We start from the raw sequence: 288,358 nt of genomic DNA on the forward strand, positions 1-288,358 counted from the left end.
AAATTCCTGCAGTTTTCACACTAAAAAAATTTGGAGCTAGTACCTCCCCATATATATGTATGGAGAGGTGTTTGCAACTGTATAGAAAATTTGTGTTCCCAACAAGCTAGGTGAAGGACGGCTTTCACACACACTTATCTCTCAGAACTGAGCATGTGGAGAGACGTTCGTTCATCTAGCACAAATGGAACGGGTTGCAGGGAAACTTTTACTCAGGTTTGTCAGTGTGTTTCCTAGTGCCGGTTTCAAATTCCTGCAGTTTTCACTGTAAAACCGAGTTGGAGCTAGTACCTCCCTATATATATGTAAGGAGGGGTGTTTGCAACTGTATAGAAACTTTGTGTTCCCAACAAGCTAGGTGAAGGACGGCTTTCACACACACATCTCTCTCAGAACTAAGCATATGGAGAGACGTTCGTTCATCTAGCACAAAGGGAACGGGTTGCAGGAGAAACTATTACTCAGGTTTCTCAGTGTGTTTCCTAGTGCCGGTTTGAATTTACTGCAGTTTTCACTGTAAAACAGAGTTGGAGCTAGTACCTCCCCATATATATGTAGGGAGAGGTGTTTGCAACTGTATAGAAACTTTGTGTTCCCAACAAGCTAGGTGAAGGACGGATTTCACACACAGTTATCTCTCAGAACTGAGCATGTGGAGAGACGTTCGTTCATCTAGCACAAAGGGAACGGTTTGTAGGAGAAACTTTTACTCAGGTTTCTCAGTGTGTTTCCTAGTGCCGGTTTGATGTTCCTGTAGTTTTCACTGTCAAACCGTGTTGGAGCTAGTACCTCCCCATATATATGTATGGAGAGGTGTTTGCAACTGTATAGAAACTTTGTGTTCCCAACAAGCTAGGTGAAGGACGGCTTTCACACACACTTATCTCTCAGAACTGAGCATGTGGAGAGAAGTTCGTTCATCTAGCACAAAGGGAACGGGTTGCAGGAGAAACTTTTACTCAGGTTTCTCATTGTGTTTCCTAGTGCCGGTTTGAAGTTCCTGCAGTTTCACTGTAAAATCGAGTTGGAGCTTGTACCGCCCCATATATATGTATGGAGAGTTGTTTGCAACTGTATAGAAACTTTGTGTTCCCAACAAGCTAGGTGAAGGTCGGCTTTCAAACACACATATCTCTCAGAACTTAGCATGTGGGGAGACGTTCGTTCATGTAGCAGAAAGGTAACTGGTTGCAGGAGAAACTTTTACTCAAGATTCTCAGTGTGTTTCCTAGTGCCGGTATGAAGTTCCTGCAGTTTTCACTGTAAAATCGAGTTGGAGCTAGTACCTCCCCATATGTATGTATGGAGAGTTGTTTGCAACTCTATAGAAACTTTGTGTTCCCAACAAGCTAGTTGAAGTACGGCTTTCACACACAATTATCTCTCAGAACTGAGCATGTGGAGAGACGTTCATTCATCTGGCACAAAGGGAAAAGGTTGCAGGAGAAACTTTTACTCAGGTTTCTCAGTGTGTTTCCTAGTGCCGGTTTGAAATTCCTGCAGTTTTCACTGTAAAACCGAGTTTGATCTAGTACCTCCCCATATATATGTATGGAGAGGTGTTTGCAACTGTATAGAATCTCTGTGTTCCCAACAAGCTAGGTGAAGGACGGCTTTCACACACACTTATCTCTCAGAACTGAGCATGTGGATAGACGTTCGTTCATCTAGCACAAAGGGAACGGGTTGCAGGAGAAACTTTTACTCAGTTTTCTCAGTGTGTTTCCTAGTGCCGGTTTGAAGTTCCTGCAGTTTTCACTGTTAAACCGAGTTGGAGCTAGTACCTCCCCATATATATGTATGGAGAGTAGTTTGCAACTGTATAGAAACTTTGTGTTCCCAACAAGCTAGGGAAAGTACGGCTTTCACACTCACTTATCTCTCAGAACTGAGCATGTGGAGAGACTTTCGTTCATCTAGCACAAAGGGAACGGGTTGCAGGGGAATCTTTTACTCAGGTTTCTCAGTGTGTTTCCTAGTGCCGGTTTGAAGTTCCTGCAGTTTTCACTGTAAAACCGAGTTGGAGCTAGTACCTCCCCATATATATGTATGGAGAGGTGTTTGCAACTGTATAGAAACTTTGTGTTCCCAACAAGCTAGGTGAAGGACGGCTTTCACACACTTATCTCTCAGAACTGAGCATGTGGAGAGACGTTCGTTCATCTAGCACAAAGGGAACGGTTTGCAGGAGAAACTTTTTCTCAGGTTTCTCAGTGTGTTTCCTAGTGCCGGTTTGAAGTTCCTGCAGTTTTCACTGTAAAATCGAGTTGGAGCTGGTACCTCCCCATATATATGTATTGAGAGGTGTTTGCAACTGTATAGAAACTTTGTGTTCCCAACAAGCTAGGTGAAGTACGGCTTTCACACACACTTATCTCTCAGAACTGAGCATGTGGGGAGACGTTCGTTCATGTAGCAAAAATGGAACGGGTTGTAGGAGAAACTTTTACTCAGGTTTCTCAGTGTGTTTCCTAGTGCCGGTTTGAAGTTCCTGCATTTTTCACTGTAAAATCGAGTTGGAGCTAGTACCTCCCCATATGTATGTATGGAGTGGTGTTTGCATCTCTATAGAAACTTGTGTTCCCAACAAGCTAGGTGAAGGTCGGCTTTCACACACACATCTCTCTCAGAACTAAGTATGTGGAGAGACGTTCGTTCATCTAGCACAAAGGGAACGGGTTGCAGGAGAAACTTTTACTCAGGATTCTCTCTTTGTTTCCTAGTGCCGGTTTGAATTTACTGCAGTTTTCACTGTAAAACCGAGTTGGAGCTAGTACCTCCCCATATATATGTATGGAGAGGTGTTTGCAACTGTATAGAAACTTTGTGTTCCCAACAAGCTAGGTAAAGGACAGCTTTCACACACCCTTATCTCTCAGAACTGAGCATGTGGAGAGACGTTCGTTCATCTAGCTCAAAGGGAACAGTTCGCAGGAGAAAATTTTACTCAGGATTCTCAGTGTGTTTCCTAGTGCCTGTTTGAAATTCCTGCAGTTTTCACACTAAAAAAATTTGGAGCTAGTACCTCCCCATATATATGTATGGAGAGGTGTTTGCAACTGTATAGAAAATTTGTGTTCCCAACAAGCTAGGTGAAGGACGGCTTTCACACACACTTATCTCTCAGAACTGAGCATGTGGAGAGACGTTCGTTCATCTAGCACAAATGGAACGGGTTGCAGGGAAACTTTTACTCAGGTTTGTCAGTGTGTTTCCTAGTGCCGGTTTCAAATTCCTGCAGTTTTCACTGTAAAACCGAGTTGGAGCTAGTACCTCCCTATATATATGTAAGGAGGGGTGTTTGCAACTGTATAGAAACTTTGTGTTCCCAACAAGCTAGGTGAAGGACGGCTTTCACACACACATCTCTCTCAGAAATAAGCATGTGGATAGACGTTCGTTCATCTAGCACAAAGGGAACGGGTTGCAGGAGAAACTATTACTCAGGTTTCTCAGTGTGTTTCCTAGTGCCGGTTTGAATTTACTGCAGTTTTCACTGTAAAACAGAGTTGGAGCTAGTACCTCCCCATATATATGTAGGGAGAGGTGTTTGCAACTGTATAGAAACTTTGTGTTCCCAACAAGCTAGGTGAAGGACGGATTTCACACACAGTTATCTCTCAGAACTGAGCATGTGGAGAGACGTTCATTCATCTAGCACAAAGGGAACGGTTTGTAGGAGAAACTTTTACTCAGGTTTCTCAGTGTGTTTCCTAGTGCCGGTTTGATGTTCCTGTAGTTTTCACTGTCAAACCGAGTTGGAGCTAGTACCTCCCCATATATATGTATGGAGAGGTGTTTGCAACTGTATAGAAACTTTGTGTTCCCAACAAGCTAGGTGAAGGACGGCTTTCACACACACTTATCTCTCAGAACTGAGCATGTGGAGAGAAGTTCGTTCATCTAGCACAAAGTGAACGGGTTGCAGGTGAAACTTTTACTCAGGTTTCTCATTGTGTTTCCTAGTGCCGGTTTGAAGTTCCTGCAGTTTCACTGTAAAATCGAGTTGGAGCTTGTACCGCCCCATATATATGTATGGAGAGTTGTTTGCAACTGTATAGAAACTTTGTGTTCCCAACAAGCTAGGTGAAGGTCGGCTTTCAAACACACATATCTCTCAGAACTTAGCATGTGGGGAGACGTTCGTTCATGTAGCAGAAAGGTAACTGGTTGCAGGAGAAACTTTTACTCAAGATTCTCAGTGTGTTTCCTAGTGCCGGTATGAAGTTCCTGCAGTTTTCACTGTAAAATCGAGTTGGAGCTAGTACCTCCCCATATGTATGTATGGAGAGGTGTTTGCAACTCTATAGAAACTTTGTGTTCCCAACAAGCTAGTTGAAGTACGGCTTTCACACACAATTATCTCTCAGAACTGAGCATGTGGAGAGACGTTCATTCATCTGGCACAAAGGGAAAAGGTTGCAGGAGAAACTTTTACTCAGGTTTCTCAGTGTGTTTCCTAGAGCCGGTTTGAAGTTCCTGCAGTTTTCACTGTAAAACCGAGTTTGATCTAGTACCTCCCCATATATATGTATGGAGAGGTGTTTGCAACTGTATAGAAACTCTGTGTTCCCAACAAGCTAGGTGAAGGACGGCTTTCACACACACTTATATCTCAGAACTGAGCATGTGGATAGACGTTCGTTCATCTAGCACAAAGGGAACGGGTTGCAGGAGAAACTTTTACTCATTTTTCTCATTGTGTTTCCTAGTGCCGGTTTGAAGTTCCTGCAGTTTTCACTGTTAAACCGAGTTGGAGCTAGTACCTCCCCATATATATGTATGGAGAGTAGTTTGCAACTGTATAGAAACTTTGTGTTCCCAACAAGCTAGGGAAAGTACGGCTTTCACACTCACTTATCTCTCAGAACTGAGCATGTGGAGAGACTTTCGTTCATCTAGCACAAAGGGAACGGGTTGCAGGGGAAACTTTTACTCAGGTTTCTCAGTGTGTTTCCTAGTGCCGGTTTGAAGTTCCTGCAGTTTTCACTGTAAAACCGAGTTGGAGCTAGTACCTCCCCATATATATGTATGGAGAGGTGTTTGCAACTGTATAGAAACTTTGTGTTCCCAACAAGCTAGGTGAAGGACGGCTTTCACACACTTATCTCTCAGAACTGAGCATGTGGAGAGACGTTCGTTCATCTAGCACAAAGGGAACGGTTTGCAGGAGAAACTTTTACTCAGGTTTCTCAGTGTGTTTCCTAGTGCCGGTTTGAAGTTCCTGCAGTTTTCACTGTAAAATCGAGTTGGAGCTGGTACCTCCCCATATATATGTATTGAGAGGTGTTTGCAACTGTATAGAAACTTTGTGTTCCCAACAAGCTAGGTGAAGTACGGCTTTCACACACACTTATCTCTCAGAACGGAGCATGTGGGGAGACGTTCGTTCATGTAGCAAAAATGGAACGGGTTGTAGGAGAAACTTTTACTCAGGTTTCTCAGTGTGTTTCCTAGTGCCGGTTTGAAGTTCCTGCATTTTTCACTGTAAAATCGAGTTGGAGCTAGTACCTCCCCATTTGTATGTATGGAGTGGTGTTTGCATCTCTATAGAAACTTGTGTTCCCAACAAGCTAGGTGAAGGTCGGCTTTCACACACACATCTCTCTCAGAACTAAGTATGTGGAGAGACGTTCGTTCATCTAGCACAAAGGGAACGGGTTGCAGGAGAAACTTTTACTCAGGATTCTCTCTTTGTTTCCTAGTGCCGGTTTGAATTTACTGCAGTTTTCACTGTAAAACCGAGTTGGAGCTAGTACCTCCCCGTATATATGTATGGAGAGGTGTTTGCAACTGTATAGAAACTTTGTGTTCCCAACAAGCTAGGTAAAGGACAGCTTTCACACACCCTTATCTCTCAGAACTGAGCATGTGGAGAGACGTTCGTTCATCTAGCTCAAAGGGAACAGTTCGCAGGAGAAAATTTTACTCAGGATTCTCAGTGTGTTTCCTAGTGCCTGTTTGAAATTCCTGCAGTTTTCACACTAAAAAAATTTGGAGCTAGTACCTCCCCATATATATGTATGGAGAGGTGTTTGCAACTGTATAGAAAATTTGTGTTCCCAACAAGCTAGGTGAAGGACGGCTTTCACACACACTTATCTCTCAGAACTGAGCATGTGGAGAGACGTTCGTTCATCTAGCACAAATGGAACGGGTTGCAGGGAAACTTTTACTCAGGTTTGTCAGTGTGTTTCCTAGTGCCGGTTTCAAATTCCTGCAGTTTTCACTGTAAAACCGAGTTGGAGCTAGTACCTCCCTATATATATGTAAGGAGGGGTGTTTGCAACTGTATAGAAACTTTGTGTTCCCAACAAGCTAGGTGAAGGACGGCTTTCACACACACATCTCTCTCAGAACTAAGCATGTGGAGAGACGTTCGTTCATCTAGCACAAAGGGAACGGGTTGCAGGAGAAACTATTACTCAGGTTTCTCAGTGTGTTTCCTAGTGCCGGTTTGAATTTACTGCAGTTTTCACTGTAAAACAGAGTTGGAGCTAGTACCTCCCCATATATATGTAGGGAGAGGTGTTTGCAACTGTATAGAAACTTTGTGTTCCCAACAAGCTAGGTGAAGGACGGATTTCACACACAGTTATCTGTCAGAACTGAGCATGTGGAGAGACGTTCGTTCATCTAGCACAAAGGGAACGGTTTGTAGGAGAAACTTTTACTCAGGTTTCTCAGTGTGTTTCCTAGTGCCGGTTTGATGTTCCTGTAGTTTTCACTGTCAAACCGAGTTGGAGCTAGTACCTCCCCATATATATGTATGGAGAGGTGTTTGCAACTGTATAGAAACTTTGTGTTCCCAACAAGCTAGGTGAAGGACGGCTTTCACACACACTTATCTCTCAGAACTGAGCATGTGAAGAGAAGTTCGTTCATCTAGCACAAAGGGAACGGTTTGCAGGAGAAACTTTTACTCAGGTTTCTCATTGTGTTTCCTAGTGCCGGTTTGAAGTTCCTGCAGTTTCACTGTAAAATCGAGTTGGAGCTTGTACCGCCCCATATATATGTATGGAGAGTTGTTTGCAACTGTATAGAAACTTTGTGTTCCCAACAAGCTAGGTGAAGGTCGGCTTTCAAACACACATATCTCTCAGAACTTAGCATGTGGGGAGACGTTCGTTCATGTAGCAGAAAGGTAACTGGTTGCAGGAGAAACTTTTACTCAAGATTCTCAGTGTGTTTCCTAGTGCCGGTATGAAGTTCCTGCAGTTTTCACTGTAAAATCGAGTTGGAGCTAGTACCTCCCCATATGTATGTATGGAGAGGTGTTTGCAACTCTATAGAAACTTTGTGTTCCCAACAAGCTAGTTGAAGTACGGCTTTCACACACAATTATCTCTCAGAACTGAGCATGTGGAGAGACGTTCATTCATCTGGCCCAAAGGGAAAAGGTTGCAGTAGAAACTTTTACTCAGGTTTCTCAGTGTGTTTCCTAGTGCCGGTTTGAAGTTCCTGCAGTTTTCACTGTAAAACCGAGTTGGAGCTAGTACCTCCCCATATATATGTATGGAGAGGTGTTTGCAACTGTATAGAAACTCTGTGTTCCCAACAAGCTAGGTGAAGGACGGCTTTCACACACACTTATCTCTCAGAACTGAGCATGTGGATAGACGTTCGTTCATCTAGCACAAAGGGAACGGGTTGCAGGAGAAACTTTTACTCAGTTTTCTCAGTGTGTTTCCTAGTGCCGGTTTGAAGTTCCTGCAGTTTTCACTGTTAAACCGAGTTGGAGCTAGTACCTACCCATATATATGTATGGAGAGTAGTTTGCAACTGTATAGAAACTTTGTGTTCCCAACAAGCTAGGGAGAGTACGGCTTTCACACTCACTTATCTCTCAGAACTGAGCATGTGGAGAGACTTTCGTTCATCTAGCACAAAGGGAACGGGTTGCAGGGGAAACTTTTACTCAGGTTTCTCAGTGTGTTTCCTAGTGCCGGTTTGAAGTTCCTGCAGTTTTCACTGTAAAACCGAGTTGGAGCTAGTACCTCCCCATATATATGTATGGAGAGGTGTTTGCAACTGTATAGAAACTTTGTGTTCCCAACAAGCTAGGTGAAGTACGGCTTTCACACACACTTATCTCTCAGAACTGAGCATGTGGGGAGACGTTCGTTCATGTAGCAAAAATGGAACGGGTTGTAGGAGAAACTTTTACTCAGGTTTCTCAGTGTGTTTCCTAGTGCCGGTTTGAAGTTCCTGCATTTTTCACTGTAAAATCGAGTTGGAGCTAGTACCTCCCCATATGTATGTATGGAGTGGTGTTTGCATCTCTATAGAAACTTGTGTTCCCAACAAGCTAGTTGAAGAACGGCTTTCACACACACTTATCTCTCAGAACTGAGCATGTGGAGAGACGTTCGTTCATCTAGCACAAAGGGAACGGGTTGCAGGAGAAACTTTTACTCAGGTTTCTCAGTGTGTTTCCTAGTGCCGGTTTGAAGTTCCTGCAGTTTTCACTGTAAAACCGAGTTGGAGCTAGTACCTCCCCATATAAATGTATGGAGAGGTGTTTGCAACTGTATAGAAACTTTGTGTTCCCAACAAGATAGGTGAAGGACGGCTTTCACACACACATCTCTCTCAGAACTGAGCATGTGGAGAGACGTTCTTTCATCTAGAACAAAGGGAACGGGTTGCAGGAGAAACTTTTACTCAGGTTTCTCAGTGTGTTTCCAAGTGCCGGTTTGAATTTACTGCTGTTTTCAATGTAAAATCGAGTTGGAGCTAGTTCCGCCCCATATATATGTATGGAGAAGTGTTTGGAAGTGTATAGAATCTTTGTGTTCCCAATAAGCTAGTTGAAGAACGGCTTTCACACACACTTATTTCCCAGAACTGAGCATGTGGAGAGACGTTCGTTCATCTAGCACAAAGGGATCGGGTTGCAGGAGAAACTTTTACTCAGGTTTCTCATTGTATTTCCTAGTGCCGGTTTGAAGTTCCTGCAGTTTCACTGTAAAATCGAGTTGGAACTTGTACCGCCCCATATATATGTATGGAGAGTTGTTTGCAACTGTATAGAAACTTTGTGTTCCCAACAAGCTAGGTGAAGTACGGCTTTCACACACACATATCTCTCAGAACTGAGCATGTGGGGAGACGTTCGTTCATATAGCACAAATGGAACGGGTTGTAGGAGAAACTTTTACTCAGGTTTCTCAGTGTGTTTCCTAGTGCCGGTTTGAAGTTCCTGGAGTTTTCACTGTAAAACCGAGTTGGAGCTAGTACCTCCCCATATAAATGTATGGAGAGGTGTTTGCAACTGTATAGAAACTTTGTGTTCCCAACAAGATAGGTGAAGGACGGCTTTCACACACACATCTCTCTCAGAACTGAGCATGTGGAGAGACGTTCTTTCATCTAGAACAAAGGGAACGGGTTGCAGGAGAAACTTTTACTCAGGTTTCTCAGTGTGTTTCCTAGTGCCGGTTTGAAGTTCCTGCAGTTTTCACTGTAAAACCGAGTTGGAGCTAGTACCTCCCCATATATATGTATGGAGAGGTGTTTTCAACTGTATAGAAACTTTGTGTTCCCAAGAAGCTAGGTGAAGGACGGCTTTCACACACACGTATCTCTCAGAACTGAGCATGTGGAGAGACGTTCGTTCATCTAGCACAAAGGGAACGGGTTGCAGGAGAAACTTTTACTCAGGTTTCTCAGTGTGTTTCCTAGTGCCGGTTTGAAGTTCCTGCAGTTTTCACTGTAAAACCGAGTTGGAGCTAGTACCTCCCCATATGTATGTATGGAGAGGTGTTTCCAACTGTATAGAAACTTTGTGTTCCCAACAAGCTAGGTGAAGGACGGCTTTCACACACACTTATCTCTCAGAACTGAGCATGTGGAGAGACGTTCGTTCATCTAGCACAAAGGGAACGGTTTGCAGGAGAAACTTTTACTCAGGTTTCTCAGTGTGTTTCCTAGTGCCGGTTTGAAGTTCCTGCAGTTTTCACTGTAAAACCTAGTTGGATCTAGTACCTCCCCATATATATGTATGCAGAGGTGTTTGCAACTGTATAGAAAATTTGTGTTCCCAACAAGCTAGGTGAAGGACGGCTTTCACACACACTTATTTCTCAGAACTGAGCATGTGGAGAGACGTACGTTCATCTAGCACAAAGGGAACGGGTTGCAGGGGAAACTTTTTCTCAGGTTTCTCAGTGTGTTTCCTAGGGCCGGTTTGAAGTTCCTGAAGTTTTCACTGTAAAACAGAGTTGGAGCTAGTACCTCCCCATATATCTGTATGGAGAGGTGTTTGCAACTGTATAGAAACTTTGTGTTCCCAAAAAGCTAGGTGAAGGGCGTCTTTAACACACAATTATTTCTCAGAAGTGAGCATGTGGAGAAACGTTCGTTCATCTATCACAAAAGGAATCGGTTGCAGGGGAACCTTTTACTCAGGTTTCTCAGTGTGTTTCCTAGTGCCGGTTTGATGTTCCTGCAGTTTTCACTTTAAAACCGAGTTGGAGCTAGTACCTCCCCATATATATGTACGGAGAGTTGTTTGCAACTGTATAGAAAATTTGTGTTCCCAACAAGCTAGTTGAAGATCGGCTTTCACACACACTTATTTCTCAGAAGTGAGCATGTGGAGAAACGTTCGTTCATCTAGCACAATGGGAACGGGTTGCAGGAGAAACTTTTACTCAGGTTTCTCAGTGTGTTTCCTAGTGCGGGTTTGAAGTTCCTGCAGTTTTCACTGTAAAACTTAGTTGGAGCTAGTACCTCCCCATATATATGTATGCAGAGGTGTTTGCAACTGTATAGAAACTTTGTTTTCCCAACAAGCTAGTTGAAGGACGGTTTTCACACACACTAATCTCTCAGAACTGAGCATGTGGAGAGACGTACGTTCATCTAGCACAAAGGGAACGGGTTGCAGGAGAAACTTTTACTCAAGTTTCTCAGTGTGTTTCCTAGTGCCGGTTTGAAGTTCCTGCAGTTTTCACTGTAAAACCGAGTTGTAGATAATACCTCCCCATATATATGTATGGAGAGGTTTTTGCAACTGTATAGAAACTTTGTGTTTCCAAAAAGCTAGGTGAAGAGCGGCTTTCACACACACTTATTTCTCAGAAGTGAGCATGTGGAGAAACGTTCGTTCATCTAGCACAAAGGAATGGGTTGCAGGGGAAACTTTTACTCAGGTTTCTCAGTGTGTTTCCTAGTGCCGGTTTGATGTTCCTGCAGTTTTCACTGTAAAACCGAGTTGGAGCTAGTACCTCCCCATATATATGTATGGAGAGTAGTTTGCAACTGTATAGAAACTTTTTGTTCCCAACAAGCTAGGTGAAGGACGGCTTTCACACGCAATTTTCTCTCAGAACTGAGCATGTGGAGAGTCGTTCGTTCATCTAGCACAAAGGGAACGGGTTGCAGGAGAAACTTTTACTCAGGTTTCTCAGTGTGTTTCCTAGTGCCGGTTTGAAGTTCCTGCAGTTTTCACTGTAAAACCGAGTTGGAGCTAGTACCTCCCCATATATATGTATGGAGAGGTGTTTGCAACTCTATAGAAACTTTGTGTTCCCAACAAGCTAGGTGAAGGACGGCTTTCACACACACTTATCTCTCAGAACTGAGCATGTGGAGAGACGTTCATTCATCTAGCACATTGGGAAAAGGATGCAGGAGAAACTTTTACTCAGGTTTCTCAGTGTTTTTCCTAGTGCCGGTTTGAAGTTCCTGCAGTTTTCACTGTAAAACAGAGTTGGAGCTAGTACCTCCCAATATATATGTATGGAGATTAGTTTGCAACTGTATAGAAACTTTGTGTTCCCAACAAGCAAGGGAAAGTACGGCTTTCACACACACTTATCTCTCAGAACTGAGCATGTGGAGAGACGTTCGTTCATCCAGCACAAAGGGAACGGGTTGCAGGAGAAACTTTTACTCAGGTTTCTCAGTGTGTTTCCTAGTGCCGGTTTGATGTTCCTCCAGTTTTCACTGTAAAACCGAGTTGGAGCTAGTACCTCCCCATATAAATGTAAGGAGAGTAGTTTGCCACTCTATAGAATCTTTGTGTTCCCAACAAGCTAGTCGAAGGACGGCTTTCACACACACTTATCTCTCAGAACTGAGCACGTGGAGAGACGTTCGTTCATCTAGCACAAAGGGAACGGGTTGCAGGGAAACTTTTACTCAGGTTTCTCAGTGTTTTTCCTAGTGCCGGTTTGAAGTTCCTGCAGTTTTCACTGTAAAACCGAGTTTGATCTAGTACCTCCCCTTATATATGTATGGAGAGGTTTTTGCAACTGTATAGAAACTCTGTGTTCCCAACAAGCTAGGTGAAGGACGGCTTTCACACACACTTCTCTCTCAGAACTGAGCATGTGGATAGACGTTCGTTCATCTAGCACAAAGGGAACGAGTTGCAGAAGAAACTTTTACTCTGGTTTCTCAGTGTGTTTCCTAGTGCCGGTTGGAAGTTCCTGCAGTTTTCACTGTAAAACCTAGTTGGAGCTAGTACCTCCCCATATATATGTATGGAGAGTAGTTTGCAACTGTATAGAAACTTTGTGTTCCCAACAAGCTAGGGAAAGTACGGCTTTCACACACACTTATCTCTAAGAACTGAGCATGTGGAGAGACGTTCGTTCATCTAGCACAAAGGGAACGGGTTGCAGGGGAAACTTTTACTCAGGGTTCTCAGTGTGTTTCCTAGTGCCGGTTTGAAGTTCCTGCAGTTTTCACTGTAAAACCGAGTTGGAGCTAGTACCTCCCCATATATATGTATGGAGAGGTGTTTGCAACTGTATAGAAACTTTGTGTTCCCAACAAGCTAGGTGAAGGACGGCTTTCACACACACATCTCTCTCAGAACTAAGCATATGGAGAGACGTACGTTCATCTAGCACAAGGGGAACGGGTTGCAGGGAAACTTTTACTCAGTTTTCTCAGTGTGTTTCCTAGTGCCGGTTTGAAGTTCCTGCAGTTTACACTGTAAAACCGAGTTGGAGCTAGTACCTCCCCATATATATGTAAGGAGAGTAGTTTGCCAATCTATTGAAACTATGTGTTCCCAACAAGCTAGTCGAAGGACGGCTTTCACACACAGTTATCTCTCAGAACTGAGCATGTTTAGAGACGTTCGTTCATCTAGCACAAAGGGAACGGGTTGCAGGGAAACTTTTACTCAGATTTCTCAGTGTTTTTCCTAGTGCCGGTTTGAAGTTCTTGCAATTTTCACTGTAAAACCGAGTTGGATCTAGTACCTCCCCATATATATGTATGGAGAGTTGTTTGCAACTGTATAGAAACTTTGTGTTCCCAACAAGCTAGGTGAAGGACGGCTTTCACACACACTTATATCTCAGAACTGAGCATGTGGAGAGACGTTCGTTCATCTAGCACAAAGGGAACGGGTTGCAGGAGAAACTTTTACTCAGGTTTCTCAGTGTGTTTCCTAAGTGCAGTTATGAAATTCCTGCAGTTTTCACTGTAAAATCGTGTTGGAGCTAGTAACTCCACATATATATATATGGAATAGGTGTTTGCAATTCTATAGAAACTTTGTGTTCCCAACAAGCTAGGTGAAGGACGGCTTTCACACACACTTATCTCTCAGAACTGAGCATGTGGAGAGACGTTCGTTCATCTAGCACAAAGGGAATGGGTTGCAGTGAAACTTTTACTCAGGTTTCTCAGTGTGTTTCCCTGTGCCGTTTTGAAGTTCCTGCAGTTTTCACTGTAAAACCGGGTTGGAGGTAGTACCTCCCCATATATATGTATGGAGAGGTGTTTGCAACTGTTTAGAAACTTTGTGTTCTCAACAAGCTAGGTGAAGGACGGCTTTCACACACACATCTCTCTCAGAACTAAGTATGTGGAGAGACGTTCGTTCATCTAGCACAAAGGGAAAGGGTTGCAGGAGAAACTTTTTCTCAGGTTTCTCAGTGTGTTTCCTAGTGCCGGTTTGAATTTACTGCAGTTTTCACTGTAAAATAGAGTTGGAGCTAGTACTTCCCAATATATATGTATGGAGAGGTGTTTGCAACTGTATAGAAACTTTGTGTTCCCAACAATCTAGTTGAAGTACGGCTTTCACACACAGTTATCTCTCAGAACTGAGCATGTGGAGAGACGTTCGTTCATCTAGCACAAAGGGAACGGGTTGCAGGAGAAACTTTTACTCAGGTTTCTCAGTGTGTTTCCTAGGGCCGGTTTGAAGTTCCTGCAGTTTTCACTGTAAAACCGTGTTGGAGCTAGTACCACCCCATATATATGTATGGAGAGGTGTTTGCAACTCTATAGAAACTTTGTGTTCCCAACAAGCTAGGTGAAGGACGGCTTTCACACACACTTATCTCTCAGAACTGTGCATTTGGACAGACGTTCGTTTATCTAGCACAAAGGGAACGGGTTGCAGGAGAAACTTTTACTCAGGTTTCTCAGTGTGTTTCCTAGTGCCGGTTTGAAGTTCCTGCAGTTTTCACTGTAAAACCGATTTGGAGCTAGTACCTCTCAATATATATGTATGGAGAGGTGTTTGCAACTCTATAGAAACTTTGTGTTCCCAACAAGCTAGTTGAAGAACGGCTTTCACACACAGTTATCTCTGAGAACTTAGCATGTGGAGAGACGTTCGTTCATATAGCACAATGGGAACGGGTTGCAGGGAAACTTTTACTCAGTTTTCTCAGTGTGTTTCCTAGTGCCGGTTTGAAGTTCCTGCAGTTTTCACTGTAAAACCGAGTTGGAGCTAGTACCTCCCCATATATATGTATGGAGAGTAGTTTGCAACTGTATAGAAACTTTGTGTTCCCAACAATCTAGTTGAAGGACGGCTTTCACACACAGTTATCTCTCAGAACTGAGCATGTGGAGAGACGTTCGTTCATCTAGCACAAAGGGAACGGGTTGCAGGGAAACTTTTACTCATGTTTCTCAGTGTGTTTCTTAGTGCCGGTTTGAAGTTCCTGCAGTTTTCACTGTAAAACAGAGTTGGAGCTAGTACCTCCCCATATATATGTATGGAGGGGTGTTTGCAACTGTATAGAAACTTTGTGTTCCCAACAAGCTAGGTGAAGGACGGCTTTCACACACACATCTCTCTCAGAACTAAGCATGTGGAGAGACGATCGTTCATCTAGCACAAACTGAACGGGGTGCAAGAGAAACTTTTACTCAGGTTTCTCAGTGTGTTTCCTAGGGTCGGTTTGAATTTACTGCAATTTTCACTGTAAAACAGAGTTGGAGCTAGTACCAACCCATATATATGTATGGAGAGGTGTTTGCAACTCTATAGAAACTTTGTGTTCCCAACAAGCTAGGTGAAGGACGGCTTTCACACACACTTATCTCTCAGAACTGAGCATTTGGACAGACGTTCGTTCATCTAGCACAAAGGGAACGGGTTGCAGGGAAACTTTTACTCAGGTTTCTCAGTGTGTTTCCTAGTGCCGGTTAGAAGTTCCTGCAGTTTTCACTGTAAAACCGAGTTGGAGCTAGTACCTCCCCATATATATGTATGGAGAGTAGTTTGCAACTGTATAGAAACTTTGTGTTCCCAACAAGCAGAGGAAAGTACGGCTTTCACACACACTTATCCCTCAGAACTGAGCATGTGAAGAGACATTCGTTCATCTAGCTCAAAGTGAACGGGTTGCAGGAGAAACTTTTACTCAGGATTCTCATGGTGTTTCCTAGTGCCTGTTTGAAATTCCTGCAGTTTTCACTGTAAAATCGAGTTGGAGATAGTACCTCCCCATATATATGTATGGAGAGGTGTTTGCAACTGTATAGAAACTTTGTGTTCCCAACAAGCTAGTTGAAGGACGGCTTTCACACACACTTATCTCTCAGAATTGAGCATGTGGAGAGACGTTCGTTCATCTAGCACAAAGGGAACGGGTTGCAGGAGAAACTTTTACTCAGGTTTCTCAGTGTGTTTCCTAGTGCCGGATTGAAGTTCCTGCAGTTTTCCCTCTAAAACCGAGTTGGAGCTAGTTCCTCCCCATATATATGTATGGAGAGTAGTTTGCAACTCTATAGAAAATTTGTGTTGTCAACAAGCTAGATGAAGGACGGCTTTCACACACAATTATCTCTCAGAACTGAGCATGTGGACAGACGTTCGTTCATCTAGCACAAAGGGAACGGGTTGCAGGAGAAACTTTTACTCAGGTTTCTCAATGTGTTTCCTAGTGCCGGTTTGAAGTTCCTGCAGTTTTCACTGTAAAACCTAGTTGGAGCTAGTACCTCCCCATATATATGTATGGAGAGGTGTTTGCAATTGTATAGAAACTTTGTGTTCCCAACAAGCTAGGGAAAGTACGGCTTTCACACACACTTATCTCTCAGAACTGAGCATGTGGAGAGACGTTCGTTCATCTAGCACAAAGTGAACGGTTTGTAGGGGAAATTTTTACTCAGGTTTCTCAGTGTGTTTCCTAGTGCCGGTTTGAAGTTCCTGCAGTTTTCACTGTAAAACCGAGTTGGAGCTAGTACCTCCCCATATATATGTATGGAGAGGTGTTTGCAACTGTATAGAAACTTTGTGTTCCCAACAAGCTAGGTGAAGGACGGCTTTCACACACACATCTCTCTCAGAACTAAGCATGTGGAGAGACGTTCGTTCATCTAGCACAAAGGGAACGGGTTGCAGGGAAACTTTTACTCAGTTTTCTCAGTGTGTTTCCTAGTGCCGGTTTGAAGTTCCTGCAGTTTTCACTGTAAAACCGAGTTGGAGCTAGTACCTCCCCATATATATGTATGGAGAGTAGTTTGCAAGTGTATAGAAACTTTGTGTTCCCAACAAGCTAGGGAAAGTACGGCTTTCACACACACTTATCTCTCAGAACTGAGCATGTGGAGAGACGTTCGTTCATCTAGCACAAAGGGAACGGGTTGCAGGGAAACTTTTACTCAGGATTCTCAGTGTGTTTCCTAGTGCCGGTTTGAAGTTCCTGCAGTTTTCACTGTAAAACCGAGTTGGAGCTAGTACCTCCCCATATATATGTAAGGAGAGTAGTTTGCCACTCTATACAAACTATGTGTTCCCAACAAGCTAGTCGAAGGACGGCTTTCACACACAGTTATCTCTCAGACTGAGCATGTGGAGAGACGTTCGTTCATCTAGCTCTAATGGAACGGGTTGCAGGGGAAACTTTTACTCAGGTTTCTCAGTTTGTATCCTAGTGCCTGTTTGAATTACTGCGGTTTTCACTGTAAAATCGAGTTGGATCTAGTACCGCCCCATATATATGTATGGAGAGGTGTTTGCAACTTTATAGAAACTTTGTGTTCCCAACAAGCTAGGTGAAGGACGGCTTTCACACACACTTATCTCTCAGAACTGAGCATGTGGAGAGACGTTCGTTCATCTAGCACAAAGGGAATGGGTTGCAGTGAAACTTTTACTCAGGTTTCTCAGTGTGTTTCCCTGTGCCGTTTTGAAGTTCCTGCAGTTTTCACTGTAAAACCGGGTTGGAGGTAGTACCTCCCCATATATATGTATGGAGAAGTGTTTGCAACTGTTTAGAAACTTTGTGTTCCCAACAAGCTAGGTGAAGGGCGGCTTTCACACACACATCTCTCTCAGAACTAAGTATGTGGAGAGACGTTCGTTCATCTAGCACAAAGGGAAAGGGTTGCAGGAGAAACTTTTTCTCAGGTTTCTCAGTGTGTTTCCTAGTGCCGGTTTGAATTTACTGCAGTTTTCACTGTAAAATAGAGTTGGAGCTAGTACTTCCCAATATATATGTATGGAGAGGTGTTTGCAACTGTATAGAAACTTTGTGTTCCCAACAATCTAGTTGAAGTACGGCTTTCACACACAGATATCTCTCAGAACTGAGCATGTGGAGAGACGTTCGTTCATCTAGCACAAAGGGAACGGGTTTCAGGAGAAACTTTTACTCAGGTTTCTCAGTGTGTTTCCTAGGGCCGGTTTGAATTTACTGCAGTTTTCACTGTAAAACAGAGTTGGAGCTAGTACCACCCCATATATATGTATGGAGAGGTGTTTGCAACTCTATAGAAACTTTGTGTTCCCAACAAGCTAGGTGAAGGACGGCTTTCACACACACTTATCTCTCAGAACTGTGCATTTGGACAGACGTACGTTTATCTAGCACAAAGGGAACGGGTTGCAGGAGAAACTTTTACTCAGGTTTCTCAGTGTGTTTCCTAGTGCCGGTTTGAAGTTCCTGCAGTTTTCACTGTAAAACCGATTTGGAGCTAGTACCTCTCAATATATATGTATGGAGAGGTGTTTGCAACTCTATAGAAACTTTGTGTTCCCAACAAGCTAGTTGAAGAACGGCTTTCACACACAGTTATCTCTGAGAACTTAGCATGTGGAGAGACGTTCGTTCATATAGCACAATGGGAACGGGTTGCAGGGAAACTTTTACTCAGTTTTCTCAGTGTGTTTCCTAGTGCCGGTTTGAAGTTCCTGCAGTTTTCACTGTAAAACCGAGTTGGAGCTAGTACCTCCCCATATATATGTATGGAGAGTAGTTTGCAACTGTATAGAAACTTTGTGTTCCCAACAATCTAGTTGAAGGACGGCTTTCACACACAGTTATCTCTCAGAACTGAGCATGTGGAGAGACGTTCGTTCATCTAGCACAAAGGGAACGGGTTGCAGGGAAACTTTTACTCATGTTTCTCAGTGTGTTTCTTAGTGCCGGTTTGAAGTTCCTGCAGTTTTCACTGTAAAACAGAGTTGGAGCTAGTACCTCCCCATATATATGTATGGAGGGGTGTTTGCAACTGTATAGAAACTTTGTGTTCCCAACAAGCTAGGTGAAGGACGGCTTTCACACACACATCTCTCTCAGAACTAAGCATGTGGAGAGACGATCGTTCATCTAGCACAAACTGAACGGGGTGCAAGAGAAACTTTTACTCAGGTTTCTCAGTGTGTTTCCTAGGGTCGGTTTGAATTTACTGCAGTTTTCACTGTAAAACAGAGTTGGAGCTAGTACCAACCCATATATATGTATGGAGAGGTGTTTGCAACTCTATAGAAACTTTGTGTTCCCAACAAGCTAGGTGAAAGACGGCTTTCACACACACTTATCTCTCAGAACTGAGCATTTGGATAGACGTTCGTTCATCTAGCACAAAGGGAACGGGTTGCAGGAGAAACTTTTACTCAGGTTTCTCAGTGTGTTTCCTAGTGCCGGTTAGAAGTTCCTGCAGTTTTCACTGTAAAACCGAGTTGGAGCTAGTACCTCTCAATATATATGTATGGAGAGGTGTTTGAACTCTATAGAAACTTTGTATTCTCAAAAAGCTAGTTGAAGAACGGTTTCATACACAGTTATCTCTCAGAACATAGCATGTGGAGAGACTTTCGTTCATCTAGCATAAGGGGAACAGGTTGCAGGAGAAACTTTTACTCAGGTTTCTCAGTGTGTTTCTTAGTGCCGGTTTGAAGTTCCTGCAGTTTTCACTGTAACACCGAGTTGGAGCTAGTACCTACCCATATAAATGTATGGTAGATGTTTCCAACTCTATAGAAACTTTGTGTTCCCAACAAGCTAGGTGAAGGACGGCTTTTATACACACATATCTCTCTGAACTGAGCATGTGGAGAGACGTTCGTTCATCTAGCACAAAGAGAACTGGTTGCAGGAGAAATTATTACTCAGGTTTCTCAGTGTGTTTCCTAGTGCCGGTTTGAAGTTCCGGCAGTTTTCACTGTAAAACCGAGTTGGAGCTAGTACCTCCCCATATATATGTATGGAGAGTAGTTTGCAACTGTATAGAAACTTTGTGTTCCCAACAAGCAGAGGAAAGTACGGCTTTCACACACACTTATCCCTCAGAACTGAGCATGTGAAGAGACATTCGTTCATCTAGCTCAAAGTGAACGGGTTGCAGGAGAAACTTTTACTCAGGTTTCTCAGTTTGTATCCTAGTGCCTGTTTGAATTTACTGCGGTTTTCACTGTAAAATCGAGTTGGATCTAGTACCGCCCCATATATATGTATGGAGAGGTGTTTGCAACTTTATAGAAACTTTGTGTTCCCAACAAGCTAGGTGAAGGACGGCTTTCACACACACTTATCTCTCAGAACTGAGCATGTGGAGAGACCTTCGTTCATCTAGCACAAAGGGAACAGGTTGCAGGAGAAACTTTTACTCAGGTTTCTCAGTGTGATTCCTAGTGCCGGTTTGATGTTCCTGCAGTTTTCACTGTAAAACTGAGTTGGAGCTAGTACCTCCCCATATATATGTATGGAGAGGTGTTTCCAACTGTATAGAAACTTTGTGTTCCCAACAAGCTAGGTGAAGGACGGCTTTCACACACAATTATCTCTCAGAACTGAGCATGTGAAGAGACGTTCGTTCATGTAGCACAAAGGGAACGGGTTGCAGGAGAAACTTTTACTCAGGTTTCTCAGTGTGTTTCCTAGTGCCGGTTTGAAGTTCCTGCAGTTTTCACTGTAAAACCGAGTTGGAGCTAGTACCTCCCCATATATATGTATGGAGAGGTGTTTGCAACTGTATAGAAACTTTGTGTTCCCAACAAGCTAGGTGAAGGACGGCTTTCACACGAACTTTTCTCTCAGAACTGAGCATGTGGAGAGTCGTTCGTTCATCTAGCACAAAGGGAACGGGTTGCAGGAGAAACTTTTACTCAGGTTTCTCAGTGTGTTTCCTAGTGCCGGTTTGAAGTTCCTGCAGTTTTCACTGTAAAACCGAGTTGGAGCTAGTACCTCCCCATATATATGTATGGAGAGGTGTTTGCAACTCTATAGAAACTTTGTGTTCCCAACAAGCTAGGTGAAGGACGGCTTTCACACACACTTATCTCTCAGAACTGAGCATGTGGAGAGACGTTCATTCATCTAGTACAAAGGGAAAAGGTTGCAGGAGAAACTTTTACTCAGGTTTCTCAGTGTGTTTCCTAGTGCCGGTTTGAAGTTCCTGCAGTTTTCACTGTAAAACCGAGTTGGAGCTAGTACCTCCCCATATATATGTATGGAGAGGTGTTTGCAACTGTATAGAAACTTTGTGTTCCCAAAAAGCTAGTTGAAGTACGGCTTTCACACACACATCTCTCTCAGAACTAAGCATGTGGAGAGACGTTCGTTCATCTAGCACAAAGGGAACGGGTTGCAGGGAAACTTTTACTCAGTTTTCTCAGTGTGTTTCCTAGTGCCGGTTTGAAGTTCCTGCAGTTTTCACTGTAAAACCGAGTTGGAGCTAGTACCTCCCCATATATATGTATGGAGAGTAGTTTGCAACTGTATAGAAACTTTGTGTTCCCAACAAGCTAGGGAAAGTACGGCTTTCACACACACTTATCTCTCAGAACTTAACATGTGGAGAGACGTTCGTTCATCTTGCTCAAAGTGAACGGGTTGCAGGAGAAAATTTTACTCAGGTTTCTCAGTTTGTTTCCTAGTGCCTGTTTGAATTTACTGCAGTTTTCACTGTAAAGTCGAGTTTGAGCTAGTACCGCCCCATATATATGTACGGATTGGTTTTTGCAACTGTATAGAAACTTTGTGTTCCCAACAAGCTAGGTGAAGGACGGCTTTCACACACACTTATCTCTCAGAACTGAGCATGTGGAGAGACGTTCGTTCATCTAGCACAAAGGGAACGGGTTGCAGGAGAAACTTTTACTCAGGTTTCGCAGTGTGTTTACTAGTGCCGGTTTGAAGTTCCTGCAGTTTTCACTGTAAAATCGAGTTGGAGCTATTACCTCCCCATATATATGTATGGAGAGGTTTTTGCAACTGTATAGAAACTTTGTGTTCCCTACAAGCTAGGTGAAGGACGGCTTTCCCACACAATTATCTCTCAGAACTGAGCATGTGGAGAGACGTTCGTTCATCTAGCACAATGGGAACGGGTCGCAGGAGAAAATTTTACTCAGGTTTCTCAGTGTGTTTCCTAGTGCCGGTTTGAAGTTCATGCAGTTTTCACTGTAAAACTGAGTTGGATCTACTACCTCCCCATATATATGTATGGAGAGTAGTTTGCAACTGTATAGAAACTTTGTGTTCCCAACAAGCAAGGGAAAGTACGGCTTTCACACACACTTATTTCTCAGAACTGAGCATGTTGAGAGACGTTCGTTCATCTAGCTCAAAGTGAACCGGTTGCAGGAGAAACTTTTACTCAGGTTTCTCAATTTGTTTCCTAGTGCCGGTTGGGAGTTCCTGCAGTTTTCACTGTAAAACCGAGTTGGAGCTAGTACCTACCCATATATATGTATGGAGAGGTGTTTGCAACTCTATAGAAACTTTGTGTTCCCAACAAGCGAGTTGAAGAACGGCTTCCACACACAGTTATCTCTCAGAACTGAGCATGTGGAGAGACGTTCGTTCATCTAGCACAAAGGGAACAGGTTGCATTAGAAACTTTTACTCAGGTTTCTCAGTGTGTTTCTTAGTGCCGGTTTGAAGTTCCTACAGTTTTCACTGTAACACCGAGTTGCAGCTAGTACCTCCCCATATATATGTATGGAGAGGTGTTTGCAACTGTATAGAAACTTTGTGTTCCCAACAAGCTAGTTGAAGGACGGCATTCACACACAAATATCTCTCAGAACTGAGCATGTGGAGAGACCTTCGTTCATCTAGCACAAAGGGAACGGGTTGCAGGAGAAACTTTTACTCAGGTTTCTCAGTGTGTTTCTTAGTGCCGGTTTGAAGTTCATGCAGTTTTCACTGTAAAACCGAGTTGGAGCTTGTACCTCCCCATATATATGTATGGAGAGTAGTTTGCTACTCTATAGAAACTTTGTGTTCCCAACAAGCTAGTTGAATGACGGCTTTCACACACACTTATCTCTCAGAACTGAGCATGTGGAGAGACGTTCGTTCATCTAGCTCAAAGGGAACAGGTTGCAGGAGAAACTTTTACTCAGGTTTTTCACTTTGTTTCCTAGTGCCGGTTTGAAGTTCCTGCAGTTTTCACTGTAAAATCGATTTGGAGCTAGTACCTCCCCATACATATGTATGGAGAGGTGTTTGCAACTCTATAGAAACTTTGTGCTCCCAACAAGCTATGTGAAGGACGGCTTTCACACACACTTATCTCTCAGAACTGAGCATGTGGAGAGACGTTCGTTCATCTAGCACAAAGGGAACGGGTTGCAGGAGAAACTTTTACTCAGGTTTCTCAGTGTGTTTCCTAGTGCCGGTTTGAAGTTCCTGCAGTTTTCACTGTACAACCGAGTTGGAGCTAGTACCTTCCCGTATATATGTATGGAGAGGTGTTTGCAACTGTATAGAAACTTTGTGTTCCCAACAAGCAAGGGAAAGTACGGCTTTCACACACAATTATCTCTCAGAACTGAGCATGTGGAGAGACGTTCGTTCATCTAGATCAAAGTGAACGGGTTGCAGGAGAAACTTTTACTCAGGATTCTCAATTTGTTTCCTACTGCCTGTTTGAAATTCCTGCAGTTTTCACTGTAAAATCGAGTTGGAGCTAGTACCTCCCCACATATATGTATGGAGAGGTGTTTGCAACTGTATAGAAACTTTGTGTTCCCAACAAGCTAGGTGAATGTCGGCTTTCACACACACTTATCTCTCAGAACTGAGCATGTGGAGAGACGTTCGTTCACCTAGCACAAAGGTAACGGATTGCAGGGAAACTTTTGCTCAGGTTTCTCAGATTGTTTCCTAGTGCCGGTTTAAAGTTCCTGACGTTTCACTCTAAAACTGAGTTGGAGCTAGTACCTCCCCATATATATGTGTGGAGAGTAGTTTGCAACGCTATAGAAACTTTGTGTTCCCAACAAGCTAGGTGAAGGACGGCTTTCACACACACTTATCTCTCAGAACTGAGCATGTGGAGAGACGTTCGTTCATCTAGCTCAAATGGAACGGGTTGCAGGGGAAACTTTTACTCAGGTTTCTCAGTTTGTTTCCTAGTGCCTGTTTGAATTTACTGCAGTTTCCACTGTAAAATCGTGTTGGATCTAGTACCGCCCCATATATATGTACGGAGAGGTGTTTGCAACTTTATATAAACTTTGTGTTCCCAACAAGCTAGGTGAATTATGGCTTTCACACACCCTTATCTCTCAGAACTGAGCATGTGGAGAGACGTTCGTTCATCTAGCACAAAGGGAACGGGTTGCAGGAGAAACTTTTACTCAGGTTTCTCAGTGTGTTTCCTAGTGCCGGTTTGAAGTTCCTGCAGTTTTCACTGTAAAATCGAGTTGGAGCTAGTACCTCCCCATATATATGTATGGAGAGGTGTTTGCAACTGTATAGAAACTTTGTGTTCCCAACAAGCTAGGTGAAGGACGGCTTTCACACACACTTAACTCTCTGAACTGAGCATGTGGAGAGACGTTCTTTCATCTAGCAGAAAGGGAACGGGTGGCAGGAGAAATTTTTACTCAGATTTCTCAGTGTGTTTCCTAGTGCCGGTTTGAAGTTCCTGCAGTTTTCACTGTAAAACTGAGTTGGAGTTAGTACCTCCCCATATATATGTATGGAGGGGTGTTTGCAAGTGTAAAGAAACTTTGTGTTCCCAACAAGCTAGGTGAAGGACGGCTTTCACACACACATCTCTCTCAGAACTAAGCATGTGGAGAGACGTTCGTTCATCTAGCACAAAGGGAACGGGTTGCAGGAGAAAATTTTACTCAGGTTTCTCATTGTGTTTCCTAGTGCCGGTTTGAATTTACTGCAGTTTTCACTGTAAAACAGAGTTGGAGCTAGTACAACCCCATATATATGTAAGGAGAGGTGTTTGCAACTGTTTAGAAACTTTGTGTTCCCAAAAAGCTAGGTGAAGGACGGCTTTCACACACACTTATCTCTCAGAACTGAGCATGTGCAAAGACGTTCGTTCATCTAGCACAAAGGGAACGTGTTGCAGGGAAACTTTTACTCAGGTTTCTCAGTGTTTTTCCTAGTGCCGGTTTGAAGTTCCTGCAGTTTTCACTGTAAAACAGAGTTGGATCTAGTACCTCCCCATATATATGTATGGAGAGGTGTTTGCAACTCTATGGAAACTTTGTGTTCCCAACAAGCTAGGTGAAGGACGGCTTTCACACACAGATATCTCTCAGAACTGAGCATGTGGAGAGACGTTCTTTCATCTAGCACAAATGGAACTGGTTGCAGGGGAAACTTTTACTCAGGTTTCTCAGTGTGTTTCTTAGTGTCGGTTTGAAGTTCCTGCAGTTTTCACTGTAAAACCGAGTTGGAGCTAGTACCTCCCCATATATATGTATGGAGAGGTGTTTGCAACTGTATAGAAACTTTGTGTTCCCAACAAGCTAGGTGAAGGACGGCATTCACACACAAATATCTCTCAGAACTGAGCATGTGGAGAGACCTTCGTTCATCTAGCACAAAGGGAACGGGTTGCAGGAGAAACTTTTACTCAGGTTTCTCAGTGTGTTTCTTAGTGCTGGCTTGAAGTTCATGCAGTTTTCACTGTAAAACCGAGTTGGAGCTAGTACCTCCCCATATATATGTATGGAGAGTAGTTTGCTACTCTATAGAAACTTTGTGTTCCCAACAAGCTAGTTGAATGACGGCTTTCACACACACTTATCTCTCAGAAATGAGCATGTGGAGAGACGTTCGTTCATCTAGCTCAAAGGGAACGGGTTGCAGGAGAAACTTTTACTCAGGTTTCTCAGTTTGTTACCTAGTGCCTGTTTGAATTTACTGCAGTTTTCACTGTAAAGTCGAGTTGGAGATAGTACCGCCCCATATATATGTAAGGATTGGTGTTAGCCAATGTATAGAAACTTTGTGTTCCCAACAAGCTAGGTGAAGGGCGGCTTTCACACACACTTATCTCTCAGAACTGAGCATGTGGAGAGACGTTCGTTCATCTAGCAGAAAGGGGACGGGTTGCAGGAGAAACTTTTTCTCAGGTTTCTCAGTGTGTTTCTTAGTGCCGGTTTGAAGTTCATGCAGTTTTCACTGTAAAACCGAGTTGGAGCTAGTACCTCCCCATATATATGTATGGAGAGTAGTTTGCTACTCTATAGAAACTTTGTGTTCCCAACAAGCTATTTGGATGACGGCTTTCACACACACTTATCTCTCAGAACTGAGCATGTGGAGAGACGTTCGTTCATCTATCTCAAAGGGAACGCGTTGCAGGAGAAACTTTTACTCAGGTTTCTCAGTGTGTTTCCTAGTGCCGGTTTGAAGTTCCTGCAGTTTTCACTGTACAACCGAGTTGGAGCTAGTACCTTCCCGTATATATGTATGGAGAGGTGTTTGCAACTGTATAGAAACTTTGTGTTCCCAACAAGCAAGGGAAAGTACGACTTTCACACACAATTATCTCTCAGAACTGAGCATGTGGAGAGACGTTCGTTCATCTAGATCAAAGTGAACGGGTTGAAGGAGAAACTTTTACTCAGGTTTCTCAATTTGTTTCCTACTGCCTGTTTGAAATTCCTGCAGTTTTCACTGTAAAATCGAGTTGGAGCTAGTACCTCCCCATATATATGTATGGAGAGGTGTTTGCAACTGTATAGAAACTTTGTGTTCCCAACAAGCTAGGTGAAGGTCGGCTTTCACACACACTTATCTCTCAGAACTGAGCATGTGGAGAGACGTTCGTTCATCTAGCACAAAGGTAACGGATTGCAGGGAAACTTTTGCTCAGGTTTCTCAGAGTGTTTCCTAGTGCCGGTATAAAGTTCCTGCCGTTTCACTCTAAAACTGAGTTGGAGCTAGTACCTCCCCATATATATGTGTGGAGAGTAGTTTGCAATGATATAGAAACTTTGTGTTCCCAACAAGCTAGGTGAAGGACGGCTTTCACACACACTTATCTCTCAGAACTGAGCATGTGGAGAGACGTTCGTTCATCTAGCTCAAATGGAACGGGTTGCAGGGGAAACTTTTACTCAGGTTTCTCAGTTTGTTTCCTAGTGCCTGTTTGAATTTACTGCAGTTTCAACTGTAAAATCGTGTTGGATCTAGTACCGCCCCATATATATGTACGGAGAGGTGTTTGCAACTTTATATAAACTTTGTGTTCCCAACAAGCTAGGTGAAATACGGCTTTCACACACACTTATCTCTCAGAACTGAGCATGTGGAGAGACGTTCGTTCATCTAGCACAAAGGGAACGGGTTGCAGGAGAAACTTTTACTCAGGTTTCTCAGTGTGTTTCCTAGTGCCGGTTTGAAGTTCCTGCAGTTTTCACTGTAAAATCGAGTTGGAGCTAGTACCTCCCCATATATATGTATGGAGAGGTGTTTGCAACTGTATAGAAACTTTGTGTTCCCAACAAGCTAGGTGAAGGACGGCTTTCACACACACTTAACTCTCTGAACTGAGCATGTGGAGAGACGTTCTTTCATCTAGCAGAAAGGGAGCGGGTGGCAGGAGAAATTTTTACTCAGATTTCTCAGTGTGTTTCCTAGTGTCGGTTTGAAGTTCCTGCAGTTTTCACTGTAAAACTGAGTTGGAGTTAGTACCTCCCCATATATATATGTATGGAGAGGTGTTTGCAACTGTAAAGAAACTTTGTGTTCCCAACAAGCTAGGTGAATGACGGCTTTCACACACACATCTCTCTCAGAACTAAGCATGTGGAGAGACGTTCGTTCATCTAGCACAAAGGGAACGGGTTGCAGGAGAAAATTTTACTCAGGTTTCTCATTGTGTTTCCTAGTGCCGGTTTGAATTTACTGCAGTTTTCACTGTAAAACAGAGTTGGAGCTAGTACATCCCCATATATATGTAAGGAGAGGTGTTTGCAACTGTTTAGAAACTTTGTGTTCCCAAAAAGCTAGGTGAAGGACGGCTTTCACACACACTTATCTCTCAGAACTGAGCATGTGCAAAGACGTTCGTTCATCTAGCACAAAGGGAACGTGTTGCAGGGAAACTTTTACTCAGGTTTCTCAGTGTTTTTCCTAGTGCCGGTTTGAAGTTCCTGCAGTTTTCACTGTAAAACAGAGTTGGATCTAGTACCTCCCCATATATATGTATGGAGAGGTGTTTGCAACTCTATAGAAACTTTGTGTTCGCAACAAGCTAGGTGAAGGACGGCTTTCACACACAGATATCTCTCAGAACTGAGCATGTGGAGAGACGTTCGTTCATCTAGCACAAATGGAACTGGTTGCAGGGGAAACTTTTACTCAGGTTTCTCAGTGTGTTTCTTAGTGTCGGTTTGAAGTTCCTGCAGTTTTCACTGTAAAACCGAGTTGGAGCTAGTACCTCCCCATATATATGTAAGGAGAGGTGTTTGCAACTGTTTAGAAACTTTGTGTTCCCAACAAGCTAGGTGAAGGACGGCTTTCACACACACATCTCTCTCAGAACTGAGCATGTGGAGAGACGTTCATTCATCTAGCACAAAGGGAACGGGTGGCAGGAGAAACTTTTACTCACGTTTCTCAGTGTGTTTCCTAGGGCCGGTTTGAATTTACTGCAGTTTTCACTGTAAAACAGGGTTGGAGCTTGTACCACCCCATATATATGTAAGGAGAGGTGTTTGCAACTGTATAGAAACTTTGTGTTCCCAACAAGCTAGTTGAAGGACGGCTTTCACACACGGTTATCTCTCAGCACTGAGCATGTGGAGAGACGTTCGTTCATCTAGCACAAAGGGAACAGGTTGCAGGAGAAACTTTTACTCAGGTTTTTCACTGTGTTTCCTAGTGCCGGTTTGAAGTTCCTGCAGTTTTCACTGTAAAATCGAGTTGGAGCTAGTACCTCCCCATATATATGTATGGAGAGGTGTTTGCAACTCTATAGAAACTTTGTGCTCCAAACAAGCTATGTGAAGGACGGCTTTCACACACACATCTCTCAGAACTGAGCATGTGGAGAGACGTTCGTTCATCTAGCACAAAGGGAAAGGGTTGCAGGAGAAACTTTTACTCAGGTTTCTCAGTGTGTTTCCTAGTGCCGGTTTGAAGTTCCTGCAGTTTTCACTGTAAAACCGAGTTGGAGCTAGTACCTCCCAATGTATATGTATGGAGAGTAGTTTGCAAATCTATAGAAACGTTGTGTTCCCAACAAGCTAGTTGAAGGAAGGCTTTCACACACACTTATCTCTCAGATCTGAGCATGTGGAGAGACGTTCGTTCATCTAGCACAAAGGGAACGGGTTGCTTGGAAACTTTTACTCAGGTTTCTCAGTGTTTTTCCTATGCCGGTTTGAAGTTCCTGTAGTTTTCACTGTAAAACCGAGTTGGAGCTTGTACCTCCCCATATATATGTATGGAGAGGTGTTTGCAACTCTATAGAAACTTTGTGTTCCCAACAATCTAGTTGAAGAACGGCTTTCACACACAGTTATCTCTCAGAACTGAGCATGTGGAGAGACGTTCGTTCATCTAGCACAAAGGTAACGGATTGCAGGGAAACTTTTGCTCAGGTTTCTCAGAGTGTTTCCTAGTGCCGGTATAAAGTTCCTGCCGTTTCACTCTAAAACTGAGTTGGAGCTAGTACCTCCCCATATATATGTGTGGAGAGTAGTTTGCAATGATATAGAAACTTTGTGTTCCCAACAAGCTAGGTGAAGGACGGCTTTCACACACACTTATCTCTCAGAACTGAGCATGTGGAGAGACGTTCGTTCATCTAGCTCAAATGGAACGGGTTGCAGGGGAAACTTTTACTCAGGTTTCTCAGTTTGTTTCCTAGTGCCTGTTTGAATTTACTGCAGTTTCAACTGTAAAATCGTGTTGGATCTAGTACCGCCCCATATATATGTACGGAGAGGTGTTTGCAACTTTATATAAACTTTGTGTTCCCAACAAGCTAGGTGAAATACGGCTTTCACACACACTTATCTCTCAGAACTGAGCATGTGGAGAGACGTTCGTTCATCTAGCACAAAGGGAACGGGTTGCAGGAGAAACTTTTACTCAGGTTTCTCAGTGTGTTTCCTAGTGCCGGTTTGAAGTTCCTGCAGTTTTCACTGTAAAATCGAGTTGGAGCTAGTACCTCCCCATATATATGTATGGAGAGGTGTTTGCAACTGTATAGAAACTTTGTGTTCCCAACAAGCTAGGTGAAGGACGGCTTTCACACACACTTAACTCTCTGAACTGAGCATGTGGAGAGACGTTCTTTCATCTAGCAGAAAGGGAGCGGGTGGCAGGAGAAATTTTTACTCAGATTTCTCAGTGTGTTTCCTAGTGTCGGTTTGAATTTCCTGCAGTTTTCACTGTAAAACAGAGTTGGAGCTAGTACATCCCCATATATATGTAAGGAGAGGTGTTTGCAACTGTTTAGAAACTTTGTGTTCCCAAAAAGCTAGGTGAAGGACAGCTTTCACACACACTTATCTCTCAGAACTGAGCATGTGCAAAGACGTTCGTTCATCTAGCACAAAGGGAACGTGTTGCAGGGAAACTTTTACTCAGGTTTCTCAGTGTTTTTCCTAGTGCCGGTTTGAAGTTCCTGCAGTTTTCACTGTAAAACAGAGTTGGATCTAGTACCTCCCCATATATATGTATGGAGAGGTGTTTGCAACTCTATAGAAACTTTGTGTTCGCAACAAGCTAGGTGAAGGACGGCTTTCACACACAGATATCTCTCAGAACTGAGCATGTGGAGAGACGTTCGTTCATCTAGCACAAATGGAACTGGTTGCAGGGGAAACTTTTACTCAGGTTTCTCAGTGTGTTTCTTAGTGTCGGTTTGAAGTTCCTGCAGTTTTCACTGTAAAACCGAGTTGGAGCTAGTACCTCCCCATATATATGTAAGGAGAGGTGTTTGCAACTGTTTAGAAACTTTGTGTTCCCAACAAGCTAGGTGAAGGACGGCTTTCACACACACATCTCTCTCAGAACTGAGCATGTGGAGAGACGTTCATTCATCTAGCACAAAGGGAACGGGTGGCAGGAGAAACTTTTACTCACGTTTCTCAGTGTGTTTCCTAGGGCCGGTTTGAATTTACTGCAGTTTTCACTGTAAAACAGGGTTGGAGCTTGTACCACCCCATATATATGTAAGGAGAGGTGTTTGCAACTGTATAGAAACTTTGTGTTCCCAACAAGCTAGTTGAAGGACGGCTTTCACACACGGTTATCTCTCAGCACTGAGCATGTGGAGAGACGTTCGTTCATCTAGCACAAAGGGAACAGGTTGCAGGAGAAACTTTTACTCAGGTTTTTCACTGTGTTTCCTAGTGCCGGTTTGAAGTTCCTGCAGTTTTCACTGTAAAATCGAGTTGGAGCTAGTACCTCCCCATATATATGTATGGAGAGGTGTTTGCAACTCTATAGAAACTTTGTGCTCCAAACAAGCTATGTGAAGGACGGCTTTCACACACACATCTCTCAGAACTGAGCATGTGGAGAGACGTTCGTTCATCTAGCACAAAGGGAAAGGGTTGCAGGAGAAACTTTTACTCAGGTTTCTCAGTGTGTTTCCTAGTGCCGGTTTGAAGTTCCTGCAGTTTTCACTGTAAAACCGAGTTGGAGCTAGTACCTCCCAATGTATATGTATGGAGAGTAGTTTGCAAATCTATAGAAACGTTGTGTTCCCAACAAGCTAGTTGAAGGAAGGCTTTCACACACACTTATCTCTCAGATCTGAGCATGTGGAGAGACGTTCATTCATCTAGCACAAAGGGAACGGGTTGCTTGGAAACTTTTACTCAGGTTTCTCAGTGTTTTTCCTATGCCGGTTTGAAGTTCCTGTAGTTTTCACTGTAAAACCGAGTTGGAGCTTGTACCTCCCCATATATATGTATGGAGAGGTGTTTGCAACTCTATAGAAACTTTGTGTTCCCAACAAGCTAGTTGAAGAACGGCTTTCACACACAGTTATCTCTCAGAACTGAGCATGTGGAGAGACGTTCGTTCATCTAGCACAAAGAGAACAGGTTGCAGGAGAAACTTTTACTCAGGTTTCTCAGTGTGTTTCTTAGTGCCGTTTTGAAGTTCCTGCAGTTTTCACTGTAACACCGAGTTGGAGCTAATACCTCCCCATATATATGTATGGTAGGTGTTTGCAACTCTATAGAAACTTTGTGTTCCCAACAAGCTAGGTGAAGGACGGCTTTCACACACACTTATCTCTCAGAACTGAGCATGTGGAGAGACGTTCGTTCATCTAGCACAAAGGGAACGGGTTGCAGGAGAAACTTTTACTCAGGTTTCTCAGTGTGTTTCCTAGTGCCGGTTTGAAATTCCTGCAGTTTTCACTGTACAACCGAGTTGGAGCTAGTACCTTCCCATATATATGTATGGAGAGGTGTTTGCAACTGTATAGAAACTTTGTGTTCCCAACAAGCAAGGGAAAGTACGGCTTTCACACACAATTATCTCTCAGAACTGAGCATGTGGAGAGACGTTCGTTCATCTAGATCAAAGTGAACGGGTTGCAGGAGAAACTTTTACTCAGGTTTCTCAATTTGTTTCCTACTGCCTGTTTGAAATTCCTGCAGTTTTCACTGTAAAATCGAGTTGGAGATAGTACCTCCCCATATATATGTATGGAGAGGTGTTTGCAACGGTATAGAAACTTTGTGTTCCCAACAAGCTAGGTGAAGTTCGGCTTTCACACACACTTATCTCTCAGAACTGAGCATGTGGAGAGACGTTCGTTCATCTAGCACAAAGGTAACGGATTGCAGGGAAACTTTTGCTCAGGTTTCTCAGAGTGTTTCCTAGTGCCGGTTTAAAGTTCCTGCCGTTTTCACTCTAAAACTGAGTTGGAGCTAGTACCTCCCCATATATATGTGTGGAGAGTAGTTTGCAACGCTATAGAAACTTTGTGTTCCCAACAAGCTAGGTGAAGGACGGCTTTCACACACACTTATCTCTCAGAACTGAGCATGTGGAGAGACGTTCGTTCATCTAGCTCAAATGGAACGGGTTGCAGGGGAAACTTTTACTCAGGTTTCTCAGTTTGTTTCCTAGTGCCTGTTTGAATTTACTGCAGTTTCAACTGTAAAATCGTGTTGGATCTAGTACCGCCCCATATATATGTACGGAGAGGTGTTTGCAACTTTATATAAACTTTGTGTTCCCAACAAGCTAGGTGAAATACGGCTTTCACACACACTTATCTCTCAGAACTGAGCATGTGGAGAGACGTTCGTTCATCTAGCACAAAGGGAACGGGTTGCAGGAGAAACTTTTACTCAGGTTTCTCAGTGTGTCTCCTAGTACGGTTTGAAGTTCCTGCAGTTTTCACTGTAAAACCGAGTTGGAGCTAGTACCTCCCCATATATATGTATGGAGAGGTGTTTGCAACTGTATAGAAACTTTGTGTTCCCAACAAGCTAGGTGAAGGACGGCTTTCACACACACTTAACTCTCAGAACTGAGCATGTGGAGAGACGTTCGTTCATCTAGCAGAAAGGGAACGGGTGGCAGGAGAAATTTTTACTCAGATTTCTCAGTGTGTTTCCTAGTGCCGGTTTGAAGTTCCTGCAGTTTTCACTGTAAAACTGTGTTGGAGTTAGTACCTCCCCATATACATGTATGGAGGGGTGTTTGCAACTGTAAAGAAACTTTGTGTTCCCAACAAGCTAGGTGAAGGACGGCTTTCACACACACATCTCCCTCAGAACTAAGCATGTGGAGAGACGTTCGTTCATCTAGCACAAAGGGAACGGGTTGCAGGAGAAAATTTTACTCAGGTTTCTCATTGTGTTTCCTAGTGCCGGTTTGAATTTACTGCAGTTTTCACTGTAAAACAGAGTTGGAGCTAGTACATCCCCATATATATGTAAGGAGAGGTGTTTGCAACTGTTTAGAAACTTTGTGTTCCCAACAAGCTAGGTGAAGGACGGCTTTCACACACACTTATCTCTCAGAACTGAGCATGAGCAAAGACGTTCGTTCATCTAGCACAAAGGGAACGTGTTGCAGGGAAACTTTTACTCAGGTTTCTCAGTGTGTTTCCTAGTGCCGGTTTGAAGTTCCTGCAGTTTTCACTGTAAAACAGAGTTGGATCTAGTACCTCCCCATATATATGTATGGAGAGGTGTTTGCAACTCTATAGAAACTTTGTGTTCCCAACAAGCTAGGTGAAGGACGGCTTTCACACAAATATAACTCTCAGAACTGAGCATGTGGAGAGACTTTCGTTCATCTAGCACAAAGGGAACGGGTTGTAGGAGAAACTTTTACTCAGGTTTCTCAGTGTGTTTCCTAGTGCCGGTTTGAAGTTCCTGCAGTTTTCACTGTAAAACCGAGTTGGAGCTATTATCTCCCCATATATATGCATGGAGACTAGTTTGCAACTCTATAGAAACTTTGTGTTCCCAAAAAGCTAGTTGAAGGACGGCTTTCACACACACTTATCTCTCAGAACTGAGCATGTGGAGAGACGTTCGTTCATCTAGCACAAAGGGAACGGCTTGTAGGAGAAATTTTGACTCAGGTTTCTCAGTGTGTTTCTTAGTGCCGGTTTGAAGTTCCTTCAATTTCCACTGTAAAACCGATTTGGAGTTAGAACCTCCCAATATATATGTACAGAGAGGTGTTTGCAACTCAATAGAAACTTTGTGTTCCCAACAAGCTAGGTGAAGGACGGCTTTCACACACAAATCTTTCTCAGAACTAAGCATGTGGAGAGACGTTCGTTCATCTAGCACAAAGGGAACGGGTTGCAGGAGAAACTTTTACTCAGGTTTCTCAGTGTGTTTCCTAGTGCCGGTTTGAAGTTCCTGCAGTTTTCACTGTAAAATCGAGTTGGAGCTAGTACCTCCCCATATATATGTATGGAGACGTGTTAGCAACTCTATAGAAACCTTGTGCTCCCAACAAGCTAGGTGAAGGACGGCTTTCACACACACTTATCTCTCAGAACTGAGCATGTGGAGAGACGTTCGTTCATCTAGCACAAAGGGAACGGGTTGCAGGAGAAACTTTTACTCAGGTTTCTCAGTGTGTTTCCTAGTGCCAGTTTGAAGTTCCTGCAGTTTTCACTGTAAAACACAGTTGGAGCTAGTACCTCCCAATGTATATGTATGGAGAGTAGTTTGCAAATCTATAGAAACGTTATGTTCCCAACAAGCTAGTTGAAGGAAGGCTTTCACACACACTTATCTCTCAGATCTGAGCATGTGGAGAGACGTTCGTTCATCTAGCACAAAGGGAACGGGTTGCAGGGAAACTTTTACTCAGGTTTCTCAGTGTTTTTCCTATGCCGGTTTGAAGTTCCTGTAGTTTTCACTGTAAAACCGAGTTGGAGCTAGTACCTCCCCATATATATGTATGGAGAGGTGTTTGCAACTCTATAGAAACTTTGTGTTCCCAACAAGCAAGTTGAAGGATTGCTTTCACACACGGTTATCTCTCAGCACTGAGCATGTGGAGAGACGTTCGTTCATCTAGCACAAAGGGAACAGGTTGCAGGAGAAACTTTTACTCAGGTTTTTCACTGTGTTTCCTAGTGCCGGTTTGAAGTTCCTGCAGTTTTCACTGTAAAATCGAGTTGGAGCTAGTACCTCCCCATATATATGTATGGAGAGGTGTTTGCAACTCTATAGAAACTTTGTGCTCCCAACAAGCTATGTGAAGGACGGCTTTCACACACACATCTCTCAGAACTGAGCATGTGGAGAGACGTTCGTTCATCTAGCACAAAGGGAACGGGTTGCTTGGAAACTTTTACTCAGGTTTCTCAGTGTTTTTCCTATGCCGGTTTGAAGTTCCTGTAGTTTTCACTGTAAAACCGAGTTGGAGCTAGTACCTCCCCATATATATGTATGGAGAGGTGTTTGCAACTCTATAGAAACGTTGTGTTCCCAACAAGCTAGGTGAAGGAAGGCTTTCACACACACTTATCTCTCAGAACTGAGCATGTGGAGAGACGTTCGTTCATCTAGCACAAAGGGAACGGCTTGTAGGAGAAATTTTGACTCAGGTTTCTCAGTGTGTTTCTTAGTGCCGGTTTGAAGTTCCTTCAATTTCCACTGTAAAACCGATTTGGAGTTAGAACCTCCCAATATATATGTACAGAGAGGTGTTTGCAAATCAATAGAAACTTTGTGTTCCCAACAAGCTAGGTGAAGGACGGCTTTCACACACAAATCTTTCTCAGAACTAAGCATGTGGAGAGACGTTCGTTCATCTAGCACAAAGGGAACGGGTTGCAGGAGAAACTTTTACTCAGGTTTCTCAGTGTGTTTCCTAGTGCCGGTTTGAAGTTCCTGCAGTTTTCACTGTAAAATCGAGTTGGAGCTAGTACCTCCCCATATATATGTATGGAGACGTGTTAGCAACTCTATAGAAACTTTGTGCTCCCAACAAGCTAGGTGAAGGACGGCTTTCACACACACTTATCTCTCAGAACTGAGCATGTGGAGAGACGTTCGTTCATCTAGCACAAAGGGAACGGGTTGCAGGAGAAACTTTTACTCAGGTTTCTCAGTGTGTTTCCTAGTGCCAGTTTGAAGTTCCTGCAGTTTTCACTGTAAAACACAGTTGGAGCTAGTACCTCCCAATGTATATGTATGGAGAGTAGTTTGCAAATCTATAGAAACGTTATGTTCCCAACAAGCTAGTTGAAGGAAGGCTTTCACACACACTTATCTCTCAGATCTGAGCATGTGGAGAGACGTTCGTTCATCTAGCACAAAGGGAACGGGTTGCAGGGAAACTTTTACTCAGGTTTCTCAGTGTTTTTCCTATGCCGGTTTGAAGTTCCTGTAGTTTTCACTGTAAAACCGAGTTGGAGCTAGTACCTCCCCATATATATGTATGGAGAGGTGTTTGCAACTCTATAGAAACTTTGTGTTCCCAACAAGCAAGTTGAAGGATTGCTTTCACACACGGTTATCTCTCAGCACTGAGCATGTGGAGAGACGTTCGTTCATCTAGCACAAAGGGAACAGGTTGCAGGAGAAACTTTTACTCAGGTTTTTCACTGTGTTTCCTAGTGCCGGTTTGAAGTTCCTGCAGTTTTCACTGTAAAATCGAGTTGGAGCTAGTACCTCCCCATATATATGTATGGAGAGGTGTTTGCAACTCTATAGAAACTTTGTGCTCCCAACAAGCTATGTGAAGGACGGCTTTCACACACACATCTCTCAGAACTGAGCATGTGGAGAGACGTTCGTTCATCTAGCACAAAGGGAACGGGTTGCTTGGAAACTTTTACTCAGGTTTCTCAGTGTTTTTCCTATGCCGGTTTGAAGTTCCTGTAGTTTTCACTGTAAAACCGAGTTGGAGCTAGTACCTCCCCATATATATGTATGGAGAGGTGTTTGCAACTCTATAGAAACGTTGTGTTCCCAACAAGCTAGGTGAAGGAAGGCTTTCACACACACTTATCTCTCAGAACTGAGCATGTGGAGAGACGTTCGTTCATCTAGCACAAAGAGAACAGGTTGCAGGAGAAACTTTTACTCAGGTTTCTCAGTGTGTTTCTTAGTGCCGTTTTGAAGTTCCTGCAGTTTTCACTGTAACACCGAGTTGGAGCTAATACCTCCCCATATATATGTATGGTAGGTGTTGGCAACTCTATAGAAACTTTGTGTTCCCAACAAGCTAGGTGAAGGACGGCTTTCACACACACTTATCTCTCAGAACTGAGCATGTGGAGAGACGTTCGTTCATCTAGCACAAAGGGAACGGGTTGCAGGAGAAACTTTTACTCAGGTTTCTCAGTGTGTTTCCTAGTGCCGGTTTGAAGTTCCTGCAGTTTTCACTGTACAACCGAGTTGGAGCTAGTACCTTCCCGTATATATGTATGGAGAGGTGTTTGCAACTGTATAGAAACTTTGTGTTCCCAACAAGCTAGGTGAAGTTCGGCTTTCACACACACTTATCTCTCAGAACTGAGCATGTGGAGAGACGTTCGTTCATCTAGCACAAATGTAACGGATTGCAGGGAAACTTTTGCTCAGGTTTCTCAGAGTGTTTCCTAGTGCCGGTTTAAAGTTCCTGCCGTTTTCACTCTAAAACTGAGTTGGAGCTAGTACCTCCCCATATATATGTGTGGAGAGGTGTTTGCATCTGTATAGAAACTTTGTGTTCCCAACAAGCTAGGTGAAGTTCGGCTTTCACACACACTTATCTCTCAGAACTGAGCATGTGGAGAGACGTTCGTTCATCTAGCACAAAGGTAACGGATTGCAGGGAAACTTTTGCTCAGGTTTCTCAGAGTGTTTCCTAGTGCCGGTTTGAAGTTCCTGCAGTTTTCACTGTAAAATCGAGTTGGAGCTAGTACCTCCCCATATATATGTATGGAGAGGTGTTTGCAACTTTATAGAAACTTTGTGTTCCCAACAAGCTAGGTGAAGGACGGCTTTCACACACACTTAACTCTCTGAACTGAGCATGTGGAGAGACGTTCGTTCATCTAGCAGAAAGGGAACGGGTGGCAGGAGAAATTTTTACTCAGATTTCTCAGTGTGTTTCCTAGTGCCGGTTTGAAGTTCCTGCAGTTTTCACTGTAAAACTGAGTTGGAGTTAGTACCTCCCCATATATATGTATGGAGGGGTGTTTGCAACTGTAAAGAAACTTTGTGTTCCCAACAAGCTAGGTGAAGGTCGGCTTTCACACACACATCTCTCTCAGAACTAAGCAAGTGGAGAGACGTTCGTTCATCTAGCACAAAGGGAACGGGTTGCAGGAGAAAATTTTACTCAGGTTTCTCATTGTGTTTCCTAGTGCCGGTTTGAATTTACTGCAGTTTTCACTGTAAAACAGAGTTGGAGCTAGTACATCCCCATATATATGTAAGGAGAGGTGTTTGCAACTGTTTAGAAACTTTGTGTTCCCAACAATCTAGGTGAAGGACGGCTTTCACACACACTTATCTCTCAGAACTGAGCATGTGCAAAGACGTTCGTTCATCTAGCACAAAGGGAACGTGTTGCAGGGAAACTTTTACTCAGGTTACTCAGTGTTTTTCCTAGTGCCGGTTTGAAGTTCCTGCAGTTTTCACTGTAAAAGAGAGTTGGATCTAGTACCTCCCCATATATATGTATGGAGAGGTGTTTGCAACTCTATAGAAACTTTGTGTTCCCAACAAGCTAGGTGAAGTACGGCTTTCACACAAATATAACTCTCAGAACTGAGCATGTGGAGAGACGTTCGTTCATCTAGCACAAAGGGAACGGTTTGTAGGAGAAACTTTTTCTCAGGTTTCTCAGTGTGTTTCCTAGTGCCGGTTTGAAGTTCCTGCAGTTTTCACTGTAAAACCGAGTTGGAGCTATTATCTCCCCATATATATGCATGGAGAGTAGTTTGCAACTCTATAGAAACTTTGTGTTCCCAAAAAGCTAGTTGAAGGACGGCTTTCACACACACTTATCTCTCAGAACTGAGCATGTGGAGAGACGTTCGTTCAGCTAGCACAAAGGGAACGGGTTGTAGGAGAAATTTTGACTCATGTTTCTCAGTGTGTTTCTTAGTGCCGGTTTGAAGTTCCTGCAATTTCCACTGTAAAACCGATTTGGAGCTAGAACCTCCCCATATATATGTACGGAGAGGTGTTTGCAACTCAATACAAACTTTGTGTTCCCAACAAGCTAGGTGAAGGACGGCTTTCACACACACATCTCTCTCAGAACTAAGCATGTGGAGAGACGTTCGTTCATCTAGCACAAAGGGAACGGGTTGCAGGAGAAACTTTTACTCAGGTTTCTCAGTGTGTTTCCTAGTGCCGGTTTGAAGTTCCTGCAGTTTTCACTGTAAAATCGAGTTGGAGCTAGTACCTCCCCATATATATGTATGGAGACGTGTTTGCAACTCTATAGAAACTTTGTGCTCCCAACAAGCTAGGTGAAGGACGGCTTTCACACACACTTATCTCTCAGAACTGAGCATGTGGAGAGACGTTCATTCATCTAGCACAAAGGGAACGGGTTGCAGGAGAAACTTTTACTCAGGTTTCTCAGTGTGTTTCCTAGTGCCGGTTTGAAGTTCCTGCAGTTTTCACTGTAAAACAGAGTTGGAGCTAGTACCTCCCCATATATATGTATGGAGAGGTGTTTGCAACTCTATAGAAACTTTGTGTTCCCAACAAGCTAGTTGAAGAACGGCTTTCACACACAGTTATCTCTCAGAACTGAGCATGTGGAGAGACGTTCGTTCATCTAACACAAAGAGAACAGGTTGCAGGAGAAACTTTTACTCAGGTTTCTCAGTGTGTTTCTTAGTGCCGGTTTGAAGTTCCTGCAGTTTTCACTGTAACACCGAGTTGGAGCTAATACCTCCCCATATATATGTATGGTAGGTGTTTGCAACTCTATAGAAACTTTGTGTTCCCAACAAGCTAGGTGAAGGACGGCTTTCACACACACTTATCTCTCAGAACTGAGCATGTGGAGAGACGTTCGTTCATCTAGCACAAAGGGAACGGGTTGCAGGAGAAACTTTTACTCAGGTTTCTCAGTGTGTTTCCTAGTGCCGGTTTGAAGTTCCTGCAGTTTTCACTGTAAAACAGAGTTGGAGCTAGTACCTCCCCATATATATGTATGGAGAGGTGTTTGCAACTGTATAGAAAGTTTGTGTTCCCAACAAGCTAGGTGAAGGACGGCTTTCACACACACTTATCTCTCAGAAATGAGCATGTGGAGAGACGTTCGTTCATCTAGCACAATGGGAACGGGTTGCAGGAGAAACTTTTACTCAGGTTTCTCAGTGTGTTTCTTAGTGCCGGTTTGAAGTTCCTGCAGTTTTCACTGTAAAACCGAGTTGGAGCTAGTACCTCCCCATATATATGTATGGAGAGGTGTTTGCAACTGTATAGAAACTTTGTGTTCCCAACAAGCTAGTTGAAGGACGGCTTACACACACACTTATCTCTCAGAACTGAGCATGCGGAGAGACGTTCGTTCATCTAGCTCAAAAGGAAAGGGTTGCAGGAGAAACTTTTACTAAGGTTTCTCAGTTTGTTTCCTAGTGCCTGTTTGAATTTACTGCAGTTTTCACTGTAAAGACGAGTTGGAGCTAGTACCGCCCCATATATATGAACGGATTGGTGTTTGCAACTGTATAGAAACTTTGTGTTCCCAACAAGCTAGGTGAAGGACGGCTTTCACACACACTTATCTCTCAGAACTGAGCATGTGCAAAGACGTTCGTTCATCTAGCACAAAGGGAACGGGTTGTAGGAGAAACTTTTACTCAGGTTTCTCATTGTGTTTCCTAGTGCCGGTTTGAAGTTCCTGCAGTTTTCACTGTAAAACTGTGTTGGAGTTAGTACCTCCCCATATATATGTATGGAGGGGTGTTTGCAACTGTAAAGAAACTTTGTGTTCCCAACAAGCTAGGTGAAGGACGGCTTTCACACACACATCTCTCTCAGAACTAAGCATGTGGAGAGACGTTCGTTCATCTAGCACAAAGGGAACGGGTTGCAGGAGAAACATTTACTCAGGTTTCTCATTGTGTTTCCTAGTGCCGGTTTGAATTTACTGCAGTTTTCACTGTAAAACAGAGTTGGAGCTAGTACATCCCCATATATATGTAAGGAGAGGTGTTTGCAACTGTTTAGAAACTTTGTGTTCCCAACAAGCTAGGTGAAGGACGGCTTTCACACACACTTATCTCTCAGAACTGAGCATGTGCAAAGACGTTCGTTCATCTAGCACAAAGGGAACGGGTTGTAGGAGAAACTTTTACTCAGGTTTCTCAGTGTGTTTCCTAGTGCCGGTTTGAAGTTCCTGCAGTTTTCACTGTAAAACCGAGTTGGAGCTATTATCTCCCCTTATATATGCATGGAGAGTAGTTTGCAACTCTATAGAAACTTTGTGTTCCCAAAAAGCTAGTTGAAGGACGGCTTTCACACACACTTATCTCTCAGAACTGAGCATGTGGCGAGACGTTCGTTCATCTAGCACAAAGGGAACGGGTTGTAGGAGAAATTTTGACTCAGGTTTCTCAGTGTGTTTCTTAGTGCCGGTTTGAAGTTCCTGCAGTTTCCACTGTAAAACCGATTTGAGCTAGAACCTCCCCATATATATGTATGGAGAGGTGTTTGCAACTCAATAGAAACTTTGTGTTCCCAACAAGCTAGGTGAAGGACGGCTTTCACACACACATCTCTCTCTGAACTAAGCATGTGGAGAGACGTTCGTTCATCTAGCACAAAGGGAACGGGTTGCAGGAGAAACTTTTACTCAGGTTTCTCAGTGTGTTTCCTAGTGCCGGTTTGAAGTTCCTTCAGTTTTCACTGTAAAATCGAGTTGGAGCTAGTACCTCCCCATATATATGTATGGAGACGTGTTTGCAACTCTATAGAAACTTTGTGCTCCCAACAAGCTAGGTGAAGGACGGCTTTCACACACAGTTATCTCTCAGAACTGAGCATGTGGAGAGACGTTCGTTCATCTAGCACAAAGGGAACGGGTTGCAGGAGAAACTTTTACTCAGGTTTCTCAGTGTGTTTCCTAGTGCCGGTTTGAATTTCCTGCAGTTTTCACTGTAAAACAGAGTTGGAGCTAGTACCTCCCAATGTATATGTATGGAGAGTTGTTTGCAAATCTATAGAAACGTTATGTTCCCAACAAGCTAGTTGAAGGAAGGCTTTCACACACACTTATCTCTCAGATCTGAGCATGTGGAGAGACGTTCGTTCATCTAGCACAAAGGGAACTGGTTGCAGGGAAACTTTTACTCAGGTTTCTCAGTGTTTTTCCTATGCCGGTTTGAAGTTCCTGTAGTTTTCACTGTAAAACCGAGTTGGAGCTAGTACCTCCCCATATATATGTATGGAGAGGTGTTTGCAACTCTATAGAAACTTTGTTTTCCCAACAAGCTAGTTGAAGAACGGCTTTCACACACAGTTATCTCTCAGAACTGAGCATGTGGAGAGACGTTCGTTCATCTAACACAAAGAGAACGGGTTGCAGGAGAAACTTTTACTCAGGTTTCTCAGTGTGTTTCCTAGTGCCGGTTTGAAGTTCCTGCAGTTTTCACTGTAAAATCGTGTTGGAGCTAATACCTCCCCATATATATGTATGGAGAGGTGTTTGCAACTGTATAGAAACTTTGTGTTCCCAACAAGCTAGGTGAAGGACGGCTTTCACACACACTTATCTCTCAGAACTGAGCATGTGGAGAGAGGTTCGTTCATCTAGCTCAAAGGGAACGGGTTGCAAGAGAAACTTTTACTCAGGTTTCTCAGTTTGTTTCCTAGTGCCTGTTTGAATTTACTGCAGTTTTCACTGTAAAGACGAGTTGGAGCTTGTACCGCCCCATATATATGTACGGATTGGTGTTTGCAACTGTATAGAAACTTTGTGTTCCCAACAAGCTAGGTGAAGGACGGCTTTCACACACACTTATCTCTCAGAACTGAGCATGTGGAGAGACGTTCATTCATCTAGCAGAAAGGGAACGGGTTGCAGGGGAAACTTTTACTCAGGTCTCTCAGTGTGTTTCCTAGTGCCGGTTTGAAGTTCCTGCAGTTTTCACTGTAAAATCGAGTTGGATCTAGTACCTCCCCATATATATATATGGAGAGGTGTTTGCAACTGTTTAGAAACTTTGTGTTCCCAACAAGCTAGGTGAAGGACAGCTTTCACACACAGTTATCTCTCAGACCTGAGCATGTGGAGAGACGTTCGTTCATCTAGCAGAAAGGGAACGGGTGGCAGGAGAAATTTTTACTCAGATTTCTCAGTGTGTTTCCTAGTGCCGGTTTGAAGTTCCTGCAGTTTTCACTGTAAAACTGAGTTGGAGTTAGTACCTCCCCATATATATGTATGGAGGGGTGTTTGCAACTGTAAAGAAACTTTGTGTTCCCAACAAGCTAGGTGAAGGACGGCTTTCACACACACATCTCTCTCAGAACTAAGCATGTGGAGAGACGTTCGTTCATCTAGCACAAAGGGAACGGGTTGCAGGAGAAAATTTTACTCAGGTTTCTCAGTGTGTTTCCTAGTGCCGGTTTGAATTTACTGCAGTTTTCACTGTAAAACAGAGTTGGAGCTAGTACATCCCCATATATATGTAAGGAGAGGTGTTTGCAACTGTTTAGAAACTTTGTGTTCCCAACAAGCTAGGTGAAGGACGGCTTTCACACACACTTATCTCTCAGAACTGAGCATGTGCAAAGACGTTCGTTCATCTAGCACAAAGGGAACGTGTTGCAGGGAAACTTTTACTCAGGTTTCTCAGTGTTTTTCCTAGTGCCGGTTTGAAGTTCCTGCAGTTTTCACTGTAAAACAGAGTTGGATCTAGTACCTCCCCATATATATGTATGGAGAGGTGTTTGCAACTCTATAGAAACTTTGTGTTCCCAACAAGCTAGGTGAAGGACGGCTTTCACACAAATATAACTCTCAGAACTGAGCATGTGGAGAGACGTTCGTTCATCTAGCACAAAGGGAACGGGTTGCAGGAGAAACTTTTACTCAGGTTTCTCAGTGTGTTTCCTAGTGCCGGTTTGAAGTTCCTGCAGTTTTCACTGTAAAATCGAGTTGGAGCTAGTACCTCCCCATATATATGTATGGAGACGTGTTTGCAACTCTATAGAAACTTTGTGCTCCCAACAAGCTAGGTGAAGGACGGCTTTCACACACAGTTATCTCTCAGAACTGAGCATGTGGAGAGACGTTCGTTCATCTAGCACAAAGGGAACGGGTTGCAGGAGAAACTTTTACTCAGGTTTCTCAGTGTGTTTCCTAGTGCCGGTTTGAATTTCCTGCAGTTTTCACTGTAAAACAGAGTTGGAGCTAGTACCTCCCAATGTATATGTATGGAGAGTAGTTTGCAAATGTATAGAAACGTTATGTTCCCAACAAGCTAGTTGAAGGAAAGCTTTCACACAAACTTATCTCTCAGATCTGAGCATGTGGAGAGACGTTCGTTCATCTAGCACAAAGGGAACGGGTTGCAGGGAAACTTTTACTCAGGTTTCTCAGTGTTTTTCCTATGCCGGTTTGAAGTTCCTGTAGTTTTCACTGTAAAACCGAGTTGGAGCTAGTACCTCCCCATATATATGTATGGAGAGGTGTTTGCAACTCTATAGAAACTTTGTGTTCCCAACAAGCTAGTTGAAGAACGGCTTTCACACACAGTTATCTCTCAGAACTGAGCATGTGGAGAGACGTTCGTTCATCTAACACAAAGAGAACAGGTTGCAGGAGAAACTTTTACTCAGGTTTCTCAGTGTGTTTCTTAGTGCCGGTTTGAAGTTCCTGCAGTTTTCACTGTAACACCGAGTTGGAGCTAATACCTCCCCATATATATGTATGGTAGGTGTTTGCAAATCTATAGAAACTTTGTGTTCCCAACAAGCTAGGTGAAGGACGGCTTTCACACACACTTATCTCTCAGAACTGAGCATGTGGAGAGACGTTCGTTCATCTAGCACAAAGGGAACGGGTTGCAGGAGAAACTTTTACTCAGGTTTCTCAGTGTGTTTCCTAGTGCCGGTTTGAAGTTCCTGCAGTTTTCACTGTAAAATCGTGTTGGAGCTAATACCTCCCCATATATATGTATGGAGAGGTGTTTGCAACTGTATAGAAACTTTGTGTTCCAAACAAGCTAGGTGAAGGACGGCTTTCACACACACATATCTCTCAGAACTGAGCATGTGGAGAGACGTTCGTTCATCTAGCATAATGGGAACGGGTTGCAGGAGAAACTTTTACTCAGGTTTCTCAGTGTGTTTCTTAGTGCCGGTTTGAAGTTCCTGCAGTTTTCACTGTAAAACCGAGTTGGAGCTAGTACCTCCCCATATATATGTATGGAGAGGTGTTTGCAACTGTATAGAAACTTTGTGTTCCCAACAAGCTAGTTGAAGGACGGCTTACACACACACTTATCTCTCAGAACTGAGCATGTGGAGAGACGTTCGTTCATCTAGCTCAAAGGGAACGGGTTGCAGGAGAAACTTTTACTCAGGTTTCTCAGTTTGTTTCCTAGTGAATGTTTGAATTTACTGCAGTTTTCACTGTAAAGACGAGTTGGAGCTAGTACCGCCCCATATATATGTACGGATTGGTGTTTGCAACTGTATAGAAACTTTTTGTTCCCAAAAGCTAGGTGAAGGACGGCTTTCACACACACTTATATCTCAGAACTGAGCATGTGGAGAGACGATCGTTCATCTAGCAGAAAGGGAACGGGTTGCAGGAGAAACTTTTACTCAGGTCTCTCAGTGTGTTTCCTAGTGCCGGTTTGAAGTTCCTGCAGTTTTCACTGTAAAATCGAGTTGGATCTAGTACCTCCCCATATATATATATGGAGAGGTGTTTGCAAGTGTTTAGAAACTTTCTGTTCCCAACAAGCTAGGTGAAGGACAGCTTTCACACACAGTTATCTCTCAGACCTGAGCATGTGGAGAGACGTTCGTTCATCTAGCAGAAAGGGAACGGGTGGCAGGAGAAATTTTTACTCAGGTATCTAAGTGTGTTTCCTAGTGCCGGTTTGAAGTTCCTGCAGTTTTCACTGTAAAACTGAGTTGGAGTTAGTACCTCCCCATATATATGTATGGAGGGGTGTTTGCAACTGTAAAGAAACTTTGTGTTCCCAACAAGCTATGTGAAGGACGGCTTTCACACACACATCTCTCTCAGAACTAAGCATGTGGAGAGACGTTCGTTCATCTAGCACAAAGGGAACGGGTTGCAGGAGAAAATTTTTCTCAGGTTTCTCATTGTGTTTCCTAGTGCCGGTTTGAATTTACTGCAGTTTTCACTGTAAAACAGAGTTGGAGCTAGTACATCCCCATATATATGTAAGGAGTGGTGTTTGCAACTGTTTAGAAACTTTGTGTTCCCAACAAGCTAGGTAAAGGACGGCTTTCACACACACTTATCTCTCAGAACTGAGCATGTGAGAGACGTTCGTTCATCTAGCACAAAGGGAACGTGTTGCAGGGAAACTTTTACTCAGGTTTCTCAGTGTGTTTCCTAGTGCCGGTTTGAAGTTCCTGCAGTTTTCACTGTAAAACCGAGTTGGATCTAGTACCTCCCCATATATATGTATGGAGAGGTGTTTGCAACTCTATAGAAACTTTGTGTTCCCAACAAGCTAGGTGAAGGACGGCTTTCACACAAATATAACTCTCAGAAATGAGCATGTGGAGAGACGTTCGTTCATCTAGCACAAAGGGAACGGGTTGTAGGAGAAACTTTTACTCAGGTTTCTCAGTGTGTTTCCTAGTGCCGGTTTGAAGTTCCTGCAGTTTTCACTGTAAAACAGAGTTGGAGCTATTATCTCCCAATATATATGCATGGAGAGTAGTTTGCAACTCTATAGAAACTTTGTGTTCCCAAAAAGCTAGTTGAAGGACGGCTTTCACACACAATTATCTCTCAGAACTGAGCATGTGGAGAGACGTTCGTTCATCTAGCACAAAGGGAACGGGTTGTAGGAGAAATTTTGACTCAGGTTTCTCAGTGTGTTTCTTAGTGCCGGTTTGAAGTTCCTGCAGTTTTCACTGTAAAACCGATTTGGAGCTAGAACCTCCCCATATATATGTACGGAGAGGTGTTTGCAACTCAATAGATACTTTGTGTTCCCAACAAGCTAGGTGAAGGACGGCTTTCACACACAGTTATCTCTCAGAACTGAGCATGTGGAGAGACGTTCGTTCATCTAGCACAAAGGGAACGGGTTGCAGGAGAATCTTTTACTCAGGTTTTTCAGTGTGTTTCCTAGTGCCGGTTTGAAGTTCCTGCAGTTTTCACTGTAAAACAGAGTTGGAGCTAGTACCTCCCAATGTATATGTATGGAGAGTAGTTTGCAAATCTATAGAAACGTTATGTTCCCAACAAGCTAGTTGAAGGAAGGCTTTCACACACACTTATCTCTCAGATCTGAGCATGTGGAGAGACGTTCGTTCATCTAGCACAAAGGGAACGGGATGCAGGGAAACTTTTACTCAGGTTTCTCAGTGTTTTTCCTATGCCGGTTTGAAGTTCCTGTAGTTTTCACTGTAAAACCGAGTTGGAGCTAGTACCTCCCCATATATATGTATGGAGAGGTGTTTGCAACTCTATAGAAACTTTGTGTTCCCAACAAGCTAGTTGAAGAACGGCTTTCACACACAGTTATCTCTCAGAACTGAGCATGTGGAGAGACGTTCGTTCATCTAGCACAAAGAGAACAGGTTGCAGGAGAAACTTTTACTCAGGTTTCTCAGTGTGTTTCTTAGTGCCGGTATGAAGTTCCTGCAGTTTTCACTGTAACACCGAGTTGGAGCTAATACCTCCCCATATATATGTATGGTAGGTGTTTGCAACCCTATAGAAACTTTGTGTTCCCAACAAGCTAGGTGAAGGACGGCTTTCACACACACTTATCTCTCAGAACTGAGCATGTGGAGAGACGTTCGTTCATCTAGCACAAAGGGAACGGGTTGCAGGAGAAACTTTTACTCAGGCTTCTCAGTGTGTTTCCTAGTGCCGGTTTGAAGTTCCTGCAGTTTTCACTGTAAAACCGAGTTGGAGCTAGTACCTTCCCGTATATATGTATGGAGAGGGGTTTGCAACTGTATAGAAACTTTGTGTTCCCAACAAGCAAGGGAAAGTACGTCTTTCACACACAATTATCTCTCAGAACTGAGCATGTGGAGAGACGTTCGTTCATCTAGATCAAAGTGATAGGGTTGCAGGAGAAACTTTTACTCAGGTTTCTCAATTTGTTTCCTAGTGCCTGTTTGAAATTCCTGCAGTTTTCGCTGTAAAATCGAGTTGGAGCTAGTACCTCCCCATATATATGTATGGAGAGGTGTTTGCAACTGTATAGAAACTTTGTGTTCCCAACAAGCTAGGTGAAGGTCGGCTTTCACACACACTTATCTCTCAGAACTGAGCATGTGGAGAGACGTTCGTTCATCTAGCACAAAGGGAACGGGTGGCAGGGAAACTTTTGCTCAGGTTTCTCAGAGTGTTTCCTAGTGCCGGTTTGAAGTTCCTGCCGTTTTCACTCTAAAACTGAGTTGGAGCTAGTACCTCCCCATATATATGTATGGAGAGTAGTTTGCAACGCTATAGAAACTTTGTGTTCCCAACAAGCTAGGTGAAGGACGGCTTTCACACACACTTATCTCTCAGAACTGAGCATGTGGAGAGACTTTCGTTCATCTAGCTCAAATGGAACGGGTTGCAGGGGAAACTTTTACTCAGGTTTCTCAGTTTGTTTCCTAGTGCCTGTTTGAATTTACTGCAGTTTCAACTGTAAAATCGTGTTGGATCTAGTACCGCCCCATATATATGTATGGAGAGGTTTTTGCAACTTTATAGAAACTTTGTGTTCCCAACAAGCTAGGTGAAGGACGGCTTTCACACACACTTATCTCTCAGAACTGAGCATGTGGAGAGACTTTCGTTCATCTAGCACAAAGGGAACGGGTTGCAGGAGAAAGTTTTACTCAGGTTTCTCAGTGTGTTTCCTAGTGCCGGTTTGAAGATCCTGCACTTTTCACTGTAAAATCGAGTAGGAGCTAATACCTCCCCATATATATGTATGGAGAGGTGTTTGCAACTCTATAGAAACTTTGTGTTCCCAACAAGCTAGGTGAAGGACGGCTTTCACACACACTTATCTCTCAGAACTGAGCATGTGGAGAGACGTTCGTTCATCTAGCACAAAGGGAACGGGTTGCAGGAGAAACTTTTACTCAGGTTTCTCAGTGTGTTTCCTAGTGCCGGTTTGAAGTTCCTGCAGTTTTCACTGTAAAACCGTGTTGGAGCTAGTACCTTCCCGTATATATGTATGGAGAGTTGTTTGCAACTGTATAGAAACTTTGTGTTCCCAACAAGCAAGGGAAAGTACGGCTTTCACACACAATTATCTCTCAGAACTGAGCATGTGGAGAGACGTTCGTTCATCTAGATCAAAGTGATCGGGTTGCAGGAGAAACTTTTACTCAGGTTTCTCAATTTGTTTCCTAGTGCCTGTTTGAAATTCCTGCAGTTTTCACTGTAAAATCGAGTTGGAGCTAGTACCTCCCCATATATATGTATGGAGAGGTGTTTGCAACTCTATAGAAACTTTGTGTTCCCAACAAGCTAGGTGAAGGTCGGCTTTCACACACACTTATCTCTCAGAACTGAGCATGTGGAGAGACGTTCGTTCATCTAGCACAAAGGGAACGGGTTGCAGGGAAACTTTTGCTCAGGTTTCTCAGAGTGTTTCCTAGTGCCGGTTTGAATTCCTGCCGTTTTCACTCTAAAACTGAGTTGGAGCTAGTACCTCCCCATATATATGTATGGAGAGTAGTTTGCAACGCTATAGAAACTTTGTGTTCCCAACAAGCTAGGTGAAGGACGGCTTTCACACACACTTATCTCTCAGAACTGAGCATGTGGAGAGACGTTCGTTCATCTAGCTCAAATGGAACGGGTTGCAGGGGAAACTTTTACTCAGGTTTCTCAGTTTGTTTCCTAGTGCCTGTTTGAATTTACTGCAGTTTTCACTGTAAAGACGAGTTGGAGCTAGTACCGCCCCATATATATGTACGGATTGGTGTTTGCAACTGTATAGAAACTTTGTGTTCCCAACAAGCTAGGTGAAGGACGGCTTTCACACACACTTATCTCTCAGAACTGAGCATGTGGAGAGACGTTCGTTCATCTAGCACAAATGGAACGGGCTGCAGGAGAAACTTTTACTCAGGTCTCTCAGTGTGTTTCCTAGTGCCGGTTTGAAGTTCCTGCAGTTTTCACTGTAAAATCGAGTTGGATCTAGTACCTCCCCATATATATATATGGAGAGGTGTTTGCAACTGTTTAGAAACTTTGTGTTCCCAACAAGCTAGGTGAAGGACAGCTTTCACACACAGTTATCTCTCAGAATTGAGCATGTGGAGAGACGTTCGTTCATCTAGCAGAAAGGGAACGGGTGGCAGGAGAAATTTTTACTCAGGTTTCTCAGTGTTTTTCCTAGTGCCGGTTTGAAGTTCCTGCAGTTTTCACTGTAAAACTGAGTTGGAGTTAGTACCTCCCCATATATATGTATGGAGGGGTGTTTGCAACTGTAAAGAAACTTTCTGTTCCCAACAAGCTAGGTGAAGGACGGCTTTCACACACACATCTCTCTCAGAACTAAGCATGTGGAGAGACGTTCGTTCATCTAGCACAAAGGGAACGGGTTGCAGGAGAAAATTTTACTCAGGTTTCTCAGTGTGTTTCCTAGTGCCGGTTTGAATTTACTGCAGTTTTCACTGTAAAACATAGTTGGAGCTAGTACATCCCCATATATATGTAAGGAGAGGTGTTTGCAACTGTTTAGAAACTTTGTGTTCCCAACAAGCTAGGTGAAGGACGGCTTTCACACACACTTATCTCTCAGAACTGAGCATGTGCAAAGACGTTCGTTCATCTAGCACAAAGGGAACGTGTTGCAAGGAAACTTTTACTCAGTTTTCTCAGTGTTTTTCCTAGTGCCGGTTTGAAGTTCCTGCAGTTTTCACTGTAAAACCGAGTTGGATCTACTACCTCCCCATATATATGTATGGAGAGGTGTTTGCAACTCTATAGAAACTATGTGTTCCCAAAAATCTAGGTGAAGGACGGCTTTCACACAAATATAACTATCAGAATTGAGCATGTGGAGAGACGTTCGTTCATCTAGCACAAAGGGAACGGGTTGCAAGAGAAACTTTTACTCAGGTTTCTCAGTGTGTTTCCTAGTGCCGGTTTGAAGTTCCTGCAGTTTTCACTGTAAAACCGTGTTGGAGCTATTATCTCCCCATATATATGCATGGAGAGTAGTTTGCAACTCTATAGAAACTTTGTGTTCCCAAAAAGCTAGTTGAAGTACGGCTTTCACACACACTTATCTCTCAGAACTGAGCATGTGGAGAGACGTTCGTTCATGTAGCACAAAGGGAGCGGGTTGTAGGAGAAATTTTGACTCAGGTTTCTCAGTGTGTTTCTTAGTGCCGTTTTGAAGTTCCTGCAGTTTTCACTGTAAAACCGATTTGGAGCTAGAACCTCCCCATATATATGTACGGAGATGTGTTTGCAACTCTATAGAAACTTTGTGTTCCCAACAAGCTAGGTGAAGGACGGCTTTCACACACACTTATCTCTCAGAACTGAGCATGTGGAGAGACGTTCGTTCATCTAGCACAAAGGGAACGGGTTGCAGGAGAAACTTTTACTCAGGTTTCTCAGTGTGTTTCCTAGTGCCGGTTTGATGTTCCTGCAGTTTTCACTGTAAAACCGAGTTGGAGCTAGTACCTTCCCGTATATATGTATGGAGAGGTGTTTGCAACTGTATAGAAACTTTGTGTTCCCAACAAGCAAGGGAAAGTACGGCTTTCACACACAATTATCTCTCAGAACTGAGCATGTGGAGAGACGTTCGTTCATCTAGATCAAAGTGATCGGGTTGCAGGAGAAACTTTTACTCAGGTTTCTCAATTTGTTTCCTAGTGCCTGTTTGAAATTCCTGCAGTTTTCACTGTAAAATCGAGTTGGAGCTAGTACCTCCCCATATATATGTATGGAGAGGTGTTTGCAACTGTATAGAAACTTTGTGTTCCCAAGAAGCTAGGTGAAGGACGGCTTTCACACAAATATAACTATCAGAAATGAGCATGTGGAGAGACGTTCTTTCATCTAGCACAAAGGGAACGGGTTGTAGGAGAAACTTTTACTCAGGTTTCTCAGTGTGTTTCCTAGTGCCGGTTTGAAGTTCCTGCAGTTTTCACTGTAAAACCGAGTTGGAGATATTATCTCCCCATATATATGCATGGAGAGTAGTTTGCAACTCTATAGAAACTTTGTGTTCCCAAAAAGCTAGTTGAAGTACGGCTTTCACACACACTTATCTCTCAGAACTGAGCATGTGGAGAGACGTTCGTTCATCTAGCACAAAGGGAACGGGTTGTAGGAGAAATTTTGACTCAGGTTTCTCAGTGTGTTTCTTAGTGCCGGTTTGAAGTTCCTGCAGTTTTCACTGTAAAACCGATTTGGAGCTAGAACCTCCCCATATATATGTACGGAGAGGTGTTTGCAACTCTATAGAAACTTTGTGTTCCCAACAAGCTAGGTGAAGGACGGCTTTCACACACACTTATCTCTCAGAACTGAGCATGTGGAGAGACGTTCGTTCATCTAGCACAAAGGGAACGGGTTGCAGGAGAAACTTTTACTCAGGTTTCTCAGTGTGTTTCCTAGTGCCGGTTTGAAGTTCCTGCAGTTTTCACTGTAAAACCGAGTTGGAGCTAGTACCTTCCCGTATATATGTATGGAGAGGTGTTTGCAACTGTATAGAAACTTTGTGTTCCCAACAAGCAAGGGAAAGTACGGCTTTCACACACAATTATCTCTCAGAACTGAGCATGTGGAGAGACGTTCGTTCATCTAGATCAAAGTGATCGGGTTGCAGGAGAAACTTTTACTCAGGTTTCTCAATTTGTTTCCTAGTGCCTGTTTGAAATTCCTGCAGTTTTCACTGTAAAATCGAGTTGGAGCTAGTACCTCCCCATATATATGTATGGAGAGGTGTTTGCAACTGTATAGAAACTTTGTGTTCCCAACAAGCTAGGTGAAGGTCGGCTTTCACACACACTTATCTCTCAGAACTGAGCATGTGGAGAGACGTTCGTTCATCTAGCACAAAGGGAACGGGTTGCAGGGAAACTTTTGCTCAGGTTTCTCAGAGTGTTTCCTAGTGCCGGTTTGAATTCCTGCCGTTTTCACTCTAAAACTGAGTTGGAGCTAGTACCTCCCCATATATATGTATGGAGAGTAGTTTGCAACGCTATAGAAACTTTGTGTTCCCAACAAGCTAGGTGAAGGACGGCTTTCACACACACTTATCTCTCAGAACTGAGCATGTGGAGAGACGTTCGTTCATCTAGCTCAAATGGAACGGGTTGCAGGGGAAACTTTTACTCAGGTTTCTCAGTTTGTTTCCTAGTGCCTGTTTGAATTTACTGCAGTTTTCACTGTAAAGACGAGTTGGAGCTAGTACCGCCCCATATATATGTACGGATTGGTGTTTGCAACTGTATAGAAACTTTGTGTTCCCAACAAGCTAGGTGAAGGACGGCTTTCACACACACTTATCTCTCAGAACTGAGCATGTGGAGAGACGTTCGTTCATCTAGCACAAATGGAACGGGCTGCAGGAGAAACTTTTACTCAGGTCTCTCAGTGTGTTTCCTAGTGCCGGTTTGAAGTTCCTGCAGTTTTCACTGTAAAATCGAGTTGGATCTAGTACCTCCCCATATATATATATGGAGAGGTGTTTGCAACTGTTTAGAAACTTTGTGTTCCCAACAAGCTAGGTGAAGGACAGCTTTCACACACAGTTATCTCTCAGAATTGAGCATGTGGAGAGACGTTCGTTCATCTAGCAGAAAGGGAACGGGTGGCAGGAGAAATTTTTACTCAGGTTTCTCAGTGTTTTTCCTAGTGCCGGTTTGAAGTTCCTGCAGTTTTCACTGTAAAACTGAGTTGGAGTTAGTACCTCCCCATATATATGTATGGAGGGGTGTTTGCAACTGTAAAGAAACTTTCTGTTCCCAACAAGCTAGGTGAAGGACGGCTTTCACACACACATCTCTCTCAGAACTAAGCATGTGGAGAGACGTTCGTTCATCTAGCACAAAGGGAACGGGTTGCAGGAGAAAATTTTACTCAGGTTTCTCATTGTGTTTCCTAGTGCCGGTTTGAATTTACTGCAGTTTTCACTGTAAAACATAGTTGGAGCTAGTACATCCCCATATATATGTAAGGAGAGGTGTTTGCAACTGTTTAGAAACTTTGTGTTCCCAACAAGCTAGGTGAAGGACGGCTTTCACACACACTTATCTCTCAGAACTGAGCATGTGCAAAGACGTTCGTTCATCTAGCACAAAGGGAACGTGTTGCAAGGAAACTTTTACTCAGTATTCTCAGTGTTTTTCCTAGTGCCGGTTTGAAGTTCCTGCAGTTTTCACTGTAAAACCGAGTTGGATCTACTACCTCCCCATATATATGTATGGAGAGGTGTTTGCAACTCTATAGAAACTATGTGTTCCCAAAAATCTAGGTGAAGGACGGCTTTCACACAAATATAACTATCAGAAATGAGCATGTGGAGAGACGTTCGTTCATCTAGCACAAAGGGAACGGGTTGTAGGAGAAACTTTTACTCAGGTTTCTCAGTGTGTTTCCTAGTGCCGGTTTGAAGTTCCTGCAGTTTTCACTGTAAAACCGAGTTGGAGCTATTATCTCCCCATATATATGCATGGAGAGTAGTTTGCAACTCTATAGAAACTTTGTGTTCCCAAAAAGCTAGTTGAAGTACGGCTTTCACACACACTTATCTCTCAGAACTGAGCATGTGGAGAGACGTTCGTTCATCTAGCACAAAGGGAACGGGTTGTAGGAGAAATTTTGACTCAGGTTTCTCAGTGTGTTTCTTAGTGCCGGTTTGAAGTTCCTGCAGTTTTCACTGTAAAACCGATTTGGAGCTAGAACCTCCCCATATATATGTACGGAGAGGTGTTTGCAACTCTATAGAAACTTTGTGTTCCCAACAAGCTAGTTGAAGGACGGCTTTCACACACACATCTCTCTCAGAACTAAGCATGTGGAGAGACGTTCGTTCATCTAGCACAAAGGGAACGAGTTGCAGGAGAAACTTTTACTCAGGTTTCTCAGTGTGTTTCCTAGTGCCGGTTTGAATTTACTGCAGTTTTCACTGTAAAACCGAGTTGGAGCTATTACCTCCCCATATATATGTATGGAGAGGTGTTTGCAACTGTATAGAAACTTTGTGTTCCCAACAAGCTATGTGAAGGACGGCTTTCACACACACATATCTCTCAGAACTGAGCATGTGGAGAGACGTTCGTTCATCTAGCTCAAAGGGAACGGGTCGCAGGAGAAAATTTTACTCAGGTTTCTCAGTGTGTTTCCTAGTGCCTGTTTGAAGTTCCAGCAGTTTTCACTGTAAAACAGAGTTGGAGCTAGTACCTCCCCATATATATGTAAGGAGAGGTGTTTGCAACTGTTTAGAAAATTTGTGTTCCCAACAAGCTAGGTGAAGGACGGCTTTCACACACCCTTATCTCTCAGTACTGAGCATGTGCAGAGACGTTCGTTCATCTAGCACAAAGGGAACCTGTTGCAGGGAAACTTTTACTCATGTTTCTCAGTGTGTTTCCTAGTGCCGGTTTGAAGTTCCTGCAGTTTTCACTGTAAAACCGTGTTGGAGCTAGTACCCCCCCATATATATGTATGGAGAGGTATTTGCAACTCTATAGAAACTTTGTGTTCCCAACAAGCTAGGTGAAGGACGGCTTTCACACACACATCTCTCTCAGAACTGAGCATGTGTAGAGACGTTCGTTCATCTAGCACAAAGGGAACGGGTTGCAGGAGAAACTTTTACTCAGGTTTCTCAGTTTGTTTCCTAGTTCCGGTTTCAATTTACTGCAGTTTTCACTGTAAAACCGAGTTGGAGCTAGTATCTCCACATATATATGTATGGAGAGGTGTTTGCAACTCTATAGAAACTTTGTGCTCCCAACAAGCTAGGTGAAGGACGGCTTTCACACACACTTATCTCTCAGAACTGAGCATGTGGAGAGACGTTCGTTCATCTAGCACAAAGGGAACGGGTTGCAGGAGAAACTTTTACTCAGGTTTCTCAGTGTGTTTCCTAGTGCCGGTTTGAAGTTCCTGCAGTTTTCACTGTAAAACAGAGTTGGAGCTAGTACCTCCCAATGTATATGTATGGAGAGTAGTTTGCAAATCTATAGAAACGTTATGTTCCCAACAAGCTAGTTGAAGGAAGGCTTTAACACACACTTATCTCTCAGAACTGAGCATGTGGAGAGACGTTCGTTCATCTAGCACAAAGGGAACGGGTTGTAGGGGAAACTTTTACTCAGGTTTCTCAGTGTGTTTCCTAGTGCCGGTTTGAAGTTCCTGCAGTTTTCACTGTAAAACCGAGTTGGAGCTATTATCTCCCCATATATATGCATGGAGAGTAGTTTGCAACTCTATAGAAACTTTGTGTTCCCAAAAAGCTAGTTGAAGGACGGCTTTCACACACACTTATCTCTCAGAACTGAGCATGTGGAGAGACGTTCGTTCATCTAGCACAAAGGGAACGGGTTGCAGGAGAAACTTTTACTCAGGTTTCTCAGTGTGTTTCCTAGTGTCGGTTTGAAGTTCCTGCAGTTTTCACTGTAAAACAGAGTTCGAGCTAGTACCTCCCTATATATATGTATGGAGGGGTGTTTGCAACTGTATAGAAACTTTGTGTTCCCTACAAGCTAGTTGAAGTACGGCTTTCACACACACATCTCTCTCAGAACTAAGCATGTGGAGAGACATTCGTTCATCTAGCACAAAGGGAACAGGTCGCAGGAGAAAATTTTACTCAGATTTCTCAGTGTGTTTCCTAGTGCCTGTTTGAAGTTCCTGCAGTTTTCACTGTAAAACAGAGTTGGAGCTAGTACCTCCCCATATATATGTATGGAGAGGTGTTTGCAACTGTATAGAAAATTTGTGTTCCCAACAAGCTAGTTGAAGGACGGTTTTAACACACAGTTATTTCTCAGAACTGAGCATTTGGAGAGACGTTCGTTCATCTAGCAGAAAGGGAACGGGTTGCAGGAGAAACATTTACTCAGGTTTCTCAGTGTGTTTCCTAGTGCCGGGTTGAATTTCCTGCAGTTTTCACTGTAAAACAGAGTTGGAGCTAGTACCTCCCTATATATATGTATGGAGGGGTGTTTGCAACTGTATAGAATCTTTGTGTTCCCTACAAGCTAGTTGAAGTACGGCTTTCACATACACTTATCTCTCAGAACTGAGCATGTGGAGAGACGTTCGTTCATCTAGCACAAATGGAACGGGTTGCAGGGAAACTTTTACTCAGGTTTCTCAGTGTGTTTCCTAGTGCCGGTTTGAATTTACTGCACTTTTCACTGTAAAACAGAGTTGGAGCTAGTACCTCCCCATATATATGTATGGAGGGGTGTTTGCAAATGTTTAGAAACTTTGTGTTCACAACAAGCTATGTGAAGTACGGCTTTCACACACACTTATCTCTCAGAACTGAGCATGTGGAGAGACGTTCGTTCATCTAGCACAAAGGGAACGTGTTGCAGGGAAACTTTTACTCAGGTTTCTCAGTGTTTTTCCTAGTGCCGGTTTGAAGTTCCTGCAGTTTTCACTGTAAAACCGAGTTGGATTTAGTACCTCCCTATATATATGTATGGAGAGCTGTTTGCTACTCTATAGAAACTTTGTGTTCCCAACAAGCTAGGTGAAGGACGGCTTTCACACACATATAACTCTCAGAACTGAGAATGTGGAGAGACATTCGTTCATCTAGCACAAAGGGAACGGGTTGCAGGAGAAACTTTTACTCAGGTTTCTCATTGTGTTTCCTAGTGCCGGTTTGAAGTTCCTGCAGTTTTCACTGTAAAACCGAGTTGGAGCTAGTACCTCCCCATATATATGTATGGAGAGGTGTTTGCAACTGTATAGAAGCTTTGTGTTCCCAACAAGCTAGGTGAAGGACGGCTTTCACACACATATAACTCTCAGAATTGAGCATGTGCAGAGACGTTCGTTCATCTAGCACAAAGGGAACGGGTTGCAGGGGAAACTTTTACTCAGGTTTCTCAGTGTGTTTCCTAGTGTCGGTTAGAAGTTCCCGCACTTTTCACTGTAAAACCGAGTTGGAGCAAGTACCTCCCCATATATATGTATGGAGAGGTGTTTGCAACTCTATAGAAACTTTGTGTTCCCAAAAAGCTAGGTGAAGGACGGCTTTCACACACCCTTATCTCTCAGAACTGAGCATGTGGAGAGACGTTCGTTCATCTAGCACAAAGGGAACGGGTTGTAGGAGAAACTTTGACTCAGGTTTCTCAGTGTGTTTCCTAGTGCCGGTTTGAACTTCCTGCAGTTTTCACTGTAAAACCGAGTTGGAGCTAGTACCTCCCAATATATATATGTATGGAGAGGTGTTTGCAACTCTATAGAAACTTTGTGTTCCCAACAAGCTAGGTGAAGAACGGCTTTCACACACACATCTCTCTCAGAACTAAGCATGTGGAGAGACGTTCGTTCATCTAGCAAAAAAGGAACGGGTTGCAGGAGAAACTTTTACTCAGGTTTCTCAGTTTGTTTCCTACTGCCGGTTTGAATTTACTGAAGTTTTCACTGTAAAACAGAGTTGGAGCTAGTACCTCCCCATATATATGTATGGAGAGGTATTTGCAACTCTGTAGAATCTTTGTGTTCCCAACAAGCTTTGTGAAGGACGGCTTTCACACACATATAATTCTCAGAACTGAGCATGTGGAGAAACGTTCATTCATCTAGCACAAAGGGAACGGGTTGCAGGAGAAACATTTACTCAGGTTTCTCAGTGGGTTTCCTAGTGCCGGTTTGAAGTTCCTGCAGTTTTCACTGTAAAACCGAGTTGGAGCTAGTACCTCCCCATATATATGTATGGAGAGGTATTTGCAACTCTGTAGAAACTTTGTGTTCCCAACAAGCTTTGTGAAGGACGGCTTTCACACACATATAACTCTCAGAACTGAGCATGTGGAGAAACGTTCATTCATCTAGCACAAAGGGAACGGGTTGCAGGAGAAACTTTTACTCAGGTTTCTCAGTGTGTTTCCTAGTGCCGGTTTGAAGTTCCTGCAGTTTTCACTGTAAAACCGAGTTGGAGCTAGTACCTCCCCATATATATGTATGGAGAGGTGTTTGCAACTGTATAGAAACTTTGTGTTCCCAACAAGCTAGGTGAAGGACGGCTTTCACACACAGTTATCTCTCAGAACTGAGCATGTGGAGAGACGTTCGTTCATCTAGCACAAAGGGAACGTGTTGCAGGAGAAACTTTTACTCAGGTTTCTCAGTGTGTTTCTTAGTGCCGGTTTGAAGTTCCTGCAGTTTTCACTGTAAAACCGAGTTGGAGCAAGTACCTCCCCATATGTATGTATGGAGAGGTGTTTGCAACTGTATAGAAACTTTGTGTTCCCAACAAGCTAGGTGAAGGACGGCTTTCACCCACAGTTATCTCTCAGAACTGAGCATGTGGAGAGACGTTCGTTCATCTAGCTCAAAGGGAACGGGTCGCAGGGGAAAATTTTACTCAGGTTTCTCACTGTGTTTCCTAGTGCCTGTTTGAAGTTCCAGCAGTTTTCACTGTAAAACAGAGTTGGAGCTAGTACCTCCCCATATACATGTATGGAGAGGTGTTTGCAACTGTTTAGAAACTTTGTGTTCCCAACAAGCTAGGTGAAGGACGGCTTTCACACACCCTTATCTCTCAGTACTGAGCATGTGCAGAGACGTTCGTTCATCTAGCACAAAGGGAACCTGTTGCAGGGAAAGTTTTACTCATGTTTCTCAGTGTGTTTCCTAGTGCCGGTTTGAAGTTCCTGCAGTTTTCACTGTAAAACCGTGTTGGAGCTAGTACCCCCCCATATATATGTATGGAGAGGTATTTGCAACTCTATAGAAACTTTGTGTTCCCAACAAGCTAGGTGAAGGACGGCTTTCACACACACATCTCTCTCAGAACTGAGCATGTGTAGAGACGTTCGTTCATCTAGCACAAAGGGAACGGGTTGCAGGAGAAACTTTTACTCAGGTTTCTCAGTTTGTTTCCTAGTTCCGGTTTCAATTTACTGCAGTTTTCACTGTAAAACCGAGTTGGAGCTAGTATCTCCACATATATATGTATGGAGAGGTGTTTGCAACTCTATAGAAACTTTGTGCTCCCAACAAGCTAGGTGAAGGACGGCTTTCACACACACTTATCTCTCAGAACTGAGCATGTGGAGAGACGTTCGTTCATCTAGCACAAAGGGAACGGGTTGCAGGAGAAACTTTTACTCAGGTTTCTCAGTGTGTTTCCTAGTGTCGGTTTGAAGTTCCTGCAGTTTTCACTGTAAAACAGAGTTCGAGCTAGTACCTCCCTATATATATGTATGGAGGGGTGTTTGCAACTGTATAGAAACTTTGTGTTCCCTACAAGCTAGTTGAAGTACGGCTTTCACACACACATCTCTCTCAGAACTAAGCATGTGGAGAGACATTCGTTCATCTAGCACAAAGGGAACAGGTCGCAGGAGAAAATTTTACTCAGATTTCTCAGTGTGTTTCCTAGTGCCTGTTTGAAGTTCCTGCAGTTTTCACTGTAAAACAGAGTTGGAGCTAGTACCTCCCCATATATATGTATGGAGAGGTGTTTGCAACTGTATAGAAAATTTGTGTTCCCAACAAGCTAGTTGAAGGACGGTTTTCACACACAGTTATTTCTCAGAACTGAGCATTTGGAGAGACGTTCGTTCATCTAGCAGAAAGGGAACGGGTTGCAGGAGAAACATTTACTCAGGTTTCTCAGTGTGTTTCCTAGTGCCGGGTTGAATTTCCTGCAGTTTTCACTGTAAAACAGAGTTGGAGCTAGTACCTCCCTATATATATGTATGGAGGGGTGTTTGCAACTGTATAGAATCTTTGTGTTCCCTACAAGCTAGTTGAAGTACGGCTTTCACATACACTTATCTCTCAGAACTGAGCATGTGGAGAGACGTTCGTTCATCTAGCACAAATGGAACGGGTTGCAGGGAAACTTTTACTCAGGTTTCTCAGTGTGTTTCCTAGTGCCGGTTTGAATTTACTGCACTTTTCACTGTAAAACAGAGTTGGAGCTAGTACCTCCCCATATATATGTATGGAGGGGTGTTTGCAAATGTTTAGAAACTTTGTGTTCACAACAAGCTATGTGAAGTACGGCTTTCACACACACTTATCTCTCAGAACTGAGCATGTGGAGAGACGTTCGTTCATCTAGCACAAAGGGAACGTGTTGCAGGGAAACTTTTACTCAGGTTTCTCAGTGTTTTTCCTAGTGCCGGTTTGAAGTTCCTGCAGTTTTCACTGTAAAACCGAGTTGGATTTAGTACCTCCCTATATATATGTATGGAGAGCTGTTTGCTACTCTATAGAAACTTTGTGTTCCCAACAAGCTAGGTGAAGGACGGCTTTCACACACATATAACTCTCAGAACTGAGAATGTGGAGAGACATTCGTTCATCTAGCACAAAGGGAACGGGTTGCAGGAGAAACTTTTACTCAGGTTTCTCATTGTGTTTCCTAGTGCCGGTTTGAAGTTCCTGCAGTTTTCACTGTAAAACCGAGTTGGAGCTAGTACCTCCCCATATATATGTATGGAGAGGTGTTTGCAACTGTATAGAAGCTTTGTGTTCCCAACAAGCTAGGTGAAGGACGGCTTTCACACACATATAACTCTCAGAATTGAGCATGTGCAGAGACGTTCGTTCATCTAGCACAAAGGGAACGGGTTGCAGGGGAAACTTTTACTCAGGTTTCTCAGTGTGTTTCCTAGTGTCGGTTAGAAGTTCCCGCACTTTTCACTGTAAAACCGAGTTGGAGCAAGTACCTCCCCATATATATGTATGGAGAGGTGTTTGCAACTCTATAGAAACTTTGTGTTCCCAAAAAGCTAGGTGAAGGACGGCTTTCACACACCCTTATCTCTCAGAACTGAGCATGTGGAGAGACGTTCGTTCATCTAGCACAAAGGGAACGGGTTGTAGGAGAAACTTTGACTCAGGTTTCTCAGTGTGTTTTCTAGTGCCGGTTTGAACTTCCTGCAGTTTTCACTGTAAAACCGAGTTGGAGCTAGTACCTCCCAATATATATATGTATGGAGAGGTGTTTGCAACTCTATAGAAACTTTGTGTTCCCAACAAGCTAGGTGAAGAACGGCTTTCACACACACATCTCTCTCAGAACTAAGCATGTGGAGAGACGTTCGTTCATCTAGCAAAAAAGGAACGGGTTGCAGGAGAAACTTTTACTCAGGTTTCTCAGTTTGTTTCCTACTGCCGGTTTGAATTTACTGAAGTTTTCACTGTAAAACAGAGTTGGAGCTAGTACCTCCCCATATATATGTATGGAGAGGTATTTGCAACTCTGTAGAATCTTTGTGTTCCCAACAAGCTTTGTGAAGGACGGCTTTCACACACATATAATTCTCAGAACTGAGCATGTGGAGAAACGTTCATTCATCTAGCACAAATGGAACGGGTTGCAGGAGAAACATTTACTCAGGTTTCTCAGTGGGTTTCCTAGTGCCGGTTTGAAGTTCCTGCAGTTTTCACTGTAAAACCGAGTTGGAGCTAGTACCTCCCCATATATATGTATGGAGAGGTATTTGCAACTCTGTAGAAACTTTGTGTTCCCAACAAGCTTTGTGAAGGACGGCTTTCACACACATATAACTCTCAGAACTGAGCATGTGGAGAAACGTTCATTCATCTAGCACAAAGGGAACGGGTTGCAGGAGAAACTTTTACTCAGGTTTCTCAGTGTGTTTCCTAGTGCCGGTTTGAAGTTCCTGCAGTTTTCACTGTAAAACCGAGTTGGAGCTAGTACCTCCCCATATATATGTATGGAGAGGTGTTTGCAACTGTATAGAAACTTTGTGTTCCCAACAAGCTAGGTGAAGGACGGCTTTCACACACAGTTATCTCTCAGAACTGAGCATGTGGAGAGACGTTCGTTCATCTAGCACAAAGGGAACGTGTTGCAGGAGAAACTTTTACTCAGGTTTCTCAGTGTGTTTCTTAGTGCCGGTTTGAAGTTCCTGCAGTTTTCACTGTAAAACCGAGTTGGAGCAAGTACCTCCCCATATGTATGTATGGAGAGGTGTTTGCAACTGTATAGAAACTTTGTGTTCCCAACAAGCTAGGTGAAGGACGGCTTTCACCCACAGTTATCTCTCAGAACTGAGCATGTGGAGAGACGTTCGTTCATCTAGCTCAAAGGGAACGGGTCGCAGGGGAAAATTTTACTCAGGTTTCTCACTGTGTTTCCTAGTGCCTGTTTGAAGTTCCAGCAGTTTTCACTGTAAAACAGAGTTGGAGCTAGTACCTCCCCATATACATGTATGGAGAGGTGTTTGCAACTGTTTAGAAACTTTGTGTTCCCAACAAGCTAGGTGAAGGACGGCTTTCACACACCCTTATCTCTCAGTACTGAGCATGTGCAGAGACGTTCGTTCATCTAGCACAAAGGGAACCTGTTGCAGGGAAAGTTTTACTCATGTTTCTCAGTGTGTTTCCTAGTGCCTGTTTGAAGTTCCTGCAGTTTTCACTGTAAAACCGTGTTGGAGCTAGTACCCCCCCATATATATGTATGGAGAGGTATTTGCAACTCTATAGAAACTTTGTGTTCCCAACAAGCTAGGTGAAGGACGGCTTTCACACACACATCTCTCTCAGAACTGAGCATGTGTAGAGACGTTCGTTCATCTAGCACAAAGGGAACGGGTTGCAGGAGAAACTTTTACTCAGGTTTCTCAGTTTGTTTCCTAGTTCCGGTTTCAATTTACTGCAGTTTTCACTGTAAAACCGAGTTGGAGCTAGTATCTCCACATATATATGTATGGAGAGGTGTTTGCAACTCTATAGAAACTTTGTGCTCCCAACAAGCTAGGTGAAGGACGGCTTTCACACACACTTATCTCTCAGAACTGAGCATGTGGAGAGACGTTCGTTCATCTAGCACAAAGGGAACGGGTTGCAGGAGAAACTTTTACTCAGGTTTCTCAGTGTGTTTCCTAGTGTCGGTTTGAAGTTCCTGCAGTTTTCACTGTAAAACAGAGTTCGAGCTAGTACCTCCCTATATATATGTATGGAGGGGTGTTTGCAACTGTATAGAAACTTTGTGTTCCCTACAAGCTAGTTGAAGTACGGCTTTCACACACACATCTCTCTCAGAACTAAGCATGTGGAGAGACATTCGTTCATCTAGCACAAAGGGAACAGGTCGCAGGAGAAAATTTTACTCAGATTTCTCAGTGTGTTTCCTAGTGCCTGTTTGAAGTTCCTGCAGTTTTCACTGTAAAACAGAGTTGGAGCTAGTACCTCCCCATATATATGTATGGAGAGGTGTTTGCAACTGTATAGAAAATTTGTGTTCCCAACAAGCTAGTTGAAGGACGGTTTTCACACACAGTTATTTCTCAGAACTGAGCATTTGGAGAGACGTTCGTTCATCTAGCAGAAAGGGAACGGGTTGCAGGAGAAACATTTACTCAGGTTTCTCAGTGTGTTTCCTAGTGCCGGGTTGAATTTCCTGCAGTTTTCACTGTAAAACAGAGTTGGAGCTAGTACCTCCCTATATATATGTATGGAGGGGTGTTTGCAACTGTATAGAATCTTTGTGTTCCCTACAAGCTAGTTGAAGTACGGCTTTCACATACACTTATCTCTCAGAACTGAGCATGTGGAGAGACGTTCGTTCATCTAGCACAAATGGAACGGGTTGCAGGGAAACTTTTACTCAGGTTTCTCAGTGTGTTTCCTAGTGCCGGTTTGAATTTACTGCACTTTTCACTGTAAAACAGAGTTGGAGCTAGTACCTCCCCATATATATGTATGGAGGGGTGTTTGCAAATGTTTAGAAACTTTGTGTTCACAACAAGCTATGTGAAGTACGGCTTTCACACACACTTATCTCTCAGAACTGAGCATGTGGAGAGACGTTCGTTCATCTAGCACAAAGGGAACGTGTTGCAGGGAAACTTTTACTCAGGTTTCTCAGTGTTTTTCCTAGTGCCGGTTTGAAGTTCCTGCAGTTTTCACTGTAAAACCGAGTTGGATTTAGTACCTCCCTATATATATGTATGGAGAGCTGTTTGCTACTCTATAGAAACTTTGTGTTCCCAACAAGCTAGGTGAAGGACGGCTTTCACACACATATAACTCTCAGAACTGAGAATGTGGAGAGACATTCGTTCATCTAGCACAAAGGGAACGGGTTGCAGGAGAAACTTTTACTCAGGTTTCTCATTGTGTTTCCTAGTGCCGGTTTGAAGTTCCTGCAGTTTTCACTGTAAAACCGAGTTGGAGCTAGTACCTCCCCATATATATGTATGGAGAGGTGTTTGCAACTGTATAGAAGCTTTGTGTTCCCAACAAGCTAGGTGAAGGACGGCTTTCACACACATATAACTCTCAGAATTGAGCATGTGCAGAGACGTTCGTTCATCTAGCACAAAGGGAACGGGTTGCAGGGGAAACTTTTACTCAGGTTTCTCAGTGTGTTTCCTAGTGTCGGTTAGAAGTTCCCGCACTTTTCACTGTAAAACCGAGTTGGAGCAAGTACCTCCCCATATATATGTATGGAGAGGTGTTTGCAACTCTATAGAAACTTTGTGTTCCCAAAAAGCTAGGTGAAGGACGGCTTTCACACACCCTTATCTCTCAGAACTGAGCATGTGGAGAGACGTTCGTTCATCTAGCACAAAGGGAACGGGTTGTAGGAGAAACTTTGACTCAGGTTTCTCAGTGTGTTTCCTAGTGCCGGTTTGAACTTCCTGCAGTTTTCACTGTAAAACCGAGTTGGAGCTAGTACCTCCCAATATATATATGTATGGAGAGGTGTTTGCAACTCTATAGAAACTTTGTGTTCCCAACAAGCTAGGTGAAGAACGGCTTTCACACACACATCTCTCTCAGAACTAAGCATGTGGAGAGACGTTCGTTCATCTAGCAAAAAAGGAACGGGTTGCAGGAGAAACTTTTACTCAGGTTTCTCAGTGTGTTTCCTAGTGCCGGTTTGAAGTTCCTGCAGTTTTCACTGTAAAACCGAGTTGGAGCTAGTACCTCCCCATATATATGTATGGAGAGGTGTTTGCAACTGTATAGAAACTTTGTGTTCCCAACAAGCTAGGTGAAGGACGGCTTTCACACACAGTTATCTCTCAGAACTGAGCATGTGGAGAGACGTTCGTTCATCTAGCACAAAGGGAACGTGTTGCAGGAGAAACTTTTACTCAGGTTTCTCAGTGTGTTTCTTAGTGCCGGTATGAAGTTCCTGCAGTTTTCACTGTAAAACCGAGTTGGAGCAAGTACCTCCCCATATGTATGTATGGAGAGGTGTTTGCAACTGTATAGAAACTTTGTGTTCCCAACAAGCTAGGTGAAGGACGGCTTTCACCCACAGTTATCTCTCAGAACTGAGCATGTGGAGAGACGTTCGTTCATCTAGCACAAAGGGAACGGGTTGCAGGAGAAACTTTTACTCAGGTTTCTCAGTGTGTTTCTTAGTGCCGGTTTGAAGTTCCTGCACTTTTCACTGTAAAACCGAGTTGGAGCTAGTACCTCCCCATATATATGTATGGAGAGATGTTTGCAACTCTATAGAAACTTTGTGTTCCCGACAAGCTTGTTGAAGGACGGCTTTCACACACAGTTATTTCTCAGAACTGAGCATGTGGAGAGACGTTCGTTCATCTAGCAGAAAGGGAACGGGTTGCAGGAGAAACTTTTACTCAGGTTTCTCAGTGTGTTTCCTAGTGCCGGTTTGAAGTTCCTGCAGTTTTCACTGTAAAACCGAGTTGGAGCTAGTACCTCCCCATATATATGTATGGAGAGGTGTTTGCAACTGTATAGAAACTTTGTGTTCCCAACAAGCTAGGTGAAGGACGGCTTTCACACACAGTTATCTCTCAGAACTGAGCATGTGGAGAGACGTTCGTTCATCTAGCACAAAGGGAACGTGTTGCAGGAGAAACTTTTACTCAGGTTTCTCAGTGTGTTTCTTAGTGCCGGTTTGAAGTTCCTGCAGTTTTCACTGTAAAACCGAGTTGGAGCTAGTACCTCCCCAAATATATGTATGGAGAGGTGTTTGCAACTGTATAGAAACTTTGTGTTCCCAACAAGCTAGGTGAAGGACGGCTTTCACCCACAGTTATCTCTCAGAACTGAGCATGTGGAGAGACGTTCGTTCATCTAGCACAAAGGGAACGGGTTGCAGGAGAAACTTTTACTCAGGTTTCTCAGTGTGTTTCTTAGTGCCGGTTTGAAGTTCCTGCAGTTTTCACTGTAAAACCGAGTTGGAGCTAGTACCTCCCCATATATATGTATGGAGAGGTGTTTGCAACTGTATAGAAACTTTGTGTTCCCAACAAGCTAGGTGAAGGACGGCTTTCACACACAGTTATCTCTCAGAACTGAGCATGTGGAGAGACGTTCGTTCATCTAGCACAAAGGGAACGTGTTGCAGGAGAAACTTTTACTCAGGTTTCTCAGTGTGTTTCTTAGTGCCGGTATGAAGTTCCTGCAGTTTTCACTGTAAAACCGAGTTGGAGCAAGTACCTCCCCATATGTATGTATGGAGAGGTGTTTGCAACTGTATAGAAACTTTGTGTTCCCAACAAGCTAGGTGAAGGACGGCTTTCACCCACAGTTTTCTCTCAGAACTGAGCATGTGGAGAGACGTTCGTTCATCTAGCACAAAGGGAACGGGTTGCAGGAGAAACTTTTACTCAGGTTTCTCAGTGTGTTTCTTAGTGCCGGTTTGAAGTTCCTGCACTTTTCACTGTAAAACCGAGTTGGAGCTAGTACCTCCCCATATATATGTATGGAGAGATGTTTGCAACTCTATAGAAACTTTGTGTTCCCGACAAGCTTGTTGAAGGACGGCTTTCACACACAGTTATTTCTCAGAACTGAGCATGTGGAGAGACGTTCGTTCATCTAGCAGAAAGGGAACGGGTTGCAGGAGAAACTTTTACTCAGGTTTCTCAGTGTGTTTCCTAGTGCCGGTTTGAAGTTCCTGCAGTTTTCACTGTAAAACCGAGTTGGAGCTAGTACCTCCCCATATATATGTATGGAGAGGTGTTTGCAACTGTATAGAAACTTTGTGTTCCCAACAAGCTAGGTGAAGGACGGCTTTCACACACAGTTATCTCTCAGAACTGAGCATGTGGAGAGACGTTCGTTCATCTAGCACAAAGGGAACGTGTTGCAGGAGAAACTTTTACTCAGGTTTCTCAGTGTGTTTCTTAGTGCCGGTTTGAAGTTCCTGCAGTTTTCACTGTAAAACCGAGTTGGAGCTAGTACCTCCCCAAATATATGTATGGAGAGGTGTTTGCAACTGTATAGAAACTTTGTGTTCCCAACAAGCTAGGTGAAGGACGGCTTTCACCCACAGTTATCTCTCAGAACTGAGCATGTGGAGAGACGTTCGTTCATCTAGCACAAAGGGAACGGGTTGCAGGAGAAACTTTTACTCAGGTTTCTCAGTCTGTTTCTTAGTGCCGGTTTGAAGTTCCTGCACTTTTCACTGTAAAACCGAGTTGGAGCTAGTACCTCCCCATATATATGTATGGAGAGATGTTTGCAACTCTATAGAAACTTTGTGTTCCCGACAAGCTTGTTGAAGGACGGCTTTCACACACAGTTATTTCTCAGAACTGAGCATGTGGAGAGACGTTCGTTCATCTAGCAGAAAGGGAACGGGTTGCAGGAGAAACATTTACTCAGGTTTCTCAGTGTGTTTCCTAGTGCCGGGTTGAATTTCCTGCAGTTTTCACTGTAAAACAGAGTTGGAGCTAGTACCTCCCCATATATATGTATGGAGAGGTGTTTGCAACTGTATAGAAACTTTGTGTTCCCAACAAGCTAGGTGAAGGACGGCTTTCACACACACTTATCTCTCAGAACTGAGCATGTGGAGAGACGTTCGTTCATCTAGCACAAAGGGAACAGGTTGCAGGAGAAACTTTTACTCAGGTTTCTCAGTGTGTTTCTTAGTGCCGGTTTGAAGTTACTGCACTTTTCACTGTAAAACCGAGTTGGAGCTAGTACCTCCCCATATATATGTATGGAGAGGTGTTTGCGACTCTATAGAAACTTTGTGTTCCCAACAAGCTAGGTGAAGGACGGCTTTCACACACACATCTCTCTCAGAAATAAGCATGTGGAGAGACGTTCGTTCATCTAGCACAAAGGGAACGGGTTGCAGGAGAAACTTTTACTCAGGTTTCTCAGTGTGTTTCCTAGTGCCGGTGAGAATTTCCTGCAGTTTTCACTGTAAAACCGAGTTGGAGCTAGTAGCTCCCTATATATATGTATGGAGGGGTGTTTGCAACTGTATAGAAACTTTGTGTTCCCTACAAGCTAGTTGAAGTACGGCTTTCACACACAATTATCTCTCAGAACTGAGCATGTGGAGAGACGTTCGTTCATCTTGCACAAAGGGAACGGGTTGCAGGGAAACTTTTACTCATGTTTCTCAGTGTGTTTCCTAGTGCCGGTTTGAATTTACTGTAGTTTTCACTGTAAAACCGAGTTGGAGCTAGTACCTCCCCATATATATGTATGGAGGGGTGTTTGCAACTGTTTAGAAACTTTGTGTTCCCAACAAGCTAGGTGAAGTACGGCTTTCACACACACTTATCTCTCAAAACTGAGCATGTGCAGAGACGTTCGTTCATCTAGCACAAAGGGAACGTGTTGCAGGGAAACTTTTACTCAGGTTTCTCAGTGTTTTTCCTAGTGCCGGTTTGAAGTTCCTGCAGTTTTCACTGTAAAACCGAGTTGGATCTAGTACCTCCCCATATATATGTATGGAGAGGTGTTTGCAACTCTGTAGAAACTTTGTGTTCCCAACAAGCTAGGTGAAGGACGGCTTTCACACACATATAACTCTCAGAACTGAGCATGTGGAGAGACGTTCGTTCATCTAGCACAAAGGGAACGGGTTGCAGGAGAAACTTTTACTCAGGTTTCTCAGTGTGTTTCCTAGTGCAGGTTTGAAGTTCCTGCAGTTTTCACTGTAAAACCGAGTTGGAGCTAGAACCTCCCCATATATATGTATGGAGAGGTGTTTGCAACTGTATAGAAACTTTGTGTTCCCAACAAGCTAGGTGAAGGACGGCTTTCACACACAGTAATCTCTCAGAACTGAGCATGTGGAGAGACGTTCGTTCATAGCACAAAGGGAACGGGTTGCAGGATAAACTTTTACTCAGGTTTCTCAGTGTGTTTCTTAGTGCCGGATTGAAGTTCCTGCAGTTTTCACAGTAAAACCGAGTTGGAGCTCGTACCTCCCCATATATATGTATGGAGAGGTGTTTGCAACTGTATAGAAACTTTGTGTTCCCAACAAGCTAGGTGAAGGACGGCTTTCACCCACAGTTATCTCTCAGAACTGAGCATGTGGAGAGACGTTCGTTCATCCAGCACAAAGGGAACAGGTTGCAGGAGAAACTTTTACTCAGGTTTCTCAGTGTGTTTCTTAGTGCCGGTTTGAAGTTCCTGCACTTTTCACTTTAAAACAGTGTTGGAGCTTGTACCTCCCCATATATATGTATGGAGAGGTGTTTGCAACTCTATAGAAACTTTGTGTTCCCGACAAGCTAGTTGAAGTTCGGCTTTCACACACAGTTATTTCTAAGAACTGAGCATGTGGAGAGTCGTTCGTTCATCTAGCACAAAGGGAACGGGTTGCAGGAGAAACTTTTACTCAGGTTTCTCAGTGTGTTTCTTAGAGCCGGTTTGACGTTCCTGCAGTTTTCACTGTAAAACCGAGTTGGAGCTAGTACCTCCCCATATATATGTATGGAGAGGTGTTTGCAACTGTATAGAAACTTTGTGTTCCCAACAAGCTAGGTGAAGGACGGCTTTCACCCACAGTTATCTCTCAGAACTGAGCATGTGGAGAGACGTTCGTTTATCTAGCACAAAGGGAACCTGTTGCAGGGAAACTTTTACTCATGTTTCTCAGTGTGTTTCCTAGTGCCGGTTTGAAGTTCCTGCAGTTTTCACTGTAAAACCGAGTTGGATCTAGTACCTCCCCATATATATGTATGGAGAGGTATTTGCAACTCTATAGAAACTTTGTGTTCCCAACAAGCTAGGTGAAGGACGGCTTTCACACACACATCTCTCTCAGACTGAGCATGTGTAGAGACGTTCGTTCATCTAGCACAAAGGGAACGGGTTGCAGGAGAAACTTTTTCTCAGGTTTCTCAGTTTGTTTCCTAGTTCCGGTTTCAATTTACTGCAGTTTTCACTGTAAACCGAGTTCGAGCTAGTATCTCCACATATATATGTATGGAGAGGTGTTTGCAACTGTATAGAAACTTTGTGTTCCCAACAAGTTAGGTGAAGGACGGCTTTCACACACACTTATCTCTCAGAACTGAGCATGTGGAGAGACGTTCGTTCATCTAGCACAAAGGGAACGGGTTGCAGGGAAAATTTTACTCAGGTTTCTCAGTGTGTTTCCTAGAGCCGGTTTGAATTTCCTGCAGTTTTCACTGTAAAACAGAGTTCGAGCTAGTACCTCCCTATATATATGTATGGAGGGGTGTTTGCAACTGTATAGAAACTTTGTGTTCCCTACAAGCTAGTTGAAGTACGGCTTTCACACACACATCTCTCTCAGAAATAAGCATGTGGAGAGACGTTCGTTCATCTAGCACAAAGGGAACAGGTCGCAGGAGAAAATTTTACTCAGATTTCTCAGTGTGTTTCCTAGTGCCTGTTTGAAGTTCCTGCAGTTTTCACTGTAAAACAGAGTTGGAGCTAGTACCTCCCCATATAAATGTATGGAGAGGTGTTTGCAACTGTATAGAAAATTTGTGTTCCCAACAAGCTAGGTAAAGGACCGCTTTCACACACACTTATTTCTCAGAACTGAGCATGTGGAGAGACGTTCGTTCATCTAGCACAAAGGGAACGGGTTGCAGGGAAAATTTTACTCAGTTTTCTCAGTGTGTTTCCTAGTGCCGGTTTGAATTTCCTGCAGTTTTCACTGTAAAACAGAGTTGGAGCTAGTACCTCCCTATATATATGTATGGAGGGGTGTTTGCAACTGTATAGAAACATTGTGTTCCCTACAAGCTAGTTGAAGTACGGCTTTCACACACACTTATCTCTCAGAACTGAGCATGTGGAGAGACGTTCGTTCATCTAGCACAAATGGAACGGGTTGCAGGGAAACTTTTACTCAGGTTTCTCAGTGTGTTTCCTAGTGCCGGTTTGAATTTACTGCAGTTTTCACTGTAAAACAGAGTTGGAGCTAGTACCACCCCATATATATGTATGGAGGGGTGTTTGCATCTGTTTAGAAACTTTGTGTTCCCAAAAAGCTAGGTGAAGGACGGCTTTCACACACACTTATCTCTCAGAACTGAGCATGTGCAGACACGTTCGTTCATCTAGCACAAAGGGAACGTGTTGCAAGGAAACTTTTACTCAGGTTTCTCAGTGTTTTTCCTAGTGCCGGTTTGAAGTTCCTGCAGTTTTCACTGTAAAACCGAGTTGGATTTAGTACCTCCCTATATATATGTATGGAGAGGTGTTTGCAACTCTATAGAAACTTTGTGTTCCCAACAAGCTAGGTGAAGGACGGCTTTCACACACATATAACTCTCAGAACTGAGCATGTGGAGAGACGTTCGTTCATCTAGCACAAAGGGAACGGGTTGCAGGAGCAACTTTTACTAAGGTATCTCAGTGTGTTTCTTAGTGCCGGTTTGAAGTTCCTGCAGTTTTCACTGTAAAACCGAGTTGGAGCTAGTACCTCCCCATATATATGTATGGAGAGGTGTTTGCAACTGTATAGAAACTTTGTGTTCCCAACAAGCTAGGTGAAGGACGGCTTTCACCCACAGTTATCTCTCAGAACTTAGCATGTGGAGAGACGTTCGTTCATCTAGCAGAAAGGGAACGGGTTGCAGGAGAAACTTTTACTCAGGTTTCTCAGTGTGTTTCCTAGTGCCGGGTTGAATTTCCTGCAGTTTTCACTGTAAAACAGAGTTGGAGCTAGTACCTCCCTATATATATGTATGGAGGGGTGTTTGCAACTGTATAGAATCTTTGTGTTCCCTACAAGCTAGTTGAAGTACGGCTTTCACATACACTTATCTCTCAGAACTGAGCATGTGGAGAGACGTTCGTTCATCTAGCACAAATGGAACGGGTTGCAGGGAAACTTTTACTCAGGTTTCTCAGTGTGTTTCCTAGTGCCGGTTTGAATTTACTGCACTTTTCACTGTAAAACAGAGTTGGAGCTAGTACCTCCCCATATATATGTATGGAGGGGTGTTTGCAAATGTTTAGAAACTTTGTGTTCACAACAAGCTAGGTGAAGTACGGCTTTCACACACACTTATCTCTCAGAACTGAGCATGTGGAGAGACGTTCGTTCATCTAGCACAAAGGGAACGTGTTGCAGGGAAACATTTACTCAGGTTTCTCAGTGTTTTTCCTAGTGCCGGTTTGAAGTTCCTGCAGTTTTCACTGTAAAACCGAGTTGGAGCTAGTACCTCCCCATATATATGTATGGAGAGGTGTTTGCAACTGTATAGAATCTTTGTGTTCCCAACAAGCTAGGTGAAGGACGGCTTTCACACACATATAACTCTCAGAACTGAGAATGTGGAGAGACATTCATTCATCTAGCACAAAGGGAACGGGTTGCAGGAGAAACTTTTACTCAGGTTTCTCATTGTGTTTCCTAGTGCCGGTTTGAAGTTCCTGCAGTTTTCACTGTAAAACCGAGTTGGAGCTAGTACCTCCCCATATATATGTATGGAGAGGTGTTTGCAACTGTATAGAAGCTTTGTGTTCCCAACAAGCTAGGTGAAGGACGGCTTTCACACACATATAACTCTCAGAACTGAGCATGTGCAGAGACTTTCGTTCATCTAGCACAAAGGGAACGGGTTGCAGGGGAAACTTTTACTCAGGTTTCTCAGTGTGTTTCCTAGTGTCGGTTAGAAGTTCCTGCACTTTTCACTGTAAAACCGAGTTGGAGCAAGTACCTCCCCATATATATGTATGGAGAGGTGTTTGCAACTCTATAGAAACTTTGTGTTCCCAAAAAGCTAGGTGAAGGACGGCTTTCACACACACTTATCTCTCAGAACTGAGCATGTGGAGAGACGTTCGTTCATCTAGCACAAAGGGAACGGGTTGTAGGAGAAACTTTGACTCAGGTTTCTCAGTGTGTTTCCTAGTGCCGGTTTGATCTTCCTGCAGTTTTCACTGTAAAACCGAGTTGGAGCTAGTACCTCCCAATATATATATGTATGGAGAGGTGTTTGCAACTCTATAGAAACTTTGTGTTCCCAACAAGCTAGGTGAAGGACGGCTTTCACACACAGTTATCTCTCAGAACTGAGCATGTGGAGAGACGTTCGTTCATCTAGCACAAAGGGAACGTGTTGCAGGAGAAACTTTTACTCAGGTTTCTCAGTGTGTTTCTTAGTGCCGGTTTGAAGTTCCTGCAGTTTTCACTGTAAAACCGAGTTGGAGCTAGTACCTCCCCTTATATATGTATGGAGAGGTGTTTGCAACTGTATAGAAACTTTGTGTTCCCAACAAGCTAGGTGAAGGACGGCTTTCACCCACAGTTATCTCTCAGAACTGAGCATGTGGAGAGACGTTCGTTCATCTAGCACAAAGGGAACGGGTTGCAAGAGAAACTTTTACTCAGGTTTCTCAGTGTGTTTCTTAGTGCCGGTTTGAAGTTCCTGCACTTTTCACTGTAAAACCGAGTTGGAGCTAGTACCTCCCCATATATATGTATGGAGAGATGTTTGCAACTCTATAGAAACTTTGTGTTCCCGACAAGCTTGTTGAAGGACGGCTTTCACACACAGTTATTTCTCAGAACTGAGCATGTGGAGAGACGTTCGTTCATCTAGCAGAAAGGGAACGGGTTGCAGGAGAAACATTTACTCAGGTTTCTCAGTGTGTTTCCTAGTGCCGGGTTGAAGTTCCTGCAGTTTTCACTGTAAAACAGAGTTGGAGCTAGTACCTCCCTATATATATGTATGGAGGGGTGTTTGCAACTGTATAGAAACATTGTGTTCCCTACAAGCTAGTTGAAGTACGGCTTTCACACACACTTATCTCTCAGAACTGAGCATGTGGAGAGACGTTCGTTCATCTAGCACAAATGGAACGGGTTGCAGGGAAACTTTTACTCAGGTTTCTCAGTGTGTTTCCTAGTGCCGGTTTGAATTTACTGCAGTTTTCACTGTAAAACAGAGTTGGAGCTAGTACCTCCCCATATATATGTATGGAGGGGTGTTTGCATCTGTTTAGAAACTTTGTGTTCCCAAAAAGCTAGGTGAAGGACGGCTTTCACACACACTTATCTCTCAGAACTGAGCATGTGCAGACACGTTCGTTCATCTAGCACAAAGGGAACGTGTTGCAAGGAAACTTTTACTCAGGTTTCTCAGTGTTTTTCCTAGTGCCGGTTTGAAGTTCCTGCAGTTTTCCCTGTAAAACCGAGTTGGATTTAGTACCTCCCTATATATATGTATGGAGAGGTGTTTGCAACTCTATAGAAACTTTGTGTTCCCAACAAGCTAGGTGAAGGACGGCTTTCACACACATATAACTCTCAGAACTGAGCATGTGGAGAGACGTTCGTTCATCTAGCACAAAGGGAACGGGTTGCAGGAGAAACTTTTACTAAGGTATCTCAGTGTGTTTCTTAGTGCCGGTTTGAAGTTCCTGCAGTTTTCACTGTAAAACCGAGTTGGAGCTAGTACCTCCCCATATATATGTATGGAGAGGTGTTTGCAACTGTATAGAAACTTTGTGTTCCCAACAAGCTAGGTGAAGGACGGCTTTCACCCACAGTTATCTCTCAGAACTTAGCATGTGGAGAGACGTTCGTTCATCTAGCAGAAAGGGAACGGGTTGCAGGAGAAACTTTTACTCAGGTTTCTCAGTGTGTTTCCTAGTGCCGGGTTGAATTTCCTGCAGTTTTCACTGTAAAACAGAGTTGGAGCTAGTACCTCCCTATATATATGTATGGAGGGGTGTTTGCAACTGTATAGAATCTTTGTGTTCCCTACAAGCTAGTTGAAGTACGGCTTTCACATACACTTATCTCTCAGAACTGAGCATGTGGAGAGACGTTCGTTCATCTAGCACAAATGGAACGGGTTGCAGGGAAACTTTTACTCAGGTTTCTCAGTGTGTTTCCTAGTGCCGGTTTGAATTTACTGCACTTTTCACTGTAAAACAGAGTTGGAGCTAGTACCTCCCCATATATATGTATGGAGGGGTGTTTGCAAATGTTTAGAAACTTTGTGTTCACAACAAGCTAGGTGAAGTACGGCTTTCACACACACTTATCTCTCAGAACTGAGCATGTGGAGAGACGTTCGTTCATCTAGCACAAAGGGAACGTGTTGCAGGGAAACATTTACTCAGGTTTCTCAGTGTTTTTCCTAGTGCCGGTTTGAAGTTCCTGCAGTTTTCACTGTAAAACCGAGTTGGAGCTAGTACCTCCCCATATATATGTATGGAGAGGTGTTTGCAACTGTATAGAATCTTTGTGTTCCCAACAAGCTAGGTGAAGGACGGCTTTCACACACATATAACTCTCAGAACTGAGAATGTGGAGAGACATTCATTCATCTAGCACAAAGGGAACGGGTTGCAGGAGAAACTTTTACTCAGGTTTCTCATTGTGTTTCCTAGTGCCGGTTTGAAGTTCCTGCAGTTTTCACTGTAAAACCGAGTTGGAGCTAGTACCTCCCCATATATATGTATGGAGAGGTGTTTGCAACTGTATAGAAGCTTTGTGTTCCCAACAAGCTAGGTGAAGGACGGCTTTCACACACATATAACTCTCAGAACTGAGCATGTGCAGAGACTTTCGTTCATCTAGCACAAAGGGAACGGGTTGCAGGGGAAACTTTTACTCAGGTTTCTCAGTGTGTTTCCTAGTGTCGGTTAGAAGTTCCTGCACTTTTCACTGTAAAACCGAGTTGGAGCAAGTACCTCCCCATATATATGTATGGAGAGGTGTTTGCAACTCTATAGAAACTTTGTGTTCCCAAAAAGCTAGGTGAAGGACGGCTTTCACACACACTTATCTCTCAGAACTGAGCATGTGGAGAGACGTTCGTTCATCTAGCACAAAGGGAACGGGTTGTAGGAGAAACTTTGACTCAGGTTTCTCAGTGTGTTTCCTAGTGCCGGTTTGATCTTCCTGCAGTTTTCACTGTAAAACCGAGTTGGAGCTAGTACCTCCCAATATATATATGTATGGAGAGGTGTTTGCAACTCTATAGAAACTTTGTGTTCCCAACAAGCTAGGTGAAGGACGGCTTTCACACACAGTTATCTCTCAGAACTGAGCATGTGGAGAGACGTTCGTTCATCTAGCACAAAGGGAACGTGTTGCAGGAGAAACTTTTACTCAGGTTTCTCAGTGTGTTTCTTAGTGCCGGTTTGAAGTTCCTGCAGTTTTCACTGTAAAACCGAGTTGGAGCTAGTACCTCCCCTTATATATGTATGGAGAGGTGTTTGCAACTGTATAGAAACTTTGTGTTCCCAACAAGCTAGGTGAAGGACGGCTTTCACCCACAGTTATCTCTCAGAACTGAGCATGTGGAGAGACGTTCGTTCATCTAGCACAAAGGGAACGGGTTGCAAGAGAAACTTTTACTCAGGTTTCTCAGTGTGTTTCTTAGTGCCGGTTTGAAGTTCCTGCACTTTTCACTGTAAAACCGAGTTGGAGCTAGTACCTCCCCATATATATGTATGGAGAGATGTTTGCAACTCTATAGAAACTTTGTGTTCCCGACAAGCTTGTTGAAGGACGGCTTTCACACACAGTTATTTCTCAGAACTGAGCATGTGGAGAGACGTTCGTTCATCTAGCAGAAAGGGAACGGGTTGCAGGAGAAACATTTACTCAGGTTTCTCAGTGTGTTTCCTAGTGCCGGGTTGAAGTTCCTGCAGTTTTCACTGTAAAACAGAGTTGGAGCTAGTACCTCCCCATATATATGTATGGAGAGGTGTTTGCAACTGTATAGAAACTTTGTGTTCCCAACAAGCTAGGTGAAGGACGGCTTTCACACACACTTATCTCTCAGAACTGAGCATGTGGAGAGACGTTCGTTCATCTAGCACAAAGGGAACAGGTTGCAGGAGAAACTTTTACTCAGGTTTCTCAGTGTGTTTCTTAGTGCCGGTTTGAAGTTACTGCACTTTTCACTGTAAAACCGAGTTGGAGCTAGTACCTCCCCATATATATGTATGGAGAGGTGTTTGCGACTCTATAGAAACTTTGTGTTCCCAACAAGCTAGGTGAAGGACGGCTTTCACACACATATAACTCTCAGAACTGAGCATGTGGAGAAACGTTCATTCATCTAGCACAAAGGGAACGGGTTGCAGGAGAAACTTTTACTCAGGTTTCTCAGTGTGTTTCCTAGTGCCGGTTTGAAGTTCCTGCAGTTTTCACTGTAAAACCGAGTTGGAGCTAGTACCTCCCCATATATATGTATGGAGAGGTGTTTGCATCTGTATAGAAACTTTGTGTTCCCAACAAGCTAGGTGAAGGACGGCTTTCACACACAGTTATCTCTCAGAACTGAGCATGTGGAGAGACGTTCGTTCATCTAGCACAAAGGGAACGTGTTGCAGGAGAAACTTTTACTCAGGTTTCTCAGTGTGTTTCTTAGTGCCGGTTTGAAGTTACTGCAGTTTTCACTGTAAAACCGAGTTGGGGCTAGTACCTCCCCAAATATATGTATGGAGAGGTGTTTGCAACTGTATAGAAACTTTGTGTTCCCAACAAGCTAGGTGAAGGACGGCTTTCACCCACAGTTATCTCTCAGAACTGAGCATGTGGAGAGACGTTCGTTCATCTAGCACAAAGGGAACGGGTTGCAGGAGAAACTTTTACTCAGGTTTCTCAGTGTGTTTCTTAGTGCCGGTTTGATGTTCCTGCACTTTTCACTGTAAAACCGAGTTGGAGCTAGTACCTCCCCATATATATGTATGGAGAGATGTTTGCAACTCTATAGAAACTTTGTGTTCCCGACAAGCTTGTTGAAGGACGGCTTTCACACACAGATATTTCTCAGAACTGAGCATGTGGAGAGACGTTCGTTCATCTAGCAGAAAGGGAACGGGTTGCAGGAGAAACATTTACTCAGGTTTCTCAGTGTGTTTCCTAGTGCCGGGTTGAAGTTCCTGCAGTTTTCACTGTAAAACAGAGTTGGAGCTAGTACCTCCCCATATATATGTATGGAGAGGTGTTTGCAACTGTATAGAAACTTTGTGTTCCCAACAAGCTAGGTGAAGGACGGCTTTCACACACACTTATCTCTCAGAACTGAGCATGTGGAGAGACGTTCGTTCATCTAGCACAAAGGGAACAGGTTGCAGGAGAAACTTTTACTCAGGTTTCTCAGCGTGTTTCTTAGTGCCGGTTTGAAGTTACTGCACTTTTCACTGTAAAACCGAGTTGGAGCTAGTACCTCCCCATATATATGTATGGAGAGGTGTTTGCGACTCTATAGAAACTTTGTGTTCCCAACAAGCTAGGTGAAGGACGGCTTTCACACACACATCTCTCTCAGAAATAAGCATGTGGAGAGACGTTCGTTCATCTAGCACAAAGGGAACGGGTTGCAGGAGAAACTTTTACTCAGGTTTCTCAGTGTGTTTCCTAGTGCCGGTGAGAATTTCCTGCAGTTTTCACTGTAAAACCGAGTTGGAGCCATTACCTCCCCATATATATGTATGGAGGGGTGTTTGCAACTGTATAGAACCTTTGTGTTCCCTACAAGCTAGTTGAAGTACGGCTTTCACACACAATTATCTCTCAGAACTGAGCATGTGGAGAGACGTTCGTTCATCTTGCACAAAGGGAACGGGTTGCAGGGAAACTTTTACTCAGGTTTCTCAGTGTGTTTCCTAGTGCCGGTTTGAATTTACTGCAGTTTTCACTGTAAAACCGAGTTGGAGCTAGTACCTCCCCATATATATGTATGGAGGGGTGTTTGCAACTGTTTAGAAACTTTGTGTTCCCAACAAGCTAGGTGAAGGACGGCTTTCACACACACTTATCTCTCAAAACTGAGCATGTGCAGAGACGTTCGTTCATCTAGCACAAAGGGAACGTGTTGCAGGGAAACTTTTACTCAGGTTTCTCAGTGTTTTTCCTAGTGCCGGTTTGAAGTTCCTGCAGTTTTCACTGTAAAACCGAGTTGGATCTAGTACCTCCCCATATATATGTATGGAGAGGTGTTTGCAACTCTGTAGAAACTTTGTGTTCCCAACAAGCTAGGTGAAGGACGGCTTTCACACACATATAACTCTCAGAACTGAGCATGTGGAGAGACGTTCGTTCATCTAGCACAAAGGGAACGGGTTGCAGGAGAAACTTTTACTCAGGTTTCTCAGGGTGTTTCCTAGTGCCGGTTTGAAGTTCCTGCAGTTTTCACTGTAAAACCGAGTTGGAGCTAGAACCTCCCCATATATATGTATGGAGAGGTGTTTGCAACTGTATAGAAACTTTGTGTTCCCAACAAGCTAGGTGAAGGACGGCTTTCACACACAGTAATCTCTCAGAACTGAGCATGTGGAGAGACGTTCGTTCATAGCACAAAGGGAACGGGTTGCAGGAGAAACTTTTACTCAGGTTTCTCAGTGTGTTTCTTAGTGCCGGATTGAAGTTCCTGCAGTTTTCACTGTAAAACAGAGTTGGAGCTAGTACCTCCCCATATATATGTAAGGAGAGTAGTTTTCAACTGTATAGAAACATTTTGTTCCCAACAAGCTAGTGGAAGTACGGCTTTCACACAGAATTATCTGTCAGAACTGAGCATGTGGAGAGACGTCTGTTCATCGAGCACAAAGGGAAGGGGTTGCAGGAGAATCTTTTTTTCTTGTTTCTCAGTCTGTTTCAAAGTGCCGTTTTCATGTTCCTTCAGTTTTCACTGTAAACCGAGTTGGAGCTTGTACCTCCCCATATATATGTATGGAGAGTAGTTTGCAACTTTATAGAAACTTTGTGTTCCCAACAAGCTAGGTGAAGGACGGCTTTCACACACACTTATCTCTCAGAACGGAGCATGTGGAGAGACGTTCGTTCATCTAGCTCAAAGGGAACGGGTTGCAGAAGAAATTTTACTCTGGTTTCTAAGTCTGTTTACTAATGCCGGTTTGAAGTTCCTGCAATATTCACTGTAAAACCGAGTTGAAGCTGGAACCTACCCATATGTATGTATGGAGAGTAGTTTGCAACTTTATAGAAACTGTCTGTTCCCAACAAGCTATGTGAAGGACGGCTTTCACACTCACTTATCCCTCAGAACTGAGCATGTGGAGAGACGTTCGTTCATCTAGCACAAAGGGAACGTGTTGCAGGAGAAACTTTTCTCAGGTTTCTCAGTGTGTTTCCTAGTGCCGGGTTGACGTTCCTGCATTTATCACTGTAAAACCGAGTTGGAACTAGTACCTCCCCATAGATATGTTTGGAGAGTAGTTTGCAACTGTATAGAAACATTGTGTTCCAACATGCTATGTGAAGGGCGGCTTTCACACACACATATCTATCAGAACTGAGCATGTGGAAAGACTTTCGTTCATCTAACACAAAGGGAACAGTATGAAGGAGAACATTTACTCTGGTTTCTCAGTCTGTTTCCAAGTGCCGGTTTGAAGTTCTTGCAGTTTTCACGGTAAAACCGTGTTGGAGCTAGTACCTCCCCATATATATGTATGGAGAGTAGTTTGCAACTGTATAGAAACTGTCTGTTCCCAACAAGCTAGGTGAAGGGGGCTTTCACACACACATATCTCTCAGAACTGAGCATGTGGAGAGACGTTCGTTTATATAGCACAAAATGAACAGGTTGAACGAGAATCTTTTTCTCTGGTTTCTCAGTGTGTTTCCTAGTGCCGGTTTGAAATTCCTGCAGTTTTCACTGTAAACAGATTTGGAACTACTTCCTCCCCATATATATGTATGGAGAGTAGTTTGCAACTGTATAGAAACTGTCTGTTCCCAACAAGCTAGGTGAAGGACGGCTTTCACACACACATATCTCTCAGAACTCAGCATGTGGAGAGACTTTCGTTCATCTAGCTCAAAGGGAACCGGTTGCAGGAGAAACTTTTACTCTGGATTTTCAGTCTGTTTCCTAGTGCCGGTTTGAATTTCCTGCAGTTTTCAATGTAAAACTGTATTGGGGCTAGTACATCCCCATATATATATATGGAGAGTAATTTGCAAATTTATAGAAATTTTGTGTTCCCAAAAAGCTAGGTGAATGATGGCTTTCAAACACACTTATCTCTCAGAACTGAGCATGAGGAGAGACGTTCGTTCATCTAGCACAATGGAACAGTTTGCAGGAGAAACTTTTACTCAGTTTTCTCAGAATGTTTCCAAGTGCCGGTTTGAAGTTCCTGCAGTTTTCACAGTAAAACCGAGTTTGAGCTAGTACCACTCCATAAATATGTATCTAGTGTAGTTTGCAACTGTATAGAATCTTTGGGTTTCAAACAAGCTAAGTGAAGGACGGCTTTCACACACAATTATCTCTCAGAACTGAGCACGTGGAGAGACGTACTTTCATCTAGCACAAAAGTGACAGGTTGCAGGAGAAACTTTTTCTCTGGTTTCTCAGTCTGTTTCCAAGTGCCGGTTTCAATTCCCTTCAGTTTTCACTGTAAAACCGAGTTGGACCTAGTACCTACCCGTATGTATGTATGGAGAGTAATTTGCAAATTTATAGAGACTTTGTGTTCCCAACAAGCTAGGTTAAGGAAGGCTTTCACACACACTTATCTCACAGAACTGAGCATGTGGATAGACGTTCGTTCAACTAGCACCAATGGAACGGTTTGCAGGAGAAAATTTTACTCAGTTTTCCCAGTGTGTATCCTAGTGCAGGTTTGAAGTTCCTACAGTTTTCACTGTAAAATCGAGTTGGAGCTAGTACCACCCATATATATTTATGGAGAGTAGTTTGCAACTGTATAGGAACTTTATGTTCCCAACAGGCTAGGTGAAGGACGGCTTTCACACACACTTATTTCTCAGAACTGAGAATGTGGAGAGACTTTCGTTCATCCAGCACAAAAGGAAAGGTTTGCAGGAGAAATATTTACTCTGATTTCTCAGTCTGTTTCCAAGTGCCGGTTTGAAGTTCCTGCAGATTTCACTGTAAAACCGAGTTGGAGCTAGTACCTCCCCATATATATGTAAGGAAAGTAGTTTCCCACTTTATAGAAACTGTCTGTTCCCAAAAAGCTAGGTGAAGGACGGCTTTCACACGCACTTATCTCTCAGAACTGAGCATTTGGTGAGACGTTCGTTCATCTAGAACAAAGGGAACGGTTTGCAGTAGAAACTTTTACTCAGTAACTCAGTGTGTTTCACAGTGCCGGTTTGAAGTCCCTGCAGTTTTCACTGTAAAACCTAGTTGGAGCTAGTACCTACTCATATATATGTATGGAGTGTAGTTTGCAACTGTATAGAAACTTTGTGTTCCCAACAAGCTAGTTGAAGGACGGCTTTAAAACACACATATCTCTCAGAACTGAGAATGTGGAGTGACGTCCGTTAATGCAGCACAAATGGAACTGTTTGCAGGAGAAACATTTACTCTGGTTTCTCAGTCTGTTTCTAAGTGCCGGTTTGAAGTTCCTGCAGTTTTCACTGTGAAACCGAGTTGGAGCTAGAACCTCCCCATATATATGTATGGAGAGCAGTTTGCAACTTTATAGAAACTGTCTGTTCCCAACAAAGTAGGTGAAGGACGGCTTTCACACACAATTATCCCTCAGAACTGAGCATGTGGATAGACGTTCTTTCAACTAGCACAATGCGAACGGGTTGCAGGAGAACCTTTTACTCTGGTTTCTCTGTCTGTTTCCAAGTGCTGGTTTGAAGTTCCTGCAGTTTTCAATGTAAAACCGATTTGGAGCTACTACCTCCCCATATATATGTATGGAGAGTAGTTTGCAACTGTATAGAAACTGTATGTTCCCAACAAGGTAGGTGAAGGACGGCTTTCACACACACTTTTCTCTCAGAACTGAGCATGTGGAGACACGTTCGTTCATTTAGCACAAAGGGACGGGTTGCAGTAGAAAATTTTAATCAGTTTTCTCAGTCTGTTTCCTAGTGCCGGGTTGAGTTCCTGCAGTTTTCAGTGTAAAACATAATTGGAGCTAGTACATCCCCATATATATTTATGGAGAGTAGTTTGCAAATTTATAGAAACTTTGTGTTCCCAACAAGCTAGGTGAAGGACGGTTTCACACACATTATCTATCAGAACTGAGCATGTGGAGAGACGTTCGTTCACCTAGCACAAAAGGAACGGGTTGCAGGAGAAACTTTTACTCTGGTTTCTCAATGTGTTTCCTAGTGCCTGTTTGAAATTCCTGCAGTTTTCACTGTAAAACCGATTTGGATCTAGTACCTCCCCGTATATATTTATGGAGAGTAGTTTGCAACTTTATAGAAACTTTGAGTTCCCAACAAGCTAGTTGAAGGACGGCTTTCACACACAATTATCTCTCAGAACTGAGCATGTGGAGAGACGTTCTTTCAACTAGCACAAAGGGAACGGGTTGCAGAAGAAATTTTTACACAGATTTATCAGTATGTATCCTAGTGCAGGTTTGAAGTTCCTGCAGATTTCACTGTAACACAGAGTTGGAGCTAGTACCACATCGTATATATGTATGGAGAGTTGTTTGCAAATTTATAGAAACTTTGTGTTCCCAAAAAGCTAGGTGAAGGACGGCTTTCACACACACTTATCTCTCAGAACTGAGAATGTGGAGAGACTTTCGTTCATCCAGCACAAAGGGAAAAGATTGCAGGATAAACATTTACTCTGGTTTCTCAGTCTGTTTCCAAGTGCCGGTTTGAAGTTCCTGCAATTTTCACTGTAAAACCGAGTTGGAGCTGGAACCTACCCATATGTATGTATGGAGAGTAGCTTGCAACTTTATAGAAACTGTCTGTTCCCAACAAGCTAGGTGAAGGACGGCTTTCACACACACTTATCCCTCAGAACTGAGCATGTGGAGAGACTTTCGTTCATCTAGCTCAAAGGGAAATGGTTGCAGGAGAAACTTTAACTCTGGTTTCTCAGTGTGTTTCCTAGGGCCGGTTTGAAATTCCTGCAGTTTTCACTGTAAAACCGAGTTGGATCTAGTACCTCCCTGTACATATATATGGGGAGTAGTTTGCAAATTTATAGAAACTTTGTGTTCCCAACAGGCTAGGTGAAGGACGGCTTTCACACACACATATCTCTCAGAACTGAGCATGTGGAGAGTCGTTCGTTTATATAGCACAAAAGGAACAGGTTGCAGGAGAAACTTTTTCTCTGGTTTCTCAGTCTGTTTCTAAGTGCCGGTTAGAATTTCCTGCAGTTTTCACCGTAAAACAGAGTTGGATCTACGACCTCACCATATATGTGTTTGGATTGTAGTTTTCAACTGTATAGAAACTTTGAGTTCCCAACAAGCTAGGTGAAGGACGGCTTTCACACACACTTATCTCTCAGAACTGAGCATGTGGAGAGACGTTTGTTCATCTAGCACAAAGGGAACTGGTTGCAGGAGAAACTTTTACTCAGTTTTCTCAGTGTGTATCCTAGTGCAGGTATGAAGTTCCAGAGTTTTCACTGTAAAACCGAGTTTGAGCTAGTACCTCCCCTTATATATGTAAGGAGAGTAGTTTTCAACTGTATAGAAACATTTTGTTCCCAACAAGCTAGTGGAAGTACGGCTTTCACACAGAATTATCTGTCAGAACTGAGCATGTGGAGAGACGTCTGTTCATCGAGCACAAAGGGAAGGGGTTGCAGGAGAATCTTTTTTTCTTGTTTCTCAGTCTGTTTCAAAGTGCCGTTTTCATGTTCCTTCAGTTTTCACTGTAAAACGAGTTGGAGCTTGTACCTCCCCATATATATGTATGGAGAGTAGTTTGCAACTTTATAGAAACTTTGTGTTCCCAACAAGCTAGGTGAAGGACGGCTTTCACACACACTTATCTCTCAGAACTGAGCATGTGGAGAGACGTTCGTTCATCTAGCTCAAAGGGAACGGGTTGCAGAAGAAATTTTACTCTGGTTTCTAAGTCTGTTTACTAATGCCGGTTTGAAGTTCCTGCAATATTCACTGTAAAACCGAGTTGGAGCTGGAACCTACCCATATGTATGTATGGAGAGTAGTTTGCAACTTTATAGAAACTGTCTGTTCCCAACAAGCTATGTGAAGGACGGCTTTCACACTCACTTATCCCTCAGAACTGAGCATGTGGAGAGACGTTCGTTCATCTAGCACAAAGGGAACGTGTTGCAGGAGAAACTTTTCTCAGGTTTCTCAGTGTGTTTCCTAGTGCCGGGTTGACGTTCCTGCATTTATCACTGTAAAACCGAGTTGGAGCTAGTACCTCCCCATATATATGTTTGGAGAGTAGTTTGCAACTGTATAGAAACATTGTGTTCCAACATGCTATGTGAAGGGCGGCTTTCACACACACATATCTATCAGAACTGAGCATGTGGAAAGACTTTCGTTCATCTAACACAAAGGGAACAGTTTGAAGGAGAACATTTACTCTGGTTTCTCAGTCTGTTTCCAAGTGCCGGTTTGAAGTTCTTGCAGTTTTCACGGTAAAACCGTGTTGGAGCTAGTACCTCCCCATATATATGTATGGAGATTAGTTTGCAACTGTATAGAAACTGTCTGTTCCCAACAAGCTAGGTGAAGGCGGCTTTCACACACACATATCTCTCAGAACTGAGCATGTGGAGAGACGTTCGTTTATATAGCACAAAATGAACAGGTTGAACGAGAATCTTTTTCTCTGGTTTCTCAGTGTGTTTCCAAGTGCCGGTTTGAAATTCCTGCAGTTTTCACTGTAAACAGAGTTTGAACTACTTCCTCCCCATATATATGTATGGAGAGTAGTTTGCAACTGTATAGAAACTGTCTATTCCCAACAAGCTATGTGAAGGACGGCTTTCACACACACATATCTCTCAGAACTCAGCATGTGGAGAGACTTTCGTTCATCTAGCTCAAAGGGAACCGGTTGCAGGAGAAACTTTTACTCTGGATTTTCAGTCTGTTTCCTAGTGCCGGTTTGAATTTCCTGCAGTTTTCAATGTAAAACTGTATTGGGGCTAGTACATCCCCATATATATATATGGAGAGTAATTTGCAAATTTATAGAAATTTTGTGTTCCCAAAAAGCTAGGTGAATGATGGCTTTCAAACACACTTATCTCTCAGAACTGAGCATGAGGAGAGACGTTCGTTCATCTAGCACAATGGAACAGTTTGCAGGAGAAACTTTTACTCAGTTTTCTCAGAATGTTTCCAAGTGCCGGTTTGAAGTTCCTGCAGTTTTCACAGTAAAACCGAGTTTGAGCTAGTACCACTCCATAAATATGTATCTAGTGTAGTTTGCAACTGTATAGAATCTTTGGGTTTCAAACAAGCTAAGTGAAGGACGGCTTTCACACACAATTATCTCTCAGAACTGAGCACGTGGAGAGACGTACTTTCATCTAGCACAAAAGTGACAGGTTGCAGGAGAAACTTTTTCTCTGGTTTCTCAGTCTGTTTCCAAGTGCCGGTTTCAATTCCCTTCAGTTTTCACTGTAAAACCGAGTTGGACCTAGTACCTACCCGTATGTATGTATGGAGAGTAATTTGCAAATTTATAGAGACTTTGTGTTCCCAACAAGCTAGGTTAAGGAAGGCTTTCACACACACTTATCTCACAGAACTGAGCATGTGGATAGACGTTCGTTCAACTAGCACCAATGGAACGGTTTGCAGGAGAAAATTTTACTCAGTTTTCCCAGTGTGTATCCTAGTGCAGGTTTGAAGTTCCTACAGTTTTCACTGTAAAATCGAGTTGGAGCTAGTACCACCCATATATATTTATGGAGAGTAGTTTGCAACTGTATAGGAACTTTATGTTCCCAACAGGCTAGGTGAAGGACGGCTTTCACACACACTTATTTCTCAGAACTGAGAATGTGGAGAGACTTTCGTTCATCCAGCACAAAAGGAAAGGTTTGCAGGAGAAATATTTACTCTGATTTCTCAGTCTGTTTCCAAGTGCCGGTTTGAAGTTCCTGCAGATTTCACTGTAAAACCGAGTTGGAGCTAGTACCTCCCCATATATATGTAAGGAAAGTAGTTTCCCACTTTATAGAAACTGTCTGTTCCCAAAAAGCTAGGTGAAGGACGGCTTTCACACACACTTATCTCTCAGAACTGAGCATTTGGTGAGACGTTCGTTCATCTAGAAAAAAAGGGAACGGTTTGCAGTAGAAACTTTTACTCAGTATCTCAGTGTGTTTCACAGTGCCGGTTTGAAGTCCCTGCAGTTTTCACTGTAAAACCTAGTTGGAGCTAGTACCTACTCATATATATGTATGGAGTGTAGTTTGCAACTGTATAGAAACTTTGTGTTCCCAACAAGCTAGTTGAAGGACGGCTTTAAAACACACATATCTCTCAGAACTGAGAATGTGGAGAGACGTTCGTTAATGCAGCACAAATGGAACTGTTTGCAGGAGAAACATTTACTCTGGTTTCTCAGTCTGTTTCTAAGTGCCGGTTTGAAGTTCCTGCAGTTTTCACTGTGAAACCGAGTTTGAGCTAGAACCTCCCCATATATATGTATGGAGAGCAGTTTGCAACTTTATAGAAACTGTCTGTTCCCAACAAAGTAGGTGAAGGACGGCTTTCACACACAAATATCCCTCAGAACTGAGCATGTGGATAGACGTTCTTTCAACTAGCACAATGCGAACGGGTTGCAGGAGAACGTTTTACTCTGGTTTCTCTGTCTGTTTCCAAGTGCCGGTTTGAAGTTCCTGCAGTTTTCAATGTAAAACCGATTTGGAGCTACTACCTACCCATATATATGTATGGAGAGTAGTTTGCAACTGTATAGAAACTGTATGTTCCCAACAAGGAAGGTGAAGGACGGCTTTCACACACACTTTTCTCTCAGAACTGAGCATGTGGAGACACGTTCGTTCATTTAGCACAAAGGGACGGGTTGCAGTAGAAAATTTTAATCAGTTTTCTCAGTCTGTTTCCTAGTGCCGGGTTGAGTTCCTGCAGTTTTCACTGTAAAACATAATTGGAGCTAGTACATCCCCATATATATTTATGGAGAGTAGTTTGCAAATTTATAGAAACTTTGTGTTCCCAACAAGCTAGGTGAAGGACGGTTTCACACACATTATCTATCAGAACTGAGCATGTGGAGAGACGTTCGTTCACCTAGCACAAAAGGAACGGGTTGCAGGAGAAACTTTTACTCTGGTTTCTCAGTGTGTTTCCTAGTGCCTGTTTGAAATTCCTGCAGTTTTCACTGTAAAACCGATTTGGATCTAGTACCTCCCCGTATATATGTATGGAGAGTAGTTTGCAACTTTATAGAAACTTTGAGTTCCCAACAAGCTAGTTGAAGGACGGCTTTCACACACAATTATCTCTCAGAACTGAGCATGTGGAGAGACGTTCTTTCAACTAGCACAAAGGGAACGGGTTGCAGGAGAAATTTTTACACAGATTTATCAGTGTGTATCCTAGTGCAGGTTTGAAGTTCCTGCAGATTTCACTGTAAAACAGAGTTGGAGCTAGTACCACATCGTATATATGTATGGAGAGTTGTTTGCAAATTTATAGAAACTTTGTGTTCCCAAAAAGCTAGGTGAAGGACGGCTTTCACACACACTTATCTCTCAGAACTGAGAATGTGGAGAGACTTTCGTTCATCCAGCACAAAGGGAAAAGATTGCAGGATAAACATTTACTCTGGTTTCTCAGTCTGTTTCCAAGTGCCGGTTTGAAGTTCCTGCAATTTTCACTGTAAAACCGAGTTGGAGCTGGAACCTACCCATATGTATGTATGGAGAGTAGCTTGCAACTTTATAGAAACTGTCTGTTCCCAACAAGCTAGGTGAAGGACGGCTTTCACACACACTTATCCCTCAGAACTGAGCATGTGGAGAGATTTTCGTTCATCTAGCTCAAAGGGAAATGGTTGCAGGAGAAACTTTTACTCTGGTTTCTCAGTGTGTTTCCTAGGGCCGGTTTGAAATTCCTGCAGTTTTCACTGTAAAACCGAGTTGGATCTAGTACCTCCCCGTACATATATATGGGGAGTATTTTGCAAATTTATAGAAACTTTGTGTTCCCAACAGGCTAGGTGAAGGACGGCTTTCACACACACATATCTCTCAGAACTGAGCATGTGGAGAGTCGTTCTTTTATATAGCACAAAAGGAACAGGTTGCAGGAGAAACTTTTTCTCTGGTTTCTCAGTCTGTTTCTAAGTGCCGGTTAGAATTTCCTGCAGTTTTCACCGTAAAACAGAGTTGGATCTACGACCTCACCATATATGTGTTTGGATTGTAGTTTTCAACTGTATAGAAACTTTGAGTTCCCAACAAGCTAGGTGAAGGACGGCTTTCACACACACTTATCTCTCAGAACTGAGCATGTGGAGAGACGTTTGTTCATCTAGCACAAAGGGAACTGGTTGCAGGAGAAACTTTTACTCAGTTTTCTCAGTGTGTATCCTAGTGCAGGTATGAAGTTCCAGAGTTTTCACTGTAAACCCGAGTTTGAGCTAGTACCTCCCCATATATATGTAAGGAGAGTAGTTTTCAACTGTATAGAAACATTTTGTTCCCAACAAGCTAGTGGAAGTACGGCTTTCACACAGAATTATCTGTCAGAACTGAGCATGTGGAGAGACGTCTGTTCATCGAGCACAAAGGGAAGGGGTTGCAGGAGAATCTTTTTTTCTTGTTTCTCAGTCTGTTTCAAAGTGCCGTTTTCATGTTCCTTCAGTTTTCACTGTAAACCGAGTTGGAGCTTGTACCTCCCCATATATATGTATGGAGAGTAGTTTGCAACTTTATAGAAACTTTGTGTTCCCAACAAGCTAGGTGAAGGACGGCTTTCACACACACTTATCTCTCAGAACTGAGCATGTGGAGAGACGTTCGTTCATCTAGCTCAAAGGGAACGGGTTGCAGAAGAAATTTTACTCTGGTTTCTAAGTCTGTTTACTAATGCCGGTTTGAAGTTCCTGCAATATTCACTGTAAAACCGAGTTGGAGCTGGAACCTACCCATATGTATGTATGGAGAGTAGTTTGCAACTTTATAGAAACTGTCTGTTCCCAACAAGCTATGTGAAGGACGGCTTTCACACTCACTTATCCCTCAGAACTGAGCATGTGGAGAGACGTTCGTTCATCTAGCACAAAGGGAACGTGTTGCAGGAGAAACTTTTCTCAGGTTTCTCAGTGTGTTTCCTAGTGCCGGGTTGACGTTCCTGCATTTATCACTGTAAAACCGAGTTGGAGCTAGTACCTCCCCATATATATGTTTGGAGAGTAGTTTGCAACTGTATAGAAACATTGTGTTCCAACATGCTATGTGAAGGGCGGCTTTCACACACACATATCTATCAGAACTGAGCATGTGGAAAGACTTTCGTTCATCTAACACAAAGGGAACAGTTTGAAGGAGAACATTTACTCTGGTTTCTCAGTCTGTTTCCAAGTGCCGGTTTGAAGTTCTTGCAGTTTTCACGGTAAAACCGTGTTGGAGCTAGTACCTCCCCATATATATGTATGGAGAGTAGTTTGCAACTGTATAGAAACTGTCTGTTCCCAACAAGCTAGGTGAAGGCGGCTTTCACACACACATATCTCTCAGAACTGAGCATGTGGAGAGACGTTCGTTTATATAGCACAAAATGAACAGGTTGAACGAGAATCTTTTTCTCTGGTTTCTCAGTGTGTTTCCTAGTGCCGGTTTGAAATTCCTGCAGTTTTCACTGTAAACAGATTTGGAACTACTTCCTCCCCATATATATGTATGGAGAGTAGTTTGCAACTGTATAGAAACTGTCTGTTCCCAACAAGCTATGTGAAGGACGGCTTTCACACACACATATCTCTCAGAACTCAGCATGTGGAGAGACTTTCGTTCATCTAGCTCAAAGGGAACCGGTTGCAGGAGAAACTTTTACTCTGGATTTTCAGTCTGTTTCCTAGTGCCGGTTTGAATTTCCTGCAGTTTTCAATGTAAAACTGTATTGGGGCTAGTACATCCCCATATATATATATGGAGAGTAATTTGCAAATTTATAGAAATTTTGTGTTCCCAAAAAGCTAGGTGAATGATGGCTTTCAAACACACTTATCTCTCAGAACTGAGCATGAGGAGAGACGTTCGTTCATCTAGCACAATGGAACAGTTTGCAGGAGAAACTTTTACTCAGTTTTCTCAGAATGTTTCCAAGTGCCGGTTTGAAGTTCCTGCAGTTTTCACAGTAAAACCGAGTTTGAGCTAGTACCACTCCATAAATATGTATCTAGTGTAGTTTGCAACTGTATAGAATCTTTGGGTTTCAAACAAGCTAAGTGAAGGACGGCTTTCACACACAATTATCTCTCAGAACTGAGCACGTGGAGAGACGTACTTTCATCTAGCACAAAAGTGACAGGTTGCAGGAGAAACTTTTTCTCTGGTTTCTCAGTCTGTTTCCAAGTGCCGGTTTCAATTCCCTTCAGTTTTCACTGTAAAACCGAGTTGGACCTAGTACCTACCCGTATGTATGTATGGAGAGTAATTTGCAAATTTATAGAGACTTTGTGTTCCCAACAAGCTAGGTTAAGGAAGGCTTTCACACACACTTATCTCACAGAACTGAGCATGTGGATAGACGTTCGTTCAACTAGCACCAATGGAACGGTTTGCAGGAGAAAATTTTACTCAGTTTTCCCAGTGTGTATCCTAGTGCAGGTTTGAAGTTCCTACAGTTTTCACTGTAAAATCGAGTTGGAGCTAGTACCAACCATATATATTTATGGAGAGTAGTTTGCAACTGTATAGGAACTTTATGTTCCCAACAGGCTAGGTGAAGGACGGCTTTCACACACACTTATTTCTCAGAACTGAGAATGTGGAGAGACTTTCGTTCATCCAGCACAAAAGGAAAGGTTTGCAGGAGAAATATTTACTCTGATTTCTCAGTCTGTTTCCAAGTGCCGGTTTGAAGTTCCTGCAGATTTCACTGTAAAACCGAGTTGGAGCTAGTACCTCCCCATATATATGTAAGGAAAGTAGTTTCCCACTTTATAGAAACTGTCTGTTCCCAAAAAGCTAGGTGAAGGACGGCTTTCACACACACTTATCTCTCAGAACTGAGCATTTGGTGAGACGTTCGTTCATCTAGAACAAAGGGAACGGTTTGCAGTAGAAACTTTTACTCAGTATCTCAGTGTGTTTCACAGTGCCGGTTTGAAGTCCCTGCAGTTTTCACTGTAAAACCTAGTTGGAGCTAGTACCTACTCATATATATGTATGGAGTGTAGTTTGCAACTGTATAGAAACTTTGTGTTCCCAACAAGCTAGGTGAAGTTCGGCTTTCACACACAGTTATCTCTCAGAACTGAGCATGTGGAGAGACGTTCGTTCATCTAGCACAAAGGGAACGGGTTGCAAGAGAAACGTTTTCCTAGGTTTCTAATTGTGTTTCCTAGTGCCGGTTTGAAGTCCCTGCAGTTTTCACTGTAAAACCTAGTTGGAGCTAGTACCTCCACATATATATGTATGGAGAGGTGTTTGCAACTGTATAGAAAGTTTGTGTTCCCAACTAGCTAGGTGAAGTACGGCTTTCACACACACTTATCTTTCAGAACTGAGCATGTGGAGAGACGTTCGTTCATCTAGCACAAAGGGAACGGGTTGCAGGAGAAACTTTTACTCAGGTTTCTCAGTGTGTTTCCTAGTGCCGGTGTGAATTTCCTGCAGTTTTCACTGTAAAACCGAGTTGGAGCTAGTACCTCCCTATATATATGTATGGAGGGGTGTTTGCAACTGTATAGAATCTTTGTGTTCCCTACAAGCTAGTTGAAGTACGGCTTTCACACACAATTATCTCTCAGAACTGAGCATGTGGAGAGACGTTCGTTTATCTTGCACAAAGGGAACGGGTTGCAGGGAAACTTTTACTCAGGTTTCTCAGTGTGTTTCCTAGTGCCGATTTGAATTTACTGCAGTTTTCACTTTAAAAACGAGTTGGAGCTAGTACCTCCCCATAAATATGTATGGAGAGGTGTTTGCAACTCTGTAGAAACTTTGTGTTCCCAACAAGCTAGGTGAAGGACGGCTTTCACACACATATAACTCTCAGAACTGAGCATGTGGAGAGACGTTCGTTCATCTAGCACAAAGGGAACGGGTTGCAGGAGAAATTTTTACACAGATTTATCAGTGTGTATCCTAGTGCAGGTTTGAAGTTCCTGCAGATTTCACTGTAAAACAGAGTTGGAGCTAGTACCACATCGTATATATGTATGGAGAGTTGTTTGCAAATTTATAGAAACTTTGTGTTCCCAAAAAGCTAGGTGAAGGACGGCTTTCACACACACTTATCTCTCAGAACTGAGAATGTGGAGAGACTTTCGTTCATCCAGCACAAAGGGAAAAGATTGCAGGATAAACATTTACTCTGGTTTCTCAGTCTGTTTCCAAGTGCCGGTTTGAAGTTCCTGCAATTTTCACTGTAAAACCGAGTTGGAGCTGGAACCTACCCATATGTATGTATGGAGAGTAGCTTGCAACTTTATAGAAACTGTCTGTTCCCAACAAGCTAGGTGAAGGACGGCTTTCACACACACTTATCCCTCAGAACTGAGCATGTGGAGAGATTTTCGTTCATCTAGCTCAAAGGGAAATGGTTGCAGGAGAAACTTTTACTCTGGTTTCTCAGTGTGTTTCCTAGGGCCGGTTTGAAATTCCTGCAGTTTTCACTGTAAAACCGAGTTGGATCTAGTACCTCCCCGTACATATATATGGGGAGTATTTTGCAAATTTATAGAAACTTTGTGTTCCCAACAGGCTAGGTGAAGGACGGCTTTCACACACACATATCTCTCAGAACTGAGCATGTGGAGAGTCGTTCTTTTATATAGCACAAAAGGAACAGGTTGCAGGAGAAACTTTTTCTCTGGTTTCTCAGTCTGTTTCTAAGTGCCGGTTAGAATTTCCTGCAGTTTTCACCGTAAAACAGAGTTGGATCTACGACCTCACCATATATGTGTTTGGATTGTAGTTTTCAACTGTATAGAAACTTTGAGTTCCCAACAAGCTAGGTGAAGGACGGCTTTCACACACACTTATCTCTCAGAACTGAGCATGTGGAGAGACGTTTGTTCATCTAGCACAAAGGGAACTGGTTGCAGGAGAAACTTTTACTCAGTTTTCTCAGTGTGTATCCTAGTGCAGGTATGAAGTTCCAGAGTTTTCACTGTAAACCCGAGTTTGAGCTAGTACCTCCCCATATATATGTAAGGAGAGTAGTTTTCAACTGTATAGAAACATTTTGTTCCCAACAAGCTAGTGGAAGTACGGCTTTCACACAGAATTATCTGTCAGAACTGAGCATGTGGAGAGACGTCTGTTCATCGAGCACAAAGGGAAGGGGTTGCAGGAGAATCTTTTTTTCTTGTTTCTCAGTCTGTTTCAAAGTGCCGTTTTCATGTTCCTTCAGTTTTCACTGTAAACCGAGTTGGAGCTTGTACCTCCCCATATATATGTATGGAGAGTAGTTTGCAACTTTATAGAAACTTTGTGTTCCCAACAAGCTAGGTGAAGGACGGCTTTCACACACACTTATCTCTCAGAACTGAGCATGTGGAGAGACGTTCGTTCATCTAGCTCAAAGGGAACGGGTTGCAGAAGAAATTTTACTCTGGTTTCTAAGTCTGTTTACTAATGCCGGTTTGAAGTTCCTGCAATATTCACTGTAAAACCGAGTTGGAGCTGGAACCTACCCATATGTATGTATGGAGAGTAGTTTGCAACTTTATAGAAACTGTCTGTTCCCAACAAGCTATGTGAAGGACGGCTTTCACACTCACTTATCCCTCAGAACTGAGCATGTGGAGAGACGTTCGTTCATCTAGCACAAAGGGAACGTGTTGCAGGAGAAACTTTTCTCAGGTTTCTCAGTGTGTTTCCTAGTGCCGGGTTGACGTTCCTGCATTTATCACTGTAAAACCGAGTTGGAGCTAGTACCTCCCCATATATATGTTTGGAGAGTAGTTTGCAACTGTATAGAAACATTGTGTTCCAACATGCTATGTGAAGGGCGGCTTTCACACACACATATCTATCAGAACTGAGCATGTGGAAAGACTTTCGTTCATCTAACACAAAGGGAACAGTTTGAAGGAGAACATTTACTCTGGTTTCTCAGTCTGTTTCCAAGTGCCGGTTTGAAGTTCTTGCAGTTTTCACGGTAAAACCGTGTTGGAGCTAGTACCTCCCCATATATATGTATGGAGAGTAGTTTGCAACTGTATAGAAACTGTCTGTTCCCAACAAGCTAGGTGAAGGCGGCTTTCACACACACATATCTCTCAGAACTGAGCATGTGGAGAGACGTTCGTTTATATAGCACAAAATGAACAGGTTGAACGAGAATCTTTTTCTCTGGTTTCTCAGTGTGTTTCCTAGTGCCGGTTTGAAATTCCTGCAGTTTTCACTGTAAACAGATTTGGAACTACTTCCTCCCCATATATATGTATGGAGAGTAGTTTGCAACTGTATAGAAACTGTCTGTTCCCAACAAGCTATGTGAAGGACGGCTTTCACACACACATATCTCTCAGAACTCAGCATGTGGAGAGACTTTCGTTCATCTAGCTCAAAGGGAACCGGTTGCAGGAGAAACTTTTACTCTGGATTTTCAGTCTGTTTCCTAGTGCCGGTTTGAATTTCCTGCAGTTTTCAATGTAAAACTGTATTGGGGCTAGTACATCCCCATATATATATATGGAGAGTAATTTGCAAATTTATAGAAATTTTGTGTTCCCAAAAAGCTAGGTGAATGATGGCTTTCAAACACACTTATCTCTCAGAACTGAGCATGAGGAGAGACGTTCGTTCATCTAGCACAATGGAACAGTTTGCAGGAGAAACTTTTACTCAGTTTTCTCAGAATGTTTCCAAGTGCCGGTTTGAAGTTCCTGCAGTTTTCACAGTAAAACCGAGTTTGAGCTAGTACCACTCCATAAATATGTATCTAGTGTAGTTTGCAACTGTATAGAATCTTTGGGTTTCAAACAAGCTAAGTGAAGGACGGCTTTCACACACAATTATCTCTCAGAACTGAGCACGTGGAGAGACGTACTTTCATCTAGCACAAAAGTGACAGGTTGCAGGAGAAACTTTTTCTCTGGTTTCTCAGTCTGTTTCCAAGTGCCGGTTTCAATTCCCTTCAGTTTTCACTGTAAAACCGAGTTGGACCTAGTACCTACCCGTATGTATGTATGGAGAGTAATTTGCAAATTTATAGAGACTTTGTGTTCCCAACAAGCTAGGTTAAGGAAGGCTTTCACACACACTTATCTCACAGAACTGAGCATGTGGATAGACGTTCGTTCAACTAGCACCAATGGAACGGTTTGCAGGAGAAAATTTTACTCAGTTTTCCCAGTGTGTATCCTAGTGCAGGTTTGAAGTTCCTACAGTTTTCACTGTAAAATCGAGTTGGAGCTAGTACCAACCATATATATTTATGGAGAGTAGTTTGCAACTGTATAGGAACTTTATGTTCCCAACAGGCTAGGTGAAGGACGGCTTTCACACACACTTATTTCTCAGAACTGAGAATGTGGAGAGACTTTCGTTCATCCAGCACAAAAGGAAAGGTTTGCAGGAGAAATATTTACTCTGATTTCTCAGTCTGTTTCCAAGTGCCGGTTTGAAGTTCCTGCAGATTTCACTGTAAAACCGAGTTGGAGCTAGTACCTCCCCATATATATGTAAGGAAAGTAGTTTCCCACTTTATAGAAACTGTCTGTTCCCAAAAAGCTAGGTGAAGGACGGCTTTCACACACACTTATCTCTCAGAACTGAGCATTTGGTGAGACGTTCGTTCATCTAGAACAAAGGGAACGGTTTGCAGTAGAAACTTTTACTCAGTATCTCAGTGTGTTTCACAGTGCCGGTTTGAAGTCCCTGCAGTTTTCACTGTAAAACCTAGTTGGAGCTAGTACCTACTCATATATATGTATGGAGTGTAGTTTGCAACTGTATAGAAACTTTGTGTTCCCAACAAGCTAGGTGAAGTTCGGCTTTCACACACAGTTATCTCTCAGAACTGAGCATGTGGAGAGACGTTCGTTCATCTAGCACAAAGGGAACGGGTTGCAAGAGAAACGTTTTCCTAGGTTTCTAATTGTGTTTCCTAGTGCCGGTTTGAAGTCCCTGCAGTTTTCACTGTAAAACCTAGTTGGAGCTAGTACCTCCACATATATATGTATGGAGAGGTGTTTGCAACTGTATAGAAAGTTTGTGTTCCCAACTAGCTAGGTGAAGTACGGCTTTCACACACACTTATCTTTCAGAACTGAGCATGTGGAGAGACGTTCGTTCATCTAGCACAAAGGGAACGGGTTGCAGGAGAAACTTTTACTCAGGTTTCTCAGTGTGTTTCCTAGTGCCGGTGTGAATTTCCTGCAGTTTTCACTGTAAAACCGAGTTGGAGCTAGTACCTCCCTATATATATGTATGGAGGGGTGTTTGCAACTGTATAGAATCTTTGTGTTCCCTACAAGCTAGTTGAAGTACGGCTTTCACACACAATTATCTCTCAGAACTGAGCATGTGGAGAGACGTTCGTTTATCTTGCACAAAGGGAACGGGTTGCAGGGAAACTTTTACTCAGGTTTCTCAGTGTGTTTCCTAGTGCCGATTTGAATTTACTGCAGTTTTCACTTTAAAAACGAGTTGGAGCTAGTACCTCCCCATAAATATGTATGGAGAGGTGTTTGCAACTCTGTAGAAACTTTGTGTTCCCAACAAGCTAGGTGAAGGACGGCTTTCACACACATATAACTCTCAGAACTGAGCATGTGGAGAGACGTTCGTTCATCTAGCACAAAGGGAACGGGTTGCAGGAGAAACTTTTACTCAGGTTTCTCAGTGTGTTTCCTAGTGCCGGTTTGAAGTTCCTGCAGTTTTCACTGTAAAACCGAGTTGGAGCTAGAACCTCCCCATATATATGTATGGAGAGGTGTTTGCAACTGTATAGAAACTTTGTGTTCCCAACAAGCTAGGTGAAGGACGGCTTTCACACACAGTTATCTCTCAGAACTGAGCATGTGGAGAGACGTTCGTTCATAGCACAAAGGGAACGGGTTGCAGGAGAAACTTTTACTCAGGTTTCTCAGTGTGTTTCTTAGTGCCGGATTGAAGTTCCTGCAGTTTTCACAGTAAAACCGAGTTGGAGCTCGTACCTCCCCATATATATGTATGGAGAGGTGTTTGCAACTGTATAGAAACTTAGTGTTCCCAACAAGCTAGGTGAAGGACGGCTTTCACCCACAGTTATCTCTCAGAACTGAGCATGTGGAGAGACGTTCGTTCATCTACCACAAAGGGAACAGGTTGCAGGAGAAACTTTTACTCAGGATTCTCAGTGTGTTTCTTAGTGCCGGTTTGAAGTTCCTGCACATTTCACTGTAAAACCGAGTTGGAGCTTGTACCTCCCCATATATATGTATGGAGGGGTGTTTGCAACTCTATAGAAACTTTGTGTTCCCGACAAGCTAGTTGAAGGACGGCTTTCACACACAGTTATTTCTAAGAAATGAGCAGGTGGAGAGTCGTTCGTTCATCTAGCACAAAGGGAAAGGGTTGCAGGAGAAACTTTTACTCAGGTTTCTCAGTGTGTTTCTTAGTGCCGGTTTGAAATTCCTGCAGTTTTCACTGTAAAACCGAGTTGGAGCTAGTACCTCCCCATATATATGTATGGAGAGGTGTTTGCAACTGTATAGAAACTTTGTGTTCCCAACAAGCTAGTTGAAGGACGGCTTTCACACACACTTTTCTCTCAGAACTGAGCATGTGGAGAGACGTTCGTTCATCTAGCAGAAAGGGAACGGGTGGCAGGAGAAATTTTTACTCAGATTTCTCAGTGTGTTTCCTAGTGCCGGTTTGAAATTCCTGCAGTTTTCACTGTAAAACCGAGTTGGAGCTAGTACCTCCCTATATATATGTATGGAGGGGTGTTTGCAAATGTTTAGAAACTTTGTGTTCCCAACAAGCTAGGTGAAGGATGGCTTTCACACACATCTCTCTCACAACTAAGCATGTGGAGAGACGTTCGTTCATCTAGCACAAAGGGAACGGGTTGCAGGAGAAACTTTTACTCAGGTTTCTCAGTGTGTTTCCTAGTGCCGGTTTGAATTTAGTGCAGTTTTCACTGTAAAACAGAGTTGGAACTAGTACCTCCCCATATATATGTATGGAGAGGTGTTTGCAACTGTATAGAAACTTTGTGTTCCCAACATGCTAGGTGAAGGACGGCTTTCACACACAGTTATCTCTCAGAACTGAGCATGTGTAGAGACGTTCGTTCATCTAGCACAAAGGGAACTGGTTGCAGGGAAAATTTTACTCAGGTTTCTCAGTGTGTTTCCTAGTGCCGGTTTGAAATTCCTGCAGTTTTCACTGTAAAACCGATTTGGAGCTAGTACCTCCCTATATATATGTATGGAGGGGTGTTTGCAATTGTATAGAAACTTTGTGTTCCCAACAAGCTAGGTGAAGGATGGCTTTCACACACATCTCTCTCACAACTAAGCATGTGGAGAGACGTTCGTTCATCTAGCACAAAGGGAACGGGTGCAGGAGAAACTTTTACTCAGGTTTCTCAGTGTGTTTCCTAGTGCCGGTTTGAATTTAGTGCAGTTTTCACTGTAAAACAGAGTTGGAACTAGTACATCCCCATATATATGTATGGAGAGGTGTTTGCAACTGTATAGAAACTTTGTGTTCCCAACATGCTAGGTGAAGGACGGCTTTCACACACAGTTATCTCTCAGAACTGAGCATGAGGAGAGACGTTCGTTCATCTAGCACAAAGGGAACGTGTTGCAGGGAAACTTTTACTCAGGTTTCTCAGTGTTTTTCCTAGTGCCTGTTTGAATTTCCTGCAGTTTTCACTGTAAAACAGAGTTGGATCTAGTACCTCCCCATATATATGTATGGAGAGGTGTTTGCAACTTTATAGAAACTTTGTGTTCCCAACAAGCTAGGTGAAGGTCGGCTTTCACACACACATCTCTCTCAGAACTAATTATGTGGAGAGACGTTGGTTCATCTAGCACAAAGGGAACGGGTTGCAGGAGAAACTTTTATTCAGGATTCTCTGTTGGTTTCCTAGTGCCGGTTGGAATTTACTGCAGTTTTCACTGTAAAACCGAGTTGGAGCTAGTACCTCCCCATATATATGTATGGAGAGGTGTTTGCAACTGTATAGAAACTTTGTGTTCCCAACAAGCTAGGTAAAGGACGGCTTTCACACACACTTATCTCTCAGAACTGAGCATGTAGGGAGACTTTCGTTCATCTAGCTCAAAGGGAACGGGTCGCAGGAGAAAATTTTACTCAGGTTTCTCAGTGTATTTCTTAGTGCCTGTTTGAAATTCCTGCAGTTTTCACTGTAAAACAGAGTTGGAGCTAGTACCTCCCCATATATATGTATGGAGAGGTGTTTGCAACTCTATAGAAACTTTGTGTTCCCAACAAGCTAGGTGAAGGACGGCTTTCACACACACATATCTCTCAGAACTGAGCATGTGAAGAGACGTTCGTTCATCTAGCACAAAGGGAACGGGTTGCAGGGAAAATTTTACTCAGGTTTCTCAGTGTGTTTCCTAGTGCCTGTTTGAAATTCCTGCAGTTTTCACTGTAAAACCGAGTTGGAGCTAGTACCTCGTATATATATGTATGGAGGGGTGTTTGCAACTGTATAGAAACTTTGTGTTCCCAACAAGCTAGGTGAAGGACGGCTTTCACACACATATCTCCCTCAGAACTAAGCATGTGGAGAGACGTTCGTTCATCTAGCACAAAGGGAACGGGTTGCAGGAGAAACTTTTACTCAGGTTTCTCAGTGTGTTTCCTAGTGCCGGTTTGAATTTACTGCACTTCTCACTGTAAAACAGCGTTGGAGCTAGTACCTCCCCATATATATGTATGGAGAGGTGTTTGCAACTGTATAGAAATTTTGTGTTCCCAACAAGCTAGGTGAAGGACGGCTTTCACACTCAGTTACCTCTCAGAACTGAGCATGTGGAGAGACGTTCGTTCATCTAGCACAAAGGGAACGGGTTGTAGGAGAAACTTTTACTCAGGTTTCTCAGTGTGTTTCCTAGTGCCGGTTAGAAGTTCCTGCAGTTTTCACTGTAAAACCGAGTTGGAGCTAGTACCTCCCTTTATATATGTATGAAGAGGTGTTTGCAACTCTATAGAAACTTTGTGTTCCCAACAAGCTAGGTGAAGGACGGCTTTCACACACAGTTATCTCTCAGAACTGAGCATGTGGAGAGACGTTCGTTCATCTAGCACAAAGGGAACGGGTTGCAGGAGAAACTTTTACTCAGGTTTCTCAGTGTGTTTCCTAGTGCCGGTTTGAAGTTCCTGCAGTTTTCACTGTAAAACCGATTTGGAGCTACTACCTCCCTATATATATGTATGGAGAGTAGTTTGCAACTGTATAGAAACTTTGTGTTCCCAACAAGAAAGGGAAAGTACGGCTTTCACACACACTTATCTCTCAGAACTGAGCATGTGGAGAGACGTTCGTTCATCTAGCTCAAAGGGAACAGTTTGCAGGAGAAACTTTTACTCAGGATTCTCAGTTTGTTTCCTAGTGCTTGTTTGAAATTCCTGCAGTTTTCTCTGTAAAATCCAGTTGGAGCTAGTACCGTCCCTTATATATGTATGGAGAGGTGTTTGTAACTGTATAGAAACTTTGTGTTCCCAACCAGCTAGGTGAAGGACGGCTTTCACACACAGTTATCTCTCAGAACTGAGCATGTGGAGAGACGTTCGTTCATCTAGCACAAAGGGAACGGGTTGTAGGAGAAACTTTTACTCAGGTTTCTCAGTGTGTTTCCTAGTGCCGGTTTGAAGTTCCTGCAGTTTTCACTGTAAAACCGAGTTGGAGCTAGTACCTCCCCATATATATGTATGAAGAGGTGTTTGCAACTCTAAAGAAACTTTGTGTTCCCAACAAGCTAGTTGAAGGACGGCTTTCACACACACATCTCTCTCAGAACTAAGCATGTGGAGAGACGTTCGTTCAACTAGCACAAAGGGAACGGGTTGCAGGAGAAACTTTTACTCAGGTTTCTCAGTGTGTTTCCTAGTGCCGGTTAGAATTTACTGCAGTTTTCACTGTAAAACAGAGTTGGAGCTTCTATCTCCCATATATAAGTATGGAGAGGTGTTTGCAACTGTATAGAAACTTTGTGTTCCCAACAAGCTAGGTGAAGGACGGCTTTCACCCACAGTTATCTCTCAGAACTGAGCATGTGGAGAGACGTTCGTTCATCTAGCACAAAGGGAACAGGTTGCAGGAGAAACTTTTACTCAGGTTTCTCAGTGTGTTTCTTAGTGCCGGTTTGAATTTCCTGCACTTTTCACTGTAAAACCGATTTGGAGCTAGTACCTCCCCATATATATGTATGGAGAGGTGTTTACAACTCTATAGAAACTTTGTGTTCCCAACAAGCTAGGTGAAGGACGGCTTTCACACACAGTTATCTCTCAGAACTGAGCATGTGGAGAGACGTTCGTTCATCTAGCACAAAGGGAACGGGTTGCAGGAGAAACTTTTACTCAGGTTTCTCAGTGTTTTTCCTAGTGCCGGTTTGAAGTTCCTGCAGTTTTCACTGTAAACCCGAGTTGGAGCTAGTACCTCCCCATATATATGTATGGAGAGTTGTTTGCAACTCTATAGAAACTTTGTGTTCCCAACAAGCTAGTTGAAGGACGGCTTTCACACACACTTATCTCTCAGAACTGAGCATGTGGAGAGACGTTCGTTCATCTAGCTCAAAGGGAACGGGTTGCATGAGAAACTTTTACTCAGTTTTCTCAGTGTGTTTCCTAGCGCCAGTTTGAAGTTCCTGCAGTTTTCACTGTAAAATCGATTTGGAGCTTGTACCCCCCATATATATTTATGGAGAGGTGTTTGCAACTGTATAGAAACTTTGTGTTCCCAACAAGCAAGGTAAAGTACGGCTTTCACACACACTTATCTCTCAGAACTGAGCATGTGGAGAGACGTTTGTTCATCTAGCTCAAAGGGAACGTGTTGCAGGAGAAACTTTTACTCAGGTTTCTCAGTTTGTTTCCTAGTGCCTGTTTGAAATTCCTGCAGTTTTCACTGTAAAACCGAGTTGGAGCTAGTACCTCCCTATACATTTGTATGGAGGGGTGTTTGCAATTGTATAGAAACTTTGTGTTCCCAACAAGCTAGGTGAAGGATGGCTTTCACACACATCTCTCTCACAACTAAGCATGTGGAGAGACGTTCGTTCATCTAGCACAAAGGGAACGGGTTGCAGGAGAAAATTTTACTCAGGTTTCTCAGTGTGTTTCCTAGTGCCGGTTTGAATTTAGTGCAGTTTTCACTGTAAAACAGAGTTGGAACTAGTACCTCCCCATATATATGTATGGAGAGGTGTTTGCAACTTTATAGAAACTTTGTGTTCCCAACAAGCTAGGTGAATGTCGGCTTTCACACACACATCACTCTCAGAACTAATTATGTGGAGAGACGTTGGTTCATCTAGCACAAAGGGAACGGGTTGCAGGAGAAACTTTTATTCAGGATTCTCTGTTGGTTTCCTAGTGCCGGTTGGAATTTACTGCAGTTTTCACTGTAAAACCGAGTTGGAGCTAGTACCTCCCCATATATATGTATGGAGAGGTGTTTGTAACTGTATAGAAACTTTGTGTTCCCAACAAGCTAGGTAAAGGACGGCTTTCACTCACACTTATCTCTCAGAACTGAGCATGTAGGGAGACGTTCGTTCATCTAGCTCAAAGGGAACGGGTCGCAGGAGAAAATTTTACTCAGGTTTCTCAGTGTATTTCCTAGTGCCTGTTTGTAATTCCTGCAGTTTTCACTGTAAAACAGAGTTGGAACTAGTACCTCCCCATATATATGTATGGAGAGGTGTTTGCAACTCTATAGAAACTTTGTGTTCCCAACAAGCTAGGTGAAGGACGGCTTTCACACACACATATCTCTCAGAACTGAGCCTGTGGAGAGACGTTCGTTCATCTAGCACAAAGGGAACGGGTTGCAGGGAAAATTTTACTCAGGTTTCTCAGTGTGTTTCCTAGTGCCTGTTTGAAATTCCTGCAGTTTTCACTGTAAAACCGAGTTGGAGCTAGTACCTCGTATATATATGTATGGAGGGGTGTTTGCAACTGTATAGAAACTTTGTGTTCCCAACAAGCTAGGTGAAGGACGGCTTTCACACACACATCTCCCTCAGAACTAAGCATGTGCAGAGACGTTCGTTCATCTAGCACAAAGGGAACGGGTTGCAGGAGAAACTTTTACTCAGGTTTCTCAGTGTGTTTCCTAGTGCCGGTTTGAATTTACTGCACTTTTCACTGTAAAACAGAGTTGGAGCTTGTACCTCCCCATATATATGTATGGAGAGGTGTTTGCAACTGTATAGAAACTTTGAGTTCCCAACAAGCTAGGTGAAGGACGGCTTTCACACTCAGTTACCTCTCAGAACTGAGCATGTGGAGAGACGTTCGTTCATCTAGCACAAAGGGAACGGGTTGTAGGAGAAACTTTTACTCAGGTTTCTCAGTGTGTTTCCTAGTGCCGGTTAGATGTTCCTGCAGTTTTCACTGTAAAACCGAGTTGGAGCTAGTACCTCCCCATATATATGTATGAAGAGGTGTTTGCAACACTATAGAAACTTTGTGTTCCCAACAAGCTAGGTGAAGGACGGCTTTCACACACAGTTATCTCTCAGAACTGAGCATGTGGAGAGACGTTCGTTCATCTAGCACAAAGGGAACGGGTTGCAGGAGAAACTTTTACTCAGGTTTCTAAGTGTGTTTCCTAGTGCCGTTTTGAAGTTCCTGCAGTTTTCACTGTAAAACCGATTTGGAGCTACTACCTCCCTATATATATGTATGGAGAGTAGTTTGCAACTGTATAGAAACTTTGTGTTCCCAACAAGAAAGGGAAAGTACGGCTTTCACACACACTTATCTCTCAGAACTGAGCATGTGGAGAGACGTTCGTTCATCTAGCTCAAAGGGAACAGGTTGCAGGAGAAACTTTTACTCAGGATTCTCAGTTTGTTTCCTAGTGCTTGTTTGAAATTCCTGCAGTTTTCACTGTAAAATCCAGTTGGAGCTAGTACCGTCCCTTATATATGTATGGAGAGGTGTTTGTAACTGTATAGAAACTTTGTGTTCCCAACCAGCTAGGTGAAGGACGGCTTTCACACACAGTTATCTCTCAGAACTGAGCATGTGGAGAGACGTTCGTTCATCTAGCACAAAGGGAACGGGTTGCAGGAGAAACTTTTACTCAGGTTTCTCAGTGTGTTTCCTAGTGCCGGTTTGAAGTTCCTGCAGTTTTCACTGTAAAACCGAGTTGGAGCTAGTACCTCCCCATATATATGTATGAAGAGGTGTTTGCAACTCTAAAGAAACTTTGTGTTCCCAACAAGCTAGGTGAAGGACGGCTTTCACACACACATCTCTCTCAGAACTAAGCATGTGGAGAGACGTTCGTTCATCTAGCACAAAGGGAACGGGTTGCAGGAGAAACTTTTACTCAGGTTTCTCAGTGTGTTTCCTAGTGCCGGTTAGAATTTACTGCTGTTTTCACTGTAAAACAGAGTTGGAGCTACTATCTCCCATATATAAGTATGGAGAGGTGTTTGCAACTGTATAGAAACTTTGTGTTCCCAACCAGCTATGTGAAGGACGGCTTTCACAAACAGTTATATCTCAGAACTGAGCATGTGGAGAGACGTTCGTTCATCTAGCACAAAGGGAACGGGTTGTAGGAGAAAGTTTTACTCAGGTTTCTCAGTGTGTTTCCTAGTGCCGGTTTGAAGTTCCTGCAGTTTTCACTGTAAAACCGATTTGGAGCTAGTTCCTCCCTATATATATGTATGGAGAGTAGTTCGCAACTGTATAGAAACTTTGTGTTCCCAACAAGCAAGGGAAAGTACGGCTTTCACACACACTTATCTCTCAGAACTGAGCATGTGGAGAGACGTTCGTTCATCTAGCTAAAAGGGAACGGGTTGCAGGAGAAACTTTTACTCAGGATTCTCAGTTTATTTCCTAGTGCTTGTTTGAAATTCCTGCAGTTTTCACTGTAAAATCCAGTTGGAGCTAGTACCGTCCCATATATATGTATGGAGAGGTGTTTGTAACTGTATAGAAACTTTGTGTTCCCAACCAGCTAGGTGAAGGACGGCTTTCACACACAGTTACCTCTCAGAACTGAGCATGTGGAGAGACGTTCGTTCATCTAGCTCAAAGGGAACGAGTTGCAGGAGAAACTTTTACTCAGGTTTCTCTGTTTGTTTCCTGGTGCCTGTGTGAAATTCCTGCAGTTTTCACTGAAAAATCGAGTTGGAGCTAGTACCGTCCCATATATATGTATGGAGAGGTGTTTGCATCTGTATAGAAACTATGTTTTCCCAACAAGCTAGGTGAAGGACGGCTTTCACACACAGTTATATCTCAGAACTGAGCATGTGTAGAGTCGTTCGTTCATCTAGCAAAAAGGGAACGTGTTGCAGGGAAACTTTTACTCAGGTTTCTCAGTGTTTTTCCTAGTGCCGGTTTGAATTTCCTGCAGTTTTCACTGTAAAACCGAGTTGGATCTAGTACCTCCCCATATATATGTATGGAGAGGTGTTTGCAACTGTATAGAAACTTTGTGTTCCCAACAAGCTAGGTGAAGGACGGCTTTCACACACACATCTCTCTCAGAACTAAGCATGTGGAGAGACGTTCGTTCATCTAGCACAAAGGAAACGGGTTGCAGGAGAAACATTTACTCAGGTTTCTCTGTTTGTTTCCTAGTGCCGGTTTGAATTTACTGCAGTTTTCACTGTAAAACCGAGTTGGAGCTAGTACCTCCCCATATATATATATGGAGAGGTGTTTGCAACTGTATAGAAACTTTGTGTTCCCAACAAGCTTGTTGAAGTACGGCATTCACACACACTTATGTCTCAAAACTGAGCATGTGGAGAGACGTTCGTTCATCTAGCACAAAGGGAACGGGTTGCAGGGAAAATTTTACTCAGGTTTCTCAGTGTGTTTCCTAGTGCCGGTTTGAAATTCCTGCAGTTTTCACTGTAAAACCGAGTTGGAGGTAGTACCTCCCTATATATATGTATGGAGGGGTGTTTGCCACTGTATAGAAACTTTGTGTTCCCAACAAGCTAGGTGAAGGACGGCTTTCACACACACATCTCCCTCAGAACTAAGCATGTGGAGAGACGTTCGTTCATCTAGCACAAAGGGAACGGGTTGCAGGAGAAACATTTACTCAGGTTTCTCAGTGTGTTTCCTAGTGCCGGTTTGAATTTACTGCACTTTTCACTGTAAAACAGAGTTGGAGCTAGTACCTCCCCATATATATGTATGGAGAGGTGTTTGCAACTGTATAGAAACTTTGTGTTCCCAACAAGCTAGGTGAAGGACGGCTTTCACACACAGTAATCTCTCAGAACTGAGCATGTGGAGAGACGTTCGTTCATCTAGCACAAAGGGAACGGGTTGTAGGAGAAACTTTTACTCAGGTTTCTCAGTGTGTTTCCTAGTGCCGGTTTGAAGTTCCTGCAGTTTTCACTGTAAAACCGAGTTGGAGCTAGTACCTCCCCATATATATGTATGGAGAGGTGTTTGCAACTCTATAGAAACTTTGTGTTCCCAACAAGCTAGGTGAAGGACGGCTTTCACACACAGTTATCTCTCAGAACTGAGCATGTGGAGAGACGTTCGTTTATCTAGCACAAAGGGAACGGTTTGCAGGAGATACTGTTACTCAGGTTTCTCTGTGTGTTTCCTAGTGCCGGTTTGAAGTTCCTGCAGTTTTCACTGTAAAACCGATTTGGAGCTAGTACCTCCCTATATATATGTATTGAGAGTAGTTTGCAACTGTATAGAAACTTTGTGTTCCCAACAAGCAAGGGAAAGTACGGCTTTCACACACACTTATCTCTCAGAACTGAGCATGTGGAGAGACGTTCGTTCATCTAGCTAAAAGGGAACGGGTTGCAGGAGAAACTTTTACTCAGGATTCTCAGTTTATTTCCTAGTGCTTGTTTGAAATTCCTGCAGTTTTCACTGTAAAATCCAGTTGGAGCTAGTACCGTCCCATATATATGTATGGAGAGGTGTTTGTAACTGTATAGAAACTTTGTGTTCCCAACCAGCTAGGTGAAGGACGGCTTTCACACACAGTTACCTCTCAGAACTGAGCATGTGGAGAGACGTTCGTTCATCTAGCTCAAAGGGAACGAGTTGCAGGAGAAACTTTTACTCAGGTTTCTCTGTTTGTTTCCTGGTGCCTGTGTGAAATTCCTGCAGTTTTCACTGAAAAATCGAGTTGGAGCTAGTACCGTCCCATATATATGTATGGAGAGGTGTTTGCATCTGTATAGAAACTATGTTTTCCCAACAAGCTAGGTGAAGGACGGCTTTCACACACAGTTATATCTCAGAACTGAGCATGTGTAGAGTCGTTCGTTCATCTAGCAAAAAGGGAACGTGTTGCAGGGAAACTTTTACTCAGGTTTCTCAGTGTTTTTCCTAGTGCCGGTTTGAATTTCCTGCAGTTTTCACTGTAAAACCGAGTTGGATCTAGTACCTCCCCATATATATGTATGGAGAGGTGTTTGCAACTGTATAGAAACTTTGTGTTCCCAACAAGCTAGGTGAAGGACGGCTTTCACACACACATCTCTCTCAGAACTAAGCATGTGGAGAGACGTTCGTTCATCTAGCACAAAGGAAACGGGTTGCAGGAGAAACATTTACTCAGGTTTCTCTGTTTGTTTCCTAGTGCCGGTTTGAATTTACTGCAGTTTTCACTGTAAAACCGAGTTGGAGCTAGTACCTCCCCATATATATATATGGAGAGGTGTTTGCAACTGTATAGAAACTTTGTGTTCCCAACAAGCTTGTTGAAGTACGGCATTCACACACACTTATGTCTCAAAACTGAGCATGTGGAGAGACGTTCGTTCATCTAGCACAAAGGGAACGGGTTGCAGGGAAAATTTTACTCAGGTTTCTCAGTGTGTTTCCTAGTGCCGGTTTGAAATTCCTGCAGTTTTCACTGTAAAACCGAGTTGGAGGTAGTACCTCCCTATATATATGTATGGAGGGGTGTTTGCCACTGTATAGAAACTTTGTGTTCCCAACAAGCTAGGTGAAGGACGGCTTTCACACACACATCTCCCTCAGAACTAAGCATGTGGAGAGACGTTCGTTCATCTAGCACAAAGGGAACGGGTTGCAGGAGAAACATTTACTCAGGTTTCTCAGTGTGTTTCCTAGTGCCGGTTTGAATTTACTGCACTTTTCACTGTAAAACAGAGTTGGAGCTAGTACCTCCCCATATATATGTATGGAGAGGTGTTTGCAACTGTATAGAAACTTTGTGTTCCCAACAAGCTAGGTGAAGGACGGCTTTCACACACAGTAATCTCTCAGAACTGAGCATGTGGAGAGACGTTCGTTCATCTAGCACAAAGGGAACGGGTTGTAGGAGAAACTTTTACTCAGGTTTCTCAGTGTGTTTCCTAGTGCCGGTTTGAAGTTCCTGCAGTTTTCACTGTAAAACCGAGTTGGAGCTAGTACCTCCCCATATATATGTATGGAGAGGTGTTTGCAACTCTATAGAAACTTTGTGTTCCCAACAAGCTAGGTGAAGGACGGCTTTCACACACAGTTATCTCTCAGAACTGAGCATGTGGAGAGACGTTCGTTCATCTAGCACAAAGGGAACGGTTTGCAGGAGATACTGTTACTCAGGTTTCTCAGTGTGTTTCCTAGTGCCGGTTTGAAGTTCCTGCAGTTTTCACTGTAAAACCGATTTGGAGCTAGTACCTCCCTATATATATGTATTGAGAGTAGTTTGCAACTGTATAGAAACTTTGTGTTCCCAACAAGCAAGGGAAAGTACGGCTTTCACACACACTTATCTCTCAGAACTGAGCATGTGGAGAGACGTTCGTTCATCTAGCTAAAAGGGAACGGGTTGCAGGAGAAACTTTTACTCAGGATTCTCAGTTTATTTCCTAGTGCTTGTTTGAAATTCCTGCAGTTTTCACTGTAAAATCCAGTTGGAGCTAGTACCGTCCCATATATATGTATGGAGAGGTGTTTGTAACTGTATAGAAACTTTGTGTTCCCAACCAGCTAGGTGAAGGACGGCTTTCACACACAGTTACCTCTCAGAACTGAGCATGTGGAGAGACGTTCGTTCATCTAGCTCAAAGGGAACGAGTTGCAGGAGAAACTTTTACTCAGGTTTCTCAGTTTGTTTCCTGGTGCCTGTGTGAAATTCCTGCAGTTTTCACTGAAAAATCGAGTTGGAGCTAGTACCGTCCCATATATATGTATGGAGAGGTGTTTGCATCTGTATAGAAACTATGTGTTCCCAACAAGCTAGGTGAAGGACGGCTTTCACACACAGTTATATCTCAGAACTGAGCATGTGGAGAGTCGTTCGTTCATCTAGCACAAAGGGAACGTGTTGCAGGGAAACTTTTTCTCAGGTTTCTCAGTGTTTTTCCTAGTGCCGGTTTGAATTTCCTGCAGTTTTCACTGTAAAACCGAGTTGGATCTAGTACCTCCCCATATATATGTATGGAGAGGTGTTTGCAACTGTATAGAAACTTTGTGTTCCCAACAAGCTAGGTGAAGGACTGCTTTCACACACACATCTCTCTCAGAACTAAGCATGTGGAGAGACGTTCGTTCATCTAGCACAAAGGAAACGGGTTGCAGGAGAAACTTTTACTCAGGTTTCTCTGTTTGTTTCCTAGTGCCGGTTTGAAATTCCTGCAGTTTTCACTGTAAAACCGAGCTGGAGCTAGTACCTTCCTATATATATGTATGGAGGGGTGTTTGCAACTGTATAGAAACTTTGTGTTCCCAACAAGCTAGGTGAAGGACGGCTTTCACAAACATCTCTCTCACAAATAAGCATGTGGAGAGACGTTCGTTCATCTAGCACAAAGGGATCGGGTTGCAGAAGAAACTTTTATTCAGGTTTCTCAGTGTGTTTCCTAGTGCCGGTTTGAATTTACTGCAGTTTTCACTGTAAAACCGAGTTGGAGCTAGTACCTCCCCATATATATGTATGGAGAGTTGTTTGCAACTGTATAGAACCTTTGTGTTCCCAACAAGCTAGGTAAAGGACGGCTTTCACACACACTTATCTCTCAGAACTGAGCATGTAGAGAGACGTTCGTTCATCTAGCTCAAAGGGAACGGGTCGCAGGAGAAAATTTTACTCAGGTTTCTCAGTGTATTTCCTAGTGCCTGTTTGAAATTCCTGCAGTTTTCACTGTAAAACAGAGTTGGAGCTAGTACCTCCCCATATATATGTATGGAGAGGTGTTTGCAACTGTATAGAAACTTTGTGTTCCCAACAAGCTAGTTGAAGTACGGCATTCACACACACTTATGTCTCAAAACTGAGCATGTGGAGAGACGTTCGTTCATCTAGCACAAAGGGAACGGGTGGCAGGGAAAATTTTACTCAGGTTTCTCAGTGTGTTTCCTAGTGCCGGTTTGAAATTCCTGCAGTTTTCACTGTAAAACCGAGTTGGATGTTGTACCTCCCTATATATATGTATGGAGGGGTGTTTGCAACTGTATAGAAACTTTGTGTTCCCAACAAGCTAGGTGAAGGACGGCTTTCACACACACATCTCCCTCAGAACTAAGCATGTGGAGAGACGTTCGTTCATCTAGCACAAAGGGAACGGGTTGCAGGAGAAACTTTTACTCAGGTTTCTCAGTGTGTTTCCTAGTGCCGGTTTGAAGTTCCTGCAGTTTTCACTGTAAATCCGATTTGGAGCTAGTACCTCCGCATATATATGTATGGAGAGTAGTTTGCAACTGTATAGAAACTTTGTGTTCCCAACAAGCAAGGGAAAGTACGGCTTTCACACACACTTATCTCACAGAACTGAGCATGTGGAGAGACGATCGTTCATCTAGCTAAAAGGGAACGGGTTGCAGGAGAAACTTTTACTCAGGATTCTCAGTTTATTTCCTAGTGCTTGTTTGAAATTCCTGCAGTTTTCACTGTAAAATCCAGTTGGAGCTAGTACCGTCCCATATATATGTATGGAGAGGTGTTTGTAACTGTATAGAAACTTTGTGTTCCCAACCAGCTAGGTGAAGGACGGCTTTCACACACAGTTACCTCTCAGAACTGAGCATGTGGAGAGACGTTCGTTCATCTAGCTCAAAGGGAACGAGTTGCAGGAGAAAATTTTACTCAGGTTTCTCAGTTTATTTCCTGGTGCCTGTGTGAAATTCCTGCAGTTTTCACTGAAAAATCGAGTTGGAGCTAGTACCGTCCCATATATATGTATGGAGAGGTGTTTGCATCTGTATAGAAACTATGTGTTCCCAACAAGCTAGGTGAAAATCGGCTTTCACACACAGTTATATCTCAGAACTGAGCATGTGGAGAGTCGTTCGTTCATCTAGCACAAAGGGAACGGTCTGTAGGAGAAACATTTACTCAGGTTTCTCAGTGTGTTTCCTAGTGCCGGTTTGAAGTTCCTGCAGTTTTCACTGTAAAACTGAGTTGGAGCTAGTACATCCCCATATATATGTATGGAGGGGTGTTTCCAACTGTATAGAAACTTTGTGTTCCCAACAAGCTAGGTGAAGGACGGCTTTCACACACAGTTATCTCTCAGAACTGAGCATGTGGAGAGACGTTCGTTCATCTAGCACAAATGGAACGGGTTGCAAGAGAAACAATTACTCAGGTTTCTCACTGTGTTTCCTAGTGCCGGTTTGTAGTTCCTGCAGTTTTCACTGTAAAACCGATTTGGAGCTAGTACCTCCCCATATATATGTATGGAGAGTAGTTTGCAATTGTATAGAAACATTGTGTTCCCAACAAGCAAGGAAACGTACGGCTTTCACACACACTTATCTCTCAGAACTGAGCATGTGGAGAGACGTTCGTTCATCTAGCTCAAAGGGAACGGGTTGCAGGAGAAACTTTTACTCAGGTTTCTCAGTTTGTTTCCTAGTGCTTGTTTGAAATTCCTGCAGTTTTCACTGTAAAATCCAGTTGGAGCTAATACCGTCCCATATATATGTATGGAGAGGTGTTTGCAAATGTATAGAACATTTGTGTTCCCAACAAGCTAGGTGAAGGACGGCTTTCACACACAGTTATCTCTCAGAACTGAGCATGTGGAGAGACGTTCGTTCATCTAGCACAAAGGGAACAGGTTGCAGAAGAAACTTTTACTCAGGTTTCTCAGTGTGTTTCTTAGTGCCGGTTTGAAGTTCCTGCAGTTTTCACTGTAAAACCGCGATGGAGCTAGTACCTCCCCATATATATGTATGGAGAGGTGTTTGCAACTCTATAAAAACTTTGTGTTCCCAACAAGCTAGTTGAAGGACGGCTTTCACACACACTTATCTCTCAGAAGTGAGCATGTGGAGAGACGTTCGTTCATCTAGCACAAAGGGAACGGGTTGCAGGAGAAACTTTTACTCAGGTTTCTCAGTGTTTTTCTTAGTGCCGTTTTGAAGATCCTGCAGTTTTCACTCTAAAACCGAGTTGGAGCTAGTACTTCCCCATATATATGTATGGAGAGTTGTTTGCAACTGTATAGAAACTTTGTGTTCCCAACAAGCAAGGGAAAGTACAGCTTTCACACACACTTATCTCTCAGAACTGAGCATGTGGAGAGACGTTCGTTCATCTAGCTCAAAGGGAACGGGATGCAGGAGAAACTTTTACTCAGGTTTCTCAGTTTGTTTCCTAGTGCCTGTTTGAAATTCCTGCAGTTTTCACTGTAAAATCGAGTTGGAGCTAGTACCGTCCCATATATATGTATGGAGAGGTGTTTGCAACTCTATAGAAACTTTGTGTTCCCGACAAGCTAGGTGAAGAACGGCTTTCACACACATATATCTCTCAGAACTGAGCATGTGGAGAGACGTTCGTTCATCTAGCACAAAGTGAACGGGTTGTAGGAGAAACTTTTACTCAGGTTTCTCAGTGTGTTTCCTAGTGCCGGTTTGAAGTTCCTGCAGTTTTCACTGTAAAACCGAGTTGGAGCTAGTACCTCCCCATATATATGTATGGAGAGGTGTTTGCAACTGTATAGAAACTTTGTGTTCCCAACAAGCTAGTTGAAGGACGGCTTTCACACACACTTATCTCTCAGAACTGAGCATGTGGAGAGACGTTCGTTCATCTAGCACAAAGGGAACGGGTTGCAGGAGTAACTTTTACTCAGGTTTCTCAGTGTGTTTCCTAGTCCCGGTTTGAAGTTCCTGCAGTTTTCACTGTAAAACCGATTTGGAGCTACTACCTACCCATATATATGTATGGAGAGTAGTTTGCAACTGTATAGAAACTTTGTGTTCCCAACAAGCAAGGGAAAGTACGGCTTTCACACACACTTATCTCTCAGAACTGAGCATGTGGAGAGACGTTCGTTCATCTAGCTCAAAGGGAACGGGTTGCAGGAGAAACTTTTACTCAGGTTTCTCAGTTTGTTTCCTAGTGCTTGTTTGAAATTCCTGCAGTTTTCACTGTAAAATCCAGTTGGAGCTAGTACCGTCCCATATATATTTAAGGAGAGGTGTTTGCAACTGTATAGAAACTTTGTGTTCCCAACAAGCTAGGTGAAGTACGGCTTTCACACACAGTTATCTCTCAGAACTGAGCATGTGGAGAGACGTTCGTTCATCTAGCACAAACGGAACGGGTTGTTGGAGAAACTTTTACTCAGGTTTCTGAGTGTGTTTCCTAGTGCCGGTTTGAATTTCCTGCAGTTTTCACTGTAAAACTGAGTTGGAGCTAGTACCTCCCCATATATATGTATGGAGAGTTGTTGGCAACTCTATAAAAACTTTGTGTTCCCAACAAGCTAGGTGAAGGACGGCTTTCACACACACATCTCTCTCAGAACTAAGCATGTGGAGAGACTTTCTTTCATCTAGCACAAAGGGAACGGGTTGCAGGAGAAACTTTTACTCAGGTTTCTCAGTGTGTTTCCTAGTGCCGGTTTGAAGTTCCTGCAGTTTTCACTGTAAAACCGAGTTGGAGCTAGTACCTCCCCATATATATGTATGGAGAGGTGTTTGCAACTGTATAGAAACTTTGTGTTCCCAACAAGCTAGTTGAAGGACGGCTTTCACACACACTTATCTCTCAGAACTGAGCATGTGGAGAGACGTTCGTTCATCTAGCACAAAGGGAACGGTTTGCAGGAGAAACTTTTACTCAGGTTTCTCAGTGTGTTTCCTAGTGCCGGTTTGAAGTTCCTGCAGTTTTCACTGTAAAACCGATTTGGAGCTAGTACCTACCCATATATATGTATGGAGAGTAGTTTGCAACTGTATAGAAACTTTGTGTTCCCAACAACAAGGGAAAGTACGGCTTTCACACACACTTATCTCTCAGAACTGAGCATGTGGAGAGACGTTCGTTCATCTAGCTCAAAGGGAACGGGATGCAGGAGAAACTTTTACTCAGGTTTCTCAGTTTGTTTCCTAGTGCCTGTTTGAAATTCCTGCAGTTTTCACTGTAAAATCGAGTTGGAGCTAGTACCGTCCCATATATATGTATGCAGAGGTGTTTGCAACTGTATAGAAACTTTGTGTTCCCTACAAGCTAGGTGAAGTTCTGCTTTCACACACAGTTATCTCTCAGAACTGAGCATGTGGAGAGACGTTCGTTCATCTAGCACAAATGGAACGGGTTGCAAGAGAAACTTTTTCTCAGGTTTCTCAGTGTGTTTCCTAGTGCCTTTTGGAAGTTCCTGCAGTTCTCACTATAAAACCGAGTTGGAGCTAGTACCTCCCCATATATATGTATGGAGAGGTGTTTGCAACTCTATAGAAACTTTGTGTTCCCGACAAGCTAGGTGAAGAACGGCTTTCACACACATATATCTCTCAGAACTGAGCATGTGGAGAGACGTTCGTTCATCTAGCACAAAGTGAACGGGTTGTAGGAGAAACTTTTACTCAGGTTTCTCAGTGTGTTTCCTAGTGCCGGTTTGAAGTTCCTGCAGTTTTCACTGTAAAACCGAGTTGGAGCTAGTACCTCCCCATATATATGTATGGAGAGGTGTTTGCAACTGTATAGAAACTTTGTGTTCCCAACAAGCTAGTTGAAGGACGGCTTTCACACACACTTATCTCTCAGAACTGAGCATGTGGAGAGACGTTCGTTCATCTAGCACAAAGGGAACGGGTTGCAGGAGTAACTTTTACTCAGGTTTCTCAGTGTGTTTCCTAGTCCCGGTTTGAAGTTCCTGCAGTTTTCACTGTAAAACCGATTTGGAGCTACTACCTACCCATATATGTGTATGGAGAGTAGTTTGCAACTGTATAGAAACTTTGTGTTCCCAACAAGCAAGGGAAAGTACGGCTTTCACACACACTTATCTCTCAGAACTGAGCATGTGGAGAGACGTTCGTTCATCTAGCTCAAAGGGAACGGGTTGCAGGAGAAACTTTTACTCAGGTTTCTCAGTTTGTTTCCTAGTGCTTGTTTGAAATTCCTGCAGTTTTCACTGTAAAATCCAGTTGGAGCTAGTACCGTCCCATATATATTTAAGGAGAGGTGTTTGCAACTGTATAGAAACTTTGTGTTCCCAACAAGCTAGGTGAAGTACGGCTTTCACACACAGTTATCTCTCAGAACTGAGCATGTGGAGAGACGTTCGTTCATCTAGCACAAACGGAACGGGTTGTTGGAGAAACTTTTACTCAGGTTTCTGAGTGTGTTTCCTAGTGCCGGTTTGAATTTCCTGCAGTTTTCACTGTAAAACTGAGTTGGAGCTAGTACCTCCCCATATATATGTATGGAGAGTATTTGGCAACTCTATAAAAACTTTGTGTTCCCAACAAGCTAGGTGAAGGACGGCTTTCACACACACATCTCTCTCAGAACTAAGCATGTGGAGAGACTTTCTTTCATCTAGCACAAAGGGAACGGGTTGCAGGAGAAACTTTTACTCAGGTTTCTCAGTGTGTTTCCTAGTGCCGGTTTGAAGTTCCTGCAGTTTTCACTGTAAAACCGAGTTGGAGCTAGTACCTCCCCATATATAAGTATGGAGAGGTGTTTGCAACTGTATAGAAACTTTGTGTTCCCAACAAGCTAGTTGAAGGACGGCTTTCACACACACTTATCTCTCAGAACTGAGCATGTGGAGAGACGTTCGTTCATCTAGCACAAAGGGAACGGTTTGCAGGAGAAACTTTTACTCAGGTTTCTCAGTGTGTTTCCTAGTGCCGGTTTGAAGTTCCTGCAGTTTTCACTGTAAAACCGATTTGGAGCTAGTACCTCCCTATATATATGTATGGAGAGTAGTTTGCAACTGTATAGAAACTTTGTGTTCCCAACAAGCAAGGGAAAGTACGGCTTTCACACACACTTATCTCTCAGAACTGAGCATGTGGAGAGACGTTCGTTCATCTAGCTCAAAGTGAACGGGTTGCAGGAGAAACTTTTACTCAGGTTTCTCAGTTTGTTTCCAAGTGCTTGTTTGAAATTCCGGCAGTTTTCACTGTAAAATCCAGTTGGAGCTAGTACCGTCCCATATATATGTATGGAGAGGTGTTTGCAACTGTATAGAAACTTTGTGTTCCCAACAAGCAAGGGAAAGTACGGCTTTCACACACACTTATCTCTCAGAACTGAGCATGTGGAGAGACGTTCGTTCATCTAGCTCAAAGGGAACGGGATGCAGGAGAAACTTTTACTCAGGTTTCTCAGTTTGTTTCCTAGTGCCTGTTTGAAATTCCTGCAGTTTTCACTGTAAAATCGAGTTGGAGCTAGTACCGTCCCATATATATGTATGCAGAGGTGTTTGCAACTGTATAGAAACTTTGTGTTCCCAACAAGCTAGGTGAAGGACGGCTTTCACACACAGTTATCTCTCAGAACTGAGCATGTGGAGAGACGTTCGTTCATCTAGCACAAAGGGCACGGGTTGTAGGAGAAACTTTTACTCAGGTTTCTCAGTGTGTTTCCTAGTGCCTGTTTGAAATTCCTGCAGTTTTCACTGTAAAATCGAGTTGGAGCCAGTACCGTCCCATATATATGTATGGAGAGGTGTTTGCAAATGTATAGAAACTTTGTGTTCCCAACAAGCTAGGTGAAGGACGGCTTTCACACACAGTTATCTCTCAGAACTGAGCATGTGGAGAGACGTTCGTTCATCTAGCTCAAAGGGAACGGGTTGCAAGAGAAACTTTTTCTCAGGTTTCTCAGTGTGTTTCCTAGTGCCGTTTGGAAGTTCCTGCAGTTTTCACTATAAAACCGTGTTGGAGCTAGTACCTCCCCATATATATGTATGGAGAGGTGTTTGCAACTCTATAGAAACTTTGTGTTCCCGACAAGCTAGGTGAAGAACGGCTTTCACACACATATATCTCTCAGAACTGAGCATGTGGAGAGACGTTCTTTCATCTAGCACAAAGTGAACGGGTTGTAGGAGAAACTTTTACTCAGGTTTCTCAGTGTGTTTCCTAGTTCCGGTTTGAAGTTCCTGCAGTTTTCACTGTAAAACCGAGTTGGAGCTAGTACCTCCCCATATATATGTATGGAGAGGTGTTTGCAACTGTATAGAAACTTTGTGTTCCCAACAAGCTAGTTGAAGGACGGCTTTCACACACACATATCTCTCAGAACTGAGCATGTGGAGAGACGTTCGTTCATCTAGCACAAAGGGAACGGGTTGCAGGAGTAACTTTTACTCAGGTTTCTCAGTGTGTTTCCTAGTGCCGGTTTGAAGTTCCTGCAGTTTTCACTGTAAAACCGATTTGGAGCTAGTACCTACCCATATATATGTATGGAGAGTAGTTTGCAACTGTATAGAAACTTTGTGTTCCCAACAAGCAAGGGAAAGTACGGCTTTCACACACACTTATCTCTCAGAACTGAGCATGTGGAGAGACGTTCGTTCATCTAGCTCAAAGGGAACGGGTTGCAGGAGAAACTTTTACTCAGGTTTCTCAGTTTGTTTCCTAGTGCTTGTTTGAAATTCCTGCAGTTTTCACTGTAAAATCCAGTTGGAGCTAGTACCGTCCCATATATATGTAAGGAGAGGTGTTTGCAACTGTATAGAAACTTTGTGTTCCCAACAAGCTAGGTGAAGTACGGCTTTCACACACAGTTATCTCTCAGAACTGAGCATGTGGAGAGACGTTCGTTCATCTAGCACAAAAGGAACGGGTTGTTTGAGAAACTTTTACTCAGGTTTCTGAGTGTGTTTCCTAGTGCCGGTTTGAATTTCCTGCAGTTTTCACTGTAAAACTGAGTTGGAGCTAGTACCTCCCCATATATATGTATGGAGAGTAGTTGGCAACTCTATAAAAACTTTGTGTTCCCAACAAGCTAGGTGAAGGACGGCTTTCACACACACATCTCTCTCAGAACTAAGCATGTGGAGAGACTTTCTTTCATCTAGCACAAAGGGAACGGGTTGCAGGAGAAACTTTTACTCAGGTTTCTCAGTGTGTTTCCTAGTGCCGGTTTGAAGTTCCTGCAGTTTTCACTGTAAAACCGAGTTGGAGCTAGTACCTCCCCATATATATGTATGGAGAGGTGTTTGCAACTGTATAGAAACTTTGTGTTCCCAACAAGCTAGTTGAAGGACGGCTTTCACACACACTTATCTCTCAGAACTGAGCATGTGGAGAGACGTTCGTTCATCTAGCACAAAGGGAACGGTTTGCAGGAGAAACTTTTACTCAGGTTTCTCAGTGTGTTTCCTAGTGCCGGTTTGAAGTTCCTGCAGTTTTCACTGTAAAACCGATTTGGAGCTAGTACCTACCCATATATATGTATGGAGAGTAGTTTGCAACTGTATAGAAACTTTGTGTTCCCAACAAGCAAGGGAAAGTACGGCTTTCACACACACTTATCTCTCAGAACTGAGCATGTGGAGAGACGTTCGTTCATCTAGCTCAAAGGGAACGGGTTGCAGGAGAAACTTTTACTCAGGTTTCTCAGTTTGTTTCCTAGTGCTTGTTTGAAATTCCGGCAGTTTTCACTGTAAAATCCAGTTGGAGCTAGTACCGTCCCATATATATGTATGGAGAGGTGTTTGCAACTGTATAGAAACTTTGTGTTCCCAACCAGCTAGGTGAAGGACGGCTTTCACACACAGTTACCTCTCAGAACTGAGCATGTGGAGAGACGTTCGTTCATCTAGCTCAAAGGGAACGAGTTGCAGGAGAAACTTTTACTCAGGTTTCTCAGTTTGTTTCCTGGTGCCTGTGTGAAATTCCTGCAGTTTTCACTGAAAAATCGAGTTGGAGCTAGTACCGTCCCATATATATGTATGGAGAGGTGTTTGCATCTGTATAGAAACTATGTGTTCCCAACAAGCTAGGTGAAGGACGGCTTTCACACACAGTTATATCTCAGAACTGAGCATGTGGAGAGTCGTTCGTTCATCTAGCACAAAGGGAACGGTCTGTAGGAGAAACATTTACTCAGGTTTCTCAGTGTGTTTCCTAGTGCCGGTTTGAAGTTCCTGCAGTTTTCACTGTAAAACTGAGTTGGAGCTAGTACCTCCCCATATATATGTATGGAGAGTAGTTTCCATCTCTATAGAAACTTTGTGTTCCCAACAAGCTAGTTTAAGGACGGCTTTCACACACACTTATCTCTCAGAACTGAGCATGTGGAGAGACGTTCGTTCATCAAGCACAAAGGGAACGGGTTGCAGGAGAAACTTTTACTCAGGTTTCTCAGTGTGTTTCCTAGTGCCGGTTTGAAGTTCCTGCAGTTTTCACTGTAAAACCGTGTTGGAGCTTGTACATCCCCATATATATGTATGGAGGGGTGTTTCCAACTGTATAGAAACTTTGTGTTCCCAACAAGCTAGGTGAAGGACGGCTTTCACACACAGTTATCTCTCAGAACTGAGCATGTGGAGAGACGTTCGTTCATCTAGCACAAATGGAACGGGTTGCAAGAGAAACAATTACTCAGGTTTCTCACTGTGTTTCCTAGTGCCGGTTTGTAGTTCCTGCAGTTTTCACTGTAAAACCGATTTGGAGCTAGTACCTCCCCATATATATGTATGGAGAGTAGTTTGCAATTGTATAGAAACATTGTGTTCCCAACAAGCAAGGAAACGTACGGCTTTCACACACACTTATCTCTCAGAACTGAGCATGTGGAGAGACGTTCGTTCATCTAGCTCAAAGGGAACGGGTTGCAGGAGAAACTTTTACTCAGGTTTCTCAGTTTGTTTCCTAGTGCTTGTTTGAAATTCCTGCAGTTTTCACTGTAAAATCCAGTTGGAGCTAATACCGTCCCATATATATGTATGGAGAGGTGTTTGCAAATGTATAGAACCTTTGTGTTCCCAACAAGCTAGGTGAAGGACGGCTTTCACACACAGTTATCTCTCAGAACTGAGCATGTGGAGAGACGTTCGTTCATCTAGCACAAAGGGAACAGGTTGCAGGAGAAACTTTTACTCAGGTTTCTCAGTGTGTTTCTTAGTGCCGGTTTGAAGTTCCTGCAGTTTTCACTGTAAAACCGCGATGGAGCTAGTACCTCCCCATATATATGTATGGAGAGGTGTTTGCAACTCTATAAAAACTTTGTGTTCCCAACAAGCTAGGTGAAGGACGGCTTTCACACACACTTATCTCTCAGAAGTGAGCATGTGGAGAGACGTTCGTTCATCTAGCACAAAGGGAACGGGTTGCAGGAGAAACTTTTACTCAGGTTTCTCAGTGTTTTTCTTAGTGCCGTTTTGAAGATCCTGCAGTTTTCACTCTAAAACCGAGTTGGAGCTAGTACTTCCCCATATATATGTATGGAGAGTTGTTTGCAACTGTATAGAAACTTTGTGTTCCCAACAAGCAAGGGAAAGTACGGCTTTAACACACACTTATCTCTCAGAACTGAGCATGTGGAGAGACGTTCGTTCATCTAGCTCAAAGGGAACGGGATGCAGGAGAAACTTTTACTCAGGTTTCTCAGTTTGTTTCCTAGTGCCTGTTTGAAATTCCTGCAGTTTTCACTGTAAAATCGAGTTGGAGCTAGTACCGTCCAATATATATGTATGCAGAGGTGTTTGCAACTGTATAGAAACTTTGTGTTCCCAACAAGCTAGGTGAAGGACGGCTTTCACACACAGTTATCTCTCAGAACTGAGCATGTGGAGAGACGTTCGTTCATCTAGCACAAAGGGCACGGGTTGTAGGAGAAACTTTTACTCAGGTTTCTCAGTGTGTTTCCCAGTGCCTGTTTGAAATTCCTGCAGTTTTCACTGTAAAACAAAGTTGAAGCTAGTACCTCCCCATATATATGTATGGAGAGGTGTTTGCAACTGTATAGAAACTTTGTGTTCCCTACAAGCTAGGTGAAGTTCTGCTTTCACACACAGTTATCTCTCAGAACTGAGCATGTGGAGAGACGTTCGTTCATCTAGCACAAATGGAACGGGTTGCAAGAGAAACTTTTTCTCAGGTTTCTCAGTGTGTTTCCTAGTGCCGTTTGGAAGTTCCTGCAGTTTTCACTATAAAACCGAGTTGGAGCTAGTACCTCCCCATATATATGTATGGAGAGGTGTTTGGAACTCTATAGAAACTTTGTGTTCCCGACAAGCTAGGTGAAGAACGGCTTTCACACACATATATCTCTCAGAACTGAGCATGTGGAGAGACGTTCGTTCATCTAGCACAAAGTGAACGGGTTGTAGGAGAAACTTTTACTCAGGTTTCTCAGTGTGTTTCCTAGTGCCGGTTTGAAGTTCCTGCAGTTTTCACTGTAAAACCGAGTTGGAGCTAGTACCTCCCCATATATATGTATGGAGAGGTGTTTGCAACTATATAGAAACTTTGTGTTCCCAACAAGCTAGTTGAAGGACGGCTTTCACACACACTTATCTCTCAGAACTGAGCATGTGGAGAGACGTTCGTTCATCTAGCACAAAGGGAACGGGTTGCAGGAGTAACTTTTACTCAGGTTTCTCAGTGTGTTTCCTAGTCCCGGTTTGAAGTTCCTGCAGTTTTCACTGTAAAACCGATTTGGAGCTACTACCTACCCATATATATGTATGGAGAGTAGTTTGCAACTGTATAGAAACTTTGTGTTCCCAACAAGCAAGGGAAAGTACGGCTTTCACACACACTTATCTCTCAGAACTGAGCATGTGGAGAGACGTTCGTTCATCTAGCTCAAAGGGAACGGGATGCAGGAGAAACTTTTACTCAGGTTTCTCAGTTTGTTTCCTAGTGCCTGTTTGAAATTCCTGCAGTTTTCACTGTAAAATCGAGTTGGAGCTAGTACCGTCCCATATATATGTATGCAGAGGTGTTTGCAACTGTATAGAAACTTTGTGTTCCCAACAAGCTAGGTGAAGGACGGCTTTCACACACAGTTATCTCTCAGAACTGAGCATGTGGAGAGACGTTCGTTCATCTAGCACAAAGGGCACGGGTTGTAGGAGAAACTTTTACTCAGGTTTCTCAGTGTGTTTCCTAGTGCCTGTTTGAAATTCCTGCAGTTTTCACTGTAAAACAAAGTTGGAGCCAGTACCGTCCCATATATATGTATGGAGAGGTGTTTGCAAATGTATAGAAACTTTGTGTTCCCAACAAGCTAGGTGAAGGACGGCTTTCACACACAGTTATCTCTCAGAACTGAGCATGTGGAGAGACGTTCGTTCATCTAGCTCAAAGGGAACGGGTTGCAAGAGAAACTTTTTCTCAGGTTTCTCAGTGTGTTTCCTAGTGCCGTTTGGAAGTTCCTGCAGTTTTCACTATAAAACCGTGTTGGAGCTAGTACCTCCCCATATATATGTATGGAGAGGTGTTTGCAACTCTATAGAAACTTTGTGTTCCCGACAAGCTAGGTGAAGAACGGCTTTCACACACATATATCTCTCAGAACTGAGCATGTGGAGAGACGTTCTTTCATCTAGCACAAAGTGAACGGGTTGTAGGAGAAACTTTTACTCAGGTTTCTCAGTGTGTTTCCTAGTTCCGGTTTGAAGTTCCTGCAGTTTTCACTGTAAAACCGAGTTGGAGCTAGTACCTCCCCATATATATGTATGGAGAGGTGTTTGCAACTGTATAGAAACTTTGTGTTCCCAACAAGCTAGTTGAAGGACGGCTTTCACACACACATATCTCTCAGAACTGAGCATGTGGAGAGACGTTCGTTCATCTAGCACAAAGGGAACGGGTTGCAGGAGTAACTTTTACTCAGGTTTCTCAGTGTGTTTCCTAGTGCCGGTTTGAAGTTCCTGCAGTTTTCACTGTAAAACCGATTTGGAGCTAGTACCTACCCATATATATGTATGGAGAGTAGTTTGCAACTGTATAGAAACTTTGTGTTCCCAACAAGCAAGGGAAAGTACGGCTTTCACACACACTTATCTCTCAGAACTGAGCATGTGGAGAGACGTTCGTTCATCTAGCTCAAAGGGAACGGGTTGCAGGAGAAACTTTTACTCAGGTTTCTCAGTTTGTTTCCTAGTGCTTGTTTGAAATTCCTGCAGTTTTCACTGTAAAATCCAGTTGGAGCTAGTACCGTCCCATATATATGTAAGGAGAGGTGTTTGCAACTGTATAGAAACTTTGTGTTCCCAACAAGCTAGGTGAAGTACGGCTTTCACACACAGTTATCTCTCAGAACTGAGCATGTGGAGAGACGTTCGTTCATCTAGCACAAAAGGAACGGGTTGTTTGAGAAACTTTTACTCAGGTTTCTGAGTGTGTTTCCTAGTGCCGGTTTGAATTTCCTGCAGTTTTCACTGTAAAACTGAGTTGGAGCTAGTACCTCCCCATATATATGTATGGAGAGTAGTTGGCAACTCTATAAAAACTTTGTGTTCCCAACAAGCTAGGTGAAGGACGGCTTTCACACACAAATCTCTCTCAGAACTAAGCATGTGGAGAGACTTTCTTTCATCTAGCACAAAGGGAACGGGTTGCAGGAGAAACTTTTACTCAGGTTTCTCAGTGTGTTTCCTAGTGCCGGTTTGAATTTCCTGCAGTTTTCACTGTAAAACCGAGTTGGAGCTAGTACCTCCCCATATATATGTATGGAGAGGTGTTTGCAACTGTATAGAAACTTTGTGTTCCCAACAAGCTAGTTGAAGGACGGCTTTCACACACACTTATCTCTCAGAACTGAGCATGTGGAGAGACGTTCGTTCATCTAGCACAAAGGGAACGGTTTGCAGGAGAAACTTTTACTCAGGTTTCTCAGTGTGTTTCCTAGTGCCGGTTTGAAGTTCCTGCAGTTTTCACTGTAAAACCGATTTGGAGCTAGTACCTACCCATATATATGTATGGAGAGTAGTTTGCAACTGTATAGAAACTTTGTGTTCCCAACAAGCAAGGGAAAGTACGGCTTTCACACACACTTATCTCTCAGAACTGAGCATGTGGAGAGACGTTCGTTCATCTAGCTCAAAGGGAACGGGTTGCAGGAGAAACTTTTACTCAGGTTTCTCAGTTTGTTTCCTAGTGCTTGTTTGAAATTCCGGCAGTTTTCACTGTAAAATCCAGTTGGAGCTAGTACCGTCCCATATATATGTATGGAGAGGTGTTTGCAACTGTATAGAAACTTTGTGTTCCCAACCAGCTAGGTGAAGGACGGCTTTCACACACAGTTACCTCTCAGAACTGAGCATGTGGAGAGACGTTCGTTCATCTAGCTCAAAGGGAACGAGTTGCAGGAGAAACTTTTACTCAGGTTTCTCAGTTTGTTTCCTGGTGCCTGTGTGAAATTCCTGCAGTTTTCACTGAAAAATCGAGTTGGAGCTAGTACCGTCCCATATATATGTATGGAGAGGTGTTTGCATCTGTATAGAAACTATGTGTTCCCAACAAGCTAGGTGAAGGACGGCTTTCACACACAGTTATATCTCAGAACTGAGCATGTGGAGAGTCGTTCGTTCATCTAGCACAAATGGAACGGTCTGTAGGAGAAACATTTACTCAGGTTTCTCAGTGTGTTTCCTAGTGCCGGTTTGAAGTTCCTGCAGTTTTCACTGTAAAACTGAGTTGGAGCTAGTACCTCCCCATATATATGTATGGAGAGTAGTTTCCATCTCTATAGAAACTTTGTGTTCCCAACAAGCTAGTTTAAGGACGGCTTTCACACACACTTATCTCTCAGAACTGAGCATGTGGAGAGACGTTCGTTCATCAAGCACAAAGGGAACGGGTTGCAGGAGAAACTTTTACTCAGGTTTCTCAGTGTGTTTCCTAGTGCCGGTTTGAAGTTCCTGCAGTTTTCACTGTAAAACCGTGTTGGAGCTTGTACATCCCCATATATATGTATGGAGGGGTGTTTCCAACTGTATAGAAACTTTGTGTTCCCAACAAGCTAGGTGAAGGACGGCTTTCACACACAGTTATCTCTCAGAACTGAGCATGTGGAGAGACGTTCGTTCATCTAGCACAAATGGAACGGGTTGCAAGAGAAACAATTACTCAGGTTTCTCACTGTGTTTCCTAGTGCCGGTTTGTAGTTCCTGCAGTTTTCACTGTAAAACCGATTTGGAGCTAGTACCTCCCCATATATATGTATGGAGAGTAGTTTGCAATTGTATAGAAACATTGTGTTCCCAACAAGCAAGGAAACGTACGGCTTTCACACACACTTATCTCTCAGAACTGAGCATGTGGAGAGACGTTCGTTCATCTAGCTCAAAGGGAACGGGTTGCAGGAGAAACTTTTACTCAGGTTTCTCAGTTTGTTTCCTAGTGCTTGTTTGAAATTCCTGCAGTTTTCACTGTAAAATCCAGTTGGAGCTAATACCGTCCCATATATATGTATGGAGAGGTGTTTGCAAATGTATAGAACCTTTGTGTTCCCAACAAGCTAGGTGAAGGACGGCTTTCACACACAGTTATCTCTCAGAACTGAGCATGTGGAGAGACGTTCGTTCATCTAGCACAAAGGGAACAGGTTGCAGGAGAAACTTTTACTCAGGTTTCTCAGTGTGTTTCTTAGTGCCGGTTTGAAGTTCCTGCAGTTTTCACTGTAAAACCGCGATGGAGCTAGTACCTCCCCATATATATGTATGGAGAGGTGTTTGCAACTCTATAAAAACTTTGTGTTCCCAACAAGCTAGGTGAAGGACGGCTTTCACACACACTTATCTCTCAGAAGTGAGCATGTGGAGAGACGTTCGTTCATCTAGCACAAAGGGAACGGGTTGCAGGAGAAACTTTTACTCAGGTTTCTCAGTGTTTTTCTTAGTGCCGTTTTGAAGATCCTGCAGTTTTCACTCTAAAACCGAGTTGGAGCTAGTACTTCCCCATATATATGTATGGAGAGTTGTTTGCAACTGTATAGAAACTTTGTGTTCCCAACAAGCAAGGGAAAGTACGGCTTTAACACACACTTATCTCTCAGAACTGAGCATGTGGAGAGACGTTCGTTCATCTAGCTCAAAGGGAACGGGATGCAGGAGAAACTTTTACTCAGGTTTCTCAGTTTGTTTCCTAGTGCCTGTTTGAAATTCCTGCAGTTTTCACTGTAAAATCGAGTTGGAGCTAGTACCGTCCAATATATATGTATGCAGAGGTGTTTGCAACTGTATAGAAACTTTGTGTTCCCAACAAGCTAGGTGAAGGACGGCTTTCACACACAGTTATCTCTCAGAACTGAGCATGTGGAGAGACGTTCGTTCATCTAGCACAAATGGCACGGGTTGTAGGAGAAACTTTTACTCAGGTTTCTCAGTGTGTTTCCCAGTGCCTGTTTGAAATTCCTGCAGTTTTCACTGTAAAACAAAGTTGAAGCTAGTACCTCCCCATATATATGTATGGAGAGGTGTTTGCAACTGTATAGAAACTTTGTGTTCCCTACAAGCTAGGTGAAGTTCTGCTTTCACACACAGTTATCTCTCAGAACTGAGCATGTGGAGAGACGTTCGTTCATCTAGCACAAATGGAACGGGTTGCAAGAGAAACTTTTTCTCAGGTTTCTCAGTGTGTTTCCTAGTGCCGTTTGGAAGTTCCTGCAGTTTTCACTATAAAACCGAGTTGGAGCTAGTACCTCCCCATATATATGTATGGAGAGGTGTTTGGAACTCTATAGAAACTTTGTGTTCCCGACAAGCTAGGTGAAGAACGGCTTTCACACACATATATCTCTCAGAACTGAGCATGTGGAGAGACGTTCGTTCATCTAGCACAAAGTGAACGGGTTGTAGGAGAAACTTTTACTCAGGTTTCTCAGTGTGTTTCCTAGTGCCGGTTTGAAGTTCCTGCAGTTTTCACTGTAAAACCGAGTTGGAGCTAGTACCTCCCCATATATATGTATGGAGAGGTGTTTGCAACTATATAGAAACTTTGTGTTCCCAACAAGCTAGTTGAAGTACGGCTTTCACACACACTTATCTCTCAGAACTGAGCATGTGGAGAGACGTTCGTTCATCTAGCACAAAGGGAACGGGTTGCAGGAGTAACTTTTACTCAGGTTTCTCAGTGTGTTTCCTAGTCCCGGTTTGAAGTTCCTGCAGTTTTCACTGTAAAACCGATTTGGAGCTACTACCTACCCATATATATGTATGGAGAGTAGTTTGCAACTGTATAGAAACTTTGTGTTCCCAACAAGCAAGGGAAAGTACGGCTTTCACACACACTTATCTCTCAGAACTGAGCATGTGGAGAGACGTTCGTTCATCTAGCTCAAAGGGAACGGGTTGCAGGAGAAACTTTTACTCAGGTTTCTCAGTTTGTTTCCTAGTGCTTGTTTGAAATTCCTGCAGTTTTCACTGTAAAATCCAGTTGGAGCTAGTACCGTCCCATATATATTTAAGGAGAGGTGTTTGCAACTGTATAGAAACTTTGTGTTCCCAACAAGCTAGGTGAAGTACGGCTTTCACACACAGTTATCTCTCAGAACTGAGCATGTGGAGAGACGTTCGTTCATCTAGCACAAACGGAACGGGTTGTTGGAGAAACTTTTACTCAGGTTTCTGAGTGTGTTTCCTAGTGCCGGTTTGAATTTCCTGCAGTTTTCACTGTAAAACTGAGTTGGAGCTAGTACCTCCCCATATATATGTATGGAGAGTTGTTGGCAACTCTATAAAAACTTTGTGTTCCCAACAAGCTAGGTGAAGGACGGCTTTCACACACACATCTCTCTCAGAACTAAGCATGTGGAGAGACTTTCTTTCATCTAGCACAAAGGGAACGGGTTGCAGGAGAAACTTTTACTCAGGTTTCTCAGTGTGTTTCCTAGTGCCGGTTTGAAGTTCCTGCAGTTTTCACTGTAAAACCGAGTTGGAGCTAGTACCTCCCCATATATATGTATGGAGAGGTGTTTGCAACTGTATAGAAACTTTGTGTTCCCAACAAGCTAGTTGAAGGACGGCTTTCACACACACTTATCTCTCAGAACTGAGCATGTGGAGAGACGTTCGTTCATCTAGCACAAAGGGAACGGTTTGCAGGAGAAACTTTTACTCAGGTTTCTCAGTGTGTTTCCTAGTGCTGGTTTGAAGTTCCTGCAGTTTTCACTGTAAAACCGATTTGGAGCTAGTACCTACCCATATATATGTATGGAGAGTAGTTTGCAACTGTATAGAAACTTTGTGTTCCCAACAAGCAAGGGAAAGTACGGCTTTCACACACACTTATCTCTCAGAACTGAGCATGTGGAGAGACGTTCGTTCATCTAGCTCAAAGGGAACGGGATGCAGGAGAAACTTTTACTCAGGTTTCTCAGTTTGTTTCCTAGTGCCTGTTTGAAATTCCTGCAGTTTTCACTGTAAAATCGAGTTGGAGCTAGTACCGTCCCATATATATGTATGCAGAGGTGTTTGCAACTGTATAGAAACTTTGTGTTCCCAACAAGCTAGGTGAAGGACGGCTTTCACACACAGTTATCTCTCAGAACTGAGCATGTGGAGAGACGTTCGTTCATCTAGCACAAAGGGCACGGGTTGTAGGAGAAACTTTTACTCAGGTTTCTCAGTGTGTTTCCTAGTGCCTGTTTGAAATTCCTGCAGTTTTCACTGTAAAACAAAGTTGGAGCTAGTACCTCCCCATATATATGTATGGAGAGGTGTTTGCAACTGTATAGAAACTTTGTGTTCCCTACAAGCTAGGTGAAGTTCTGCTTTCACACACAGTTATCTCTCAGAACTGAGCATGTGGAGAGACGTTCGTTCATCTAGCACAAATGGAACGGGTTGCAAGAGAAACTTTTTCTCAGGTTTCTCAGTGTGTTTCCTAGTGCCGTTTGGAAGTTCCTGCAGTTTTCACTATAAAACCGAGTTGGAGCTAGTACCTCCCCATATATATGTATGGAGAGGTGTTTGCAACTCTATAGAAACTTTGTGTTCCCGACAAGCTAGGTGAAGAACGGCTTTCACACACATATATCTCTCAGAACTGAGCATGTGGAGAGACGTTCGTTCATCTAGCACAAAGTGAACGGGTTGTAGGAGAAACTTTTACTCAGGTTTCTCAGTGTGTTTCCTAGTGCCGGTTTGAAGTTCCTGCAGTTTTCACTGTAAAACCGAGTTGGAGCTAGTACCTCCCCATATATATGTATGGAGAGGTGTTTGCAACTGTATAGAAACTTTGTGTTCCCAACAAGCTAGTTGAAGGACGGCTTTCACACACACTTATCTCTCAGAACTGAGCATGTGGAGAGACGTTCGTTCATCTAGCACAAAGGGAACGGGTTGCAGGAGTAACTTTTACTCAGGTTTCTCAGTGTGTTTCCTAGTCCCGGTTTGAAGTTCCTGCAGTTTTCACTGTAAAACCGATTTGGAGCTACTACCTACCCATATATATGTATGGAGAGTAGTTTGCAAGTGTATAGAAACTTTGTGTTCCCAACAAGCAAGGGAAAGTACGGCTTTCACACACACTTATCTCTCAGAACTGAGCATGTGGAGAGACGTTCGTTCATCTAGCTCAAAGGGAACGGGTTGCAGGAGAAACTTTTACTCAGGTTTCTCAGTTTGTTTCCTAGTGCTTGTTTGAAATTCCTGCAGTTTTCACTGTAAAATCCAGTTGGAGCTAGTACCGTCCCATATATATTTAAGGAGAGGTGTTTGCAACTGTATAGAAACTTTGTGTTCCCAACAAGCTAGGTGAAGTACGGCTTTCACACACAGTTATCTCTCAGAACTGAGCATGTGGAGAGACGTTCGTTCATCTAGCACAAACGGAACGGGTTGTTGGAGAAACTTTTACTCAGGTTTCTGAGTGTGTTTCCTAGTGCCGGTTTGAATTTCCTGCAGTTTTCACTGTAAAACTGAGTTGGAGCTAGTACCTCCCCATATATATGTATGGAGAGTTGTTGGCAACTCTATAAAAACTTTGTGTTCCCAACAAGCTAGGTGAAGGACGGCTTTCACACACACATCTCTCTCAGAACTAAGCATGTGGAGAGACTTTCTTTCATCTAGCACAAAGGGAACGGGTTGCAGGAGAAACTTTTACTCAGGTTTCTCAGTGTGTTTCCTAGTGCCGGTTTGAAGTTCCTGCAGTTTTCACTGTAAAACCGAGTTGGAGCTAGTACCTCCCCATATATATGTATGGAGAGGTGTTTGCAACTGTATAGAAACTTTGTGTTCCCAACAAGCTAGTTGAAGGACGGCTTTCACACACACTTATCTCTCAGAACTGAGCATGTGGAGAGACGTTCGTTCATCTAGCACAAAGGGAACGGTTTGCAGGAGAAACTTTTACTCAGGTTTCTCAGTGTGTTTCCTAGTGCCGGTTTGAAGTTCCTGCAGTTTTCACTGTAAAACCGATTTGGAGCTAGTACCTCCCTATATATATGTATGGAGAGTAGTTTGCAACTGTATAGAAACTTTGTGTTCCCAACAAGCAAGGGAAAATACGGCTTTCACACACACTTATCTCTCAGAACTGAGCATGTGGAGAGACGTTCGTTCATCTAGCTCAAAGTGAACGGGTTGCAGGAGAAACTTTTACTCAGGTTTCTCAGTTTGTTTCCAAGTGCTTGTTTGAAATTCCGGCAGTTTTCACTGTAAAATCCAGTTGGAGCTAGTACCGTCCCATATATATGTATGGAGAGGTGTTTGCAACTGTATAGAAACTTTGTGTTCCCAACAAGCAAGGGAAAGTACGGCTTTCACACACACTTATCTCTCAGAACTGAGCACGTGGAGAGACGTTCGTTCATCTAGCTCAAAGGGAACGGGTTGCAGGAGAAACTTTTACTCAGGTTTCTCAGTTTGTTTCCTAGTGCTTGTTTGAAATTCCTGCAGTTTTCACTGTAAAATCCAGTTGGAGCTAATACCGTCCCATATATATATGGAGAAGTGTTTGCAAATGTATAGAAACTTTGTGTTCCCAACAAGCTAGGTGAAGGACGGCTTTCACACACAGTTATCTCTCAGAACTGAGCATGTGGAGAGACGTTCGTTCATAGCACAAAGGGAACGGGTTGCAGGAAAAACTTTTACTCAGGTTTCTCAGTGTGTTTCTTAGTGCCGGATTGAAGTTCCTGCAGTTTTCACAGTAAAACCGAGTTGGAGCTTGTACCTCCCCATATATATGTATGGAGAGGTGTTTGCAACTGTATAGAAACTTAGTGTTCCCAACAAGCTAGGTGAAGGACGGCTTTCACCCACAGTTATCTCTCAGAACTGAGCATGTGGAGAGACGTTCGTTCATCTAGCACAAAGGGAACAGGTTGCAGGAGAAACTTTTACTCAGGTTTCTCAGTGTGTTTCTTAGTGCCGGTTTGAAATTCCTGCAGTTTTCACTGTAAAACCGCGATGGAGCTAGTACTTCCCCATATATATGTATGGATAGGTGTTTAAAACTCTATAGAAACTTTGTGTTCCCAGCAAGCTAGGTGAAGGATGGCTTTCACACACACTTATCTCTCAGAACTGAGCATGTGGAGAGACGTTCGTTCATCTAGCACAAAGGGAACGGGTTGCATGAGAAACTTTTACTCAGGTTTCTCAGTGTGTTTCCTAGTGCCGGTTTGAAGTTCCTGCAGTTTTCACTGTAAAACCGAGTTGGAGCTAGTACCTCCCCATATATATGTATGGAGAGGTGTTTGCAACTGTATAGAAACTTTGTGTTCCCAACAAGCTAGATGAAGGACGGCTTTCACACACACTTATCTCTCAGAACTGAGCATGTGGAGAGACGTTCTTTCATCCAGCACAAATTGAACGGGTTGCAGGAGTAACTTTTACTCAGGTTTCTCAGTGTGTTTCCTAGTGCCGGTTTGAAGTTCCTGCAGTTTTCACTGTAAAACCGATTTGGAGCTAGTACCTCCCCCTATATATGTATGGAGAGTAGTTTGCTACTGTATAGAAACTTTGTGTTCCCAACAAGCAAGGGAAAGTACGGCTTTCACACACACTTATCTCTCAGATCTGAGCATGTGGAGAGACGTTCGATCATCTAGCTCAAAGGGAACATGTTGCAGGGAAAATTTTACTCAGGTTTCTCAGTGTGTTTCCTAGTGCCGGTTTGAAGTTCCTGCAGTTTTCACTCTAAAACCGAGTTGGAGCTAGTACCTCCCTATATATATGTATGGAGAGTAGTTTGCAACTGTATAGAAACTTTGTGTTCCCAACAAGCTAGGTGAAGTTCGGCTTTCACACACACATCTCTCTCAGAACTGAGCATGTGGAGAGACGTTCTTTCATCTAGCTCAAAGGGAACTGGTTGCAGGAGAAACTTTTACTCAGGATTCTCAGTTTGTTTCCTAGTGACTGTTTGAAATTCCTAAAGTTTTCTCTGTAAAATCCAGTTGGAGCTAGTACCGTCCCATATATATGTATGGAGAGGTGTTTGCAACTGTATAGAAACTTTGTGTTCCCAACAAGCTAGGTGAAGGACGGCTTTCACACACACTTATCTCTCAGAACTGAGCATGTGGAGAGACGTTCGTTCATCTAGCACAAAGGGAACGGGTTGCAGGAGAAACTTTTACTCAGGTTTCTCAGTGTGTTTCCTAGTGCCGGTTTGAAGTTCCTGCAGTTTTCACTGTAAAACCGAGTTGGAGCTAGTACCTCCCCATATATATGTATGGAGAGGTGTTTACAACTCTATAGAAACTTTGTGTTCCCAACAAGCTAGGTGAAGGACGGCTTTCACACACACTTATCTCTCAGAACTGAGCATGTGGAGAGACGTTCGTTCATCTAGCACAAAGGGAACGGGTTGTAGGGGAAACTTTTACTCAGGTTTCTCAGTGTGTTTCCTAGTGCCGGTTTGAAGTTCCTGCAGTTTTCACTCTAAAACCGAGTTGGAGCTAGTACCGTCCCATATATATGTATGGAGAGGTGTTTGCAAATGTATAGAAACTTTGTGTTCCCAACAAGCTAGGTGAAGGACGGCTTTCACACACACTTATCTCTCAGAACTGAGAATGTGGAGAGACGTTCGTTCATCTAGCACAAAGGGAACGGGTTGCATGAGAAACTTTTACTCAGGTTTCTCAGTGTGTTTCCTAGTGCCGCTTTGAATTTACTGCAGTTTTCACTGTAAAACAAAGTTGGAGCTAGTACCTCCCCATATATATTTATGGAGAGGTGTTTGCAACTGTATAGAAACTTTGTGTTCCCAACAAGCTAGGTGAAGTTCGGCTTTCACACACAGTTATCTCTCAGAACTGAGCATGTGGAGAGACGTTTGTTCATCTAGCACAAAGGGAACGGGTTGCAAGAGAAACTTTTTCCTAGGATTCTCAGTGTGTTTCCTAGTGCCGGTTTGAAGTTCCTGCAGTTTTCACTGTAAAACCGAGTTGGGGCTAGTACCTCCCCATATATATGTATGGAGAGGTCTTTGCAACTCTATAGAAACTTTGTGTTCCCGACAAGCTATGTGAAGGACGGCTTTCACACACATATATCTCTCAGAACTGAGCATGTGGAGAGACGTTCGTTCATCTAGCACAAAGGGAACGGGTTGTAGGAGAAACTTTTACTCAGGTTTCTCAGTGTGTATCCTAGTGCCGGTTTGAAGTTCCTGCAGTTTTCACTGTAAAGTCGATTTGGAGCTAGTACCGTCCCATATATATGTATGGAGAGGTGTTTGCAAATGTATAGAAACTTTGTTTTCCAAACAAGCTAGGTGAAGGACGGCTTTCACACACAGTTATCTCTCAGAACTGAGCATGTGGAGAGACGTTCGTTCATCTAGCTCAAAGGGAACGGGTTGCAGGAGAAACTTTTACTCAGGTTTGTCAGTGTGTTTCCTAGTGCCGGTTTGTATTTACTGCAGTTTTCACTGTAAAACAGAGTTGGAGCTAGTACCTCCCCATATATATGTATGGAGAGGTGTTTGCAACTATATAGAAACTTTGTGTTCCCAACCAGCTAGGTGAAACGGCTTGCACACACAGTTATCTCTCTGAACTGAGCATGTGGAGAGACGTTCGTTCATCTAGCACAAAGGGAACGGGTTGTAGGAGAAACTTTTACTCAGGTTTCTCAGTGTGTTTCATAGTGCCGGTTTGAAGTTCCTGCAGTTTTCACTGTAAAACCGAGTTGGAGCTTGTACCTCCCCATATATATGTATGGAGAGGTGTTTGCAACTGTATAGAAACTTTGTGTTCCCAACAAGCTAGGTGAAGAACGGCTTTCACCCACAGTTACCTCTCAGAACTGAGCATGTGGAGAGACGTTCGTTCATCTAGCACAAAGGGAACAGGTTGCAGGAGAAACTTTTACTCAGGTTTCTCAGTGTGTTTCTTAGTGCCGGTTTGAAGTTCCTGCACTTTTCACTGTAAAACCGAGTTGGAGGTAGTACCTCCCGATATATATGTATGGAGAGGTGTTTGCAAGTCTATAGAAACTTTGTGTTCCCAACAAGCTAGGTGAAGGTCGGCTTTCACACACACATCTCTCTCAGAACTAAGTATGTGGAGAGACGTTCGTTCATCTAGCACAAAGGGAACGGGTTGCAGGAGAAACTTTTACTCAGTTTTCTCAGTGTGTTTCCTAGTGACTGTTTGAAATTCCTACAGTTTTCACTGTAAAATCGACTTGGAGCCAGTACCGTCCCATATATATGTATGGAGAGGTGTTTGCAAATGTATAGAAACTTTGTGTTCCCAACAAGCTAGGTGAAGGACGGCTTTCACACACAGTTATCTCTCAGAACTGAGCATGTGGAGAGACGTTCGTTCATCTAGCTCAAAGGGAAAGGGTTGCAGGAGAAACTTTTACTCAGGTTTCTCAGTGTGTTTCCTAGTGACTGTTTGAATTTACTGCAGTTTTCACTGTAAAACAGAGTTGGAGCTAGTACCTCCCCATATATATGTATGGAGAGGTGTTTGCAACTGTATAGAAACTTTGTGTTCCCAACAATCTAGGTGAAGGACTGCTTGCACACACAGTTATCTCTCAGAACTGAGCATGTGGAGAGACGTTCGTTCATCTAGCACAAAGGGAACTGGTTGCAACAGAAACTTTTTCTCAGGTTTCTCATTGTGTTTCCTAGTGCCGGTTTGAAGTTCCTGCAGTTTTCAATGTAAAACCGATTTGGAGCTAGTACCTCCCCATATATATGTATGGAGAGGTGTTTGCAACTCTATAGAAACTTTGTGTTCCCGACAAGCTAGGTGAAGTACGGCTTTCAAACACATATATCTCTCAGAACTGAGCATGTGGAGAGACGTTCGTTCATCTATCACAAAGGGCACGGGTTGTAGGAGAAACTTTTACTCAGGTTTCTCAGTGTGTTTCCTAGTGCCGGTTTGAAGTTCCTGCAGTTTTCACTGTAAAACCGTGTTGGAGCTAGTACCTCCCCATATATATGTATGGAGATTAATTAGCAACTGTATAGAAACTTTGTGTTCCCAACAAGCTAGTTGAAGGACGGCTTTCACACACACTTATCTCTCAGAACTGAGCATGTGGAGAGACGTTCGTTCATCTAGCAGAAAGGGAACGGGTTGCAGGAGAAACTTTTACTCAGGTTTCTCAGTGTGTTTCCTAGTGCCGGTTTGAAGTTCCTGCAGTTTTCACTGTAAAACCGATTTGGAGCTAGTACCTCCCCATATATATGTATGGAGAGTAGTTTGCAACTGTATAGAAACTTTGTGTTCCCAACAAGCAAGGGAAAGTACGGCATTCACACACACTTATCTCTCAGATCTGAGCATGTGGAGAGACGTTCGATCATCTAGCTCAAAGGGAACGTGTTGCAGGAAACTTTACTCAGGTTTCTCAGTGTTTTTCCTAGTACCGGTTTGAATTTACTGCAGTTTTCACTGTAAAACCGAGTTGGATCTTGTACCTCCCCATGTATATGTATGGAGAGGTGTTTGCAACTGTATAGAAACTTTGTGTTCCCAACAAGCTAGGTGAAGGACGGCTTTCACACACACTTATCTCTCAGATCTGAGCATGTGGAGAGACGTTCGATCATCTAGCTCAAAGGGAACGGGTTACAGGGAAAGTTTTACTCAGGTTTCTCAGTGTTTTTCCTAGTGCCGGTTTGAATTTACTGCAGTTTTCACTATAAAACCGAGTTGGATCTTGTACCACCCCATATATATGTATGGAGAGGTGTTTGCAACTCTATAGAAACTTTGTGTTCCCTACAAGCTAGGTGAAGGACGGCTTTCACACACACTTATCTCTCAGAAATGAGCATGTGGAGAGACGTTCGTTCATCTAGCACAAAGGGAACGGGTTGTAGGAGAAACTTTTACTCAGGTTTCTCAGTGTGTTTCCTGGTGCTGGTTTGAAGTTCCTGCAGTTTTCACTGTAAAATGGAGTTGGAGCTAGTACCTCCCCATATATATGCATGGAGAGTAGTTTGCAACTCTATAGAAAATTTGAATTCCCAACAAGCTACTTGAAGGACGGCTTTCACACACACTTATCTCTCAGAACTGAGCATGTGGAGAGACGTTCGTTCATCTAGCACAAAGGGAACGGGTTGTAGGTGAAAATTTACTCAGGTTTCTCAGTGTGTTTCTTAGTGCCGTATTGAAGTTCCTGCAGTTTTCACTGTAAAACCGATTTGGAGCTAGTACCTCCCCATATATATGTATGGAGAGGTGTTTGCAAATGTATAGAAACTTTGTGTTCCCAACAATCTAGGTGAAGAACGGCTTTCACACACAGTTATCTCTCAGAACTAAGCATGTGGAGAGACGTTCGTTCATCTAGCTCAAAGGCAACGGGTTGCAGGAGAAACTTTTTCTCAGGTTTCTCATTGTGTTTCCTAGTGCCGGTTTGAAGTTCCTGCAGTTTTCAATGTAAAACCGATTTGGAGCTAGTACCTCCCCATATATATGTATGGAGAGGTGTTTGCAACTCTATAGAAACTTTGTGTTCCCGACAAGCTAGGTGAAGTACGGCTTTCAAACACATATATCTCTCAGAACTGAGCATGTGGAGAGACGTTCGTTCATCTATCACAAAGGGAACGGGTTGTAGGAGAAACTTTTACTCAGGTTTCTCAGTGTGTTTCCTAGTGCCGGTTTGAAATTCCTGCAGTTTTCACTGTAAAACCGAGTTGGAGCTAGTACCTCCCCATATATATGTATGGAGAGTAATTTGCAACTGTATAGAAACTTTGTGTTCCCAACAAGCTAGTTGAAGGACGGCTTTCACACACACTTATCTCTCAGAACTGAGCATGTGGAGAGACGTTCGTTCATCTAGCAGAAAGGGAACGGGTTGCAGGAGAAACTTTTACTCAGGTTTCTCAGTGTGTTTCCTAGTGCCGGTTTGAAGTTCCTGCAGTTTTCACTGTAAAACCGATTTGGAGCTAGTACCTCCCCATATATATGTATGGAGAGTAGTTTGCAACTGTATAGAAACTTTGTGTTCCCAACAAGCAAGGGAAATTACGGCATTCACACACACTTATCTCTCAGATCTGAGCATGTGGAGAGACGTTCGATCATCTAGCTCAAAGGGAACGTGTTGCAGGAAACTTTACTCAGGTTTCTCAGTGTTTTTCCTAGTACCGGTTTGAATTTACTGCAGTTTTCACTATAAAACCGAGTTGGATCTTGTACCACCCCATATATATGTAAGGAGAGGTGTTTGCAACTCTATAGAAACTTTGTGTTCCCTACAAGCTAGGTGAAGGACGGCTTTCACACACACTTATCTCTCAGATCTGAGCATGTGGAGAGACGTTCGATCATCTAGCTCAAAGGGAACGGGTTGCAGGGAAAGTTTTACTCAGGTTTCTCAGTGTTTTTCCTAGTGCCGGTTTGAATTTACTGCAGTTTTCACTATAAAACCGAGTTGGATCTTGTACCACCCCATATATATGTATGGAGAGGTGTTTGCAACTCTATAGAAACTTTGTGTTCCCTACAAGCTAGGTGAAGGACGGCTTTCACACACACTTATCTCTCAGAAATGAGCATGTGGAGAGACGTTCGTTCATCTAGCACAAAGGGAACGGGTTGTAGGAGAAACTTTTACTCAGGTTTCTCAGTGTGTTTCCTGGTGCTGGTTTGAAGTTCCTGCAGTTTTCACTGTAAAATGGAGTTGGAGCTAGTACCTCCCCATATATATGCATGGAGAGTAGTTTGCAACTCTATAGAAAATTTGTGTTCCCAACAAGCTACTTGAAGGACGGCTTTCACACACACTTATCTCTCAGAACTGAGCATGTGGAGAGACGTTCGTTCATCTAGCACAAAGGGAACGGGTTGCAAGAGAAACGTTTTCCTAGGTTTCTAAGTGTGTTTCCTAGTGCCGTTTTGAAGTTCCTGCAGTTTTCACTGTAAAACCGAGTTGGAGCTTGTACCTCCCCATATATATGTATGGAGAGGTCTTTTCAACTCTATAGAAACTTTGTGTTCCCGACAAGCTAGGTGAAGGACGGCTTTCACACACATATATCTCTCAGAACTGAGCATGTGGAGAGACGTTCGTTCATCTAGCACAAAGGGAACGGGTTGTAGGAGAAACTTTTACTCAGGTTTCTCAGTGTGTTTCCTAGTACCGGTTTGAAGTTCCTGCAGTTTTCACTGTAAAACCGAGTTGGGGCTAGTACCTCTCCATATATATGTATGGAGAGGTGTTTGCAACTGTATATAAACTTTCTGTTCCCAACAAGCTAGGTGAAGGACGGCTTTCACCCACAGTTATCTCTCAGAACTGAGCATGTGGAGAGACGTTCGTTCATCTAGCTCAAAGGGAAAGGGTTGCAGGAGAAACTTTTACTCAGGTTTCTCAGTTTGTTTCCTAGTGCCGGTTTGAAGTTCCTGCAGTTTTCACTGTAAAACCGAGTTGGAGCTAGTACCTCCCCATATATATGTATGGAGAGGTGTTTGCAAATGTATACAAACTTTGTGTTCCAAACAAGCTAGGTGAAGGACGGCTTCACACACAGATATCTCTCAGAAGTGAGCATGTGGAGAGACGTTCGTTCATCTAGCTCAAAGGAAAGGGTTGCAGGAGAACTTTTACTCAGGTTTGTCAGTGTGTTTCCTAGTGCCAGTTTGAATTTACTGCAGTTTTCACTGTAAAACAGAGTTGGAGCTAGTACCTCCCCATATATATGTATGGAGAGGTGTTTGCAACTGTATAGAAACTTTGTGTTCCCAACAAGCTAGGTGAAGGACGGCTTGCACACACAGTTATCTCTCAGAACTGAGCATGTGGAGAGACGTTCGTTCATCTAGCACAAAGGGAACGGGTTGCAAGAGAAACTTTTTCTCAGGTTTCTCATTGTGTTTCCTAGTGCCGGTTTGAAGTTCCTGCAGTTTTCACTGTAAAACCGAGTTGGAGCTAGTACCTCCCCATATATATGTATGGAGAGGTGTTTGCAACTCTATAGAAACTTTGTGTTCCCAACAAGCTAGGTGAAGGACGGCTTTCAAACACATATATCTCTCAGAAATGAGCATGTGGAGAGACGTTCGTTCATCTAGCACAAAGGGAACGGGTTGTAGGGGAAACTTTTACTCAGGTTTCTCAGTGTGTTTCCTAGTGCCGGTTTGAAGTTCCTGCAGTTTTCACTGTAAAACCGAGTTGGAGCTAGTACCTCCCCATATATATGTATGGAGAGGTGTTTGCAACTGTATAGAAACTTTGTGTTCCCAACAAGCTAGGTGAAGGACGGCTTTCACCCACAGTTATCTCTCAGAACTGAGCATGTGGAGAGACGTTCGTTCATCTAGCACAAAGGGAACAGGTTGCAGGAGAAACTTTTACTCAGGTTTCTCAGTGTGTTTCTTAGTGCCTGTTTGAAGTTCCTGCACTTTTCACTGTAAAACCGAGTTGGAGCTAGTACCTCCCCATATATATGTATGGAGAGGTGTTTGCAACTCTATAGAAAGTTTGTGTTCCCAACAAGCTAGGTGAAGGATGGCTGTCACACACACTTATCTCTCAGAACTGAGCATGTGGAGAGACGTTCGTTCATCTAGCACAAAGGGAACGGGTTGCAGGAGAAACTTTTACTCAGGTTTCTCAGTATTTTTCCTAGTGCCGGTTTGAAGTTCCTGCAGTTTTCACTGTAAAACCGAGTTGGAGCTAGTACCTCCCCATATATATGTATGGAGAGTAGTTTGCAACTGTATAGAAACTTTGTGTTCCCAACAAGCTAGTTGAAGGACGGCTTTCACACACACTTATCTCTCAGAACTGAGCATGTGGAGAGACGTTCGTTCATCTAGCACAAATGGAACGGGTTGCAGGAGAAACTTTTACTCAGGTTTCTCAGTGTGTTTCCTAGTGCCGGTTTGAAGTTCCTGCAGTTTTCACTGTAAAACCGATTTGGAGCTAGTACCTCCCCATATATATGTATGGAGAGTAGTTTGCAACTGTATAGAAACTTTGTGTTCCCAACAAGCAAGGGAAAGTACGGCTTTCACACACACTTATCTCTCAGATCTGAGCATGTGGAGAGACTTTCGATCATCTAGCTCAAAGGGAACGTGTTGCAGGGAAACTTTTACTCAGGTTTCTCAGTGTTTTTCCTAGTGCCGGTTTGAATTTACTTCAGTTTTCACTGTAAAACCGAGTTGGATCTTGTACCTCCCCATATATATGTATGGAGAGGTGTTTGCAACTGTATAGAAACTTTGTGTTCCCAACAAGCTAGGTGAAGGACGGCTTTCACACACACTTATCTCTCAGAACGGAGCATGTGGAGAGACGTTCGTTCATCTAGCACAAAGGGAACGGGTTGTAGGAGAAACATTTACTCAGGTATCTCAGTGTGTTTCCTGGTGCTGGTTTGAAGTTCCTGCAGTTTTCACTGTAAAACGGAGTTGGAGCTAGTACCTCCCCATATATCTGCATTGAGAGTAGTTTTCAACTCTATAGAAACTTTGTGTTCCCAACAAGCTACTTGAAGGACGGCTTTCACACACACTTATCTCTCAGAACTGAGCATGTGGAGAGACTTTCGTTCATCTAGCAGAAAGGGAACGGGTTGCAGGAGAAACTTTTACTCAGGTTTCTCAGTGTGTTTCCTAGTGCCGGTTTGAAGTTCCTGCAGTTTTCACTGTAAAACCGAGTTGGATCTAGTAAATACCCATATAAATGTATGGAGAGGTGTTTGCAACTCTATAGAAACTTTGTGTTCCCAACAAGCTAGGTGAATGTCGGCTTTCACACACACATCTCTCTCAGAACTAAGTATGTGGAGAGACGTTCGTTCATCTAGCACAAAGGGAACGGGTTGCAGGGGAAACTTTTACTCAGGTTTCTCTCTTTGTTTCCTAGTGCCGGTTTGAATTTACTGCAGTTTTCACTGTAAAACCGAGTTGGAACTAGTACCTCCCCATATATATGTATGGAGAGGTGTTTGCAACTGTATAGAAACTTTGTGTTCCCAACAAGCTAGGTAAAGGACGGCTTTCACACACCCTTATCTCTCAGAACTGAGCATGTGGAGAGACGTTCGTTCATCTAGCACAAAGGGAACGGTTCGCAGGAGAAAATTTTACTCAGGATTCTCAGTGTGTTTCCTAGTGCCTGTTTGAAATTCCTGCAGTTTTCACAGTAAAAAAATTTGAAGCTAGTACCTCCCCATATATATGTATGGAGAGGTGTTTGCAACTGTATAGAAGATTTGTGTTCCCAACAAGCTAGTTGAAGTATGGCTTTCACACACACTTATCTCTCAGAACTGAGCATGTGGAGAGACGTTCGTTCATCTAGCACAAATGGAACGGGTTGCAGGGAAACTTTTACTCAGTTTTCTCAGTGTGTTTCCTAGTGCCGGTTTCAAATTCCTGCAGTTTTCACTGTAAAACCGAGTTGGAGCTAGTACCTCCCTATATATATGTAAGGAGGGGTGTTTGCAACTGTATAGAAACTTTGTGTTCCCAACAAGCTAGGTGAAGGGCGGCTTTCACACACAGATCTCTCTCAGAACTAAGCATGTGGAGAGACGTTCGTTCATCTAGCACAAAGGGAACGGGTTGCAGGAGAAACTATTACTCAAGTTTCTCAGTTTGTTTCCTAGTGCCGGTTTGAATTTACTGCAGTTTTCACTGTAAAACAGAGTTTGAGCTAGTACCTCCCCATATATATGTAGGGAGAGGTGTTTGCAACTGTATAGAAACTTTGTGTTCCCAACAAGCTAGGTGAAGGACGGCTTTTAAACACAGTTATCTCTCAGAACTGAGCATGTGGAGAGACGTTCGTTCATCTAGCACAAAGGGAACGGGTTGTAGGAGAAACTTTTACTCAGGTTTCTCAGTGTGTTTCCTAGTGCCGGTTTGAAGTTCCTGTAGTTTTCACTGTCAAACCGAGTTGGAGCCAGTACCTCCCCATATATATGTATGGAGAGGTGTTTGCAACTGTATAGAAACTTTGTGTTCCCAACAAGCTAGGTGAAGGACGGCTTTCACACACACTTATCTCTCAGAACTGAGCATGTGGAGAGACGTTCGTTCATCTAGCACAAAGGGAACGGGTTGCAGGAGAAAATTTTACTCAGGTTTCTCAGTGTTTTTCCTAGTGCCGGTTTGAAGTTCCTGTAGTTTTCACTGTAAAACCGATTTGGAACTAGTACCTCCCCATATATATGTATGGAGAGTAGTTTGCAACTGTATAGAAACTTTGTGTTCCCAACAAGCAAGGGAAAGTACGGCTTTCACACACACTTATCTCTCAGAACTGAGCATGTGGAGAGACGTTCGTTCATCTAGCTCAAAGGGAACGGGTTGCAGGAGAAACTTTTACTCAAGTTTCTCAGTTTGTTTCCTAGTGCTTGTTTGAAATTCCTGCAGTTTTCACTGTAAAATCCAGTTGGAGCTAATACCGTCCCATATATATGTATGGAGAGGTGTTTGCTACTGTATAGAAACTTTGTGTTCCCAACAAGCTTGGTGAAGGACGGCTTTCACACAGAGTTATCTCTCAGAACTGAGCATGTGGAGAGACGTTCATTCATCTAGCACAAAGGGAACGGGATGCAAGAGAAACTTTTTCTCAGGTTTCTCAGTGTGTTTCCTAGTGCCGGTTTGAAGTTCCTGCAGTTTTCACTGTAAAACCGAGTGGGAGCTAGTACCTCCCCATATATATGTATGGAGAGGTGTTTGCAACTGTATAGAAACTTTGTGTTCCCGACAAGCTAGGGGAAGGACTGCTTTCACACACATATATCTCTCAGAACTGAGCATGTGGAGAGAAGTTCGTTCATCCAGCACAAAGGGCACGGGTTGTAGGAGAAACTTTTACTCAGGTTTCTCAGTGTGTTTCCTAGTGCCTGTTTGAAATTCCTGCAGTTTTCACTTTAAAATCGAGTTGGAGCTAGTACCTCCCCATATATATGTATGGAGAGGTGTTTGCAACTGTATAGAAACTTTGTGTTCCCAACAAGCTAGGTGAAGTACGGCTTTCACACACAGTTATCTCTCAGAACTGAGCATGTGGAGAGACGTTCGTTCATCTAGCTCAAACGGAACGGGTTGCAGGAGAAACTTTTACTCAGGTTTCTCAGTGTATTTCCTAGTGCCGGTTTGAATTTACTGCAGTTTTCACTGTAAAACAGAGTTGGAGCTAGTACCTACCCATATATATGTATGGGGTGGTGTTTGCAACTGTATAGAAACTTTGTGTTCCCAACAAGCTAGGTGAAGGTCGGCTTTCACACACAGTTATCTCTCAGAACTGAGCATGTGGAGAGACGTTCGTTCATCTAGCACAAAATGGAACGGGTTGCAAGAGAAACTTTTTCCTAGGTTTCTCAGTGTGTTTCCTAGTGCCGGTTTGAAGTTCCTGCAGTTTTCACTGTAAAACCGAGTTGGAGCTAGAACCTCCCCATATATATGTATGGAGAGGTGTTTGCAACTGTATAGAAACTTTGTGTTCCCAACAAGCTAGGTGAAGGACGGCTTCCACACACAGTTATCTCTCAGAACTGAGCATGTGGAGAGTCGTTCGTTCATCTAGCACAAAGGGAACGGGTTGCAAGAGAAACTTTTTCTCAGGTTTCTCAGTGTATTTCCTAGTGCCGGTTTGAAGTTCCTGCAGTTTTCACTGTAAAACCGAGTTGGAGCTAGTACCTCCCCTTATATATGTATGGAGAGTAGTTTGCAACTGTATAGAAACTTTGTGTTCCCAACAAGCAAGGGAAAGTACGGCTTTCACATACACTTATCTCTCAGATCTGAGCATGTGGAGAGACGTTCGATCATCTAGCTCAAAGGGAACGTGTTGCAGGGAAACTTTTACTCAGGTTTCTCAGTGTTTTTCCTAGTGCCGGTTTGAAGTTCCTGCAGTTTTCACTGTAAAACAGAGTTGGATCTTGTACCTCCCCATATATATGTATGGAGAGTTGTTTGCAACTCTATAGAAACTTTGTGTTCCCAACAAGCTAGGTGAAGGTCGGCTTTCACACACACATCTCTCTCAGAACTAAGCATGTGGAGAGACGTTCGTTCATCTAGCACAAATGGAACGGGTTGCAGGAGAAACTTTTACTCAGGTTCCTCTGTTTGTTTCCTAGTGCCGGTTTGAATTTACTGCAGTTTTCACTGTAAACCCGAGTTGGAGCTAGTACCTCCCCATATATATGTATGGAGAGGTGTTTGCAACTGTATAGAAACTTTGTGTTCCCAACAAGCTAGGTAAAGGACGGCTTTCACACACCCTTATCTCTCAGAACTGAGCATGTGGAGAGACGTTCGTTCATCTAGCTCAAAGGGAACGGTCGCAGGAGAAAATTTTACTCAGGATTCTCAGTGTGTTTCCTAGTGCCTGTTTGAAATTCCTGCAGTTTTCACTGTAAAAAAATTTGGAGCTAGTACCTCCCCATATATATGTATGGAGAGGTGTTTGCAACTGTATAGAAACTTTGTGTTCCCAACAAGCTAGGTGAAGGACGGCTTTCACCCACAGTTATCTCTCAGAACTGAGCATGTGGAGAGACGTTCGTTCATCTAGCACAAAGGGAACAGGTTGCAGGAGAAACTTTTACTCAGGTTTCTCAGTGTGTTTCTTAGTGCCGGTTTGAAGTTCCTGCACTTTTCACTGTAAAACCGAGTTGGAGCTAGTACCTCCCCATATATATGTATGGAGAGGTGTTTGCAAATCTATAGAAAGTTTGTGTTCCCAACAAGCTAGGTGAAGGATGGCTTTCACACACACTTATCTCTCAGAACTGAGCATGTGGAGAGACGTTCGTTCATCTAGCACAAAGGGAACGGGTTGCAGGAGAAAATTTTACTCAGGTTTCTCAGTGTTTTTCCTAGTGCCGGTTTGAAGTTCCTGCAGTTTTAACTGTAAAACCGAGTTGGAGCTAGTACCTCCCCATATATATGTATGGAGAGTAGTTTGCAACTGTATAGAAACTTTGTGTTCCCAACAAGCTAGTTGAAGGACGGCTTTCACACACACTTATCTCTCAGAACTGAGCATGTGGAGAGACGTTCGTTCATCTAGCACAAATGGAACGGGTTGCAAGAGAAACTTTTTCTCAGGTTTCTCAGTGTGTTTCCTAGTTCCGGTTTGATGTTCCTGCAGTTTTCACTGTAAAACCGATTTGGAGCTAGTACCTCCCCATATATATGTATGGAGAGTAGTTTGTAACTGTATAGAAACTTTGTGTTCCCATCAAGCAAGGGAAAGTACGGCTTCTACACACACTTATCTCTCAGGTCTGAGCATGTGGAGAGACGTTCGATCATCTAGCTCAAAGGGAACGTGTTGCAGGGAAACTTTTACTCAGGTTTCTCAGTGTTTTTCCTAGTGCCGGTTTGAATTTACTGCAGTTTTCACTGTAAAACCGAGTTGGATCTTGTACCTCCCCATATATATGTATGGAGAGGTGTTTGCAACTGTATAGAAACTTTGTGTTCCCAACAAGCTAGGTGAAGGACGGCTTTCACACACACTTCTCTCTGAACTGAGCATGTGGAGAGACGTTCGTTCATCTAGCACAAAGGGAACGGGTTGTAGGAGAAACTATTACTCAGGTTTCTCAGTGTGTTTCCTGGTGCTGGTTTGAAGTTCCTGCAGTTTTCACTGTAAAACGGAGTTGGAGCTAGTACCACCCCATATATATGCATGGAGAGTATTTTGCAACTCTATAGAATCTTTGTGTTCCCAACAAGCTACTTGAAGTACGGCTTTCACACACACATATCTCTCAGAACTGAGCATGTGGAGAGACGTTCGTTCATCTAGCAGAAAGGGAACGGGTTGCAGGAGAAACTTTTACTCAGGTTTCTCAGTGTGTTTCCTAGTGCCGGTTTGAATTTCCTGCAGTTTTCACTGTAAAACCGAGTTGGATCTAGTAAATCCCCATATAAATGTATGGAGAGGTGTTTGCAACTCTATAGAAACTTTGTGTTCCCAACAAGCTAGGTGAAGTTCGGCTTTCACACACACATCTCTCTCAGAACTAAGTATGAGGAGAGACGTTCGTTCATCTAGCACAAAGGGAACGGGTTGCAGGAGAAACTTTTACTCAGGTTTCTCTCTTTGTTTCCTAGTGCCGGTTTGAATTTACTGCAGTTTTCACTGTAAAACCGAGTTGGAGCTAGTACCTCCCCATATATATGTATGGAGAGGTGTTTGCAACTGTATAGAAACTTTGTGTTCCCAACAAGCTAGGTAAAGGACGGCTTTCACACACCCTTATCTCTCAGAACTGAGCATGTGGAGAGACGTTCTTTCATCTAGCTCAAAGGGAACGGTTCGCAGGAGAAAATTTTACTCAGGATTCTCAGTGTGTTTCCTAGTGCCTGTTTGAAATTCCTGCAGTTTTCACACTAAAAAAATTTGGAGCTAGTACCTCCCCATATATATGTATGGAGAGGTGTTTGCAACTGTATAGAAAATTTGTGTTCCCAACAAGCTAGTTGAAGGACGGCTTTCACACACACTTATCTCTCAGAACTGAGCATGTGGAGAGACGTTCGTTCATCTAGCACAAATGGAACGGGTTGCAGGGAAACTTATACTCAGGTTTCTCAGTGTGTTTCCTAGTGCCGGTTTCAAATTCCTGCACTTTTCACTGTAAAACCGAGTTGGAGCTAGTACCTCCCTATATATATGTAAGGAGGGGTGTTTGCAACTGTATAGAAACTTTGTGTTCCCAACAAGCTAGGTGAAGGACGGCTTTCACACACACATCTCTCTCAGAACTAAGCATGTGGAGAGACGTTCGTTCATCTAGCACAAAGGGAACGGGTTGCAGGAGAAACTATTACTCAGTTTTCTCAGTGTGTTTCCTAGTGCCGGTTTGAATTTACTGCAGTTTTCACTGTAAAACAGAGTTGGAGCTAGTACCTCCCCATATATATGTAGGGAGAGGTGTTTGCAACTGTATAGAAACTTTGTGTTCCCAACAAGCTAGGTGAAGGACGGCTTTCACACACAGTTATCTCTCAGAACTGAGCATGTGGAGAGACGTTCGTTCATCTAGCACAAAGGGAACGGGTTGTAGGAGAAACTTTTACTCAGGTTTCTCATTGTGTTTCCTAGTGCCGGTTTGAAGTTCCTGCAGTTTTCACTGTAAAACCGAGTTGGAGCTAGTACCTCCCCATATATATGTATTGAGAGGTGTTTGCAACTCTATAAAAACTTTGTGTTCCCGACAAGCTAGGTGAAGGACGGCTTTCAAACACATATATCTCTCAGAACTGAGCATGTGGAGAGACGTTCGTTCATCAAGCACAAAGTGAACGGGTTGTAGGAGAAACTTTTACTCAGGTTTCTCAGTGTGTTTCCTAGTGCCGGTTTGAAGTTCCTGCAGTTTTCACTGTAAAACCGATTTGGAGCTAGTACCTCCCCATATATATGTATGGAGAGTAGTTTTCAACTGTATAGAAACTTTGTGTTCCCAACAAGCAAGGGAAAGTACGGCTTTCACACAAACTTATCTCTCAGATCTGAGCATGTGGAGAGACGTTCGATCATCTAGCTCAAAGGGAACGTGTTGCAGGGAAACTTTTACTCAGGTTTCTCAGTGTTTTTCCTAGTACCGGTTTGAATTTACTGCAGTTTTCACTGTAAAACCGAGTTGGATCTTGTACCTCCCCATATATATGTATGGAGAGGTGTTTGCTACTGTATAGAAACTTTGTGTTCCCAACAAGCTAGGTGAAGGACGGCTTTCACACACACTTATCTCTCAGATGTGAGCATGTGGAGAGACGTTCGATCATCTAGCTCAAAGGGAACGTGTTGCAGGGAAACTTTTACTCAGGTTTCTCAGTGTTTTTCCTAGTGCCGGTTTGAATTTACTGCAGTTTTCACTGTAAAACCGAGTTGGATCTTGTACCTCCCCATATATATGTATGGAGAGGTGTTTGCAACTGTATAGAAACTTTGTGTTCCCAACAAGCTAGGTGAAGGACGGCTTTCGCACACACTTATCTCTCAGAACTGAGCATGTGGAGAGACGTTCGTTCATCTAGCAAAAAGGGAACGGGTTGTAGGAGAAACTTTTACTCAGGTTTCTTAGTGTGTTTCCTGGTGCTGGTTTGAAGTTCCTGCAGTTTTCACTGTGAAACGGAGTTGGAGCTAGTACCTCCCCATATATATGCATGGAGAGTAGTTTGCAACTCTATAGAAACTTTGTGTTCCCAACAAGCTACTTGAAGGACGGCATTCACACACACTTATCTCTCAGAACTGAGCATGTGGAGAGACGTTCGTTCATCTAGCACAAAGGGAACGGGTTGTAGGTGAAACTTTACTCAGGTTTCTCAGTGTGTTTCTTAGTGCCGTTTTGAAGTTCCTGCAGTTTTCACTGTAAAACCGTGTTGGAGCTAGTACCTCCCCATATATTTGTATGTAGAGTTGTTTGCAACTCTATAGAAACTTTGTGTTCCCAACAAGCTAGGTGAAGGTCGGCTTTCACACACACATCTCTCTCGGAACTAAGTATGTGTAGAGACGTTCGTTCATCTAGCACAAAGGGAACGGGTTGCAGGAGAAACTTTTACTCAGGTTTCTCAGTGTGTTTCCTAGTGACTGTTTGAAATTCCTACAGTTTTCACTGTAAAATCGACTTGGAGCCTGTACCGTACCATATATATGTATGGAGAGGTGTTGGCAAATGTATAGAAACTTTGTGTTCCCAACAAGCAAGGTGAAGGACGGCTTTCACACACAGTTATCTCTCAGAACTGAGCATGTGGAGAGACGTTCGTTCATCTAGCTCAAAGGCAACGGGTTGCAGGAGAAACTTTTACTCAGGCTTCTCAGTGTGTTTCCTAGTGCCGGTATGAATTTACTGCAATTTTCACTGTAAAACCGAGTTGGAGCTAGTACCTCCCCATATATATGTATTGAGAGGTGTTTGCAACTCTATAGAAACTTTGTGTTCCCGACAAGCTAGGTGAAGGACGGCTTTCAAACACATATATCTCTCAGAACTGAGCATGTGGAGAGACGTTCGTTCATCAAGCACAAAGGGAACGGTTTGTAGGAGAAACTTTTACTCAGGTTTCTCAGTGTGTTTCCTAGTGCCGGTTTGAAGTTCCTGCAGTTTTCACTTTAAAACCGAGTTGGAGCTAGTACCTCCCCATATATATGTATGGAGAGTAGTTTGCAACTGTATAGAAACTTTGTGTTCCCAACAAGCTAGTTGAAGGACGGCTTTCACACACACTTATCTCTCAGAACTGAGCATGTGGAGAGACGTTCGTTCATCTAGCACAAATGGAACGGGTTGCAGGAGAAACTTTTACTCAGGTTCCTCTGTTTGTTTCCTAGTGCCGGTTTGAATTTACTGCAGTTTTCACTGTAAACCCGAGTTGGAGCTAGTACCTCCCCATATATATGTATGGAGAGGTGTTTGCAACTGTATAGAAACTTTGTGTTCCCAACAAGCTAGGTAAAGGACGGCTTTCACACACCCTTATCTCTCAGAACTGAGCATGTGGAGAGACGTTCGTTCATCTAGCTCAAAGGGAACGGTTCGCAGGAGAAAATTTTACTCAGGATTCTCAGTGTGTTTCCTAGTGCCTGTTTGAAATTCCTGCAGTTTTCACTGTAAAAAAATTTGGAGCTAGTACCTCCCCATATATATGTATGGAGAGGTGTTTGCAACTGTATAGAAACTTTGTGTTCCCAACAAGCTAGGTGAAGGACGGCTTTCACCCACAGTTATCGCTCAGAACTGAGCATGTGGAGAGACGTTCGTTCATCTAGCACAAAGGGAACAGGTTGCAGTAGAAACTTTTACTCAGGTTTCTCAGTGTGTTTCTTAGTGCCGGTTTGAAGTTCCTGCACTTTTCACTGTAAAACCGAGTTGGAGCTAGTACCTCCCCATATATATGTATGGAGAGGTGTTTGCAACTCTATAGAAAGTTTGTGTTCCCAACAAGCTAGGTGAAGGATGGCTTTCACACACACTTATCTCTCAGAAATGAGCATGTGGAGAGACGTTCGTTCATCTAGCACAAAGGGAACGGGTTGCAGGAGAAACTTTTACTCAGGTTTCTCAGTGTTTTTCCTAGTGCCGGTTTGAAGTTTCTGCAGTTTTCACTGTAAACCCGAGTTGGAGCTAGTACCTCCCCATATATATGTATGGAGAGTAGTTTGCAACTGTATAGAAACTTTGTGTTCCCAACAAGCTAGTTGAAGGACGGCTTTCACACACACTTATCTCTCAGAACTGAGCATGTGGAGAGACGTTCGTTCATCTAGCACAAATGGAACGGGTTGCAAGAGAAACTTTTACTCAGGTTTCTCAGTGTGTTTCCTAGTGCCGGTTTGATGTTCCTGCAGTTTTCACTGTAAAACCGATTTGGAGCTAGTACCTCCCCATATATATGTATGGAGAGTAGTTTGTAACTGTATAGAAACTTTGTGTTCCCATCAAGCAAGGAAAGTACGGCTTTCACACACACTTATCTCTCAGATCTGAGCATGTTGAGAGACGTTCGATCATCTAGCTCAAAGGGAACGTGTTGCAGGGAAACTTTTACTCAGGTTTCTCAGTGTTTTTCCTAGTGCCGGTTTGAATTTACTGCAGTTTTCACTGTAAAACCGAGTTGGATCTTGTACCTCCCCATATATATGTATGGAGAGGTGTTTGCAACTGTATAGAAACTTTGTGTTCCCAACAAGCTAGGTGAAGGACGGCTTTCACACACACTTCTCTCTGAACTGAGCATGTGGAGAGACGTTCGTTCATCTAGCACAAAGGGAACGGGTTGTAGGAGAAACTATTACTCAGGTTTCTCAGTGTGTTTCCTGGTGCTGGTTTGAATTTCCTGCAGTTTTCACTGTAAAACGGAGTTGGAGCTAGTACCACCCCATATATATGCATGGAGAGTATTTTGCAACTCTATAGAAACTTTGTGTTCCCAACAAGCTACTTGAAGTACGGCTTTCACACACACATATCTCTCAGAACTGAGCATGTGGAGAGACGTTCGTTCATCTAGCAGAAAGGGAACGGGTTGCAGGAGAAACTTTTACTCAGGTTTCTCAGTGTGTTTCCTAGTGCCGGTTTGAAGTTCCTGCAATTTTCACTGTAAAACCGAGTTGGATCTAGTAAATCCCCATATAAATGTATGGAGAGGTGTTTGCAACTCTATAGAAACTTTGTGTTCCCAACAAGCTAGGTGAAGGTCGGCTTTCACACACACATCTCTCTCACAACTAAGTATGTGGAGAGACGTTCGTTCATCTAGCACAAAGGGAACGGGTTGCAGGAGAAACTTTTACTCAGGTTTCTCTCTTTGTTTCCTAGTGCCGGTTTGAATTTACTGCAGTTTTCACTGTAAAACCGAGTTGGAGCTAGTACCTCCCCATATATATGTATGGAGAGGTGTTTGCAACTGTATAGAAACTTTGTGTTCCCAACAAGCTAGGTAAAGGACGGCTTTCACACACCCTTATCTCTCAGAACTGAGCATGTGGAGAGACGTTCTTTCATCTAGCTCAAAGGGAACGGTTCGCAGGAGAAAATTTTACTCAGGATTCTCAGTGTGTTTCCTAGTGCCTGTTTGAAATTCCTGCAGTTTTCACACTAAAAAAATTATGATCTAGTACCTCCCCATATATATGTATGGAGAGGTGTTTGCAACTGTATAGAAAATTTGTGTTCCCAACAAGCTAGTTGAAGTACGGCTTTCACACACACTTATCTCTCAGAACTGAGCATGTGGAGAGACGTTCGTTCATCTAGCACAAATGGAACGGGTTGCAGGGAAACTTATACTCAGGTTTCTCAGTGTGTTTCCTAGTGCCGGTTTCAAATTCCTGCACTTTTCACTGTAAAACCGAGTTGGAGCTAGTACCTCCCTATATATATGTAAGGAGGGGTGTTTGCAACTGTATAGAAACTTTGTGTTCCCAACAAGCTAGGTGAAGGACGGCTTTCACACACACATCTCTCTCAGAACTAAGCATGTGGAGAGACGTTCGTTCATCTAGCACAAAGGGAACGGGTTGCAGGAGAAACTAATACTCAGGTTTCTCAGTGTGTTTCCTAGTGCCGGTTTGAATTTACTGCAGTTTTCACTGTAAAACAGAGTTGGAGCTAGTACCTCCCCATATATATGTATGGAGAGGTGTTGGCAAATGTATAGAAACTTTGTGTTCCCAACAAGCTAGGTGAAGGACGGCTTTCACACACAGTTATCTCTCAGAACTGAGCATGTGGAGAGACGTTCGTTCATCTAGCACAAAGGGAACGGGTTGTAGGAGAAACTTTTACTCAGGTTTCTCATTGTGTTTCCTAGTGCCGGTTTGAAGTTCCTGCAGTTTTCACTGTAAAACCGAGTTGGAGCTAGTACCTCCCCATATATATGTATGGAGAGTAGTTTGCAACTCTATAGAAACTTTGTGTTCCCAACAAGCAAGGGAAAGTACGGCTTTCACACAAACTTATCTCTCAGATCTGAGCATGTGGAGAGACGTTCGATCATCTAGCTCAAAGGGAACGTGTTGCAGGGAAACTTTTACTCAGGTTTCTCAGTGTTTTTCCTAGTACCGGTTTGAATTTACTGCAGTTTTCACTGTAAAACCGAGTTGGATCTTGTACCTCCCCATATATATGTATGGAGAGGTGTTTGCTACTGTATAGAAACTTTGTGTTCCCAACAAGCTAGGTGAAGGACGGCTTTCACACACACTTATCTCTCAGATGTGAGCATGTGGAGAGACGTTCGATCATCTAGCTCAAAGGGAACGTGTTGCAGGGAAACTTTTACTCAGGTTTCTCAGTGTTTTTCATAGTGCCGGTTTGAATTTACTGCAGTTTTCACTGTAAAACCGAGTTGGATCTTGTACCTCCCCATATATATGTATGGAGAGGTGTTTGCAACTGTATAGAAACTTTGTGTTCCCAACAAGCTAGGTGAAGGACGGCTTTCGCACACACTTATCTCTCAGAACTGAGCATGTGGAGAGACGTTCGTTCATCTAGCAAAAAGGGAACGGGTTGTAGGAGAAACTTTTACTCAGGTTTCTCAGTGTGTTTCCTGGTGCTGGTTTGAAGTTCCTGCAGTTTTCACTGTGAAACGGAGTTGGAGCTAGTACCTCCCCATATATATGCATGGAGAGTAGTTTGCAACTCTATAGAAACTTTGTGTTCCCAACAAGCTACTTGAAGGACGGCATTCACACACACTTATCTCTCAGAACTGAGCATGTGGAGAGACGTTCGTTCATCTAGCACAAAGGGAACGGGTTGTAGGTGAAACTTTACTCAGGTTTCTCAGTGTGTTTCTTAGTGCCGTTTTGAAGTTCCTGCAGTTTTCACTGTAAAACCGTGTTGGAGCTAGTACCTCCCCATATATATGTATGGAGAGTTGTTTGCAACTCTATAGAAACTTTGTGTTCCCAACAAGCTAGGTGAAGGTCGGCTTTCAAACACACATCTCTCTCGGAACTAAGTATGTGTAGAGACGTTCGTTCATCTAGCACAAAGGGAACGGGTTGCAGGAGAAACTTTTACTCAGGTTTCTCAGTGTGTTTCCTAGTGACTGTTTGAAATTCCTACAGTTTTCACTGTAAAATCGACTTGGAGCCTGTACCGTCCCATATATATGTATGGAGAGGTGTTGGCAAATGTATAGAAACTTTGTGTTCCCAACAAGCTAGGTGAAGGACGGCTTTCACACACAGTTATCTCTCAGAACTGAGCATGTGGAGAGACGTTCGTTCATCAAGCACAAATGGAACGGGTTGCAGGAGAAACTTTTACTCAGGTTCCTCTGTTTGTTTCCTAGTGCCGGTTTGAATTTACTGCAGTTTTCACTGTAAACCCGAGTTGGAGCTAGTACCTCCCCATATATATGTATGGAGAGGTGTTTGCAACTGTATAGAAACTGTGTGTTCCCAACAAGCTAGGTAAAGGACGGCTTTCACACACCCTTATCTCTCAGAACTGAGCATGTGGAGAGACGTTCGTTCATCTAGCTCAAAGGGAACGGTTCGCAGGAGAAAATTTTACTCAGGATTCTCAGTGTGTTTCCTAGTGCCTGTTTGAAATTCCTGAAGTTTTCACTGTAAAAAAATTTGGAGCTAGTACCTCCCCATATATATGTATGGAGAGGTGTTTGCAACTGTATAGAAACTTTGTGTTCCCAACAAGCTAGGTGAAGGACGGCTTTCACCCACAGTTATCTCTCAGAACTGAGCATGTGGAGAGACGTTCGTTCATCTAGCACAAAGGGAACAGCTTGCAGGAGAAACTTTTACTCAGGTTTCTCAGTGTGTTTCTTAGTGCCGGTTTGAAGTTCCTGCACTTTTCACTGTAAAACCGAGTTGGAGCTAGTACCTCCCCATATATATGTATGGAGAGGTGTTTGCAACTCTATAGAAAGTTTGTGTTCCCAACAAGCTAGGTGAAGGATGGCTTTCACACACACTTATCTCTCAGAACTGAGCATGTGGAGAGACGTTCGTTCATCTAGCACAAAGGGAACGGGTTGCAGGAGAAACTTTTACTCAGGTTTCTCAGTGTTTTTCCTAGTGCCGGTTTGAAGTTCCTGCAGTTTTCACTGTAAAACCGAGTTGGAGCTAGTACCTCCCCATATATATGTATGGAGAGTAGTTTGCAACTGTATAGAAACTTTGTGTTCCCAACAAGCTAGTTGAAGGACGGCTTTCACACACACTTATCTCTCAGAACTGAGCATGTGGAGAGACGTTCGTTCATCTAGCACAAATGGAACGGGTTGCAAGAGAAACTTTTACTCAGGTTTCTCAGTGTGTTTCCTAGTGCCGGTTTGATGTTCCTGCAGTTTTCACTGTAAAACCGATTTGGAGCTAGTACCTCCCCATATATATGTATGGAGAGTAGTTTGTAACTGTATAGAAACTTTGTGTTCCCATCAAGCAAGGGAAAGTACGGCTTTCACACACACTTATCTCTCAGATCTGAGCATGTGGAGAGACGTTCGATCATCTAGCTCAAAGGGAACGTGTTGCAGGGAAACTTTTACTCAGGTTTCTCAGTGTTTTTCCTAGTGCCGGTTTGAATTTACTGCAGTTTTCACTGTAAAACCGAGTTGGATCTTGTACCTCCCCATATATATGTATGGAGAGGTGTTTGCAACTGTATAGAAACTTTGTGTTCCCAACAAGCTAGTTGAAGGACGGCTTTCACACACTCTTCTCTCTGAACTGAGCATGTGGAGAGACGTTCGTTCATCTAGCACAAAGGGAACGGGTTGTAGGAGAAACTATTACTCAGGTTTCTCAGTGTGTTTCCTGGTGCTGGTTTGAAGTTCCTGCAGTTTTCACTGTAAAACGGAGTTGGAGCTAGTACCACCCCATATATATGCATGGAGAGTATTTTGCAACTCTATAGAAACTTTGTGTTCCCAACAAGCTACCTGAAGTACGGCTTTCACACACACATATCTCTCAGAACTGAGCATGTGGAGAGACGTTCGTTCATCTAGCAGAAAGGGAACGGGTTGCAGGAGAAACTTTTACTCAGGTTTCTCAGTGTGTTTCCTAGTGCCGGTTTGAAGTTCCTGCAGTTTTCACTGTAAAACCGAGTTGGATCTAGTAAATCCCCATATAAATGTATGGAGAGGTGTTTGCAACTCTATAGAAACTTTGTGTTCCCAACAAGCTAGGTGAAGTTCGGCTTTCACACACACATCTCTCTCAGAACTAAGTATGTGGAGAGACGTTCGTTCATCTAGCACAAAGGGAACGGGTTGCAGGAGAAACTTTTACTCAGGTTTCTCTCTTTGTTTCCTAGTGCCGGTTTGAATTTACTGCAGTTTTCACTGTAAAACCGAGTTGGAGCTAGTACCTCCCCATATATATGTATGGAGAGGTGTTTGCAACTGTATAGAAACTTTGTGTTCCCAACAAGCTAGGTAAAGGACGGCTTTCACACACCCTTATCTCTCAGAATTGAACATGTGGAGAGACGTTCTTTCATCTAGCTCAAAGGAAACGGTTCGCAGGAGAAAATTTTACTCAGGATTCTCAGTGTGTTTCCTAGTGCCTGTTTGAAATTCCTGCAGTTTTCACACTAAAAAAATTTGGAGCTAGTACCTCCCCATATATATGTATGGAGAGGTGTTTGCAACTGTATAGAAAATTTGTGTTCCCAACAAGCTAGTTGAAGTACGGCTTTCACACACACTTATCTCTCAGAACTGAGCATGTGGAGAGACGTTCGTTCATCTAGCACAAATGGAACGGGTTGCAGGGAAACTTATACTCAGGTTTCTCAGTGTGTTTCCTAGTGCCGGTTTCAAATTCCCGCAGTTTTCACTGTAAAACCGAGTTGGAGCTAGTACCTCCCTATATATATGTAAGGAGGGGTGTTTGCAACTGTATAGAAACTTTGTGTTCCCAACAAGCTAGGTGAAGGACGGCTTTCACACACAGTTATCTCTCAGAACTGAGCATGTGGAGAGACGTTCGTTCATCTAGCACAAAGGGAACGGGTTGCAGGAGAAACTATTACTCAGGTTTCTCAGTGTGTTTCCTAGTGCCGGTTTGAATTTACTGCAGTTTTCACTGTAAAACAGAGTTGGAGCTAGTACCTCCCCATATATATGTATGGAGAGGTGTTGGCAACTGTATAGAAACTTTGTGTTCCCAACAAGCTAGGTGAAGGACGGCTTTCACACACAGTTATCTCTCAGAACTGAGCATGTGGAGAGACGTTCGTTCATCTAGCACAAAGGGAACGGGTTGTAGGAGAAACTTTTACTCAGGTTTCTCATTGTGTTTCCTAGTGCTGGTTTGAAGTTCCTGCAGTTTTCACTGTAAAACCGAGTTGGAGCTAGTACCTCCCCATATATATGTATTGAGAGGTGTTTGCAACTCTATAGAAACTTTGTGTTCCCGACAAGCTAGGTGAAGGACGGCTTTCAAACCCATATATCTCTCAGAACTGAGCATGTGGAGAGACGTTCGTTCATCAAGCACAAAGGGAACGGTTTGTAGGAGAAACTTTTACTCAGGTTTCTCAGTGTGTTTCCTAGTGCCGGTTTGAAGTTCCTGCAGTTTTCACTGTAAAACCGAGTTGGAGCTAGTACCTCCCCATATATATGTATGGAGAGTAGTTTGCAACTGTATAGAAACTTTGTGTTCCCAACAAGCTAGTTGAAGGACGGCTTTCACACACACTTATCTCTCAGAACTGAGCATGTGGAGAGACGTTCGTTCATCTAGCACAAATGGAACGGGTTGCAGGAGAAACTTTTACTCAGGTTTCTCAGTGTGTTTCCTAGTGCCGGTTTGAAGTTCCTGCAGTTTTCACTGTAAAACCGATTTGGAGCTAGTACCTCCCCATATATATGTATGGAGAGTAGTTGGCAACTGTATAGAAACTTTGTGTTCCCAACAAGCAAGGGAAAGTACGGCTTTCACACAAACTTATCTCTCAGATCTGAGCATGTGGAGAGACGTTCGATCATCTAGCTCAAAGGGAACGTGTTGCAGGGAAACTTTTACTCAGGTTTCTCAGTGTTTTTCCTAGTACCGGTTTGAATTTACTGCAGTTTTCACTGTAAAACCGAGTTGGATCTTGTACCTCCCCATATATATGTATGGAGAGGTGTTTGCTATTGTATAGAAACTTTGTGTTCCCAACAAGCTAGGTGAAGGACGGCTTTCACACACACTTATCTCTCAGATGTGAGCATGTGGAGAGACGTTCGATCATCTAGCTCAAAGGGAACGTGTTGCAGGGAAACTTTTACTCAGGTTTCTCAGTGTTTTTCCTAGTGCCGGTTTGAATTTACTGCAGTTTTCACTGTAAAACCGAGTTGGATCTTGTACCTCCCCATATATATGTATGGAGAGGTGTTTGCAACTGTATAGAAACTTTGTGTTCCCAACAAGCTAGGTGAAGGACGGCTTTCGCACACACTTATCTCTCAGAACTGAGCATGTGGAGAGACGTTCGTTCATCTAGCAAAAAGGGAACGGGTTGTAGGAGAAACTTTTACTCAGGTTTCTCAGTGTGTTTCCTGGTGCTGGTTTGAAGTTCCTGCAGTTTTCACTGTGAAACGGAGTTGGAGCTAGTACCTCCCCATATATATGCATGGAGAGTAGTTTGCAACTCTATAGAAACTTTGTGTTCCCAACAAGCTACTTGAAGGACGGCATTCACACACACTTATCTCTCAGAACTGAGCATGTGGAGAGACGTTCGTTCATCTAGCACAAAGGGAACGGGTTGTAGGTGAAACTTTACTCAGGTTTCTCAGTGTGTTTATTAGTGCCGTTTTGAAGTTCCTGCAGTTTTCACTGTAAAACCGTGTTGGAGCTAGTACCTCCCCATATATATGTATGGAGAGTTGTTTGCAACTCTATAGAAACTTTGTGTTCCCAACAAGCTAGGTGAAGGTCGGCTTTCACACACACATCTCTCTCGGAACTAAGTATGTGTAGAGACGTTCGTTCATCTAGCACAAAGGGAACGGATTGCAGGAGAAACTTTTACTCAGGTTTCTCAGTGTGTTTCCTAGTGACTGTTTGAAATTCCTACAGTTTTCACTGTAAAATCGACTTGGAGCCTGTACCGTCCCATATATATGTATGGAGAGGTGTTGGCAAATGTATAGAAACTTTGTGTTCCCAACAAGCTAGGTGAAGGACGGCTTTCACACACAGTTATCTCTCAGAACTGAGCATGTGGAGAGACGTTCGTTCATCTAGCTCAAAGGCAACGGGTTGCAGGAGAAACTTTTACTCAGGCTTCTCAGTTTGTTTCCTAGTGCCGGTATGAATTTACTGCAGTTTTCACTGTAAAACCGAGTTGGAGCTAGTACCTCCTCATATATATGTATTGAGAGGTGTTTGCAACTCTATAGAAACTTTGTGTTCCCAACAAGCTAGTTGAAGGACGGCTTTCACACACAGTTATCTCTCAGAACTGAGCATGTGGAGAGACGTTCGTTCATCAAGCACAAAGGGAACGGTTTGTAGGAGAAACTTTTACTCAGGTTTCTCAGTGTGTTTCCTAGTGCCGGTTTGAAGTTCCTGCAGTTTTCACTGTAAAACCGAGTTGGAGCTAGTACCTCCCCATATATATGTATGGAGAGTAGTTTGCAACTGTATAGAAACTTTGTGTTCCCAACAAGCTAGTTGAAGGACGGCTTTCACACACACTTATCTCTCAGAACTGAGCATGTGGAGAGACGTTCGTTCATCTAGCACAAACGGAACGGGTTGCAGGAGAAACTTTTACTCAGGTTCCTCTGTTTGTTTCCTAGTGCCGGTTTGAATTTACTGCAGTTTTCACTGTAAACCCGAGTTGGAGCTAGTACCTCCCCTTATATATGTATGGAGAGGTGTTTGCAACTGTATAGAAACTGTGTGTTCCCAACAAGCTAGGTAAAGGACGGCTTTCACACACCCTTATCTCTCAGAACTGAGCATGTGGAGAGACGTTCGTTCATCTAGCTCAAATGGAACGGTTCGCAGGAGAAAATTTTACTCAGGATTCTCAGTGTGTTTCCTAGTGCCTGTTTGAAATTCCTGCAGTTTTCACTGTAAAAAAATTTGGAGCTAGTACCTCCCCATATATATGTATGGAGAGGTGTTTGCAACTGTATAGAAACTTTGTGTTCCCAACAAGCTAGGTGAAGGACGGCTTTCACCCACAGTTATCTCTCAGAACTGAGCATGTGGAGAGACGTTCGTTCATCTAGCACAAAGGGAACAGGTTGCAGGAGAAACTTTTACTCAGGTTTCTCAGTGTGTTTCTTAGTGCCGGTTTGAAGTTCCTGCACTTTTCACTGTAAAACCGAGTTGGAGCTAGTACCTCCCCATATATATGTATGGAGAGGTGTTTGCAACTCTATAGAAAGTTTGTGTTCCCAACAAGCTAGGTGAAGGATGGCTTTCACACACATTTATCTCTCAGAACTGAGCATGTGGAGAGACGTTCGTTCATCTAGCACAAAGGGAACGGGTTGCAGGAGAAACTTTTACTCAGGTTTCTCAGTGTTTTTCCTAGTGCCGGTTTGAAGTTCCTGCAGTTTTCACTGTAAAACCGAGTTGGAGCTAGTACCTCCCCATATATATGTATGGAGAGTAGTTTGCAACTGTATAGAAACTTTGTGTTCCCAACAAGCTAGTTGAAGGACGGCTTTCACACACACTTATCTCTCAGAACTTAGCATGTGGAGAGACGTTCGTTCATCTAGCACAAATGGAACGGGTTGCAAGAGAAACTTTTACTCAGGTTTCTCAGTGTGTTTCCTAGTGCCGGTTTGATGTTCCTGCAGTTTTCACTGTAAAACCGATTTGGAGCTAGTACCTCCCCATATATATGTATGGAGAGTAGTTTGTAACTGTATAGAAACTTTGTGTTCCCATCAAGCAAGGGAAAGTACGGCTTTCACACACACTTATCTCTCAGATCTGAGCATGTGGAGAGACGTTCGATCATCTAGCTCAAAGGGAACGTGTTGCAGGAGAAACGTTTACTCAGGTTTCTCAGTGTTTTTCCTAGTGCCGGTTTGAATTTACTGCAGTTTTCACTGTAAAACCGAGTTGGATCTTGTACCTCCCCATATATATGTATGGAGAGGTGTTTGCAACTGTATAGAAACTTTGTGTTCCCAACAAGCTAGTTGAAGGACGGCTTTCACACACACTTCTCTCTGAACTGAGCATGTGGAGAGACGTTCGTTCATCTAGCACAAAGGGAACGGGTTGTAGGAGAAACTATTACTCAGGTTTCTCAGTGTGTTTCCTGGTGCTGGTTTGAAGTTCCTGCAGTTTTCACTGTAAAACGGAGTTGGAGCTAGTACCACCCCATATATATGCATGGAGAGTATTTTGCAACTCTATAGAAACTTTGTGTTCCCAACAAGCTACCTGAAGTACGGCTTTCACACACACATATCTCTCAGAACTGAGCATGTGGAGAGACGTTCGTTCATCTAGCAGAAAGGGAACGGGTTGCAGGAGAAACTTTTACTCAGGTTTCTCAGTGTGTTTCCTAGTGCCGGTTTGAAGTTCCTGCAGTTTTCACTGTAAAACCGAGTTGGATCTAGTAAATCCCCATATAAATGTATGGAGAGGTGTTTGCAACTCTATAGAAACTTTGTGTTCCCAACAAGCTAGGTGAAGTTCGGCTTTCACACACACATCTCTCTCAGAACTAAGTATGTGGAGAGACGTTCGTTCATCTAGCACAAAGGGAACGGGTTGCAGGAGAAACTTTTACTCAGGTTTCTCTCTTTGTTTCCTAGTGCCGGTTTGAATTTACTGCAGTTTTCACTGTAAAACCGAGTTGGAGCTAGTACCTCCCCATATATATGTATGGAGAGGTGTTTGCAACTGTATAGAAACTTTGTGTTCCCAACAAGCTAGGTAAAGGACGGCTTTCACACACCCTTATCTCTCAGAATTGAACATGTGGAGAGACGTTCTTTCATCTAGCTCAAAGGGAACGGTTCGCAGGAGAAAATTTTACTCAGGATTCTCAGTGTGTTTCCTAGTGCCTGTTTGAAATTCCTGCAGTTTTCACACTAAAAAAATTTGGAGCTAGTACCTCCCCATATATATGTATGGAGAGGTGTTTGCAACTGTATAGAAAATTTGTGTTCCCAACAAGCTAGTTGAAGTACGGCTTTCACACACACTTATCTCTCAGAACTGAGCATGTGGAGAGACGTTCGTTCATCTAGCACAAATGGAACGGGTTGCAGGGAAACTTATACTCAGGTTTCTCAGTGTGTTTCCTAGTGCCGGTTTCAAATTCCCGCAGTTTTCACTGTAAAACCGAGTTGGAGCTAGTACCTCCCTATATATATGTAAGGAGGGGTGTTTGCAACTGTATAGAAACTTTGTGTTCCCAACAAGCTAGGTGAAGGACGGCTTTCACACACAGTTATCTCTCAGAACTGAGCATGTGGAGAGACGTTCGTTCATCTAGCACAAAGGGAACGGGTTGCAGGAGAAACTATTACTCAGGTTTCTCAGTGTGTTTCCTAGTGCCGGTTTGAATTTACTGCAGTTTTCACTGTAAAACAGAGTTGGAGCTAGTACCTCCCCATATATATGTATGGAGAGGTGTTGGCATCTGTATAGAAACTTTGTGTTCCCAACAAGCTAGGTGAAGGACGGCTTTCACACACAGTTATCTCTCAGAACTGAGCATGTGGAGAGACGTTCGTTCATCTAGCACAAAGGGAACGGGTTGTAGGAGAAACTTTTACTCAGGTTTCTCATTGTGTTTCCTAGTGCTGGTTTGAAGTTCCTGCAGTTTTCACTGTAAAACCGAGTTGGAGCTAGTACCTCCCCATATATATGTATTGAGAGGTGTTTGCAACTCTATAGAAACTTTGTGTTCCCGACAAGCTAGGTGAAGGACGGCTTTCAAACCCATATATCTCTCAGAACTGAGCATGTGGAGAGACGTTCGTTCATCAAGCACAAAGGGAACGGTTTGTAGGAGAAACTTTTACTCAGGTTTCTCAGTGTGTTTCCTAGTGCCGGTTTGAAGTTCCTGCAGTTTTCACTGTAAAACCGAGTTGGAGCTAGTACCTCCCCATATATATGTATGGATAGTAGTTTGCAACTGTATAGAAACTTTGTGTTCCCAACAAGCTAGTTGAAGGACGGCTTTCACACACACTTATCTCTCAGAACTGAGCATGTGGAGAGACGTTCGTTCATCTAGCACAAATGGAACGGGTTGCAGGAGAAACTTTTACTCAGGTTTCTCAGTGTGTTTCCTAGTGCCGGTTTGAAGTTCCTGCAGTTTTCACTGTAAAACCGATTTGGAGCTAGTACCTCCCCATATATATGTATGGAGAGTAGTTGGCAACTGTATAGAAACTTTGTGTTCCCAACAAGCAAGGGAAAGTACGGCTTTCACACAAACTTATCTCTCAGATCTGAGCATGTGGAGAGACGTTCGATCATCTAGCTCAAAGGGAACGTGTTGCAGGGAAACTTTTACTCAGGTTTCTCAGTGTTTTTCCTAGTACCGGTTTGAATTTACTGCAGTTTTCACTGTAAAACCGAGTTGGATCTTGTACCTCCCCATATATATGTATGGAGAGGTGTTTGCTATTGTATAGAAACTTTGTGTTCCCAACAAGCTAGGTGAAGGACGGCTTTCACACACACTTATCTCTCAGATGTGAGCATGTGGAGAGACGTTCGATCATCTAGCTCAAAGGGAACGTGTTGCAGGGAAACTTTTACTCAGGTTTCTCAGTGTTTTTCCTAGTGCCGGTTTGAATTTACTGCAGTTTTCACTGTAAAACCGAGTTGGATCTTGTACCTCCCCATATATATGTATGGAGAGTAGTTTGCAACTGTATAGAAACTTTGTGTTCCCAACAAGCTAGGTGAAGGACGGCTTTCGCACACACTTATCTCTCAGAACTGAGCATGTGGAGAGACGTTCGTTCATCTAGCAAAAAGGGAACGGGTTGTAGGAGAAACTTTTACTCAGGTTTCTCAGTGTGTTTCCTGGTGCTGGTTTGAAGTTCCTGCAGTTTTCACTGTGAAACGGAGTTGGAGCTAGTACCTCCCCATATATATGCATGGAGAGTAGTTTGCAACTCTATAGAAACTTTGTGTTCCCAACAAGCTACTTGAAGGACGGCATTCACACACACTTATCTCTCAGAACTGAGCATGTGGAGAGACGTTCGTTCATCTAGCACAAAGGGAACGGGTTGTAGGTGAAACTTTACTCAGGTTTCTCAGTGTGTTTCTTAGTGCCGTTTTGAAGTTCCTGCAGTTTTCACTGTAAAACCGTGTTGGAGCTAGTACCTCCCCATATATATGTATGGAGAGTTGTTTGCAACTCTATAGAAACTTTGTGTTCCCAACAAGCTAGGTGAAGGTCGGCTTTCACACACACATCTCTCTCGGAACTAAGTATGTGTAGAGACGTTCGTTCATCTAGCACAAAGGGAACGGATTGCAGGAGAAACTTTTACTCAGGTTTCTCAGTGTGTTTCCTAGTGACTGTTTGAAATTCCTACAGTTTTCACTGTAAAATCGACTTGGAGCCTGTACCGTCCCATATATATGTATGGAGAGGTGTTGGCAAATGTATAGAAACTTTGTGTTCCCAACAAGCTAGGTGAAGGACGGCTTTCACACACAGTTATCTCTCAGAACTGAGCATGTGGAGAGACGTTCGTTCATCTAGCTCAAAGGCAACGGGTTGCAGGAGAAACTTTTACTCAGGCTTCTCAGTTTGTTTCCTAGTGCCGGTATGAATTTACTGCAGTTTTCACTGTAAAACCGAGTTGGAGCTAGTACTTCCTCATATATATGTATTGAGAGGTGTTTGCAACTCTATAGAAACTTTGTGTTCCCGACAAGCTAGGTGAAGTACGGCTTTCAAACACATATATCTCTCAGAACTGAGCATGTGGAGAGACGTTCGTTCATCAAGCACAAAGGGAACGGTTTGTAGGAGAAACTTTTACTCAGGTTTCTCAGTGTGTTTCCTAGTGCCGGTTTGAAGTTCCTGCAGTTTTCACTGTAAAACCGAGTTGGAGCTAGTACCTCCCCATATATATGTATGGAGAGTAGTTTGCAACTGTATAGAAACTTTGTGTTCCCAACAAGCTAGTTGAAGGACGGCTTTCACACACACTTATCTCTCAGAACTGAGCATGTGGAGAGACGTTCGTTCATCTAGCACAAATGGAACGGGTTGCAGGAGAAACTTTTACTCAGGTTCCTCTGTTTGTTTCCTAGTGCCGGTTTGAATTTACTGCAGTTTTCACTGTAAACCCGTGTTGGAGCTAGTACCTCCCCATATATATGTATGGAGAGGTGTTTGCAACTGTATAGAAACTTTGTGTTCCCAACAAGCTAGGTAAAGGACGGCTTTCACACACCCTTATCTCTCAGAACTGAGCATGTGGAGAGACGTTCGTTCATCTAGCTCAAAGGGAACGGTTCGCAGGAGAAAATTTTACTCAGGATTCTCAGTGTGTTTCCTAGTGCCTGTTTGAAATTCCTGCAGTTTTCACTGTAAAAAAATTTGGAGCTAGTACCTCCCCATATATATGTATGGAGAGGTGTTTGCAAGTGTATAGAAACTTTGTGTTCCCAACAAGCTAGGTGAAGGACGGCTTTCACCCACAGTTATCTCTCAGAACTGAGCATGTGGAGAGACGTTCGTTCATCTAGCACAAAGGGAACAGGTTGCAGGAGAAACTTTTACTCAGGTTTCTCAGTGTGTTTCTTAGTGCCGGTTTGAAGTTCCTGCACTTTTCACTGTAAAACCGAGTTGGAGCTAGTACCTCCCCATATATATGTATGGAGAGGTGTTTGCAACTCTATAGAAAGTTTGTGTTCCCAACAAGCTAGGTGAAGGATGGCTTTCACACACACTTATCTCTCAGATCTGAGCATGTGGAGAGACGTTCGTTCATCTAGCACAAAGGGAACGGGTTGCAGGAGAAACTTTTACTCAGGTTTCTCAGTGTTTTTCCTAGTGCCGGTTTGAAGTTCCTGCAGTTTTCACTGTAAAACCGAGTTGGAGCTAGTACCTCCCCATATATATGTATGGAGAGTAGTTTGCAACTGTATAGAAACTTTGTGTTCCCAACAAGCTAGTTGAAGGACGGCTTTCACACACACTTATCTCTCAGAAATGAGCATGTGGAGAGACGTTCGTTCATCTAGCACAAATGGAACGGGTTGCAAGAGAAACTTTTACTCAGGTTTCTCAGTGTGTTTCCTAGTGCCGGTTTGATGTTCCTGCAGTTTTCAGTGTAAAACCGATTTGGAGCTAGTACCTCCCCATATATATGTATGGAGAGTAGTTTGTAACTGTATAGAAACTTTGTGTTCCCATCAAGCAAGGGAAAGTACGGCTTTCACACACACTTATCTCTCAGATCTGAGCATGTGGAGAGACGTTCGATCATCTAGCTCAAAGGGAACTTGTTGCAGGGAAACTTTTACTCAGGTTTCTCAGTGTTTTTCCTAGTGCCTGTTTGAATTTACTGCAGTTTTCACTGTAAAACCGAGTTGGATCTAGTAAATCCCCATATAAATGTATGGAGAGGTGTTTGCAACTCTATAGAAACTTTGTGTTCCCAACAAGCTAGGTGAAGGTCGGCTTTCACACACACATCTCTCTCAGAACTAAGTATGTGGAGAGACGTTCGTTCATCTAGCACAAAGGGAACGGGTTGCAGGAGAAACTTTTACTCAGGTTTCTCTCTTTGTTTCCTAGTGCTGGTTTGAATTTACTGCAGTTTTCACTGTAAAACCGAGTTGGAGCTAGTACTTCCCCATATATATGTATGGAGAGGTGTTTGCAACTGTATAGAAACTTTGTGTTCCCAACAAGCTAGGTAAAGGACGGCTTTCACACACCCTTATCTCTCAGAACTGAGCATGTGGAGAGACGTTCTTTCATCTAGCTCAAAGGGAACGGTTCGCAGGAGAAAATTTTACTCAGGATTCTCAGTGTGTTTCCTAGTGCCTGTTTGAAATTCCTGCAGTTTTCACACTAAAAAAATTTGGAGCTAGTACCTCCCCATATATATGTATGGAGAGGTGTTTGCAACTGTATAGAAAATTTGTGTTCCCAACAAGCTAGTTGAAGTACGGCTTTCACACACACATCTCTCTCAGAACTAAGCATGTGGAGAGACGTTCGTTCATCTAGCACAAAGGGAACGGGTTGCAGGAGAAACTATTACTCAGGTTTCTCAGTGTGTTTCCTAGTGCCGGTTTGAATTTACTGCAGTTTTCACTGTAAAACAGAGTTGGAGCTAGTACCTCCCCATATATATGTAGGGAGAGGTGTTTGCAACTGTATAGAAACTTTGTGTTCCCAACAAGCTAGGTGAAGGACGGCTTTCACACACAGTTATCTCTCAGAACTGAGCATGTGGAGAGACGTTCGTTCATCTAGCACAAAGGGAACGGGTTGTAGGAGAAACTTTTACTCAGGTTTCTCATTGTGTTTCCTAGTGCCGGTTTGAAGTTCCTGCAGTTTTCACTGTAAAACCGAGTTGGAGCTAGTACCTCCCCATATATATGTATTGAGAGGTGTTTGCAACTCTATAGAAACTTTGTGTTCCCGACAAGCTAGGTGAAGGACGGCTTTCAAACACATATATCTCTCAGAACTGAGCATGTGGAGAGACGTTCGTTCATCAAGCACAAAGGGAACGGTTTGTAGGAGAAACTTTTACTCAGGTTTCTCAGTGTGTTTCCTAGTGCCGGTTTGAAGTTCCTGCAGTTTTCACTGTAAAACCGAGTTGGAGCTAGTACCTCCCCATATATATGTATGGAGAGTAGTTTGCAACTGTATAGAAACTTTGTGTTCCCAACAAGCTAGTTGAAGGACGGCTTTCACACACACTTATCTCTCAGAACTGAGCATGTGGAGAGACGTTCGTTCATCTAGCACAAATGGAACGGGTTGCAGGAGAAACTTTTACTCAGGTTTCTCAGTGTGTTTCCTAGTGCCGGTTTGAAGTTCCTGCAGTTTTCACTGTAAAACCGATTTGGAGCTAGTACCTCCCCATATATATGTATGGAGAGTAGTTTGCAACTGTATAGAACTTTGTGTTCCCAACAAGCAAGGGAAAGTACGGCTTTCACACAAACTTATCTCTCAGATCTGAGCATGTGGAGAGACGTTCGATCATCTAGCTCAAAGGGAACGTGTTGCAGGGAAACTTTTACTCAGGTTTCTCAGTGTTTTTCCTAGTACCGGTTTGAATTTACTGCAGTTTTCACTGTAAAACCGAGTTGGATCTTGTACCTCCCCATATATATGTATGGAGAGGTGTTTGCTACTGTATAGAAACTTTGTGTTCCCAACTAGCTAGGTGAAGGACGGCTTTCACACACACTTATCTCTCAGATGTGAGCATGTGGAGAGACGTTCGATCATCTAGCTCAAAGGGAACGTGTTGCAGGGAAACTTTTACTCAGGTTTCTCAGTGTTTTTCATAGTGCCGGTTTGAATTTACTGCAGTTTTCACTGTAAAACCGAGTTGGATCTTGTACCTCCCCATATATATGTATGGAGAGGTGTTTGCAACTGTATAGAAACTTTGTGTTCCCAACAAGCTAGTTGAAGGACGGCTTTCGCACACACTTATCTCTCAGAACTGAGCATGTGGAGAGACGTTCGTTCATCTACCAAAAATGGAACGGGTTGTAGGAGAAACTTTTACTCAGGTTTCTCAGTGTGTTTCCTGGTGCTGGTTTGAAGTTCCTGCAGTTTTCACTGTGAAACGGAGTTGGAGCTAGTACCTCCCCATATATATGCATGGAGAGTAGTTTGCAACTCTATAGAAACTTTGTGTTCCCAACAAGCTACTTGAAGGACGGCATTCACACACACTTATCTCTCAGAACTGAGCATGTGGAGAGACGTTCGTTCATCTAGCACAAAGGGAACGGGTTGTAGGTGAAACTTTACTCAGGTTTCTCAGTGTGTTTCTTAGTGCCGTTTTGAAGTTCCTGCAGTTTTCACTGTAAAACCGTGTTGGAGCTAGTACCTCCCCATATATATGTATGGAGAGTTGTTTGCAACTCTATAGAAACTTTGTGTTCCCAACAAGCTAGGTGAAGGTCGGCTTTCACACAAACATCTCTCTCGGAACTAAGTATGTGTAGAGACGTTCGTTCATCTAGCACAAAGGGAACGGGTTGCAGGAGAAAATTTACTCAGGTTTCTCAGTGTGTTTCCTAGTGACTGTTTGAAATTCCTACAGTTTTCACTGTAAAATCGACTTGGAGCCTGTACCGTCCCATATATATATATGGAGAGGTGTTGGCAAATGTAAAGAAACTTTGTGTTCCCAACAAGCTAGGTGAAGGACGGCTTTCACACACAGTTATCTCTCAGAACTGAGCATGTGGAGAGACGTTCGTTCATCTAGCTCAAAGGCAACGGGTTGCAGGAGAAACTTTTACTCAGGCTTCTCAGTGTGTTTCCTAGTGCCGGTATGAATTTACTGCAGTTTTCACTGTAAAACCGAGTTGGAGCTAGTACCTCCCCATATATATGTATTGAGAGGTGTTTGCAACTCTATAGAAACTTTGTGTTCCCGACAAGCTAGGTGAAGGACGGCTTTCACCCACAGTTATCTCTCAGAACTGAGCATGTGGAGAGACGTTCGTTCATCAAGCACAAAGGGAACGGTTTGTAGGAGAAACTTTTACTCAGGTTTCTCAGTGTGTTTCCTAGTGCCGGTTTGAAGTTCCTGCAGTTTTCACTGTAAAACCGAGTTGGAGCTAGTACCTCCCCATATATATGTATGGAGAGTAGTTTGCAACTGTATAGAAACTTTGTGTTCCCAACAAGCTAGTTGAAGGACGGCTTTCACACACACTTATCTCTCAGATCTGAGCATGTGGAGAGACGTTCGTTCATCTAGCACAAATGGAACGGGTTGCAGGAGAAACTTTTACTCAGGTTTCTCAGTGTGTTTCCTAGTGCCGGTTTGAAGTTCCTGCAGTTTTCACTGTAAAACCGAGTTGGAGCTAGTACCTCCCCATATATATGTATGGAGAGTAGTTTGCAACTCTATAGAAACTTTGTGTTCCCAACAAGCAAGGGAAAGTACGGCTTTCACACAAACTTATCTCTCAGATCTGAGCATGTGGAGAGACGTTCGATCATCTAGCTCAAAGGGAACGTGTTGCAGGGAAACTTTTACTCAGGTTTCTCAGTGTTTTTCCTAGTACCGGTTTGAATTTACTGCAGTTTTCACTGTAAAACCGAGTTGGATCTTGTACCTCCCCATATATATGTATGGAGAGGTGTTTGCTACTGTATAGAAACTTTGTGTTCCCAACAAGCTAGGTGAAGGACGGCTTTCACACACACTTATCTCTCAGATGTGAGCATGTGGAGAGACGTTCGATCATCTAGCTCAAAGGGAACGTGTTGCAGGGAAACTTTTACTCAGGTTTCTCAGTGTTTTTCATAGTGCCGGTTTGAATTTACTGCAGTTTTCACTGTAAAACCGAGTTGGATCTTGTACCTCCCCATATATATGTATGGAGAGGTGTTTGCAACTGTATAGAAACTTTGTGTTCCCAACAAGCTAGGTGAAGGACGGCTTTCGCACACACTTATCTCTCAGAACTGAGCATGTGGAGAGACGTTCGTTCATCTACCAAAAAGGGAACGGGTTGTAGGAGAAACTTTTACTCAGGTTTCTCAGTGTGTTTCCTGGTGCTGGTTTGAAGTTCCTGCAGTTTTCACTGTGAAACGGAGTTGGAGCTAGTACCTCCCCATATATATGAATGGAGAGTAGTTTGCAACTGTATAGAAACTTTGTGTTCCCAACAAGCTACTTGAAGGACGGCATTCACACACACTTATCTCTCAGAACTGAGCATGTGGAGAGACGTTCGTTCATCTAGCACAAAGGGAACGGGTTGTAGGTGAAACTTTACTCAGGTTTCTCAGTGTGTTTCTTAGTGCCGTTTTGAAGTTCCTGCAGTTTTCACTGTAAAACCGTGTTGGAGCTAGTACCTCCCCATATATATGTATGGAGAGTTGTTTGCAACTCTATAGAAACTTTGTGTTCCCAACAAGCTAGGTGAAGGTCGGCTTTCACACACACATCTCTCTCGGAATTAAGTATGTGTAGAGACGTTCGTTCATCTAGCACAAAGGGAACGGGTTGCAGGAGAAACTTTTACTCAGGTTTCTCAGTGTGTTTCCTAGTGACTGTTTGAAATTCCTACAGTTTTCACTGTAAAATCGACTTGGAGCCTGTACCGTCCCATATATATATATGGAGAGGTGTTGGCAAATGTATAGAAACTTTGTGTTCCCAACAAGCTAGGTGAAGGACGGCTTTCACACACAGTTATCTCTCAGAACTGAGCATGTGGAGAGACGTTCGTTCATCTAGCTCAAAGGCAACGGGTTGCAGGAGAAACTTTTACTCAGGCTTCTCAGTGTGTTTCCTAGTGCCGGTATGAATTTACTGCAGTTTTCACTGTAAAACCGAGTTGGAGCTAGTACCTCCCCATATATATCTATTGAGAGGTGTTTGCAACTCTATAGAAACTTTGTGTTCCCGACAAGCTAGGTGAAGGACGGCTTTCACCCACAGTTATCTCTCAGAACTGAGCATGTGGAGAGACGTTCGTTCATCTAGCACAAAGGGAACAGGTTGCAGGAGAAACTTTTACTCAGGTTTCTCAGTGTGTTTCTTAGTGCCGGTTTGAAGTTCCTGCACTTTTCACTGTAAAACCGAGTTGGAGCTAGTACCTCCCCATATATATGTATGGAGAGGTGTTTGCAACTCTATAGAAAGTTTGTGTTCCCAACAAGCTAGTTGAAGGATGGCTTTCACACACACTTATCTCTCAGAACTGAGCATGTGGAGAGACGTTTGTTCATCTAGCACAAAGGGAACGGGTTGCAGGAGAAACTTTTACTCAGGTTTCTCAGTGTTTTTCCTAGTGCCGGTTTGAAGTTCCTGCAGTTTTCACTGTAAAACCGAGTTGGAGCTAGTACCTCCCCATATATATGTATGGAGAGTAGTTTGCAACTGTATAGAAACTTTGTGTTCCCAACAAGCTAGTTGAAGGACGGCTTTCACACACACTTATTTCTCAGAACTGAGCATGTGGAGAGACGTTCGTTCATCTAGCACAAATGGAACGGGTTGCAAGAGAAACTTTTACTCAGGTTTCTCAGTGTGTTTCCTAGTGCCGGTTTGATGTTCCTGCAGTTTTCACTGTAAAACCGATTTGGAGCTAGTACCCCCCCATATATATGTATGGAGAGTAGTTTGTAACTGTATAGAAACTTTGTGTTCCCATCAAGCAAAGGAAAGTACGGCTTTCACACACACTTATCTCTCAGATCTGAGCATGTGGAGAGACGTTCGATCATCTAGCTCAAAGGGAACGTGTTGCAGGGAAACTTTTACTCAGGTTTCTCAGTGTTTTTCCTAGTGCCGGTTTGAATTTACTGCAGTTTTCACTGTAAAACCGAGTTGGATCTTGTACCTCCCCATATATATGTATGGAGAGGTGTTTGCAACTGTATAGAAACTTTGTGTTCCCAACAAGCTAGGTGAAGGACGGCTTTCACACACACTTCTCTCTGAACTGAGCATGAGGAGAGACATTCGTTCATCTAGCACAAAGGGAACGGGTTGTAGGAGAAACTATTACTCAGGTTTCTCAGTGTGTTTCCTGGTGCTGGTTTGAAGTTCCTGCAGTTTTCACTGTAAAACGGAGTTGGAGCTAGTACCACCCCATATATATGCATGGAGAGTATTTTGCAACTCTATAGAAACTTTGTGTTCCCAACAAGCTACTTGAAGTACGGCTTTCACACACACATATCTCTCAGAACTGAGCATGTAGAGAGACGTTCGTTCATCTAGCAGAAAGGGAACGGGTTGCAGGAGAAACTTTTACTCAGGTTTCTCAGTGTGTTTCCTAGTGCCGGTTTGAAGTTCCTGCAGTTTTCACTGTAAAACCGAGTTGGATCTAGTAAATCCCCATATAAATGTATGGAGAGGTGTTTGCAACTCTATAGAAACTTTGTGTTCCCAACAAGCTAGGTGAAGGTCGGCTTTCACACACACATCTCTCTCAGAACTAAGTATGTGGAGAGACGTTCGTTCATCTAGCACAAAGGGAACGGGTTGCAGGAGAAACTTTTACTCAGGTTTCTCTCTTTGTTTCCTAGTGCCGGTTTGAATTTACTGCAGTTTTCACTGTAAAACCGAGTTGGAGCTAGTACCTCCCCATATATATGTATGGAGAGGTGTTTGCAACTGTATAGAAAATTTGTGTTCCCAACAAGCTAGGTAAAGGACGGCTTTCACACACCCTTATCTCTCAGAAATGAGCATGTGGAGAGACGTTCTTTCATCTAGCTCAAAGGGAACGGTTCGCAGGAGAAAATTTTACTCAGGATTCTCAGTGTGTTTCCTAGTGCTTGTTTGAAATTCCTGCAGTTTTCACACTAAAAAAATTTGGAGCTAGTACCACCCCATATATATGTATGGAGAGGTGTTTGCAACTGTATAGAAAATTTGTGTTCCCAACAAGCTAGTTGAAGTACGGCTTTCACACACACTTATCTCTCAGAACTGAGCATGTGGAGAGACGTTCGTTCATCTAGCACAAATGGAACGGGTTGCAGGGAAACTTATACTCAGGTTTCTCAGTGTGTTTCCTAGTGCCGGTTTCAAATTCCTGCAGTTTTCACTGTAAAACCGAGTTGGAGCTAGTACCTCCCTATATATATGTAAGGAGGGGTGTTTGCAACTGTATAGAAACTTTGTGTTCCCAACAAGCTAGGTGAAGGACGGCTTTCACACACACATCTCTCTCAGAACTAAGCATGTGGAGAGACGTTCGTTCATCTAGCACAAAGGGAACGGGTTGCAGGAGAAACTATTACTCAGGTTTCTCAGTGTGTTTCCTAGAGCCGGTTTGAATTTACTGCAGTTTTCACTGTAAAACAGAGTTGGAGCTAGTACCTCCCCATATATATGTAGGGAGAGGTGTTTGCAACTGTATAGAAACTTTGTGTTCCCAACAAGCTAGGTGAAGGACGGCTTTCACACACAGTTATCTCTCAGAACTGAGCATGTGGAGAGACGTTCGTTCATCTAGCACAAAGGGAACGGGATGTAGGAGAAACTTTTAATCAGGTTTCTCATTGTGTTTCCTAGTGCCGGTTTGAAGTTCCTGCAGTTTTCACTGTAAAACCGAGTTGGAGCTAGTACCTCCCCATATATATGTATTGAGAGGTGTTTGCAACTCTATAGAAACTTTGTGTTCCCGACAAGCTAGGTGAAGGACGGCTTTCAAACACATATATCTCTCAGAACTGAGCATGTGGAGAGACGTTCGTTCATCAAGCACAAAGGGAACGGTTTGTAGGAGAAACTTTTACTCAGGTTTCTCAGTGTGTTTCCTAGTGCCGGTTTGAAGTTCCTGCAGTTTTCACTGTAAAACCGAGTTGGAGCTAGTACCTCCCCATATATATGTATGGAGAGTAGTTTGCAACTGTATAGAAACTTTGTGTTCCCAACAAGCTAGTTGAAGGACGGCTTTCACACACACTTATCTCTCAGAACTGAGCATGTGGAGAGACGTTCGTTCATCTAGCACAAATGGAACGGGTTGCAGGAGAAACTTTTACTCAGGTTTCTCAGTGTGTTTCCTAGTGCCGGTTTGAAGTTCCTGCAGTTTTCACTGTAAAACCGATTTGGAGCTAGTACCTCCCCATATATATGTATGGAGATTAGTTTGCAACTGTATAGAAACTTTGTGTTCCCAACAAGCAAGGGAAAGTACGGCTTTCACACAAACTTATCTCTCAGATCTGAGCATGTGGAGAGACGTTCGATCATCTAGCTCAAAGGGAACGTGTTGCAGGGAAACTTTTACTCAGGTTTCTCAGTGTTTTTCCTAGTACCGGTTTGAATTTACTGCAGTTTTCACTGTAAAACCGAGTTGGATCTTGTACCTCCCCATATATATGTATGGAGAGGTGTTTGCTACTGTATAGAAACTTTGTGTTCCCAACAAGCTAGGTGAAGGACGGCTTTCACACACACTTATCTCTCAGATGTGAGCATGTGGAGAGACGTTCGATCATCTAGCTCAAAGGGAACGTGTTGCAGGGAAACTTTTACTCAGGTTTCTCAGTGTTTTTCATAGTGCCGGTTTGAATTTACTGCAGTTTTCACTGTAAAACCGAGTTGGATCTTGTACCTCCCCATATATATGTATGGAGAGGTGTTTGCAACTGTATAGAAACTTTGTGTTCCCAACAAGCTAGGTGAAGGACGGCTTTCGCACACACTTATCTCTCAGAACTGAGCATGTGGAGAGACGTTCGTTCATCTAGCAAAAAGGGAACGGGTTGTAGGAGAAACTTTTACTCAGGTTTCTCAGTGTGTTTCCTGGTGCTGGTTTGAAGTTCCTGCAGTTTTCACTGTGAAACGGAGTTGGAGCTAGTACCTCCCCATATATATGCATGGAGAGTAGTTTGCAACTCTATAGAAACTTTGTGTTCCCAACAAGCTACTTGAAGGACGGCATTCACACACACTTATCTCTCAGAACTGAGCATGTGGAGAGACGTTCGTTCATCTAGCACAAAGGGAACGGGTTGTAGGTGAAACTTTACTCAGGTTTCTCAGTGTGTTTCTTAGTGCCGTTTTGAAGTTCCTGCAGTTTTCACTGTAAAACCGTGTTGGAGCTAGTACCTCCCCATATATATGTATGGAGAGTTGTTTGCAACTCTATAGAAACTTTGTGTTCCCAACAAGCTAGTTGAAGGTCGGCTTTCACACACACATCTCTCTCGGAACTAAGTATGTGTAGAGACGTTCGTTCATCTAGCACAAAGCGAACGGGTTGCAGGAGAAACTTTTACTCAGGTTTCTCAGTGTGTTTCCTAGTGACTGTTTGAAATTCCTACAGTTTTCACTGTAAAATCGACTTGGAGCCTGTACCGTCCCATATATATGTATGGAGAAGTGTTGGCAAATGTATAGAAACTTTGTGTTCCCAACAAGCTAAGTGAAGGACGGCTTTCACACACAGTTATCTCTCAGAACTGAGCATGTGGAGAGACGTTCGTTCATCTAGCTCAAAGGCAACGGGTTGCAGGAGAAACTTTTACTCAGGCTTCTCAGTGTGTTTCCTAGTGCCGGTATGAATTTACTGCAGTTTTCACTGTAAAACCGAGTTGGAGCTAGTACCTCCCCATATATATGTATTGAGAGGTGTTTGCAACTCTATAGAAACTTTGTGTTCCCGACAAGCTAGGTGAAGGACGGCTTTCAAACACATATATCTCTCAGAACCGAGCATGTGGAGAGACGTTCGTTCATCAAGCACAAAGGGAACGGTTTGTAGGAGAAACTTTTACTCAGGTTTCTCAGTGTGTTTCCTAGTGCCGGTTTGAAGTTCCTTCAGTTTTCACTGTAAAACCGAGTTGGAGCTAGTACCTCCCCATATATATGTATGGAGAGTAGTTTGCAACTGTATAGAAACTTTGTGTTCCCAACAAGCTAGTTGAAGGACGGCTTTCACATACACTTATCTCTCAGAACTGAGCATGTGGAGAGACGTTCGTTCATCTAGCACAAATGGAACGGGTTGCAGGAGAAACTTTTACTCAGGTTCCTCTGTTTGTTTCCTAGTGCCGGTTTGAATTTACTGCAGTTTTCACTGTAAACCCGAGTTGGAGCTAGTACCTCCCCATATATATGTATGGAGAGGTGTTTGCAACTGTATAGAAACTCTGTGTTCCCAACAAGCTAGGTAAAGGACGGCTTTCACACACCCTTATCTCTCAGAACTGAGCATGTGGAGAGACGTTCGTTCATCTAGCTCAAAGGGAACGGTTCGCAGGAGAAAATTTTACTCAGGATTCTCAGTGTGTTTCCTAGTGCCTGTTTGAAATTCCTGCAGTTTTCACTGTAAAAAAATTTGGAGCTAGTACCTCCCCATATATATGTATGGAGAGGTGTTTGCAACTGTATAGAAACTTTGTGTTCCCAACAAGCTAGGTGAAGGACGGCTTTCACCCACAGTTATCTCTCAGAACTGAGCATGTGGAGAGACGTTCGTTCATCTAGCACAAAGGGAACAGGTTGCAGGAGAAACTTTTACTCAGGTTTCTCAGTGTGTTTCTTAGTGCCGGTTTGAAGTTCCTGCACTTTTCACTGTAAAACCGAGTTGGAGCTAGTACCTCCCCATATATATGTATGGAGAGGTGTTTGCAACTCTATAGAAAGTTTGTGTTCCCAACAAGCTAGGTGAAGGATGGCTTTCACACACACTTATCTCTCAGAACTGAGCATGTGGAGAGACGTTCGTTCATCTAGCACAAAGGGAACGGGTTGCAGGAGAAACTTTTACTCAGGTTTCTCAGTGTTTTTCCTAGTGCCGGTTTGAATTTCCTGCAGTTTTCACTGTAAAACCGAGTTGGAGCTAGTACCTCCCCATATATATGTATGGAGAGTAGTTTGCAACTGTATAGAAACTTTGTGTTCCCAACAAGCTAGTTGAAGGACGGCTTTCACACACATTTATCTCTCAGAACTGAGCATGTGGAGAGACGTTCGTTCATCTAGCACAAATGGAACGGGTTGCAAGAGAAACTTTTACTCAGGTTTCTCAGTGTGTTTCCTAGTGCCGGTTTGATGTTCCTGCAGTTTTCACTGTAAAACCGATTTGGAGCTAGTACCTCCCCATATATATGTATGGAGAGTAGTTTGTAACTGTATTGAAACTTTGTGTTCCCATCAAGCAAGGGAAAGTACGGCTTTCACACACACTTATCTCTCAGATCTGAGCATGTGGAGAGACGTTCGATCATCTAGCTCAAAGGGAACGTGTTGCAGGGAAACTTTTACTCAGGTTTCTCAGTGTTTTTCCTAGCGCCGGTTTGAATTTACTGCAGTTTTCACTGTAAAACCGAGTTGGATCTTGTACCTCCCCATATATATGTATGGAGAGGTGTTTGCAACTGTATAGAAACTTTGTGTTCCCAACAAGCTAGGTGAAGGACGGCTTTCACACACACTTCTCTCTGAACTGAGCATGTGGAGAGACGTTCGTTCATCTAGCACAAAGGGAACGGGTTGTAGGAGAAACTATTACTCAGGTTTCTCAGTGTGTTTCCTGGTGCTGGTTTGAAGTTCCTGCAGTTTTCACTGTAAAACGGAGTTGGAGCTAGTACCACCCCATATATATGCATGGAGAGTATTTTGCAACTCTATAGAAACTTTGTGTTCCCAACAAGCTACTTGAAGTACGGCTTTCACACACACATATCTCTCAGAACTGAGCATGTGGAGAGACGTTCGTTCATCTAGCAGAAAGGGAACGGGTTGCAGGAGAAACTTTTACTCAGGTTTCTCAGTGTGTTTCCTAGTGCCGGTTTGAAGTTCCTGCAGTTTTCACTGTAAAACCGAGTTGGATCTAGTAAATCCCCATATAAATGTATGGAGAGGTGTTTGCAACTCTATAGATACTTTGTGTTCCCAACAAGCTAGGTGAAGGTCGGCTTTCACACACACATCTCTCTCAGAACTTAGTATGTGGAGAGACGTTCGTTCATCTAGCACAAAGGGAACGGGTTGCAGGAGAAACTTTTACTCAGGTTTCTCTCTTTGTTTCCTAGTGCCGGTTTGAATTTACTGCAGTTTTCACTGTAAAACCGAGTTGGAGCTAGTACCTCCCCATATATATGTATGGAGAGGTGTTTGCAACTGTATAGAAACTTTGTGTTCCCAACAAGCTAGGTAAAGGACGGCTTTCACACACCCTTATCTCTCAGAACTGAGCATGTGGAGAGACGTTCTTTCATCTAGCTCAAAGGGAACGGTTCGCAGGAGAAAATTTTACTCAGGATTCTCAGTGTGTTTCCTAGTGCCTGTTTGAAATTCCTGCAGTTTTCACACTAAAAAAATTTGGAGCTAGTACCTCCCCATATATATGTATGGAGAGGTGTTTGCAACTGTATAGAAAATTTGTGTTCCCAACAAGCTAGTTGAAGTACGGCTTTCACACACACTTATCTCTCAGAACTGAGCATGTGGAGAGACGTTCGTTCATCTAGCACAAATGGAACGGGTTGCAGGGAAACTTATACTCAGGTTTCTCAGTGTGTTTCCTAGTGCCGGTTTCAAATTCCTGCAGTTTTCACTGTAAAACCGAGTTGGAGCTAGTACCTCCCTATATATATGTAAGGAGGGGTGTTTGCAACTGTATAGAAACTTTGTGTTCCCAACAAGCTAGGTGAAGGACGGCTTTCACACACAAATCTCTCTCAGAACTAAGCATGTGGAGAGACGTTCGTTCATCTAGCACAAAGGGAACGGGTTGCAGGAGAAACTATTACTCAGGTTTCTCAGTGTGTTTCCTAGTGCCGGTTTGAATTTACTGCAGTTTTCACTGTAAAACAGAGTTGGAGCTAGTACCTCCCCATATATATGTAGGGAGAGGTGTTTGCAACTGTATAGAAACTTTGTGTTCCCAACAAGCTAGGTGAAGGACGGCTTTCACACACAGTTATCTCTCAGAACTGAGCATGTGGAGAGACGTTCGTTCATCTAGCACAAAGGGAACGGGTTGTAGGAGAAACTTTTACTCAGGTTTCTCATTGTGTTTCCTAGTGCCGGTTTGAAGTTCCTGCAGTTTTCACTGTAAAACCGAGTTGGAGCTAGTACCTCCCCATATATATGTATTGAGAGGTGTTTGCAACTCTATAGAAACTTTGTGTTCCCGACAAGCTAGGTGAAGGACGGCTTTCAAACACATATATCTCTCAGAACTGAGCATGTGGAGAGACGTTCGTTCATCAAGCACAAAGGGAACGGTTTGTAGGAGAAACTTTTACTCAGGTTTCTCAGTGTCTTTCCTAGTGCCGGTTTGAAGTTCCTGCAGTTTTCACTGTAAAACCGAGTTGGAGCTAGTACCTCCCCATATATATGTATGGAGAGTAGTTTGCAACTGTATAGAAACTTTGTGTTCCCAACAAGCTAGTTGAAGGACGGCTTTCACACACACTTATCTCTCAGAACTGAGCATGTGGAGAGACGTTCGTTCATCTAGCACAAATGGAACGGGTTGCAGGAGAAACTTTTACTCAGGTTTCTCAGTGTGTTTCCTAGTGCCGGTTTGAAGTTCCTGCAGTTTTCACTGTAAAACCGATTTGGAGCTAGTACCTCCCCATATATATGTATGGAGAGTAGTTTGCAACTGTATAGAAACTTTGTGTTCCCAACAAGCAAGGGAAAGTACGGCTTTCACACAAACTTATCTCTCAGATCTGAGCATGTGGAGAGACGTTCGATCATCTAGCTCAAAGGGAACGTGTTGCAGGGAAACTTTTACTCAGGTTTCTCAGTGTTTTTCCTAGTACCGGTTTGAATTTACTGCAGTTTTCACTGTAAAACCGAGTTGGATCTTGTACCTCCCCATATATATGTATGGAGAGGTGTTTGCTACTGTATAGAAACTTTGTGTTCCCAACAAGCTAGGTGAAGGACGGCTTTCACACACACTTATCTCTCAGATGTGAGCATGTGGAGAGACGTTCGATCATCTAGCTCAAAGGGAACGTGTTGCAGGGAAACTTTTACTCAGGTTTCTCAGTGTTTTTCATAGTGCCGGTTTGAATTTACTGCAGTTTTCACTGTAAAACCGAGTTGGATCTTGTACCTCCCCATATATATGTATGGAGAGGTGTTTGCAACTGTATAGAAACTTTGTGTTCCCAACAATCTAGGTGAAGGACGGCTTTCGCACACACTTATCTCTCAGAACTGAGCATGTGGAGAGACGTTCGTTCATCTAGCAAAAAGGGAACGGGTTGTAGGAGAAACTTTTACTCAGGTTTCTCAGTGTGTTTCCTGGTGCTGGTTTGAAGTTCCTGCAGTTTTCACAGTGAAACGGAGTTGGAGCTAGTACCTCCCCATATATATGCATGGAGAGTAGTTTGCAACTCTATAGAAACTTTGTGTTCCCAACAAGCTACTTGAAGGACGGCATTCACACACACTTATCTCTCAGAACTGAGCATGTGGAGAGACGTTCGTTCATCTAGCACAAAGGGAACGGGTTGTAGGTGAAACTTTACTCAGGTTTCTCAGTGTGTTTCTTAGTGCCGTTTTGAAGTTCCTGCAGTTTTCACTGTAAAACCGTGTTGGAGCTAGTACCTCCCCATATATATGTATGGAGAGTTGTTTGCAACTCTATAGAAACTTTGTGTTCCCAACAAGCTAGGTGAAGGTCGGCTTTCACACACACATCTCTCTCGGAACTTAGTATGTGGAGAGACGTTCGTTCATCTAGCACAAAGGGAACGGGTTGCAGGAGAAACTTTTACTCAGGTTTCTCAGTGTGTTTCCTAGTGACTGTTTGAAATTCCTACAGTTTTCACTGTAAAATCGACTTGGAGCCAGTACCGTCCCATATATATGTATGGAGAGGTGTTGGCAAATGTATAGAAACTTTGTGTTCCCAACAAGCTAGGTGAAGGACGGCTTTCACACACAGTTATCTCTCAGAACTGAGCATGTGGAGAGACGTTCGTTCATCTAGCTCAAAGGCAACGGGTTGCAGGAGAAACTTTTACTCAGGCTTCTCAGTGTGTTTCCGAGTGCCGGTATGAATTTACTGCAGTTTTCACTGTAAAACAGAGTTGGAGCTAGTACCTCCCCTTATATATGTATGGAGAGGTGTTGGCAAATGTATAGAAACTTTGTGTTCCCAACAAGCTAGGTGAAGGTCGGCTTTCACACACAGTTATCTCTCAGAATTGAGCATGTGGAGAGACGTTCGTTCATCTAGCACAAAGGGAACGGGTTGCAAGGGAAACGTTTTCCAAGGTTTCTAAGTGTGTTTCCTAGTGCCGGTTTGAAGTTCCTGCAGTTTTCACTGTAAAACCGGGTTGGAGTTAGTACCTCCCCATATATATGTATGGAGAGGTCTTTGCAACTCTATAGAAACTTTGTGTTCCCGACAAGCTAGGTGAAGGACGGCTTTCACACACATATATCTCTCAGAACTGAGCATGTGGAGAGACGTTCGTTCATCTAGCACAAAGGGAACGGGTTGTAGGAGAAACTTTTACTCAGGTTTCTCAGTGTGTTTCCTAGTACCGGTTTGAAGTTCCTGCAGTTTTCACTGTAAAACCGAGTTGGGGCTAGTACCTCTCCATATATATGTATGGAGAGGTGTTTGCAACTGTATAGAAACTTTCTGTTCCCAACAAGCTAGGTCAAGGACGGCTTTCACCCACAGTTATCTCTCAGAACTGAGCATGTGGAGAGACGTTCGTTCATCTAGCACAAATGGAACGGGTTGCAGGAGAAACTTTTACTCAGGTTTCTCAGTGTGTTTCCTAGTGCCGGTTTGAAGTTCCTGCAGTTTTCACTGTAAAACCGATTTGGAGCTAGTACCTCCCCATATATATGTATGGAGAGTAGTTTGCAACTGTATAGAAACTTTGTGTTCCCAACAAGCAAGGGAAAGTACGGCTTTCACACACACTTATCTCTCAGATCTGAGCATGTGGAGAGACGTTCGATCATCTAGCTCAAAGGGAACGTGTTGCAGGGAAACTTTTACTCAGGTTTCTCAGTGTTTTTCCTAGTACCGGTTTGAATTTACTGCAGTTTTCACTGTAAAACCGAGTTGGATCTTGTACCTCCCCATATATATGTATGGAGAGGTGTTTGCAACTGTATAGAAACTTTGTGTTCCCAACAAGCTAGGTGAAGGACGGCTTTCACACACACTTATCTCTCAGATGTGAGCATGTGGAGAGACGTTCGATCATCTAGCTCAAAGGGAACGTGTTGCAGGGAAACTTTTACTCAGGTTTCTCAGTGTTTTTCCTAGTGCCGGTTTGAATTTACTGCAGTTTTCACTGTAAAACCGAGTTGGATCTTGTACCTCCCCATATATATGTATGGAGAGGTGTTTGCAACTGTATAGAAACTTTGTGTTCCCAACAAGCTAGGTGAAGGACGGCTTTCGCACACACTTATCTCTCAGAACTGAGCATGTGGAGAGACGTTCGTTCATCTAGCAAAAAGGGAACGGGTTGTAGGAGAAACTTTTACTCAGGTTTCTCAGTGTGTTTCCTGGTGCTGGTTTGAAGTTCCTGCAGTTTTCACTGTGAAACGGAGTTGGAGCTAGTACCTCCCCATATATATGCATGGAGAGTAGTTTGCAACTCTATAGAAACTTTGTGTTCCCAACAAGCTACTTGAAGGACGGCATTCACACACACTTATCTCTCAGAACTGAGCATGTGGAGAGACGTTCGTTCATCTAGCACAAAGGGAACGGGTTGTAGGTGAAACTTTACTCAGGTTTCTCAGTGTGTTTCTTAGTGCCGTTTTGAAGTTCCTGCAGTTTTCACTGTAAAACCGTGTTGGAGCTAGTACCTCCCCATATATATGTATGGAGAGTTGTTTGCAACTCTATAGAAACTTTGTGTTCCCAACAAGCTAGGTGAAGGTCGGCTTTCACACACACATCTCTCTCGGAACTTAGTATGTGGAGAGACGTTCGTTCATCTAGCACAAAGGGAACGGGTTGCAGGAGAAACTTTTACTCAGGTTTCTCAGTGTGTTTCCTAGTGACTGTTTGAAATTCCTACAGTTTTCACTGTAAAATCGACTTGGAGCCAGTACCGTCCCATATATATGTATGGAGAGGTGTTGGCAAATGTATAGAAACTTTGTGTTCCCAACAAGCTAGGTGAAGGACGGCTTTCACACACAGTTATCTCTCAGAACTGAGCATGTGGAGAGACGTTCGTTCATCTAGCTCAAAGGCAACGGGTTGCAGGAGAAACTTTTACTCAGGCTTCTCAGTGTGTTTCCGAGTGCCGGTATGAATTTACTGCAGTTTTCACTGTAAAACAGAGTTGGAGCTAGTACCTCCCCTTATATATGTATGGAGAGGTGTTGGCAAATTTATAGAAACTTTGTGTTCCCAACAAGCTAGGTGAAGGTCGGCTTTCACACACAGTTATCTCTCAGAATTGAGCATGTGGAGAGACGTTCGTTCATCTAGCACAAAGGGAACGGGTTGCAAGGGAAACGTTTTCCTAGGTTTCTAAGTGTGTTTCCTAGTGCCGGTTTGAAGTTCCTGCAGTTTTCACTGTAAAACCGGGTTGGAGTTAGTACCTCCCCATATATATGTATGGAGAGGTCTTTGCAACTCTATAGAAACTTTGTGTTCCCGACAAGCTAGGTGAAGGACGGCTTTCACACACATATATCTCTCAGAACTGAGCATGTGGAGAGACGTTCGTTCATCTAGCACAAAGGGAACGGGTTGTAGGAGAAACTTTTACTCAGGTTTCTCAGTGTGTTTCCTAGTACCGGTTTGAAGTTCCTGCAGTTTTCACTGTAAAACCGAGTTGGGGCTAGTACCTCTCCATATATATGTATGGAGAGGTGTTTGCAACTGTATAGAAACTTTCTGTTCCCAACAAGCTAGGTCAAGGACGGCTTTCACCCACAGTTATCTCTCAGAACTGAGCATGTGGAGAGACGTTCGTTCATCTAGCTCAAAGGGAAAGGGTTGCAGGAGAAACTTTTACTCAGGTTTCTCAGTGTGTTTCCTGGTGCTGGTTTGAAGTTCCTGCAGTTTTCACAGTGAAACGGAGTTGGAGCTAGTACCTCCCCATATATATGCATGGAGAGTAGTTTGCAACTCTATAGAAACTTTGTGTTCCCAACAAGCTACTTGAAGGACGGCATTCACACACACTTATCTCTCAGAACTGAGCATGTGGAGAGACGTTCGTTCATCTAGCACAAAGGGAACGGGTTGTAGGTGAAACTTTACTCAGGTTTCTCAGTGTGTTTCTTAGTGCCGTTTTGAAGTTCCTGCAGTTTTCACTGTAAAACCGTGTTGGAGCTAGTACCTCCCCATATATATGTATGGAGAGTTGTTTGCAACTCTATAGAAACTTTGTGTTCCCAACAAGCTAGGTGAAGGTCGGCTTTCACACACACATCTCTCTCGGAACTTAGTATGTGGAGAGACGTTCGTTCATCTAGCACAAAGGGAACGGGTTGCAGGAGAAACTTTTACTCAGGTTTCTCAGTGTGTTTCCTAGTGACTGTTTGAAATTCCTACAGTTTTCACTGTAAAATCGACTTGGAGCCAGTACCGTCCCATATATATGTATGGAGAGGTGTTGGCAAATGTATAGAAACTTTGTGTTCCCAACAAGCTAGGTGAAGGACGGCTTTCACACACAGTTATCTCTCAGAACTGAGCATGTGGAGAGACGTTCGTTCATCTAGCTCAAAGGCAACGGGTTGCAGGAGAAACTTTTACTCAGGCTTCTCAGTGTGTTTCCGAGTGCCGGTATGAATTTACTGCAGTTTTCACTGTAAAACAGAGTTGGAGCTAGTACCTCCCCTTATATATGTATGGAGAGGTGTTGGCAAATGTATAGAAACTTTGTGTTCCCAACAAGCTAGGTGAAGGTCGGCTTTCACACACAGTTATCTCTCAGAATTGAGCATGTGGAGAGACGTTCGTTCATCTAGCACAAAGGGAACGGGTTGCAAGGGAAACGTTTTCCTAGGTTTCTAAGTGTGTTTCCTAGTGCCGGTTTGAAGTTCCTGCAGTTTTCACTGTAAAACCGGGTTGGAGTTAGTACCTCCCCATATATATGTATGGAGAGGTCTTTGCAACTCTATAGAAACTTTGTGTTCCCGACAAGCTAGGTGAAGGACGGCTTTCACACACATATATCTCTCAGAACTGAGCATGTGGAGAGACGTTCGTTCATCTAGCACAAAGGGAACGGGTTGTAGGAGAAACTTTTACTCAGGTTTCTCAGTGTGTTTCCTAGTACCGGTTTGAAGTTCCTGCAGTTTTCACTGTAAAACCGAGTTGGTGCTAGTACCTCTCCATATATATGTATGGAGAGGTGTTTGCAACTGTATAGAAACTTTCTGTTCCCAACAAGCTAGGTCAAGGACGGCTTTCACCCACAGTTATCTCTCAGAACTGAGCATGTGGAGAGACGTTCGTTCATCTAGCTCAAAGGGAAAGGGTTGCAGGAGAAACTTTTACTCAAGTTTCTCAGTTTGTTTCCTAGTGACGGTTTGAAGTTCCTGCAGTTTTCACTGTAAAATCGAGTTGGAGCTATTACCGTCCCATATATATGTATGGAGAGGTGTTTGCAAATGTATAGAAACTTTGTGTTCCAAACAAGCTAGGTGAAGGACGGCTTTCACACACAGTTATCTCTCAGAACTGAGCATGTGGAGAGACGTTCGTTCATCTAGCTCAAAGGGAAAGGTTTGCAGGAGAAACTTTTACTCAGGTTTGTCAGTGTGTTTCCTAGTGCCAGTTTGAGTTTACTGCAGTTTTCACTGTAAAACCGAGTTGGAGCTAGTACCTCCCCATATATATGTATGGAGAGGTGTTTGCAACTGTATAGAAACTTTGTGTTCCCAACTAGCTAGGTGAAGAACGGCTTGCACACACTGTTATCTCTCAGAACTCAGCATGTGGAGAGACGTTCGTTCATCTAGCACAAAGGGAAGGGGTTGCAAGAGAAACTTTTTCTCAGGTTTCTCATTGTGTTTCCTAGTTCCGGTTTGAAGTTCCTGCAGTTTTCACTGTAAAACCGGGTTGGAGCTAGTACCTCCCCATATATATGTATGGAGAGGTGTTTGCAACTGTATAGAAACTTTGTGTTCCCAACAAGCTAGGTGAAGGACGGCTTTCAAACACATATATCTCTCAGAACTGAGCATGTGGAGAGACTTTCGTTCATCTAGCACAAAAGGAAAGGGATGTAGGAGAAACTTTTACTCAGGTTTCTCAGTGTGTTTCCTAGTGCCGGTTTGAAGTTCCTGCAGTTTTCACTGTAAAACCGAGTTGGAGCTTGTACCGCCCCATATATATGTATGGAGAGGTGTTTGCAACTGTATAGAAACTTTGTGTTCCCAACAAGCTAGGTGAAGGACGGCTTTCACCCACAGTTATCTCTCAGAACTGAGCATGTGGAGAGACGTTCGTTCATCTAGCACAAAGGGAACAGGTTGCAGGAGAAACTTTTACTCAGGTTTCTCAGTGTGTTTCTTAGTGCCGGTTTGAAGTTCCTGCACTTTTCACAGTAAAACCGAGTTGGAGCTAGTACCTCCCCATATATATGTATGGAGAGGTGTTTGCAATTCTATAGAAAGTTTGTGTTCCCAACAAGCTAGGTGAAGGATGGCTTTCACACACACTTATCTCTCAGAACTGAGCATGTGGAGAGACGTTCGTTCATCTAGCACAAAGGGAACGGGTTGCTGGAGAAACTTTTACTCAGGTTTCTCAGTGTTTTTCCTAGTGCCGGTTTGAAGTTCCTGCAGTTTTCACTGTAAAACCGAGTTGGAGCTAGTACCTCCCCATATATATGTATGGGGAGTAGTTTGCAACTGTATAGAAACTTTGTGTTCCCAACAAGCTAGTTGAAGGACGGCTTTCACACACACTTATGTCTCAGAACTGAGCATGTGGAGAGACGTTCGTTCATCTAGCACAAATGGAACGGGTTGCAGGAGAAACTTTTACTCAGGTTTCTCAGTGTGTTTCCTAGTGCCGGTTTGAAGATCCTGCAGTTTTCACTGTAAACAGATTTGGAGCTAGTACCTCCCCATATATATGTATGGAGAGTAGTTTGCAACTGTATAGAAACTTTGTTTTCCCAACAAGCTAGGTGAAGGACGGCTTTCACACACACTTATCTCTCAGAACGGAGCATGTGGAGAGACGTTCGTTCATCTAGCACAAAGGGAACGGGTTGCAGGAGAAACTTTTACTCAGGTTTCTCAGTGTGTTTCCTAGCGCCAGTTTGAAGTTCCTGCAGTTTTCACTGTAAAACCGAGTTGGATCTAGTAAATCCCCATATAAATGTATGGAGAGGTGTTTGCAACTCTATAGAAACTTTGTGTTCCCAACAAGCTAGGTGAAGGTCGGCTTTCACACACACATCTCTCTCAGAACTAAGTATGTGGAGAGACGTTCGTTCATCTAGCACAAAGGGAACGGGTTACAGGAGAAACTTTTACTCAGGTTTCTCTCTTTGTTTCCTAGTGCCGGTTTGAATTTACTGCAGTTTTCACTGTAAAACCGAGTTGGAGCTAGTACCTCCCCATATATATGTATGGAGAGGTGTTTGCAACTGTATAGAAACTTTGTGTTCCCAACAAGCTAGGTAAAGGACGGCTTTCACACACCCTTATCTCTCAGAACTGAGCATGTGGAGAGACGTTCGTTCATCTAGCTCAAAGGGAACGGTTCGCAGGAGATAATTTTACTCAGCATTCTCAGTGTGTTTCCTAGTGCCTGTTTGAAATTCCTGCAGTTTTCACGCTAAAAAAATTTGGAGCTTGTACCTCCCCATATATATGTATGGAGAGGTGTTTGCAACTGTATAGAAAATTTGTGTTCCCAACAAGCTAGTTGAAGTACGGCTTTCACACACAGTTATCTCTCAGAACTGAGCATGTGGAGAGACGTTCGTTCATCAAGCACAAAGGGAACGGTTTGTAGGAGAAACTTTTACTCAGGTTTCTCAGTGTGTTTCCTAGTGCCGGTTTCAAATTCCTGCAGTTTTCACTGTAAAACCGTGTTGGAGCTAGTACCTCCCTGTATATATGTAAGGAGGGGTGATTGCAACTGTATAGAAACTTTGTGTTCCCAACAAGCTAGGTGAAGGACGGCTTTCACACACACATCTCTCTCAGAACTAAGCATGTGGAGAGACGTTCGTTCATCTAGCACAAAGGGAACGGGTTGCAGGAGAAACTATTACTCAGGTTTCTCAGTGTGATTCCTAGTGCCGATTTGAATTTACTGCAGTTTTCATTGTAAAACAGAGTTGGAGCTAGTACCTCCCCATATATATGTAGGGAGAGGTGTTTGCAACTGTATAGAAACTTTGTGTTCACAACAAGCTAGGTGAAGGACGGCTTTCACACACAGTTATCTCTCAGAACTGAGCATGTGGAGAGACGTTCGTTCATCTAGCACAAATGGAACGGGTTGTAGGAGAAACTTTTACTCAGGTATCTCAGTGTGATTCCTAGTGCCGGTTTGAAGTTCCTGAAGTTTTCACTGTCAAACCGAGTTGGAGCTAGTACCTCCCCATATATATGTATGGAGAGGTGTTTGCAACTGTATAGAAACTTTGTGTTCCCAACAAGCTAGGTGAAGGACGGCTTTCACACACAGTTATCTCTCAGAACTGAGCATGTGGAGAGACTTTCGTTCATCTAGCACAAAGGGAACGGGTTGCAGGAGAAAATTTTACTCAGGTTTCTCAGTGTTTTTCCTAGTGCCGGTTTGAAGTTCCTGTAGTTTTCACTGTAAAACCGATTTGGAACTAGTACCTCCCCATATATATGTATGGAGAGTAGTTTGCAACTGTATAGAAACTTTGTGTTCCCAACAAGCAAGGGAAAGTACGGCTTTCACACGCACTTTTCTCTCAGAACTGAGCATGTGGAGAGACGTTCGTTCATCTAGCTCAAAGGGAACGGGTTGCAGGAGAAACTTTTTCTCAGGTTTCTCAGTTTGTTTCCTGTTGCTTGTTTGAAATTCCTGCAGTTTTCACTGTAAAATCCAGTTGGAGCTAATACCGTCCCATATGTATGTATGGAGAGGTGTTTGCAACTGTATAGAAACTTTGTGTTCCCAACATTCTAGGGGAAGGACGGCTTTCACACACAGTTATCTCTCAGAACTGAGCATGTGGAGAGACGTTCATTCATCTAGCACAAAGGGAACGGGTTGCAAGAGAAACTTTTTCTCAGGTTTCTCAGTGTGTTTCCTAGTGCCGGTTTGAAGTTCCTGCAGTTTTCACTGTAAAACCGAGTGGGAGCTAGTACCTCCCCATATATATGTATGGAGAGGTGTTTGCAACTGTATAGAAACTTTGTGTTCCCAACAAGCTAGGTGAAGGTCGGCTTTCACACACAGTTATCTCTCAGAACTGAGCATGTGGAGAGACGTTCGTTCATCTAGCTCAAAGGGAACGGGTTGCAGGAGAAACTTTTACTCAGGTTTCTCAGTGTGTTTCCTAGTGCCAGTTTGAATTTACTGCAGTTTTCACTGTAAAAGAGAGTTGGAGCAAGTACCACCCCATATATATATATGGGGAGGTGTTTGCAACTGTATAGAAACTTTGTGTTCCCAACAAGCTAGGTGAAGGTCGGCTTTCACACACAGTTATCTCTCAGAACTGAGCATGTGGAGAGACGTTCGTTCATCTAGCACAAAGGGAACGGGTTGCAAGAGAAACTTTTTCCTAGGTTTCACAGTGTGTTTCCTAGTGCCGGTTTGAAGTTCCTGCAGTTTTCACTGTAAAACCGAGTTGGAGCTAGAACCTCCCCATATATATGTATGGGGAGGTGTTTGCAACTGTATAGAAACTTTGTGTTCCCAACAAGCTAGGTGAATGACGGCTTGCACACACAGTTATCTCTCAGAACTGAGCATGTGGAGAGACGTTCGTTCATCTAGCACAAAGGGAACGGGTTGCAAGAGAAACTTTTTCTCAGGTTTCTCAGTGTTTTTCCTAGTGCCGGTTTGAAGTTCCTGCAGTTTTCACTGTAAAACCGAGTTGGAGCTAGTACCTCCCCTTATATATGTATGGAGAGTAGTTTGCAACTGTATAGAAACTTTGTGTTCCCAACAAGCAAGGGAAAGTACGGCTTTCACATACACTTATCTCTCAGATCTGAGCATGTGGAGAGACGTTCGATCATCTAGCTCAAAGGGAACGTGTTGCAGGGAAACTTTTACTCATGTTTCTCAGTGTTTTTCCTAGTGCCGGTTTGAAGTTCCTGCAGTTTTCACTGTAAAACCGAGTTGGATCTTGTACCTCCCCATATATATGTATGGAGAGGTGTTTGCAACTGTATAGAATCTTTGTGTTCCCAACAAGCTAGGTGAAGGACGGCTTTCACACACACTTATCTCTCAGAACTGAGCATGTGGAGAGACGTTCGTTCATCTAGAACAAAGGGAACGGGTTGTAGGAGAAACTTTTACTCAGGTTTCTCAGTGTGTTTCCTGGTGTCGGTTTGAATTTCCTGCAGTTTTCAATGTAAAACGGATTTGGAGCTAGTACCTAGCCATATATATTCATGGAGAGTAGTTTGCAACTCTATAGAAACTATGTGTTCCCAACAAGCTACTTGAAGGACGGCTTTCACACACAGTTATCTCTCAGAACTGAGCATGTGGAGAGACGTTCGTTCATCTAGCACAAAGGGAACGGGTTGTAGGTGAAACTTTACTCAGGTTTCTCAGGGTGTTTCTTAGTGCCGTTTTGAAGTTCCTGCAGTTTTCACTGTAAAACCGAGTTGGAGCTAGTACCTCCCCATATATATGTATGGAGAGTTGTTTGCAACTCTATAGAAACTTTGTGTTCCCAACAAGCTAGGTGAAGGTCGGCTTTCACACACACATCTCTCTCAGAACTAAGCATGTGGAGAGACGTTCGTTCATCTAGCACAAAGGGAACGGGTTGCAGGAGAAACATTTACTCAGGTTTCTCTGTTTGTTTCCTAGTGCCGGTTTGAATTTACTGCAGTTTTCACTGTAAAACCGAGTTGGAGCTAGTACCTCCCCATATATATGTATGGAGAGGTGTTTGCAACTGTATAGAAACTTTGTGTTCCCAACAAGCTAGGTAAAGTACGGCTTTCACACACCCTTATCTCTCAGAACTGAGCATGTGGAGAGACGTTCGTTCATCTAGCTCAAAGGGAACGGTTCGCAGGAGAAAATTTTACTCAGGTTTCTCAGTGTGTTTCCTAGTGCCGGTTTGAAGTTCCTGCAGTTTTCACTGTAAAACCGAGTTAGATCTAGTAAATCCCCATATAAATGTATGGAGAGGTGTTTGCAACTCTATAGAAACTTTGTGTTCCCAACAAGCTAGGTGAATTTCGGCTTTCACACACACATCTCTCTCAGAACTAAGTATGTGGAGAGACGTTCGTTCATCTAGCACAAAGGGAACGGGTTGCAGGGGAAACATTTACTCAGGTTTCTCTCTTTGTTTCCTAGTGCCGGTTTGAATTTACTGCAGTTTTCACTGTAAAACAGAGTTGGAGCTAGTACATCCCCATATATATATATGGAGAGGTGTTTGCAACTGTATAGAAACTTTGTGTTCCCAACAAGCTAGGTAAAGGACGGCTTTCACACACCCTTATCTCTCAGAACTGAGCATGTGGAGAGACGTTCGTTCATCTAGCTCAAAGGGAACGGTTCGCAGGAGATAATTTTACTCAGCATTCTCAGTGTGTTTCCTAGTGCCTGTTTGAAATTCCTGCAGTTTTCACGCTAAAAAAATTTGGAGCTTGTACCTCCCCATATATATGTATGGAGAGGTTTTTGCAACTGTATAGAAAATTTGTGTTCCCAACAAGCTAGTTGAAGTACGGCTTTCACACACACTTATCTCTCAGAACTGAGCATGTGGAGAGACGTTCGTTCATCTAGCACAAATGGAACGGGTTGCAGGGAAACTTTTACTCAGGTTTCTCAGTGTGTTTCCTAGTGCCGGTTTCAAATTCCTGCAGTTTTCACTGTAAAACCGAGTTGGAGCTAGTACCTCCCTGTATATATGTAAGGAGGGGTGATTGCAACTGTATAGAAACTTTGTGTTCCCAACAAGCTAGGTGAAGGGCGGCTTTCACACACACATCTCTCTCAGAACTAAGCATGTGGAGAGACGTTCGTTCATCTAGGACAAAGGGAACTGGTTGCAGGGGAAACTATTACTCAGGTTTCTCAGTGTGTTTCCTAGTGCCGATTTGAATTTACTGCAGTTTTCACTGTAAAACAGAGTTGGAGCTAGTACCTCCCCATATATATGTAGGGAGAGGTGTTTGCAACTGTATAGAAACTTTGTGTTCCCAACAAGCTAGGTGAAGGACGGCTTTCACACACAGTTATCTCTCAGAACTGAGCATGTGGAGAGACGTTCGTTCATCTAGCACAAAGGGAACGGGTTGTAGGAGAAACTTTTACTCAGGTTTCTCATTGTGTTTCCTAGTGCTGGTTTGAAGTTCCTGCAGTTTTCACTGTAAAACCGAGTTGGAGCTAGTACCTCCCCATATATATGTATTGAGAGGTGTTTGCAACTCTATAGAAACTTTGTGTTCCCGACAAGCTAGGTGAAGGACGGCTTTGAAACCCATATATCTCTCAGAACTGAGCATGTGGAGAGACGTTCGTTCATCAAGCACAAAGGGAACGGTTTGTAGGAGAAACTTTTACTCAGGTTTCTCAGTGTGTTTCCTAGTGCCGGTTTGAAGTTCCTGCAGTTTTCACTGTAAAACCGAGTTGGAGCTAGTACCTCCCCATATATATGTATGGATAGTAGTTTGCAACTGTATAGAAACTTTGTGTTCCCAACAAGCTAGTTGAAGGACGGCTTTCACACACACTTATCTCTCAGAACTGAGCATGTGGAGAGACGTTCGTTCATCTAGCACAAATGGAACGGGTTGCAGGAGAAACTTTTACTCAGGTTTCTCAGTGTGTTTCCTAGTGCCGGTTTGAAGTTCCTGCAGTTTTCACTGTAAAACTGATTTGGAGCTAGTACCTCCCCATATATATGTATGGAGAGTAGTTTGCAACTGTATAGAAACTTTGTGTTCCCAACAAGCAAGGGAAAGTACGGCTTTCACACAAACTTATCTCTCAGATCTGAGCATGTGGAGAGACGTTCGATCATCTAGCTCAAAGGGAACGTGTTGCAGGGAAACTTTTACTCAGGTTTCTCAGTGTTTTTCCTAGTACCGGTTTGAATTTACTGCAGTTTTCACTGTAAAACCGAGTTGGATCTTGTACCTCCCCATATATATGTATGGAGAGGTGTTTGCTATTGTATAGAAACTTTGTGTTCCCAACAAGCTAGGTGAAGGACGGCTTTCACACACACTTATCTCTCAGATGTGAGCATGTGGAGAGACGTTCGATCATCTAGCTCAAAGGGAACGTGTTGCAGGGAAACTTTTACTCAGGTTTCTCAGTGTTTTTCCTAGTGCCGGTTTGAATTTACTGCAGTTTTCACTGTAAAACCGAGTTGGATCTTGTACCTCCCCATATATATGTATGGAGAGGTGTTTGCAACTGTATAGAAACTTTGTGTTCCCAACAAGCTAGGTGAAGGACGGCTTTCGCACACACTTATCTGTCAGAACTGAGCATGTGGAGAGACGTTCGTTCATCTAGCAAAAAGGGAACGGGTTGTAGGAGAAACTTTTACTCAGGTTTCTCAGTGTGTTTCCTGGTGCTGGTTTGAAGTTCCTGCAGTTTTCACTGTGAAACGGAGTTGGAGCTAGTACCTCCCCATATATATGCATGGAGAGTAGTTTGCAACTCTATAGAAACTTTGTGTTCCCAACAAGCTACTTGAAGGACGGCATTCACACACACTTATCTCTCAGAACTGAGCATGTGGAGAGACGTTCGTTCATCTAGCACAAAGGGAACGGGTTGTAGGTGAAACTTTACTCAGGTTTCTCAGTGTGTTTCTTAGTGCCGTTTTGAAGTTCCTGCAGTTTTCACTGTAAAACCGTGTTGGAGCTAGTACCTCCCCATATATATGTATGGAGAGTTGTTTGCAACTCTATAGAAACTTTGTGTTCCCAACAAGCTAGGTGAAGGTCGGCTTTCACACACACATCTCTCTCGGAACTAAGTATGTGTAGAGACGTTCGTTCATCTAGCACAAAGTGAACGGGTTGCAGGAGAAACTTTTACTCAGGTTTCTCAGTGTGTTTCCTAGTGACTGTTTGAAATTTCTACAGTTTTCACTGTAAAATCGACTTGGAGCCTGTACCGTCCCATATATATGTATGGAGAGGTGTTGGCAAATGTATAGAAACTTTGTGTTCCCAACAAGCTAGGTGAAGGACGGCTTTCACACACAGTTATCTCTCAGAACTGAGCATGTGGAGAGACGTTCGTTCATCTAGCTCAAAGGCAACGGGTTGCAGGAGAAACTTTTACTCAGGCTTCTCAGTTTGTTTCCTAGTGCCGGTATGAATTTACTGCAGTTTTCACTGTAAAACCGAGTTGGAGCTAGTACCTCCCCATATATATGTATTGAGAGGTGTTTGCAACTCTATAGAAACTTTGTGTTCCCGACAAGCTAGGTGAAGGACGGCTTTCAAACACATATATCTCTCAGAACTGAGCATGTGGAGAGACGTTCGTTCATCAAGCACAAAGGGAACGGTTTGTAGGAGAAACTTTTACTCAGGTTTCTCAGTGTGTTTCCTAGTGCCGGTTTGAAGTTCCTGCAGTTTTCACTGTAAAACCGAGTTGGAGCTAGTACCTCCCCATATATATGTATGGAGAGTAGTTTGCAACTGTATAGAAACTTTGTGTTCCCAACAAGCTAGTTGAAGGACGGCTTTCACACACACTTATCTCTCAGAACTGAGCATGTGGAGAGACGTTCGTTCATCTAGCACAAATGGAACGGGTTGCAGGAGAAACTTTTACTCAGGTTCCTCTGTTTGTTTCCTAGTGCCGGTTTGAATTTACTGCAGTTTTCACTGTAAACCCGTGTTGGAGCTAGTACCTCCCCATATATATGTATGGAGAGGTGTTTGCAACTGTATAGAAACTTTGTGTTCCCAACAAGCTAGGTAAAGGACGGCTTTCACACACCCTTATCTCTCAGAACTGAGCATGTGGAGAGACGTTCGTTCATCTAGCTCAAAGGGAACGGTTCGCAGGAGAAAATTTTACTCAGGATTCTCAGTGTGTTTCCTAGTGCCTGTTTGAAATTCCTGCAGTTTTCACTGTAAAAAAATTTGGAGCTAGTACCTCCCCATATATATGTATGGAGAGGTGTTTGCAAGTGTATAGAAACTTTGTGTTCCCAACAAGCTAGGTGAAGGACGGCTTTCACCCACAGTTATCTCTCAGAACTGAGCATGTGGAGAGACGTTCGTTCATCTAGCACAAAGGGAACAGGTTGCAGGAGAAACTTTTACTCAGGTTTCTCAGTGTGTTTCTTAGTGCCTGTTTGAAGTTCCTGCACTTTTCACTGTAAAACCGAGTTGGAGCTAGTACCTCCCCATATATATGTATGGAGAGGTGTTTGCAACTCTATAGAAAGTTTGTGTTCCCAACAAGCTAGGTGAAGGATGGCTTTCACACACACTTATCTCTCAGATCTGAGCATGTGGAGAGACGTTCGTTCATCTAGCACAAAGGGAACGGGTTGCAGGAGAAACTTTTACTCAGGTTTCTCAGTGTTTTTCCTAGTGCCGGTTTGAAGTTCCTGCAGTTTTCACTGTAAAACCGAGTTGGAGCTAGTACCTCCCCATATATATGTATGGAGAGTAGTTTGCAACTGTATAGAAACTTTGTGTTCCCAACAAGCTAGTTGAAGGACGGCTTTCACACACACTTATCTCTCAGAACTGAGCATGTGGAGAGACGTTCGTTCATCTAGCACAAATGGAACGGGTTGCAAGAGAAACTTTTACTCAGGTTTCTCAGTGTGTTTCCTAGTGCCGGTTTGATGTTCCTGCAGTTTTCACTGTAAAACCGATTTGGAGCTAGTACCTCCCCATATATATGTATGGAGAGTAGTTTGTAACTGTATAGAAACTTTGTGTTCCCATCAAGCAAGGGAAAGTACGGCTTTCACACACACTTATCTCTCAGATCTGAGCATGTGGAGAGACGTTCGATCATCTAGCTCAAAGGGAACTTGTTGCAGGGAAACTTTTACTCAGGTTTCTCAGTGTTTTTCCTAGTGCCGGTTTGAGTTTACTGCAGTTTTCACTGTAAAACCGAGTTGGATCTTGTACCTCCCCATATATATGTATGGAGAGGTGTTTGCAACTGTATAGAAACTTTGTGTTCCCAACAAGCTAGGTGAAGGACGGCTTTCACACACACTTCTCTCTGAACTGAGCATGTGGAGAGACGTTCGTTCATCTAGCACAAAGGGAACGGGTTGTAGGAGAAACTATTACTCAGGTTTCTCAGTGTGTTTCCTGGTGCTGGTTTGAAGTTCCTGCAGTTTTCACTGTAAAACGGAGTTGGAGCTAGTAACACCCCATATATATGCATGGAGAGTATTTTGCAACTCTATAGAAACTTTGTGTTCCCAACAAGCTACTTGAAGAAAGGCTTTCACACACACATATCTCTCAGAACTGAGCATGTGGAGAGACGTTCGTTCATCTAGCAGAAAGGGAACGGGTTGCAGGAGAAACTTTTACTCAGGTTTCTCAGTGTGTTTCCTAGTGCCGGTTTGAAGTTCCTGCAGTTTTCACTGTAAAACCGAGTTGGATCTAGTAAATCCCCATATAAATGTATGGAGAGGTGTTTGCAACTCTATAGAAACTTTGTGTTCCCAACAAGCTAGGTGAAGGTCGGCTTTCACACACACATCTCTCTCAGAACTAAGTATGTGGAGAGACGTTCGTTCATCTAGCACAAAGGGAACGGGTTGCAGGAGAAACTTTTACTCAGATTTCTCTCTTTGTTTCCTAGTGCCGGTTTGAATTTACTGCAGTTTTCACTGTAAAACCGAGTTGGAGCTAGTACTTCCCCATATATATGTATGGAGAGGTGTTTGCAACTGTATAGAAACTTTGTGTTCCCAACAAGCTAGGTAAAGGACGGCTTTCACACACCCTTATCTCTCAGAACTGAGCATGTGGAGAGACGTTCTTTCATCTAGCTCAAAGGGAACGGTTCGCAGGAGAAAATTTTACTCAGGATTCTCAGTGTGTTTCCTAGTGCCTGTTTGAAATTCCTGCAGTTTTCACACTAAAAAAATTTGGAGCTTGTACCTCCCCATATATATGTATGGAGAGGTGTTTGCAACTGTATAGAAAATTTGTGTTCCCAACAAGCTAGTTGAAGTACGGCTTTCACACACACTTATCTCTCAGAACTGAGCATGTGGAGAGACGTTCGTTCATCTAGCACAAATGGAACGGGTTGCAGGGAAACTTATACTCAGGTTTCTCAGTGTGTTTCCTAGTGCCGGTTTCAAATTCCTGCAGTTTTCACTGTAAAACCGAGTTGGAGCTAGTACCTCCCTATATATATGTAAGGAGGGGTGTTTGCAACTGTATAGAAACTTTGTGTTCCCAACAAGCTAGTTGAAGGACGGCTTTCACACACACATCTCTCTCAGAACTAAGCATGTGGAGAGACGTTCGTTCATCTAGCACAAAGGGAACGGGTTGCAGGAGAAACTATTACTCAGGTTTCTCAGTGTGTTTCCTAGTGCCGGTTTGAATTTACTGCAGTTTTCACTGTAAAACAGATTTGGAGCTAGTACATCCCCATATATATGTAGGGAGAGGTGTTTGCAACTGTATAGAAACTTTGTGTTCCCAACAAGCTAGGTGAAGGACGGCTTTCACACACAGTTATCTCTCAGAACTGAGCATGTGGAGAGACGTTCGTTCATCTAGCACAAAGGGAACGGGTTGTAGGAGAAACTTTTACTCAGGTTTCTCATTGTGTTTCCTAGTGCCGGTTTGAAGTTCCTGCAGTTTTCACTGTAAAACCGAGTTGGAGCTAGTACCTCCCCATATATATGTATTGAGAGGTGTTTGCAACTCTATAGAAACTTTGTGTTCCCGACAAGCTAGGTGAAGGACGGCTTTCAAACACATATATCTCTCAGAACTGAGCATGTGGAGAGACGTTCGTTCATCAAGCACAAAGGGAACGGTTTGTAGGAGAAACTTTTACTCAGGTTTCTCAGTGTGTTTCCTAGTGCCGGTTTGAAGTTCCTGCAGTTTTCACTGTAAAACCGAGTTGGAGCTAGTACCTCCCCATATATATGTATGGAGAGTAGTTTGCAACTGTATAGAAACTTTGTGTTCCCAACAAGCTAGTTGAAGGACGGCTTTCACACACACTTATCTCTCAGAACTGAGCATGTGGAGAGACGTTCGATCATCTAGCTCAAAGGGAACGTGTTGCAGGGAAACTTTTACTCAGGTTTCTCAGTGTTTTTCCTAGTACCGGTTTGAATTTACTGCAGTTTTCACTGTAAAACCGAGTTGGATCTTGTACCTCCCCATATATATGTATGGAGAGGTGTTTGCTACTGTATAGAAACTTTGTGTTCCCAACAAGCTAGGTGAAGGACGGCTTTCACACACACTTATCTCTCAGATGTGAGCATGTGGAGAGACGTTCGATCATCTAGCTCAAAGGGAACGTGTTGCAGGGAAACTTTTACTCAGGTTTCTCAGTGTTTTTCCTAGTGCCGGTTTGAATTTACTGCAGTTTTCACTGTAAAACCGAGTTGGATCTTGTACCTCCCCATATATATGTATGGAGAGGTGTTTGCAACTGTATAGAAACTTTGTGTTCCCAACAAGCTAGGTGAAGGACGGCTTTCGCACACACTTATCTCTCAGAACTGAGCATGTGGAGAGACGTTCGTTCATCTACCAAAAAGGGAACGGGTTGTAGGAGAAACTTTTACTCAGGTTTCTCAGTGTGTTTCCTGGTGCTGGTTTGAAGTTCCTGCAGTTTTCACTGTGAAACGGAGTTGGAGCTAGTACCTCCCCATATATATGCATGGAGAGTAGTTTGCAACTCTATAGAAACTTTGTGTTCCCAACAAGCTACTTGAAGGACGGCATTCACACACACTTATCTCTCAGAACTGAGCATGTGGAGAGACGTTCGTTCATCTAGCACAAAGGGAACGGGTTGTAGGTGAAACTTTACTCAGGTTTCTCAGTGTGTTTCTTAGTGCCGTTTTGAAGTTCCTGCAGTTTTCACTGTAAAACCGTGTTGGAGCTAGTACCTCCCCATATATATGTATGGAGAGTTGTTTGCAACTCTATAGAAACTTTGTGTTCCCAACAAGCTAGGTGAAGGTCGGCTTTCACACACACATCTCTCTCGGAACTAAGTATGTGTAGAGACGTTCGTTCATCTAGCACAAAGGGAACGGGTTGCAGGAGAAACTTTTACTCAGGTTTCTCAGTGTGTTTCCTAGTGACTGTTTGAAATTCCTACAGTTTTCACTGTAAAATCGACTTGGAGCCTGTACCGTCCCATATATATATATGGAGAGGTGTTGGCAAATGTATAGAAACTTTGTGTTCCCAACAAGCTAGGTGAAGGACGGCTTTCACACACAGTTATCTCTCAGAACTGAGCATGTGGAGAGACGTTCGTTCATCTAGCTCAAAGGCAACGGGTTGCAGGAGAAACTTTTACTCAGGCTTCTCAGTGTGTTTCCTAGTGCCGGTATGAATTTACTGCAGTTTTCACTGTAAAACCGAGTTGGAGCTAGTACCTCCCCATATATATGTATGGAGAGGTGTTTGCAACTCTATAGAAACTTTGTGTTCCCGACAAGCTAGGTGAAGGACGGCTTTCACCCACAGTTATCTCTCAGAACTGAGCATGTGGAGAGACGTTCGTTCATCTAGCACAAAGGGAACAGGTTGCAGGAGAAACTTTTACTCAGGTTTCTCAGTGTGTTTCTTAGTGCCGGTTTGAAGTTCCTGCACTTTTCACTGTAAAACCGAGTTGGAGCTAGTACCTCCCCATATATATGTATGGAGAGGTGTTTGCAACTCTATAGAAAGTTTGTGTTCCCAACAAGCTAGGTGAAGGATGGCTTTCACACACACTTATCTCTCAGAACTGAGCATGTGGAGAGACGTTCGTTCATCTAGCACAAAGGGAACGGGTTGCAGGAGAAACTTTTACTCAGGTTTCTCAGTGTTTTTCCTAGTGCCGGTTTGAAGTTCCTGCAGTTTTCACTGTAAAACCGAGTTGGAGCTAGTACCTCCCCATATATATGTATGGAGAGTAGTTTGCAACTGTATAGAAACTTTGTGTTCCCAACAAGCTAGTTGAAGGACGGCTTTCACACACACTTATCTCTCAGAACTGAGCATGTGGAGAGACGTTCGTTCATCTAGCACAAATGGAACGGGTTGCAAGAGAAACTTTTACTCAGGTTTCTCAGTGTGTTTCCTAGTGCCGGTTTGATGTTCCTGCAGTTTTCACTGTAAAACCGATTTGGAGCTAGTACCTCCCCATATATATGTATGGAGAGTAGTTTGCAACTGTATAGAAACTTTGTGTTCCCAACAAGCTAGGTGAAGGACGGCTTTCACACACACTTCTCTCTGAACTGAGCATGAGGAGAGACGTTCGTTCATCTAGCACAAAGGGAACGGGTTGTAGGAGAAACTATTACTCAGGTTTCTCAGTGTGTTTCCTGGTGCTGGTTTGAAGTTCCTGCAGTTTTCACTGTAAAACGGAGTTGGAGCTAGTACCACCCCATATATATGCATGGAGAGTATTTTGCAACTCTATAGAAACTTTGTGTTCCCAACAAGCTACTTGAAGTACGGCTTTCACACACACATATCTCTCAGAACTGAGCATGTGGAGAGACGTTCGTTCATCTAGCAGAAAGGGAACGGGTTGCAGGAGAAACTTTTACTCAGGTTTCTCAGTGTGTTTCCTAGTGCCGGTTTGAAGTTCCTGCAGTTTTCACTGTAAAACCGAGTTGGATCTAGTAAATCCCCATATAAATGTATGGAGAGGTGTTTGCAACTCTATAGAAACTTTGTGTTCCCAACAAGCTAGGTGAAGGTCGGCTTTCACACACACATCTCTCTCAGAACTAAGTATGTGGAGAGACGTTCGTTCATCTAGCACAAAGGGAACGGGTTGCAGGAGAAACTTTTACTCAGGTTTCTCTCTTTGTTTCCTAGTGCCGGTTTGAATTTACTGCAGTTTTCACTGTAAAACCGAGTTGGAGCTAGTACCTCCCCATATATATGTATGGAGAGGTGTTTGCAACTGTATAGAAACTTTGTGTTCCCAACAAGCTAGGTAAAGGACGGCTTTCACACACCCTTATCTCTCAGAACTGAGCATGTGGAGAGACGTTCTTTCATCTAGCTCAAAGGGAACGGTTCGCAGGAGAAAATTTTACTCAGGATTCTCAGTGTGTTTCCTAGTGCCTGTTTGAAATTCCTGCAGTTTTCACACTAAAAAAATTTGGAGCTAGTACCTCCCCATATATATGTATGGAGAGGTGTTTGCAACTGTATAGAAAATTTGTGTTCCCAACAAGCTAGTTGAAGTACGGCTTTCACACACACTTATCTCTCAGAACTGAGCATGTGGAGAGACGTTCGTTCATCTAGCACAAATGGAACGGGTTGCAGGGAAAGTTATACTCAGGTTTCTCAGTGTGTTTCCTAGTGCCGGTTTCAAATTCCTGCAGTTTTCACTGTAAAACCGAGTTGGAGCTAGTACCTCCCTATATATATGTAAGGAGGGGTGTTTGCAACTGTATAGAAACTTTGTGTTCCCAACAAGCTAGGTGAAGGACGGCTTTCACACACACATCTCCCTCAGAACTAAGCATGTGGAGAGACGTTCGTTCATCTAGCACAAAGGGAACGGGTTGCAGGAGAAACTATTACTCAGGTTTCTCAGTGTGTTTCCTAGTGCCGGTTTGAATTTACTGCAGTTTTCACTGTAAAACAGAGTTGGAGCTAGTACCTCCCCATATATATGTAGGGAGAGGTGTTTGCAACTGTATAGAAACTTTGTGTTCCCAACAAGCTAGGTGAAGGACGGCTTTCACACACAGTTATCTCTCAGAACTGAGCATGTGGAGAGACGTTCGTTCATCTAGCACAAAGGGAACGGGATGTAGGAGAAACTTTTACTCAGGTTTCTCATTGTGTTTCCTAGTGCCGGTTTGAAGTTCCTGCAGTTTTCACTGTAAAACCGAGTTGGAGCTAGTACCTCCCCATATATATGTATTGAGAGGTGTTTGCAACTCTATAGAAACTTTGTGTTCCCGACAAGCTAGGTGAAGGACGGCTTTCAAACACATATATCTCTCAGAACTGAGCATGTGGAGAGACGTTCGTTCATCAAGCACAAAGGGAACGGTTTGTAGGAGAAACTTTTACTCAGGTTTCTCAGTGTGTTTCCTAGTGCCGGTTTGAAGTTCCTGCAGTTTTCACTGTAAAACCGAGTTGGAGCTAGTACCTCCCCATATATATGTATGGAGAGTAGTTTGCAACTGTATAGAAACTTTGTGTTCCCAACAAGCTAGTTGAAGGACGGCTTTCACACACACTTATCTCTCAGAACTGAGCATGTGGAGAGACGTTCGTTCATCTAGCACAAATGGAACGGGTTGCAGGAGAAACTTTTACTCAGGTTTCTCAGTGTGTTTCCTAGTGCCGGTTTGAAGTTCCTGCAGTTTTCACTGTAAAACCGATTTGGAGCTAGTACCTCCCCATATATATGTATGGAGAGTAGTTTGCAACTGTATAGAAACTTTGTGTTCCCAACAAGCAAGGGAAAGTACGGCTTTCACACAAACTTATCTCTCAGATCTGAGCATGTGGAGAGACGTTCGATCATCTAGCTCAAAGGGAACGTGTTGCAGGGAAACTTTTACTCAGGTTTCTCAGTGTTTTTCCTAGTACCGGTTTGAATTTACTGCAGTTTTCACTGTAAAACAGAGTTGGATCTTGTACCTCCCCATATATATGTATGGAGAGGTGTTTGCTACTGTATAGAAACTTTGTGTTCCCAACAAGCTAGTTGAAGGACGGCTTTCACACACACTTATCTCTCAGATGTGAGCATGTGGAGAGACGTTCGATCATCTAGCTCAAAGGGAACGTGTTGCAGGGAAACTTTTACTCAGGTTTCTCAGTGTTTTTCATAGTGCCGGTTTGAATTTACTGCAGTTTTCACTGTAAAACCGAGTTGGATCTTGTACCTCCCCATATGTATGTATGGAGAGGTGTTTGCAACTGTATAGAAACTTTGTGTTCCCAACAAGCTAGGTGAAGGACGGCTTTCGCACACACTTATCTCTCAGAACTGAGCATGTGGAGAGACGTTCGTTCATCTAGCAAAAAGGGAACGGGTTGTAGGAGAAACTTTTACTCAGGTTTCTCAGTGTGTTTCCTGGTGCTGGTTTGAAGTTCCTGCAGTTTTCACTGTGAAACGGAGTTGGAGCTAGTACCTCCCCATATATATGCATGGAGAGTAGTTTGCAACTCTATAGAAACTTTGTGTTCCCAACAAGCTACTTGAAGGACGGCATTCACACACACTTATCTCTCAGAACTGAGCATGTGGAGAGACGTTCGTTCATCTAGCACAAAGGGAACGGGTTGTAGGTGAAACTTTACTCAGGTTTCTCAGTGTGTTTCTTAGTGCCGTTTTGAAGTTCCTGCAGTTTTCACTGTAAAACCGTGTTGGAGCTAGTACCTCCCCATATATATGTATGGAGAGTTGTTTGCAACTCTATAGAATCTTTGTGTTCCCAACAAGCTAGGTGAAGGTCGGCTTTCACACACACATCTCTCTCGGAACTAAGTATGTGTAGAGACGTTCGTTCATCTAGCACAAAGGGAACGGTTTGCAGGAGAAACTTTTACTCAGGTTTCTCAGTGTGTTTCCTAGTGACTGTTTGAAATTCCTACAGTTTTCACTGTAAAATCGACTTGGAGCCTGTACCGTCCCATATATATGTATGGAGAGGTGTTGGCAAATGTATAGAAACTTTGTGTTCCCAACAAGCTAAGTGAAGGACGGCTTTCACACACAGTTATCTCTCAGAACTGAGCATGTGGAGAGACGTTCGTTCATCTAGCTCAAAGGCAACGGGTTGCAGGAGAAACTTTTACTCAGGTTTCTCAGTGTGTTTCCTAGTGCCGGTATGAATTTACTGCAGTTTTCACTGTAAAACCGAGTTGGAGCTAGTACCTCCCCATATATATGTATTGAGAGGTGTTTGCAACTCTATAGAAACTTTGTGTTCCCGACAAGCTAGGTGAAGGACGGCTTTCAAACACATATATCTCTCAGAACTGAGCATGTGGAGAGACGTTCGTTCATCAAGCACAAAGGGAACGGTTTGTAGGAGAAACTTTTACTCAGGTTTCTCAGTGTGTTTCCTAGTGCCGGTTTGAAGTTCCTGCAGTTTTCACTGTAAAACCGAGTTGGAGCTAGTACCTCCCCATATATATGTATGGAGAGTAGTTTGCAACTGTATAGAAACTTTGTGTTCCCAACAAGCTAGTTGAAGGACGGCTTTCACATACACTTATCTCTCAGAACTGAGCATGTGGAGAGACGTTCGTTCATCTAGCACAAATGGAACGGGTTGCAGGAGAAACTTTTACTCAGGTTCTTCTGTTTGTTTCCTAGTGCCGGTTTGAATTTACTGCAGTTTTCACTGTAAACCCGAGTTGGAGCTAGTACCTCCCCATATATATGTATGGAGAGGTGTTTGCAACTGTATAGAAACTTTGTGTTCCCAACAAGCTAGGTGAAGGACGGCTTTCGCACACACTTATCTCTCAGAACTGAGCATGTGGAGAGACGTTCGTTCATCTAGCAAAAAGGGAACGGGTTGTAGGAGAAACTTTTACTCAGGTTTCTCAGTGTGTTTCCTGGTGCTGGTTTGAAGTTCCTGCAGTTTTCACTGTGAAACGGAGTTGGAGCTAGTACCTCCCCATATATATGCATGGAGAGTAGTTTGCAACTCTATAGAAACTTTGTGTTCCCAACAAGCTACTTGAAGGACGGCATTCACACACACTTATCTCTCAGAACTGAGCATGTGGAGAGACGTTCGTTCATCTAGCACAAAGGGAACGGGTTGTAGGTGAAACTTTACTCAGGTTTCTCAGTGTGTTTCTTAGTGCCGTTTTGAAGTTCCTGCAGTTTTCACTGTAAAACCGTGTTGGAGCTAGTACCTCCCCATATATATGTATGGAGAGTTGTTTGCAACTCTATAGAAACTTTGTGTTCCCAACAAGCTAGGTGAAGGTCGGCTTTCACACACACATCTCTCTCGGAACTAAGTATGTGTAGAGACGTTCGTTCATCTAGCACAAAGGGAACGGTTTGCAGGAGAAACTTTTACTCAGGTTTCTCAGTGTGTTTCCTAGTGACTGTTTGAAATTCCTACAGTTTTCACTGTAAAATCGACTTGGAGCCTGTACCGTCCCATATATATGTATGGAGAGGTGTTGGCAAATGTATAGAAACTTTGTGTTCCCAACAAGCTAAGTGAAGGACGGCTTTCACACACAGTTATCTCTCAGAACTGAGCATGTGGAGAGACGTTCGTTCATCTAGCTCAAAGGCAACGGGTTGCAGGAGAAACTTTTACTCAGGTTTCTCAGTGTGTTTCCTAGTGCCGGTATGAATTTACTGCAGTTTTCACTGTAAAACCGAGTTGGAGCTAGTACCTCCCCATATATATGTATTGAGAGGTGTTTGCAACTCTATAGAAACTTTGTGTTCCCGACAAGCTAGGTGAAGGACGGCTTTCAAACACATATATCTCTCAGAACTGAGCATGTGGAGAGACGTTCGTTCATCAAGCACAAAGGGAACGGTTTGTAGGAGAAACTTTTACTCAGGTTTCTCAGTGTGTTTCCTAGTGCCGGTTTGAAGTTCCTGCAGTTTTCACTGTAAAACCGAGTTGGAGCTAGTACCTCCCCATATATATGTATGGAGAGTAGTTTGCAACTGTATAGAAACTTTGTGTTCCCAACAAGCTAGTTGAAGGACGGCTTTCACATACACTTATCTCTCAGAACTGAGCATGTGGAGAGACGTTCGTTCATCTAGCACAAATGGAACGGGTTGCAGGAGAAACTTTTACTCAGGTTCTTCTGTTTGTTTCCTAGTGCCGGTTTGAATTTACTGCAGTTTTCACTGTAAACCCGAGTTGGAGCTAGTACCTCCCCATATATATGTATGGAGAGGTGTTTGCAACTGTATAGAAACTTTGTGTTCCCAACAAGCTAGGTAAAGGACGGCTTTCACACACCCTTATCTCTCAGAACTGAGCATGTGGAGAGACGTTCGTTCATCTAGCTCAAAGGGAACGGTTCGCAGGAGAAAATTTTACTCAGGATTCTCAGTGTGTTTCCTAGTGCCTGTTTGAAATTCCTGCAGTTTTCACTGTAAAAAAATTTGGAGCTAATACCTCCCCATATATATGTATGGAGAGGTGTTTGCAACTGTATAGAAACTTTGTGTTCCCAACAAGCTAGGTGAAGGACGGCTTTCACCCACAGTTATCTCTCAGAACTGAGCATGTGGAGAGACGTTCGTTCATCTAGCACAAAGGGAACAGGTTGCAGGAGAAACTTTTACTCAGGTTTCTCAGTGTGTTTCTTAGTGCCGGTTTGAAGTTCCTGCACTTTTCACTGTAAAACCGAGTTGGAGCTAGTACCTCCCCATATATATGTATGGAGAGGTGTTTGCAACTCTATAGAAAGTTTGTGTTCCCAACAAGCTAGGTGAAGGATGGCTTTCACACACACTTATCTCTCAGAACTGAGCATGTGGAGAGACGTTCGTTCATCTAGCACAAAGGGAACGGGTTGCAGGAGAAACTTTTACTCAGGTTTCTCAGTGTTTTTCCTAGTGCCGGTTTGAATTTCCTGCAGTTTTCACTGTAAAACCGAGTTGGAGCTAGTACCTCCCCATATATATGTATGGAGAGTAGTTTGCAACTGTATAGAAACTTTGTGTTCCCAACAAGCTAGTTGAAGGACGGCTTTCACACACACTTATCTCTCAGAACTGAGCATGTGGAGAGACGTTCGTTCATCTAGCACAAATGGAACGGGTTGCAAGAGAAACTTTTACTCATGTTTCTCAGTGTGTTTCCTAGTGCCGGTTTGATGTTCCTGCAGTTTTCACTGTAAAACCGATTTGGAGCTAGTACCTCCCCATATATATGTATGGAGAGTAGTTTGTAACTGTATAGAAACTTTGTGTTCCCATCAAGCAAGGGAAAGTACGGCTTTCACACACACTTATCTCTCAGATCTGAGCATGTGGAGAGACGTTCGATCATCTAGCTCAAAGGGAACGTGTTGCAGGGAAACTTTTACTCAGGTTTCTCAGTGTTTTTCCTAGTGCCGGTTTGAATTTACTGCAGTTTTCACTGTAAAACCGAGTTGGATCTTGTACCTCCCCATATATATGTATGGAGAGGTGTTTGCAACTGTATAGAAACTTTGTGTTCCCAACAAGCTAGGTGAAGGACGGCTTTCACACACACTTCTCTCTGAACTGAGCATGTGGAGAGACGTTCGTTCATCTAGCACAAAGGGAACGGGTTGTAGGAGAAACTATTACTCAGGTTTCTCAGTGTGTTTCCTGGTGCTGGTTTGAAGTTCCTGCAGTTTTCACTGTAAAATGGAGTTGGAGCTAGTACCACCCCATATATATGCATGGAGAGTATTTTGCAACTCTATAGAAACTTTGTGTTCCCAACAAGCTACTTGAAGTACGGCTTTCACACACACATATCTCTCAGAACTGAGCATGTGGAGAGACGTTCGTTCATCTAGCAGAAAGGGAACGGGTTGCAGGAGAAACTTTTACTCAGGTTTCTCAGTGTGTTTCCTAGTGCCGGTTTGAAGTTCCTGCAGTTTTCACTGTAAAACCGAGTTGGAGCTAGTACCTCCCCATATATATGTATGGAGAGGTGTTTGCAACTGTATAGAAACTTTGTGTTCCCAACAAGCTAGGTAAAGGACGGCTTTCACACACCCTTATCTCTCAGAACTGAGCATGTGGAGAGACGTTCTTTCATCTAGCTCAAAGGGAACGGTTCGCAGGAGAAAATTTTACTCAGGACTCTCAGTGTGTTTCCTAGTGCCTGTTTGAAATTCCTGCAGTTTTCACACTAAAAAAATTTGGAGCTAGTACCTCCCCATATATATGTATGGAGAGGTGTTTGCAACTGTATAGAAAATTTGTGTTCCCAACAAGCTAGTTGAAGTACGGCTTTCACACACACTTATCTCTCAGAACTGAGCATGTGCAGAGACGTTCGTTCATCTAGCACAAATGGAACGGGTTGCAGGGAAACTTATACTCAGGTTTCTCAGTGTGTTTCCTAGTGCCGGTTTCAAATTCCTGCAGTTTTCACTGTAAAACCGAGTTGGAGCTAGTACCTCCCTATATATATGTAAGGAGGGGTGTTTGCAACTGTATAGAAACTTTGTGTTCCCAACAAGCTAGGTGAAGGGCGGCTTTCACACACACATCTCTCTCAGAACTAAGCATGTGGAGAGACGTTCGTTCATCTAGCACAAAGGGAACGGGTTGCAGGAGAAACTATTACTCAGGTTTCTCAGTGTGTTTCCTAGTGCCGGTTTGATTTTACTGCAGTTTTCACTGTAAAACAGAGTTGGAGCTAGTACCTCCCCATATATATGTAGGGAGAGGTGTTTGCAACTGTATAGAAACTTTGTGTTCCCAACAAGCTAGGTGAAGGACGGCTTTCAAACACATATATCTCTCAGAACTGAGTATGTGGAGAGACGTTCGTTCATCAAGCACAAAGGGAACGGTTTGTAGGAGAAACTTTTACTCAGGTCTCTCAGTGTGTTTCCTAGTGCCGGTTTGAAGTTCCTCCAGTTTTCACTGTAAAACCGAGTTGGAGCTAGTACCTCCCCATATATATGTATGGAGAGTAGTTTGCAACTGTATAGAAACTTTGTGTTCCCAACAAGCTAGTTGAAGGACGGCTTTCACACACACTTATCTCTCAGAACTGAGCATGTGGAGAGACGTTCGTTCATCTAGCACAAATGGAACGGGTTGCAGGAGAAACTTTTACTCAGGTTTCTCAGTGTGTTTCCTAGTGCCGGTTTGAAGTTCCTGCAGTTTTCACTGTAAAACCGATTTGGAGCTAGTACCTCCCCATATATATGTATGGAGAGTAGTTTGCAACTGTATAGAAACTTTGTGTTCCCAACAAGCAAGGGAAAGTACGGCTTTCACACAAACTTATCTCTCAGATCTGAGCATGTGGAGAGACGTTCGATCATCTAGCTCAAAGGGAACGTGTTGCAGGGAAACTTTTACTCAGGTTTCTCAGTGTTTTTCCTAGTACCGGTTTGAATTTACTGCAGTTTTCACTGTAAAACCGAGTTGGATCTTGTACCTCCCCATATATATGTATGGAGAGGTGTTTGCTACTGTATAGAAACTTTGTGTTCCCAACAAGCTAGGTGAAGGACGGCTTTCACACACACTTATCTCTCAGATGTGAGCATGTGGAGAGACGTTCGATCATCTAGCTCAAAGGGAACGTGTTGCAGGGAAACTTTTACTCAGGTTTCTCAGTGTTTTTCATAGTGCCGGTTTGAATTTACTGCAGTTTTCACTGTAAAACCGAGTTGGATCTTGTACCTCCCCATATATATGTATGGAGAGGTGTTTGCAACTGTATAGAAACTTTGTGTTCCCAACAAGCTAGGTGAAGGACGGCTTTCGCACACACTTATCTCTCAGAACTGAGCATGTGGAGAGACGTTCGTTCATCTAGCAAAAAGGGAACGGGTTGTAGGAGAAACTTTTACTCAGGTTTCTCAGTGTGTTTCCTGGTGCTGGTTTGAAGTTCCTGCAGTTTTCACAGTGAAACGGAGTTGGAGCTAGTACCTCCCCATATATATGCATGGAGAGTAGTTTGCAACTCTATAGAAACTTTGTGTTCCCAACAAGCTACTTGAAGGTCGGCTTTCACACACACTTATCTCTCAGAACTGAGCATGTGGAGAGACGTTCGTTCATCTAGCACAAAGGGAACGGGTTGTAGGTGAAACTTTACTCAGGTTTCTCAGTGTGTTTCTTAGTGCCGTTTTGAAGTTCCTGCAGTTTTCACTGTAAAACCGTGTTGGAGCTAGTACCTCCCCATATATATGTATGGAGAGTTGTTTGCAACTCTATAGAAACTTTGTGTTCCCAACAAGCTAGGTGAAGGTCGGCTTTCACACACACATCTCTCTCGGAACTAAGTATGTGTAGAGACGTTCGTTCATCTAGCACAAAGGGAACGGGTTGCAGGAGAAACTTTTACTCAGGTTTCTCAGTGTGTTTCCTAGTGACTGTTTGAAATTCCTACAGTTTTCTCTGTAAAATCGACTTGGAGCCTGTACCGTCCCATATATATGTATGGAGAGGTGTTGGCAAATGTATAGAAACTTTGTGTTCCCAACAAGCTAGGTGAAGGACGGCTTTCACACACAGTTATCTCTCAGAACTTAGCATGTGGAGAGACGTTCGTTCATCTAGCTCAAAGGCAACGGGTTGCAGGAGAAACTTTTACTCAGGCTTCTCAGTGTGTTTCCTAGTGCCGGTATGAATTTATTGCAGTTTTCACTGTAAAACCGAGTTGGAGCTAGTACCTCCCCATATATATGTATTGAGAGGTGTTTGCAACTCTATAGAAACTTTGTGTTCCCGACAAGCTAGGTGAAGGACGGCTTTCAAACACATATATCTCTCAGAACTGAGCATGTGGAGAGACGTTCGTTCATCAAGCACAAAGGGAACGGTTTGTAGGAGAAACTTTTACTCAGGTTTCTCAGTGTGTTTCCTAGTACCGGTTTGAAGTTCCTGCAGTTTTCACTGTAAAACCGAGTTGGAGCTAGTACCTCCCCATATATATGTATGGAGAGTAGTTTGCAACTGTATAGAAACTTTGTGTTCCCAACAAGCTAGTTGAAGGACGGCTTTCACACACACTTATCTCTCAGAACTGAGCATGTGGAGAGACGTTCGTTCATCTAGCACAAATGGAACGGGTTGCAGGAGAAACTTTTACTCAGGTTTCTCAGTGTGTTTCCTAGTGCCGGTTTGAAGTTCCTGCAGTTTTCACTGTAAAACCGATTTGGAGCTAGTACCTCCCCATATATATGTATGGAGAGTAGTTTGCAACTGTATAGAAACTTTGTGTTCCCAACAAGCAAGGGAAAGTACGGCTTTCACACACACTTATCTCTCAGATCTGAGCATGTGGAGAGACGTTCGATCATCTAGCTCAAAGGGAACGTGTTGCAGGGAAACTTTTACTCAGGTTTCTCAGTGTTTTTCCTAGTACCGGTTTGAATTTACTGCAGTTTTCACTGTAAAACCGAGTTGGATCTTGTACCTCCCCATATATATGTATGGAGAGGTGTTTGCAACTGTATAGAAACTTTGTGTTCCCAACAAGCTAGGTGAAGGACGGCTTTCACACACACTTATCTCTCAGATGTGAGCATGTGGAGAGACGTTCGATCATCTAGCTCAAAGGGAACGTGTTGCAGGGAAACTTTTACTCAGGTTTCTCCTTGTTTTTCCTAGTGCCGGTTTGAATTTACTGCAGTTTTCACTGTAAAACCGAGTTGGATCTTGTACCTCCCCATATATATGTATGGAGAGGTGTTTGCAACTATATAGAAACTTTGTGTTCCCAACAAGCTAGGTGAAGGACGGCTTTCGCACACACTTATCTCTCAGAACTGAGCATGTGGAGAGACGTTCGTTCATCTAGCAAAAAGGGAACGGGTTGTAGGAGAAACTTTTACTCAGGTTTCTCAGTGTGTTTCCTGGTGCTGGTTTGATGTTCCTGCAGTTTTCACTGTGAAACGGAGTTGGAGCTAGTACCTCCCCATATATATGCATGGAGAGTAGTTTGCAACTCTATAGAAACTTTGTGTTCCCAACAAGCTACTTGAAGGACGGCATTCACACACACTTATCTCTCAGAACTGAGCATGTAGAGAGACGTTCGTTCATCTAGCACAAAGGGAACGGGTTGTAGGTGAAACTTTACTCAGGTTTCTCAGTGTGTTTCTTAGTGCCGTTTTGAAGTTCCTGCAGTTTTCACTGTAAAACCGTGTTGGAGCTAGTACCTCCCCATATATATGTATGGAGAGTTGTTTGCAACTCTATAGAAACTTTGTGTTCCCAACAAGCTAGGTGAAGGTCGGCTTTCACACACACATCTCTCTCGGAACTAAGTATGTGTAGAGACGTTCGTTCATCTAGCACAAAGGGAACGGGTTGCAGGAGAAACTTTTACTCAGGTTTCTCAGTGTGTTTCCTAGTGACTGTTTGAAATTCCTACAGTTTTCACTGTAAAATCGACTTGGAGCCAGTACCGTCCCATATATATGTATGGAGAGGTGTTGGCAAATGTATAGAAACTTTGTGTTCCCAACAAGCTAGGTGAAGGACGGCTTTCACACACAGTTATCTCTCAGAACTGAGCATGTGGAGAGACGTTCGTTCATCTTGCTCAAAGGCAACGGGTTGCAGGTGAAACTTTTACTCAGGCTTCTCAGTGTGTTTCCTAGTGCCGGTATGAATTTACTGCACTTTTCACTGTAAAACAGAGTTGGAGCTAGTACCTCCCCATATATATGTATGGAGAGGTGTTGGCAAATGTATAGAAACTATGTGTTCCCAACAAGCTAGGTGAAGGTCGGCTTTCACACACAGTTATCTCTCAGAACTGAGCATGTGGAGAGACGTTCGTTCATCTAGCACAAAGGGAACGGGTTGCAAGGGAAACGTTTTCCTAGGTTTCTAAGTGTGTTTCCTAGTGCTGGTTTGAAGTTCCTGCAGTTTTCACTGTAAAACCGAGTTGGAGCTAGTACCTCCCCATATATATGTATGGAGAGGTCTTTGCAACTCTATAGAAACTTTGTGTTCCCGACAAGCTAGGTGAAGGACGGCTTTCACACACATATATCTCTCAAAACTGAGCATGTGGAGAGACGTTCGTTCATCTAGCACAAAGGGAACGGGTTGTAGGAGAAACTTTTACTCAGGTTTCTCAGTGTGTTTCCTAGTACCGGTTTGAAGTTCCTGCAGTTTTCACTGTAACACCGAGTTGGGGCTAGTACCTCTCCATATATATGTATGGAGAGGTGTTTGCAACTGTATAGAAACTTTCTGTTCCCAACAAGCTAGGTCAAGGACGGCTTTCACCCACAGTTATCTCTCAGAACTGAGCATGTGGAGAGACGTTCTTTCATCTAGCTCAAAGGGAAAGGGTTGCAGGAGAAACTTTTACTCAGGTTTCTCAGTTTGTTTCCTAGTGACGGTTTGAAGTTCCTGCAGTTTTCACTGTAAAATCGAGTTGGAGCTATTACCGTCCCATATATATGTATGGAGAGGTGTTTGCAAATGTATAGAAACTTTGTGTTCCAAACAAGCTAGGTGAAGGACGGCTTTCACACACAGATATCTCTCAGAACTGAGCATGTGGAGAGACGTTCGTTCATCTAGCTCAAAGGGAAAGGTTTGCAGGAGAAACTTTTACTCAGGTTTGTCAGTGTGTTTCCTAGTGCCAGTTTGAATTTACTGCAATTTTCACTGTAAAACCGAGTTGGAGCTAGTACCTCCCCATATATATGTATGGAGAGGTGTTTGCAACTGTATAGAAACTTTGTGTTCCCTACAAGCTAGGTGAAGAACGGCTTGCACACACAGTTATCTCTCAGAACTCAGCATGTGGAGAGACGTTCGTTCATCTAGCACAAAGGGAACGGGTTGCAAGAGAAACTTTTTCTCAGGTTTCTCATTGTATTTCCTAGTTCCGGTTTGAATTTCCTGCAGTTTTCACTGTAAAACCGGGTTGGAGCTAGTACCTCCCCATATATATGTATGGAGAGGTGTTTGCAACTCTATAGAAACTTTGTGTTCCCAACAAGCTAGGTGAAGGACGGCTTTCAAACACATATATCTCTCAGAACTGAGCATGTGGAGAGACTTTCGTTCATCTAGCACAAAAGGAAAGGGTTGTAGGAGAAACTTTTACTCAGGTTTCTCAGTGTGTTTCCTAGTGCCGGTTTGAAGTTCCTGCAGTTTTCACTGTAAAACCGAGTTGGAGCTTGTACCGCCCCATATATATGTATGGAGAGGTGTTTGCAACTGTATAGAAACTTTGTGTTCCCAACAAGCTAGGTGAAGGACGGCTTTCACCCACAGTTATCTCTCAGAACTGAGCATGTGGAGAGACGTTCGTTCATCTAGCACAAAGGGAACAGGTTGCAGGAGAAACTTTTACTCAGGTTTCTCAGTGTGTTTCCTAGTGCCGGTTTGAAGTTCCTGCAGTTTTCACTGTAAAACGGAGTTGGAGCTAGTACCACCCCATATATATGCATGGAGAGTATTTTGCAACTCTATAGAAACTTTGTGTTCCCAACAAGCTACTTGAAGTACGGCTTTCACACACACATATCTCTCAGAACTGAGCATGTGGAGAGACGTTCGTTCATCTAGCAGAAAGGGAACGGGTTGCAGGAGAAACTTTTACTCAGGTTTCTCAGTGTGTTTCCTAGTGCCGGTTTGAAGTTCCTGCAGTTTTCACTGTAAAACCGAGTTGGATCTAGTAAATCCCCATATAAATGTATGGAGAGGTGTTTGCAACTCTATAGAAACTTTGTGTTCCCAACAAGCTAGGTGAAGGTCGGCTTTCACACACACATCTCTCTCAGAACTAAGTATGTGGAGAGACGTTCGTTCATCTAGCACAAAGGGAACGGGTTGCAGGAGAAACTTTTACTCAGGTTTCTCTCTTTGTTTCCTAGTGCCGGTTTGAATTTACTGCAGTTTTCACTGTAAAACCGAGTTGGAGCTAGTACCTCCCCATATATATGTATGGAGAGGTGTTTGCAACTGTATAGAAACTTTGTGTTCCCAACAAGCTAGGTAAAGGACGGCTTTCACACACCCTTATCTCTCAGAACTGAGCATGTGGAGAGACGTTCTTTCATCTAGCTCAAAGGGAACGGTTCGAAGGAGAAAATTTTACTCAGGATTCTCAGTGTGTTTCCTAGTGCCTGTTTGAAATTCCTGCAGTTTTCACACTAAAAAAATTTGGAGCTAGTACCTCCCCATATATATGTATGGAGAGGTGTTTGCAACTGTATAGAAAATTTGTGTTCCCAACAAGCTAGTTGAAGTACGGCTTTCACACACACATATCTCTCAGAACTGAGCATGTGGAGAGACGTTCGTTCATCTAGCACAAATGGAACGGGTTGCAGGGAAACTTATACTCAGGTTTCTCAGTGTGTTTCCTAGTGCCGGTTTCAATTTCCTGCAGTTTTCACTGTAAAACCGAGTTGGAGCTAGTACCTCCCTATATATATGTAAGGAGGGGTGTTTGCAACTGTATAGAAACTTTGTGTTCCCAACAAGCTAGGTGAAGGACGGCTTTCACACACACATCTCTCTCAGAACTAAGCATGTGGAGAGACGTTCGTTCATCTAGCACAAAGGGAACGGGTTGCAGGAGAAACTATTACTCAGGTTTCTCAGTGTGTTTCCTAGTGCCGGTTTGAATTTACTGCAGTTTTCACTGTAAAACAGAGTTGGAGCTAGTACCTCCCCATATATATGTAGGGAGAGGTGTTTGCAACTGTATAGAAACTTTGTGTTCCCAACAAGCTAGGTGAAGGACGGCTTTCACACACAGTTATCTCTCAGAACTGAGCATGTGGAGAGACGTTCGTTCATCTAGCACAAAGGGAACGGGTTGTAGGAGAAACTTTTACTCAGGTTTCTCATTGTGTTTCCTAGTGCCGGTTTGAAGTTCCTGCAGTTTTCACTGTAAAACCGAGTTGGAGCTAGTACCTCCCCATATATATGTATTGAGAGGTGTTTGCAACTCTATAGAAACTTTGTGTTCCCGACAAGCTAGGTGAAGGACGGCTTTCAAACACATATATCTCTCAGAACTGAGCATGTGGAGAGACGTTCGTTCATCAAGCACAAATGGAACGGTTTGTAGGAGAAACTTTTACTCAGGTTTCTCAGTGTGTTTCCTAGTGCCGGTTTGAAGTTCCTGCAGTTTTCACTGTAAAACCGAGTTGGAGCTAGTACCTCCCCATATATATGTATGGAGAGTAGTTTGCAACTGTATAGAAACTTTGTGTTCCCAACAAGCTAGTTGAAGGACGGCTTTCACACACACTTATCTCTCAGAACTGAGCATGTGGAGAGACGTTCGTTCATCTAGCACAAATGGAACGGGTTGCAGGAGAAACTTTTACTCAGGTTTCTCAGTGTGTTTCCTAGTGCCGGTTTGAAGTTCCTGCAGTTTTCACTGTAAAACCGATTTGGAGCTAGTACCTCCCCATATATATGTATGGAGAGTAGTTTGCAACTGTATAGAAACTTTGTGTTCCCAACAAGCAAGGGAAAGTACGGCTTTCACACACACTTATCTCTCAGATCTGAGCATGTGGAGAGACGTTCGATCATCTAGCTCAAAGGGAACGTGTTGCAGGGAAACTTTTACTCAGGTTTCTCAGTGTTTTTCCTAGTACCGGTTTGAATTTACTGCAGTTTTCACTGTAAAACCGAGTTGGATCTTGTACCTCCCCATATATATGTATGGAGAGGTGTTTGCAACTGTATAGAAACTTTGTGTTCCCAACAAGCTAGGTGAAGGACGGCTTTCACACACACTTATCTCTCAGATGTGAGCATGTGGAGAGACGTTCGATCATCTAGCTCAAAGGGAACGTGTTGCAGGGAAACTTTTACTCAGGTTTCTCAGTGTTTTTCCTAGTGCCGGTTTGAATTTACTGCAGTTTTCACTGTAAAACCGAGTTGGATCTTGTACCTCCCCATATATATGTATGGAGAGGTGTTTGCAACTGTATAGAAACTTTGTGTTCCCAACAAGCTAGGTGAAGGACGGCTTTCGCACACACTTATCTCTCAGAACTGAGCATGTGGAGAGACGTTCGTTCATCTAGCACAAAGGGAACGGGTTGTAGGAGAAACTTTTACTCAGGTTTCTCAGTGTGTTTCCTGGTGCTGGTTTGAAGTTCCTGCAGTTTTCACTGTGAAACGGAGTTGGAGCTAGTACCTCCCCATATATATGCATGGAGAGTAGTTTGCAACTCTATGGAAACTTTGTGTTCCCAACAAGCTACTTGAAGGACGGCATTCACACACACTTATCTCTCAGAACTGAGCATGTAGAGAGACGTTCGTTCATCTAGCACAAAGGGAACGGGTTGTAGGTGAAACTTTACTCAGGTTTCTCAGTGTGTTTCTTAGTGCCGTTTTGAAGTTCCTGCAGTTTTCACTGTAAAACCGTGTTGGAGCTAGTACCTCCCCATATATATGTATGGAGAGTTGTTTGCAACTCTATAGAAACTTTGTGTTCCCAACAAGCTAGGTGAAGGTCGGCTTTCACACACACATCTCTCTCGGAACTAAGTATGTGGAGAGACGTTCGTTCATCTAGCACAAAGGGAACGGGTTGCAGGAGAAACTTTTACTCAGGTTTCTCAGTGTGTTTCCTAGTGACTGTTTGAAATTCCTACAGTTTTCACTGTAAAATCGACTTGGAGCCAGTACCGTCCCATATATATGTATGGAGAGGTGTTGGCAAATGTATAGAAACTTTGTGTTCCGAACAAGCTAGGTGAAGGACGGCTTTCACACACAGTTATCTCTCAGAACTGAGCATGTGGAGAGACGTTCGTTCATCTAGCTCAAAGGCAACGGGTTGCAGGAGAAACTTTTACTCAGGCTTCTCAGTGTGTTTCCGAGTGCCGGTATGAATTTACTGCAGTTTTCACTGTAAAACAGAGTTGGAGCTAGTACCTCCCCATATATATGTATGGAGAGGTGTTGGCAAATGTATAGAAACTTTGTGTTCCAAACAAGCTAGGTGAAGGACGGCTTTCACACACAGTTATCTCTCAGAACTCAGCATGTGGAGAGACGTTCGTTCATCTAGCACAAAGGGAACGGGTTGCAAGAGAAACTTTTTCTCAGGTTTCTCATTGTGTTTCCTAGTTCCGGTTTGAAGTTCCTGCAGTTTTCACTGTAAAACCGGGTTGGAGCTAGTACCTCCCCATATATATGTATGGAGAGGTGTTTGCAACTCTATAGAAACTTTGTGTTCCCAACAAGCTAGGTGAAGGACGGCTTTCAAACACATATATCTCTCAGAACTGAGCATGTGGAGAGACTTTCGTTCATCTAGCACAAAAGGAAAGGGATGTAGGAGAAACTTTTACTCAGGTTTCTCAGTGTGTTTCCTAGTGCCGGTTTGAAGTTCCTGCAGTTTTCACTGTAAAACCGAGTTGGAGCTTGTACCGCCCCATATATATGTATGGAGAGGTGTTTGCAACTGTATAGAAACTTTGTGTTCCCAACAAGCTAGGTGAAGAACGGCTTTCACCCACAGTTATCTCTCAGAACTGAGCATGTGGAGAGACGTTCGTTCATCTAGCACAAAGGGAACAGGTTGCAGGAGAAACTTTTACTCAGGTTTCTCAGTGTGTTTCTTAGTGCCGGTTTGAAGTTCCTGCACTTTTCACTGTAAAACCGAGTTGGAGCTAGTACCTCCCCATATATATGTATGGAGAGGTGTTTGCAATTCTATAGAAAGTTTGTGTTCCCAACAAGCTAGGTGAAGGATGGCTTTCACACACACTTATCTCTCAGAACTGAGCATGTGGAGAGACGTTCGTTCATCTAGCACAAAGGGAACGGGTTGCTGGAGAAACTTTTACTCAGGTTTCTCAGTGTTTTTCCTAGTGCCGGTTTGAAGTTCCTGCAGTTTTCACTGTAAAACCGAGTTGGAACTTGTACCTCCCCATATATATGTATGGGGAGTAGTTTGCAACTGTATAGAAACTTTGTGTTCCCAACAAGCTAGTTGAAGGACGGCTTTCACACACACTTATCTCTCAGAACTGAGCATGTGGAGAGACGTTCGTTCATCTAGCACAAATGGAACGGGTTGCAGGAGAAACTTTTACTCAGGTTTCTCAGTGTGTTTCCTAGTGCCGGTTTGAAGATCCTGCAGTTTTCACTGTAAACAGATTTGGAGCTAGTACCTCCCCATATATATGTATGGAGAGTAGTTTGCAACTGTATAGAAACTTTGTGTTCCCAACAAGCAAGGGAAAGTACGGCTTTCACACACACTTATCTCTCAGATCTGAGCATGTGGAGAGACGTTCGATCATCTAGCTCAAAGGGAACGTGTTGCAGGGAAACTTTTACTCAGGTTTCTCAGTGTTTTTCCTAGGGCCGGTTTGAATTTACTGCAGTTTTCACTGTAAAACCGAGTTGGATCTTGTACCTCCCCATATATATGTATGGAGAGGTGTTTGCAACTGTATAGAAACTTTGTTTTCCCAACAAGCTAGGTGAAGGACGGCTTTCACACACACTTATCTCTCAGAACGGAGCATGTGGAGAGACGTTCGTTCATCTAGCACAAAGGGAACGGGTTGCAGGAGAAACTTTTACTCAGGTTTCTCAGTGTGTTTCCTAGCGCCAGTTTGAAGTTCCTGCAGTTTTCACTGTAAAACCGAGTTGGATCTAGTAAATCCCCATATAAATGTATGGAGAGGTGTTTGCAACTCTATAGAAACTTTGTGTTCCCAACAAGCTAGGTGAAGGTCGGCTTTCACACACACATCTCTCTCAGAACTAAGTATGTGGAGAGACGTTCGTTCATCTAGCACAAAGGGAACGGGTTACAGGAGAAACTTTTACTCAGGTTTCTCTCTTTGTTTCCTAGTGCCGGTTTGAATTTACTGCAGTTTTCACTGTAAAACCGAGTTGGAGCTAGTACCTCCCCATATATATGTATGGAGAGGTGTTTGCAACTGTATAGAAACTTTGTGTTCCCAACAAGCTAGGTAAAGGACGGCTTTCACACACCCTTATCTCTCAGAACTGAGCATGTGGAGAGACGTTCGTTCATCTAGCTCAAAGGGAACGGTTCGCAGGAGATAATTTTACTCAGCATTCTCAGTGTGTTTCCTAGTGCCTGTTTGAAATTCCTGCAGTTTACACGATAAAAAATTTGGAGCTTGTACCTCCCCATATATATGTATGGAGAGGTGTTTGCAACTCTATAGAAAATTTGTGTTCCCAACAAGCTAGGTAAAGGACGGCTTTCACACACCCTTATCTCTCAGAACTGAGCATGTGGAGAGACGTTCGTTCATCTAGCACAAATGGAACGGGTTGCAGGGAAACTTTTACTCAGGTTTCTCAGTGTGTTTCCTAGTGCCGGTTTCAAATTCCTGCTGTTTTCACTGTAAAACCGAGTTGGAGCTAGTACCTCCCTGTATATATGAAAGGAGGGGTGATTGCAACTGTATAGAAACTTTGTGTTCCCAACAAGCTAGGTGAAGGACGGCTTTCACACACACATCTCTCTCAGAACTAAGCATGTGGAGAGACGTTCGTTCATCTAGCACAAAGGGAACGGGTTGCAGGAGAAACTATTACTCAGGTTTCTCAGTGTGATTACTAGTGCCGATTTGAATTTACTGCAGTTTTCATTGTAAAACAGAGTTGGAGCTAGTACCTCCCCATGTATATGTAGGGAGAGGTGTTTGCAACTGTATAGAAACTTTGTGTTCACAACAAGCTAGGTGAAGGACGGCTTTCACACACAGTTATCTCTCAGAACTGAGCATGTGGAGAGACGTTCGTTCATCTAGCACAAATGGAACGGGTTGTAGGAGAAACTTTTACTCAGGTATCTCAGTGTGTTTCCTAGTGCCGGTTTGAAGTTCCTGAAGTTTTCACTGTCAAACCGAGTTGGAGCTAGTACCTCCCCATATATATGTATGGAGAGGTGTTTGCAACTGTATAGAAACTTTGTGTTCCCAACAAGCTAGGTGAAGGACGGCTTTCACACACAGTTATCTCTCAGAACTGAGCATGTGGAGAGACTTTCGTTCATCTAGCACAAAGGGAACGGGTTGCAGGAGAAAATTTTACTCAGGTTTCTCAGTGTTTTTCCTAGTGCCGGTTTGAAGTTCCTGTAGTTTTCACTGTAAAACAGATTTGGAACTAGTACCTCCCCATATATATGTATGGAGAGTAGTTTGCAACTGTATAGAAACTTTGTGTTCCCAACAAGCAAGGGAAAGTACGGCTTTCACACGCACTTATCTCTCAGAACTGAGCATGTGGAGAGACGTTCGTTCATCTAGCTCAAAGGGAACGGGTTGCAGGAGAAACTTTTTCTCAGGTTTCTCAGTTTGTTTCCTAGTGCTTGTTTGAAATTCCTGCAGTTTTCACTGTAAAATCCAGTTGGAGCTAATACCGTCCCATATGTATGTATGGAGAGGTGTTTGCAACTGTATAGAAACTTTGTGTTCCCAACATTCTAGGGGAAGGACGGCTTTCACACACAGTTATCTCTCAGAACTGAGCATGTGGAGAGACGTTCATTCATCTAGCACAAAGGGAACGGGTTGCAAGAGAAACTTTTTCTCAGGTTTCTCAGTGTGTTTCCTAGTGCCGGTTTGAAGTTCCTGCAGTTTTCACTGTAAAACCGAGTGGGAGCTAGTACCTCTCCATATATATGTATGGAGAGGTGTTTGCAACTGTATAGAAACTTTGTGTTCCCAACAAGCTAGGTGAAGGTCGGCTTTCACACACAGTTATCTCTCAGAACTGAGCATGTGGAGAGACGTTCGTTCATCTAGCTCAAAGGGAACGGGTTGCAGGAGAAACTTTTACTCAGGTTTCTCAGTGTGTTTCCTAGTGCCAGTTTGAATTTACTGCAGTTTTCACTGTAAAAGAGAGTTGGAGCAAGTACCTCCCCATATATATGTATGGGGAGGTGTTTGCAACTGTATAGAAACTTTGTGTTCCCAACAAGCTAGGTGAAGGTCGGCTTTCACACACAGTTATCTCTCAGAACTGAGCATGTGGAGAGACGTTCGTTCATCTAGCACAAAGGGAACGGGTTGCAAGAGAAACTTTTTCCTAGGTTTCACAGTGTGTTTCCTAGTGCCGGTTTGAAGTTCCTGCAGTTTTCACTGTAAAACCGAGTTGGAGCTAGAACCTCCCCATATATATGTATGGGGAGGTTTTTGCAACTGTATAGAAACTTTGTGTTCCCAACAAGCTAGGTGAATGACGGCTTGCACACACAGTTATCTCTCAGAACTGAGCATGTGGAGAGACGTTCGTTCATCTAGCACAAAGGGAACGGGTTGCAAGAGAAACTTTTTCTCAGGTTTCTCAGTGTTTTTCCTAGTGCCGGTTTGAAGTTCCTGCAGTTTTCACTGTAAAACCGAGTTGGAGCTAGTACCTCCCCTTATATATGTATGGAGAGTAGTTTGCAACTGTATAGAAACTTTGTGTTCCCAACAAGCAAGGGAAAGTACGGCTTTCACATACACTTATCTCTCAGATCTGAGCATGTGGAGAGACGTTCGATCATCTAGCTCAAAGGGAACGTGTTGCAGGGAAACTTTTACTCATGTTTCTCAGTGTTTTTCCTAGTGCCGGTTTGAAGTTCCTGCAGTTTTCACTGTAAAACCGAGTTGGATCTTGTACCTCCCCATATATATGTATGGAGAGGTGTTTGCAACTGTATAGAATCTTTGTGTTCCCAACAAGCTAGGTGAAGGTCGGCTTTCACACACACTTATCTCTCAGAACTGAGCATGTGGAGAGACGTTCGTTCATCTAGAACAAAGGGAACGGGTTGTAGGAGAAACTTTTACTCAGGTTTCTCAGTGTGTTTCCTGGTGTCGGTTTGAATTTCCTGCAGTTTTCAATGTAAAACGGATTTGGAGCTAGTACCTAGCCATATATATTCATGGAGAGTAGTTTGCAACTCTATAGAAACTATGTGTTCCCAACAAGCTACTTGAAGGACGGCTTTCACACACAGTTATCTCTCAGAACTGAGCATGTGGAGAGACGTTCGTTCATCTAGCTCAAAGGGAACGTGTTGCAGGGAAACTTTTACTCAGGTTTCTCAGTGTTTTTCCTAGGGCCGGTTTGAATTTACTGCAGTTTTCACTGTAAAACCGAGTTGGATCTTGTACCTCCCCATATATATGTATGGAGAGGTGTTTGCAACTGTATAGAAACTTTGTTTTCCCAACAAGCTAGGTGAAGGACGGCTTTCACACACACTTATCTCTCAGAACGGAGCATGTGGAGAGACGTTCGTTCATCTAGCACAAAGGGAACGGGTTGCAGGAGAAACTTTTACTCAGGTTTCTCAGTGTGTTTCCTAGCGCCAGTTTGAAGTTCCTGCAGTTTTCACTGTAAAACCGAGTTGGATCTAGTAAATCCCCATATAAATGTATGGAGAGGTGTTTGCAACTCTATAGAAACTTTGTGTTCCCAACAAGCTAGGTGAAGGTCGGCTTTCACACACACATCTCTCTCAGAACTAAGTATGTGGAGAGACGTTCGTTCATCTAGCACAAAGGGAACGGGTTACAGGAGAAACTTTTACTCAGGTTTCTCTCTTTGTTTCCTAGTGCCGGTTTGAATTTACTGCAGTTTTCACTGTAAAACCGAGTTGGAGCTAGTACCTCCCCATATATATGTATGGAGAGGTGTTTGCAACTGTATAGAAACTTTGTGTTCCCAACAAGCTAGGTAAAGGACGGCTTTCACACACCCTTATCTCTCAGAACTGAGCATGTGGAGAGACGTTCGTTCATCTAGCTCAAAGGGAACGGTTCGCAGGAGATAATTTTACTCAGCATTCTCAGTGTGTTTCCTAGTGCCTGTTTGAAATTCCTGCAGTTTTCACGATAAAAAATTTGGAGCTTGTACCTCCCCATATATATGTATGGAGAGGTGTTTGCAACTCTATAGAAAATTTGTGTTCCCAACAAGCTAGTTGAAGTACGGCTTTCACACACACTTATCTCTCAGAACTGAGCATGTGGAGAGACGTTCGTTCATCTAGCACAAATGGAACGGGTTGCAGGGAAACTTTTACTCAGGTTTCTCAGTGTGTTTCCTAGTGCCGGTTTCAAATTCCTGCTGTTTTCACTGTAAAACCGAGTTGGAGCTAGTACCTCCCTGTATATATGAAAGGAGGGGTGATTGCAACTGTATAGAAACTTTGTGTTCCCAACAAGCTAGGTGAAGGACGGCTTTCACACACACATCTCTCTCAGAACTAAGCATGTGGAGAGACGTTCGTTCATCTAGCACAAAGGGAACGGGTTGCAGGAGAAACTATTACTCAGGTTTCTCAGTGTGATTCCTAGTGCCGATTTGAATTTACTGCAGTTTTCATTATAAAACAGAGTTGGAGCTAGTACCTCCCCATATATATGTAGGGAGAGGTGTTTGCAACTGTATAGAAACTTTGTGTTCACAACAAGCTAGGTGAAGGACGGCTTTCACACACAGTTATCTCTCAGAACTGAGCATGTGGAGAGACGTTCGTTCATCTAGCACAAATGGAACGGGTTGTAGGAGAAACTTTTACTCAGGTATCTCAGTGTGTTTCCTAGTGCCGGTTTGAAGTTCCTGAAGTTTTCACTGTCAAACCGAGTTGGAGCTAGTACCTCCCCATATATATGTATGGAGAGGTGTTTGCAACTGTATAGAAACTTTGTGTTCCCAACAAGCTAGGTGAAGGACGGCTTTCACACACAGTTATCTCTCAGAACTGAGCATGTGGAGAGACTTTCGTTCATCTAGCACAAAGGGAACGGGTTGCAGGAGAAAATTTTACTCAGGTTTCTCAGTGTTTTTCCTAGTGCCGGTTTGAAGTTCCTGTAGTTTTCACTGTAAAACAGATTTGGAACTAGTACCTCCCCATATATATGTATGGAGAGTAGTTTGCAACTGTATAGAAACTTTGTGTTCCCAACAAGCAAGGGAAAGTACGGCTTTCACACGCACTTATCTCTCAGAACTGAGCATGTGGAGAGACGTTCGTTCATCTAGCTCAAAGGGAACGGGTTGCAGGAGAAACTTTTTCTCAGGTTTCTCAGTTTGTTTCCTAGTGCTTGTTTGAAATTCCTGCAGTTTTCACTGTAAAATCCAGTTGGAGCTAATACCGTCCCATATGTATGTATGGAGAGGTGTTTGCAACTGTATAGAAACTTTGTGTTCCCAACATTCTAGGGGAAGGACGGCTTTCACACACAGTTATCTCTCAGAACTGAGCATGTGGAGAGACGTTCATTCATCTAGCACAAAGGGAACGGGTTGCAAGAGAAACTTTTTCTCAGGTTTCTCAGTGTGTTTCCTAGTGCCGGTTTGAAGTTCCTGCAGTTTTCACTGTAAAACCGAGTGGGAGCTAGTACCTCTCCATATATATGTATGGAGAGGTGTTTGCAACTGTATAGAAACTTTGTGTTCCCAACAAGCTAGGTGAAGTTCGGCTTTCACACACAGTTATCTCTCAGAACTGAGCATGTGGAGAGACGTTCGTTCATCTAGCTCAAAGGGAACGGGTTGCAGGAGAAACTTTTACTCAGGTTTCTCAGTGTGTTTCCTAGTGCCAGTTTGAATTTACTGCAGTTTTCACTGTAAAAGAGAGTTGGAGCAAGTACCTCCCCATATATATGTATGGGGAGGTGTTTGCATCTGTATAGAAACTTTGTGTTCCCAACAAGCTAGGTGAAGGTCGGCTTTCACACACAGTTATCTCTCAGAACTGAGCATGTGGAGAGACGTTCGTTCATCTAGCACAAAGGGAACGGGTTGCAAGTGAAACTTTTTCCTAGGTTTCACAGTGTGTTTCCTAGTGCCGGTTTGAAGTTCCTGCAGTTTTCACTGTAAAACCGAGTTGGAGCTAGAACCTCCCCATATATATGTATGGGGAGGTGTTTGCAACTGTATAGAAACTTTGTGTTCCCAACAAGCTAGGTGAATGACGGCTTGCACACACAGTTATCTCTCAGAACTGAGCATGTGGAGAGACGTTCGTTCATCTAGCACAAAGGGAACGGGTTGCAAGAGAAACTTTTTCTCAGGTTTCTCAGTGTTTTTCCTAGTGCCGGTTTGAAGTTCCTGCAGTTTTCACTGTAAAACCGAGTTGGAGCTAGTACCTCCCCTTATATATGTATGGAGAGTAGTTTGCAACTGTATAGAAACTTTGTGTTCCCAACAAGCAAGGGAAAGTACGGCTTTCACATACACTTATCTCTCAGATCTGAGCATGTGGAGAGACGTTCGATCATCTAGCTCAAAGGGAACGTGTTGCAGGGAAACTTTTACTCATGTTTCTCAGTGTTTTTCCTAGTGCCGGTTTGAAGTTCCTGCAGTTTTCACTGTAAAACCGAGTTGGATCTTGTACCTCCCCATATATATGTATGGAGAGGTGTTTGCAACTGTATAGAATCTTTGTGTTCCCAACAAGCTAGGTGAAGGTCGGCTTTCACACACACTTATCTCTCAGAACTGAGCATGTGGAGAGACGTTCGTTCATCTAGAACAAAGGGAACGGGTTGTAGGAGAAACTTTTACTCAGGTTTCTCAGTGTGTTTCCTGGTGTCGGTTTGAATTTCCTGCAGTTTTCAATGTAAAACGGATTTGGAGCTAGTACCTAGCCATATATATTCATGGAGAGTAGTTTGCAACTCTATAGAAACTATGTGTTCCCAACAAGCTACTTGAAGGACGGCTTTCACACACAGTTATCTCTCAGAACTGAGCATGTGGAGAGACGTTCGTTCATCTAGCACAAAGGGAACGGGTTGTAGGTGAAACTTTACTCAGGTTTCTCAGGGTGTTTCTTAGTGCCGTTTTGAAGTTCCTGCAGTTTTCACTGTAAAACCGAGTTGGATCTAGTAAATCCCCATATAAATGTATGGAGAGGTGTTTGCAACTCTATAGAAACTTTGTGTTCCCAACAAGCTAGGTGAAGTTCGGCTTTCACACACACATCTCTCTCAGAAATAAGTATGTGGAGAGACGTTCGTTCATCTAGCACAAAGGGAACGGGTTGCAGGGGAAACATTTACTCAGGTTTCTCTCTTTGTTTCCTAGTGCCGGTTTGAATTTACTGCAGTTTTCACTGTAAAACAGAGTTGGAGCTAGTACATCCCCATATATATGTATGGAGAGGTGTTTGCAACTGTATAGAAAATTTGTGTTCCCAACAAGCTAGGTAAAGGACGGCTTTCACACACCCTTATCTCTCAGAACTGAGCATGTGGAGAGACGTTCGTTCATCTAGCTCAAAGGGAACGGTTCGCAGGAGATAATTTTACTCAGCATTCTCAGTGTGTTTCCTAGTGCCTGTTTGAAATTCCTGCAGTTTTCACGCTAAAAAAATTTGGAGCTTGTACCTCCCCATATATATGTATGGAGAGGTTTTTGCAACTGTATAGAAAATTTGTGTTCCCAACAAGCTAGTTGAAGTACGGCTTTCACACACACTTATCTCTCAGAACTGAGCATGTGGAGAGACGTTCGTTCATCTAGCACAAATGGAACGGGTTGCAGGGAAACTTTTACTCAGGTTTCTCAGTGTGTTTCCTAGTGCCGGTTTCAAATTCCTGCAGTTTTCACTGTAAAACCGAGTTGGAGCTTGTACCTCCCTGTATATATGTAAGGAGGGGTGATTGCAACTGTATAGAAACTTTGTGTTCCCAACAAGCTAGGTGAAGGACGGCTTTCACACACACATCTCTCTCAGAACTAAGCATGTGGAGAGACGTTCGTTCATCTAGGACAAAGGGAACGGGTTGCAGGAGAAACTATTACTCAGGTTTCTCAGTGTGTTTCCTAGTGCCGATTTGAATTTACTGCAGTTTTCACTGTAAAACAGAGTTGGAGCTAGTACCTCCCCATATATATGTAGGGAGAGGTGTTTGCAACTGTATAGAAACTTTGTGTTCCCAACAAGCTAGGTGAAGGACGGCTTTCACCCACAGTTATCTCTCAGAACTGAGCATGTGGAGAGACGTTCGTTCATCTAGCACAAATGGAACGGGTTGTAGGAGAAACTTTTACTCAGGTTTCTCAGTGTGTTTCCTAGTGCCGGTTTGAAGTTCCTGTAGTTTTCACTGTCAAACCGAGTTGGAGCTAGTACCTCCCCATATATATGTATGGAGAGGTGTTTGCAACTGTATAGAAACTTTGTGTTCCCAACAAGCTAGGTGAAGGATGGCTTTCACACACAGTTATCTCTCAGAACTGAGCATGTGGAGAGACGTTCGTTCATCTAGCACAAAGGGAACGGGTTGCAGGAGAAAATTTTACTCAGGTTTCTCAGTGTTTTTCCTAGTGCCGGTTTGAAGTTCCTGTAGTTTTCACTGTAAAACCGATTTGGAACTAGTACCTCCCCATATATATGTATGGAGAGTAGTTTGCAACTGTATAGAAACTTTGTGTTCCCAACAAGCAAGGGAAAGTATGGCTTTCACACGCACTTATCTCTCAGAACTGAGCATGTGGAGAGACGTTCGTTCATCTAGCTCAAAGGGTACGGGTTGCAGGAGAAACTTTTACTCAGGTTTCTCAGTTTGTTTCCTAGTGCTTGTTTGAAATTCCTGCAGTTTTCACTGTAAAATCCAGTTGGAGCTAATACCGTCCCATATGTATGTATGGAGAGGTGTTTGCAACTGTATAGAAACTTTGTGTTCCCAACAAGCTAGGTGAAGGACGGCTTTCACACACAGTTATCTCTCAGAACTGAGCATGTGGAGAGACGTTCATTCATCTAGCACAAAGGGAACGGGTTGCAAGAGAAACTTTTTCTCAGGTTTCTCAGTGTGTTTCCTAGTGCCGGTTTGAAGTTCCTGCAGTTTTCACTGTAAAACCGAGTCGGAGCTTGTACCTCCCCATATATATGTATGGAGAGGTGTTTGCAACTGTATAGAAACTTTGTGTTCCCAACAAGTTAGGTGAAGGACGGCTTTCACACACAGTTATCTCTCAGAACTGAGCATGTGGAGAGACGTTCGTTCATCTAGCTCAAAGGGAACGGGTTGCAGGAGAAACTTTTACTCAGGTTTCTCAGTTTGTTTCCTAGTGCCAGTTTGAATTTACTGCAGTTTTCACTGTAAAAGAGAGTTGGAGCTAGTACCTCCCCATATATATGTATGGGGAGGTGTTTGCAACTGTATAGAAATTTTGTGTTCCCAACAAGCTAGGTGAAGTTCGGCTTTCACACACAGTTATCTCTCAGAACTGAGCATGTGGAGAGACGTTCGTTCATCTAGCACAAAGGGAACGGGTTGCAAGAGAAACTTTTTCCTAGGTTTCTCAGTGTGTTTCCTAGTGCCGGTTTGAAGTTCCTGCAGTTTTCACTGTAAAACCGAGTTGGAGCTAGAACCTCCCCATATATATGTATGGGGAGGTGTTTGCAACTGTATAGAAACTTTGTGTTCCCAACAAGCTAGGTGAAGGACGGCTTGCACACACAGTTATCTCTCAGAACTGAGCATGTGGAGAGACGTTCGTTCATCTAGCACAAAGGGAACGGGTTGTAGGAGAAACTTTTACTCAGGTTTCTCAGTGTTTTTCCTAGTGCCGGTTTGAAGTTCCTGCAGTTTTCACTGTAAAACCGAGTTGGAGCTAGTACCTCCCCTTATATATGTATGGAGAGTAGTTTGCAACTGTATAGAAACTTTGTGTTCCCAACAAGCAAGGGAAAGTACGGCTTTCACATACACTTATCTCTCAGATCTGAGCATGTGGAGAGACGTTCGATCATCTAGCTCAAAGGGAACGTGTTGCAGGGAAACTTTTACTCATGTTTCTCAGTGTTTTTCCTAGTGCCGATTTGAATTTACTGCAGTTTTCATTGTAAAACAGAGTTGGAGCTAGTACCTCCCCATATATATGTAGGGAGAGGTGTTTGCAACTGTATAGAAACTTTGTGTTCACAACAAGCTAGGTGAAGGACGGCTTTCACACACAGTTATCTCTCAGAACTGAGCATGTGGAGAGACGTTCGTTCATCTAGCACAAATGGAACGGGTTGTAGGAGAAACTTTTACTCAGGTATCTCAGTGTGTTTCCTAGTGCCGGTTTGAAGTTCCTGAAGTTTTCACTGTCAAACCGAGTTGGAGCTAGTACCTCCCCATATATATGTATGGAGAGGTGTTTGCAACTGTATAGAAACTTTGTGTTCCCAACAAGCTAGGTGAAGGACGGCTTTCACACACAGTTATCTCTCAGAACTGAGCATGTGGAGAGACTTTCGTTCATCTAGCACAAAGGGAACGGGTTGCAGGAGAAAATTTTACTCAGGTTTCTCAGTGTTTTTCCTAGTGCCGGTTTGAAGTTCCTGTAGTTTTCACTGTAAAACAGATTTGGAACTAGTACCTCCCCATATATATGTATGGAGAGTAGTTTGCAACTGTATAGAAACTTTGTGTTCCCAACAAGCAAGGGAAAGTACGGCTTTCACACGCACTTATCTCTCAGAACTGAGCATGTGGAGAGACGTTCGTTCATCTAGCTCAAAGGGAACGGGTTGCAGGAGAAACTTTTTCTCAGGTTTCTCAGTTTGTTTCCTAGTGCTTGTTTGAAATTCCTGCAGTTTTCACTGTAAAATCCAGTTGGAGCTAATACCGTCCCATATGTATGTATGGAGAGGTGTTTGCAACTGTATGGAAACTTTGTGTTCCCAACAAGCTAGGTGAAGGTCGGCTTTCACACACAGTTATCTCTCAGAACTGAGCATGTGGAGAGACGTTCGTTCATCTAGCACAAAGGGAACGGGTTGCAAGAGAAACTTTTTCCTAGGTTTCACAGTGTGTTTCCTAGTGCCGGTTTGAAGTTCCTGCAGTTTTCACTGTAAAACCGAGTTGGAGCTAGAACCTCCCCATATATATGTATGGGGAGGTGTTTGCAACTGTATAGAAACTTTGTGTTCCCAACAAGCTAGGTGAATGACGGCTTGCACACACAGTTATCTCTCAGAACTGAGCATGTGGAGAGACGTTCGTTCATCTAGCACAAAGGGAACGGGTTGCAAGAGAAACTTTTTCTCAGGTTTCTCAGTGTTTTTCCTAGTGCCGGTTTGAAGTTCCTGCAGTTTTCACTGTAAAACCGAGTTGGAGCTAGTACCTCCCCTTATATATGTATGGAGAGTAGTTTGCAACTGTATAGAAACTTTGTGTTCCCAACAAGCAAGGGAAAGTACGGCTTTCACATACACTTATCTCTCAGATCTGAGCATGTGGAGAGACGTTCGATCATCTAGCTCAAAGGGAACGTGTTGCAGGGAAACTTTTACTCATGTTTCTCAGTGTTTTTCCTAGTGCCGGTTTGAAGTTCCTGCAGTTTTCACTGTAAAACCGAGTTGGATCTTGTACCTCCCCATATATATGTATGGAGAGGTGTTTGCAACTGTATAGAATCTTTGTGTTCCCAACAAGCTAGGTGAAGGTCGGCTTTCACACACACTTATCTCTCAGAACTGAGCATGTGGAGAGACGTTCGTTCATCTAGAACAAAGGGAACGGGTTGTAGGAGAAACTTTTACTCAGGTTTCTCAGTGTGTTTCCTGGTGTCGGTTTGAATTTCCTGCAGTTTTCAATGTAAAACGGATTTGGAGCTAGTACCTAGCCATATATATTCATGGAGAGTAGTTTGCAACTCTATAGAAACTATGTGTTCCCAACAAGCTACTTGAAGGACGGCTTTCACACACAGTTATCTCTCAGAACTGAGCATGTGGAGAGACGTTCGTTCATCTAGCACAAAGGGAACGGGTTGTAGGTGAAACTTTACTCAGGTTTCTCAGGGTGTTTCTTAGTGCCGTTTTGAAGTTCCTGCAGTTTTCACTGTAAAACCGAGTTGGATCTAGTAAATCCCCATATAAATGTATGGAGAGGTGTTTGCAACTCTATAGAAACTTTGTGTTCCCAACAAGCTAGGTGAAGTTCGGCTTTCACACACACATCTCTCTCAGAAATAAGTATGTGGAGAGACGTTCGTTCATCTAGCACAAAGGGAACGGGTTGCAGGGGAAACATTTACTCAGGTTTCTCTCTTTGTTTCCTAGTGCCGGTTTGAATTTACTGCAGTTTTCACTGTAAAACAGAGTTGGAGCTAGTACATCCCCATATATATGTATGGAGAGGTGTTTGCAACTGTATAGAAAATTTGTGTTCCCAACAAGCTAGGTAAAGGACGGCTTTCACACACCCTTATCTCTCAGAACTGAGCATGTGGAGAGACGTTCGTTCATCTAGCTCAAAGGGAACGGGTTGCAGGAGAAACTTTTTCTCAGGTTTCTCAGTTTGTTTCCTAGTGCTTGTTTGAAATTCCTGCAGTTTTCACTGTAAAATCCAGTTGGAGCTAATACCGTCCCATATGTATGTATGGAGAGGTGTTTGCAACTGTATGGAAACTTTGTGTTCCCAACAAGCTAGGTGAAGGTCGGCTTTCACACACAGTTATCTCTCAGAACTGAGCATGTGGAGAGACGTTCGTTCATCTAGCACAAAGGGAACGGGTTGCAAGAGAAACTTTTTCCTAGGTTTCACAGTGTGTTTCCTAGTGCCGGTTTGAAGTTCCTGCAGTTTTCACTGTAAAACCGAGTTGGAGCTAGAACCTCCCCATATATATGTATGGGGAGGTGTTTGCAACTGTATAGAAACTTTGTGTTCCCAACAAGCTAGGTGAATGACGGCTTGCACACACAGTTATCTCTCAGAACTGAGCATGTGGAGAGACGTTCGTTCATCTAGCACAAAGGGAACGGGTTGCAAGAGAAACTTTTTCTCAGGTTTCTCAGTGTTTTTCCTAGTGCCGGTTTGAAGTTCCTGCAGTTTTCACTGTAAAACCGAGTTGGAGCTAGTACCTCCCCTTATATATGTATGGAGAGTAGTTTGCAACTGTATAGAAACTTTGTGTTCCCAACAAGCAAGGGAAAGTACGGCTTTCACATACACTTATCTCTCAGATCTGAGCATGTGGAGAGACGTTCGATCATCTAGCTCAAAGGGAACGTGTTGCAGGGAAACTTTTACTCATGTTTCTCAGTGTTTTTCCTAGTGCCGGTTTGAAGTTCCTGCAGTTTTCACTGTAAAACCGAGTTGGATCTTGTACCTCCCCATATATATGTATGGAGAGGTGTTTGCAACTGTATAGAATCTTTGTGTTCCCAACAAGCTAGGTGAAGGTCGGCTTTCACACACACTTATCTCTCAGAACTGAGCATGTGGAGAGACGTTCGTTCATCTAGAACAAAGGGAACGGGTTGTAGGAGAAACTTTTACTCAGGTTTCTCAGTGTGTTTCCTGGTGTCGGTTTGAATTTCCTGCAGTTTTCAATGTAAAACGGATTTGGAGCTAGTACCTAGCCATATATATTCATGGAGAGTAGTTTGCAACTCTATAGAAACTATGTGTTCCCAACAAGCTACTTGAAGGACGGCTTTCACACACAGTTATCTCTCAGAACTGAGCATGTGGAGAGACGTTCGTTCATCTAGCACAAAGGGAACGGGTTGTAGGTGAAACTTTACTCAGGTTTCTCAGGGTGTTTCTTAGTGCCGTTTTGAAGTTCCTGCAGTTTTCACTGTAAAACCGAGTTGGATCTAGTAAATCCCCATATAAATGTATGGAGAGGTGTTTGCAACTCTATAGAAACTTTGTGTTCCCAACAAGCTAGGTGAAGTTCGGCTTTCACACACACATCTCTCTCAGAAATAAGTATGTGGAGAGACGTTCGTTCATCTAGCACAAAGGGAACGGGTTGCAGGGGAAACATTTACTCAGGTTTCTCTCTTTGTTTCCTAGTGCCGGTTTGAATTTACTGCAGTTTTCACTGTAAAACAGAGTTGGAGCTAGTACATCCCCATATATATGTATGGAGAGGTGTTTGCAACTGTATAGAAAATTTGTGTTCCCAACAAGCTAGGTAAAGGACGGCTTTCACACACCCTTATCTCTCAGAACTGAGCATGTGGAGAGACGTTCGTTCATCTAGCTCAAAGGGAACGGTTCGCAGGAGATAATTTTACTCAGCATTCTCAGTGTGTTTCCTAGTGCCTGTTTGAAATTCCTGCAGTTTTCACGCTAAAAAAATTTGGAGCTTGTACCTCCCCATATATATGTATGGAGAGGTTTTTGCAACTGTATAGAAAATTTGTGTTCCCAACAAGCTAGTTGAAGTACGGCTTTCACACACACTTATCTCTCAGAACTGAGCATGTGGAGAGACGTTCGTTCATCTAGCACAAATGGAACGGGTTGCAGGGAAACTTTTACTCAGGTTTCTCAGTGTGTTTCCTAGTGCCGGTTTCAAATTCCTGCAGTTTTCACTGTAAAACCGAGTTGGAGCTTGTACCTCCCTGTATATATGTAAGGAGGGGTGATTGCAACTGTATAGAAACTTTGTGTTCCCAACAAGCTAGGTGAAGGACGGCTTTCACACACACATCTCTCTCAGAACTAAGCATGTGGAGAGACGTTCGTTCATCTAGGACAAAGGGAACGGGTTGCAGGAGAAACTATTACTCAGGTTTCTCAGTGTGTTTCCTAGTGCCGATTTGAATTTACTGCAGTTTTCACTGTAAAACAGAGTTGGAGCTAGTACCTCCCCATATATATGTAGGGAGAGGTGTTTGCAACTGTATAGAAACTTTGTGTTCCCAACAAGCTAGGTGAAGGATGGCTTTCACACACAGTTATCTCTCAGAACTGAGCATGTGGAGAGACGTTCGTTCATCTAGCACAAAGGGAACGGGTTGCAGGAGAAAATTTTACTCAGGTTTCTCAGTGTTTTTCCTAGTGCCGGTTTGAAGTTCCTGTAGTTTTCACTGTAAAACCGATTTGGAACTAGTACCTCCCCATATATATGTATGGAGAGTAGTTTGCAACTGTATAGAAACTTTGTGTTCCCAACAAGCAAGGGAATGTATGGCTTTCACACGCACTTATCTCTCAGAACTGAGCATGTGGAGAGACGTTCGTTCATCTAGCTCAAAGGGTACGGGTTGCAGGAGAAACTTTTACTCAGGTTTCTCAGTTTGTTTCCTAGTGCTTGTTTGAAATTCCTGCAGTTTTCACTGTAAAATCCAGTTGGAGCTAATACCGTCCCATATGTATGTATGGAGAGGTGTTTGCAACTGTATAGAAACTTTGTGTTCCCAACAAGCTAGGTGAAGGACGGCTTTCACACACAGTTATCTCTCAGAACTGAGCATGTGGAGAGACGTTCATTCATCTAGCACAAAGGGAACGGGTTGCAAGAGAAACTTTTTCTCAGGTTTCTCAGTGTGTTTCCTAGTGCCGGTTTGAAGTTCCTGCAGTTTTCACTGTAAAACCGAGTCGGAGCTTGTACCTCCCCATATATATGTATGGAGAGGTGTTTGCAACTGTATAGAAACTTTGTGTTCCCAACAAGTTAGGTGAAGGACGGCTTTCACACACAGTTATCTCTCAGAACTGAGCATGTGGAGAGACGTTCGTTCATCTAGCTCAAAGGGAACGGGTTGCAGGAGAAACTTTTACTCAGGTTTCTCAGTTTGTTTCCTAGTGCCAGTTTGAATTTACTGCAGTTTTCACTGTAAAAGAGAGTTGGAGCTAGTACCTCCCCATATATATGTATGGGGAGGTGTTTGCAACTGTATAGAAATTTTGTGTTCCCAACAAGCTAGGTGAAGGTCGGCTTTCACACACAGTTATCTCTCAGAACTGAGCATGTGGAGAGACGTTCGTTCATCTAGCACAAAGGGAACGGGTTGCAAGAGAAACTTTTTCCTAGGTTTCTCAGTGTGTTTCCTAGTGCCGGTTTGAAGTTCCTGCAGTTTTCACTGTAAAACCGAGTTGGAGCTAGAACCTCCCCATATATATGTATGGGGAGGTGTTTGCAACTGTATAGAAACTTTGTGTTCCCAACAAGCTAGGTGAAGGACGGCTTGCACACACAGTTATCTCTCAGAACTGAGCATGTGGAGAGACGTTCGTTCATCTAGCACAAAGGGAACGGGTTGTAGGAGAAACTTTTACTCAGGTTTCTCAGTGTTTTTCCTAGTGCCGGTTTGAAGTTCCTGCAGTTTTCACTGTAAAACCGAGTTGGAGCTAGTACCTCCCCTTATATATGTATGGAGAGTAGTTTGCAACTGTATAGAAACTTTGTGTTCCCAACAAGCAAGGGAAAGTACGGCTTTCACATACACTTATCTCTCAGATCTGAGCATGTGGAGAGACGTTCGATCATCTAGCTCAAAGGGAACGTGTTGCAGGGAAACTTTTACTCATGTTTCTCAGTGTTTTTCCTAGTGCCGGTTTGAAGTTCCTGCAGTTTTCACTGTAAAACCGAGTTGGATCTTGTACCTCCCCATATATATGTATGGAGAGGTGTTTGCAACTGTATAGAATCTTTGTGTTCCCAACAAGCTAGGTGAAGGACGGCTTTCACACACACTTATCTCTCAGAACTGAGCATGTGGAGAGACGTTCGTTCATCTAGAACAAAGGGAACGGGTTGTAGGAGAAACTTTTACTCAGGTTTCTCAGTGTGTTTCCTGGTGTCGGTTTGAATTTCCTGCAGTTTTCAATGTAAAACGGATTTGGAGCTAGTACCTAGCCATATATATTCATGGAGAGTAGTTTGCAACTCTATAGAAACTATGTGTTCCCAACAAGCTACTTGAAGGACGGCTTTCACACACAGTTATCTCTCAGAACTGAGCATGTGGAGAGACGTTCGTTCATCTAGCACAAAGGGAACGGGTTGTAGGTGAAACTTTACTCAGGTTTCTCAGGGTGTTTCTTAGTGCCGTTTTGAAGTTCCTGCAGTTTTCACTGTAAAACCGAGTTGGAGCTAGTACCTCCCCATATATATGTATGGAGAGTTGTTTGCAACTCTATAGAAACTTTGTGTTCCCAACAAGCTAGGTGAAGGTCGGCTTTCACACACACATCTCTCTCAGAACTAAGCATGTGGAGAGACGTTCGTTCATCTAGCACAAAGGGAACGGGTTGCAGGAGAAACATTTACTCAGGTTTCTCTGTTTGTTTCCTAGTGCCGGTTTGAATTTACTGCAGTTTTCTCTGTAAAACCGAGTTGGAGCTAGTACCTCCCCATATATATGTATGGAGAGGTGTTTGCAACTGTATAGAAACTTTGTGTTCCCAACAAGCTAGGTAAAGGACGGCTTTCACACACCCTTATCTCTCAGAACTGAGCATGTGGAGAGACGTTCGTTCATCTAGCTCAAAGGGAACGGTTCGCAGGAGAAAATTTTACTCAGGATTCTCAGTGTGTTTCCTAGTGCCTGTTTGAAATTCCTGCAGTTTTCACTGTAAAAAAATTTGGAGCTAGTACCTCCCCATATATATGTATGGAGAGGTGTTTGCAACTGTATAGAAACTTTGTGTTCCCAACAAGCTAGGTGAAGGACGGCTTTCACCCACAGTTATCTCTCAGAACTGAGCATGTGGAGAGACGTTCGTTCATCTAGCACAAAGGGAACGGGTTGCAGGAGAAACTTTTACTCAGGTTTCTCAGTGTTTTTCCTAGTGCCGGTTTGAAGTTCCTGCAGTTTTCACTCTAAAACCGAGTTGGAGCTAGTACCTCCCCATATATATGTATGGAGAGTTGTTTGCAACTCTATAGAAACTTTGTGTTCCCAACAAGCTAGTTGAAGGACGGCTTTCACACACACTTATCACTCAGAACTGAGCATGTGGAGAGACGTTCGTTCATCTAGCACAAAGGGAACGGGTTGCAGGGAAATTTTTACTCAGGTTTCTCAGTTTGTTTCCTAGTGCCTGTTTGAATTTACTGCAGATTCAACCGTAAAATCGTGTTGGATCTAGTACCGCCCCATATATATGTATGGAGAGGTTTTTGCAACTTTATAGAAACTTTGTGTTCCCAACAAGCTAGGTGAAGGACGGCTTTCACACACAATTATCTCTCAGAACTGAGCATGTGGAGAGACGTTCGTTCATCTAGCACACAGGGAACGGGTTGCAGGAGAAACTTTTACTCAGGTTTCTCAGTGTGTTTCCTAGTGCCGTTTTGAAATTCCTGCAGTTTTCACTGTAAAACTGAGTTGGAGTTAGTACCTCCCCATATATATGTATGGAGGGGTGTTTGCAACTGTTTAGAAACTTTGTGTTCCCAACAAGCTAGGTGAAGGACGGCTTTCACACACACTTATCTCTCAGAACTGAGCATGTGCAAAGACGTTCGTTCATCTACCACAAAGGGAACGTGTTGCAAGGAAACTTTTACTCAGGTTTCTCAGTGTTTTCCTAGTGCCGGTTTGAAGTTCCTGCAGTTTTCACTGTAAAACAGAGTTGGATCTAGTACCTCCCCATATATATGTATGGAGAGGTGTTTGCAACTCTATAGAAACTTTGTGTTATCAACAAGCTAGGTGAAGGACGGCTTTCACACAAATATAACTCTCAGAACTGAGCATTTGGAGAGACGTTCGTTCATCTAGCACAAAGGGAACGGGTAGTAGGAGAAACTTTTACTCAGGTTTCTCAGTGTGTTTCCTAGTGCCGGTTTGAAGTTCCTGCAGTTTTCACTGTAAAACCGAGTTGGAGCTATTATCTCCCCATATATATGCATGGAGAGTAGTTTGCAACTCTATAGAAACTTTGTGTTCCCAAAAAGCTAGTTGAAGGACGGCTTTCACACACACTTATCTCTCAGAACTGAGCATGTGGAGAGACGTTCGTTCATCTAGCACAAAGGGAACGGGTTGTAGGAGAAATTTTGACTCAGGTTTCTCAGTGTGTTTCTTAGTGCCTGTTTGAAGTTCCTGCAGTTTTCACTGTAAATCAGATTTGGAGCTAGAACCTCCCCGTATATATGTACGGAGAGGTGTTTGCAACTCTATAGAAACTTTGTGTTCCCAACAAGCTAGGTGAAGGACGGCTTTCACACACACATCTCTCTCAGAACTAAGCATGTGGAGAGACGTTCGTTCATCTAGCACAAAGGGAACGTGTTGCAGGAGAAACTTTTACTCAGGTTTCTCAGTGTGTTTCCTAGTGCCGGTTTGAATTTACTGCAGTTTTCACTGTAAAACCGTGTTGGAGCTAGTACCTCCCATATATATGTATGGAGAGGTGTTTGCAACTGTATAGAAACTTTGTGTTCCCAACAAGCTATGTGAAGGACGGCTTTCACACACACTTATCTCTCAGAACTGAGCATGTGGAGAGAAGTTCGTTCATCTAGCTCAAAGGGAACGGGTCGCAGGAGAAAATTTTACTCAGGTTTCTCAGTGTGTTTCCTAGTGCCTGTTTGAAGTTCCTGCAGTTTTCACTGTAAAACAGAGTTGGAGCTAGTACCTCCCCATATATATGTAAGGAGAGGTGTTTGCAACTGTTTAGAAACTTTGTGTTCCCAACAAGCTAGGTGAAGGACGGCTTTCACACACTCTTATCTCTCAGAACTGAGCATGTGCAGAGACGTTCGTTCATCTAGCACGAAGGGAACCTGTTGCAGGGAAACTTTTACTCATGTTTCTCAGTGTGTTTCCTAGTGCCTGTTTGAAGTTCCTGCAGTTTTCACTGTAAAACCGAGTTGGATCTAGTACCTCCCCATATATATGTATGGAGAGGTATTTGCAACTCTATAGAAACTTTGTGTTCCCAACAAGCTAGGTGAAGGACGGCTTTCACACACACATCTCTCTCAGACTGAGCATGTGTAGAGACGTTCGTTCATCTAGCACAAAGGGAACGGGTTGCAGGAGAAACTTTTACTCAGGTTTCTCAGTTTGTTTCTTAGTTCCGGTTTCAATTTACTGCAGTTTTCACTGTAAAACCGATTTGGAGCTAGTACCTCCCCATATATATGTATGGAGAGTAGTTTGCAACTGTATAGAAACTTTGTGTTCCAAACAAGCTAGGTGAAGGACGGCTTTCACACACACATCTCTCTCAGACTGAGCATGTGGAGAGACGTTCGTTCATCTAGCACGAAGGGAACCTGTTGCAGGGAAACTTTTACTCATGTTTCTCAGTGTGTTTCCTAGTGCCGGTTTGAAGTTCCTGCAGTTTTCACTGTAAAACCGAGTTGGAGCTAGTACCTCCCCATATATATGTATGGAGAGTAGTTTGCAACTGTATAGAAACTTTGTGTTCCCAACAAGCTAGTTGAAGGACGGCTTTCACACACACTTATCTCTCAGAACTGAGCATGTGGAGAGACGTTCGTTCATCTAGCACAAATGGAACGGGTTGCAGGAGAAACTTTTACTCAGGTTTCTCAGTGTGTTTCCTAGTGCCGGTTTGAAGTTCCTGCAGTTTTCACTGTAAAACCGATTTGGAGCTAGTACCTCCCCATATATATGTATGGAGAGTAGTTTGCAACTGTATAGAAACTTTGTGTTCCCAACAAGCAAGGGAAAGTACGGCTTTCACACACACTTATCTCTCAGATCTGAGCATGTGGAGAGACGTTCGATCATCTAGCTCAAAGGGAACGTGTTGCAGGGAAACTTTTACTCAGGTTTCTCAGTGTTTTTCCTAGTACCGGTTTGAATTTACTGCAGTTTTCACTGTAAAACCGAGTTGGATCTTGTACCTCCCCATATATATGTATGGAGAGGTGTTTGCAACTGTATAGAAACTTTGTGTTCCCAACAAGCTAGGTGAAGGACGGCTTTCACACACACTTATCTCTCAGATGTGAGCATGTGGAGAGACGTTCGATCATCTAGCTCAAAGGGAACGTGTTGCAGGGAAACTTTTACTCAGGTTTCTCAGTGTTTTTCCTAGTGCCGGTTTGAATTTACTGCAGTTTTCACTGTAAAACCGAGTTGGATCTTGTACCTCCCCATATATATGTATGGAGAGGTGTTTGCAACTGTATAGAAACTTTGTGTTCCCAACAAGCTAGGTGAAGGACGGCTTTCGCACACACATATCTCTCAGAACTGAGCATGTGGAGAGACGTTCGTTCATCTAGCACAAAGGGAACGGGTTGTAGGAGAAACTTTTACTCAGGTTTCTCAGTGTGTTTCCTGGTGCTGGTTTGAAGTTCCTGCAGTTTTCACTGTGAAACGGAGTTGGAGCTAGTACCTCCCCATATATATGCATGGAGAGTAGTTTGCAACTCTATGGAAACTTTGTGTTCCCAACAAGCTACTTGAAGGACGGCATTCACACACACTTATCTCTCAGAACTGAGCATGTGGAGAGACGTTCGTTCATCTAGCACAAAGGGAACGGGTTGTAGGTGAAACTTTACTCAGGTTTCTCAGTGTGTTTCTTAGTGCCGTTTTGAAGTTCCTGCAGTTTTCACTGTAAAACCGTGTTGGAGCTAGTACCTCCCCATATATATGTATGGAGAGTTGTTTGCAACTCTATAGAAACTTTGTGTTCCCAACAAGCTAGGTGAAGGTCGGCTTTCACACACACATCTCTCTCGGAACTAAGTATGTGGAGAGACGTTCGTTCATCTAGCACAAAGGGAACGGGTTGCAGGAGAAACTTTTACTCAGGTTTCTCAGTGTGTTTCCTAGTGACTGTTTGAAATTCCTACAGTTTTCACTGTAAAATCGACTTGGAGCCAGTACCGTCCCATATATATGTATGGAGAGGTGTTGGCAAATGTATAGAAACTTTGTGTTCCCAACAAGCTAGGTGAAGGACGGCTTTCACACACAGTTATCTCTCAGAACTGAGCATGTGGAGAGACGTTCGTTCATCTAGCTCAAAGGCAACGGGTTGCAGGAGAAACTTTTACTCAGGCTTCTCAGTGTGTTTCCGAGTGCCGGTATGAATTTACTGCAGTTTTCACTGTAAAACAGTGTTGGAGCTAGTACCTCCCCATATATATGTATGGAGAGGTGTTGGCAAATGTATAGAAACTTTGTGTTCCAAACAAGCTAGGTGAAGGACGGCTTTCACACACAGTTATCTCTCAGAACTCAGCATGTGGAGAGACGTTCGTTCATCTAGCACAAAGGGAACGGGTTGCAAGAGAAACTTTTTCTCAGGTTTCTCATTGTGTTTCGTAGTTCCGGTTTGAAGTTCCTGCAGTTTTCACTGTAAAACCGGGTTGGAGCTAGTACCTCCCCATATATATGTATGGAGAGGTGTTTGCAACTCTATAGAAACTTTGTGTTCCCAACAAGCTAGGTGAAGGACGGCTTTCAAACACATATATCTCTCAGAACTGAGCATGTGGAGAGACTTTCGTTCATCTAGCACAAAAGGAAAGGGATGTAGGAGAAACTTTTACTCAGGTTTCTCAGTGTGTTTCCTAGTGCCGGTTTGAAGTTCCTGCAGTTTTCACTGTAAAACCGAGTTGGAGCTTGTACCGCCCCATATATATGTATGGAGAGGTGTTTGCAACTGTATAGAAACTTTGTGTTCCCAACAAGCTAGGTGAAGAACGGCTTTCACCCACAGTTATCTCTCAGAACTGAGCATGTGGAGAGACGTTCGTTCATCTAGCACAAAGGGAACAGGTTGCAGGAGAAACTTTTACTCAGGTTTCTCAGTGTGTTTCTTAGTGCCGGTTTGAAGTTCCTGCACTTTTCACTGTAAAACCGAGTTGGAGCTAGTACCTCCCCATATATATGTATGGAGAGGTGTTTGCAATTCTATAGAAAGTTTGTGTTCCCAACAAGCTAGGTGAAGGATGGCTTTCACACACACTTATCTCTCAGAACTGAGCATGTGGAGAGACGTTCGTTCATCTAGCACAAAGGGAACGGGTTGCTGGAGAAACTTTTACTCAGGTTTCTCAGTGTTTTTCCTAGTGCCGGTTTGAAGTTCCTGCAGTTTTCACTGTAAAACCGAGTTGGAACTTGTACCTCCCCATATATATGTATGGGGAGTAGTTTGCAACTGTATAGAAACTTTGTGTTCCCAACAAGCTAGTTGAAGGACGGCTTTCACACACACTTATCTCTCAGAACTGAGCATGTGGAGAGACGTTCGTTCATCTAGCACAAATGGAACGGGTTGCAGGAGAAACTTTTACTCAGGTTTCTCAGTGTGTTTCCTAGTGCCGGTTTGAAGATCCTGCAGTTTTCACTGTAAACAGATTTGGAGCTAGTACCTCCCCATATATATGTATGGAGAGTAGTTTGCAACTGTATAGAAACTTTGTGTTCCCAACAAGCAAGGGAAAGTACGGCTTTCACACACACTTATCTCTCAGATCTGAGCATGTGGAGAGACGTTCGATCATCTAGCTCAAAGGGAACGTGTTGCAGGGAAACTTTTACTCAGGTTTCTCAGTGTTTTTCCTAGGGCCGGTTTGAATTTACTGCAGTTTTCACTGTAAAACCGAGTTGGATCTTGTACCTCCCCATATATATGTATGGAGAGGTGTTTGCAACTGTATAGAAACTTTGTTTTCCCAACAAGCTAGGTGAAGGACGGCTTTCACACACACTTATCTCTCAGAACGGAGCATGTGGAGAGACGTTCGTTCATCTAGCACAAAGGGAACGGGTTGCAGGAGAAACTTTTACTCAGGTTTCTCAGTGTGTTTCCTAGCGCCAGTTTGAAGTTCCTGCAGTTTTCACTGTAAAACCGAGTTGGATCTAGTAAATCCCCATATAAATGTATGGAGAGGTGTTTGCAACTCTATAGAAACTTTGTGTTCCCAACAAGCTAGGTGAAGGTCGGCTTTCACACACACATCTCTCTCAGAACTAAGTATGTGGAGAGACGTTCGTTCATCTAGCACAAAGGGAACGGGTTACAGGAGAAACTTTTACTCAGGTTTCTCTCTTTGTTTCCTAGTGCCGGTTTGAATTTACTGCAGTTTTCACTGTAAAACCGAGTTGGAGCTAGTACCTCCCCATATATATGTATGGAGAGGTGTTTGCAACTGTATAGAAACTTTGTGTTCCCAACAAGCTAGGTAAAGGACGGCTTTCACACACCCTTATCTCTCAGAACTGAGCATGTGGAGAGACGTTCGTTCATCTAGCTCAAAGGGAACGGTTCGCAGGAGATAATTTTACTCAGCATTCTCAGTGTGTTTCCTAGTGCCTGTTTGAAATTCCTGCAGTTTTCACGATAAAAAATTTGGAGCTTGTACCTCCCCATATATATGTATGGAGAGGTGTTTGCAACTCTATAGAAAATTTGTGTTCCCAACAAGCTAGTTGAAGTACGGCTTTCACACACACTTATCTCTCAGAACTGAGCATGTGGAGAGACGTTCGTTCATCTAGCACAAATGGAACGGGTTGCAGGGAAAATTTTACTCAGGTTTCTCAGTGTGTTTCCTAGTGCCGGTTTCAAATTCCTGCTGTTTTCACTGTAAAACCGAGTTGGAGCTAGTACCTCCCTGTATATATGAAAGGAGGGGTGATTGCAACTGTATAGAAACTATGTGTTCCCAACAAGCTAGGTGAAGGACGGCTTTCACACACACATCTCTCTCAGAACTAAGCATGTGGAGAGACGTTCGTTCATCTAGCACAAAGGGAACGGGTTGCAGGAGAAACTATTACTCAGGTTTCTCAGTGTGATTCCTAGTGCCGATTTGAATTTACTGCAGTTTTCATTGTAAAACAGAGTTGGAGCTAGTACCTCCCCATATATATGTAGGGAGAGGTGTTTGCAACTGTATAGAAACTTTGTGTTCACAACAAGCTAGGTGAAGGACGGCTTTCACACACAGTTATCTCTCAGAACTGAGCATGTGGAGAGACGTTCGTTCATCTAGCACAAATGGAACGGGTTGTAGGAGAAACTTTTACTCAGGTATCTCAGTGTGTTTCCTAGTGCCGGTTTGAAGTTCCTGAAGTTTTCACTGTCAAACCGAGTTGGAGCTAGTACCTCCCCATATATATGTATGGAGAGGTGTTTGCAACTGTATAGAAACTTTGTGTTCCCAACAAGCTAGGTGAAGGACGGCTTTCACACACAGTTATCTCTCAGAACTGAGCATGTGGAGAGACTTTCGTTCATCTAGCACAAAGGGAACGGGTTGCAGGAGAAAATTTTACTCAGGTTTCTCAGTGTTTTTCCTAGTGCCGGTTTGAAGTTCCTGTAGTTTTCACTGTAAAACAGATTTGGAACTAGTACCTCCCCATATATATGTATGGAGAGTAGTTTGCAACTGTATAGAAACTTTGTGTTCCCAACAAGCAAGGGAAAGTACGGCTTTCACACGCACTTATCTCTCAGAACTGAGCATGTGGAGAGACGTTCGTTCATCTAGCTCAAAGGGAACGGGTTGCAGGAGAAACTTTTTCTCAGGTTTCTCAGTTTGTTTCCTAGTGCTTGTTTGAAATTCCTGCAGTTTTCACTGTAAAATCCAGTTGGAGCTAATACCGTCCCATATGTATGTATGGAGAGGTGTTTGCAACTGTATAGAAACTTTGTGTTCCCAACATTCTAGGGGAAGGACGGCTTTCACACACAGTTATCTCTCAGAACTGAGCATGTGGAGAGACGTTCATTCATCTAGCACAAAGGGAACGGGTTGCAAGAGAAACTTTTTCTCAGGTTTCTCAGTGTGTTTCCTAGTGCCGGTTTGAAGTTCCTGCAGTTTTCACTGTAAAACCGAGTGGGAGCTAGTACCTCTCCATATATATGTATGGAGAGGTGTTTGCAACTGTATAGAAACTTTGTGTTCCCAACAAGCTAGGTGAAGGTCGGCTTTCACACACAGTTATCTCTCAGAACTGAGCATGTGGAGAGACGTTCGTTCATCTAGCTCAAAGGGAACGGGTTGCAGGAGAAACTTTTACTCAGGTTTCTCAGTGTGTTTCCTAGTGCCAGTTTGAATTTACTGCAGTTTTCACTGTAAAAGAGAGTTGGAGCAAGTACCTCCCCATATATATGTATGGGGAGGTGTTTGCAACTGTATAGAAACTTTGTGTTCCCAACAAGCTAGGTGAAGGTCGGCTTTCACACACAGTTATCTCTCAGAACTGATCATGTGGAGAGACGTTCGTTCATCTAGCACAAAGGGAACGGGTTGCAAGAGAAACTTTTTCCTAGGTTTCACAGTGTGTTTCCTAGTGCCGGTTTGAAGTTCCTGCAGTTTTCACTGTAAAACCGAGTTGGAGCTAGAACCTCCCCATATATATGTATGGGGAGGTGTTTGCAACTGTATAGAAACTTTGTGTTCCCAACAAGCTAGGTGAATGACGGCTTGCACACACAGTTATCTCTCAGAACTGAGCATGTGGAGAGACGTTCGTTCATCTAGCACAAAGGGAACGGGTTGCAAGAGAAACTTTTTCTCAGGTTTCTCAGTGTTTTTCCTAGTGCCGGTTTGAAGTTCCTGCAGTTTTCACTGTAAAACCGAGTTGGAGCTAGTACCTCCCCTTATATATGTATGGAGAGTAGTTTGCAACTGTATAGAAACTTTGTGTTCCCAACAAGCAAGGGAAAGTACGGCTTTCACATACACTTATCTCTCAGATCTGAGCATGTGGAGAGACGTTCGATCATCTAGCTCAAAGGGAACGTGTTGCAGGGAAACTTTTACTCATGTTTCTCAGTGTTTTTCCTAGTGCCGGTTTGAAGTTCCTGCAGTTTTCACTGTAAAACCGAGTTGGATCTTGTACCTCCCCATATATATGTATGGAGAGGTGTTTGCAACTGTATAGAATCTTTGTGTTCCCAACAAGCTAGGTGAAGGTCGGCTTTCACACACACTTATCTCTCAGAACTGAGCATGTGGAGAGACGTTCGTTCATCTAGAACAAAGGGAACGGGTTGTAGGAGAAACTTTTACTCAGGTTTCTCAGTGTGTTTCCTGGTGTCGGTTTGAATTTCCTGCAGTTTTCAATGTAAAACGGATTTGGAGCTAGTACCTAGCCATATATATTCATGGAGAGTAGTTTGCAACTCTATAGAAACTATGTGTTCCCAACAAGCTACTTGAAGGACGGCTTTCACACACAGTTATCTCTCAGAACTGAGCATGTGGAGAGACGTTCGTTCATCTAGCACAAAGGGAACGGGTTGTAGGTGAAACTTTACTCAGGTTTCTCAGGGTGTTTCTTAGTGCCGTTTTGAAGTTCCTGCAGTTTTCACTGTAAAACCGAGTTGGATCTAGTAAATCCCCATATAAATGTATGGAGAGGTGTTTGCAACTCTATAGAAACTTTGTGTTCCCAACAAGCTAGGTGAAGTTCGGCTTTCACACACACATCTCTCTCAGAAATAAGTATGTGGAGAGACGTTCGTTCATCTAGCACAAAGGGAACGGGTTGCAGGGGAAACATTTACTCAGGTTTCTCTCTTTGTTTCCTAGTGCCGGTTTGAATTTACTGCAGTTTTCACTGTAAAACAGAGTTGGAGCTAGTACATCCCCATATATATGTATGGAGAGGTGTTTGCAACTGTATAGAAAATTTGTGTTCCCAACAAGCTAGGTAAAGGACGGCTTTCACACACCCTTATCTCTCAGAACTGAGCATGTGGAGAGACGTTCGTTCATCTAGCTCAAAGGGAACGGTTCGCAGGAGATAATTTTACTCAGCATTCTCAGTGTGTTTCCTAGTGCCTGTTTGAAATTCCTGCAGTTTTCACGCTAAAAAAATTTGGAGCTTGTACCTCCCCATATATATGTATGGAGAGGTTTTTGCAACTGTATAGAAAATTTGTGTTCCCAACAAGCTAGTTGAAGTACGGCTTTCACACACACTTATCTCTCAGAACTGAGCATGTGGAGAGACGTTCGTTCATCTAGCACAAATGGAACGGGTTGCAGGGAAACTTTTACTCAGGTTTCTCAGTGTGTTTCCTAGTGCCGGTTTCAAATTCCTGCAGTTTTCACTGTAAAACCGAGTTGGAGCTTGTACCTCCCTGTATATATGTAAGGAGGGGTGATTGCAACTGTATAGAAACTTTGTGTTCCCAACAAGCTAGGTGAAGGACGGCTTTCACACACACATCTCTCTCAGAACTAAGCATGTGGAGAAACGTTCGTTCATCTAGGACAAAGGGAACGGGTTGCAGGAGAAACTATTACTCAGGTTTCTCAGTGTGTTTCCTAGTGCCGATTTGAATTTACTGCAGTTTTCACTGTAAAACAGAGTTGGAGCTAGTACCTCCCCATATATATGTAGGGAGAGGTGTTTGCAACTGTATAGAAACTTTGTGTTCCCAACAAGCTAGGTGAAGGACGGCTTTCACCCACAGTTATCTCTCAGAACTGAGCATGTGGAGAGACGTTCGTTCATCTAGCACAAATGGAACGGGTTGTAGGAGAAACTTTTACTCAGGTTTCTCAGTGTGTTTCCTAGTGCCGGTTTGAAGTTCCTGTAGTTTTCACTGTCAAACCGAGTTGGAGCTAGTACCTCCCCATATATATGTATGGAGAGGTGTTTGCAACTGTATAGAAACTTTGTGTTCCCAACAAGCTAGGTGAAGGATGGCTTTCACACACAGTTATCTCTCAGAACTGAGCATGTGGAGAGACGTTCGTTCATCTAGCACAAAGGGAACGGGTTGCAGGAGAAAATTTTACTCAGGTTTCTCAGTGTTTTTCCTAGTGCCGGTTTGAAGTTCCTGTAGTTTTCACTGTAAAACCGATTTGGAACTAGTACCTCCCCATATATATGTATGGAGAGTAGTTTGCAACTGTATAGAAACTTTGTGTTCCCAACAAGCAAGGGAAAGTATGGCTTTCACACGCACTTATCTCTCAGAACTGAGCATGTGGAGAGACGTTCGTTCATCTAGCTCAAAGGGTACGGGTTGCAGGAGAAACTTTTACTCAGGTTTCTCAGTTTGTTTCCTAGTGCTTGTTTGAAATTCCTGCAGTTTTCACTGTAAAATCCAGTTGGAGCTAATACCGTCCCATATGTATGTATGGAGAGGTGTTTGCAACTGTATAGAAACTTTGTGTTCCCAACAAGCTAGGTGAAGGACGGCTTTCACACACAGTTATCTCTCAGAACTGAGCATGTGGAGAGACGTTCATTCATCTAGCACAAAGGGAACGGGTTGCAAGAGAAACTTTTTCTCAGGTTTCTCAGTGTGTTTCCTAGTGCCGGTTTGAAGTTCCTGCAGTTTTCACTGTAAAACCGAGTCGGAGCTTGTACCTCCCCATATATATGTATGGAGAGGTGTTTGCAACTGTATAGAAACTTTGTGTTCCCAACAAGTTAGGTGAAGGACGGCTTTCACACACAGTTATCTCTCAGAACTGAGCATGTGGAGAGACGTTCGTTCATCTAGCTCAAAGGGAACGGGTTGCAGGAGAAACTTTTACTCAGGTTTCTCAGTTTGTTTCCTAGTGCCAGTTTGAATTTACTGCAGTTTTCACTGTAAAAGAGAGTTGGAGCTAGTACCTCCCCATATATATGTATGGGGAGGTGTTTGCAACTGTATAGAAATTTTGTGTTCCCAACAAGCTAGGTGAAGGTCGGCTTTCACACACAGTTATCTCTCAGAACTGAGCATGTGGAGAGACGTTCGTTCATCTAGCACAAAGGGAACGGGTTGCAAGAGAAACTTTTTCCTAGGTTTCTCAGTGTGTTTCCTAGTGCCGGTTTGAAGTTCCTGCAGTTTTCACTGTAAAACCGAGTTGGAGCTAGAACCTCCCCATATATATGTATGGGGAGGTGTTTGCAACTGTATAGAAACTTTGTGTTCCCAACAAGCTAGGTGAAGGACGGCTTGCACACACAGTTATCTCTCAGAACTGAGCATGTGGAGAGACGTTCGTTCATCTAGCACAAAGGGAACGGGTTGTAGGAGAAACTTTTACTCAGGTTTCTCAGTGTTTTTCCTAGTGCCGGTTTGAAGTTCCTGCAGTTTTCACTGTAAAACCGAGTTGGAGCTAGTACCTCCCCTTATATATGTATGGAGAGTAGTTTGCAACTGTATAGAAACTTTGTGTTCCCAACAAGCAAGGGAAAGTACGGCTTTCACATACACTTATCTCTCAGATCTGAGCATGTGGAGAGACGTTCGATCATCTAGCTCAAAGGGAACGTGTTGCAGGGAAACTTTTACTCATGTTTCTCAGTGTTTTTCCTAGTGCCGATTTGAATTTACTGCAGTTTTCATTGTAAAACAGAGTTGGAGCTAGTACCTCCCCATATATATGTAGGGAGAGGTGTTTGCAACTGTATAGAAACTTTGTGTTCACAACAAGCTAGGTGAAGGACGGCTTTCACACACAGTTATCTCTCAGAACTGAGCATGTGGAGAGACGTTCGTTCATCTAGCACAAATGGAACGGGTTGTAGGAGAAACTTTTACTCAGGTATCTCAGTGTGTTTCCTAGTGCCGGTTTGAAGTTCCTGAAGTTTTCACTGTCAAACCGAGTTGGAGCTAGTACCTCCCCATATATATGTATGGAGAGGTGTTTGCAACTGTATAGAAACTTTGTGTTCCCAACAAGCTAGGTGAAGGACGGCTTTCACACACAGTTATCTCTCAGAACTGAGCATGTGGAGAGACTTTCGTTCATCTAGCTCAAAGGGAACGGGTTGCAGGAGAAACTTTTACTCAGGTTTCTCAGTGTGTTTCCTAGTGCCAGTTTGAATTTACTGCAGTTTTCACTGTAAAAGAGAGTTGGAGCAAGTACCTCCCCATATATATGTATGGGGAGGTGTTTGCAACTGTATAGAAACTTTGTGTTCCCAACAAGCTAGGTGAAGGTCGGCTTTCACACACAGTTATCTCTCAGAACTGATCATGTGGAGAGACGTTCGTTCATCTAGCACAAAGGGAACGGGTTGCAAGAGAAACTTTTTCCTAGGTTTCACAGTGTGTTTCCTAGTGCCGGTTTGAAGTTCCTGCAGTTTTCACTGTAAAACCGAGTTGGAGCTAGAACCTCCCCATATATATGTATGGGGAGGTGTTTGCAACTGTATAGAAACTTTGTGTTCCCAACAAGCTAGGTGAATGACGGCTTGCACACACAGTTATCTCTCAGAACTGAGCATGTGGAGAGACGTTCGTTCATCTAGCACAAAGGGAACGGGTTGCAAGAGAAACTTTTTCTCAGGTTTCTCAGTGTTTTTCCTAGTGCCGGTTTGAAGTTCCTGCAGTTTTCACTGTAAAACCGAGTTGGAGCTAGTACCTCCCCTTATATATGTATGGAGAGTAGTTTGCAACTGTATAGAAACTTTGTGTTCCCAACAAGCAAGGGAAAGTACGGCTTTCACATACACTTATCTCTCAGATCTGAGCATGTGGAGAGACGTTCGATCATCTAGCTCAAAGGGAACGTGTTGCAGGGAAACTTTTACTCATGTTTCTCAGTGTTTTTCCTAGTGCCGGTTTGAAGTTCCTGCAGTTTTCACTGTAAAACCGAGTTGGATCTTGTACCTCCCCATATATATGTATGGAGAGGTGTTTGCAACTGTATAGAATCTTTGTGTTCCCAACAAGCTAGGTGAAGGTCGGCTTTCACACACACTTATCTCTCAGAACTGAGCATGTGGAGAGACGTTCGTTCATCTAGAACAAAGGGAACGGGTTGTAGGAGAAACTTTTACTCAGGTTTCTCAGTGTGTTTCCTGGTGTCGGTTTGAATTTCCTGCAGTTTTCAATGTAAAACGGATTTGGAGCTAGTACCTAGCCATATATATTCATGGAGAGTAGTTTGCAACTCTATAGAAACTATGTGTTCCCAACAAGCTACTTGAAGGACGGCTTTCACACACAGTTATCTCTCAGAACTGAGCATGTGGAGAGACGTTCGTTCATCTAGCACAAAGGGAACGGGTTGTAGGTGAAACTTTACTCAGGTTTCTCAGGGTGTTTCTTAGTGCCGTTTTGAAGTTCCTGCAGTTTTCACTGTAAAACCGAGTTGGATCTAGTAAATCCCCATATAAATGTATGGAGAGGTGTTTGCAACTCTATAGAAACTTTGTGTTCCCAACAAGCTAGGTGAAGTTCGGCTTTCACACACACATCTCTCTCAGAAATAAGTATGTGGAGAGACGTTCGTTCATCTAGCACAAAGGGAACGGGTTGCAGGGGAAACATTTACTCAGGTTTCTCTCTTTGTTTCCTAGTGCCGGTTTGAATTTACTGCAGTTTTCACTGTAAAACAGAGTTGGAGCTAGTACATCCCCATATATATGTATGGAGAGGTGTTTGCAACTGTATAGAAAATTTGTGTTCCCAACAAGCTAGGTAAAGGACGGCTTTCACACACCCTTATCTCTCAGAACTGAGCATGTGGAGAGACGTTCGTTCATCTAGCTCAAAGGGAACGGTTCGCAGGAGATAATTTTACTCAGCATTCTCAGTGTGTTTCCTAGTGCCTGTTTGAAATTCCTGCAGTTTTCACGCTAAAAAAATTTGGAGCTTGTACCTCCCCATATATATGTATGGAGAGGTTTTTGCAACTGTATAGAAAATTTGTGTTCCCAACAAGCTAGTTGAAGTACGGCTTTCACACACACTTATCTCTCAGAACTGAGCATGTGGAGAGACGTTCGTTCATCTAGCACAAATGGAACGGGTTGCAGGGAAACTTTTACTCAGGTTTCTCAGTGTGTTTCCTAGTGCCGGTTTCAAATTCCTGCAGTTTTCACTGTAAAACCGAGTTGGAGCTTGTACCTCCCTGTATATATGTAAGGAGGGGTGATTGCAACTGTATAGAAACTTTGTGTTCCCAACAAGCTAGGTGAAGGACGGCTTTCACACACACATCTCTCTCAGAACTAAGCATGTGGAGAGACGTTCGTTCATCTAGGACAAAGGGAACGGGTTGCAGGAGAAACTATTACTCAGGTTTCTCAGTGTGTTTCCTAGTGCCGATTTGAATTTACTGCAGTTTTCACTGTAAAACAGAGTTGGAGCTAGTACCTCCCCATATATATGTAGGGAGAGGTGTTTGCAACTGTATAGAAACTTTGTGTTCCCAACAAGCTAGGTGAAGGACGGCTTTCACCCACAGTTATCTCTCAGAACTGAGCATGTGGAGAGACGTTCGTTCATCTAGCACAAATGGAACGGGTTGTAGGAGAAACTTTTACTCAGGTTTCTCAGTGTGTTTCCTAGTGCCGGTTTGAAGTTCCTGTAGTTTTCACTGTCAAACCGAGTTGGAGCTAGTACCTCCCCATATATATGTATGGAGAGGTGTTTGCAACTGTATAGAAACTTTGTGTTCCCAACAAGCTAGGTGAAGGATGGCTTTCACACACAGTTATCTCTCAGAACTGAGCATGTGGAGAGACGTTCGTTCATCTAGCACAAAGGGAACGGGTTGCAGGAGAAAATTTTACTCAGGTTTCTCAGTGTTTTTCCTAGTGCCGGTTTGAAGTTCCTGTAGTTTTCACTGTAAAACCGATTTGGAACTAGTACCTCCCCATATATATGTATGGAGAGTAGTTTGCAACTGTATAGAAACTTTGTGTTCCCAACAAGCAAGGGAAAGTATGGCTTTCACACGCACTTATCTCTCAGAACTGAGCATGTGGAGAGACGTTCGTTCATCTAGCTCAAAGGGTACGGGTTGCAGGAGAAACTTTTACTCAGGTTTCTCAGTTTGTTTCCTAGTGCTTGTTTGAAATTCCTGCAGTTTTCACTGTAAAATCCAGTTGGAGCTAATACCGTCCCATATGTATGTATGGAGAGGTGTTTGCAACTGTATAGAAACTTTGTGTTCCCAACAAGCTAGGTGAAGGACGGCTTTCACACACAGTTATCTCTCAGAACTGAGCATGTGGAGAGACGTTCATTCATCTAGCACAAAGGGAACGGGTTGCAAGAGAAACTTTTTCTCAGGTTTCTCAGTGTGTTTCCTAGTGCCGGTTTGAAGTTCCTGCAGTTTTCACTGTAAAACCGAGTCGGAGCTTGTACCTCCCCATATATATGTATGGAGAGGTGTTTGCAACTGTATAGAAACTTTGTGTTCCCAACAAGTTAGGTGAAGGACGGCTTTCACACACAGTTATCTCTCAGAACTGAGCATGTGGAGAGACGTTCGTTCATCTAGCTCAAAGGGAACGGGTTGCAGGAGAAACTTTTACTCAGGTTTCTCAGTTTGTTTCCTAGTGCCAGTTTGAATTTACTGCAGTTTTCACTGTAAAAGAGAGTTGGAGCTAGTACCTCCCCATATATATGTATGGGGAGGTGTTTGCAACTGTATAGAAATTTTGTGTTCCCAACAAGCTAGGTGAAGGTCGGCTTTCACACACAGTTATCTCTCAGAACTGAGCATGTGGAGAGACGTTCGTTCATCTAGCACAAAGGGAACGGGTTGCAAGAGAAACTTTTTCCTAGGTTTCTCAGTGTGTTTCCTAGTGCCGGTTTGAAGTTCCTGCAGTTTTCACTGTAAAACCGAGTTGGAGCTAGAACCTCCCCATATATATGTATGGGGAGGTGTTTGCAACTGTATAGAAACTTTGTGTTCCCAACAAGCTAGGTGAAGGACGGCTTGCACACACAGTTATCTCTCAGAACTGAGCATGTGGAGAGACGTTCGTTCATCTAGCACAAAGGGAACGGGTTGTAGGAGAAACTTTTACTCAGGTTTCTCAGTGTTTTTCCTAGTGCCGGTTTGAAGTTCCTGCAGTTTTCACTGTAAAACCGAGTTGGAGCTAGTACCTCCCCTTATATATGTATGGAGAGTAGTTTGCAACTGTATAGAAACTTTGTGTTCCCAACAAGCAAGGGAAAGTACGGCTTTCACATACACTTATCTCTCAGATCTGAGCATGTGGAGAGACGTTCGATCATCTAGCTCAAAGGGAACGTGTTGCAGGGAAACTTTTACTCATGTTTCTCAGTGTGTTTCCTAGTGCCGATTTGAATTTACTGCAGTTTTCATTGTAAAACAGAGTTGGAGCTAGTACCTCCCCATATATATGTAGGGAGAGGTGTTTGCAACTGTATAGAAACTTTGTGTTCACAACAAGCTAGGTGAAGGACGGCTTTCACACACAGTTATCTCTCAGAACTGAGCATGTGGAGAGACGTTCGTTCATCTAGCACAAATGGAACGGGTTGTAGGAGAAACTTTTACTCAGGTATCTCAGTGTGTTTCCTAGTGCCGGTTTGAAGTTCCTGAAGTTTTCACTGTCAAACCGAGTTGGAGCTAGTACCTCCCCATATATATGTATGGAGAGGTGTTTGCAACTGTATAGAAACTTTGTGTTCCCAACAAGCTAGGTGAAGGACGGCTTTCACACACAGTTATCTCTCAGAACTGAGCATGTGGAGAGACTTTCGTTCATCTAGCTCAAAGGGAACGGGTTGCAGGAGAAACTTTTACTCAGGTTTCTCAGTGTGTTTCCTAGTGCCAGTTTGAATTTACTGCAGTTTTCACTGTAAAAGAGAGTTGGAGCAAGTACCTCCCCATATATATGTATGGGGAGGTGTTTGCAACTGTATAGAAACTTTGTGTTCCCAACAAGCTAGGTGAAGGTCGGCTTTCACACACAGTTATCTCTCAGAACTGAGCATGTGGAGAGACGTTCGTTCATCTAGCACAAAGGGAACGGGTTGCAAGAGAAACTTTTTCCTAGGTTTCACAGTGTGTTTCCTAGTGCCGGTTTGAAGTTCCTGCAGTTTTCACTGTAAAACCGAGTTGGAGCTAGAACCTCCCCATATATATGTATGGGGAGGTGTTTGCAACTGTATAGAAACTTTGTGTTCCCAACAAGCTAGGTGAATGACGGCTTGCACACACAGTTATCTCTCAGAACTGAGCATGTGGAGAGACGTTCGTTCATCTAGCACAAAGGGAACGGGTTGCAAGAGAAACTTTTTCTCAGGTTTCTCAGTGTTTTTCCTAGTGCCGGTTTGAAGTTCCTGCAGTTTTCACTGTAAAACCGAGTTGGAGCTAGTACCTCCCCTTATATATGTATGGAGAGTAGTTTGCAACTGTATAGAAACTTTGTGTTCCCAACAAGCAAGGGAAAGTACGGCTTTCACATACACTTATCTCTCAGATCTGAGCATGTGGAGAGACGTTCGATCATCTAGCTCAAAGGGAACGTGTTGCAGGGAAACTTTTACTCATGTTTCTCAGTGTTTTTCCTAGTGCCGGTTTGAAGTTCCTGCAGTTTTCACTGTAAAACCGAGTTGGATCTTGTACCTCCCCATATATATGTATGGAGAGGTGTTTGCAACTGTATAGAATCTTTGTGTTCCCAACAAGCTAGGTGAAGGTCGGCTTTCACACACACTTATCTCTCAGAACTGAGCATGTGGAGAGACGTTCGTTCATCTAGAACAAAGGGAACGGGTTGTAGGAGAAACTTTTACTCAGGTTTCTCAGTGTGTTTCCTGGTGTCGGTTTGAATTTCCTGCAGTTTTCAATGTAAAACGGATTTGGAGCTAGTACCTAGCCATATATATTCATGGAGAGTAGTTTGCAACTCTATAGAAACTATGTGTTCCCAACAAGCTACTTGAAGGACGGCTTTCACACACAGTTATCTCTCAGAACTGAGCATGTGGAGAGACGTTCGTTCATCTAGCACAAAGGGAACGGGTTGTAGGTGAAACTTTACTCAGGTTTCTCAGGGTGTTTCTTAGTGCCGTTTTGAAGTTCCTGCAGTTTTCACTGTAAAACCGAGTTGGATCTAGTAAATCCCCATATAAATGTATGGAGAGGTGTTTGCAACTCTATAGAAACTTTGTGTTCCCAACAAGCTAGGTGAAGTTCGGCTTTCACACACACATCTCTCTCAGAAATAAGTATGTGGAGAGACGTTCGTTCATCTAGCACAAAGGGAACGGGTTGCAGGGGAAACATTTACTCAGGTTTCTCTCTTTGTTTCCTAGTGCCGGTTTGAATTTACTGCAGTTTTCACTGTAAAACAGAGTTGGAGCTAGTACATCCCCATATATATGTATGGAGAGGTGTTTGCAACTGTATAGAAAATTTGTGTTCCCAACAAGCTAGGTAAAGGACGGCTTTCACACACCCTTATCTCTCAGAACTGAGCATGTGGAGAGACGTTCGTTCATCTAGCTCAAAGGGAACGGTTCGCAGGAGATAATTTTACTCAGCATTCTCAGTGTGTTTCCTAGTGCCTGTTTGAAATTCCTGCAGTTTTCACGCTAAAAAAATTTGGAGCTTGTACCTCCCCATATATATGTATGGAGAGGTTTTTGCAACTGTATAGAAAATTTGTGTTCCCAACAAGCTAGTTGAAGTACGGCTTTCACACACACTTATCTCTCAGAACTGAGCATGTGGAGAGACGTTCGTTCATCTAGCACAAATGGAACGGGTTGCAGGGAAACTTTTACTCAGGTTTCTCAGTGTGTTTCCTAGTGCCGGTTTCAAATTCCTGCAGTTTTCACTGTAAAACCGAGTTGGAGCTTGTACCTCCCTGTATATATGTAAGGAGGGGTGATTGCAACTGTATAGAAACTTTGTGTTCCCAACAAGCTAGGTGAAGGACGGCTTTCACACACACATCTCTCTCAGAACTAAGCATGTGGAGAGACGTTCGTTCATCTAGGACAAAGGGAACGGGTTGCAGGAGAAACTATTACTCAGGTTTCTCAGTGTGTTTCCTAGTGCCGATTTGAATTTACTGCAGTTTTCACTGTAAAACAGAGTTGGAGCTAGTACCTCCCCATATATATGTAGGGAGAGGTGTTTGCAACTGTATAGAAACTTTGTGTTCCCAACAAGCTAGGTGAAGGACGGCTTTCACCCACAGTTATCTCTCAGAACTGAGCATGTGGAGAGACGTTCGTTCATCTAGCACAAATGGAACGGGTTGTAGGAGAAACTTTTACTCAGGTTTCTCAGTGTGTTTCCTAGTGCCGGTTTGAAGTTCCTGTAGTTTTCACTGTCAAACCGAGTTGGAGCTAGTACCTCCCCATATATATGTATGGAGAGGTGTTTGCAACTGTATAGAAACTTTGTGTTCCCAACAAGCTAGGTGAAGGATGGCTTTCACACACAGTTATCTCTCAGAACTGAGCATGTGGAGAGACGTTCGTTCATCTAGCACAAAGGGAACGGGTTGCAGGAGAAAATTTTACTCAGGTTTCTCAGTGTTTTTCCTAGTGCCGGTTTGAAGTTCCTGTAGTTTTCACTGTAAAACCGATTTGGAACTAGTACCTCCCCATATATATGTATGGAGAGTAGTTTGCAACTGTATAGAAACTTTGTGTTCCCAACAAGCAAGGGAAAGTATGGCTTTCACACGCACTTATCTCTCAGAACTGAGCATGTGGAGAGACGTTCGTTCATCTAGCTCAAAGGGTACGGGTTGCAGGAGAAACTTTTACTCAGGTTTCTCAGTTTGTTTCCTAGTGCTTGTTTGAAATTCCTGCAGTTTTCACTGTAAAATCCAGTTGGAGCTAATACCGTCCCATATGTATGTATGGAGAGGTGTTTGCAACTGTATAGAAACTTTGTGTTCCCAACAAGCTAGGTGAAGGACGGCTTTCACACACAGTTATCTCTCAGAACTGAGCATGTGGAGAGACGTTCATTCATCTAGCACAAAGGGAACGGGTTGCAAGAGAAACTTTTTCTCAGGTTTCTCAGTGTGTTTCCTAGTGCCGGTTTGAAGTTCCTGCAGTTTTCACTGTAAAACCGAGTCGGAGCTTGTACCTCCCCATATATATGTATGGAGAGGTGTTTGCAACTGTATAGAAACTTTGTGTTCCCAACAAGTTAGGTGAAGGACGGCTTTCACACACAGTTATCTCTCAGAACTGAGCATGTGGAGAGACGTTCGTTCATCTAGCTCAAAGGGAACGGGTTGCAGGAGAAACTTTTACTCAGGTTTCTCAGTTTGTTTCCTAGTGCCAGTTTGAATTTACTGCAGTTTTCACTGTAAAAGAGAGTTGGAGCTAGTACCTCCCCATATATATGTATGGGGAGGTGTTTGCAACTGTATAGAAATTTTGTGTTCCCAACAAGCTAGGTGAAGGTCGGCTTTCACACACAGTTATCTCTCAGAACTGAGCATGTGGAGAGACGTTCGTTCATCTAGCACAAAGGGAACGGGTTGCAAGAGAAACTTTTTCCTAGGTTTCTCAGTGTGTTTCCTAGTGCCGGTTTGAAGTTCCTGCAGTTTTCACTGTAAAACCGAGTTGGAGCTAGAACCTCCCCATATATATGTATGGGGAGGTGTTTGCAACTGTATAGAAACTTTGTGTTCCCAACAAGCTAGGTGAAGGACGGCTTGCACACACAGTTATCTCTCAGAACTGAGCATGTGGAGAGACGTTCGTTCATCTAGCACAAAGGGAACGGGTTGTAGGAGAAACTTTTACTCAGGTTTCTCAGTGTTTTTCCTAGTGCCGGTTTGAAGTTCCTGCAGTTTTCACTGTAAAACCGAGTTGGAGCTAGTACCTCCCCTTATATATGTATGGAGAGTAGTTTGCAACTGTATAGAAACTTTGTGTTCCCAACAAGCAAGGGAAAGTACGGCTTTCATATACACTTATCTCTCAGATCTGAGCATGTGGAGAGACGTTCGATCATCTAGCTCAAAGGGAACGTGTTGCAGGGAAACTTTTACTCATGTTTCTCAGTGTTTTTCCTAGTGCCGATTTGAATTTACTGCAGTTTTCATTGTAAAACAGAGTTGGAGCTAGTACCTCCCCATATATATGTAGGGAGAGGTGTTTGCAACTGTATAGAAACTTTGTGTTCACAACAAGCTAGGTGAAGGACGGCTTTCACACACAGTTATCTCTCAGAACTGAGCATGTGGAGAGACGTTCGTTCATCTAGCACAAATGGAACGGGTTGTAGGAGAAACTTTTACTCAGGTATCTCAGTGTGTTTCCTAGTGCCGGTTTGAAGTTCCTGAAGTTTTCACTGTCAAACCGAGTTGGAGCTAGTACCTCCCCATATATATGTATGGAGAGGTGTTTGCAACTGTATAGAAACTTTGTGTTCCCAACAAGCTAGGTGAAGGACGGCTTTCACACACAGTTATCTCTCAGAACTGAGCATGTGGAGAGACTTTCGTTCATCTAGCTCAAAGGGAACGGGTTGCAGGAGAAACTTTTACTCAGGTTTCTCAGTGTGTTTCCTAGTGCCAGTTTGAATTTACTGCAGTTTTCACTGTAAAAGAGAGTTGGAGCAAGTACCTCCCCATATATATGTATGGGGAGGTGTTTGCAACTGTATAGAAACTTTGTGTTCCCAACAAGCTAGGTGAAGGTCGGCTTTCACACACAGTTATCTCTCAGAACTGAGCATGTGGAGAGACGTTCGTTCATCTAGCACAAAGGGAACGGGTTGCAAGAGAAACTTTTTCCTAGGTTTCACAGTGTGTTTCCTAGTGCCGGTTTGAAGTTCCTGCAGTTTTCACTGTAAAACCGAGTTGGAGCTAGAACCTCCCCATATATATGTATGGGGAGGTGTTTGCAACTGTATAGAAACTTTGTGTTCCCAACAAGCTAGGTGAATGACGGCTTGCACACACAGTTATCTCTCAGAACTGAGCATGTGGAGAGACGTTCGTTCATCTAGCACAAAGGGAACGGGTTGCAAGAGAAACTTTTTCTCAGGTTTCTCAGTGTTTTTCCTAGTGCCGGTTTGAAGTTCCTGCAGTTTTCACTGTAAAACCGAGTTGGAGCTAGTACCTCCCCTTATATATGTATGGAGAGTAGTTTGCAACTGTATAGAAACTTTGTGTTCCCAACAAGCAAGGGAAAGTACGGCTTTCACATACACTTATCTCTCAGATCTGAGCATGTGGAGAGACGTTCGATCATCTAGCTCAAAGGGAACGTGTTGCAGGGAAACTTTTACTCATGTTTCTCAGTGTTTTTCCTAGTGCCGGTTTGAAGTTCCTGCAGTTTTCACTGTAAAACCGAGTTGGATCTTGTACCTCCCCATATATATGTATGGAGAGGTGTTTGCAACTGTATAGAATCTTTGTGTTCCCAACAAGCTAGGTGAAGGTCGGCTTTCACACACACTTATCTCTCAGAACTGAGCATGTGGAGAGACGTTCGTTCATCTAGAACAAAGGGAACGGGTTGTAGGAGAAACTTTTACTCAGGTTTCTCAGTGTGTTTCCTGGTGTCGGTTTGAATTTCCTGCAGTTTTCAATGTAAAACGGATTTGGAGCTAGTACCTAGCCATATATATTCATGGAGAGTAGTTTGCAACTCTATAGAAACTATGTGTTCCCAACAAGCTACTTGAAGGACGGCTTTCACACACAGTTATCTCTCAGAACTGAGCATGTGGAGAGACGTTCGTTCATCTAGCACAAAGGGAACGGGTTGTAGGTGAAACTTTACTCAGGTTTCTCAGGGTGTTTCTTAGTGCCGTTTTGAAGTTCCTGCAGTTTTCACTGTAAAACCGAGTTGGATCTAGTAAATCCCCATATAAATGTATGGAGAGGTGTTTGCAACTCTATAGAAACTTTGTGTTCCCAACAAGCTAGGTGAAGTTCGGCTTTCACACACACATCTCTCTCAGAAATAAGTATGTGGAGAGACGTTCGTTCATCTAGCACAAAGGGAACGGGTTGCAGGGGAAACATTTACTCAGGTTTCTCTCTTTGTTTCCTAGTGCCGGTTTGAATTTACTGCAGTTTTCACTGTAAAACAGAGTTGGAGCTAGTACATCCCCATATATATGTATGGAGAGGTGTTTGCAACTGTATAGAAAATTTGTGTTCCCAACAAGCTAGGTAAAGGACGGCTTTCACACACCCTTATCTCTCAGAACTGAGCATGTGGAGAGACGTTCGTTCATCTAGCTCAAAGGGAACGGTTCGCAGGAGATAATTTTACTCAGCATTCTCAGTGTGTTTCCTAGTGCCTGTTTGAAATTCCTGCAGTTTTCACGCTAAAAAAATTTGGAGCTTGTACCTCCCCATATATATGTATGGAGAGGTTTTTGCAACTGTATAGAAAATTTGTGTTCCCAACAAGCTAGTTGAAGTACGGCTTTCACACACACTTATCTCTCAGAACTGAGCATGTGGAGAGACGTTCGTTCATCTAGCACAAATGGAACGGGTTGCAGGGAAACTTTTACTCAGGTTTCTCAGTGTGTTTCCTAGTGCCGGTTTCAAATTCCTGCAGTTTTCACTGTAAAACCGAGTTGGAGCTTGTACCTCCCTGTATATATGTAAGGAGGGGTGATTGCAACTGTATAGAAACTTTGTGTTCCCAACAAGCTAGGTGAAGGACGGCTTTCACACACACATCTCTCTCAGAACTAAGCATGTGGAGAGACGTTCGTTCATCTAGGACAAAGGGAACGGGTTGCAGGAGAAACTATTACTCAGGTTTCTCAGTGTGTTTCCTAGTGCCGATTTGAATTTACTGCAGTTTTCACTGTAAAACAGAGTTGGAGCTAGTACCTCCCCATATATATGTAGGGAGAGGTGTTTGCAACTGTATAGAAACTTTGTGTTCCCAACAAGCTAGGTGAAGGACGGCTTTCACCCACAGTTATCTCTCAGAACTGAGCATGTGGAGAGACGTTCGTTCATCTAGCACAAATGGAACGGGTTGTAGGAGAAACTTTTACTCAGGTTTCTCAGTGTGTTTCCTAGTGCCGGTTTGAAGTTCCTGTAGTTTTCACTGTCAAACCGAGTTGGAGCTAGTACCTCCCCATATATATGTATGGAGAGGTGTTTGCAACTGTATAGAAACTTTGTGTTCCCAACAAGCTAGGTGAAGGATGGCTTTCACACACAGTTATCTCTCAGAACTGAGCATGTGGAGAGACGTTCGTTCATCTAGCACAAAGGGAACGGGTTGCAGGAGAAAATTTTACTCAGGTTTCTCAGTGTTTTTCCTAGTGCCGGTTTGAAGTTCCTGTAGTTTTCACTGTAAAACCGATTTGGAACTAGTACCTCCCCATATATATGTATGGAGAGTAGTTTGCAACTGTATAGAAACTTTGTGTTCCCAACAAGCAAGGGAAAGTATGGCTTTCACACGCACTTATCTCTCAGAACTGAGCATGTGGAGAGACGTTCGTTCATCTAGCTCAAAGGGTACGGGTTGCAGGAGAAACTTTTACTCAGGTTTCTCAGTTTGTTTCCTAGTGCTTGTTTGAAATTCCTGCAGTTTTCACTGTAAAATCCAGTTGGAGCTAATACCGTCCCATATGTATGTATGGAGAGGTGTTTGCAACTGTATAGAAACTTTGTGTTCCCAACAAGCTAGGTGAAGGACGGCTTTCACACACAGTTATCTCTCAGAACTGAGCATGTGGAGAGACGTTCATTCATCTAGCACAAAGGGAACGGGTTGCAAGAGAAACTTTTTCTCAGGTTTCTCAGTGTGTTTCCTAGTGCCGGTTTGAAGTTCCTGCAGTTTTCACTGTAAAACCGAGTCGGAGCTTGTACCTCCCCATATATATGTATGGAGAGGTGTTTGCAACTGTATAGAAACTTTGTGTTCCCAACAAGTTAGGTGAAGGACGGCTTTCACACACAGTTATCTCTCAGAACTGAGCATGTGGAGAGACGTTCGTTCATCTAGCTCAAAGGGAACGGGTTGCATGAGAAACTTTTACTCAGGTTTCTCAGTTTGTTTCCTAGTGCCAGTTTGAATTTACTGCAGTTTTCACTGTAAAAGAGAGTTGGAGCTAGTACCTCCCCATATATATGTATGGGGAGGTGTTTGCAACTGTATAGAAATTTTGTGTTCCCAACAAGCTAGGTGAAGGTCGGCTTTCACACACAGTTATCTCTCAGAACTGAGCATGTGGAGAGACGTTCGTTCATCTAGCACAAAGGGAACGGGTTGCAAGAGAAACTTTTTCCTAGGTTTCTCAGTGTGTTTCCTAGTGCCGGTTTGAAGTTCCTGCAGTTTTCACTGTAAAACCGAGTTGGAGCTAGAACCTCCCCATATATATGTATGGGGAGGTGTTTGCAACTGTATAGAAACTTTGTGTTCCCAACAAGCTAGGTGAAGTACGGCTTGCACACACAGTTATCTCTCAGAACTGAGCATGTGGAGAGACGTTCGTTCATCTAGCACAAAGGGAACGGGTTGTAGGAGAAACTTTTACTCAGGTTTCTCAGTGTTTTTCCTAGTGCCGGTTTGAAGTTCCTGCAGTTTTCACTGTAAAACCGAGTTGGAGCTAGTACCTCCCCTTATATATGTATGGAGAGTAGTTTGCAACTGTATAGAAACTTTGTGTTCCCAACAAGCAAGGGAAAGTACGGCTTTCACATACACTTATCTCTCAGATCTGAGCATGTGGAGAGACGTTCGATCATCTAGCTCAAAGGGAACGTGTTGCAGGGAAACTTTTACTCATGTTTCTCAGTGTTTTTCCTAGTGCCGGTTTGAAGTTCCTGCAGTTTTCACTGTAAAACCGAGTTGGATCTTGTACCTCCCCATATATATGTATGGAGAGGTGTTTGCAACTGTATAGAATCTTTGTGTTCCCAACAAGCTAGGTGAAGGACGGCTTTCACACACACTTATCTCTCAGAACTGAGCATGTGGAGAGACGTTCGTTCATCTAGAACAAAGGGAACGGGTTGTAGGAGAAACTTTTACTCAGGTTTCTCAGTGTGTTTCCTGGTGTCGGTTTGAATTTCCTGCAGTTTTCAATGTAAAACGGATTTGGAGCTAGTACCTAGCCATATATATTCATGGAGAGTAGTTTGCAACTCTATAGAAACTATGTGTTCCCAACAAGCTACTTGAAGGACGGCTTTCACACACAGTTATCTCTCAGAACTGAGCATGTGGAGAGACGTTCGTTCATCTAGCACAAAGGGAACGGGTTGTAGGTGAAACTTTACTCAGGTTTCTCAGGGTGTTTCTTAGTGCCGTTTTGAAGTTCCTGCAGTTTTCACTGTAAAACCGAGTTGGAGCTAGTACCTCCCCATATATATGTATGGAGAGTTGTTTGCAACTCTATAGAAACTTTGTGTTCCCAACAAGCTAGGTGAAGGTCGGCTTTCACACACACATCTCTCTCAGAACTAAGCATGTGGAGAGACGTTCGTTCATCTAGCACAAAGGGAACGGGTTGCAGGAGAAACATTTACTCAGGTTTCTCTGTTTGTTTCCTAGTGCCGGTTTGAATTTACTGCAGTTTTCTCTGTAAAACCGAGTTGGAGCTAGTACCTCCCCATATATATGTATGGAGAGGTGTTTGCAACTGTATAGAAACTTTGTGTTCCCAACAAGCTAGGTAAAGGACGGCTTTCACACACCCTTATCTCTCAGAACTGAGCATGTGGAGAGACGTTCGTTCATCTAGCTCAAAGGGAACGGTTCGCAGGAGAAAATTTTACTCAGGATTCTCAGTGTGTTTCCTAGTGCCTGTTTGAAATTCCTGCAGGTTTCACTGTAAAAAAATTTGGAGCTAGTACCTCCCCATATATATGTATGGAGAGGTGTTTGCAACTGTATAGAAACTTTGTGTTCCCAACAAGCTAGGTGAAGGACGGCTTTCACCCACAGTTATCTCTCAGAACTGAGCATGTGGAGAGACCTTCGTTCATCTAGCACAAAGGGAACGGGTTGCAGGAGAAACTTTTACTCAGGTTTCTCAGTGTTTTTCCTAGTGCCGGTTTGAAGTTCCTGCAGTTTTCACTCTAAAACCGAGTTGGAGCTAGTACCTCCCCATATATATGTATGGAGAGTTGTTTGCAACTCTATAGAAACTTTGTGTTCCCAACAAGCTAGTTGAAGGACGGCTTTCACACACACTTATCTCTCAGAACTGAGCATGTGGAGAGACGTTCGTTCATCTATCACAAAGGGAAAGGGTTGCAGGGAAATTTTTACTCAGGTTTCTCAGTTTGTTTCCTAGTGCCTGTTTGAATTTACTGCAGTTTCAACCGTAAAATCGTGTTGGATCTAGTACCGCCCCATATATATGTATGGAGAGGTTTTTGCAACTTTATAGAAACTTTGTGTTCCCAACAAGCTAGGTGAAGGACGGCTTTCACACACAATTATCTCTCAGAACTGAGCATGTGGAGAGACGTTCGTTCATCTAGCACACAGGGAACGGGTTGCAGGAGAAACTTTTACTCAGGTTTCTCAGTGTGTTTCCTAGTGCCGTTTTGAAGTTCCTGCAGTTTTCACTGTAAAATCGAGTTGGAGCTAATACCTCCCCATATATATGTATGGAGAGGTGTTTGCAACTGTATAGAAACTTTGTGTTCCCAACAAGCTAGGTGAAGGACGGCTTTCACACACACTTAACTCTCAGAACTGAGCATGTGGAGAGACGTTCGTTCATCTAGCACAATGGGAACGGGTTGCAGGAGAAACTTTTACTCAGGTTTCTCAGTGTGTTTCTTAGTGCCGGTTTGAAGTTCCTGCAGTTTTCACTGTAAAACCGAGTTGGAGCTAGTACCTCCCCATATATATGTATGGAGAGGTGTTTGCAACTCTATAGAAACTTTGTGTTCCCAACAAGCTAGTTGAAGGACGGCTTACACACACACTTATCTCTCAGAACTGAGCATGCGGAGAGACGTTCGTTCATCTAGCTCAAAGGGAACGGGTTGCAGGAGAAACTTTTACTCAGGTTTCTCAGTTTGTTTCCTAGTGCCTGTTTGAATTTACTGCAGTTTTCACTGTAAAGACGAGTTGGAGCTAGTACCGCCCCATATATATGTATGGATTGGTGTTTGCAACTGTAGAGAAACTTTGTGTTCCCAACAAGCTAGGTGAAGGACGGCTTTCACACACACTTATCTCTCAGAACTGAGCATGTGGAGAGACGTTCGTTCATCTAGCAGAAAGGGAACGGGTTGCAGGAGAAACTTTTACTCAGGTCTCTCTGTGTGTTTCCTAGTGCCGGTTTGAAGTTCCTGCAGTTTTCACTGTAAAATCGAGTTGGATCTAGTACCTCCCCATATATATATATGGAGAGGTGTTTGCAACTGTTTAGAAACTTTGTGTTCCCAACAAGCTAGGTGAAGGACAGCTTTCACACACAGTTATCTCTCAGAACTGAGCATGTGGAGAGACGTTCGTTCATCTAGCAGAAAGGGAACGGGTGGCAGGAGAAATTTTTACTCAGGTTTCTCAGTGTTTTTCCTAGTGCCGGTTTGAAGTTCCTGCAGTTTTCACTGTAAAACTGAGTTGGAGTTAGTACCTCCCCATATATATGTATGGAGGGGTGTTTGCAACTGTTTAGAAACTTTGTGTTCCCAACAAGCTAGGTGAAGGACGGCTTTCACACACACTTATCTCTCAGAACTGAGCATGTGCAAAGACGTTCGTTCATCTACCACAAAGGGAACGTGTTGCAAGGAAACTTTTACTCAGGTTTCTCAGTGTTTTTCCTAGTGCCGGTTTGAAGTTCCTGCAGTTTTCACTGTAAAACAGAGTTGGATCTAGTACCTCCCCATATATATGTATGGAGAGGTGTTTGCAACTCTATAGAAACTTTGTGTTATCAACAAGCTAGGTGAAGGACGGCTTTCACACAAATATAACTCTCAGAACTGAGCATTTGGAGAGACGTTCGTTCATCTAGCACAAAGGGAACGGGTAGTAGGAGAAACTTTTACTCAGGTTTCTCAGTGTGTTTCCTAGTGCCGGTTTGAAGTTCCTGCAGTTTTCACTGTAAAACCGAGTTGGAGCTATTATCTCCCCATATATATGCATGGAGAGTAGTTTGCAACTCTATAGAAACTTTGTGTTCCCAACAAGCTAGGTGAAGGACGGCTTTCACACACACATCTCTCTCAGAACTAAGCATGTGGAGAGACGTTCGTTCATCTAGCACAAAGGGAACGTGTTGCAGGAGAAACTTTTACTCAGGTTTCTCAGTGTGTTTCCTAGTGCCGGTTTGAATTTACTGCAGTTTTCACTGTAAAACCGTGTTGGAGCTAGTACCTCCCATATATATGTATGGAGAGGTGTTTGCAACTGTATAGAAACTTTGTGTTCCCAACAAGCTATGTGAAGGACGGCTTTCACACACACTTATCTCTCAGAACTGAGCATGTGGAGAGAAGTTCGTTCATCTAGCTCAAAGGGAACGGGTCGCAGGAGAAAATTTTACTCAGGTTTCTCAGTGTGTTTCCTAGTGCCTGTTTGAAGTTCCTGCAGTTTTCACTGTAAAACAGAGTTGGAGCTAGTACCTCCCCATATATATGTAAGGAGAGGTGTTTGCAACTGTTTAGAAACTTTGTGTTCCCAACAAGCTAGGTGAAGGACGGCTTTCACACACTCTTATCTCTCAGAACTGAGCATGTGCAGAGACGTTCGTTCATCTAGCACGAAGGGAACCTGTTGCAGGGAAACTTTTACTCATGTTTCTCAGTGTGTTTCCTAGTGCCTGTTTGAAGTTCCTGCAGTTTTCACTGTAAAACCGAGTTGGATCTAGTACCTCCCCATATATATGTATGGAGAGGTATTTGCAACTCTATAGAAACTTTGTGTTCCCAACAAGCTAGGTGAAGGACGGCTTTCACACACACATCTCTCTCAGACTGAGCATGTGTAGAGACGTTCGTTCATCTAGCACAAAGGGAACGGGTTGCAGGAGAAACTTTTACTCAGGTTTCTCAGTTTGTTTCTTAGTTCCGGTTTCAATTTACTGCAGTTTTCACTGTAAAACCGAGTTGGAGCTAGTATCTCCACATATATATGTATGGAGAGGTGTTTGCAACTGTATAGAAACTTTGTGTTCCCAACAAGCTAGGTGAAGGACGGCTTTCACACACACATCTCTCTCAGAACTAAGCATGTGGAGAGACGTTCGTTCATCTAGCACAAAGGGAACGGGTCGCAGGAGAAAATTTTACTCAGGTTTCTCAGTGTGTTTCCTAGTGCCGGTTTGAAGTTCCTGCAGTTTTCACTGTAAAACAGAGTTGGAGCTAGTACCTCCCCATATATATGCATGGAGAGGTGTTTGCAACTGTATAGAAAATTTGTGTTCCCAACAAGCTAGGTAAAGAACGGCTTTCACACACTCTTATCTCTCAGAACTGAGCATGTGGAGAGACGTTCGTTCATCTAGCACAAAGGGAACGGGTTGCAGGGAAAATTTTACTCAGGTTTCTCAGTGTGTTTCCTAGTGCCGGTTTGAATTTCCTGCAGTTTTCACTGTAAAACAGAGTTGGAGCTAGTACCTCCCTATATATATGTATGGAGGGGTGTTTGCAACTGTATAGAAACTTTGTGTTCCCTACAAGCTAGTTGAAGTACGGCTTTCACACACACTTATCTCTCAGAACTGAGCATGTGGAGAGACGTTCGTTCATCTAGCACAAATGGAACGGGTTGCAGGGAAACTTTTACTCAGGTTTCTCAGTGTGTTTCCTAGTGCCGGTTTGAATTTACTGCAGTTTTCACTGTAAAACAGAGTTGGAGCTAGTACCTCCCCATATATATGTATGGAGGGGTGTTTGTATCTGTTTAGAAACTTTGTGTTCCCAACAAGCTAGGTGAAGTACGGCTTTCACACACACTTACTCTCAGAACTGAGCATGTGCAGAGACGTTCGTTCATCTAGCACAAAGGGAACGTGTTGCAGGGAAACTTTTACTCAGGTTTCTCAGTGTTTTTCCTAGTGCCGGTTTGAAGTTCCTGCAGTTTTCACTATAAAACCGAGTTGGATTTAGTACCTCCCTATATATATGTATGGAGAGGTGTTTGCAACTGTATAGAAACTTTGTGTTCCCAACAAGCTAGGTGAAGGACGGCTTTCACACACATATAACTCTCAGAACTGAGCATGTGCAGAGACGTTCTTTCATCTAGCACAAAGGGAACGGGTTGCAGGGGAAACTTTTACTCAGGTTTCTCAGTGTGTTTCCTAGTGTCCGTTAGAAGTTCCTGCACTTTTCACTGTAAAACCGAGTTGGAGCTAGTACCTCCCCATATATATGTATGGAGAGGTGTTTGCAACTCTATAGAAACTTTGTGTTCCCAAAAAGCTAGGTGAAGGACGGCTTTCACACACACTTATCTCTCAGAACTGAGCATGTGGAGAGATGTTCGTTCATCTAGCACAAAGGGAACGGGTTTTAGGAGAAACTTTGACTCAGGTTTCTCAGTGTGTTTCCTAGTGCCGGTTTGAAGTTCCTGCAGTTTTCACTGTAAAACCGAGTTGGAGCTAGTACCTCCCCATATATATGTATGCAGAGGTGTTTGCAACTCTATAGAAACTTTGTGTTCCCAACAAGCGAGGTGAAGAACGGCTTTCACACACACATCTCTCTCAGAACTAAGCATGTGGAGAGACGTTCGTTCATCTAGCACAAAGGGAACGGGTCGCAGGAGAAAATTTTACTCAGGTTTCTCAGTGTGTTTCCTAGTGCCGGTTTGAAGTTCCTGCAGTTTTCACTGTAAAATAGAGTTGGAGCTAGTACCTCCCCATATATATGTATGGAGAGGTGTTTGCAACTGTATAGAAACTTTGTGTTCCCAACAAGCTATGTGAAGGACGGCTTTCACACACACATCTCTCTCAGAACTAAGCATGTTGAGAGACGTTCGTTCATCTAGCACAAAGGGAACGGGTCGCAGGAGAAAATTTTACTCAGGTTTCTCAGTGTGTTTCCTAGTGCCGGTTTGAAGTTCCTGCAGTTTTCACTGTAAAATAGAGTTGGAGCTAGTACCTCCCCATATATATGCATGGAGAGGTGTTTGCAACTGTATAGAAAATTTGTGTTCCCAACAATCTAGGTAAAGGACGGCTTTCACACACACTTATCTCTCAGAACTGAGCATGTGGAGAGACGTTCGTTCATCTAGCAAAAAGGGAACAGGTTGCAGGGAAAATTCTACTCAGGTTTCTCAGTGTGTTTCCTAGTGCTGGTTTGAATTTCCTGCAGTTTTCACTGTAAAACCGAGTTGGAGCTATTACCTCCCTATATATATGTATGGAGGGGTTTTGCAACTGTATAGAAACTTTGTGTTCCCTACAAGCTAGTTGAAGTACGGCTTTCACACACACTTATCTCTCAGAACTGAGCATGTGGAGAGACGTTCGTTCTTCTAGCACAAAGGGAACGGGTTGCAGGGAAACTTTTACTCAGGTTTCTCAGTGTGTTTCCTAGTGCCGGTTTGAATTTACTGCAGTTTTCACTGTAAAACAGAGTTGGAGCTAGTACCTCCCCATATATATGTATAGAGGGGTGTTTGCAAGTGTTTAGAAACTTTGTGTTCCCAACAAGCTAGGTGAAGGACGGCTTTCACACACACTTATCTGTCAGAACTGAGCATGTGCAGAGACGTTCGTTCATCTAGCACAAAGGGAACGTGTTGCAGGGAAACTTTTACTCAGGTTTCTCAGTGTTTTTCCTAGTGCCGGTTTGAAGTTCCTGCATTTTTCACTGTAAAACCGAGTTTGATCTAGTACCTCCCCATATATATGTATGGAGAGGTATTTGCAATTCTGTAGAAACTTTGTGTTCCCAACAAGCTATGTGAAGGACGGCTTTCACACACATATTACTCTCAGAACTGAGCATGTGGAGAAACTTTCATTCATCTAGCACAAAGGGAACGGGTTTCAGGAGAAACTTTTACTCAGGTTTCTCAGTGTGTTTCCTAGTGCCGGTTTGAAGTTCCTGCATTTTTCACTGTAAAACCGAGTTGGAGCTAGTACCTCCCCATATATATGTATGGAGAGGTGTTTGCAACTGTATAGAAACTTTGTGTTCCCAACAAGCTAGGTGAAGGACGGCTTTCACACACAGTTATCTCTCAGAAATGAGCATGTGGAGAGACGTTCGTTCACCTAGCACAAAGGGAACGGGTTGCAGGAGAAACTTTTACTCAGGTTTCTCAGTGTGTTTCTTAGTGAAGGTTTGAAGTTCCTGCAGTTTTCACTGTAAAACCGAGTTGGAGCTAGTACCTCCCCATATATATGTACGGAGAGGTGTTTGCAACTCTATAGAAACTTTGTGTTCCCAACAAGCTAGGTGAAGGACGGCTTTCAAACACATATAACTCTCAGAACTGAGCATGTGCAGAGACGTTCGTTCATCTAGCACAAAGGGAAAGGGTTGCAGGAGAAACTTTTACTCAGGTTTCTCAATGTGTTTCCTAGTGTCGGTTAGAAGTTCCTGCACTTTTCACTGTAAAACCGAGTTGGAGCTAGTACCTCCCCATATATATGTATGGAGAGGTGTTTGCAACTCTATAGAAACTTTGTGTTCCCGACAAGCTAAGTGAAGGACGGCTTTCACACACCGTTATTTCTCAGAACTGAGCATTTGGAGAGACGTTCGTTCATCTAGCAGAAAGGGAACAGGTTGTAGGAGAAACTTTGACTCAGGTTTCTCAGTGTGTTTCCTAGTGCCGGTTTGAAGTTCCTGCAGTTTTCACTGTAAAATCGAGTTGGAGCTAGTACCTCCCAATATATATATGTATGGAGAGGTGTTTGCAACTCTATAGAAACTTTGTGTTCCCAACAAGCTAGGTGAAGAACGGCTTTCACACACACATCTCTCTCAGAACTGAGCATGTGGAGAGACGTTCGTTCATCTAGCACAAAGGGAACGGGTTGCAGGAGAAACTTTTACTCAGGTTTCTCAGTTTGTTTCCTAGTGCCGGTTTGAATTTACTGCAGTTTTCACTGTAAAACCGAGTTGGAGCTAGTACCTCCCCATATATATGTATGGAGAGGTGTTTGCAACTGTATAGAAACTTTGTGTTCCCAACAAGCTGTGTGAAGGACGGCTTTCACACACACATCTCTCTCAGAACAAAGCATGTGGAGAGACGTTCGTTCATCTAGCACAAAGGGAACGGGTCGCAGGAGAAAATTTTACTGAGGTTTCTCAGTGTGTTTCCTAGTGCCGGTTTGAAGTTCCTGCAGTTTTCACTGTAAAACAGAGTTGGAGCTAGTACCTCCCCATATATATGTATGGAGAGGTATTTGCAACTCTGTAGAAACTTTGTGTTCCCAACAAGCTTTGTGAAGGACGGCTTTCACACACATATAACTCTCAGAACTGATCATGTGGAGAAACGTTCATTCATCTAGCACAAAGGGAACGGGTTGCAGGAGAAACTTTTACTCAGGTTTCTCAGTGTGTTTCCTAGTGCCGGTTTGAAGTTCCTGCAGTTTTCACTGTAAAACCGAGTTGGAGCTAGTACCTCCCCATATATATGTATGGAGAGGTGTTTGCAACTGTATAGAAACTTTGTGTTCCCAACAAGCTAGGTGAAGGACGGCTTTCACACACAGTTATCTCTCAGAAATGAGAATGTGGAGAGACGTTCGTTCATCTAGCACAAAGGGAACGGGTTGCAGGAGAAACTTTTTCTCAGGTTTCTCAGTGTGTTTCCTAGTGCCGGGTTGAAGTTCCTGCAGTTTTCACTGTAAAACAGAGTTGGAGCTAGTACCTCCCCATATATATGTATGGAGAGGTCTTTGCAACTGTATAGAAACTTTCTGTTCCCAACAAGCTAGGTGAAGGACGGCTTTCACACACAAATCTCTCTCAGAACTAAGCATGTTGAGAGACGTTCGTTCATCTAGCACAAAGGGAACGGGTTGCAGGAGAAACTTTTACTCAGGTTTCTCAGTGTGTTTCCTAGTGCCGGTTTGAATTTACTGCAGTTTTCACTGTAAAACAGTGTTGGAGCTAGTACCTCCCCATATATATGTATGGAGAGGTGTTTGCAACTGTATAGAAACTTTGTGTTCCCAACAAGCTAGGTGAAGGACGGCTTTCACACACACTTATCTCTCAGAACTGAGCATGTGGAGAAACGTTCGTTTATCTAGCACAAAGGGAACGGGTTGAAGGGAAAATTTTACTCAGGTTTCTCAGTGTGTTTCCTAGTGCCGGTTTGAAGTTCCTGCAGTTTTCACTGTAAAACCGAGTTGGAGCTAATACCTCCCTATATATATGTATGGAGGGGTGTTTGCAACTGTATAGAAACTTTGTGTTCCCAACAAGCTAGGTGAAGGACGGCTTTCACACACACATCTCTCTCAGAACTAAGCATGTGGAGAGACGTTCGTTCATCTAGCACAAAGGGAACGGGTTGCAGGAGAAACTTTTACTCAGGTTTGTCAGTGTGTTTCCTAGTGCCGGTTTGAATTTACTGCAGTTTTCACTGTAAAACAGAGTTGAAGCTAGTACCTCCCCATATATATGTATGGAGAGGTGTTTGCAACTGTATAGAAACTTTGTGTTCACAACAAGCTAGGTGAAGGACGGCTTTCACATACACTTATCTCTCAGAACTGAGCATGTGGAGAGACGTTCGTTCATCTAGCACAAAGGGAACGGGTTGTAGGAGAAACTTTTACTCATTTTTCTCAGTGTGTTTCCTAGTGCCGGTTTGAAGTTCCGGCAGTTTTCACTGTAAAACAGAGTTGGAGCTAGTACATCCCCATATATATGTATGGAGAGGTGTTTGCAACTGTATAGAAAATTTGTGTTCCCAACAAGCTAGGTAAAGGACGGCTTTCACACATACTTATCTCTCAGAACTGAGCATGTGGAGAGACGTTCGTTCATGTAGCACAAAGGGAACGGGTTGCAGGAAAATTTTACTCAGGTTTTCAGTGGGTTTCCTAGTGCCGGTGTGAATTTCCTGCAGTTTTCACTGTAAAACCGAGTTGGAGCTAGTACCTCCCTATATATATGTATGGAGGGGTGTTTGCAACTGTATAGAATCTTTGTGTTCCCTACAAGCTAGTTGAAGTACGGCTTTCACACACAATTATCTCTCAGAACTGAGCATGTGGAGAGACGTTCGTTCATCTTGCACAAAAGGAACGGGTTGCAGGGAAACTTTTACTCAGGTTTCTCAGTGTGTTTCCTAGTGCCGGTTTGAATTTACTGCAGTTTTCACTGTAAAACCGAGTTGGAGCTAGTACCTCCCCATATATATATATGGAGGGGTGTTTGCAACTGTTTAGAAACTTTGTATTCCCAACAAGCTAGGTGAAGGACGGCTTTCACACACATATATCTCTCAGAACTGAGCATGTGGAGAGACGTTCGTTCATCTAGCACAAAGGGAACGGGTTGCAGGAGAAACTATTACTCAGGTTTCTCAGTGTGTTTCTTAGTGCCGGATTGAAGTTCCTGCAGTTTTCAAGGTAAAACCGAGTTGGAGCTCGTACCTCCCCATATATATGTATGGAGAGGTGTTTGCAACTGTATAGAAACTTTGTGTTCCCAACAAGCTAGGTGAAGGACGGCTTTCACCCACAGTTATCTCTCAGAACTGAGCATGTGGAGAGACGTTCGTTCATCTAGCACAAAGGGAACGGGTTGCAGGAGAAACTTTTACTCAAGTTTCTCAGTGTGTTTCTTAGTGCCGGTTTGAAGTTCCTGCACTTTTCACTGTAAAACCGAGTTGGAGCTTGTACCTCCCCATATATATGTATGGAGAGGTGTTTGCAACTCTATAGAAACTTTGTGTTCCCGACAAGCTAGTTGAAGGACGGCTTTCACACACAGTTATTTCTAAGACCTGAGCATGTGGAGAGTCGTTCGTTCATCTAGCACAAAGGGAATGGGTTGCAGGAGAAACTTTTACTCAGGTTTCTCAGTGTGTTTCTTAGTGCCGGTTTGAAGTTCCTGCAGTTTTCACTGTAAAACCGAGTTGGAGCTAGTACCTCCCCATATATATGTATGGAGAGGTGTTTGCAACTGTATAGAAACTTTGTGTTCCCAACAAGCTAGGTGAAGGACGGCTTTCACCCACAGTTATCTCTCAGAACTGAGCATGTGGAGAGACGTTCGTTTATCTAGCACAAAGGGAACGGGTTGAAGGGAAAATTTTACTCAGGTTTCTCAGTGTGTTTCCTAGTGCCGGTTTGAAGTTCCTGCAGTTTTCACTGTAAAACCGAGTTGGAGCTAATACCTCCCTATATATATGTATGGAGGGGTGTTTGCAACTGTATAGAAACTTTGTGTTCCCAACAAGCTAGGTGAAGGACGGCTTTCACACACACATCTCTCTCAGAACTAAGCATGTGGAGAGACGTTCGTTCATCTAGCACAAAGGGAACGGGCTGCAGGAGAAACTTTTACTCAGGTTTCTCAGTGTGTTTCCTAGTGCCGGTTTGAATTTACTGCAGTTTTCACTGTAAAACAGAGTTGGAGCTAGTACCTCCCCATATATATGTATGGAGAGGTGTTTGCAACTGTATAGAAACTTTGTGTTCCCAACAAGCTAGGTGAAGGACGGCTTTCACATACACTTATCTCTCAGAACTGAGCATGTGGAGAAACGTTCGTTCATCTAGCACAAAGGGAACGGGTTGTAGGAGAAACTTTTACTCATTTTTCTCAGTGTGTTTCCTAGTGCCGGTTTGAAGTTCCGGCAGTTTTAACTGTAAAACCGAGTTGGAGCTAGTACCTCCCCATATATATGTATGGAGAGGTGTTTGCAACTGTATAGAAACTTTGTGTTCCCAACAAGCTAGGTGAAGGACGGCTTTCAAACACACATCTCTCTCAGAACTAAGCATGTGGAGAGACGTTCGTTCATCTAGCACAAAGGGAACGGGTTGCAGGAGAAACTTTTACTCAGGTTTCTCAGTGTGTTTCCTAGTGCCGGTTTGAAATTCCTGCAGTATTCACTGTAAAACCGAGTTGGAGCTAGTACCTCCCCATATATATGTATGGAGGGGTGTTAGCAACTGTTTAGAAACTTTGTGTTCCCAACAAGCTAGGTGAAGGACGGCTTTCACACACACTTATCTCTCAGAACTGAGCATGTGGAGAAACGTTCGTTTATCTAGCACAAAGGGAACGGGTTGAAGGGAAAATTTTACTCAGGTTTCTCAGTGTGTTTCCTAGTGCCGGTTTGAAGTTCCTGCAGTTTTCACTGTAAAACCGAGTTGGAGCTAATACCTCCCTATATATATGTATGGAGGGGTGTTTGCAACTGTATAGAAACTTTGTGTTCCCAACAAGCTAGGTGAAGGACGGCTTTCACACACACATCTCTCTCAGAACTAAGCATGTGGAGAGACGTTCGTTCATCTAGCACAAAGGGAACGGGTTGCAGGAGAAACTTTTACTCAGGTTTGTCAGTGTGTTTCCTAGTGCCGGTTTGAATTTACTGCAGTTTTCACTGTAAAACAGAGTTGAAGCTAGTACCTCCCCATATATATGTATGGAGAGGTGTTTGCAACTGTATAGAAACTTTGTGTTCACAACAAGCTAGGTGAAGGACGGCTTTCACATACACTTATCTCTCAGAACTGAGCATGTGGAGAGACGTTCGTTCATCTAGCACAAAGGGAACGGGTTGTAGGAGAAACTTTTACTCATTTTTCTCAGTGTGTTTCCTAGTGCCGGTTTGAAGTTCCGGCAGTTTTCACTGTAAAACAGAGTTGGAGCTAGTACATCCCCATACATATGTATGGAGAGGTGTTTGCAACTGTATAGAAAATTTGTGTTCCCAACAAGCTAGGTAAAGGACGGCTTTCACACATACTTATCTCTCAGAACTGAGCATGTGGAGAGACGTTCGTTCATGTAGCACAAAGGGAACGGGTTGCAGGAAAATTTTACTCAGGTTTTCAGTGGGTTTCCTAGTGCCGGTGTGAATTTCCTGCAGTTTTCACTGTAAAACCGAGTTGGAGCTAGTACCTCCCTATATATATGTATGGAGGGGTGTTTGCAACTGTATAGAATCTTTGTGTTCCCTACAAGCTAGTTGAAGTACGGCTTTCACACACAATTATCTCTCAGAACTGAGCATGTGGAGAGACGTTCGTTCATCTTGCACAAAAGGAACGGGTTGCAGGGAAACTTTTACTCAGGTTTCTCAGTGTGTTTCCTAGTGCCGGTTTGAATTTACTGCAGTTTTCACTGTAAAACCGAGTTGGAGCTAGTACCTCCCCATATATATATATGGAGGGGTGTTTGCAACTGTTTAGAAACTTTGTATTCCCAACAAGCTAGGTGAAGGACGGCTTTCACACACATATATCTCTCAGAACTGAGCATGTGGAGAGACGTTCGTTCATCTAGCACAAAGGGAACGGGTTGCAGGAGAAACTATTACTCAGGTTTCTCAGTGTGTTTCTTAGTGCCGGATTGAAGTTCCTGCAGTTTTCAAGGTAAAACCGAGTTGGAGCTCGTACCTCCCCATATATATGTATGGAGAGGTGTTTGCAACTGTATAGAAACTTTGTGTTCCCAACAAGCTAGGTGAAGGACGGCTTTCACCCACAGTTATCTCTCAGAACTGAGCATGTGGAGAGACGTTCGTTCATCTAGCACAAAGGGAACGGGTTGCAGGAGAAACTTTTACTCAAGTTTCTCAGTGTGTTTCTTAGTGCCGGTTTGAAGTTCCTGCACTTTTCACTGTAAAACCGAGTTGGAGCTTGTACCTCCCCATATATATGTATGGAGAGGTGTTTGCAACTCTATAGAAACTTTGTGTTCCCGACAAGCTAGTTGAAGGACGGCTTTCACACACAGTTATTTCTAAGACCTGAGCATGTGGAGAGTCGTTCGTTCATCTAGCACAAAGGGAATGGGTTGCAGGAGAAACTTTTACTCAGGTTTCTCAGTGTGTTTCTTAGTGCCGGTTTGAAGTTCCTGCAGTTTTCACTGTAAAACCGAGTTGGAGCTAGTACCTCCCCATATATATGTATGGAGAGGTGTTTGCAACTGTATAGAAACTTTGTGTTCCCAACAAGCTAGGTGAAGGACGGCTTTCACCCACAGTTATCTCTCAGAACTGAGCATGTGGAGAGACGTTCGTTTATCTAGCACAAAGGGAACGGGTTGAAGGGAAAATTTTACTCAGGTTTCTCAGTGTGTTTCCTAGTGCCGGTTTGAAGTTCCTGCAGTTTTCACTGTAAAACCGAGTTGGAGCTAATACCTCCCTATATATATGTATGGAGGGGTGTTTGCAACTGTATAGAAACTTTGTGTTCCCAACAAGCTAGGTGAAGGACGGCTTTCACACACACATCTCTCTCAGAACTAAGCATGTGGAGAGACGTTCGTTCATCTAGCACAAAGGGAACGGGCTGCAGGAGAAACTTTTACTCAGGTTTCTCAGTGTGTTTCCTAGTGCCGGTTTGAATTTACTGCAGTTTTCACTGTAAAACAGAGTTGGAGCTAGTACCTCCCCATATATATGTATGGAGAGGTGTTTGCAACTGTATAGAAACTTTGTGTTCCCAACAAGCTAGGTGAAGGACGGCTTTCACATACACTTATCTCTCAGAACTGAGCATGTGGAGAAACGTTCGTTCATCTAGCACAAAGGGAACGGGTTGTAGGAGAAACTTTTACTCATTTTTCTCAGTGTGTTTCCTAGTGCCGGTTTGAAGTTCCGGCAGTTTTAACTGTAAAACCGAGTTGGAGCTAGTACCTCCCCATATATATGTATGGAGAGGTGTTTGCAACTGTATAGAAACTTTGTGTTCCCAACAAGCTAGGTGAAGGACGGCTTTCAAACACACATCTCTCTCAGAACTAAGCATGTGGAGAGACGTTCGTTCATCTAGCACAAAGGGAACGGGTTGCAGGAGAAACTTTTACTCAGGTTTCTCAGTGTGTTTCCTAGTGCCGGTTTGAAATTCCTGCAGTATTCACTGTAAAACCGAGTTGGAGCTAGTACCTCCCCATATATATGTATGGAGGGGTGTTAGCAACTGTTTAGAAACTTTGTGTTCCCAACAAGCTAGGTGAAGGACGGCTTTCACACACACTTATCTCTCAAAACTGAGCATGTGCAGAGACGTTCGTTCATCTAGCACAAAGGGAACGTCTTGCAGGGAAACTTTTACTCAGGTTTCTCAGTGTTTTTCCTAGTGCCGGTTTGAAGTTCCTGCAGTTTTCACTGTAAAACCGAGTTGGATCTAGTACCTCCCCATATATATGTATGGAGAGGTGTTTGCAACTCTGTAGAAACTTTGTGTTCCCAACAAGCTAGGTGAAGGACGGCTTTCACACACATATAACTCTCAGAACTGAGCATGTGGAGAGACGTTCGTTCATCTAGCACAAAGGGAACGGGTTGCAGGAGAAACTTTTACTCAGGTTTCTCAGTGTGTTTCTTAGTGCCAGTTGAAGTTCCTGCAGTTTTCACTGTAAAACCGAGTTGGAGCTAGTACCTCCCCATATATATGTATGGAGAGGTGTTTGCAACTCTATAGAATCTTTGTGTTCCCGACAAGCTTGTTGAAGGACGGCTTTCACACACAGTTATTTCTCAGAAATGAGCATGTGGAGAGACGTTCGTTCATCTAGCAGAAAGGGAACGGGTTGCAGGAGAAACTTTTACTCAGGTTTCTCAGTGTGTTTCCTAGTGCCGGGTTGAAGTTCCTGCAGTTTTCATTGTAAAACAGAGTTGGAGCTAGTACCTCCCCATATATATGTATGGAGAGGTGTTTGCAACTGTATAGAAACTTTCTGTTCCCAACAAGCTAGGTGAAGGACGGCTTTCACACACAAATCTCTCTCAGAACTAAGCATGTGGAGAGACGTTCGTTCATCTAGCACAAAGGGAACGGGTTGCAGGAGAAACTTTTACTCAGGTTTCTCAGTGTGTTTCCTAGTGCCGGTTTGAATTTACTGCAGTTTTCACTGTAAAACAGTGTTGGAGCTAGTACCTCCCCATATATATGTATGGAGAGGTGTTTGCAACTGTATAGAAACTTTGTGTTCCCAACAAGCTAGGTGAAGGACGGCTTTCACACACACTTATCTCTCAGAACTGAGCATATGGAGAAATGTTCGTTTATCTAGCACAAAGGGAACGGGTGGAAGGGAAAATTTTACTCAGGTTTCTCAGTGTGTTTCCTAGTGCCGGTTTGAAGTTCCTGCAGTTTTCACTGTAAAACCGAGTTGGAGCTAATACCTCCCTATATATATGTATGGAGGGGTGTTTGCAACTGTATAGAAACTTTGTGTTCCCAACAAGCTAGGTGAAGGACGGCTTTCACACACACATCTCTCTCAGAACTAAGCATGTGGAGAGACGTTCGTTCATCTAGCACAAAGGGAACGGGTTGCAGGAGAAACTTTTACTCAGGTTTCTCAGTGTTTTTCCTAGTGCCGGTTTGAATTTACTGCAGTTTTCACTGTAAAACAGAGTTGGAGGTAGTACCTCCCCATATATATATATGGAGAGGTGTTTGCAACTGTATAGAAACTTTGTGTTCACAACAAGCTAGGTGAAGGACGGCTTTCACACACACATCTCTCTCAGAACTGAGCATGTGGAGAGACGTTCGTTCATCTAGCACAAAGGGAACGGGTTGTAGGAGAAACTTTTACTCATTTTTCTCAGTGTGTTTCCTAGTGCCGGATTGAAGTTCCGGCAGTTTTAACTGTAAAACCGAGTTGGAGCTAGTACCTCCCCATATATATGTATGGAGAGGTCTTTGCAACTGTATAGAATCTTTGTGTTCCCAACAAGCTAGGTGAAGGACGGCTTTCACACACACATCTCTCTCAGAACTAAGCATGTGGAGAGACGTTCGTTCATCTAGCACAAAGGGAACGGGTTGCAGGAGAAAATTTTACTCAGGTTTCTCAGTGTGTTTCCTAGTGCCGGTTTGAAATTCCTGCAGTTTTCACTGTAAAACAGAGTTGGAGCTAGTACATCCCCATATATATGTATGGAGAGGTGTTTGCAACTGTATAGAAAATTTGTGTTCCCAACAAGCTAGGTAAAGGACGGCTTTCACACACATATAACTCTCAGAACTGAGCATGTGGAGAGACGTTCGTTCATCTAGCACAAAGGGAACGGGTTGCAGGAGAAACTTTTACTCAGGTTTCTCAGTGTGTTTCTTAGTGCCGGTTGAAGTTCCTGCAGTTTTCACTGTAAAACCGAGTTGGAGCTAGTACCTCCCCATATATATGTATGGAGAGGTGTTTGCAACTCTATAGAATCTTTGTGTTCCCGACAAGCTTGTTGAAGGACGGCTTTCACACACAGTTATTTCTCAGAAATGAGCATGTGGAGAGACGTTCGTTCATCTAGCAGAAAGGGAACGGGTTGCAGGAGAAACTTTTACTCAGGTTTCTCAGTGTGTTTCCTAGTGCCGGGTTGAAGTTCCTGCAGTTTTCACTGTAAAACAGAGTTGGAGCTAGTACCTCCCCATATATATGTATGGAGAGGTGTTTGCAACTGTATAGAAACTTTCTGTTCCCAACAAGCTAGGTGAAGGACGGCTTTCACACACAAATCTCTCTCAGAACTAAGCATGTGGAGAGACGTTCGTTCATCTAGCACAAAGGGAACGGGTTGCAGGAGAAACTTTTACTCAGGTTTCTCAGTGTGTTTCCTAGTGCCGGTTTGAATTTACTGCAGTTTTCACTGTAAAACAGTGTTGGAGCTAGTACCTCCCCATATATATGTATGGAGAGGTGTTTGCAACTGTATAGAAACTTTGTGTTCCCAACAAGCTAGGTGAAGGACGGCTTTCACACACACTTATCTCTCAGAACTGAGCATATGGAGAAACGTTCGTTTATCTAGCACAAAGGGAACGGGTGGAAGGGAAAATTTTACTCAGGTTTCTCAGTGTGTTTCCTAGTGCCGGTTTGAAGTTCCTGCAGTTTTCAATGTAAAACCGAGTTGGAGCTAATACCTCCCTATATATATAAGTATGGAGGGGTGTTTGCAAATGTATAGAAACTTTGTGTTCCCAACAAGCTAGGTGAAGGACGGCTTTCACACACACATCTCTCTCAGAACTAAGCATGTGGAGAGACGTTCGTTCATCTAGCACAAAGGGAACGGGTTGCAGGAGAAACTTTTACTCAGGTTTCTCAGTGTGTTTCCTAGTGCCGGTTTGAATTTACTGCAGTTTTCACAGTAAAACAGAGTTGGAGCTAGTACCTCCCCATATATATGTATGGAGAGGTGTTTGCAACTGTATAGAAACTTTGTGTTCACAACAAGCTAGGTGAAGGACGGCTTTCACACACACATCTCTCTCAGAACTGAGCATGTGGAGAGACGTTCGTTCATCTAGCACAAAGGGAACGGGTTGTAGGAGAAACTTTTACTCATTTTTCTCAGTGTGTTTCCTAGTGCCGGTTTGAAGTTCCGGCAGTTTTAACTGTAAAACCGAGTTGGAGCTAGTACCTCCCCATATATATGTATGGAGAGGTCTTTGCAACTGTATAGAATCTTTGTGTTCCCAACAAGCTAGGTGAAGGACGGCTTTCACACACACATCTCTCTCAGAACTAAGCATGTGGAGAGACGTTCGTTCATCTAGCACAAAGGGAACGGGTTGCAGGAGAAAATTTTACTCAGGTTTCTCAGTGTGTTTCCTAGTGCCGGTTTGAAATTCCTGCAGTTTTCACTGTAAAACAGAGTTGGAGCTAGTACATCCCCATATATATGTATGGAGAGGTGTTTGCAACTGTATAGAAAATTTGTGTTCCCAACAAGCTAGGTAAAGGACGGCTTTCACACACATATAACTCTCAGAACTGAGCATGTGGAGAGACGTTCGTTCATCTAGCACAAAGGGAACGGGTTGCAGGAGAAACTTTTACTCAGGTTTCTCAGTGTGTTTCTTAGTGCCGGTTGAAGTTCCTGCAGTTTTCACTGTAAAACCGAGTTGGAGCTAGTACCTCCCCATATATATGTATGGAGAGGTGTTTGCAACTCTATAGAATCTTTGTGTTCCCGACAAGCTTGTTGAAGGACGGCTTTCACACACAGTTATTTCTCAGAAATGAGCATGTGGAGAGACGTTCGTTCATCTAGCAGAAAGGGAACGGGTTGCAGGAGAAACTTTTACTCAGGTTTCTCAGTGTGTTTCCTAGTGCCGGGTTGAAGTTCCTGCAGTTTTCACTGTAAAACAGAGTTGGAGCTAGTACCTCCCCATATATATGTATGGAGAGGTGTTTGCAACTGTATAGAAACTTTCTGTTCCCAACAAGCTAGGTGAAGGACGGCTTTCACACACAAATCTCTCTCAGAACTAAGCATGTGGAGAGACGTTCGTTCATCTAGCACAAAGGGAACGGGTTGCAGGAGAAACTTTTACTCAGGTTTCTCAGTGTGTTTCCTAGTGCCGGTTTGAATTTACTGCAGTTTTCACTGTAAAACAGTGTTGGAGCTAGTACCTCCCCATATATATGTATGGAGAGGTGTTTGCAACTGTATAGAAACTTTGTGTTCCCAACAAGCTAGGTGAAGGACGGCTTTCACACACACTTATCTCTCAGAACTGAGCATATGGAGAAACGTTCGTTTATCTAGCACAAAGGGAACGGGTGGAAGGGAAAATTTTACTCAGGTTTCTCAGTGTGTTTCCTAGTGCCGGTTTGAAGTTCCTGCAGTTTTCAATGTAAAACCGAGTTGGAGCTAATACCTCCCTATATATATAAGTATGGAGGGGTGTTTGCAAATGTATAGAAACTTTGTGTTCCCAACAAGCTAGGTGAAGGACGGCTTTCACACACACATCTCTCTCAGAACTAAGCATGTGGAGAGACGTTCGTTCATCTAGCACAAAGGGAACGGGTTGCAGGAGAAACTTTTACTCAGGTTTCTCAGTGTGTTTCCTAGTGCCGGTTTGAATTTACTGCAGTTTTCACAGTAAAACAGAGTTGGAGCTAGTACCTCCCCATATATATGTATGGAGAGGTGTTTGCAACTGTATAGAAACTTTGTGTTCACAACAAGCTAGGTGAAGGACGGCTTTCACACACACATCTCTCTCAGAACTGAGCATGTGGAGAGACGTTCGTTCATCTAGCACAAAGGGAACGGGTTGTAGGAGAAACTTTTACTCATTTTTCTCAGTGTGTTTCCTAGTGCCGGTTAGAAGTTCCGGCAGTTTTAACTGTAAAACCGAGTTGGAGCTAGTACCTCCCCATATATATGTATGGAGAGGTCTTTGCAACTGTATAGAAACTTTGTGTTCCCAACAAGCTAGGTGAAGGACGGCTTTCACACACACATTTCTCTCAGAACTAAGCATGTGGAGAGACGTTCGTTCATCTAGCACAAAGGGAACGGATTGCAGGAGAAAATTTTACTCAGGTTTCTCAGTGTGTTTCCTAGTGCCGGTTTGAAATTCCTGCAGTTTTCACTGTAAAACAGAGTTGGAGCTAGTACATCCCCATATATATGTATGGAGAGGTGTTTGCAACTGTATAGAAAATTTGTGTTCCCAACAAGCTAGGTAAAGGACGGCTTTCACACATACTTATCTCTCAGAACTGAGCATGTGGAGAGACGTTCGTTCATGT

Source organism: Camelus bactrianus, chromosome X (assembly GCF_048773025.1).
Source record: "Camelus bactrianus isolate YW-2024 breed Bactrian camel chromosome X, ASM4877302v1, whole genome shotgun sequence".
Taxonomy (NCBI): domain Eukaryota; kingdom Metazoa; phylum Chordata; class Mammalia; order Artiodactyla; family Camelidae; genus Camelus; species Camelus bactrianus.